The sequence below is a fragment of the Rhipicephalus sanguineus genome, chromosome 1 (genome assembly GCF_013339695.2).
Source record: "Rhipicephalus sanguineus isolate Rsan-2018 chromosome 1, BIME_Rsan_1.4, whole genome shotgun sequence".
Lineage (NCBI taxonomy): Eukaryota > Metazoa > Arthropoda > Arachnida > Ixodida > Ixodidae > Rhipicephalus > Rhipicephalus sanguineus.
In genome coordinates this window covers 261,228,343-261,516,700 of record NC_051176.1, presented here as the reverse complement: position 1 = coordinate 261,516,700, position 288,358 = coordinate 261,228,343, and the positions used below count along the sequence as shown (strand labels likewise).

Below are 288,358 nucleotides of genomic sequence, written 5' to 3'. Positions count from 1 at the left end.
GTGAAGCGTAGCAGTCTTGTATAGTATACAAGATTGCTACCTTTCTCTTCTGCCTTTGTCTTCTGGTGCACAATGAGAATATATTCACATTGTGGGCTTTATAAGCGCGTGGGTGGGAGAGTAAAGTGAGGCTGAGGAGGAGGGCAACGCTGCTTCATCAGTCCTCGCACCACTATAGTGTGCTGCTGCCCCAATTATTTATTTATTTTTTATTTTAGTCGCACGTGCAACGAGTGACACTTTTGTTTCCCTTCCAAGCACGTCCGGTCGAGCACTTACTTCCGGTTTTTCGAATATTCAGAGTGTTTCATAAAATAAAACTGCTACGTAATCTATGGTTCAGTTCCAAGAGTTTTACTGGATACATGCGATACAGGAGCACAACATTACTTAAGATAAGGGCAAATTAACTGCCAGGATAATTAATGAAAATTAATTGAAATAGCAGACGCTTTTCTTTGTGAGCGGTTGGGATCGTTGCAGCACCTGGCGGAGCAGAGCTCAACCACGTGCTTCTTTCTACGTGGCCTCTGAGATCCGCTTCGGCAGTGCGACGACGCACAGAGTAAATCTCAAGGAATACACCAGGGCACACTGTCACAAACGAGCGCGTCGATAAAGCGCGCGCGCGGCCGCTTTCAAACGGCCGCGGGATAGAACGGCGCTAGCCGCTCGCCCAAGAAGCGTGAACGACGAAAAAACAAGTATCAAAAGACGCCGACGCGCCGCATCCTCCTCACCCACTAGCAGTCTCAGATCAAACGCCCGGCAAAGCCTGGATTTTTTTAGAGGGAAGGGATGACGCATCGCCGAGCGACGCCGCCGCGATTCGAACCTGCGAGAAAGTTCTCGCCCTTTTCCTATAGCCTTGGCTGTACTGCACGCCGAAGAACGCTCCCGACGCTTCTAGAACCCGGGGAATAGGAGATAAAAGCGTGCCACGACGACCAGTCAGTCAGTCAGGGAGTGAGTGAATCAGTCGGCCCGGAGATGGTGAAGTTAAGCTGAGTGTGGCTCCGTCAGCCAAAGAAGACGTGTTTATGATGGTGTGCGGTCAGTCGATCGTCGATCTGGAAGAATCGGATGACGACGCCGTGTGAGCCGTTACAAGTTACGTCGACGAAAGGAGCAACGACAGACACCGCTGGAGTTGGCGTGAGTGTTTCCTTGAAGAGAAGCATTCAAGTACCGTCCAAGGATTGTGGACTGGATACGCCGTTGAATATTCAGGACGTTAACTGTTCTTGAATAGTTGTAATGCATGAGATTGCATTTGTAGCGCGTGATCTGTTTGTTTAGTTCCTGTTGTGTTAACACCATCAGAGTTATATTGTGAAGTTGTAACATGGTACCAGCCGAGTGTGCATGTGTTTGTGTTGTTGTACTGTCTTAACTGAGAATATATTTCGTTTGTGTTATTGACTCTCGGCTCTGACTCGGTCTTTGGACCACAACCGGCGTTCGCTAAAAAGGACCAAATCTAAATTGTTCTCGCTTTCGTGGTGCGTTTTCGGAGGGCCGAGACGCCAGCCCTTGAAATCCGCCCGGCGAGTGCCATCCCCATCAACGGAATCAGCGACACACGCTAACGCCGCGGCGTGAGCACCGCTACCGCTACCAGACGCCTAAGTCAAAGTTTCGGGTCACCTCCAATTTTTAGTCGAATTGCAAGCCCGATCGAGATATCCGCGTTTGGTCGCTCATAACCGCATAGCTCAGAATGGTGTCCCAAAGTTTCTATCCCCCGGGCCACCATCAAGTTATATAAATCGTGCCAATGTCAATTATAAGATTCTTGAGGTGACCGCCGCATGTTTAACATCGGGTATAATGTACGGGCACGGGAGAGCACATGAGCGCGAGCCAGTTTCTCCAGAGACGCGTGGGTGAAATGGACATATATCAGCATTTTTACCGCTGGCGTCGCAATCGTCTTCGCGCCGTTGATGGGAAAACAACCAGCACGTGTTTTGGAACGCGTATTCTAATGAGAGAAAGAGTGGTGCTAGCGAGGGCACTCTAGCGAGGGTTACTACGACAAACAGACGTTACGAGACGGGTTTTCGTCGCCAAACGTTGAACACGTCTTGTCTTGCGACTCAACGGGTTGCACTTGCTTTCCAAGGTTTACCAGGCGGCTGAAATGCGCGTCCGTCGATGGGATGTGTAGCGTGTCCCTCTTAGTAATGCGTCATATTGCTTTGCTGGTTCAAAAAAAGCATCGCGTATATAATTAATTGGCCATCTGGATTTCTTGATAATTGTGATTTTCGAGTATTTAAATCCACCTCCTTGTATAGTACACAGCTGAAAATGCGCTTTCTAAAAAAAAAGGAAAGAAATGTTCGTTAGACAGAGGAAAAAAACGGCTGTAAATAAAGGGCAGCATGTTGTGATTGCGCAATTTGTCTTTAGGCTTTAACGAATTACGAGGTATTCGCGGCCTTTATTTACGCGACTGTTTTCTTTTCAGCTGCTTTTTATCCAGCGCGGAATCAAGCGGAGCTGCTTGAATGAACGTGAAAGACGGACTGGAACGCAAAAGTGGAGGGACCCGTTTGTTTGAAAAAAAAAAAATCAAATGGCTGATGTTGATATTATCAGTACATAGCATGCACATGGTTTCCGGCTAAGTGCGTGCAGCCGACCATGTTAATAATTCTTGGGGTTTTACGTCCCAAAACAACGATATGATTACGAGGGACGCTGTAGTGGAGGGCTTCGGAAATTTCGACCACCTGGGGTTCTTTAACGTGCACCTAAATCTAAGTACGCTTCAGCATTTTCGCTTCCATCGAAAATGCAGCCGCCACGGTCGGGATTCGATCCGACGACCTTCGGGTCAGCAGTCGAGCACCATCGTTGAGCACTATAACCACAAGACCACCGTGGTAGGTAAGCCGACCTTGGCAAAACGCTGCATGTGTAACATTTTTTTTTTTTTAAAGCACGGATGTTTTCGTGTAGAATATATTCACAATGTGGGCTTTATAAGTTCATATAGTAGGTGATAGAAATACTGAAGTAACGAATGAAGCAGAAACGTAGTCGCAATATTGTGACATCAGCCGCGCATCACCAACAAAGTTCTCAACCTGACGCCTTGACCTTATGTGGACCAGAGAAGCGCATCCCAACAGTATATAGCGACCAACTTCATGGCAGCATCATCGACAGACTTTGACATCCCCAAGTATGTACACCGGATCAGCGGAGGATGGACGCATACAGGACTGGTTCGACCTATTCGAGCTCCACGCTATACCGCTGCATCCTGGTCGGAACGGGAGATGGTCACCAACTTCAACGAATATGTCACCGGTGAGGCTTTCAAATTTTACCTCGCACACATCTTTCAAAACGACGAATCTTGGGAAAAAAATCAAAGAAGAAATGACCATTCGTTTTAAAGAATACCATGGAGACTCGTCTACAATGCCCCATCAGGAGATATTTCAAGTCGGTCATCACGGTAACAAGCAGCATTCGCCTCGCAGACATCTTTGCCAAATGTGGCCTCATATTGGAAAGCCCTCGACGATTGCCCCTTCTCATGAACCTTCCGAATATATGGAGCGCACTCAAACGACGAGCATGAATGCACAGTTTCCAAGAGACGAAGCAAAGCCTCAGCTCACGGAAAGACATCACGGCCGTTTCCCTACAAGACCCGGCCTTCCACCAGGCTTCTCATCTGCGCAAAGATCGCCACCGCCTACCTCTTCAATGCACAACAAAAATAACGTCAATATTACACCACTCAATTTGCTTGATTGCCCGTCTTTCATACGTGGCCCACTGCATGTTTTTGTGTCCAGGAGCTCTACTGGTGCTCCTAACTCTCATCGTACGCCTCATGAGATTGGTACGTTCGCGACAGGTCAGCTGGAATATCAGGAAAATACCCTGCCAAACCACTGTCATTCCGTAAGAGGTCATGATTAAGGAGGATTTAACTTAGCGGTTCCGCAAAGCGACACAAATTGGCAATTGGCAAAACCTCCACTCCGTATACAGTTGAGATGCGCTTCCCTGGTCCACATAAGGTCCAGGCGTCGGGTTCAGAACTTTGCTTGCTGATGATGCGCGGCTGATGAAGTGGCTGCCAGGTCTTCATCCTGTCGACTTGTGTGACGCTGTGTGACGCTGTGTGTGTGTGTGTGTGTGTGTGTGTGTGTGTGTGTGTGTGTGTGTGTGTGTGTGTGTGTGTGTGTGTGTGTGTGTGTGCGCGCGTGCGTGCGTGCGTGCGTGCGTGCGTGTTTGTCTGTGTGTGTGTGTGTGTGTGTGTCAATTCCAATTGAACCGCGCGTGAAACGCTTTAAGGCCAACGTTGAGCCGCTTTGAAAAATAATTTGAGGTGCGAAGCACCTTATGCGATCGGGCTGTCGGCATCTCCTGTCGTCGTAGCCCGACACGGTGTCTCCTCTGTCGTCACCCGTCACGGTAAAGTACGCAAGTGGCAAATAAGACAGCGGGTTCGCTCAGGAAAAGCTCGCGAGAACGCGCGCTCGCCCGCGAGCGACCACGCCACGTGCGCTTCTCCGAGTGGTAAATAAGACGGCGCGTTGGCTCAGGATAAGCTCTGTTTCTTCGATGGACGCTGTCTGCGACGCCGTCTGTAGCAGAACTCAGACGCTGTCTCAGACGCCGTCTGAGAGGGCGCTGTCCTTTCATTGCTATTGATGTCTCCCTATGGGAAACACCTGTGCTTCGCACCTCCCCAGGTTTCACGTTAGCGGAGCTGTCTTGTATAGTGTAGTATAGCAAGGGGCGGGAAAGGGAAGCGAGGGAGAGGAGGAGGGAAGCGACACCAGCTCCGCCGCTTCCTTAGTCTTCGCACTACTAGTGCGCAGCTGCCCAAATCTTTTGTTGTATTTAAAGGAGGAGGTCGAATTTCAGCGCTGTTCGCAGCAGGTTTATATACATTTAAAGATATATAGAGCGGTAGACCTTTTTTTTATTTAAAGCAACACCAGACTCCGTCACTGAGTAACAAAAAAACAACAACAGATATTGCAGTTTTGTAACCTGCATTTATAAGTGAACCTGAAGTGGTCAAATATGTTGCACTATTTTGCTCTTATCACAAAATGGTTACTGTATTTTTGTTCTTGTTTTTCAAAAGCACCCGTAAATTCCGGAGTTGTACTAGCCAATACTGATTTTACTAGTTTCGCAAAATTATGCTTTACAAGCTGCCAGAATAATTCAGGAACCTGTTTAAAAATAACTTCTGTGTGCTTTGCACGCTTCATTATATACAGTTCGTTAAATTTTATTACGATTTTACTGCGAGTAAACGTGATAATCTCGATAGTTAGTTGGAAATTTTCAAAGATTTGACAACTTTTTCTAGAAGGTATATTCAGAATCTTAACGAAAAATAGCTCCGAAAGGTCAATAAAAACAAGTTGGTTGCTTTTAAGTAAAACAAAGATCATTCAAGTCGGTTCAGTGCTTACGTGATGAGATGATTACTGACTCTCCCGCGTATATTAATAAACAGAAATGATTGCTAATGCACCTCTTCCAGTAATAAAACATCTGCCGGTTGAAGTCCTGCCGAATGGCTGAAAACGGAAACAAGTTTTTTTTTTTTTTTTCATGCATTTTCAGGCTTAAAACGAAATCCACTAATGCGCGTGTTGCAACATTACAACGGCGGTTCCAACTAATGTGTTTAAAGGCGAAAAGAAAAGAAAATCGTGTTATAGCTGTTATTTTTCCAAAGAGAGCAGTTGCACAGAGTGTTGTTCAATCAATGGAAGTTGCGAAACTTTCAGCATGTGCAATGGTGTTTTTAGTAGTAAGAAACGCTGAACATGCACTGCTTTCGTCGCAAGTCTTAGCCATTTCGCCCCTTTCCTTTCTCTGAATAGCTCTTAATGACGCCCGTCGTGTGAGTACGTGATGTACTAGGTTCGACGCAAAATGTAACCAGATCAGACGGAAGTGGTTTCTTCATGAGGACTTTAAGAGGAATATTTAAGCTGGATCGGCAGAGATTAACGTTTCGGTATAGCGTAGCAAACCCGGTTTTATCGCGAGGCGTGTACTTCGCAAAACAGAACACACACACACACACACACACACACACACACACACACACACACACACACACACACACACACACACACACACACACACACACACACACACACACACACACACACACACACACACACACACACACACACACACACACACGCAAACACGCGCGCGCGCGCGCACGTACACGCACGCACGCACGCACACACACACAAATACAGGCAAGCGACGTCTCCATCAGCTGTTCCCGACATTTAACCGTGACGACATAGACACTGGCATCAACAGCTCGGGGCTATTGGTAGCTTATGAATGAAGAAATATTACGTAAGATGCGAAAGTAAGCAAATACCGGGACCGGCGGCTTTTGCACGCGGTGCGAGTGCAGCAAAAATACCGCGAACACAACAGCAACGCAAAAAAAAAAAAAAAGATCTTTCCATGCACGCGCCTCGTCGTAAAATGAAAATAAAAGAGCGTAGTGACGAGCACAAAGAGGAAGTGCTCGGTTTTCACCCAGGGTTGGCCTGTATTTCTTTTCGCTACACCGCCCCATTCATCGGCTCAAATGTCAAAATTCCGCGCAAGCGTACGCACGCTCGTCCATGTACGCATTCGTTGTTCTTGTTTTTTTTTTTTAACGCGGTTACTTTTCGTTCTTCCTTCCATTCATTAGACGTGCGGTTTGATTTGTGCTTAATTTGTGCGCCTAAAGAAGAAAATTAGGTCAGATGAAGCAGTTGGCGGAAGCTTATTGCTCAGTCCAAAATGAGAAAAACTGCATGTGTCACAAACTCACAAGCAGGCCAGAGGAGCCGTGCGTGCGTGCGTATGTGTTTCATTTTAATGATTTACTGGGGGGGGGGGGGGGGCGTATTGACATGAAGCTCATATACGCTTGATTCTTCGAAAGATAAGAATTCTGGCCAATCCTGGCACACTGCAGGACATATATTATTAGCGAAGGCGACCGACTAACGGGGAAGAGCACTTGCGAAAGAAAAGCTTTGCGGATTCAGTCTCTGATTTTTTAGGACCTCGCGACTACCGACTTGATTTCCTTTTAGCTTTTTTTTTCTTTTGCGTTTCCATTCTCGCAACATTGCACGTGCGACACCTCAGGAGCGCCTTTTTGAGGCGTGAAAAGAAAGAAAGAAAAAAAAAAGGGGGGGGGGTATGCTGTAATGTGACGGGCCGAGAGACCGAAAACTGGGACCGGAATGATCCAAAGGGACCCTGACTGCCACTTCCCATTTACGGCCAACCACGCGTTACAAACTGGCTGAAGCCTTTGAACGCGAAGCCTCTGTGGACGTCCCTGCGGTGCAACTGCCTTCCTAGTTTTCAGCGCGGCTGAGCTGATGTTCTCATTCCTCTCTTTCTGCCACCAAAAATAGCGTGCTTACTTAGTAGCTTCTAAACGAAGATAGTTTCACTCTCTCCTACCTACTAATGATGTCTCGCCGCTCATGCTTGCGCATGATGTTTCTTTCCTTTTCTTTTTTTTTTTTCGTATATAAAACACAGCGAGGCCGCGCGCGCACCCGTTCTGGAGGTCGGAAATGATGCGCGCCTGTGTTGGGGCGGTGGCAACCGCGCGGGAGGCTCCATTTTGCATGGCGCAGTCTGGCGACGCGACGCATTACTAATGGCCCGCACGCGGGAGAGACACAACAACCGCAGGGACTTTCCAGAGGTTGCGCGACCGACGGCGAACGCACATATACGCGGTGCAGCCGCGGCGGGCACCCGCTCGCTTTTTTTGTAGAATCGCCCGCGAATCTCCCCGGCCAAGTTTGGCGTGTCGCAACGCGCGCTGTCATTTTTCAAGCGAACCCGCAGACGCACAATGCATTCGGCGGACGCGCACCATACACAAGCCTGGCGTCATTATAGCTTGGGAAACACTTGCACAACTCGTTAAGTGCGTCTCTTCGTCGTTACACACTAACGATCGAACACCCTCGAAAAAAAGTCCATAATAGCTGCGAGATAAATAGGCCGCTGCCGCCTCATGCTTCTGGGTCACGCGATTCTGCCTCTTCACGTATGCGAGTATGAAATGAAAACGCACTGTCGGCACGTGTTATGTAGCCCGCGGTCTCTCTCTTCGCATGGCATATGGGTATATATACGGCGGGGGCAATAAATTTGCGTCAGGTTAGATTGTTCTCGCCTCCAATCCGCAGACCGCTTTTAGAAAGCCGCCCGAGAGCGGGGCCACGGAGAGCGCTGTCGAGAGTTTGAGCACGCCAAACAATCTGCCAGGTTGCGTTCGCGCAATTCAGTCTGACAGCCCGCCTGTGCATTGCAATCGTGAAGGCAGACTGATCGAAAGCTGAGTGAGGGGCGTAAACGATTTCCCCATAGCGGAGAGTAAACAAAACGCGATGAAAGTTTTGACAAATATCGGCTGTCGGCGGCGATCGTCGATTAGATGGTCAATATAGGAACGTGCCCTCTCGAGTTCTTTCTTTCTTTTTTTTTTTTTTTTTTTTTTGACGATCGGCTCTCTGACAGTGAGAGCATATGCGCGCGTGTGTTAGCTTTGCGAGGATTCGACGGTAACTTTTCGTCATTTCCCCTCTGCGCTTTTTATTAGCCGCACCCTTCTATTCTGTCCCATACAGATGCAAAAGCAAAGAACGCGTGAACTTAGTTTCGCGTCGAGACGCGACGCAAAGGCACTTTCGAAAAAAGAAAGAAAGAGAGAGAGAGAAGAAGAAGCAAAGTGTTCTAGACAATGCAGAGCTCGAACAAACACACATACACATTCGCTAAAAGCTGGGGCGCTTCTGTGTTTTCGGAATGGTCAGAAAATGGGGAACCAATGAGCTACAATTAGGAAAATGATCAGTACCCTCCGCCTTTCCTTGAAGACCGAGAGCAGTAAGATGACTGCTGGCTTCCAGTTCTGTAACAAAATGAAAGCAAGCAATAAGAAAGATGGTAAGTTTAATGGCTGCTCGGGAATGTGACTTCAGGGTAGCCGCCAAGCCTGTTAAGTAGGCGTTAAGTGTATTTCACGTTAAGCTGTGCCACAAGCTGCTTCCACTTAAGGAATACCAGACGAGCTGGCAGAACCTTGAAAGGGACTCGCTCGATAGATCAAAAAGGACGCAGAAACCATGGATGTATGTCGACATTGTCTTCCAAGTCCCGCACCATGACATTATTGATTTCGACGTCTTCTTTAGGCTTTCGAAATGCCCTTCGGCACACACACGGACGAAAGGAAACAGAGAAAAAGAAAGAGGGAAAGGGAGAAAGACATTAGGAAGATAGTAAGTAGAATGAAAGTGGGTAAATTTTTTTTAATGCGACTTTCTGCGAACAACTACCCAAATAGCTCGCGGAAATGCCCTGAAAATTTCGACATCACTATGATGTCAGCGACACGGAAGTCAGAACGCCAAATCGAAGGATGAAAGTTTGGCCCTCAGTTTCTAGGTGTACTAACCAAACATCGGTTGATAATTTAATGCAAGAAGTGCTCTGATAAATTCTGTACCAACTTTTGCTGACATTGTGTTTCGTTTTAGTGTCCATACAAAAGGTTTAACTTGAACCCAACTTTTCTCATTCCGATATACCTATACTTTCATCATGCGACTCATAAAGCAATTTCAAGAACACTCGTCGCGTTCAAGAGGCGAAGATAAATTGCTGTCATATGTTATTGACAGGCGTGAGGGTGAAAACGCCTTGAAGCAGCAGTTTTATAGCACCATATGTAAGCTTACATGTTCTCGAGTTAAAGGGGCCCTGCAACACTTTTACAGCATGGTCAAAAAACACTGCCGATCGGTAGTCAAGGTCCCTGAGAGCACGCGAGCCAAACATTATAGCGTAGCACGCGGCCTGGGATTTACAGTAAATTCTCAGTCAGCTAAAAATCGCTTTCTCTTCTCTCGACAAATGATGCTATTTACTCAAAATCACTACGTCATTGACTCAAGTTCCACGCCATTGGCTGATTTTAACATGGCGCGCTCGGTAGTTACTGCGGCCGCCGCGGCAGGCCGCCACTTGCTCGCGGCGCGCGCGATCGCGCTGAAAGTACGCCGCGCGTTCGAAGAAAAAACAAAAAAGTGCTCAAGGTCACGAGGCGCGCGTGACGTACCTTCTTCCCCCGCCTCATCCCTCCCTGCTTAGCTTCCAGTGCTTTCGTCGAGACGAGAGAAGAGAGAAAGCAATTACAGCGTGCGACAAATCTTTGTTACTCCGCTCGTACTGGACGGATTCTAAAGCTTTTTGCGGCTGTCGATTCGTGAGGAAATAAGCTCCTTTAGTGAGGTCATTCCATGGCTACTTGGAAAAGTGTTGCAGGGCCCCTTTAAGGTGAATAGGCGTTCTCTCTCGTAACTGGGCCTTATGTAGAACCTTAATAAGTTCAGCAGGTGCTCTGGTGGTGATTAGCTTGGAAGCACGCTTACAAGGCTCTGCAGAGCATACTTCAACGCGAAACACGTGTGCACCGGTGGTGCCGAAGCAAAGAGGAAAATGTGGCTATAAAACCAGCCCAAACGTGAATCGATCTGTCTACCCCGTACGACTGCATGCGTGCAGCTCAGGACAGTAGAGCTGCTGTCTAAATATTGTGAACTTTCATAACGAGTATCTGTTACTAGTGCGCGTGTCCCGTTGTTTCGTCGTTTTCAAGTGTGTCCAGGGTATGCGGCAAAGGACTACACAGCTTTTGGGAGATTGAATGAATGAATGAATGAATGAATGAATGAATGAATGAATGAATGAATGAATGAATGAATGAATGAATGGATCCGGCCACATATTCAAAACATTCTGATCTGAACAGCACCAAGAGAAGAACGAGAACTGAGAGTATCGGAACCCGCTAAACGAACACGCTAAATGCTTAATGACCATTCGCTCGAATTTTAAGCAAAACGCCATGTGTCTGAGCTGCAGAACAGAGACGAAACTGTTTAAGCATTTCACCGTTCTTGCGCACGCGTTTCCATGTTTGCATTGTTGGATTCTTACTGCGAATTACAATAGCCACTTCAGTAGCCTGCAGTCAGTATAGTAGCGTTTGTAAACAAAAAATTGCCCGGTACTGGGCATTTTTCTAAATTCACTCGCACTGTGACGACGAGGGTTTGCGGGCCGACAGTGTAATGGAAAAGAATTCTGCTAACTCTGGCGGAAGAAGGACCAAAAACAAGGAAAAAAGTGAATTCGCGCTACAGCAAGCACGACAAGATATGTAAACATCATAAAACACTATAACATGCGGCGCCTGCTGTTCCGGGCATGTTGCACTATCTTTTCTCGCAGCTGCACAGTGGCGTTCGCACACAGCGCTGACGTTCGCCGGCTGCCCTCCCTTTAGCCGAGCGCATGGGCCGTGCGTCATGTCGAGCCCCCGACTAAATAAAACGGGGTCAGCCAAGCAGCCGGGGGCATTTCCGCTCCGAGCTGTGGCTGGCGCAACGAGCGCACGGGCACCCGCAGGTGCGCGGGAAGGGCGCCGTCTCGGTGCGCCGCGGCTGGCCCGGCATGGCGTCTCCCTTTCTCCACTGCTGCAGACGAGACTCGCTGCTTCGGTCATCTCGGGTCGCGTAAATGAAAACGATAACGACGGGTCGAGTTGACTTGTCGCGTTGAGATGCCCTGTAGCGCTGATTAAAAAATGAAAACGGCGGTTTTAGAAGCCAGAAAAATGACATGATTATGAGGCACGCCGTAGGGCGGGACCCCGGAGTAATTTTGACCGCAGGAAGGTTTTTTTTTTTACGTGCACCTAAATCCAACAACGTGGTCATTCTTGCGTTCCTCCCCCAACCAAAACGCCCCTGTGGCCAGGCATCGAACCCGTGAACTTGTGCTCAGCAGGTCAAAGGGTGCCCTGTCGAGCTCATGTGAACGCCACTCGGTCTGCTTAGCTTTTCTTCCTTACTTTGTAGCATACCATACGCCTATTTCAAGCTCGTACAGTTCATAATATATATATATATATATATATATATATATATATATATATATATATATATATATATATATATATAGTATTTACTCGAATCTAAGCCGATGTTTTTTTCGAAAAAACGATGTGCGAAAGTGGGGGGGTCGGCTTAGATTCGAGTACAATGAATAGGTTTTTTTACTTTTCTGGTCTTGCGAATTTCGGGGGTCGGCTTAGAATCGGGGCCGGCCTAGATTCGAGTAAAAGGGTGACCGACAGCAGCCGCTCGTCGCTAACTAGATGAAAATGCAGTATAGTGAGCGCCACTGAAATGCGGCATTTTATTTTACCCGCCAGTGGAACGCGAAAGTACTTTGCGTGGCACCGTCTAGAGCCGTGGACAAAGTCTAGACCCGGGACTTGTACCCGGCTCGCGGACACCGGGTACGGCACAGGCTTTTGTGCCCTGCTGAGACCGCGAAGATGTGCGAAAACAAAGAACCTAAAGATACATGCGTCGGTGGCGTCGTGTACATGTGTACTTTACAGCGGTTACATTTCCCGCAAGAGAACCGTAGGAGCAAGCGACAACCCTGTTTTCTGACATTCTGGAGAACCACTCCATTTGCCTTTTCCTCTCTCCGACGCTCAGTCCGTACAGCAGGTACTGGATGTTCTATGTCCAGTACTTGCGAGCCTTCAATAGGCACAACGACTCGACTATCTCTACAGTGCCAGTGGAACGTGATACGACTGAGATCCTGCGTTCAGTACTATCGAACGCCGCAGTGTAGTTTAAGCTCACGTGTATCTTTTTTGTATGTTCCCTTCTTTCTATCTCCCTATCTTTTCATCCCTTCATCCCTTCCCCCAGTGCAGGGTAGCAAACCGGACGCGCGTCTGGTTGACCTCCCTGCCTTTCGTTCCTCCTCCGATGCTTTCACTTCGCCTACTCCGTTGACCTCGGTGCTGGTTTATGCCCGTCTCGTACACTACAGCGTGCGCCGCAACAGCTAGCTACCTTGTGATGTGCTGCGTTGCTCCTCTCGGCGTATGTGGCGCGATCGATTGAAGCGCAATTTTTTAAGGAGACTGCACAGGGTCCAAATCCGGCCGTGGCGCTCATTTGCATGGGACTTGTCTTTCACTGTAACGACAATGATCCTTATCGGAGCGCAACTTTACTACTACGGCGATGACAAACGCTGCGAAGGGGCTGCTTACGACATCCATAACTGTGACGCAGATCCTAGAAATCCGATAGAAATGTGCAGTCTAGCCACTGATATTATACGTCTTGAGCAGATGGGTTGGTGAGCGTGCTTCGTTGCCCTCAGCGGTTCGCGCTAAAGCCACGCCCTATACATCCGAACAGCTTTGGCGGAGCACAGTGAGTTCCTTCCGCTTGATGTAGTTTCATAAGGTAACACACACAAAAAAACATCGTATGAACTTAACTCCTATCAAGAGGTATAACCTGCTTCGTCTCTAAAAAAAAATCGATGAACTCGGCGAGCTGGACAGAGACAAAGGCACAGAAGCAAGAGAGAGAACTTTGCCACGCTTCGCAAGGTCCAGGAAAGCGCAATTTGTTCGCCAGCAGTAAAACGACACACACACACACACACACACACACACACACACACACACACACACACACACACACACACACACACACACACACACACACACACACACACACACACACACACACACACACACACACACACACACACACACACACACACAGAAAAATCGTTCAGGAAGCCTGACAGCTGTTATGCAGTATAAGTCACTTTACAGATGCGGCTTTTATTGAACATCATATGAGTGGTCCGTTTACTGGGGAAACCAAAACAGCCATCTACGATAAGTTTGCAACCTTTCAACGCATACTCGAAATTCCACGATTATTAAGCAACTGAAATTAACGCTTTCTCACTTCGATAGTTTCCAACTTATTCGGCAGCAGCACGGATTTCATGCCCGTATGTCCTCTCGCCGATGAGTCTATTCAATCAGGCTCACTCCATTTGGGAGTCTGCTTGAAATGGGCTCAGTATAATTTTGGCGAGCTTCGTAGTCCGATTGAGCCACTGCAAACATATTTGCTCATTAAAATGACACCCACCTATGGCGTTACTTTATTGAGCTACTTGTTTGTGTTACGATTGTTCCCACTTCTACTTTGCATCACGGCTTGAGAGTGTTCTGAAAAAAAAAATAGAAAAAGATGATTGATGCACACGATAATTGATGCACATGATTGATGAACATAGTGTTATTGCTCGGCAAAATATAATCAAGACTGCAGTTAACATATATTTCTGCTTGCTGATTTTTATTGGTGCCGCTCCATCCTTGGGTGCAGATGCAGCAGAGAACGGCGATGGTGCATTGCCTGCAAGCACGCGCGCATGCAGGCAAAAACATCGATCAAGAGCAAAAATCGAAACGTCGTCGCTCCAGCGGTCGTGGTAATGTTTCTGGTCCCTTAGGTTGTTCGGCATCACACTACAGCAGGTTAAGTCACCCCGTTGCCTAAGAGTGTCACAACGTTACCGCGCTTCTTGGTGAATGCCCTCCGACGACGACCGTCACTCACGACCTTGTCTCAGATCAACGCCTCGTAGACGATGTTCGCCGCTGCTACCGCTATATACATCTCTAATCCAAAACCACCTTGCTGATGTAAACGCGGTTTTTAATTTTTTTTCCCAGTTGAATAGGAAGAAATTTGTCGTAATATCAAGAACTATACGCAGCGCTCTCTCACAGATTGCTTGCAGAAAAGCAATGTCTTCGCGAAAATAAAATGGCGGAAAGGCTTGACGGCTATCAAAATATCTCGGTCGGTTGCGTTCGCGACTAAATCAGAGCGTCCTCAAGGGAAATGACAGAAAGTTTAGCCCCCCCCCTCACAACCTCTCTCTCTTACACACACACACACACACACACACACACACACACACACACACACACACACACACACACACACACACACACACACACACACACACACACACACACACACACACACGCACACACACACACACACACGCACGCACACACACACACACACGCACACACACTTCTGGTTCTTTATTTGTGTTTCATAAGGCTTTCAACCCTAGGCCCAAACAGTGGCAGTAGGCTTCTCCGCAAACTATAGGTTTGTTCGAGTGAATAGTGACGCGAACTCCACCTATAAGGTGTAGCAGTTGATCAGGCTCTGTAGTATGCAGACTCGTACGTGCCACGTTACAAGTAATGGATTACTTGTAATCAGTTACATTTTACTGTAAATTTGTAACGCTTCACTTACTTTCTTTAAGGAGTAACTATCCTCGTAATGCAATTACTCTCTTTTTTCCTGTAATCGATTATAAGAAACAAAACTTCCTCAGCTGTTCCCAAGAAATCGCCCTCGGACGATTTCTTGAGCATTTTGCTGCCTGTAGCGCCTTCTTCAAGAGACAACAGCGATGAAGCATGTCGCTTCCTGGACGACTGGGAGGCATACATCGAAGCGCTGCGCAATCACCAACTAGTGAGCAAACTGTTCCTACGGTACAATGCGGAGAGGGTCTTCAGCGTCGCAGCAGACGTATTCACGAGGAAACGCGGGAAAATGATCAACGCAATCTTCCAGACAAAACTGCTGCTGAAATTGAACAAGGTGTAGAGGACAAGAAAACGTGAAACGTATGAATGCTGAACACCTGTTCAAAATATATAGCGTGGTACACTGATAGCGAGGCCGCCGGTGAATCGCGTCGGAAAAATCGGTACCGGCAAGTGCATACCTCAACTTTTCGTGTCAAATTTCAAGCTACGCTTCGAAATTTGACACCGTAGCGTGTGCCCAATAAAACGAAAAGAAAGAGAGAGAAAGAAAACCTTTGACGAAAATTTGAGGTGCTTACGTGCAGGTACGTATTTTTCCGACTCGATTTACCGGCGGCCTCGCTGTTTGTGACCCGATATATGTGTATATATGGTGCTACCGTAATAAATATGTATGAAAAGTAACTTGAGAAGTAGTCGATTTCTCTAGAGTAATATTTATTACTTTTCTGAGGCCATAATTGTAATTGTAATCGGTTCATTTTTGCAGTGAAGTATTTGTAATCCGTTACTTTCTTTCAGTAACGTGTACGTCTGATACTATGGCACGCATATGTTCAGCGAACTACGAATCCAGCGCTTGCGCTGTTCGCGTGGTTTCCTTCTTGTGTCCCTGTCTGAGTGCGCGCCCCATCCAGTCTAAATACGAAGTCAGCTCCTATACATTTACCGCGCTGTATTCAAATATTCGATGTATCTCGTCAAACTATAACGAGCTGTTATCATTGTTCAGGACCGAAGGAAAGAGAAGGGCAAACTATTTTATTAAACACTCACGCGCGCATGAGGTAAGAGTGATTATATATTCAGTGCAACTCCGGCGCAAATGTATTGCCTGTGAAAATAGAAAGGTCTGCGTGAAGTGCATGCAGAGCCTGACGTCGTCCAAGCCCGCACTTTCTGATCGCATGGTCTTAAAGACTGCGTGGCGCAATTCCTGATATGCTATAGCACGCATCCGCAGCATGCGAACGCGAGCCCCTTGCGGTGTATGCTGCCAGGGACTCCGCAGCGAAACAAAGAGCGACGCTATCACGATTGCGTAAACCGCGGTCGGCTAGGGTTCTTGTTAGGTCAAGCGAAGACGACATCTTCGAACACCTCGATCTCATCCACATCTGGCTGCGTAGTGAGTACGCGACCAAGTTGCCTATACCGAAAATAGAAAAAAAACCAGAAATGTGGACCTAATTTCTTGCGGCAAACGGGCGACAACTGAAGGTCTAGGGAGCTCCTGTTTGCATTCGTAGGTCCGAAAAGAAGGAAGCACCGGAATTTAGCACGGCATATAAGTCGGCATAGTGGATCGACATGTATATCACTATTTTGGCGCACTCTACTATATATACTGCAGAGAGTCCACAGAGGATTTTGTAACGTCTCGTTGAACACAAAGCTTGCAGTTTTAGGAAAAAGCCAATACCGCGTGTTGCTACAATAATAAAAAAAAAAAACCCAGTATGATCCCTGTTGCACTTACAAGTCTGGTCTGTGAATAAGCTTAGTAACGTTAGCAGCGAACAGAGAGTGCCTGCGTGGCGAAGCTTTGCTCACTAAAACCCGAGCCTGACAAAAGTTTCGTATGTTAGAGAGCTCCAGACAGCGTTTGTTTTAATACTGGAGTAGGTATATACCTACATCCAGCGCGTTACGGCTGGGATGGTCTGCATTTTGTCAGCAGACCGAGCATACACTGATTAAACATTTATTCACCGAGCTAACTCTAATACTGAAGCAAGATACGCCGCTTTGCGCAACCTACTCCTCGCCGTTACCATGCGCTCTCTTGTCGCCATTAGAATAGTCAACGAGGAAGAAAAAGAAAATGAAGCGGATACAGACGGCGGAGCATGTGCCAAGTGCGCACTTCAGTGAAGGATGAACAATGCGCGCCGCCTCAAGGTCAGAGACGGCAACACATGCCCCGTTGGTACGGTTTACAGTTAACAGGCCACCACTGTGCACAAGAATAATTAATAGATTTGCTGACAGTCCGCGGTTTACAAGCACCGAACGGCGCACTGGCAACGGAAATAAAAAATAAGTAAAATAAAAGCCGTCTAGTAAATACGAAGGCTGCCGACAGAAGTTTAGACCGAGCGCTGCGCCTGCAACCAGTACAACTACGTCTGGGTCACTTCCGCGAAATGTATAGCATTTCTTTTCCCTGTCGCTGTGCAACGCCTTTTTCCGCTAGAGAAGCGCTAAAACAGGAAAAAAAAAAAAAAAAAAAAAAAACGTAAGGAGTGCTTCCCTTATTTTCTTTTTCTTTCTGGCGCTGTACTAGCGGAAGAACCTTGCCATTCGAACTGCTAGGCGAAAAACGCAAAAAACAGGCGCGGAACGAAGTATTTCCGTCGTTAAGACAACGGAAATAAAACAATGAACAACGTTGACGGGGGGGGGGGGGGGCAAATGAATAAAATAGATCCGCACAGTTCGCGGCCGATCGCCTGCGAACCAGGGTGGTGGTAAAACAAGCGAGGCTACCTCGTATGCCGCAGCGAATATGCTACCTTGGGCGCATCGCTTCCGCAGTCATAACTCGCGGGGCTGCCAAGCGTACCGGCTGCTGCTCGCGGCACGAACGCGCCGCTAGCCGCCGTTTGGACAGCACGACCGGAAGGACAATAACTTAGGACCGAGACAACAGAATGGGGTGGCTGTGGGGTGGTGAGGTGTGGGGGGGGGGGGGGGGTTGGCCTGCCGTGATCGGCCTGTCTGGACGAGCCCAATTAAGCCGCGCGCGCGATCGCAGCTGGCCGCCGCCGCATACGTGCATACGTGTCGGCCGGCCCGCCGTGGCGGCCCTTTCGTCACAGGTCCGAGCTGCTGGGGCGGCGCCGCGACGGAGCCTGCAGACGGCGGCGAGGGGGAAGGTGTTCCCCGCCGCCGTCTGGGTCGAGGCTAGCCGAGTGTCTGGGGTAAGGGGGGGGGGGGGGGCTGAGGGGGCTGTCGCGTCGCCATGGCGACGCCGGCCCGCTTTCGCTGCCGCTTGCGTCCGTCCGGAAGGTTGCTCGCCGGCTGCTGCTTTTTGCCGCCGCCGCCACGACCTCGTTCTTTTCTCCCGAAGACGACCAACGAACGGCTGCGTGCGCAGCCTGCGTGCCAACGACAGTCTGCGACCCACACTTTTGTGTCGTCTGTGGCTTATGCAAGCGGCGCGCGCGCGCACCATCAAAACTCCCCTCCATTGCACCCCCTCCGCCGTCTCGCCTGCTTTTTCTTTCTTCGACGGCCGAAGGGAGGCGAAAAACGCCCTTTCCTCGCTCACTGCAGCCCCCAGGTGCAGGCTGACGGCAAAAAGGGCAAAACACTCCTCCCTCTTTCCACCGTCTAGCGCGGAAACCGTAATGACCAGACGGCGGCCTATACGCGCGCCGACGTTTGCGCCGATACACATGCAAATATGCAGCAAGTTCGAGACCATGAATAACGCGCTCAAACGCACATGCGCAATGTACGCTGGTTCATTCAAGTTCCAATATATTAAGCCGGGGCCCGCGTGCCGTGCTACTTGGGACTTACGCGGATGGTTAAATTAGAAAAGGACGAAAATTATCCGAGTATATAGCTCTAATCTTCAAGATGGAAGCTTGCAATAAACGACACAAAAAAAAAAAACATAAAGCGGATATTCCACTTTGGAAATGAATCACGCACCGTATTAACAAAGCGCCAAGCGTATTCTGGTATCGTTCTTAATTAAGAGGAGGCGCCGGCATATCGTAACGCTTAGCAAGGTGATTGCAGAAACGTGGGTCAATGACAAACTGCGCGTTCTTACGAAAGAAACGTTTTATGAATAAGCTCTATTCGTTCTTTTAAAGTAAGGTTTCTCTCTCTCTCCTTCTCTGTCAACCCGTTTACTGCATGCCTTACATCGACTCGAAACCACGTAAGTATTCGTCTCAAAGGACACATTTTATCTGTTGCTGCTTGTTATCACTCTCTTGGTAGATAAATTACGTTATTATTATTATTACGGGCGTTCTAACAGTGACATCTCAGAATAAAACGCGAATACGCTCAACGAAGCACAAGCTTAGGCAGTTTGGTGTCCCATTGTTGAGTGTAAAGCGCGCAACAGAGCAACTAACGGGTCGCCCACGTCGTCAGTGTTGTTTGTTCCCATTCCGTATACATGGTGGATTACCTTATCTTGCTGAATTACGTTCATTTTTTTTAGCGGAGGGCAAGTATACATAAATTATTTAGTGTACTAATGCCGCTCATTAATTCTCACGTATGCTTAGATCAGCACATAAATTGATTTGAGCAGAATTATTGGGGGAGAACGGATGAAATGGATTTGGCCATAGAGTGCTGCTGTAACGCTCAAAATGAAGGATTACTGAGACAAGGAATGAAAATCCGCTACACGACCGGCAGCGCTGGTGTTTCGAAATAGGGAGGCCTCGAAGAAAGCGTTAGAATCAAAGTAAATGGTTCGCGTGTATTCCTGTACACGCTCCACTTCCTACAGGAAAGAAAACAAAAATGAAAGATGTGCTTATTTTGGTCATTATAAATTATCACGTCGAATTAACTAACCCGAAAACAGAAAGAAAAGGCCACTGTAAAGCTGGCTTAACAGCCATTACCTGTGCGCAGCAGTGAAGCCTCCTGCCACAATAAATGCCGCACCACTTGAAAGACGTTGCACGTATCTTTCGCTCTGCTGTTTGTTACGCCAAGTGGCCTGTATAGATAAACGCCATTAGGACGACTACTCTCGCCACCAGTACTCCAGCCATACGCCATGGTATTTAGCCATACGTCTTTGTGGAGGAAATCGAAAATCAAGAATTGTTCGATTCAGCCCTCAAAACATCAGTACTACACCAGTAGTACATGAGTAGTAGTAGTCATAGGCGTGCGCACCGGGGGGAGGGCGAATTTGTGAAATTTGTAGAATTTGTGAAAAGTCTCAGCACTGTCAAAAATAATAATAATAACGTTACGTAAGCTGAACAATTCATGTATCCAACTTGTCCCCTTTATGTACCATCACGAATGTATATTACAAAGCTTCGATATCGCTTTTTTTGATGAAAAGTTACGAATTCGTTAACTTAGTGAGGAAAAAAATAGAGCTCAGAAATCAATATTCTACTGTCTACGCTTACTAGAGTTTAACTTTCTTCTTTAAGACGCATAAAATTTTCTTGAAATCAACACAGTGGTTTTCTCAGAAACATGCACTGGAATGGGTGGAATCTCAATTGGCCCCGAGTTAAAGCTCCAATAACGATGTATCCACGGCGGTTACTTGGTGTCTGTGGAATTATTCTGCTGCTGCGAACGAGGTTTCGGGTTCGATTCGCAACCAGGCGGCCGCTGCAGTCTGATGGAGTCAGAATGCAACAAGCCTCCCATACTGTCACTCCAATTAAAGAAGTGTCCATGGTCCATATTTTTTTCCGCAGCACCCCATGTACCTCACGTAGCTCCTTTACTATAGCAGCACCCGTCAGTCCAATTTCGCAAGAGACGCGGACACTCGCGAAGTTACCTCCTAACCGGACGAAATATACCAATCTTGTGGGGTGGAACAGTTTCCAGCGTAGGAATCGTTTCGATAAGTTATCATTACGAATGCACTAGGACAGTCGTACTTTTACTGAATATTTACGGCGGCCGAATTAATGCGCGATTAACAATGAACATACGAGAGAAATGATAAGTTGCTTCAATTTCCTTCTCCTTCGAATTCGTGAGCGTTTACTTCGTGCATTTTAGATCAACTGCGGCCCCCGGCGCAATCTTAGCTCATTCAATAAATAAATAAAAAAAAGCCTGGCAATATCATAAAAAATGCTGGAGGAAAGTGGCTGTTTCGCGTTTCAAAATTATCAAGTATGGTCCATAAAGTAATTTTTGCGTGATTATAAATGACAGAAAAGGGTTAATTGAAGTTGGTTTCTGAAATAGACACTGAGCATGTCAGCGACGTGTGCGCGGATTGTCGAAGGTCTCGCGCACGCGCAGTAAACACACACACACACACACACACACACACACACACACACACACACACACACACACACACACACACACACACACACACACACACACACACACACACACGCACGCACGCACGCACACGCACGCACGCACGCACGCGCACACGCACACACACACACACACACACACACACACACACACACACACACACACACACACACACACACAGAGTTTTTGAGATATAGAACATATTTGTAAAAGCAAGTCCCACGCAATGTTGATGTTCGACATATCGTTAGCGAAAATGGTTGCCAAATAGCAAAGATCACTTGCGAACGAAACACCGTGCATTCGCAAGGTTAAACAGACGAGTATGCAAGAAAACACCCACATACAGGACCAGTGCTGACCATGCAGTGTGCGTGTTCTCTTGCGTCCTCGTCTTTCGTGCTGTTTAACCTTGCAGATGTCGCACCAACTTGGTCAAACCAATGCAATCCTAAATCGTGCATTTGGTATTTTACATATTATTCTGTTGTGCCAATTTTGGCGTGAGACTAAGCATGCTTTCATACGCCGCGAAAAAAGCGGTCTTCGAAGGAAACTCCATGGTTTTCCAGAAATCCCCGATGGACGATTTTATGCTAGACAAATCAGGCGTTGCATGATCCGGAAACGTTCCTCCACGTCAGAGTATGCGACTGTAAACTCCCGTCAGCGCTGACACTCAACTTAATCTGCGGCGATATTCACAATGACCTTGCCCGCAGCCGGCTCACTCGGCCGCGTTTTCCTGTATTTGCGGATGCGCCTGCAACCGGCAGTTTATCACAGCGGCAGTGCGAGTGCCAACAGAAGCAAAATGCAGTCGAGCACGGAAGAGTGATCGAGTGTTGCGTTCAGATTGAGAAATTTTCTTGGAGTCATCTGACGCGAAGTGTGCAGAGACAGTTGGAGAACGCTACGAGAGGCCTTCATTACGCGGTATACATAGACATAAGATAGCTGCTGCTGCTGCTGCTGCTGCAGCAGCAGCAGCAGCAGCAGCAGCAGCAGCATGATTATGATGATGCAAGTCACTTATAACCAACCGCGTTAGCCTTCTGGATACCTTTCTTTCGACACTGAATAAAGGCGATACTGTTAAGTTAAGCAAGTCCAGTATATTAAACTTATGAAATATGAAAAAAAAAGCAGTCTTGCTGGAGGGGGCGTGGTAGGTCCTAAAAAGCGCAATAACGACGCGACGCCACCTGTAGTTTGAAGGGATATATGTTCAAAGTCCAGATTAGCAGTCAGGTTTACACCCAATTGAAAATCTGACTATTATATTTAAGATTCGTGAAGTTCAATGGATGGCTCTCAACATCAAGCGTTTCAGCGAGACACGCCTACATGACTTCGATCATTTATGGTCATCGCGAACGCATGGACTATCGCAAGGCTGTCTACTGTACAGAAACAAGTCGTAACAGAAATCCTTTGATGCCGTCTTAAAACGATAAGTTCGAGCGAATGCATGTGGGTGCGATCGGCCTATCAATTGGTACTTGCGGTGCTTGTAAGCCTGTTTACGTAGCTTACGACAATTTTCGCTTCTGGTAAAATACCAATAGCACGCGACTTCGTAAACATTTTTCAAGATTTTTTGCAAGACCACTCGCAGCATGACATAAAAAAAATAACAAAGAAGTTGCATGAGATATTTACGCAGACCTAGAGACTTCATTGTAGCGCAAATTTACGATTAACCCACCAATTTATGATATTATATGTCTATGTACACATGTGAGACTTTCAAACATGGAAATGTAGACATTGCAAACACTGATTTAATAGTTCATTAACTGCACTAAGCATTCAAGATTAAGCAGTAAACAACAGCCTCAGTGGCACTAGGCATGAGGGTGAGATGTGCTTAATAGTTAAAACTATAATTCTAGGATTTCACACGCCAAAACCACGATATGCCAGGTACGCCAGGCTCATAGATTAAAGCTAAGTGTTCTAATTCAAATTCCTCGTGTGTGCCACTCTGGCATTTTAAGCTCGGAAGTTGCAGTAGAAAGAAATCTGGAAGCGATTTGTCTTGCTTTTAGACGCAACCAACTTATCCCCCGTTAACTTCGTTCCTAGAGCACAGCTTTTTCATTGGCCGACATCATGAACAAAGTTTACACGATCGTTGCATTGTATGTTTTTGCACTGATACACTCCTATTTACAGTTTCCGCACTTTTTGTTGCGCTGCATAAAGACCTTGGTTTTGTTTAATTTGGAGCCTTTATTTAATAGGCTTTTTGAGTAGCAATCACTACACATACAAAAAAAAACATCTGAATAATTACACGCCTTCTTCAATTTGCTCGTTATGAGCAAAATTTGTGGCACATTTCGATGACAGCCACAACGAGCCCAAGATCTTCTTTAAAAAAGCTCTTTCACGCAGAAATGCCAAGGTTTCATCCGCCGTTAAATAAAAGCCATGGAAACGATGTTGTTTCTCCTACTACAGTGTCGGTGCTCGTAATTTTTATCCTCAATGATAAAGACCATTATCTTCACTAAGGATTACTTCGCATCCGACAGTAGACACTTGCTCGTGAGCGCTCGCCAATCGCGTGACCGATGACTCTACAGAAAGCAGTCTATCTTCATAGTGCAAGAGTGTTTCCTTTAGGAAAGTACACGAAGCACTGGACTCATTCATGCGTCGGATAATTTTCTCTTGGCCTTCGAGGACATGAAGTAACTCTTCGTGATCGATCATCGCCGTTATATTACGCTATCGATTTCCGCCTTATTTCTGCTCTACATCACCTCAGAGTAAGAGCACGTCAAAAATCATTACACAAACAACAAGCAACCATGCACTCTAGCTTCCGTGAAAAAGGCATCAGAAAAGAAATTGCGCCACAATGTAAGAGGAAAGGACAGATGGCAAGGGGGGTACATTGCGCCCTTCGCTAACATGTATGTATGTATGTATGTATGTATGTATGTATGTATGTATGTATGTATGTATGTATGTATGTATGTATGTATGTATGTATGTATGTATGTATGTATGTATGTATGTATGTATGTATGTATGTATGTATGTATGTATGTATGTATGTATGTATGTATGTATGTATGTATGTGTGTGTGTGTGTATGTATGTGCGTGCGTGCGTGCGTGTGTGTATGTATGTGATGCCCTAGCTTCGTAATCGTGGCGCAGAAAGAATTAAAAACTGCTGACAGTTACACCAACAACTTGCTTTTTCGGAGTCAATTTCACTGAAGATTGGTTCGGGATACAATCTTTGCAATTACAGAAGGTAATTAACCAATATTATGCCATTAATGAGCAGACTAGGACGGCTAGTCGACCATATCTATTGTTGTTCTAACTGAAGAAAAGAGCAGCGGAACCATTCCCCGCCCTTTAACAAGTTAGTGGAACTAGACACGCTCCAAAACATTGTTGGCATATTTTCGTACTGTCCTAAGCAAAAAAGAAAAAAAAGCGCCTTCATGGAATTCATATTCGTCTGAAATGTGGAGAACCTTAGCGCAGGGAAACTGTGGAGAGTGAGTGAAAAAGAGAGGATGAGGGAAGGAAAAGGCAGGAAAGTTTACTAGGCTGTGTTCAGTTTGCTACCCTACACGCTGAGGGGGTGCCTGAAATAGAAATTTATGCTTGAGTACTCGATGAAGTGCACCGTTTCTATACGGGACCTCGGGTCATTGCACTCAGCTAGGTATTTACATAAGACAGCCGTCTTTCTGAACTGATGAGTTGAGAGGCCAAACTCCCGGGACCTTTGTTTCAGCGAGAGGCCGATCGTCTCGTCTGCTCAAAGCACGCTGAAGAGTATCGCATTGTTCGCCGAAGTGGGAACAGTGGCAGGTAAGGTGATTGACAGCCTGTTTATATTTGCGCTGAGTGTATACGGGTGAGTCAGCCATTCCAAAGCGACAGCTATACGAATTGGTGAATGCTATACGCCGACCTACAGCCGACACAGCCGTGTCGTGTCAGTTCGTGGGAGATCTGCTCGTTACTGCTACTGTAATTATCGATCGAGGCTGAATAAGCGGCGGTATGTTCCATGGAGTATTTCAATAAGGCAACGCGATATTACACACATCACAGCGAAGCTCTCTTGCAGCGGCGGCTATTGATAATGGCATATAGAGTGTCGCGCAGCTTCATTTGCATAGTGGTTACCGACGATGCTATAATGTGGCACAAACCAATCAGCGTTGGATTAAGAGGACCGTGGCCCCTGCGTTAATGAAGAGAGATCCGGTTCTGTCGAAGCGTTTTTCGCTAAATTGCGTGAACAAAAAAATATATAGTTCGGCATATCCCACGTACCATGGGAATCGATGTTATGCGAAGCAAACGGCGGGAAGGTGACTGCGGCGTAATATCGCTTATCGTATTCGAAGTCTACCTCGGCGTATGTGGCCCCTTGTGACTTATGTATAGTTATGGCGTCTGCTTGCGCATGGGGAAACTGTCCTCTTGCGTGAGATGTTTTGTCTGGCCTATATCGTGGTTGCGGTGGTTCGCAACCCCACGGACACGCATTTTAATTGTATTAAGGGGTCTGATTTAGTGAACTGTTTCGTCTTGGCTGGGACGACAATACCTACCGTGGAGCTACAGTCGCATGAGGTTGCCGTGTTCGTCACGCTCAATGTACCGCAAGGTGCTCATGTTTCCATTAATGAGGCCGTCGCTTACGTCGAGGTTGACCGTGAACATGTAGGGCTTGCCGACACTCAAGCATATTGAGGCCGGCAGGCGGCCCATGTAGCTGGCATTCATCTTGGCCAACTTGGTCAGGACATCCCTGCGTACCCGCTCATTCTTGTAGCCAGTTATGTTATCGCATGCGGTATGACATAAAACGTCGACCGCAGCGTCGAGGCAAAGTGCGTTAGTAGCGGTCGACGTCCGCACTCCTGTAGTACAGCTGTATGCCGTCACGGCACTTAACGGCCGCTTCTTCGCGTGTAACAAGGCGGCTCTCAATCAATTAGACGTCATCCTCAGTCAGCATGGGGCCACCGCCCGTTCTCGTAAGAAATGTAGAGAACACTGCGTCATTCTGACGGACCACATGGACGAGCGGATGGTAGTCGAGCGCCTCCCAGGGATGTTCTGCCCAAGGAGGTTTGTTCTGCCTTAACCTCACCTGCGTTGCGTTTCAATGTGTATGTTCGCTGTTAATGTGTTGATTGAGACTGTAAATCGCCTGTGGCGCATACCCGCATAACATGAACTGTGGTATGCGGGTATGTGCCACACGTGACGGTGATCCCCTGCTATGCCAATTTTGGTGTTCAAGTTATGGAGACGACCAGGAGAGCGCCCAGACGTATGCAGATAGATAGATAGATAGATAGATAGATAGATAGATAGATAGATAGATAGATAGATAGATAGATAGATAGATAGATAGATAGATAGATAGATAGATAGATAGATAGATAGATAGATAGATAGATAGATAGATAGATAGATAGATAGAAATGCTTCGCATTTAAAAAAGAAAGCATTCCTGGGCGAAGCAGCCAGAACTACTTTGAGAGCAGCCCAACAGAGCGAGCGGGGTGACGAACAACAGTCCTCGCCGGGTGCCAATCGGGGTATTGTGCGCGCCCCGCAAATGTTCTCTGACGTCGACGATACTCGTTTTACTCGTGAAACGTCACACGATGCCTCTGTCCCCGTCATATTAGTGGCGATGTCGCGAGGTGCTGAAAACTCAGATGAGCACTCACGCTTACTTTAAAACCAAATTAAAATATCTTAAAAGCAACGTTCGTCACTCATAATCGGTCAGAAGTGCCCACGCATGCAGGACTATCAAACAACCAAGCATCTAGTGTTTTCAAATTTGGTGTCAGGGGTTCTTTAAAAAAGGAAAAACTGACAAACACCCGTTTTTAGTATGCAAGGAAATCCATACTTATTTCTCAGAACGAAAACCCTTTAGTTGAAACATTCGTCCATGATCCGGGGATCGAACTCGGGACCAACGCCTTTCCGGGATGGCGTCGCTATACCAATTGAGCTAACCAGGATGCTAACAAGTGGCAGCGCGAAAGCGAATTAATCGACAGCTCGAAGTACATGGACTGTGAATATGGCAAATCAGTTCTGTGGAATCCCGAACAACTAATTTCCGCCACCTTGTGGGATTCCGCAGAACTGATTTGCCACATTCAGTGTCCATGTGCTTCGAGTTGTCGATTAATTCGCTCTCGCGCTGCCAATTGTTAGCATCCTGGGTAGCTCAATTGGTATAGCGACACCACCCCGAAAAGGCGTTGGTCCCGAGTTCAATCCCCGGATCATGAACGAATGTTTCGTCAACGAAAAAGCTTTCTATCTGAGAAACTCGGATGGGCTTCCTTGTAGCTTTGTGCATGGTGTAAGGGGGTGTTTATCAATTTTACCCTTTCTCAACCTAAGGCCTGGATTGAAGGCTCTTGGCCAGGAATTCAGTTTTCTCGCAAACAGCTTCGCGATTTTGCGCGTAAAAATCGCAGGCCTGGTGAAAATACCATCGTCTCGTTCGACAAACTTTCGAAGGGCAACAGATAATACCGCTAGGAACCTTCTACTAGCAAATTCGTTCAACGCATGACTGCAGGGCCCCGTCCTTGCAGCCCCGACACGAAACAATAATCTTGCTTTTCCGTAGTCTCGGATAACCTCCGTAGCTTGATCAATAAATGGGGTCAGCAGGCTGCCTGTATTCATAGTACTGATGCCACTTCCGCTGATGCTGTGATTGGAACTTGGAACATAAACATTACGTATACGGCCGAAATCAAGAACAGTGAGCTGCACATCTGCACATCTGCAATTCATTTTCTGTCTTTCGTAAAGATCGAACCGATAGTTCGGGGTGGGATCATAATAGCGCTCATGAAGCATATCCGTGTAAAACGCATCATAACGGCACTCTCGCGGATATATGGGTCGTATGGTTACCTTTACAGTCATAGGTGCTGTTACAGGTCACTCCGAATATTTCTCTGAAGCACTGTGTGACGTCTTGACCTTCGTACAAAGCATTTATGTAGATATACCCACGTTTTTCTATCAAGCGACTTTAAGCCCATCCTGCCCTCCGCTTCTGAAGCTCCCTGGTAAGTGTAAAACCAAAGCATGCAGGCGCAATGAGTGGACGTATGTCCAACGGTCTGTGAAGCCCACACTTGCATGACTTCCGCTCGGGTCATTTGAAAATAGTCAAGGAGCGTTGCGGTCTCCCGTCTGAATGCCGCCTTGAAGAAGTGCCAGCGCGGGATGGAGAAAGGCTTCGTCAGGCGACCGGAACGACTAAGCCAATAGGGGCATACTGCCGACGAGAGCTTGGCCGTTCGGAGCGAGAGTCCTACAAAAGGTGAAAGCGGAAGTAAATGGCACCGTGCGTGAACGAAAATCCAAAACATTTCCGCTTGTGAGCGTGCCGTATCTGCGTGGCGCGTAGCATCGTCTTGAAAAGTGGGGGCAAGGATGGTTGCATTGGCGTGTTTTTTTCTTCTTCTTCTTCTTCTTGAAGACAAATTGTCTGGTGTATGCGCTACCGTGACAGCCAGCCCACGCGGGTGCAATATCAAGCACCGTGAAAAAAATGGTTGCGTGCGAGACAGGCATCATACATGACGTTCCCCGGTTATGCGGGGAATGCTATAGCATTGGGCACACCGGGGACTGCGTGAATAATAGGTTAATGGACCATAAAGCATCTCCTAAGAGCCAGCCGTGTTCTAACATATGTTTGCATGGGGGAAAATGCGGCTGCGCCTATAGTTGTTTTATATGATACCCGAGTGTTTTCCAAGTACAAAGTCAAGGCGGCACGCGAGATTGAAGAAGCGCTTTTCAACAGCGAAGCTGTTTAAGCTGTCGGTAACTTGTGCTCCGTCGTAAAAAACTATCGTCGTCATGAACCGGCACGTGCTATCTTCATTCTCTTTCCAGTGAAGCTGTTTAAGCTATCGGCAACTTGTGCTCCGTCGTGCAAAACCGGCATCCCTTCAGAGTCTCTAATCAGCATTACGACGAAGGGTGCACGAGCAGTTAGTAAACGAAATAAGAGAAGTCCTTCACCAAGCTTTATCGAAGGGACATGACGTTGTGTTCCAATGGCTGCCGGGACATTGTGGCATTGTGGGTAACAACCTCACTGATGATGCTGCCCGGTATACCCACGAGAATGCCCAGACAGCCCCAATACCCTTGTCGAGGACAGACGCTGCAAGGGGCCTTCGCTCGTTCGCTGACACAGTGTCGCAAACTTGGTTGAGCGACCCCAGAGTCTGGAACCCTCGCCTACATAAACTAGACCCATCGAGAAAGCTCCATGTTCCGTCGCACCTCTCCCGCCGTGATGCAACTTTACTGTGCCGCCTGTGGTTAGGAGTACTTTTTTCGCGTAGGAATGGCAGACACCTCTAGATGCCACTCGTGCAATAGTGACGAAACGATAGAACATCTGTTTCTGTGAACGTTTTGTGAACGAACGAAACGTTCTGCGCAATGCGCTGAACAAGCTAGACGACAGAGCGTTTTCTGAAGAGAAGATCCTCGGATCGTGGCCCTGCGCGTCGCAGGCCAGCAAGGCGACGCGAGCATTGCTACTGTTTTTAAAATCAACCGCTTGTAGGCGTGCAATGGACAGGCGCATATGTGCCCTGACAGTGCTTTCTTCCCTCTTCTTTCTTTCATTAATCTCTTCATCCCTTTCCCCAAGTGTAGGATAGCAAACCGGACGCGCGTCTGGTTGACCACCCTGCCTTTCATCCCTTTCCTTCCTCCCTCCTCCTCCCTCCTCCTCCTCCTCAGGTGGGTATGCGCCACAGGAATTGGGCAAACTCGCCACACTGCCCTGTACAACAGGTGCTAGTGTCAAACGAAAACGAACACGTGAAAAAGAGGGAGAGAAAGAAAGAGACAGCAAATAGAGAGAAAGAAAGAGAAAGAAAGCGATGGAAAGAAAGAGGAAGAGAAAAATGGAGCGAAATAAAGGGAATAAAGACATAAAAAGAAAAAAAAACAGAAAAGCATAGACAGAGAGAGAAAGAGAGAGAAACAAAGAAAGAGAGAGAAATAAATAGAAAGAAAGAGGACGCGAAAAATAGAGAGAGAGAGATAAAGAAAGGGAAGGAAGAGAAAGAAATACAGAAAGAGCGAGAAAGAGAAAGAAAAATAGATAGTATGAGAAATAAAGAAATAGAAAGAAATAGAGACGAGAAAGAGATAGAAAACACAGAGAGAAAGAGAAAGAAAGAAAGAAAGAAAGAAAGAAAGAAAGAAAGAAAGAAAGAAAGAAAGAAAGAAAGAAAGAAAGAAAGAAAGAAAGAAAGAAAGAAAGAAAGAAAGAAAGAAAGAAAGAAAGAAAGAGAAACAAGGAAGGACGCCCAGTTCCGCTCTTCCTTCAGGTACGGCACTGCTAAGCTGCCATAATTTTTATGGACAAGTCAGGTGAAATTGTGCATTGCCTGACCATCTGTCACTCACTTCACTCATTTCATTATGTCATTCGGCCTCCGTTTCATCTGTCACGTTGCACGCCTCAGAGATAGAGTATCTGGATGGGAACCGTTGAGCAGTGTTTTGTTGCTTCTTACTTTAATTTTATGTACTACTTTTTTTTGCCACGTACGTGTCTGCTTAGTGTATATTAACGCGATAGCATTAAAGAGCTCGTTTCGCTGAAATTCCGGTGTCGGCGTTGGTGTCGTTGGTTGTGAGCGAAACATCACCTTGTCCGTGACCGGAAAATCGAGAAAGATGCAAATAAAATAAATAACAAAAAAAAATCTTCGACTCGAGTGAGAATTGAACCAATGCTGCCTGTGTGGAAAGCATGTGTTCTACCGCAGAGCCACTCCATTGCTCGAAACTGTTCTGAAATTAACTTTAATGTTTCACAAACATACGCGTCCCGTGTACAGGTGTCACAGTACGAGATGTGATATCGCAGTAAAACGGGGTACAAGCGTATATTGCCATCGGGCGGCACACCATGTGAATTGCATAACGAGTTCGTGCTTTAAAGCTGGCCACCCATTACAAAAGGAACATACGTTACTGCGCGTATTCCTTTACGAACACGTAGTGGGTGCGTCGAAACTTCGGAAAAGTATCGCGCGCGTCATTGCTGCTGGGTTAAAGGGACACTAAAGAGAAACAATGAATCGGTTTAGATCGATAAATTGTGCTCTGATCAGAACTTTAATGTCGTTAATTTCGCCATCATAGGTTTATTAATAGAGGAGAAAATCAAGTGCAAGGTTTCATTCTTAAATTTCGCGCCAAAATCTCCCCGCGTGACGTCACGGATTTCAAAGTGTATTTATCGTACTTTGGCGCCATTGGCTCAACAAAATTACTCAAACTTGGTATATTAAGTCTATGGCCCCCTCAGAGGGCAATGTACTTCATTTTTACCGATTAGGAACTACGTAGTCCCTATAGTAGGCGCCGTCAAAACATGTGACGTCACGGCGAATGGTGCGGAAACTTCAAGGTGGCGTCGCCACCCACATTTTGTTTTTGCGGGTTTTTGCGGGCTAATATGAGAAAAATCATTTTGCTCTTTAGTGTCCCTTCATGCCACCCATTACAAAGGGCATACACATTAGTGCGCGCATTCTCTTACACACACGTAGTGGGTACACTGTTGCCATAAAAGTGCTGTTGAAGAGGGCGCAAACCTTTACCTTTACTATAGGTATGTCGTGTGTGTGTGTGTGTGTGTGTGTGTGTGTGTGTGTGTGTGTGTGTGTGTGTGTGTGTGTGTGTGTGTGTGTGTGTGTGTGTGTGTGTGTGTGTGTGTGTGTGTGTGTGTGCGTGCGTGCGTGCGTGCGTGCGTGCGTGCGTGCGTGCGTGCGTGTGTAACACTGCATCTAATCTAAATTAAACACAGAGCTTCTTCAAGATGACACCATCTTGTTCCTCATCAATGGCTCATACCGAGGCATTGACCACAAATAGGTCGTTTTACAATTGTTTTTAGTAAGTTAGTCATCAGGATGAATTTTACAACGCTACCATCACTGACAGCGAGTTCTCGTCGTCTTCACAAATTCGAACCTCATTTTCCACCTTCCGCAACAGCGGGAAAGAAAAACCGACTAGCGACAATACCACGTAACGCCAAATTCACTGTTATGCACGTGGATAGTATATTCGCGTGATTTCAGTAAAAACTTCAGTTGATAACCAGTTGTCTTCCTTGCTTTGTGTAAAGTCTTTATTGCTTTGCTCACCTCAAGTCGCTGCATTAATTTGTTATTGTATACGTGCGTTTAGCACTACGATATCTGGGCATTGCCATAACGACCATTTAAAGAGTTAATCGCGCCAGATGGAAAAAGTAAAGCGCGAAGATACCAGTGACACAGCCGCTGGATGCAAGTGCACACATGTGTTTGCATCCATCAGCCGTGCCACTAATATGACGGCTGTATAACATTAACGAAAAGAAAGAGCTCTTTACGTGCGCATGCGGGCTAAATGATTACGGATTATCGGTTAGTGACAACTATTCTAAAGTGATACAAGATAAGAGAAAGCACTTATGGGGATATAACCTCCCGAGCACAGAAGGCATATAATGTCCGTGTACGGGTCGGTTCTTATTAGTGACTCGTATGCTAGAACAGAAAAGAAAGGGGGAAACAAGCTCGTAAATATTTCAGTTATATGCAGTAAGCACGGCTTCCTTGTACGTCGACAAAGTCGTGATCTCCTCGTGCATTCAGTCGTAAGAAGTGTTTAGTAACCAGTGTACATGTTACGAAGGGTAACAGTACGTGTTATTGCGTAAATTCTCTAGTATAGGGATCTCAAACATGTGGCCCGCGGCTTCACAAGGAATAAAATGTGTGCGACTTTGCTAAATGGCATTCGCATTATTTACTCGCCTATTGCGATTAATATCGCTTTGTTCGCGTAAGCTAGACGGGACTGATCTCAAGCATTTTCTTTTTTTCGTGAGGCACTCCAGGCGGTAACCATGTGTTCAAAAAACTTCAAACATAACCGTGTTACAAAATCTCTATATTTCAGAATCAGCGTCCAGATTTGAATAATTCTGGGGATCAATATCGACACGTTTCTCGAATCCTGACTCCAAATCCCCTCCAGAAATGATATCCATATATGATATATGGAAAATGCGCTCTTTCAAATGGCAGTGTTAGGTGACATATTGTTCGATCACCCTCCACCTCATCCGCCCCCCCCCCCCTCTCCCGCCCTTGCGGGACTAAATTTCGTGACGGCGGCCCGCTAGCTGAGGACCCCTGCTCTAGTTAGATGCAATGTAAGCATGACCTCCTTGAGCATGAACGAAGTCGCAATCTTTTCGTCTCTGATGCGGCAAAAATTATTTTGATTTGCATAAACAGAGCGATAAAGTTTAAACATCGTTTTGGTACTGCACGATCCAGGATGCATCACCATGTTTGCGTTGCAACCTGTATTTTCATATAATTCGCGGTATTCGTAAAACAGGTTACGGCCTCTCTTTGTAGTCACTGACGACGCAACTGCCTCTGTACGCACTATTTCCGATGTTGAGAAAACCTGGCAACAAGGGCGAAAATAAGTTACTGCTGTTTACTTCCGCAGGCATCAGACTTCATATTCGCAATAAATAAATAAATAAATAAATAAATAAATAAATAAATAAATAAATAAATAAATAAATAAATATCTTACGTAACTGACTGAGAATGAACTTTCAAAAGGATTGAAGCCGTTGTGCGATATAAAGTGCGAGGTGTCTGACGAGGTATATGCAAAGTCAAGAAGAATAAAAAGGAGCCGGCGAGCATTCGTCGCCGCACTGACATGGCGCGAGTGGTTGGCGAATGCGAGACCGCGGATAGCGGTCAGCGGAAAGGAGAGTGAAGAACAAAAAAAGAAAGAAAAATGTGATGTGCACGCGGCTTTTGTTTTGTTTGTAATTTACTTTGTAAGGTGTTCACTGCGCGAAGAACACGGAAGCGACCGTGTTCTGCGAACCGTGCGGGACAAAGCACAATTGCACGGCTATGTTCAACTGTTGGCGCCTTTGTGCCATCTTAATCCTTTCAGACTCCGCGACCAGTGTACTGTACATAACAAAAAAAGAAAGCGGTGCAGAAAAGCAACCAAAGCAAGACTCAGAGCCGAAACCACTTTTGCAGCTTCTCTAAGAGGCGAGCAATATCTTTTTGAACGTAGTTCCTCCCTCAGTCTCACTAGACAGTTTTAGTCGAGCGTCCGCAACAGCTCTGCGGCGCAGCCTGCCATCGGGAATGGCTTGCAGGCTGCGTCCGTGGAGCCGCTGCGGACGCCCAACTAAAATTGTCTCTTTCCCTATGGGGGCGCCTACGAGTAATGGCGTCGTCCACAGGGAAATTCGCGCGCACGGTGTGCTCAAGTGTACGAAATTATATTAGGAACTATCTTCGCGCAATCCAAATAATTGAAATCGTGTGAGTTGACTTATGTCCCCTTGAAACAATGCTGCGAAAAGGCAGCCTTTGTAATCACAAGTTTGCTCGCAATGCGAGAATGTATTGATGTCCAATACACTGGACACCAGTATGCAATTGGCGCGGATCGTGCTAAACATGGAGGACAAAAATGAAAACTATACTCCATCTCACCAGCGTCGATGGGTGCAGCCATGTTCTCTCTCTCTCTCTTTTTGCCGTCTGTTCGCCTTACACGCACAACGCGGGCGCGCAGACGCCATGAGGACGCTGAGCAGACGACGCGGCGTGTATGAATACATCGGGAGGGATTTTCGCCCTTCCTATTGGCTAAGGGGCTCTGTATCCTCCACAGTGCTGAAGGGAACTTCTGAGATGGAATATAGGAGAGAGCGTCACGTGGCAATCTTGAAGCCCAGCCATAAACAATGAAACAGGAGCATGCTGGGAATTCTACCAAGGGCATGGAGCACGAGCAGGTAGGTAGCGGCGTCGGAGGAGCTTGGCTTGTGAACGCTAGGCGCCCTCCCTCCTAAGCTCTTTTTTTTTTTTTTTGCTTCACGGTCCTGAATGCTGTGTGCGACAGTTAGCCACGCGAAACCTTTTTTCCCCCGTTTCTCGGGTCAAAACAAACCACTGTTTTGTTTTCTCGGACAATTACCTTCTGGCAGGGCCAAAAGCAACATTCTTTCAAGATAGAAAGCAGAATGCGTGTACCCATAAGTGCAACAAATCAATCCCAGTGTCCAGTATACTGGACATTGTTCTCCCGTGAAACCCATTGTACTTACACTCTTATTTATTTTTTGAATGCCTTTCAATGGCCTCTTGGCTAGAAAAGGACATTAAAAAATTTTGTTCTGCCCTACATAAATCTAGGGATGGAAAGGGTTAAGCAATAACATTTTGGTTTTCCTGTCGTATATATATATATATATATATATATATATATATATATATATATATATATATATATATATATATATATATATATATATATAGGTCGCGCACGTCTTCGTTTCAAATAATTTGCATTTATGTGAAAATTTATTGAGCCTATATTTACGATTTTGGAAGCCTAAAACGTTGTTTTGCCTGTCTATTTTTGGCGCCTAAAACGAGCTTTTTTAATACCTAAAAATTCGGCCTCTATAAGTTATGAAACAGGACGTTGTGAGTAAAGCGCTTGGGCTGCTGACCCGAAATTCGCGGGTTCGATCCCGGCCGCGGCTGTTGCATTTCGATGGAGGCGAAATGCTAGAGGCCCGTGTACTGTGCGATGTCAGGGCTCGTTAAAGGACACCATATGATCAAAATTTTCCGGAGCCCTCCACTACGGCGTGCCCCATAATCGTATCGTGGTTTTGGCACGTAAAACCCCAGATATTATTATTGAGTAAGGCGCTTGTGAAGTTTTCAAAGCAGTAAAGATCGTCAGGGTATTGGTGATGTTCTGCTTGTAATAAGCAATGTCGATGGTCTGGGCGCCCTTACCAATTCGGTAAACGCCGATATCGCCATCGGGTTGAAATTTTGGCTTTACGCAGTAGTTGCGGAATTAGAATGTTGCCTAGTTGCTATATAAATAATAATCGTTGGGGCCTTACGTCCCAAAACTATGATTATGAGAGACGCCGCATTGGAGGGTTCCGGCAATTTTGACCCCCGGTTCTTTAACGCACACCTAAATCTAAGTACACGGGCCTCATTTCGCCTCTATCGAAATGCGGCCGCCGCGGCTGGGATTCGATCCTGCGAGAGTTGTTATATCAAACGCTCTAGCAAACCGAGGACGAATCAGTTCAATCCATCACGATTTCACAATCTCGAAGGATCGCGATAAATCTAGTGTTTAAACCAGGGTGTCGGAACGAAATGTTTTTAGTTTCGGTTTTAGTTTCGTTCCACCGCAAAAAGTTCCGTTCCGTTTCTGTTCCTGATCGAAAAAAAAATGTTCCGTAACGGTTCGTAACGGTTTTTTATGCAAATATTTGAAGTAAAGGTAATCATAAAAAAAATTGCATTTGCGATGTAGTTACTTGCCCTCCCCTTAAGAAAGTGGGACAAGGCAAAGACACGTCCTTCAGAGGAGCGGAAGTAACTGTACCACGAATTCCTACCAACTAGGACAGACCAGTACTACTTTCAAAGTCATAGTATTTATTTTCTTAAAAGACAAATAGAAATTTTTTAGTGGACTTTCGTGTCAAAGGAGTGAGCACGATTTCAGCAGCAGCACGCCATTCAGTTTACTCTCTGATGTGCGATATCGTTGTTCTGATATAAAAATAGCCAGCCCTGCGCGAAACACGCAGCACAGTCACAGCGAAAGCTGGAAGAGCGGACTTTGTAGACCCCATTGTAGAGTCTCTTGGGGCAACTAATACAAGTACACACGCAAGCTACCCACTACGCGATAAATCATCGTAATTTTTCTGAAGTATCGAAGTTCCCATTATGCCATTTTTTGTCATTCTTCGGAGAATCGTGGTACCCGCTACACATCTGTAAGGCATTATGTGCACTTTGTGCTGTGGGTGATGATGATGAAGTATTATGGCTGGGCACTTTGCAGTGGGTGGGAAGCAGTATTGCGAAATGGGCGCCTCCATTCCATTCCAATTCCATTCCGGGGAATTAGAACTTGCCGCAATTCCATTCCTTTCAATTCCTCATAAGGAAAAAACTTAGCACATTCGGTCTCTGGGAATGGCCGGGCAGCTCATTCCCATTCCTGAAATTATTCAGCGTAGAAAAGGCATCTTGATAGTTTTATCGAGTTAAGAATAAACGCCCCATAAAGCTGATGTCATCAGATACACTAAGAACTGCAAAAGTACGCAAAACACGGTACAAAGGTCCAGGGATAGTAGCTTGGTGACATATGTCGTGCAGTACAACCACCCTACTAATTCCCATAGGAGCAGTTCTCGCGCTACCTAGAGTATTTTCATGGTCAGCGTCTTTGAAGGAATGGTGGTGTTTTAATATTGTTTAAGCCTAAATTTGTTAATGCTAAAATGACGACATAGCGAATTTTTTGCTGACAAAAGTAGTATTCAAAAAGGTTAAGCAGTTTTGTCAAGCGTCTGGAGCGGTCGGGAATATGGAGAAAAATTAGATTTGGTTAATGGGGAAGAAAACCCTCTAGGATCTGCTGGTATTAGTTGGAACAGTGCACCGCTCGGGCACCTTGTGCCTTTGCATCGAATACGGAACGCTGGGACGCACTGCTCGTCAGCGCTCATGCTTGTCAAGCGCGCATCGCAAGCATGGATGGGGTGAGGAGAACTTTCTGTGTTCACCTGTGGGCAGGTATGCAATATCTTCCTTGTCGCGAAAGTTATTTACGTGTGTCAGGTAATAAACTGCTCGTGAGATAAAGGTCACGCTGTGCATAGAGTATTCGCCCCTTTCGTTTGGGGGTATTAATGAGAACCAACGCGCAGAAATAATTTGTTTTCTCCCTTCTGTATCTGCTGGGATAATGCATTTGTTTGTATACTAACTTATGCCTCGGTTTGTAGTAGGCGCGTTGCCTATAAATGCACCGTGCTTGTAATTAGCCAAGCCAACTTATGCCAAGCCAATTCCGAGGCTCTGACTTACAAATGTTTGAAGTTTGAAAAACAGGACGTAGAAGAAAACGTGCTCTATTTTCGGAAAAAGACGAAATTCTATTCCCATTCCATTCCGTGCAAAAGGCGCTTAATTCCATTCTCATTCAATTCCTCCAAGCGTTGTCCCCATTCCATTCCGAGGTCGCGAAAATGTGGAATGATTCCGGAGTCATTCCAGTTCTGGTGGGGCAACTCCGCAACACTGGTGGGAAGCATTAAAGCACACACTTTTTGCGCTATTAGCATTGTCTGATGACTGGGTGTTATTTTCCTCTTCTATTACGCTATATTACATATCCTAACGCGATTCCTTGCTTGACATGACGCCTGTATAGAGTGTTTTTGTGAAGGAGTTGTGAAGGAGGTCTTCCACCAGCGTGGCACTCTGGTGGAATACCCGACCGCCACGCAGAGGGCGCGGGTTAAAATCCCATCCAATCCTAGAAATGTGTTTCTCATTTAACTTTTTCTTATATCACGCGATAGCGGTCACGGACACCGGCGGCGGAGGACAACTATGATGCCAAAGTCAGCTATTGTGATCTCATAACAGCTTTCGCTGTAACAAACTTCAGCGCCGACAATGCCCTCTCCACTTTGGCCTGCGTGACAGGCGCGCGAAAGTCCGCTTACGTTAATATAAACATCTCTGGTTGCCACTGTTTTCGTTTTTCGCACAATTTGAACATATCTTTGCTTTAGAATTCTTGCCTGAGGTACGCGCTACTACTGTACCCTGAGATATGCATAACTGCTCACGTTCCATGAGCTCAGTTGTTCCGGATTGCGAAGTTTTCTCGTGAACCGAAAAACGATTGAAAAAATTTCGGTTTCACTCCGGAACGAAATAACACATAAAGTTTCCGTTACGTTTTCGTTCCGGTCAAAAATATCGTTTTTTTTTCGTTTTCGGTTTTCGTTCCGTTCCGACACCCTGGTTTAAACAATACAGTGTAGTGGGCAGTGCGCCGAGAGTCCGCTGTGGAAGACGAAGTTGCTTGGATGAGCACAATTATTATTCTCACAAAATTAACTTGTAAAAAATCTTTTTGTTGTATAAACTGAGAAATTATTCTCTTTTCTAGTTTTTAAATATTTTTATAAGCTACCAGATTATTGGCCAATCCCCCTGAGTGGGTGTAAGCCAGCAGTATAGGATATACATCTACATCTACATATCAGACCGACAAGCTCGTACCAGCCGTGACATCCTTACTCACCCGACCAATTAATGTTTGTTATTTTAGGTGCGAAGCACCTCATGCGCTCGGGCTGTCGGCGTCTGCGGCCGTCGTAGCCCGTCAAGGTGTCTCCTGTCCTCGCCCGTCACGGTAAAGCAAGTGTCAAATAAGACGGTGCGTTGGCTCAGGAAAAGCTCTGTTCCTGCGACGGACGCTGTCTGCGACGCTGTTTGTAGCAATGAGAGGACGCTGTCCTTTCATTGCTATTGACGTGTTCCTATGCGAAACACTTGTGCTCCGCACCTCCCAAACTTTCACGTTAGTGGAGCTGTGTTGTATAGTATAGTATAGCAAGGGGCGGGAAAGGGAAGCGAGGGAGAGGAGGAGAGAAGCGACACCAGCTCCACCGCTTCCTTAGTTCTCGCACTACTAGTGCGCAGCTGCCCCGATTTTTATGCATTCTGTTTCCACAATAGATCTTAGACCTTATAAACGTCTAAGATTAGGGCCGGGTTAATGCAACGGTTCTATGCCCATACCATTCCTTTTCCCGCATATGGACTGGTCAGAGCAGCGCTCCGTCTGCGTTATCAACGGTGTGAACAGTGATATATAATCAAACATAAGGAATTGCTGTACATTACACCGGCCCAGTATCTGCCCAATGGAGCAGGTCGAGATTTCTCTTGGTATAGTTAAGTTTCCAGAACTGATGGACGAAGCTAGAGTAACTGGCCCGGATGGTGCCTCGCCTATGATGGCTCTGAAACAGTTATCAAATAAAGCGTCGACAGCTTATCCTTACATACATCTATGCAGACCACTACTGAGGAATGGGAGGTGGCTGATGCGAGGCCCAGTCAAATTACAGGCGTATTTTTTTTGTCACCTGTTTGTTACAGATCACTTGAACTTACGTAATATCAGTTCCGGTAATTTCTCCCCCTCCCCTCTTTTTTTTACCGCTAAAGAACAGACTTCGAAAACGATTTTCATGACGAACGAAACAAATTGAGCTTTACGACTTGAGCTCGGCTTAGACAGCAACGACAAAAAAAGGGAGAATAAAAAAAAAAGAGTAAGATAAAAAAAAAAACACGTTTGACACTGCGTCGTTCAGTTTTAATACAAGTGAAAAGTTCTAACGCAAACGCAACTGTGTGCAAATGGGTTATGAATTTTCTGACTTCTAAACGGATACCTTTCATGTTTGTTCCTTCTGAGGTACTCCAGTCGCATGTACTGTGCTCATCCCTTTTCCTCGTAGTCATAAATAATATTGTAGACGTAATTAAGAGCTGCAGAATCTTTACCGTTGACTCTGTTCTGTACGCTAGAGTTGTCAGATCAAACGGGTTCCACAAACAGCTCCAGGATGCCCTTAGTCGCGTGAACGTATTGTGCAAGAATAATATGCTTCTAAAACCAGGGGCGTAGCCAGAAATTTTTTTCGGGTGGGGGGGGGGGGGTGGGGGGGGTCAACCATATTTTATATATGTTCGTGCGTGCGTTTATATGTGTGCGTGTGTATATACGCAAGCAAAACTGAAAAATTTCGGGGGAGGGGGGTTTGAACCCCCCCCCCCCCTTTGGCTACGCCCCAGTATAAAACACTAACAAGCGCGCTTCATGCGAGTTTCACTAGAAGTGTGAATAACCTAACCACTCAATAAAAGTCTAAAAGAAGCAGCACATTAGGAAAGAGCGTACTTACAAGTTTTGGGCGTCATTTTCCCATAATGAGACACGGGCCACACAGATAAATGGTGCCCTTATTAGGGCGAGAAAAGGACTCGGCTTTTTACGGCGCAGCTTTAAGCACGTGGCTACAGCGATGGTAAGGAGGCCGCGTATCTATAGCGTCCGTTAGGCCCATACAAGGAGGTCAGAAAAAAAAAAAAAAAAAAATAGGTGCCCTTTTCCAATCGGAGGCACGGGGGCAAGCGAAGCTAGGCGTACCTGACCTACTGCTTTTGTTTCCTTCTTTCTTTCGCATTGCGCAGTGCTTCTCCCGTAACGTAAGCGTTCAGGTTTATTATAGGTAGCGGCCGACCCCGGGACGCTGTTTTCGGGATGAATTGGCACGGCGTCTTTCACCTTTCCAGCGTTCGTCATCCGCTACAATGGCCTAACAAAAGGACCATCACGCGATCATGGAAACGCGGGTTAGGAATTCAATTTTCTCGAAGTCCGAATGTTCCCGAGAAGTGCAATTTCAGATATCGACCTTACGCGTTGTCCAGCAGATCGCTTTTAGTTCGCCAACACGAAATATTTCAATGAAGCGCCGAGTGTACTTCTTCCTAGTTGTTTTTTGCATCGTTAGTAGAACGCATTCGTATGCATCAGTTCAATTCACATTGCACGACCATGGGCGCGTGGCCTTGTGGTCAAGGCTTTCGGACCGGGCGGACCAGGGCTCAAATCCCAGAAAAAAAAAAAAAAAAAAAATTTTCTGTGGGTGAGGAGGGCTTTTGGAACACCACCACGAGCATCACAGGTCAGCAATTACAAGCTTCGCTCGAAGAATGCAGAGCGGAAATTATGCCTCGATAGTGAAACCGGACCGATAGTGAAACCGGACACAGAAAGTACCAACTAGGCCAGAACAGGTTCACCTGATGAGTATATATGCACACACATTTGCAAAGGGGTCGGGCACTCTTCCCTCCCCCCACTGCACCCTTCCCTCCCTCCTAGTCGTTAGCCCTCTGATCAAAAGTAGGCTCACGCGAATATAACTTTCGAGGCTCAAAGTGGATGGCAATTAGTGTCAAATAATTCTGAAGTGAATTCGAATAGTAGTAGGATGCAAATTATATGTGTTAAAATGTTTCATACTTAAGCAATATAAGATGCTAATAAAAAAAAAAATGACTGAAGTGCAGAAGTGTGGCTTCGTGCTGGTACGGATTTCCCCCGACACGCTGGTTTCACAGCGCAGCAGTCCCGTGGTGCAGTGAAACCATCTTTAAGGCGGGTTACATGTGGTAGAATATGTCTATTTGTTCTTTTTAAATACTTTCGAATTTTAAATCAACGTCATAGCAGATTTGACAAATGTAATATGTGCTCGATTATTCGCACAGAACAATCCAAAAAGCAACTGCTAAAAATTGGCTCAACAAAACTGTACAGACAAAATTCAAGGACATTTAAGGACCTACAAAAATTTAAGGGTTTTCAAGGCCTTGAAAATGCTATTTGAAAATTCCAGGGTTTTCAAGGACCACTACGAACACTGAATTTACATATCAATTTGTGTGGCTGCAAGTCCACACAAACATGAGAAGCTGCAAGGTCGTAGCCAGAAATTTGCAGCTTGGTTTTCCACCTTGCGAACATGGTGGTGTCCGCTTTTACTTCTCACAAACTGCTCGGAAGCTCAACATTTTCTCAAATCCCGCGGTTCATTAACTTTTCACGTCGATTGCACATATCGTATAGACGCTCATACATCTTACCAACTGTTGCACTGCTTTCGAAGAAAGCTTACCAACAGGGACGCGTGAAGGTGATCGTAGATCAAGGATACGCGGGGCCTTTACCTCGCGGCTCTCACATCACTGTCAACACACAGCAAATCTGCATGATACGAAATATTTAATTGGGTAGGCATGATATAATACATATAAGGCAATTATGAATGCGACAAAGGGAAGTACTACGTGGCAGCGTTCACTTTCTTCGATGCTTCTTCCTCGGTTTGCGATGATGCTTTTTTCTGGGCTCGTGTTTTGAGTGGCTGTGCTTGTGGTGCCGCTTTCTCGATTCTCCCGGGGAGCTACCGCTGCTTGAAGAGCTTGAGCTGCTGTCTGAATCCGACGATTCCTCAAGAAGTGCCTGTAGCTGGCGAATACTATCATGGAATGAAAAAAAGGTAAAAAGAAAGTAAAAGCACATTTAAAACACATATAAAAACTGCGACGGTCTTCTTTGTTAATCACCAAACTGCAGCATAATAATTACACGTGCCCTCGATGTGGTTGGTCGCGCAAAAGAAAATAAAATCATTGGTGGAAGACAAGTCAAATGCTTGACAGCAACAATACTGTGCACAATTCCCAGTAACCGAAGCATTAAAGAGTCCATTCAGTCATTGCCTCAACCCCCTGTTTCCTCCAATATACTACAGTATAAACCGTCCTACAAATATCTGACGCTTACGAAAAACGGCAGCTGGACTCTGCCGATTAGCTAATGCATCGTAACGTTAATCCTCATCAATCAATGGGAGCACTTACCGTTCCTGCTTTTCGGTCGCTTTGCTTTCTTTCACGAACTCGTGCATCGGATCTTCGTGCACCTAGGAACGAAGTAGCGCTCTGACGCACTCCAAAAGTGTTTCGGAATATATGCAACTTTCATAGTGTACAAACGACTTACAAATCTAAACTTCTCGCTTGAAGAGTTTCCACTGAGGAACAATGGACACTCCCTGTCCCCTGTCCTATGTCCGTAGGCTTTGCACCTCCAACCTATTGGGAAAGAGCGTCTGATGTTGAACGACTGATCTGGCGCTGCTGCAGCATACTACGCACATTTCATTACTTTAACTTCTTTTCCCAGGGGCATCCATAGACCCTTCGTAGGTGCCTTTGACAGGAACTCTCGCGCATGTTTATTCTCGGGCAAGTCAGGAATACAGTCTTCAGGATTCTCCTTTTCCTCCTGAATTAGACCAGGTGGGGCCTGGTTGTAGCTAAAAAAAAAATCGCAACAATACCGTTAGTCGAACTTTTAAAGCCCAGAAGAGGACGTGCATCAGCAGCTTGAAAGACAGGCAGTACAAGGTGTCGATGTGTTTCAGAGCCTGTATTTTGTCGCTGAAATTCCGCCCCTTGTCTAGTAGCGCTGGCCCTGGCTTAGCTTCGTGGCTACCACAGCGACCGGACTTGGTTGATGACATTATAAAAAGCCAGACATCACAAATAAGCCACGAAACGGCGGGAAACTATCGCGACAACACCGCACAATCACATCCATCCGACAGCCACAATTTCGACTTGACTCGAGCCAAAACACAACCACGTTTCACAAACGAAACTGAATATGCAACGTTTAGTTACAAAAAAAGTACTGGTTTGTTAACAAAATGAGTACCCACACGAGAATAAACTGCAGTGAGTGTTAGTCAACAAAATGCATGAACGAAAACGTCTTGTTTAAATTAAGTATGCTTACCTTGCGCGGCGCTGCCAGCGTCTTGCGCTGACACAGTGTGGCGCCATATTCAAACAGGACACCTAAAACTAGTGCTGCGACCTACTTGTCGCTTTCTGAAGGTGTTTCATGTATTCTGCAGAGGTCAGTATCGCTAATGTCACTCCTATTTAAGCATGCTTAATGTTTTCACGTAGCACACCACTCAGCGCACACAGTCATGTCTCTGTAAACAAAAGTGTAAAAGAAATTCTGAAGCGATGTCATGCACTCAAATTTCACCGAGAACTTATTTCAGCTGCTATATATTTTCATTGCTTCCCTACTTTATAAACTGTTCAGCGATACCTGCAACTTTCATTGTGCGTTGCTTTCCTGCCGCAAGGGTGTTGTGCATATTCAATGAAGCAATTTAATAGCGCTCGCGTTCTCTTATCCCCCACTCTCGTTTGGGGCATTTTACAGCGCGGCTGGTAAGCACTCATCTGTACTCGTTTTGCACCCTCCAGCCTCCCGATTTGCCACGCCTCCTGTGTGTACAGGTGATTTTGGAAAGATCATTCAATTGCCACAGGCAAATGAATTGTATCAAATTAAACCTTTTCATAACCAAGTAGTCTTTGTACAGAGACTGCAGTTGGGTGCTCCAAACAGGGTGGTAAAATACTAAAGCACTGTAATTAATTACAAAGTTACAATAAACAGAGCAACGAGCTCTGCAGGTGAGTTTGGAATATTGATTAAATGCCCATGGCAACTGAAGAGACAAATCAAGGTAAAACTTCGCAGAACCCAATTAGGTTTCGTGTATGCATTCCTGAATGCCCTAAAGAGACGGTGAAACACCTTTTCAGACCTTGCAAGACCTTTTCTTCAGAACTGAGAAATACGTATATATAGTTGCAATAAGTTCAATATAGGCCTGAGCTTGATTATGTACTCCCAAAGAAATTTTTGAAAAGGAACTAATAACAATGCACATCCAAAAAGTGCAATGCATGCTTACTTTCTTCATGCCCTCTCAACACACAAGCAGGGTCAAATTGGCAATGCTGTGCTTATTGATCCTCTCTTTTCCATAGTAACCCTTCAAGGCTGGCATATCTGACAAAGATTCCTTAGAGTGACAAAAGAACATTGATGTGACAGGCAGGACGTGTTTAACAACTGCTGCTTTTTGCTTGATGATTGGAGGGGCGCGCATTTGTGCACACTCCACAAGTAATTCATGGTCAGGAAAAATATTGCCCATGGGCTGTTTTCATGGGCTATCGTTCTGGCTATGTGACTTAACAGTGGCGAAAGTGAAGGGGCTCGAAACCTGCAGCCAAAGTGGAACCGGCTGATGGCTGACAAATTGAAAAAACATTTGGAAACAGTTGGGTGCCGATATTCTTGGCTAGCCCTCAGGGCCGTGCCTAAGGGGGCGTTGAGGGGGTTCTGACACCCCCCGAAATTTTTTCATGCTTAAACTTTTAGGGTGACACTAAAATACTTGCACACCATCACAAAGACCACCAGTTGCCAATGTTAGCCGTTCTACACACAAACACCCCCCAAAAAAATTCCTGGGTATGGCCCTGCTAGCTATGTTGACAATAGTCAACTATGCTGGTGCAGGTTTAGTCAAGGACCTCAGCTGGTTCAAGAATGTAGCAAGACCATTTCACAATCTCTTTCAATGTCTGGCAAAATGTCTTGAAAATTGTTAATGCTGTTGGCCACTGGGTAATTATTGCAAAATGTTTGCATTTGCCTATAAAGTCTCTGCTTGGAAGATTTCTTAAGAAAAAATTATGCATCCACAGTTTTCCAAGTTGGCTCGTGCACTTAATAGCTGAACATACTGAAGAAATCGCCGGACTGAGATCAGAACTTTCTGCCTTAAAGAAAGCAACAAAAAACAAAAGAACAGGAGAAAAGTTGGATGATTAAAAGATGAGAAGTAGGCAATGCAACTTGGTTATTTCTGGCCTTACCACATAACAGATTAAATGTGAAGGCTGTTAATTAACCTTTTCAAGAAAAATTAGGTATAACCGTACATTGAGCTGGAAGAATACACTGGACAGGTAGGATAAAAACTGATGTCGAGGCCATTTGGGATAACCTTAGCCTTACCATCCAAGAAATTCACGATTGCTCAGCACACTTCATTTTATTCAACTACTCTCGTCACTCTTCCATCAGAACATCCTTAACCCACCATACTTATGGCTGCACTGCAAATCCGCACGCTATATGCCTCTTCCACAGAATCTGTTTTCGTAACCTGGCTTTAAAAGATACCTTCCTCACTCACCCTCATGGGCGTCGGCAGGGGGCCGCAAAAGGGGCACATGCCCCCCTCAAGCCAAACCAGCACTTGCCCCCCACCCAAGCTATGCCAGCGCTCCCCACCAGGCGCGATGCAACATGGGTTTGCACCCCGCAAGACAAAATCCTGCCGACACCCATGCTCACCCAAGCTACATTTCTTCTAGAGTTCACCATAGGCACAAAGTAGCTGCATTATATGGTTGAACCAATATTCTTAACAGTTCTTTTATCCCAAAAACTAGTATTGATGGGAGCCACCTTCCCAGCATCATTGCTGCCATCTAGGATACTTCTAAGTTCAAGGCCACTGTAGTGAAAGGTCTTTAGTTTTGTATTTTGCATTTATGTTTAGTTGTTTGTTGTTTCATTACTCTTTTTTGTACACACCTATGTATGTCAGCATAATTATGTATAATTTAATAATAATTGCTGGGGTATTATGTGCCAAAACCATGATATGATTATGAGGCATGCCGTAGTGGGGGCCTGCAGCTTAATTTAGACCACCTGGGGTTCTTTAATGTGCATCTAATTCTAAGCACACAGGTGTTCTTTGCATTTCCCCCCCCAATTGAAATGTGGCCGCCGTGACCGGGAATCAAACCCGCGCCCTTGAGCTTAGTAATGAGACACCCAACGTGCTAAGCTACCACGGCGGGCAATTATGTATAATTTATTTTGTATGTTAATGTTAAGTTCTTAATTATGTTTGGTGCACTTACAAGAATGTATTACCACTCCTTCCTGTAATGTCTACAAGGGCTCTGAAAGCATTTGAAAATAAATAAATATTTTTTTTTACACCATTGTACATCATTTCTGTACATCATTGTACACCACTGTATATTTTAAACAGTTGCATGCTTTGCCAGAACAAATTCTTAAGTAGCAGCATGCAATCAGGTGTAGTGTTTCGTTTCGTTACAATATGCGAGAATTCCCACCGAGTCAGGCACACGCCTTGCTATAAACAGTGCAAGTTTGCACTGTTGTGCTTTATATGGCATACATTCCACTGGGTGTAGTACTTTTTATGGGAGTTTAGTGATTTATGCATTCACAGTTGCCTTTATTCTTTATGTGCAGTCTCCCTGAATGTACCTGTACAATTGTTGTGCTAAGTTGAGCTAATAGTTGACACCAATATTGAGAAATAAATCTCACTGTCAGGTTTAAAAGCCATTTAATTGTTGAGGGCTGTGAGAAACACATTGCAACACACTGATATGACGCAGGAAGCATACTTAAAAGAAGCATACTGCATAAGATGGTGCTAAAAATGTTGGCAACATGTCTGTTTCACATTGAAAAATGAAATTTGACATGATATAAAAGCTTTAAGGTTTATCGTTTGTGAAGAGTGCTTGAGGTAACACTCATCTCATCAAAAAGCAATCCAGCGGAAATCACATGGCCAATAGTAGGTCATGATCTGTTAATTTGCGGCATTTTTTTGCATGCACATCATGATGGTTCGTGATTGCTTGGCACGGTTAATGGACAGCATTGCCCGATTTCGATTTCATATTTGGTAAAGGTATCTGTTTCGTCGCAGTCGCTTTAGCATCGCATGGAGCTTGTGGCAAAATGTAGTGGAATGAAGGCATTAAGAATGTGCGACATCACTAATACAATTGAAAAATGAAAACTGTGATGTAACAATGTTCCCGATCAACGAGGTTATTTTGAACATCTACTACTTCGTTATATTGATGTTCTACTGCATGATGCTCGAGTCCTGAACCGAACCTTAATGTGTGCAGTTGGTGACAGTCTTTTTGTTTCCATAGAATACCTTTAAGCAAGATGAAGGACTGTTAGTGTCACAATCTCCAATATTTATTGCTGGCGCTGACTGTTCTTTATTCAAGTTCCATTGCGTCATGTGGAATGTCATTCGCTCTGTCCCTCTTTATGTATTGGTTACTCGTGCTGGTCCGACCTTGGCAGTCACCCATGTCATTTTGGCCACTGGTAGTGAAAGGATGGGTTCATGTGCGCACTGAAGAAAAGATCAGTGCTCATCTTACGATAATGGCTGCAGTCTACCCATAGCTACCATGGAAACAACTTACAATGCTTACGGTCCCATTTCTGTGGGCTTCTGTAACATTTAAAGGGGCCCTGCAACACTTTTCCAAGTAGCCTTGGAATGGCTTCACTAAAGGTACATATTGCCTCACGAATCGAACGCCGCAAAAATTTTTATAATCCGTCCAGCACGAGCGGAGTTACAAAGATTTGTCGCACGCTGTAATTGCTTTCTCCTCTCGCCCCGACGAAAGCGCTGGAAGCTAAGCAGGGGGGGGGGGATGCATAGGCGTGCGCACGGAGGAGGGTCAAGGGGGGCGGCCGCCCCCCCCCCTATTTACCTAAGAAGGAGGCGCACAGTCAGCCCCACACATTGTGGGCGCTGCGACTCGGGGGGGGGGGGGGCGCAATGTCAGCGCCATACATTGACATAATTTGGAGGAGGGGCGCTGCGACGAACCTTCGCCCCCCCTCCCCCCCTGAAGGGGAACCCTGCGCACGCCTATGGGGGGGGGGGGTGATGGCACGAGGCAGAAGGTACGTCACGCGCGTCTCCGGACCTTGAGCACATTTTTTTATTTTTTTTTCAAACGCGTGGCGTACTTCCAGTGCGATCGCGCGCGGGCGAGTGGCGGCCTCTCGCGGCGGCCGCAGTAACTACCGAGCGCGAATGTTCAAATCAGCCAATGGCGTAGAACCTGCCTGTGACGCCGTAAGCATAATTTTTTGTCGAGAGAAGAGGAAGCACTTTTTAGCTGACTTTGCGATAGAGCTGTGCGAATAGCAAAATTTTGGGTGCGAAGCGAATTCGAATAATAAAGATTGAGTGCGAATCGAATCGAATAATTTCGAATAATTTTCGAATATTTCTTAAACATTTTTCTAATAATTCGAAGTGAAATTACAGAAAAAGTTGCAGAGAATCCCTAAGTATGTTCTTGTGAGATCGCAACATGAAAGTGTTTCTTTTCGCTAGGTTGATGAAACGCTGGTGGGGTCATATTTCATAGTTGTCTTATCAAGAGTGAGGCAATGTAGAGGCCGAATTGCATTTATGTACATGATTTGGTGCAACCAAAGTGTTGCCGACAACACTTTACACATGATAGGCAAAGATGCCATTTCCTCAGCCTCTCCTCCTCTTTCAACTTCTGTGGAAGCCCAATTGATGTGGCAGAGAAGGGTGTGCTCCCTTCAAGTCCGGAGTTCCAAATCTGCCTCGTAGGTGTCGATGTATAAGAACATCTGAAATTTTGGATGCTAAAAAGCTTCGGCGTCCGATTTTTCGGACTTCCTGCCCAAATTTCAGGTCCAAAACAGCATTAATTGAGCCCCCAACTCTACCACATCTTTCATCTCCATATTGAAACCAGCGTTTTCTTGAGTTAATACATTTGCGACCGTAGCGGAGCTTGAAAGGCAGCTTTGCCGCAATGCGGGGGTGTGATGAGGTGAAGCATATTGAAAATCTAGGGACCACTTCCAAACGGACGTTGACTGTCTCTTGGCTAAGTTCGACCGTAACGGACCTTGAAAGGCAGCTTTGCCGCAATACGGGGGTGTGAGGAGGTGAATCATATTGAAAATCTAGGGACCACTTCCAATCGGACGTTGACTGTCTCTTGCCTAAATTAGACCGTAACGGAGCTTGAAAGGCAGCTTTGCCGCAATACCGGAGTGTGATGAGGTGAAGCATATTGAAAATCTAGGGACCATTTCCAACCGGATTTTGTCTCTTGGCTAAGTTCGACCGTAACTGAGCTTGAAAGGCAGCTTTGCCGCAATACGAGAGTGTAATGAGGTGAAGCGTATTGAAAATCTGAAGGGGTCACTTTCAACCGGCCGTTGACTGCATTTGTCTTTGGGAAGTTCGAATAGTTCGAATAGTAAAATTTCAGTGCGAATCGAATCGAATAGCAAACACTATTCGAAAAATATTCGAAATTTCGAATATTCGCACACCCCTACTTTGCGAACTTGTTGTAAATCCCAGGCCGCGTGCTGCGCTATAATGTTTGGCTCGCGTGTTCTCGGGAGCCTCGACTACCGATCGGCAGCGTTTTCTCTGAAAAAGAGTTGCAGGGCCCCTTTATTAATAATAATTGTTGGGGTTTAACGTCCCAAATCACGATATGATTATGAGAGACGCCGTAGTGGAGGACTCCGGAAATTTCGACCGCCTGGGTTTCTTTAACGTGCACCTAAATCTAAGCACACGGGCCTCAAGCATTTCCGCCTCCATCAAAAATGCGGCCGCAAGGGACCATTTGCAAAAACCTGCAAGGTTGTTTTCCAACCAAAAACTCTCAATCCCCGACTGCTTTTCTCGCTCATTCTGTTTTTGCTTCTCTACCCCCCCCCCCCCCCCTTTTTTTTTTCTTACGAACGACGGCTGCCTTGTGCACCTAGCGAAGGCTGAGGGTTCGTACGAGGCGGCCCCACAGCAATTGTTGGGGAAAGAGGTCGTTTTGTCGTACTCGCGTGCCTTCACTGGAATTAGGAGCGGTAAAAGTACAATGAGCGAGAAAACCAGTCTGCGAAGGAGAGTTTTTGGTTGGAAAACAACCTTGCAGTAAAGCCGCCTTGCAGATTTTTGCAAATGGTCCATTCGATCCTGCGACCTGCGGGTCAGCAGTCGAGCGCCGTAACCACTAGACCACCGCGGCGGGTTTCTGGAACATTTGAGCAGCTAGCACAATGATAAATTATGTTGATTGCACCAACCTTGTGACAAAACAAGGACATGGCTGAGTAGCAGTTAAAGATGCCATGTTTGCCACGACAATCCTCGACTAGGGCACTTGCCAACTTTGACGGATAAGCCAAGGATATGCCATGTTTAATTGAATGTTTGCCCTTTCTTTTTAGTGCATGACCACAATAGGGGATTCACCCATTATGGGGCATTCTAACTACACGGGATTGGAAATAAAAGTAGCTGCGTAGCTGTAACTAGAAAACAACTGAAATATTTCAGGAAGAATCCAACAAATGAAAAGCAACATAACATAGCAGAGATTTATTTATAGTAAGTCACTTTGAAACAATAATAAATTTCTCGTTGACTGAGTAAGCATTCCTATGACATTACCAAAAAGAGAAGGCTCTCATGGAAAGCATTTCATGAATTCAAATTTTGCTACAGTTTTTATAAACATTGCTCATCAAATGTGTTTCCTTGCATATGCAAACTGGCGACGGAATAAGAGGGGAAATAGAGATTAATTTTCTCATGTTCTCTGCAGAATGGGCACAGCAGGGAACGTGTCAGATCTGTACTGTATTGACAAATGCCTATGGAAGGCATTAAAAATGTGAGTAGATCTTACTTTAATTTTTCAAGTTGGAAAGAGATTTCCACGTCAAGAGAATGAGCAGAATGAAGGACCTGCGCCTAAGTGCTGATGAGGTTGATTAACTAAAAGGGAGGTTCAAAAACATTTAAATGCACCATTTTTCGGTTGCAGGTTTCATAGATTAAAGGCTGGATTGATAAATGTAACAATAACGACAATGATAAGGTTATACAGTTTGAAGATATGCTGCTGAGAAAACTCAAGTTACAAGAAAAAGAAAATACATGACCCTCAGTTTCAATTCTGTGTGTACTGCTATCCCCATTTCTCTCACTGACTGATGTAACCCCTCACTGCCAATGGTAATAGCTCGAAGCACCTATGCAGAGGAAGCTTGCACTTTATGGTTGCCTTTTCTATCTGATTTGCTGATTATTATTTATTACCATGGCAATACCCCAGTGAAAAGTGTGTTGGGACAGCAATGCGCTGAAATAATTCCACTGTTTGAACAACGCTCACAAGTGTACGATGTGAAAAACAAGGCAACGAGGCTGCACATGGAGAGTACACAAGCAAGAAGAGAAGCTACTATTGTGAGCACTTCTCTATAAAAGAGAAATGCTCACAGGCCAGGGGATGCGAGGAAGAGCAGCCTAGACCCCTACCGAGTCTTGTAGTCGGGGTTTTTATTGGGGGAAGTTTTTGTGTAGAACAGCTAACTTTGGCAACAGGTGGTCGCTGTGAAGGCGTGTAAATATTTTAGTATAGCCCAAAAAATTAAAGCATGAAAAAATTTCGCAGGGGGTCAGAACGCCCTTAACCCCCGCCCCCCCACCCTAGTTAGGACCCTGCTTGTAGTTCTTCCGAGCGAAGCTTTTTTTGTGAAACCCAACATATATGTATGACTGTGGCTACTGCTGCTGTCTTGCTGAGTAGGTCACACTGATGATGAGGCAGCCTGATGCTCTGATTGTTAGGCTGCAACCACATACATACTTCTTTTCCGTCAATGCCAGTTATATTTGAATGAAAATAAATACAATGAAAGCACCACCTCTAGAAGGATGGTCTGTGCAGAATTATCCGTAAAACTTTAAATTGCAATTTTGCTCTTGTCCTAAACAAGTTTCCTGAATGAAGATTCTCAGAATTCGGCTGGTTAGAAAGACAAGATCGGTCTATTGAAGCTCAAAACGATAAATGGCAGTTCTACTTAAAGCACTTTCAACAATTCTAAAGTGATGCCATTTTTATTCTGCTTGTATTCTTCTCTTCTTTCCCAGAGGAATGTTAACAGTGCTAACGAAAAGGGTCAATGAAAGAAGAAAAGACAAGCACTTGTCATGTCTGTGTCTTTCACTGTCCCTAGTATACTGCTGTTATAACTTTCCTCTGAAGATGTGCAATCTTGCAAAAACAAGCCATTTTACTGCAGTTAGTATTTACTTTCAGCCTTTCCGTTGCTCATTTTCATCTTAGTAGCTTACATTTTTGAATAGCACTTATTCCAAGCTGAGGGTAGTAAACAAGGACATTCTCTCTTCATACAGCTGTGTCAATGCTATGCAGAAGCGTGTGGTTCTTCCTCTGTGCATTCCTCTCATACAGAGAGATTCGCATGGTAGCCCATAGCAGAGAATAATTTTAATATATTTGGCACAGATCATATGTGTCGGTTACTGTACTTTTATGAAAGAACAAACATGCCTTTTATATGAAGGTGCCAGAGTGAAGCTTCATGTAAATGCCAAATGGGCCCTTTTGCTTGTCATAATTCTTAAAATATGGCAGCGGTGCAATGGCTGCCAAAATGCCATCTTAGGTTACCAATTTGGCAGCTATGTAGTATGTACCTAAGTACAGATTGACAGCTGCTGTGTTGTTGAATAATTGCAAAATGAAAGAATTCCAACTTCTGCCTCCATTATGCTGCGGAAAGTCGCTAGAGAAATGACACTGGGGCAGGCCAGTAGCCAGGGGGGTGCCCTAAGGGCCTGGGCACCTCCCGAAATTTTGATGGAAGGGTGTGTTTTACCAAAAATGAATAATGATAATAGGTGTTTTTCTCAAATAGTCAAGGCCTTCAGCAAGTGCCCCCCCTCCCCCTAAAAAGAAAAAAATTCCTGGCTACGGGCCTGCACTGGGGTATCCAGCAAAAGGTCCCATATTGTTTCATGTCGCCTGCACTGCACATGACCTTGTTAAAAATTGACAGCAGACATTGCATAAAGCCAATAAATTTTATTCATGCATGTTTTATGCGTAGAGTATGCGAGTGACAAACTTTCCTATCATCACGGTATCTACATTCACTTACGCAACTGGTGCAGCAACACAGAAAATGGCGCCCTGAATAAACACAAGCTGGCATTTCTGAGACAGTTCCAACGATTTTGACAAAAAATTACTGCAATTAAATTGGTAATATTTTCAAGTGTCAGTTTACGGCGCTCGATAGAACAAATCTGGTACCTACTTTAGTTTGGCATTTCTTCCAAAGTCAATCTGCGTTCACTTTGAAAAGAGACTTGGTTATTAGCAGAGAAAATAAAGGTAACATTTCCCCTTACGAATTTCATACTTGAACTGCAGTGTTTGTACTGCATTTCAATTATGAACTGCAGTACAAACACTGCAGTTGGAGACTGACATCATGATTTCAAAGTATTCATCACATTTTTCAGCTGTTCTTGTACAGAAAGAGTTTCGAAAACTTAGTGGGTTATGTATGATTCCTTTAGAATTAAATATATAATCTTCAATTGTTGAACTACTACAGCAAAACCCCGGCAATGTTATGGGACTGCGAAGAAAAAAAATGAAGCAGCCAGGAAACAACGTATGATTAAAATTGGGATAAAGTGCTGCTGATTAATGGAAAGCGTTGTGCTCAGCTTTACCTCAGAAGAATTTATTCATCAGTTTAAGTCCCTGATGGAAGTCTGGCATCACTTTTGCACCTCTGTCAGAACCAGACCCCTTTCGAGCATTTGGATGGCCTTGTGGGAGTCCCCATCACCAAGCTCATTGAGAGATAGCTGTCGGTAGATTCTTTGCTGCGACTGGATGCCAGAAATGCTATACGCAGGAAAACGTATACGTGAGGAACGTATAAGTGGGGTTCCCCTATACCTACCCTTAAGATGCTTTGCATATATCATGAAGTCATAGGACTTGGTGTGGAACTTCAAGCTTTTTCTTTTCTTTTTTTTTTTTTAAGTATTTTCTGGCTTACTCCACTGGCAGTCAGGCTGACATTTCTAGTGTTCCATAAGTGTAAGATGCTAGTAAAGCTTAACATCTCTCTTTAATTTAATAATAATATTACTAGTTGGATGCAAATTTCTTTTTTTCTGTGAAAGGGTGAGCAGTAACTATAAAATACAGACAGTGGCAAATTTTTGTCTAAGAACAAAGTTGCATTCATCCATAGGTCCCGTAACACTGGTAAACAGCATTCTGCTGCCACAACAAACAATGTCAGCACAAGAACAAACACTCGAGCCACCTAAAATTCTTACCAATTGAGTTCTTTAACTGGATAACAATCCTGAGTTAACAAGTGATTAAAAAGCAATCTGCCACAAAATGCAGGAATTGTGACCTTACATCCTAGAAAAAGATAGTCAACAGACAAAAGTAGTAATGAGGGCTTCGCCACTGCTTCTAGCAACAGCAAGAAGAAACTATACAAACACACTGTACATGCCCTAACTTAACATTAGTTTCATTCCAAGAATAAAGACTAATGAAATGGTATATGTGACGGCACCCTGTTGAATGCTCATAGCCTTAAAAGCGCACTTGCTCATGGATGATAAACCTCAGCGAAATACAACTGAAGGCCATGCCACAGGTGAAATAAATTATGTGAATAACACTCCAGAGGGACATCAGGTGAGCACCTGCAAACGTACTGTTTATCAGCTTTGTATTTCAGAACATTGACACTGCCACACCTACAACAAAGGCTTCATTGTGACATTCTTATCAAAGACTTATCTGCTACAGAAGAAAAGCCTGGATTCTCTAAAATACACAATTTTAAGCTTGAAATTTGGGAACAAAAAGAACAATTTTTAAATGTGATGCTTTTATGTGACACTGGCTCTTCTAGCTGCCAAACATAAGCATGTTTAAATATTTGCACAGCCAACTTTCCGTGATGGACCTCTGGAGGATGTGATGTAAAATAATGAAAATACAGCAGCAAGCCAGCTGAAACACACTATCGCCTATTCCAATGCCCACGACCCATTTCTTAAGATCTAGCATAATCATCGAGCTAGGGGCAGTATATCAAATGTACGTGGGCGAGTCTTTTAGTGATTGACTACATGCACTGCAGGACAATGCCTGACGATCATTGACAAGTGTGCACAAAGGGCACTGCTTGCCTCCAGAGAGCAATGGAGTCATCTCGGGGCCCAGGTGCTTGCTTTTGCTGCACATCTCGCACACATCACGCTCTGGTGCATTGAGATATGTGCATGCCCCACAGGACCATATCTGCTTGTCACTAGCTGCTTCCTCTGCCTCTAAGTAGCGTTGGGAGGCCTCTACCACAGCAGCTGCGTCAAGGCAGTCCCCAGCGCTGTCAGGATGAGATGGCAGTCCAGCATTCGCCATGGCCAGGGATGGTTCATGAGGCATGCCATTCATTTCCAACCCACTCAGCTTGGATCCCAGGGAAAGTGATCTAAAATCTTGGGACAGATGGCCGATTGCATCCCTACTGCTGCCACAGTCCGCAGGGTGGCGTGATAGACGGCCAGGCATATCTGCAAGGACAGTGTAGCACTGTTCCCCAGCCAGACCACAGTGCAGAAAAGATCGATCACCGGCTCTTGATACAGCCCCAGAAAAGTCGTAGCCACTGGCAGTACAGTAACCTCCCCAGGAGCCAGCAGAAACACCATAAGCATCTGCGTATGGGTCACCATCAGCTACAGTATGGCCCAAGACATCTGGATTGCCCATTACCAACTCCTCAGGATGTCTGGCTGCATGTACTGCACCTCTGTAACTTGACGCTGTGCGTCGTTTACCATCGGAGGTATCGGGAGCTGATGCCCCAACGTGTGACTGCCAATGGGACGATGGCCAAGTGCCATTGGAGGTCGTTTGATAATCGCTAACAGGTAAATCTCGCCACGATACACAAGGTTCGTTTGCACTGAATGCTGGAGTTGGCTGCTTGGAGCTCTTATATTTATGCTTCTGCACCAGGCTTCGAACAGCATCCTCAGGATCACAGCTGCAGTCTCGCCGAAATCTGTATATTTCTTTCCAACTCAATGACAAGCCACGATCCCTGATGCCATCCATAATGGCTGCCAGCACCTGTAATTAGACGAATGAAACTTGAGTTGTCAATGGAAACCATTATTACACTGATCATGTCATACTACAGAACTGATATACACACACTTATACTTTGTGATAATACCCCTACAAAGATTGTGCATGCTATTCAGTTGCATCTCAACAAAAAATCTACTGAAAACAAAGAAAATCAACCAAGAAACATCAGAATAATTATGCAGGCTTTTGTAGGGGTAACACACAGTAGCCTTAACTGTTCAACTTCAATGAAAGCTAAATAGAGAACAAACAATAAAGCTAGACAACAATGCATCAATGTACCAATGATGATTTGCATCAATGCAAAGGTTAATTTTGCAGACCTTCAAGTAGCAGGAAAAATATTTATGTTCTAACTGACATGAACTGTAGTGTGTTATTTCACTGTATGTGAGCTTGTGTGACATGAAAACATATGGAAACTGTGTCTATCTTACATAGACTGCACCGAAAAGCAGTGTGATAATTGCATTAGTTATCATGACACCAATTCAGGTTCAATCCTGTTAAATTAATAAATGATTGCCGCCTTCTCTAGGCAGAAATGTTTGCTGTGCTGTTGGGGATCGGTAGAGAGTCGATGCACTACAGCCACCAGTTGTGTGACTCGGGTTTGCATTCCGGCCAGGAAACCTACGGGTATCGTCAATAAGTACATGAAGAGTAGGAGAAAAAAAAAAAAAAAAAAACATCTTCCAGGTAGCATGTCCTTTTAGGAACACTCAGAATCTCTCCTTTAAAGGAGGGGCCCTACAACACTTATTCAGCATGGTCAGAAAACTTTGCCGATCAATAGTCGAGGCTCCTGAGAATATGTGAGCCAAACATTATAGCACAGCACGTGGCCTGGAACTTACAATTAATTCCCAAAGTCAGCTAGAAATCGCTTGCTCTTCTGTCTACAAATGATGCCATGAACCCAAGTAACTGCACCAAAAACACAAGTCCATGGCCATTGGCTGATTTGAGCATCGTGAGCTGCATAGTTGCCGTGGCTGCCGCGGGATGCCGTCACGAGCCCGTGTGCTCGCTTGCTATCACATTGAATGTAAGCCGTGCGTTCGAAGAAAAAATAAGAAAAGAAAGTGCTCAAGGTCATGACGCGTGCTAACGAACGGACTTAGCTTCTTGCACCCTTGTCATTCCCCCCCCTCCCCTGCGTAGCTTTCAGTGTGCTCGCCGATACGAAAGGAGAGAGAAAGCGCTTAAAGCGTGCGACAAATCCCTGTTACTCTGCTTGTACTTGATGAATTCTAAAAATTTTTGCGGCAGTCGATTCGTGAGGCAATAACCTTCTTCACTGAAACCATTCGATGATTACTTGAAATGTTGCAGTGCCCCTTTAAATGACCTACAAGTTCGCTAAGTCACTTGGCAGGTAAACTGGTGATCTAATTTGACAATTGTTACAGCCTTCTATGAAAACGCCCCACCACCACAAGACCAGCTTTGTAACTTGGCATTTCACTGTTCGAAGCCAACAGAATCACAAACACCCCAGTATCACAAAGCAGCGTTTAGACCAGGCCAAAGACACTGTTCCTTATAAGCAAATACAAGGAGCTAAAACCACCCATTCTTCCTTGTGGGAAGGGCAGATGGTTTTTTTGGCAAGTGTAATTTACTGTACATGTAAATATACCTTCATAAATTCACACTTTTTTTTTTTCTGACGTATGCCTGCTGTTTCCTGCCACCGAAAGGTCTTGCATGCCTTTGCTTTAGCAGAAGAAGGCACTGTGGCACAGAGTAGCAGAGTTGTAAGCCAAGAAGTTTCGGATGCATTTAAGTGCTCTACAAGTCCAGAACAAATAGAAAACCTTAGAGACAGAGCACAAATGTGCTAAAACAAAAAGAAAATTACACCATCTCCCGCTAAAGGGGACCATGAGGCGATGCGAAACCGGAGCACTTGCACGATCGCATTTCGTTGGCGTTCGTTGGGCATGCTACCGACCTCGCGTCGTGGAACGCGAAGAGGGACGCTACGCGCGTCGTATCTTCCATCTAGCCTGGCCGTTAATTCTCACAGGGCGAGTGGGGAACGCGGTCGACAGGCGGGCGAGAGGGGGGCAGCGTAGGAGAGGAGAGAGAAGGGGAGGGGACGCGCATGCGCTCGAGCTCATCGCGGCGTTGCGCAGGAGAGAATTTCGGCATGTCTAGCCCGCGTTTCAGAGGAACAGTGGAAAGGGGAGGGGAGAGGGAAAGTGGAGAGGGGAGGGGAAAGTGGAGAGGGGAAGGGGAGAGGGAAAGTGGAGAGGAGGTGTGTGGAGAGGGTACGCGCATGCGCAGTAAGGGTGGTCACGCCGCACACCACCGGATTGAGCTCGGCCTTAAGATACTTCGCATCTAAAAAATGATTCGCTGAGCAATGGAAGGGTCTCTTACGAGTTTCGAGAGTGAGTACAGACTAAAAAATTCATGAACATACTGTTTTGAAGGACGTGAACATGGCTGAAGAAGAGGCTGCATTTGCAAGCTGCGATGCGGCCACGAGGCTGCCACATCACTTCCCCTTTTAGTAAGTAAGGGAATGTTTATACAAGGGGTGTTTAAATGAAAAGGTACGAAAAGACACTGTGGGTATAAATGAAGACTTTATTCAAAGTATACACTATGTGCCTGATTGCAACGATCCCACTGATGAACGAGCCGATGGATTCCTTGTTCCCAGAACTCCTGTGGCTGTGACGAGACCCAGTCCTCCACAGCGTCCTTGAGTTCGTCATCCTAGTTGAAGCACTTTCCTTTCAGGGGACCAAACGTGAAAATCACAGGCGATGAATGGTGGCCGGTTTAACACCTTCCGCTGTCAGAAATCGGATAATGCCCCGCTACTCCTAAATCGGCGAATTTTGCAATGTGAACACCATCGTGTCCTCACATGCACTGCCGCGTCAGTTGTTCAGCGCTCTTTATAAAGAGGCTCTGAGCTCTACTGCGCATGCGGGCGCCCCCGCATGCTCCATTCCATGGCAGAGACTCCAATCGCATCCCTAGATGTCTCGCTACATTCTCCCATAGCAGCATGGGCATCTATGTAAACGGTCATGTTGTTACGGCATTTCGTACCTTTTCATTTGAACACCCCTTGTATAATAACAGATGTTTTTGAAAGGTCTGTATAACAGAGGATCAGACGTTCATACGATGGGGCACCCCGGAATGGCTGCCACTCCGTATCAAAATTGTGTGCAGTACGTGGGCGTCCTGTATACTTCAGACGTCTGCACTGTTGGAACCTTCATGCCTGGTGCAACAGACACCGGGGCAGGTGAAGTGGCGTCTGCATCCTCAATGTGCACCAGCTATAACCGATTGAGAGATACTACTGTTTGGTGTGTCATAGTGTACAAACATGTGCAAGAATCGTGTTCTGATGGTATGTGCACTGCACATAGTGTTGCCCACCATGGTGCGGGAAGCGTAAAGGTTGTTCATTACGTCTCATAGCCTAAGTGCATGGTCTGCCCTCGCTGTGTAAGCCTCCTGTGGAGTGCCCATGAGGAATCCTTCTGGAAGGCAGAGTGTCAGTTTGTAAACCATCAGAAAAGTGTAACATACATGTACCTCACAAAAGACTGCAATAAACTTTAAACTTAAAAAAAAAAATTCAAGATCAATTCGGCCACACTACAATCAATGTCCACCTTGATAGCTGTCCAAGTTCCCAAGGAAATGAGTGACAGTACCTCCATTCTCATGCATTCTTCTGTTGCTGTGAGTACAGCGTTCAACTGGTGGTGGAAACACTCTACCATGTCACTGTTAATGGGGTGGTAGGCGGTTGTCCTGATGCATAATAATAATAATATCTGGCGTTTTACGTGCCAAAACCATTATATGATTATGAGGCACACCGTAGTGAAGGGCTCCGGAAATTTTGACCATCTGGTGTTGCTTAACATGCAATGCCTCGCACAGTACACAAGCATCTAGCGTTTCGCCTCCATCGAAATGCAACTGCCATGGCCGAGATCAACCCACAACCTTCTGGTCAGCAGCCGAGCACCGTAAACACTGTATCATCATGGTGGACGGTTGTCCTGATGCAAGAAGCGACGATAATATGCATGACGCTGGCAAAATAAAGGTTTGAACTGCCTGCCATAGTCCGTCCTTATTATACACGGTGCACCGGAACAAGCAGCTCAGTAGTGAAAAAGGCATGGAGCGGGGATGTCCACTATAGGTATGACATCTGGCCAAGGCATGAATCTGTCCATACATGTGAGCAAATAGGTATATCCATGACAAGGGGGTAGTGGTCTGACACTAATCAAGATGTACATGGTCGAAGCGTGTGTCTGGTGGTGTGAACGTCGCCAACAAAGCCACAGCGTGGCGATGGACTTTGGCACACTGACACAACATGTGTCCTCTTGCCTAGCAGCGGACATCTCGATCGATACCTGGCCAGATAAACCTTGCTGTGAGCAACTTTTTTGTAGCTTCGATTCTTGAATGGTAGACTGAGGGAATGAATGGGCATGGGTTGCCTGATCCTGGAACCTGCATCCAATGTAGCTTGAGAGAGGTTTTTGTCTAAAGCAGGCTCTTCAGCTCTCCTTCATGCTGGGCCACTGCTAGGGCAATGATGGCACTTATAGAAATTGGCAAAAGAGCATCTGCCACAACGCTGTCACTCCCCTTTATATAGCAGATTTCTGTAGTAAACTTGGAGATATATTCCAGTTGGCAAAGTTCACAGGCCAAGTGTGTGCCATTGTTGTTTAAGCGTATGAAATGCAGAGCGTAGGGTAGTGGCCTATGGTCTGTTAGAATAAAAAAGAATGATGTCTTCCAGAAAGTGACAGAAGTTGCATGTGTTGGAATAGACGTGAAGTAGTTTGCGCCCGAAGGTGTTGTAATGGCATTCAGTAGGTTTGAGCTTCCTTCAGAAAAAATCACCAAGCCTGCGCGGAACACGCAGAACAGTCACAACGAAAGCTGGAAGACTGGCCTTTCTATAGCCCATTGTAGACTCTCTCGGGGCAACTAATACAAGCACACCTGCAAGGTACCCACTACACCATAAATCATCGTAATTTTCATGAAGTAGGGAAACATTCACTATGACATTTTTCGTCATTCTGCGGAGAACCGTGGTACCTGCTGCACATCTGTAAGTGTTATGTTGTGTTTTTGTTTCGCACAACGTGCAGGTTCTTTGTTTCTTTCGAATGTCCGAGGCGTCACCTCAAGACGCTCCCCAAAAGGACGAGACCGCTTACAACCCACATCTAATAACAACACTAAAACCAGAACACACAACATTAACAAAGACAGAAGAGTACACTACAGGAATAACTGACTTTACGACTGAGGCCAAGTCAATAAGAAAGAATTAACTACATGCTTAGTTCCTAATCACTCAGTCTCTAGCATTGAGCTTGTCGCAGAGAGAAGACACGATGCCGATCTCACCAAGGTCAATGATGCTGAGGTTTTGGAGCGAAGTACGGAGCTGATGAGGGACGTTGTTGCTGTCGGCGTCTAGCGGTTCGATGTTCTCAGGTTGACAATGTAGTTGAAGCGCCGACTCCGAAGATGTGTTCCGGCCAGACAGCTGCGTCCGAGCTTGAGCCTGAAGCCAGACTGCTTGGACCTGTCCATGGGCACTGGAACGTTCTCCCAGCAGCAGCAGCAGCACACCAGAGACCCACGGCCAGGAACAGCAGGTACCCAGAAGGTCGCTCAGGTCTCGAGTAGACAAAGGTAGATGCCGTGGCTTGGGTCCGAAACGCGACGGCCAAGACGCGTGGCCTGTCTTCCTTGCTGCTTCCCAGCTACTCCTTCTTCCTCTTCGGTTCCCTCTCTCTCCGCGTGCTACGGAACGATCGCTGTGGCTCTCTCTTATTGGCGTTTAATTTATTTATTCTTCTTGCTCTTCTAGGCCCGTGCAGGTTCCTTTTTTTCTTCGTTGTCTTCGATCTTATTCCACAGCGCGCACTTAAAACTCCGCGCACTTCACCACAGTAAGGCATTAATTAGTATGTGCACTTTGTTTGTGCTGTGGATGATGACGATGAAGAATTATGGCTGAGCTCTTCGTAATGGGTTGGAAGCATTCGACGACCGACTTGTTGCACAATTTGCATTGTGTGAAGCCTGGTTATTTTACTCTTCTACCACGCTATATCACACATGTTAACGCGATTCCTTGCCTGACATGATGCCTGTATAGGGTATTTTTGCGAAGGTGTTTCAAGCGAGAGTGTGGCTCTGTGGTAGAGTACTCGGCTGCCACGCAGAGGGTACGGGTTCAAATCCCATTCAATCCTAAACATTTCTTTCTCATTTCATTTTTTCCTCATTTCGTGCAATAATTGTTACAGACACCGGCGGTGGTGGACAACTACGGTGCCAAAATTGGCTGTAGTGATCTCATAACAGCTTTCGCTGTAAAATGCAATTAGGTGCTATGTCACCAAGTTGTTGCAACATGGCAGCAACAGCTGTGTCTGAAGCATGCACTAATGCACACTGTGGAATGCCTGGTCATGGGTACACAAGGAGAGCCGCATTTGCCAAGGCTTGCTTGCTTTAGTGGAAAGCATCCTCTGCTGCGTCACACCATGGCAGATTGATTGAAGAGCCTTCTGTTGCCTACAGCAGTTTATGAAGCGGCTCTATGATTTGGGTGCACTTAGGAACAAAGTGATTTTATCACACTGGGAAATTCATGTAGCTGACCCTTCCTGGTTGTCAGCTGAAAGTCTTGTATAGCCTGCAACTTAGATGGGTGTGACCATATTCGCTAGTTTGAGATGATGTAGCTCAAGAATGACGACTCCGGCACTCCAAGTTCACTTTTGACTGCATTAACGACACCATGATCAAATAGATGCCGAAGAACAATCCACAAGTTCTCTTCATGCTCTTTCAGTGCATTGTTCACAATAAGCAAATCGTCAAAATAGGCGAGACAAAAATCAAGGCCTCATAAGACGCCGTTGATGAATCTTTGGAACTTTTAACCTGTGTTGCGAAGGCTGCATGCCAAGCGCAGAAATTCGAACAGGCCGAAAGGTAAAGTGATGATCATCTTCGGGGTATTGTCTGGTGCCACAAGTATCTGGTGGTAAGCCCATACGAGATAAATTTTTGAACATATTGTGGTGCCGTACAAACCAGCCAGCATGTTATGGATGTACATCGCGGAGTATCTTAGAACTTCTTGCTGGGTGTTTTGGTGCATGCCTATGGTGGGAATCGTTGCACATACAGTTGGATGAACACAGAAAAAAATTTAGCCAAGCTTCACTAGCTTAATGTCGCGAAGGCTGATGAAACACCGAAGTGTTCTCTGTTGCTTTGTCTTGCCTCATTTTAAACTCAGGGTTCGGTGCAAGCCGTTCACGTCTAACCTCAGCTTCCCTTGCTTGAAGCTCTGGATCTTCTGCCCTCCACTTGCGCTTGGACTTCTGGATTAGAACGACGTCATCATTGCCGTTCACACGCCAATTCCCGTTGGTGCTCCCAATGGGCAGCTTCTTCTTGCAGAGTGTGCACGACTTTACCCATCGTCGAACATTCGAGAAAGACCACTGAGTGCGTGCACCTCTATATTTTCACTCTTACGAACCATTTGTTGGGTGCGAGCTTTTTCTTATGGAAAGCACACGACATTACGCATCGCCGAACATTGCAGAAAGACTGCCAAGTGCGCGCACCTTTATATTTTCACTCTTCTGAACCATCTATTGGGCGCGTACACTCTCCTTGCACACCCCACCCCTGTCTCCCTAAGTCCACGAACCCATGCTCGGCGTGTGCTCTCACTCTCAGTTACTTTACCCAAATGATCTTGGCACTTGCTCTCCCCCCTCTCCACTACGCTGCACATGTGCTTGGCGTTTGCTCCGCTGGGATGTTCAGGCTAGTTATAGACAGCTTCTTCATTTTAAGTGGACCGGAGGTGAGTAGTGGGGCTTTCCGAATTTCTGTGGCACATACCTGCTAGCAGCTGCAAGCTGCGTTGCCCCGATAGTCCCGGGAAAACTTCGACCAAGAACAATGTCTCTGTTAAGAACGATGTGGATAGAAAGAGCACAAACAATGAACTGGCTTTATTCATTTGGTCGCTAAATATATATGCACTGTTCATGTGTACCAAAGGAATGGACAAGGGTGGGGGGGGGGGGGGGGGGGGGGGGGTAGGAGGAAAAGGGTATATAGTACATGTCAAGCCTACCTCATATCAACTAAAGCTGTGCGGAAAACTGCTTTCCGTGCAATACAAAGAAACAGAAGTGTCTACCCTGTGTATACCCTCCTCCGTTCCTCCCCCCTTTCAGTTCCTTTGGGCTGTGTGAACAATGCATATATATGCAGCGACCAAATGAATAAAACCAGTTGATAGTTTGTGCTATTTCTGTCCACGTCGCTTTTTTTCCTGTGTTTGTCCGACTGCATGTGCAATGATTCCCACCATAGACGGAGTATCTGCCAAGTGTTGCAACACCGATCAGCGCTCAACCGTCTCCACAAGGATGCCAGTCACCCAATGATGGCTTAGGAACCATGTGGAGAGAAGATGCCCAAGGGTTGGAAGAAGGTTGGATGATAGATAGTTCAAACATATGGTCCTGTTCAGATGTGTCTGCCTACACAATGCAGCAGAAGAAGTGACGCACTACTGCTGCAGTTGAGTGTGAGCTTGTGCACTGTGGTCTGGCTGAGCTATGTGGGTACATGGTACAGACCAGCTTTGTCCTGAGCCAGTAAAAGACAAATGACCAACTTGGGCACATGGTGTTCAAAAGAGCGCGTGTGCAGTACACAGAATGCAGTCTCACATGAATGTAGAAAAGAACAAAGCATTAGCAGACAACTGTTGATTGAGACCCGAAGAGCAAATATGAAAGATTATTTCATAATTTTTGATATCACAGATATGTATAGTACTTGTTTAACTAAAGATTAGCAATTACAGCATATTACTCAGAATGTTCTTGTGATAAAAAGCATAGGGCAATGCCTGTTGGGGACACCAGCTCTATGCTTGCTGCGAAGTTGGCAATGATATTGCAAAGGAGAGAGCAAGTGACTTTTGCCTATTGTAAAAGCAGGAAATTGACAACACAAGCTGTTAATTCCGTACAGAATGCAGTGCAATAATATTTGGCTCACATGTTCACAGGAGCCTTGATTATAGAACAGCAACCATTTTTCATGTCCAAAAATTGTTGCACGGCCCCTTTAACTCTGTGTAGTCTGTTGTAAGGTCCCGGCTGACAATGCAAGATGGTCGTAACGGTCCGCTGTTGGCTACTAGACAACAAGTTTTTCCATGGTTGAATTGCGTGTGTTTTCTCACTTTGTTGCGCGAGCATTCTCTTTATGCATGAGGTGCCATCTCTTGAGGAATAGATAAACATCTTCTACTCGAGTTTTGATTTTTTTACACTACAGTGCAGCACTTGTTTAGCTCGAAGCCTTGGAACATTTGACTGCTCCCCGTGCGCCTTCTACTGCGATAATTATGAAGCTTTTCACAAAAGTGAAGACAATTTGAGTGAGGAAGAAAAATGTGTGCCTCCATCATATGATGGTGATAGTGGTTCAATTGAAGCCAGCAACGCAGAAGACAACGGTGGTGGAGACGATAGGTCTGTTAAAGGGACACTAAAGGCAAATAACAATTTATGTCAGAGTGAAAGCTCAATGTGTGACAATGTCTAAAACGGCAATATTATCAACAGCAGTGCCCTACTTACCGAGAAATTAAGCTAAATGTATCACACGATGTGCGCCATGAGTGGGACATTTTGGAAATGATCCCGATGACGTGAGAGCGTCTGACTACAATTAATCACTAGTAACCAAACTAGTTGCAATAAAGAAAAAACCTTCCGTGCATCAAGAGACGTAATAAAATGCTGCTTGTTTGTTTCTGTTTGATTCACGGAAAAAAGAACCTCTTTGGCGTTGCCATGGGGAATGATGCGCGTGGTTCAAAGGTTCCATTTTAGCCGAACTGCGCTTCGCCTGGCTTCGCTCACGTGGTCGCGTCTCAGTGCTAGTTTAGGTAATGTGTACTGCCACATGCATTTTGCACGATCGTGAAAGTCGCTCTGACAGAAAGTTCGACAAAATGCCGCATGCATGTGATGTTGCCGGGTGCCCAAATGGTGCACGCCGCTGTGCAGTAAAGGTGGGCAATGTTGGGCACGGCAACAATGATGTCAGAAAGACCGCTTTCAGGTGGGTGATTTGAAGTGCGCTAACGCGTTGCGGAGCACTAAAACGTGATTTTATTTCAAAATAAGCACTTCCTTGGCACAAAAGTAGCGCTACGAGGCTTGTGGACTGCTATTTCAACAATCAATGCCGACTTAAAGGGACCGACAACCAACTTTTGTGGTACCCGTTTTCTTGAGTGCATTGGGAAGCTTACCGGTCAGAGCTTCTAATCACGGAGTGGTAACGCGGAGAACGCCGTAAAACATTTGTAATCAGAGTTTTTCGATCTGCAGCGATTATGCAGTCTTAATATCACATGCTGCAAACAGTGAGAGGTGAGCGCGATAGCGATTATACGCCAGCAGTGGTGACAAGTTATGCCCTAAGTATAAAAAGGCAATGTTACGTTTGCAAAGCCCGCGGTGCCGCGACTACTGCTTTCTAGCCTATTAAATTATTTTACAATAGTTATAGCGTTTTTCTGGGGCTTCTTATAGAAGTACTTTGGCCGTACACAGTCGCTTTATCACATTTTAGTCAAGCCAAGCCAAGCTAAGCCTTCGAAAACGAAACAAGTGGTAGGATACACCAGCAGTGCTGTTCATGAAGTGGTAGCAGTCCTCCACAGAACAGTAAGTCGATGGCATTTTGCGAGCAGCAGCGCAAACTCGCGTGCTACTCTTCAAAAGTCCAATACGACGAGAGCAGACGAGAGTCGAGCTACGCGGGAAACGCCGCCGGACGTCGCGCGCATGCGCCGCAGCCTCCGTTTCACTGGAAGCCACGAAAGCAGCGCCACATCTCATGCTTTACTTCTTTTACCTTAGAAACAAACGGGAATTGACAATAACATACATATTCAAATTTTCAGCCCTCATTCTGGTGCGTGTAAAAGCATTAGACTAGGTACAACAAAGTGCTTAAGACTGCATACGTCTGGTTCATGGCGCTCGCGCTAGGCTGCACGACATGCCGGTTTTTGTTACTTTTAAACACGATTTAAAAATATAAATCCTACTCAGATCGCGAAAAGTATTCTGGAATCTGTCACTATAATTGACGGCCTTTTCATTTCCACCAGGATCTAATCACCGGTTCTGGCCAGTTGTCGGTCCCTTTAAAGGGACACTAAAGGCAAATAACAATTTATGTCAGAGTGAAAGCTCAATGTATGACAACTTCTAAAACGGCAATATTATCAACAGCAGTGCCCTACTTACCGAGAAATTAAGCTAAATGTATCACATGATGAGCGCCACGAGGGGGACATTTTCGAAGTGATCCCGACGACGTATGAGAGTCTGCCTACAATAAATCACTAGTAATCAAACTAGCAGCAATAAAAAAAGAACCTTCCGCACATCAAAAGACAAAATAAAATGCTGCTTGTTCGTTTCCGTTTGATTCACGGAAAAAAGAACCTCTGTGGCATTGCCATGGGGAACGGCGCGCGTGGTTCAAATGTTCCGTTTTCGCCGAACTGCGCTTCGTCCGGCGCCCTGCTTCGCTGACGCGGTCGCGTCTCAGTAGTAGTTTTGGGATCGCGTACTGCCTCGTGTGTTTTGCGCGCTCATGAAAGTCGCTCTGACAGAAAGTTCGACAAAATGCCGCATGCAATGACGCCGGCACTACGGGCCCTCAGCAGCATACCGTGTTCATCGGGGCTCAAGTCGCTGAATTGGAACCCAGCGTCGCGAGCCAATGTCTCGTTGTCAAGTTCTCCGTCCACATCCATTGCGGCGATTGCGGCAAGCTTCGATGGCTTCGATGACCGTTGTTGCTGCTGTCCCGCTACTTTCGCTCTGCTGCTACTAGTGTCGGCGACTGCGCAGTAAGGGCGGGCAACGTTGGGCACGGTAGCAGTGACGTATGAAAGTCGGATTTCAGGCGGGTGATTTGAAGGCGCTAACGTGATGCGGACCACTAAAACGTGATTTTATTTCAAAATAAGCACTTCTTTGGCATAAAAGTAGCACTACGAGGTTTCTGGACCGCTATTTCAACAATCAATGTCGACTTAATATTTGCCTTTAGTGTCCCTTTAATATTTGCCCTTAGTGTCCCTTTAACACTCAAGGCAACAACAACATGTGACAATGTGCTAGGAGCTAGAGAGCCTACATGGAAGATTTTCCTGACTTTGCTCCTCCAGCTTCCGATGCAGCAGCTGAAGCATGGGACAAAATGAGCAACAACGCCTGCAGTACTGCTGGAATATGACCGAGCAGCTGGTGGGTTATGTGGGATCTCACACTTTTTTTAAAAAGCGGGGCCCATCTGCATGTTTGGACAGCAAAGAAAGGCTGGATGGGAAGCTTCATTCGATCTACAAGCTCCCTAGTTGAAACCGCAAGGACTGTGCTGTTGACAGTGATCACAAAACAGGAGGGGGCAGGAAGGAAACTGCGTTCTATAAAACTTGCGGACATAATCTGAAACTGCACCTAGGAGACTGTTGTGAGTGCTTCCCCGTGCTGCCCAAATATCGATGAGAGATGTGGGCGCAAAAAGCAACACTAAAAATAAATATAATTTCAGTTTTTCTTGCACAGTTATTTTATTTGTTTTGCAGTGCCCGATACTGGCAACGTAGTTCTGGAACAGAATGGCCAAAAGGCTGGTAGAAGTTTCGCACCACAAAGGGTTAAGGGTTACAGCTCTAACTGACAGCACTGCCATGAAGGCACTAGCGAGCAATACCGTTATAAAAGAAGTAGAAAGCATGCAATCGTGTTCCTGAATAACTGTACATCTTACAATGTAAAAAGGCTTTGAGGCAAGAATAAGTAATTTTTAAGGGAATGGTTGGATTTCAATTTTGCACAAAGTGTGTAGGTAGTAGGTGCATAATAGGAAGCTTTTTATCTGCACTTGCAGGGAATTCACATGAGAGAAAACAGCCCTAATGTCTACAACGACTATAAATCAAAGACACATTACGGTGGTCTAGTGGTTATGGTACACGAGTGCTGACCCGAAGGTCGCAGGATCGAATCCCAGCCGCATTTCGATGGAGGCTAAATGCTAGAGGCCTGTGCACTTGGATTTAGGTGCACGTTACAGGACACCAGATGCTCAAAATTTCCGGAACCCTCCACTAGACATCCATCATAATCATATCATGGTTTGGGATGTAAAACCCCAACAATTATTATGCACACTGCCAGCGCCCTCAAAGTGGAGGAGATGGCCATTGCCCTTGCAATCGTTTCCAGTGTAATTCAGGGATTCACATACTACATCCTTACTGACTAACAAGCAGCCTGCTGCGATTACAGTGAAGGCAGGATATTCGATATTTCACCTTGCATCCTGACAACCAATGGGCAACTACCTGGAATTGCCATCGTAAGGACACCAAGTCCAGATCACTCCGCAGGAGTTAGCACGCACACTTTGTCGTCTGAGCTCATGCCATCCAGGCACTGCAGGAAGCGGATTCGAGGCTGTCCTTTGAGCCAGAACCTCCACAATATAATGCCATTCTACAACAACACCAACTCAGTTGTTGAACCTACCTATCGCTGCACCATGCTCTCATGTAAAAAAAAGCAATGTGTCCCCATTTAGGCCTACTACACTCCACACAACCCACACTATGTATTGGAGGCGAGGACATACTGTGGCGCTGCCATGTGGAATCATCGTTGTGGTGTGCTAAGCATAGGCATGTGCAGGTTTCTCTAGAAGGGGGGATGGGGCAAGTTTCAGTGCAAATGTTTTGCACATTTGAAACACAAATGTTTGTGTTTTTGAAAGTGCCATCACGCTGCAAGATGTAGCTTACCGTGGTCTAATTGACACATTTACACTTCAGTCTAAATGTAGATGTAAGCTGATATATCGCGCTCAGAATGAGCCACAACAGCGCGAGTGAACTGTGCGAGAACGTTGTAGATCATACTGAGCGCATGATCGTCTCGTGTTGTCTGCTACTCACCGAACATTTGCATTTCAAGTCTACACGGAAAGTCGTCTTCTTGGAAGTGCTTGCTGCAAACACGTGTGCGGGACTTTGTTCATTGCCCGTTCTAAGCTTTATCAGCCATGTGTCATGAAGTTTGTAATTCTTCAAGTAAAAGTGACATTACACCCTGCTCCAGGCTGCTGAAAACATTCAGTCATGTTTTCCAAGCTTTTGTAGTTTCTACAAGTCAGTACACACAAACTAGGCGTAAAACGAGACTGATTCAAGTGGAAAACACAAAAAACAACACAACTCAGCCATCCACTTCCCTTTGTCAGAGCAAGGTGGGATCACGTGATCCAATCTAGCATGTCACAACAACTGCAGCACCAGTGTCTCCAGTGGTGGGCCTCCTGCCCAATATTCCAACAAATGCCCTCTATGTGATGAGTACGCCTCCCTGTACCATATCACATGGGCTTGCCTGAATGTACAAGCAGCACCTAAGCTACCCAACCCAACACCTAAACCCAACATCCAAGTGTCTAACAACCGTGTTGAACAGGTTCCATCCAAACCATGCGCAACACCTGACCCAGTAGGCAGGAAGCGCAGGCTCTGGTCTGAATGCCCCTATCCAATCAGGCCGAAGATATCTGCTTACACTCCTGATTTGATTTCATAAATGTTACTTCCTCCTCCATATCACAGTCCACATTTCACAAAAGCTAATTTTTACATATAAAAAGATCATATGCATTCGTCGGTGTTACAGAAAGTACCAGATACTAAGATGACAGAGCAAGCCATACCCACCCTACATTCAGCTGCTGCTATGAGGCAGTCTAGTGCCACATCACCCAAGGTGGCAGTGTCTACAGAATCAGCCAAGTACAGCACACCGCCTTCTCTCTTCTCATAGCCCATCAGCTGAAGCACTGTTTCTGCATTCTTGAGGTACCGCTCCACTGTGTGCTTGTAATAGCCACTGTAAAGCTGCACATAAATGGCATTAATTGAGCACAGTGTTAACAAAGACAATATTTACAAGCCACTTGATAAGAAGGTACCTTAATTTGGAGTAACTCAGTTCGCCACGGCTGGAGTATCAGGTTGGTAGCATACTCCTCGAGAGCAGCAAAGGCGGTGGCGGCTTGAAGAGGCTCAAAGGAAGCGCCATCTTCGAGTGCTCGACGCAGGACAGCCTCCACAGGTTTGCAGACGAACTTGTTTGCATGTGGAAGCTTACAGACTAGTCTCCAGGCAGCATCTTCGAGGCTCTGCCGCTTCTCCTCTTGGCGGGAGCCTTCCTCTTGAAGCAAGCATTCCCGCTGATACTTGGATAAGACGCTGCGCACCATGTCTGGGGCCGAGCGCCACATCTTGAATTGTTGACAGGTACCTAAAGAAACAGAAACAGGCAGGCAATAATTTTTAAGGGGGTAGTCACAATTAAAAAATATGTGCAACTTCATTTACTCTTGTTTACCTTGCTCTAATTTTTCATCCTGTTTAAGTAACCTTGAAGCCATGAAAGTTATGGTTTATATAGGAAGGTTACTATGGACACTGCAACAGGGTGGTTGCTACAACGACTGCATGTAAACAGTGCCATGACAGGCTACTGGTGCACAGCAGTCAGCAATATGCTCAATTACAAACGTAATTATTTAGCAAAATCTGAAAACATGCTTTTAGCAGGTATTTTGTCGTCATACAGCTGAATTATTCTATGAAGGTGCTGAGCCATAAACAAACACAAGGCACATTTATAGTGAATAATATTACTGCCCTATGACTGGTGCAGCATAGTCTTGCTCGTTTTTGTGCCATTAAATCAAATTTAACTATACCCACTAAACTTGAGTTAATGAAGAAAAGTGACAAACATGACAAAGTCTTTGCAGGTGCTACCTGCAACAGGACCAAGAGCACAATGCATACATTTTTCAGAATTGACAAACCAAGTAAAAGCCCCCTTTCGCATTAACAATGATTAAAGGTGAAGGCTACACTTACAGCGACAAATGTCCCTTTAATTAACAGTAACAAAGTAAATATACGTAGGAAAATGCACAAAACAAATGCTATTGAAAAATCGAACAGTAATTGGCATTATGGAAGTTGAAATTGCTGAATAATGAAGTGGAATTTGCTGAATAACGAAACTATGTGATGTACAAGAATATGTCAAATGCGTAACGTCAGACAAAGAAATGCAAGCAACCCAAAATGCCTCTCTACCCTGCAGCATAATTACAGGCTAGATCAATTGTAGTTAGCCGATCTGGCTGACCCTATTGATGTCCACTATGGCTACCATGGTACAAACAATATGTAGGCAAACTGTCACATTAAAAAAAAAATGCTAAAGACAAACGCTACATCAGGTTAACCCGGCAAGGAATTTTATTCCATTGTTCTATATTTCCTAAGAATGGTTCCTTGCAGCAGAAATTACGGACAAACTTCTTTTAAACTTTGTGCCTAAACTAGCACTTATAATGCTAGCTCAATGTAATTTCACTGTATTTTGGCCATTTTTACGTAGAAAGAGTTCCAAGAAGTTGCCAGGCTTAGTCTGTACATACTTTAGAATGCAATATGAAATCCTCCTTGTTGATTGACATAAATGGACCATCACCGGGCTCCATTACAAATTTTGGCTGCACACTGGCAATTCGGAGGCGCACTCTAGGGAACATTTTACTGAAACACTTTTCCAAATCGTTTCATTACTGGAGGAGTTGGAAGAAGCTGAGCTGCATAGTTACCATGCCACCTTGAAGGGAGAGCCAGTGTCAGAAAAGACGCTTCGTCGCTTTACCTCGGCTAGCATCTGCAAGTGGCTATCTTCTCTTTGTTCTCCAATGTGTAATGTTCTGTGACAATTCTCGTCTCCATTTTCACCCCCTACCCTTTCTCTACTGCTTCGCGGTGCATCTCAAAAGGCAGCACAGCACACTTCGCATCGTACCGTTGTCAATGACATTCCAAGGAGGGCCTGTTGCAAAGGGCATGAGACTTTCACTCCCCTTGAAATTGCGCCTCTTTCTAAGAGGGCGCACTTTTTTCTGTTTGAAACTGCGTTGGTTTTCGCACCCCGCAGTTTCGTATTTGCAGATGGGATCGTTATAACTTACATACTACCTGAAGGTATTAAGTCTGCCAGAATGAGTTGTCTTTTCATCCACTTTAATTTCTTTACACTTATATCTAGAGCTGTGCGAATAGCAAAATTTTGGGTGTGAAGCGAATTCGAATATTGAAGTGTGAGTGCGAATCGAATATTTTTCGAATATTTCTCGAATACTTCAAAGCGAAATTGCAGAAAAAAACGTTGGAGAGGATTCCTAAGCATATTCTTATGAGATAGCAACATGAAAGTGTTTCTTTTTGCTAGGTTGATGAAGCGCTGGTGGGTTGGTGTTTCATAGTTGTCTTATCAAGAATGAAGCAATGTAGAAGCCGAAATGTATTTACGTATGATTTGGTGCAACCAAAGTGTTGCCGGCAACACTTTACACGTGATAGGCAAAGATGCCATTTCCTCAGCATCTCCTCCTCTTTCAACTTCTGTGGAAGCCCAACTGATGTGGCGGTCAAGGGTGTGCTCCCTTCAAGTCTGCAGTTCCACATCTGCCTCGTAGGCGTCGACATATAAGAACATCTCACCCTATGCCTCTCACAGGGCCTGTGAGGTATTATCAAATAAATAAAAAAAATCTGAAATTTTGGATGCTAAAAAGCTTCGGAGTCCGATTTTTCGGACTTCCTGCCCAAATTTCACGTCCAAAACTGCATTAATAGAGCCCCCAACTCTGCCACATCTTTCATCTCCATGTTGGAACCAGCGTTTTCTTGAGTTAATACATTTGCGACCGTAGCGGAGCTTGAAAGGCAGCCTCGCCGCAATACGGGGGTGTGATGAGGTGAAGCATATTGAAAATCTAGGGACTACTTTCAATCGGATGTTGACTGTCTTTTGGCTAAGTTCGGCCGTAACGAGGCTTGAAAGGCAGCTTTGCCGCAATACGGGGGTGTGATGAGGTGAAGCATATTGAAAATCTAGGGACTACTTTCAATCGGACGTTGACTGTCTCGTGGCTAAATTCGACCGTAATGGGGCTTGAAAGGCAGATTTGCCGCAATACGAGTGCAATGAGGTGAAGCATATTGAAAATCTGAAGGGGTCACTTTCAATGGGACATTGACTGTATTTGTTTTTGGGAAGTTCAAATAGTAAAATTCCAGTGCGAATCGAATCGAATGGCAAACACTATTCGAAAAATATTCGAAATTTCGAATATTCGCACACCCCTACTTATATAATAATACTACAAATAACATCCCCTATACTTTCCTTGGCTTGTCTGTTAGTTCTTATTAACATTGTGTCAAACAAAGAAAACTGAACCTTTAAATCCTCCTTTCGTTCATTCATGGTGAGTGTCTCGTTCTGGCAGACTTAACGCCTTCATAGTATGCGAGGGATTATAGGTCAGCTGCCAGCTTGTTAAAAGATCACGTGTTACGTGACACCAGCAGGCAAAAGTATCAGTGTTCCACACTCGTGTCATGGCTTTGAGCGGTGCTGACTAACACTCCCTGGTTTAAAAAAGGAACAGATATACCCAATAAAGTGTATGGGAGGGCGACTGCCGCCATAGCTCAATTGGTAGAGCATCAGACGTGTTATTACAAGGTTGCAGGTTCGGTCCCTGTCTGCAGCAAGTTGTCTTTTCATCCACTTTAATTTCTTTACATTTATATCATAATTACTACAAATAACATCCCCTACAGTTTCCTTGGCTTTATTTTCTGTTAGTTCACAGCAGTGTTTTGTAATTCATGTTCTTTCTCATCTATAAAGCCTCCAGTCACCAAAGGACTGATAGACATCTGTGGTATTCCGGAAGTGTCTAACTCAACACACATCTTTAAATATAAGATGTGATGACCATGCTTAACTTATGCAGGCTTTGTGGGGACAAACGCATGTCAGTGATTACATTTGGTTTAAGTAAAGGCAGTGCAGGTAATATTGCAATGAGGGACAACTGTATTAATTGTACAAGTGCTTTATGGCTGGTGCAACAATAACACAAGCAGAGGAAAAGGTACAACATAGGGGCAGTAATCAAGATGTACATTACCATGCTGAAAATGCAAGTGGGCTTAGACACCATTAAAGAACAACAGTATAAACCCGTTGCATATGAAAGCAAAACATTAAAGAAGACGCCAGTGTCAAAGCACATAGGCAGTGCAATTCACTATGTACTATATGCAACACAGACTGCATTAGGTGCTATCTGCTAAAGGACACTTGTGTAAACAGTAGCCCTCACAGCCATAACGTGCAAAGTATTCCTCGGTACATTTGTACAGCCATTATGCAATAAGTTAATTTTAGCTATTAGCTGAATTAAATGTACACAGTGTATGCAGATGAATGATGTGTATCTTAAAATAACAGAGTTGAGCTAGTTGGTAAGTATTCATTCTAAAAAGACAGGGCGTGCAAATACGGACACAAGAAAGAAGTCAGGACACCACAAACTCTGGCGTTTGTGGTGTCCTGACTTCTTTCTTCTGTCAGTGTTTGCACGCCCTGTCTTTTTAGAATGATGTGTTCTGTTTTGTCCCAGCGTCAGTCTACTTGCAGTGAATGCATTTACGATGATGCCATGCAGGGCTGCTAGCTATTCAGGACAAAGCATTCCAATAAATGAGTACACAGTATCTTTGCTCAAGCCTGATGGTTACATGTTTTGTTCCTCCTTGAGTTTTGAAAATCCCGAGAGCGGTGTAAAAAACAACAAAAAACAACACACACATCCTTTTCAAGCTGCAGGTCACAGCATGTGAAAATAGGGAAGTACACAATGATGCCATGTATAATTCAATAGTGCCGAAATAGATGTCTGCTGCCATCCTCATTCCCTTTGTCAATTTTGATCTAGTGTGAAGCTAAAGGTCTTTAAAGGAGTACTGACACGATTTTGAGACATCGCAAAAGGGACATTTTTCGTTTCCTTGGTAGGCAGTGGCAACGCTGTCCACACACTGGAGTCGGAGAGCACGTATAAAATATTTGAATTTGACTTTGAAGTTTTCGTTGCTGAGCATCTGCAAGCCAGCCCCACTGCAATGGACATAATCCCGGCGAGTCAAGACAGTTCCCCTGAGTTTGCGAGGTCGGCATCCTGCATGCAGCCTAAATCGTAGAAATCACTGTCAGGGTCACTGGACGACAATTCACTCCTCGTTGTTTATGTGCACCATGAGCAGATGAGGATTTGCTGCTAGTATGTTGCGAGTTTCTGTATCCCCGTGACGTCACACTGCTATGAAACGTCACTGAGGAGCTGCCCCCTTGATATCGAAACCAAAAGTGTCTTTTTAAGGTAGCAGTAATTAAAATATATACGATGCATTCCCAGGCACCACAATACTCGTTTTAGGTTTCTTGACAACAGTATTTTTATTTAGAGCAACAACCCGAAAATGTTTAAAATTCGTGTCAGTACTCCTTTAATATAGAAGTTCTTGCAACACTGGGATGGAATATAACTACGTTGGTTATGAGCTATAATATTCATGTGTGCCTGTACTTTAGAAATGAAATCTAGCGAAACTGAGTTTGCATATTCCATCCTGCGAATGAAGTGACAAGAAATGAAGATAAAAAAGAGGCACACGTGTTCACCAGCGCTGCTGCAGACACTGCACATGTTGCCATTGCACGAAAGCTTCTTTGCCTGGTGTGAGCAATGTGCGTAGTGTAGCTGCACCGCTCACATATTGGGTGCGAGGACATACCGTGGTGCCACTATGGGGAGGCGTCCGTGCGTCGTGCAAGGTTGGATTGCTCCGCCAGCCCTCTTCAGCTCAGCTCGCAGCCGCTTTCGCATCTTCTTTTTTATTATTATTGTTGCACTTCACTTTGACAAAGTCAGTAAAATGCTGCTGCGGCTTCGTCACTGACTGTAGGAAATGCGAAAAAAACTGCTTCGAAAAAATAATACGTTCCTCAAAATGACGACACCACCTTGACTGCTGGTGTTGTCTGCTACGGCCACCGATATGGAAGCCATGGGGGCCGAGTGCGCTGCTTTTTTTAAAAGGTAGAGAGCCATTTTGTGTTGCAATGAACCTAATCATCTAATGGGCTTTAGCGTGTCCTTTACGAAAAAAAAAAATCATATTTTACCTGCAAGAAATACGCGCAACGTGACCACTGTGTAACTTCATTCATTTAGGTTCGCATCTAAAGACGGGTCGCGGTTGACATGAGAGAGAAATGGCATGAGCAAATTTACATTCCTCTTTAGTACGCATAGCCTCATAAAGCACTATGCAAGTGGTTTCTTCGCTTTATGGGAAGCAGCCCAACATAGCCGCAACCTTTCTCAAATTCTTGGAGGCAAACCCACAAGAGCTATGTGCATGCGCGCACCTCATTCAGAGCTGTAGCTAGATAGCATTTTACGTGGGCAGAAGTTTGTCTGTGGCAATTTTCTATGGTTGCCACATGGTGCATTTTCGATTGCCATCGAGCCACATAAGGATGAAAATTTTCAACGATTTACTCCGTTCTGCAGTTTGCACAAAGGGGCCAAACACGATAGAAAAATACGATCCCGATAGAGCTCGATTGTGATAGTAAATGCACTGTGTGCCAGCCGCCTTTATCACCTCACGTCTATATGGCAATATTAAGCTTATGAACCACGAAAAACACGGGGATGAAGCAGAGATACACACAGGACAAGCATTTGTCCTTTATGTATCTCTGCTTTGTCGCCGTATTTATTTTTTTTCGCGCTTCATAAGCATGAACTGATTCCAACTAGGTCAGATAGCTGTGCTGGTAATTTTAAGTTTCAGTGAAAATACCAGTGTCCAGCATTTACAACTTCATTGATAAGCAGCATGATACTTTGCAGCCGCTATTAAATGGTGAATCAGTGCTTGAGGCCCGTATACTCAGATTTAGGTGCTCATTAAAGAACCCCATGAAGGTGGTTGAAATTTCCGGAGCCTTCCACTACGGCATCCCTCATAATCATATCATGGTTTTGGGACGTGAAACGGCAACAATTATAGAAGGTGAATCAGTGTTTGAAGCTGGCCATGTTGTCACCTGTAGCGCAACATAAAGAAGTCAGACTGGATGGGCTCATTCTACAGGCACTCTATAAGCAAGGAACCCCATGAGCTGGAGATAACAATAAAGGAATGTCAGGTGACAGCAGTATCACGCTCTTGCAAATCAGGGTAATGGTGAAAGTGAAAGCTCACACTAGGCTCACACTGTGGCACGGAGCAGTGTAAAGTACCATGCCGCTGATAAGTTTGACTGCACTTTCCTAGATTGTGTAGTCTCTAGGTGTCCGCACACACGAAGCGAGAGCAACACAATGCTGTTCGAAGGGGAAAACGCTAGAAATCACGGTTTAATGCAATGTGTTAAACCGTCTGCCTTCGCCAGAGCAACATGAGGTCATATGGTCCAACCGTGCACGTCACAACAATCGCAGCTCCGGCGTCTCCAGTGGTGGGCCTTGCACCCAATAGCATCTTCTTTACAGTTCATCCCCCCCCAAAATAGTGAAAATATTAATTTTGCATTGCACTATGCCTATGAATCGCTGAAATGAATCCTGCACACGACTATCAAGAGAGAAGAGTCGTAAAAACGAGAACCTTGCATCTACCATACTGCAGCGTGCAACTTCATTAAGACCTTCCTTTCCAGCTATGAGTTGTTCCGGCACTTCCAACTGTCAGCTTATACCCCTGTCACACGGGGCAACTTAAGTGCACTTTGAGGGAGTGCACTTCGCCGCTAATGCCATTCGCACGCTGTCACACGGGAACGTTTAGTGACACTCGCTGCAAAGCGCACTTGCCGGCGAGTGCGTTCGCCAAACTCACTTCGCCGAGACGGAGTGTCTAGCCTCGATAGCAGTGGCTCGAAAATAAATAAGTTATTATCCGAAGCTGAGTTCATAGCATTTTTTAACTATCGTTTTCTTTACTAGGAATATTCTTATGCATTAAAACATACTATAATACAAAAAACTACTTTGCTTTTCTCGTTCTCGGGCAGTTTACAGCCCCGACCGCCAGGGGCATGCCCAGCGCGCGCTGTGCAATGGCTGCAGCCGCCGCGTTTGTACGTAAATTTTATTTTAAGGGCTGGTTATAGCTGTAACACAGTATTACTTAAGAAACACTGCCTGAAATAACAAATACGTGTTGTGCTACTTCAGTACCCATCGCCATTACAATCATTTCCAAAGTGCACTTCCTTTTCTCGTGTAGCAGCGCGCTGTCAAAGTGCCATTCTGGGGGCGTAAGTGCACTCGCTCAAAATGACACTAAACTTGCCAGTGTGACCGGGGTATTATTCGCTCTCATGCTGTTGATAATTGCTAGCCTTCTTGTTAGCTCACTCCATTGAGTGACAGCCCCTTTAAGGTGGTCGTGCTAATTTTAGTTACTGTACCGGGACAAACTTTTTCCAATCATGAGGTTTTCTTTCAAGCACAAGTATGTTCTTTTGTAGCTTTTCCTTTCCTAAATAACAATTCGTAGCAAAAAAAGTGCATATATTAGTACTAGTATCATGTTATACAACACTGCAGTTTTCACAAGTCCAACCTTGCTGCACAAGTGTAATGCATAAATGTTGGGGAATAAAAAGTTAAAACACGTGAAAAGGCTACAAATTCAGGAAAGTATACTGTGAGCAGCAAATGGATAGATCTTTCTCGTTTCTATCCATTTTTGCACCAGTAAGAAAATTACTGCAGACATTTTTATTCGAGAATGTTATTGCTCAAGCCGAGTCAAACTATTAAGGGTCCACATAAGCAACCTTGCACCATAAACAAATGATCAAATGGTAGCTACACGACTGAACAAACCCCGCCCTCACTCTCTTTAAACACAGGCACAAGAGAATTAGCAATGAGTCAAAGTAGCACATTACCTCTTGGTTATGCGTATACCCTTTCACATGGGCACACACACACGAGGTCACGTGCGCAGCATTGGCCAAGCAATAACGGCAAATAAAATTGCGATGATAAGACACGTGTTTCAGTTAAAAGACAGACATGACAGTGGTTGACGAATGCCAATGGAAGCAGGAATGAAGTGCACGCCACAGTCGCCGTTTTTATCAGTGTGTTACGGAGGATAAACAAGCGACGGCGCATGAGCCGTTCGAGCTCAGCGCTGTTAGGACGATCTACTTTTCGCGAGCTTACGCAATCCAGATAAAGCACGTCGCGCTGCTGATTGGTCACTGTATCTATCAGAGATTGGCAGACTAATGGCAGGCGCGGGCTCTTTAACTCTTAAAAGTTGTGTTTGGCTGATCCCGGATCTAGCAAGCCAATAACGAAGGTCAGAAACAGAAAAATAATGCTCGCAGAATACGGCGCCTATCGTCGTTCACAAATACTGAGATAACAGCGGGGCGCAAGACAGTGCCCCTGGACTCATGTCTTGCGTTCAGTACAGCAATCGACTTATTCAGTTTATGGGAACTAGGACAGGCAAATCGAAGCAAACACGTAGCGGCTACATTTAACACTGAAAGCTGCACGAACGAGTAAGAATGAAGGGTGTCGCGACAAATAAGAACAGCCACAGGTTTCCGAAAAGAATTCAAAATGCATCACCCAAGCGTAACGAGAAAGCGTTTCGCAAGCAGTATACTTACTATGTTAAAACCAAACTGGGTTCACACGGCTGCATCTGTCGCAATCACAGCGAAGGACAGGCACATTTGGACAACAGCCTTCCGTTTTGTCGGTCATGCGACTCAAAATCATAGCTCCATTCGCAAACTATTTTCTACGAAGCACAGCTTCTTTTATGCTGCAGTAGGTTTAAAATATAGCTAGTACACTGGCGTGTCATGATGCTAACTATGCTTGCGACAAGGCAGCACAAGCACAGAAACTAAAGTCAATCTAAACCGTCTAAACCTAGCAAACCAACGCCGTTGGCAGGGGCCGTAGCAGCCGGAGTTGCCGGAGCGGTCGCTCGTAGGTAGGCGGCGGCGACGGCGGCGGCGCGGCGCAGTTGCGGCTGCGCAGTACACACAACCCCGGGCTTGTGCCACTTAACCGAATTAAATAAACACGTACACAGGGCAAATTTAAATGCTAATGGTCCTTTTGCGAAAGCTTAGGTCATGTAAGCAACAAAGTATGAGATGAATGGAGCTCGTGCTGCTTCGAAGGGAACATTTTTTTTTTCGACCTATCGTTCTTCCGTATTTCCAGGGCTCACAGCTGCTGATAAAAACCGCGACTGTTCAAACAGTTCAAACGTCTTGTGGAAGTATTTTGAACTTTCTCTCCGCAAAAGTGAGCTGCCGGGGGTGTGCCATTCAAGCGAGTTAGTATGCATATGCATAGGATACATTTGAACGCTGATAGTTAACTTGAACGCTTCGGTCATGTAAGCAACGAAGTGTGAGATGAATGGTTCTTGAAACGCGCTGCTTCGAATTGAATGTGTTTCCTCGACCATGTTATGATGGTGAACGTGACATATACAAAGCTATTTCGGAAATAATTGGTAAGGGGGGGGGGGTCGAGTTGGATTCACCTGGGGAGGGGTGGTGTAGGCGGTGGTGGACTCACACATATCGAAATCGGCTCGTGGAAAAATGGAACTGCTGTGGTAGGTTAACCTAGTTTAACTTTATGTATGTACATTATTACGTCACAGTGTGACGAAAACCAGCGCCTCGCGGCGCCGTATGCGTAATTAGGTAAACTGAACGCATATTATTACGCGGATGAAGTCAGTTTCTGTTTTACATGGCTTTGAAAATTTTAATGCCGTCACTAGACCTTTAAGATGATTTCCTCAGCTTTCCAATATGAACATGCGCCGTGAAGTTTGAAGCAGAAGAAAACGCTTTTGCAGGTTGTCATCACACTGAAATGAGCTGAAAACGTGTCAGTGGCAGTTATCCATAATTAACAGATCTGATTATCAGTCACACATGGTGAACGATTCCCAACTTACCCTTATTAGTTACGAAAAAAAAAGCGACGCTGCTTTTTTGTGTTCATAGACCTAAAAACGGTCACAAGGAATTCGTCATGTAAGAGACAGAATTTGACATTTTTATTGGCAAAATGTGCCCAGTGACAGTGCAGGTGTGCAGGCGCCTTCGCAGGTACAAACGTGCGCACGAGGGGGGGGCAGGGCCGCCCCCCCTAATCGTCGAAGGGGGGCGCCAAGTCTGCCCCAGACCTTTATTCACTCGGACTTATCCAGTCATTATTCAAAGTGCAGTTATGTCGATGATCGTTTTTAACAATAATGGTGACCGAGGACCCCTGATGTTGTATTCCAAGAGCTGTTTACTTCCCACCTTCATCCTCGGAAAGACGGAAACCAAAGGCAGGTCATTGTGAGAAGCACGTCATCGCTTGATTTTCATTGTTGTATCCCATGCGAAGCTTGTTTTCTTCGGTCTCGACCAATAACACGCCTAGGCTTGCAAGCGCGTCCCGAAAGCGGTTCGCGGCTGCGGCCGGCCGAGCGTCGTCTGTTACTCTGCGTGGCGGCAAGAACCGAGCCACAGACAGACAGACAGACAGACAGACAGACAGACAGACAGACAGACAGACAGACAGACAGACAGACAGACAGACAGACAGACAGACAGACAGACAGACAGACAGACAGACAGTCAGTCAGTCAGTCAGTCAGTCAGTCAGTCAGTCAGTCAGTCAGTCAGTCAGTCAGTCAGTCAAGTCAGTCAAGTCAGTCAAGTCAGTCAGTAAGTCAGTAAGTCAGTCAGTCAGTCAGTCAGTCAGTCAGTCAGTCAGTCAGTCAGTCAGTCAGTCAGTCAGTCAGCCAGTCAGTCCGTCCGTCCGTCCGTCCGTCCGTCCGTCCAACGTGCCCAGGAACAAACCTAAAGCCTGAGTGCTTGCGCACGCATACACTATAAGAATAGACTGAAAAAAAAAAAAACGACGGGAGAACATAAAAAAAAGCAGAACAATTACAGTTTCGCTGCAAGGGCGATAAATGCGATAGCGACTCTAGTCAGCTCTATGCTAAAGGATCCTTTAGCATCCGACCTTGCGTAACTCAACAAAACACTGGCATGAGGAAACGCGGTCGCTGCAGGGAGCGAAGCGACCTTCGTGCTGTCTATCGCTTCAGCGCAAACAGCGATGAGAACAGCACGCATAAAGGTATGAACTATGAGCCGTCTGCTGACCCATGTCCAGATGGTGCGCGCGAGACCGCGCCCGCCATATCAAAGTACGCATTTCCTGCCCAAGCCAAGCACCCCTCCGGGACACCCCCGGGAGCCTTTCGCGCGACGGAGACGGCCCGCTCGTTTACTCTCCGCCTGAGCAGCGATCATCGGCGGCTCTCGCACGCTTTCACTCGCACAGAGAACATACGACGCGCAGGGTGGTGTTATCGTCCTTGGACTTTATACGGAGCCATGGCGACCGCCAACGGCGGCGGCAGGAATACGCCTGGAGCACCTGGAGTGTCTATCCGCCTCGTGCATCGGTATATCGGTTCTTCTTCTTCTTCTTAAGTGGTTCAGAGGAAAGGAAAAAAGGCACCTAATTTCTGCAGCCCAATAGGGAGCACGGCGCAGTGCCTATAGGGGAGGGGGGATGAGGGAAAAACAGAAAAAGAAAAGAGAAAAGAGAAGGGATAGAGTTAGATGTAGCACACACCCGCACGACACGCAAGCGATGCAGTGAAGCCGCAGCGTTCCGATGCTGCAGGCAATGTTTGCGAGAGTTCCAGGCGGGCGTCTCGAAGTAAGGGGGCACGTAGCCCCAGCTGCACGTCACTTAATCCTTCCTGGGGGCACCGGGCTGCACGCCAGCTGCTTGGAGGCAGACAGCACGCATGGGGTGGCCTTCGGGGAGGTAGTTTCCCACCTCCCGAAGCGCGGCAAGAAGGCTAGTGATGAGGGCATCCCGGGGGTCCTCGGAGGGCTCAGCGGGTGGTGCGGCAGGCGGGCTCGAGATCGGGGAGCTCGCCGGTAGCAGGAGGGATCGGCGCGGCGCAGGAATAGGGCGCTGCAGGCCGGGATCCGTGGTGTCGCTCTCGGGAAGGTTGGTTTTCACCGCAGCAGCATAGGAGCGCACCTCACGGGACTCCTCGCGTACTGCGGCTTTGACCGCCCGTCTCGAGAGCGGCGTAGGAGCGGCGGCCATCAGCGTGGCCACTCTCCTTTCCTCCTGCCAGCGAGGGCAGGTGGGGTTGTCGGCTGCGTGTCTCCCTCTGCAGTTGACGCAGCGAGGACGGCAGACGGCGGTGGCCTGATGATGTTGGCCGCATGTGAGGCAGTTGCCGACACGCTCGCATGCCTCGGTGACGTGCCCGAGGCGCCCGCATTGTCGGCACTGGATGGGACGCGGTCTGGCATGCCGTACTCGAAGCCAGATCCCGCAGAGGGAGACGCGCTCGGGTGGTTGGCTGCCGGCAAACTGCAGCCGCACCGTGCTGCCCTGCCTGGTCGCCGCAACCACCGGGACCGTCGATGTGATGCCCTCGAGCAGCTGCTTGTCCGAGGGCTGGCCGTCAACGCCGTGCATGAAGCCGACGCTCGTGCGCCGATCCGCAGGCACCCTGGCGGTGACGGGAATGCCGTTGAGCTCCTTGATGGTCAGGAGCTCTGACAAACACGGCTGCGTCGATGCGTCTGCAGCCACGATGTTGCGGCGGTGGTTGATGCGCACCGCCACGACATCAGGCCGCATAGCAAACGCCGCCGCGAGAGTCAGGCGTGGCGATCCCTTGAAGGTACCGCCAGGGGCTGAGGGACGGTACAAAACAGTCCCCGCGACTGCCGGATCAGTCGCAATGGCAGCGGCCGCCAGCGCCTTCGCCCTCCGTTGCGCTGCCTTGGAGACGACCGTCACGAAGTCTTCCTCGGCAGGCGGTGGGTGCGGCGCGGTGACCGTGGTGTTTGCGGGCTTCGGAGCTGCCGGGGCCACTGTTGTTGATGGCTCGAACACGCGCTGCTTCCGCCGGCGCTTGGAGCGTGTTTTCCGCTGTCCTCGGCGCCTTTTCCCGCCGACGATCCTGGAGGGGGCCGCAGGGGTAGCAGCCACACTATCGCCGGTGGTCTCAGACGGGAGGGGAGCAGTGGGGGGTGCAGCAACGCACGCCGAGTCGTCCCGCGTCAAGGGGGAACCGTCGGGTGTGTCTCCTGCAATTGCGTCTTTGGTTGGCTGCTTGCGCGGGCATTCCAAAGGGCCGTCGTCGCGTCCCCGCTTTCGCGAGGCCGCTGTAGTGTCCATCTCCCCAGCTTCCGCAGTCGAGGAGTCGACCGTGCTGGCCGTGGTTGTAGCGGCCGGCTCGGGAAGGTCAGGGGAGGCTGGAGGTGCATCTAGCAGCTGCTGCTGCCGTTGCTGTTGTTCTGCTAGCTGCTGCTGTTGTTGTTGCGCTTGCAGCTGTAGTAGGCGCGCTTTCAGCGCGCTCTCGCGCTCCCAATTTAGTCGGGCCTTTGCGCGCTGGTATTCCGACAAGCCTGAGAAGTCGGGTGCGGATTCACCCATCGCAGATTAGCGTGGGGGGTTCTGCGGTAAGCTGAACGGCCGGGTGGCTGTTCACGAGAGACAGGAGCTCTCGTTCGAGGCGGCCAAGCGGTGGGACATGTCGTGCGCACGTCAGTTCGCCACGGCTGCCCAAACGGAACTCTATCGGTATGGTGGCGCCACCGCTCGGCTAAGGCGGTTGTACCCTCTCCCAACCCCCCATAGGATCCCATGCATTTTGAATGAAGTTTGCGATTTCGTTGCGCAAAAACAAACTAGCGCCATCTCTCGACAATACGCCACACCGACGACGCAACACTTCCTCTTGCTTCCACCGATACGCGATGCTCCTAGGTGACCCCTCTCTCCACTTTCTTTTATTTCTTTCGGTGGCCGTGAGAGCGCGCGCTGTGCACTGTGCAGTAGCGCACCCGACAAGACCGGCTGGGCTCGTCGCTTTCGTCGCGTCTTCCTTGAACGTTGCAACGTTAATATTGTGTTAAGGCGGTGGCCACACGTCGGGCGATGAGCCCTGATTTCGTCCAGCTGCCATCTCATCAACAGCAATGTTTCAGACGCCTCAGCTGTGTACTTTTGTCCGTTGGTTGCTGGACAAGATGGCCTCCTGCAAGACCGCATTTTTCCAAGTCAGCTGTGTGTGTAGTTCTCGGCGTCGCAGCAGTTTGATGACGCGAGGACGTCAACTGGTGCTACATCGTGGGAACCGCTGAAGTGACTGCAAGCTTGAAGACATTGTGCCAGAATATTCTAGCGTTCTGTACGCGCACGATTGTGCTACACTTAAAATACCGCGCTTGGCCTCGAGCGTCAACCTGGTACGCCTGTGTGCAACAAGCGTGTTGTTATCGTTGTTGCGTCGGTTAATATCGAATTGCAATTGGAATACCGTTTTTGCAAAGGTAAGTGAAGCTGTAAGTAGTTGTCCTGCTATATGCTCGCTACTCCGCGAACATTACTTCTAGAATCGCATTTTATTTTGAGCTGCACGTACCAAAGGAGAATCTAGCATACGAGATACATTGCACGCGTGCGCATTTCCTATATAAATCTGAGTAATGCCACGCGTGCGCATTTCCTATATAAGTCTGAGTAATGCCATGCTCAATTTAAAGCGCATGTGTTAGAGGATTGTGGCTTCAATGGTGAAAGTGATTAGATATTCCGAAATATGTGATTGCAATGCAGTTAGAACTTTCTCATATGCTAACACGGTCTGTGAACAAAAAAAAAAATGCTGTGTGAATGTTTGTTGGTCATTTGCTAAAGTACTTTCACGCATTATTATGCAGCTGTGTGACGGCTGTTAAAACGTTCAGCAGTGAGATTTTGGTTTTCTTGGCCTAGTTGAGTGCTACGAGTGTTGGGCGAAGATAAAATCGCGTGCCTTTTGTGCGTTTCTTAAGCAGGCATACAGCCGTAATAGTCATTGTTGTTGTACTGTTTGGGGTGTTCAATAAAACAAGAATGCTGTTTTGTACTGCAACAATTTTTATTTCATCTGTGTTAACAGATCACGCAAACAACTTGGACACATGCACGTAAGAAACGTACGCAGTGCATCGCGCGCACGCATAAAAAAACGGGCCTGTCATTTTAAAACAAATAATATAGAACAATCGACGTAACAGACGGCATGGTTGTCTAGTGGAGCAGCGTCGGCAGTACAAATATCAAACCAGAATGAAACATGAATAGAAAAACGGAGAGTAACAGGCGCTTTGCCCACGGCTTCTATGAGCCGCGCGTATCCACCTATCACCACCGTCCGCCGTTGGTGGCGCCACCAGTACCACTGAAAGCAGCAGCGCACGAGGCGGATACTATAATTGCTATCGCAATAAAAGGAACATGAGAGCAGTGCGCCGTATGGGTGTAGGAAGATGGTGATCACGCCTGGGTAGGGTAAGGAGCAGGGGGCTGGGGGGGGGGGGGGTTGCAGGTGAAGCTTGCGTCTACTTCTCTGATACCCCAGCGGCGATAGTGTGGTCTGAGCGTCCACCTCCAATGCCGCAGGCATGGTCGTCGGCAGGATTTTCTCTTGGGGGGTGCAAACCCGTGTTGAATCAGTGGGAGAGGGGGGAGCGCTGGTGTGGCTTGGGTTGGGGGCAAGTGTTGCTGTGGCTTGGGAGGGCGTGGGGCAAGTTAAAGTCACTGGAACGGGAAAAGTACCGCGTTCCTTTTCTCTTCGCCGCCGCGCCCTTTCGGCGGCTTCACCACAGAAATGGTCCAGCTCGCTCGCCTCGCCAGTGTCTCCCGGCCGCCGACGCACGGCGCTTTGAAGGGAGATTGTTGTTATAGCTTCAGAAAAGCGTGCAGGAACATTACGACATCTCGTATCGTTTTGACACTTCATCGCAAGCTTGTTGATGCATCGAAGAAGGCCTGGGTGCTGCGCTTTTGGGTGCAGCAACCGGCGGGAAACGGGCAAAGCCGTCTTTGCTATTCCGAGTGGGAAAAAGGTTGCCATGCGACGGGCTGTGTGGCTGCACAGAATACGGCGCCAAAAATTTGTTCCCACGACTGATACCCGCCTTTCTGAGGCAAGCGTTTCATTGAGAATTCGCAAATGTTGTTTCGGGTAATGTTGGCGTCTCCGCTGCACTCGTGCAGCTGGTTTCGCGTGGTTTCCGCAAAAGGTTAATGCACAGTAACATTACCGGGCAGCTATTAATTATGTTTGGCGTAAAATTCACGCCTTTGAGCTCACATATCAGTGCGCCATGAAACCTGGCTGCTACAGATTAGTATTGCGTGCCGTGACTGCATGACGAACATAAATAACAGTGTGTACCATGAAAATAATGACACGCATGTAATGTAAGGCATCATTTACATGCCATGCTCATGGTGCACCCGCGGCCGGTTCGCTGGCTTGATATGCACCAAGATTGGAAGCGCGTGACGTGACTGTATAATTGTGCCTTTTGTGTCAATCCGGCAGATCCCACGCATTGTGGGAATCAGTCTAATGCGAAGTAGCCAGCAAAGAGCTGCATATATAGCCTTGTTCGTCTTTGAGGCAGATGAAGTCATTTATGTCATGACATCTAGTTCACTATATATCGCATGTTTGTCATGCATACATGCATGTAGAATCTGGTATATACAACGCATGACCTGTAATTTATGCTCGTCACGCACCGATGTCATGTACCAAATTTGGTATACATCCAGTTAACAAAACGGCCGGAAGCGCACAAAGAGAGTGTAATGTAAACCATGCCGTACATGTCATGCATGTCATGGTTTTCACGTTACCACCTGTCATTCATGTTCGCGGTACATGCACCTTGCGCTATACCGATTTTGCTTTATATTAAGCTACCGAACAGGCCGCGAGCGCAGCATGAGCGTGGCATGTAAGTGATGCTGTACATGACATGCAAGTCATGATTTTCATGTTACCACCTGTCACTAACGTTCGTCATACGGAAATATCTCGTAATATCAATTTTGGTATATATATGCATTTCACTAAACGACCGCGAGCGCCCCGAGACCATGTCATGTAAATCATGTTTACATGGCATGCCTGCCATGATTTGCACGTTGTGACGAGTAACTTATGTTCGTCATAAACTCTTGTCGCGCCATATTAATTTTGGTGTGTATCAAGCTAGCGAAGCGGCCGCAAGCGCACCATGAGCGTGGCATGTAATTCATGCCGTACATGGCGTACATGTCATTATTTTCCTGTTACCACCTGTAGTTTATATTCATCATACAGTCATGTTATCCCATATCAAACTTAGTATACATCCCATTAACGAAACGGCCAGGAGAGCACATAGTCGTGGGCGGACAGACAGACAGACAGACAGACAGACAGACAGACAGACAGACAGACAGACAGACAGACAGACAGACAGACAGACAGACAGACAGACAGATAGATAGATAGATAGATAGATAGATAGATAGATAGATAGATAGATAGATAGATAGATAGATAGATACTACGTTCAAACTCGCAGAAGTTCGCTAAGAAATAATTCGCAGTTAATAAATGCCGGCAGCCGAGCGCGACAATGCCGCGCAGTTCGCATTTCTTTATCGCGTTAGTACGCGTGCGTGCGCGTGTAGGCAAGTGAAAACTGCCGCTATTTCTTTCCTAATCAGTTAGAGAACAACAGTATGCTTCATTCGGGGCTGCAAAAGCGCACGCAATGCGTAAAACATGCGTTACTCCGCGTGAAATCCGCGCCGCCTCAGCTTCGGCCGCGCTGGACCAAATATGGCGGCGGGCAGGACGGTCGCGGTACTTTGCCCGTTCCAGTGACTTTAGGGTAAGTGCCCCTTTCGCACCCCCTGCCGACACCCATGGCCGCAGGTACTTGGATCGATTCCCACGTGCTGCCCGGCACCCACCGGTCTTTCCAAAGATGAGTGAGTACCCCAGCCTGGCGATCGATGTTGTGGGTGCTCATTTCTCGAGACGGCGGCCTTTCCTATATTAGTAGGGTAGCAGTATGGGCTTGTTGGTGTGACATGATACAGGGTAAATGCGCAGCAGACGAAGACAGAGAAGAGGCTCGACACACGAGCAGCGCTCGTGTGCGTCAAGCCTCTTCTCTGTCTTCGTCTTCTGCGCATTTACCCTGTGTCTCTCCTATCAGCTCTACGCGGGCCTCAAACATTCTCGCCTCCATCGAAAATGCAGCAGCCGCGGCCGGGATTCGATCCCGCGACCTTTGGGTCAGCGGTCGAGCGCCATAACCGCTAGACCACCGTGGCGGGGCTTGTTTGATATTTAACCTTTTAATGGCGCGCTGACAAATATAGTCACCTAGCCTGCTTTATATAGTCATCTTTTACTACATCTGTTGTAGCCGAGCGCTCTGGCTTTTGTACTTTACAGTTACCTACGCCTTTAGCGACTCCTGCGACTCCGGTTCTATCAATCTCGCAAAAGAAAAAGAAATATCTAAGAGCGTCGGGTTCTGCATAGTGAACACTTGCAGCGCGCTGCTCAAACACACAGACATAACAACTGTGACAGTTCGCGCTTGTCCTGTGTGTACCTGCGCGTTATTTTTGAGCGTCCTTCTTTGTGCTTCAGCGGCGCGCTGCGTTTCGAGCTGCTTGTCGTTCTTCGTGTGACATTCCAATTTCTTGCTATCGCATTCATTGCTTCACCTTGCGGCGAAACTGTGACTTTTTTTTTGCCAATACTAAACGTACCTTGCACATATCGACTTCTTACCAATTACTGGCTCTGAAATCCGCTTTGAATTCTATTGCCTGCAAAATGTGGATGCCTTCTACGGGTCTTGCTGGGTGAATAGCTTGGCACTGTATTATACGATGTGCTGAGTCGTTGCTGGACTTTCGCTGCTGCAGACACATGCCTCCTCCTGTTGTGAATATTTGCTCCAGTTTGTTCTTGTCGTCGGGTAGCAAGCTTGGGCCTCAAGTAGCAAAGCTCCACCATTTTCGTTATACATAAACTTTCGCTTTCGATTCCTCTTTTTCCGGTTCATAAATCTCTATTGTCTTCTTTGTTTCCATCCCTCGAATTCAATTTATTATTTCTGTTTCCCTCGCTTTCCTTCTGATGCCTCCTGTTGTTCTATTACAGTTTCAATTACCTTGTTAGCTTTCTTTACCTCATCCTCCATTCCATCTCCAAGTTGCTGATGTGCAGATACCTCTACACTTTAGCCGGGCTAGGTATATATATAGCAAAATTAATGGTATTTATGAAACTCGCACAGATTTCTGAAAACAAAACAAAACAAAAAAAAAGTTATGCAGCTTTTTTTGAAATTTACGAATGTACCGTAGAGGATGGTCATCGGTTGTTCGTGTTATAGACTTTGTCCCTACTTTCGATTTGGCACGCAAACGCTGCCTATTGGAGTGCGCAGTTTTCTTAGGCACTGAACGCGCCCGCCCAACGCAGTGCGATTGATCTTGATGCACTAGACTATTTGTGCATCGGTGGCTGCATGTATGCATTGATCGTGTGTTAATGAAACGGCCGCAGAACACTGTGGACTACTGATGCTTACACCACCCAACATTAAATTATTCGCAGAGTTCCACAAATAAATGTGCTTACTTCCATACTGCTTTGGTTCGGGTGTCGCGGCAGAGCTCTGAGACACGCTGTGATTAAGCGCGTATGCGGAATGCATTTTTCACGTGGGCGATCAGAGTCACTCGACCATAGATATGTTCGCGGTGTTCACACCCAGATATCTTGACCACCGCCTTTCTTTCAGTTAAGTTACTTAATCTACTGATGAGAGGCTTGTGGTTCCCTGCAGAAAGAACTTCCTTCCTTGCGTTCACACTAATATATGACACGATATTCACTGTGAACGAAGCAATGGTGCCTCTATCACATCATCAAAAATACCTTGGCGTCGTCATAGACCGATGAGGATGGCAATGTGGGTTTGTTGGTATTGCATTCTGCTTGATGACAGCGCAAGCCAAACACATGGAAAACAGAAAATGCACACTCGAGCGCTGTGTTGTGTTGAGTGTGCCTCTATGTTGTCCCTGTCTTAAAGCCTGCGCTACCATGAAGTAGATTTGTCATAGTCCGCTCATTATCTTGGTCAAGACATATGGCGCTGAAGATCGTGCCGAGTGAATTCATACAGGATGTTGCATGCAGGCACAGCATGGAACATTTCTGAATTATGTCTTCTTAAACTTCACCATACGGCTGCCTTCTTTAGGTTACATACGTGACATGCGTTGCGACATGCCGCTTCTCACAAGCATGCGCTATTCCTACTCAGGGGCATGGCCATACATTTTTTAGGGGAGGGGGGGGGGGGTTCCGACACGCTTTACGTATGTCCGTGCGCGTGTTTGTACCTGCGGGTGTACATATACACATACAAAATGCAAAAATTCCGGGGGGGGGGGGGGGCGGTTGAAGCCCCGCAACTCTGGCTACGCGAATGTTCATACTTGCCTACACCAATAAGCCTTCAAGCACAAGCGCGGCGCGTCACAACTAACGGTATAGTAACTGGAGCACGTGCACCTCTTAGAGATATTTGTGCCATGGTGAGGCTCTTCACGCCTGCATACGAATGCTAATCAGTAGCGCACCCAGGAATTCTCTCAGGGGGGGGGGGTTGAAATTCTGAGAAGCCTACAGGAGTGTGGGATGGGGGGGGGGGTGCAGGCACATTGCATAATACGCCATTTCGTTGTTTAGGCTGGAGGATTGCAATAACAAAGAAAATATGAGATACCAAATAGTAATAACAATACTACTACTACTGCTAATAATAATAATAATAATAATAATAATAATAATAATAATAATAATAATAATAATAATAATAATAATAATAATAATAATAATAATAATAATAGGAATAATAGTAATAATAATAATAATATCAAATGTGATGATGATGATGATGATCTTTCAGCGTTTTACAGCAAGATCTTGAAAAACTTGAGAGGGCCAAGAAACTGTTCAGTGAAGCAGCGCACGGAGAAAATAAATCGCATATTGAATAAACCAACGCGTAATATAGTTCCAACAAAGATGCCTGGCAGATACTTATTTTTGCTAGTTTTTCAGCTCCAGGTAGTGATAAGGGTGCTGACGTGCCGGCCTGCTGGCGGTCGCGCATTGCTGTTAAAAAAATTATTACTATGTTAGCGCAAACAAATGGGACGCAAGAAAGGCACACGAGGACACCCGGCGCCGTGTGCCTTTCTTGTGTCCCATTTATTGTGTCTTGTGCCCGATTACCACAGTAATCAGGAAATGTCATACAAACAAGCCCCATTGGCAACTTTAGCAATTAAAGAACTCTGCAACTGAGAATGTTGTGCACAATGTGAGCAGAACATCCTATATTATACTTCCTTCAAGCCTCGCCAAACTACAAATCTGAAAGTGCATCGTAAATATTTACTATAAGCTTTGTGGCATTGATTATAAACAGTATATACGTGCAGCTCAATGCAGCTGCACGCTTACCGTTTTGCCATGTCATTCGGGTGCACAGGTTCGGCGACTGAAGTATCCTCAGTGATAAGTGACTGATCGATTGACGCATCTGAAGGCGATAAGTGCTGAGTCATCGCTTCCTTTTTGGCCGCAATCGGGCATTCCGGTGCTGTCGCTGCATCTCTTGAATCTGAACACGGACTCTTTTTCGGGAAGTAGGTGAGGATCGTGTTCGACTGGCGCTTCAGCGAAATGCATGTGATGTAGTAGCTCATTCGACGCAGATTCGCGCAGCAGACACAGAAGCAAGTTCTAGCAAGCGAACTGAGCGTGTGCATGGGGGCACATCAAACTTCGTAGCTTCCGTCCGATGTACAACATACAAAAAAGAAGTGGTAAAAAAAGAGAGGGCGAGAGTTGTCTGAAAAAAAGAGAAAGAAAACGTGGCACCCCAATACAACTCTCGCACTTTCCAAAGCCCTTTTTTCTTGTCACGCGTCCTTGAAAACAATTACTCATTCTGCCCCGTCGTCTTACTCCTCCCATCTTCGCAACGTATGGATTTTCGCATAGCATACGTGCTTGCTTGGGGTCCCTGCGTGCGCGCGGTACTGCGGCATGGCTGTCGACGCACACACTAGTTGCGCCAAGGCCATGTGCTCGAGCTGTACGGCCTCCCGGGTTTGCTGTCGCTTTGACGAACGAGCCGCGTACGAGGTCGCCTTTCTTCTCGCCGCTCCAATACAGCTCGTCCGTCCTCTGTCAACAAAGTTAAACAAACAAAAAAAAAAAAATGCGCGGCCACCCCGCTGGCGACACCATTTGCCTGTAGAAAACGCAAGCCCCGAAGAAAACAAAAAACACTCTTTTCGAAGCGCCGCCGACGCCCTCTTATCTTTGGAACTTTTAGTGAACATTTTTCCCTACTTTTCGGAATCCATACGGTTCCTTCTTGAGCGGTCGAGGGAGGGATGAACAGGGCTTCTTTTCTTGTTTGGTGGGTATGAAAGGGTGAGGCAGGCGGCGGCAGTGCTCTTCGGTCAAAGAACAGAGGAGTGCGAGGGATTGACCCAGTGCTGGGCAGTATCGAAGATACATGTATCTTCGATACTATCTTAGATACTCTTTGGGTATCTGGTATCTGTATCGCGATACGTCTTGCAAAACGAGTATCTGTATCTGTATTTCCGATACATTCAATAATGTATCGTGTATCTTAAGATACAAGATACTGCTATAGAAACACCACCGTGCGAAAGAATAAACGTCGGCCGAAATTCCGGTTCTCAAGCTGATATTGCTGCCACTAAGCCACCTGAATAAAACTGTCGACAGTAACATCCTTGTATATTTCCGCCAGAGCGCTCCAGCGAGCACAGGCGATGATCTTTAAGCGTCCCTATTGGTGGAGCAGAGTCATGTGATGGCGCTCAAGCCATCGCGACAAAAACAAGCGTGCGAACGTCTCCGCGCAGCCTACCTTTTTTTTTTCTAGATGTTTTCTTCCTTTTTAGTTGTGTTGATGTCATGACACTTGTTAACAGACCCTGCACTCTGCTGCGCACTCCAATGCGTGCAGCGTCTTTTGCGCAAATTCTGATGCCTCTATTGGCCGCGAGACTTAGCGGCGAGCGGACGAAACCCCGCGGTGTGGACGGCTCCTTGCGTCGTCTGCTCACCACACCGTGTTCTCATGTGTGCGTACGTCATGCTCGTCCTCAGGTGACAGCTTATTCCGTTGTGCTAGCACAGCAACAAATGTTTATACTTACGCCTACACGATATACACAAGCATTTCCCCTTCCGAGACTTGTATGTGAGTGCATGCATACACGTGTCGGTATGGCGCTAGGTCGAACCATCGTACCGTCCTTTCGACAAAATAATTTCGATGAGGTTGCCACATTGTCGTTCAAGCACATCACATAGTGCATTTGCCGTCGTCCTAAACGAAAGAGGTACAAAATGTCGAGGTGTGAATGTAGAGTTTTAGCGACACCGCCTCTTAAAGTGTTGGCGATTTTGAAATCATTATGAAACCGCAAAGCATGAACTAGCATCTGCAAAGGCCGGTTACCGGTAAAAGAGACCTAAAACCAGGCATTTCTATAGTGGTACACGCGTATTCATGCAAACAGAAAAGCAGAGTGCGCAAAGTTCCACTTTATCTAATTACGCAGAAATACGGGCTCTCTGTTTTGTAGCCGCCAAAGCAAGAAGTAAATACCTAATGGGCTCAGTCGCGCAACGCTCTTTATATTGTGGTATTGGCTGAACACAAGTTAAACACGTCCAAATAGAGCAAGAAAAAACATCGACCACAGTGCAAAACATTACTGTGACCAAAGGCTAGTACCCCATTGATTGGCAGATTGCGCCTCTCTGACACGTGATAGGGACGTTAGGCCCTATCACGTGTCAGAGAGGCGTCAGAGAGAAGCACCATTAGGCTGTAGTCAACGCACTTTATTCGCCGACAATCGACTCAAACCGCCTACGGCGAAGCGCCGCTGCGTGCATTTGTATACGCGCCGCCGACCGCCTATCCACGCTAACACGGCGACGGCGCTGCCACTTATAGCCCGATCTCGTGGCGAATACTGTCACTATCGAAGTTTGTCCTGCGTGATGCTTCGTTGCAATGTCTCAAGAATGCAAGAATGGGGCTGCTTTGCGTGCCGCGCCTTTCACACATTAGCGATTTGAAAGATCTTGTGGATGCAAGCTTGACTTACATAGTACGATCAGATTGACTTACATGCAAAAGAGATTCTAACAACCGTCCCATTATTAGTGCCGACGTTAGATGCAATAGAACAAGCATTTACGTAACAGGAAACATTTTGACGTACTGTATCTTTGTTCTTCCTGCTAAATTATTCGAATTTGATTGTTATCACAAGTGCTTTCTTTGCTGTCTTCCGTTTTTTTTTTTTTGCATCCCATACATTACCTAGTCCTCTGCATAGTTTTTCGCCCGTCTGTTTATTGTAATATGTCTTTTGTAACCTGCTACTAAAATACGTTCTCTGCTTTATTCTTATTTTTTAACTGTCTGCGAACGTGTTTTATTTCATATTTCGCGGGCTTTCTCTAAAAACCCGAAAATATTCACCATGCAGCATGTACGCTGCCAAAAAAATTGGGTCGGTCGTTTTTAAATTCGCTCTACGATGTGTCGAAGCGCAGTTGGCCCTAAAGTGAATATTAAAAATGTCGCAATATCGCATAATTGACCTTATTTAATTAACCAGTTAAGCTTAGTACAAAACATACCATAACGAGTGCCACATGACGGCAAACCAAATACATTTGGTTTCATTCAGCGGCGGTTAACCACTTGTTTTTTTAATAGTGGGTTCTACTTACGCGAAACACCCTGTATACTTATTCACTTTGATTGTTTAATACGGAACGACCTTGCTATTTGACTTAAATATATTCGTTTTTCTTTTTTTAGGTCACCTTAAAGTATTCTTATTGTTACAAATCCGCAGGTAAGCAGAGCTTGAACAGCAGTGATAACCTGCGGCGTTTTGTGCCGCTAGAATACGTCTGAGACGTTTCCTGGCGGCTCAGGTTCTCTCAGAGAACAAATGGTAAAAGATTGCACGTTAGTGAATATGTTGCCAACGAACGCTTTACGCCAGCAGGTAAGTAAAATATGAAAAATCACTGCAGTTTTATGCCCTCAAATAACTGTGAGCGCGGACTATGTAGTTCATCGTCTGTACACGACGCCCCACAAACAATGTCGCTACCAACGTTGTTGCTGCTGTACACTTGTCGGTGGATGCGGTATTACGAAAACAATACGCTTGCGGACAAGGTAAGACTGCACAGCGGTATTTGCGCCATCGTGCGGAGGCACTTGCAAGTAGATGGTAACCAGCTAGCTGGTCGCCAAGTAGGCCAGCTGGCAGCGACACCAATAAACTACACAAGTGTCAAGCAAAAACAACTAACAGCGCAGCAGTTAAAGAGCTGTTATATTAAGCAGCCAAACAAATCCCAATAAGTCGTTTAGAAATGAAACTAATACGCCTTGAGCAAGAAGATTTGTATCTTGTGATACAAAGAGGTATTTTGTTAAAATTAAACAAAGCTGGTCGCAGTTCAGAAATTTTCAAGTAAACACATTTCTACATAGGCCTTTGCTGCTTCATTATATAGATCTATAACAGCAAACTTGCAAATGTATCGAAGTATCTTAAGATACAATTGGGAGGTATCGTATCGGATACAATTATTCCGCGAGTATCTTGTATCTGTATCTCAAATACTTCTCGACCGAGTATCTTGTATCGTATCTCGATACAATTTCAAAGTATCTTTGCCCAGCCCTGGATTGACCGGTGGGAATGAGTTGAAGAGTAAAAAGGGGTGGGGAGCACCTCTGGCGTGTGGATGTGTCGAGGTGCACTGTTAGATGAGAGACAGTGAAAGGGGGATACTTGGAGTGCCGGACTGTGAGGCTGTATACGCGTACATCTTTTTTTCCTTTTCTTTTTCTTGCGCTTTGCGCGGGGAAAAGCGAAGTCCTGCCAGCATTCATTTCCGGTAATTGGCTTCAGCTGCGATGGATTTGGGACGTCTGTCCCGTCTTTCTCAGTTCCGCTGATGCAGCTCGCGTCGCAGCCAGTACAATCAGTTTTGTTGAAGATGGCTTGGGTACGCTCTTCCGGTCGCGCTATTGTGTTCGTAATGCTGCAAACATTTTCACGAACCGCCGGTCCCCATCGTCGGCTACGGGCCACACGCTCGGAGGAGTGGGGCGTCAACAAGACCGTTTTTTTTTCTTCTTTTTTCGGCAGCCTAGTACGCCGGCGGCTTTTCGAACATGTGGTTTCGCTTTGAAGTCGCGCGCGCGCCACCGTTAGCGGTTTCGAACTGGCTTCGGTCAGGTCTTTATCCCTCCCGTTTCGGACTGCACGTGTGTATGGCACAAAGGCGGCAAAGCGCAAGAGCCGACGGACCATTCGCGTTCTTACTGTCACGTGACTCAGCCGGCCACGGAAACGGGCGATGGTTTTGCTGGCGCCACGGATAGCGGAGATATGTATTTCTGTCGTGATGTTGATTGGGGGACACCTGTTACTGGATTTCTCAGCTTGCGTCGTTGTGTTTTTGGAAGCGAAATGCTTCCTGAATAAAAGATTTTGGGTAGCCGTTCCTGGCGCGTTTCCTGAATATATCGCGTTTTTATTGTTTTTCTTTCTAAAGTTCTGTGCTGCAGTGCGTTCCGGCTCTTCGCATTAATATCTTTACTACTGATGTATTGCGGATTTTTGTGGGGTTCTAAAGTGAACTGAAAACATCGACTTGTGTAGGTGTGTTTGCACAGTTTCATTTGCAAGTTACAAGGGCATCTAAAAACGACAGGGAGTCTTCTGTTTCAAGGGTGAACTGAATACTCGTTGGATAAATTTAGATGAGAGAATAATTGTGACTTATGACCTCTTGACGCTCGAATGACAGTCGTTGAGACGTATCTGTTAAAGATTTTTGACTGGGGCTGCAATGAATTAAGAGCTTGTTCCTCGATGTGTTTCATTGTTATATTTGCCATGGCGACATACATGGGCACAGGGTTCCAAATAGTGAAACGTTTATGAGAAAGTTTGCATATTTAGCAAAATTAATGCATTGTGATAAGGCAGAAAAAGAAGATTCGCACCATATGTCTATGGAAGGGCCCAAGTGCTTCAAATGCTTTTCTCCTTTTTTTTCGTTTTGGAGGATCGATAGTTACCTTGGTTCGGTCCTGCCAATTAGAATTACGTTAGAGCTCGTCTGCACGTAAAAAGTGGCGCTAATGGGTAACACCGTGAATATAAAGGGCATTTTAGCGGTGACACGTGGCTATATACTTTATAGCTTGCCGTTGAATGAGTGCCTTCATTTTCATTTTGTGTTTTGTCACGGCCGCTAGATGAAAAAGCTTTATCCAGAGGGCGTGGTTTTGTAGAGCCCATCTATATGATGAAAAAAGAATGTTTGTCGGCAAGGAGAGCGTACATTATTGACTATTTAAAGGAAAACAAAGGTGCTCCGTGACGGACACAATTCGTGTTCACTATAATATCAAGGATTTAAGAAAAAGTAACGAGAATGCCACCGGCATCGCAACAGGAGATGTTCTCCACAGCGAGTAATGCATTGAATGTACATGAAAGCGCTTGTTATTTCTATAAAATGACTTTTATGACGTAGAATTTGAAAGAAGTTGCACATTCAAGACAAAAACAACATATATTTATTGCGCAATTTCGTCGTCGCGCCATTAGTGCCATTAAATCAAGCCATGTGACACCGACAATTTAATGGTATTTAGGCACTTGATATCTTAATCTCTAATAACATTAGAAGCGTCCCAGTGAACCAGGTATAATTTGCATGTGTGCAGGTAAGTGCATTAGATTTGCCCGTGTGAACCGGATAATAACGTTACAAACGGTAAACAACACTGCGAACTCTTGTTCTGGACAAACATGTATGTAGCACTGCGTACACAGGTGGATGAGCTGCTATACGTAATATTTTTCATGTCACATGCACTGTGCACCGACGTCTGTGGCCAAGTCACGCGGCGCATTATCATTGTACACAGCCCCTTTTAGACTTCCCCCGAGAATCAAACAAATAAAAAAACAATAGCTTGTTTCGAAGATTCCGAAATATCTCCTTGCTCTATTGCAATAATCAGAGGGGGCAAGAAAAGAAGAGGGGTCAAACTGACGACCCGTGAAAGCATCTTTTCTTTCGTCCAAAGCCGCTTCACTGGAAGTGAACGCAGAGCCACAGAGCACGCGGGGGGGTTACAACCCCCCCCCCCCCCGTCGGTGCGCCACTGGAATGCTTATACCACACATACTCACCATTGAAAATGCTTGAGGCCCATGTACTTAGATTTAGGAGCACGTTAAAGAGCCCCAGGTAGTTGAAATTTCCGGAGTCCCCCACTACGGCGTCCCTCATAATCATGTCGTGGTTTTGGGACGTTAAACCCCAGTAATTATTATATTATTATTGTTGTCACTTCCCGACAATACCAAGGGAGGTTTTTCCAACAGCTGTATTACGTTGTGTGCGGTCTAAACCGCACACAAATTCGCGGCGGCATATGTTGGAGGCGAGGGCATGCCGCGAGCGCTTGACGTGTAATGACTTGTAAAGTTGGATCACGCGGCGGGGCGGTTCCTTTATTTTGGTCGGTTGTGGTAGTTATACGAAATAGCATATTATTTTGTTCCGTATTTATATCTTGTACTCATAGATGAGCAGGATTTATCGGTAACCTTCTTTGTTTTGCTTTTTTTTTTCGTCACCGTGCACGCACCAATGTATCGATCGCACCACTCAGTTAATTCAGTCGGGTGTATTTCACGGTGCAGTATTTCACGGTGCGTATAAACGCACCGTGAAATACTGCTTCATTGTCTCATTGTATTATAGTGTATAAATACCTTCGACGGTACAAAAGTAAGAATAAATATAAGCTGCACGCACAGAACCGCGATGCGCCTGCCCTTAAGTTCTGCAAGATAGTCGTGCTAGCTGGTTCTCGTCCGAAGTGTAAGTACTTTCTCTTCGCTAAAGGAAATACTAGGCATATTTACAAATGAAAGTTGGCTTTCTGACTGAAATATTACTTTTGGTTAAAAACTGATGCCGGAATCCCTGGTAAAGTTGGCCTTAACTTTTCAGTTCTTACCTAAGACCGGCGACACATTATTTCTATAATAAAATCAATTGGAAAGGTTGCTTGACGTCACGGAAATTAGCGAACGTAATTGGATGGAGGACTTATGCGAATTGTCTTTCGGTCTGACAGCGATGGCAGTGGGCGGAGCTTATGTTTTTTCTTAAGTTGTAACCGACTATATGCGGCAATATTGTCGGTGGCTAAGTCAATCTCTCTCACATCTGTTTTAAATAAGCGCCCTTTATTATTTTCCGGCATAACTGTAGTATATCTCGACGCATAGTCGTCAGTGGCGTAGCCAGAAATTTTTTGCGGGGGGGGGGGGGGGTTGCAGCCATACTTTATGTATGTCCGTGTGTTCGTTTATATGTGTTTGTGTATATATATACATGCAAAATTGAAAAATTTCGCGGGGTTTGACCCCCCCCCCCCCTCTCCTCCGGCTACGCCCCTGATAGTCGTCTCTCGTTCGCTTGCGCTCCAATCCTTGATTCAATTAAACTATATGAAGCTTGCTCTAATATTCTGTTGTTATTGTTAGCATAGTATATACCGTAAGGAAAAAACATATAAAGAAATAGCTAGCTCCGAAGTGATCGACGGGGAGTAATCGCGTCGTTGTTTTCCACAACAGAAATGGCGTAGTCTCCTCTTCGTATCACACAAGGCGGTATTTATTGGCACTGTTCATTAAAAAAAAAAAAGAAACACCTTTAAAACTTTTTTTTTTTTTATGACGACTGCAATCGCTAAATCTAACCTGACCGTGTCTGGAGCGCTAAAAATTTTTACAGATATGTAGTTTACTGATAACCAAATTTCGAGATGTGTTGTTCAACCCATTCAGGATAGAAAGAGAGGGCAACGACCATACATTCTTGTGCAAAGACGCAGGTATTGTTGCAGCTTTTGAGAGCTAACAATTCGACCAAGACAAGAAAGGTATATACCGCTATAAGCTTTCGTTAAGATGTGTTAAAAGACCCCAGCAACTTTATTTTTTAGCTTCCAGAATGGCAGTTAATACTATTAAACTACATGAGGTACAAACAGTTAAAATCAACTTTCTTTTATGCGCTCTCGCCACGACGAAGCGATGCCACGCGATCCAAACTTTTGACGTACGAACGATGGCAGCGCCGGTGATTCCAGTGGTGAGCCTCGCGCCCACATTCAATGTCTCCCTACGTTCGGCACTTAACACCGAAATATTTCGTATGCCACCGTAGTGAGACTGCTACTCAAGTCTGTTGCACAAGACATGACTAATGGGTTTTGGACCAGCGGACCTGAAAAAAAGGAGGAAAAAAAGACGAAGGGCAGGCATAGGACGTTACTGTTTTTATTCCTTTTCTTCAGTTCCGTTGGTCGAATTCCCAGTAACTACGAACCAACTAGCTCAGTTGATTACAATTCTGACAATACATGACTTGGGATGGAATTCATCCGGCACTATGTGCATCTAATGGGCCGTTAGGGCAGATCAGTTTGCGACCGCTGCCGTGCTATCAAAGACGCTATAGTGCGTATGCATTGTGCTCGCACTGCATACGTGCGGGAGCAACAGGCTTCAGGCTTGTTGCGGGAGCAACAGGCTTCTCAAATGGCAAAAATCAACGCCGGAGCATACTCAGAGGACTTTATTTTGGGTCCTTGACCCAATCCGTGATGTGCTGCATTAGCAGTACAGGCTATGGCACACTCTTGTACGATACCTAGCTGCACTCGTGGCTTTGAGAATGCTGCTATGTTCACTGTTCCGTCACTGTTCCTATCAGAACGGTCCACCCTTCTTTCGTTTCCCTTTGCCTTCTCTTCGTCGCAGGACAGCAGGTTAGGGCACGCCGAGCTCTCTGCAGCCTTTATCTAAATAGATCCCCCCTCTCCTTCCTGTCCTTCGTGTAGCGCCCAACTCTGTACACATATAAATATCTTTATTTTCAACAATCCAAAAACTCAACAAAACTGACGAGTATGTGAAGGATGGCTGGTTTCCTTTACCGCCACTTGTCTAGCTGCGCTTTAACAAATATTTGCAACCGAGCGCAGTGTCAGCATGATGCACCCCGACAAACGACGTCGTCCACATGGCCGGCTGCACGCGCTCAGCCGGAACCCATGTGCATGTGTAATGACAAAATCAACATGTAACAGCCATTTGAATTTTTCAAACAAACAGGACTCTCCACTCTTGCGTTCCAATCCGCTTCGTGTTCATTCAAGCATCCCCACTTGATTCCGCGCTGGATAAAAAGCATCTGGAAAGAAAGCAACAAGGTAAATGCAGGCTGCGATGACCGTATGACTTGAAAGTTTAAAGTAAATACGCAATCACAACAAGCGTTTATGCCTAGCCTGTTTTTTTTTTTTTTCGCTAACACACAGAAAATGTTCAGAATCTTACATTTTAAGCTAGGCTACAAAACACTACGGATATAAGATCGACCAATCACAACTGTCACGAAAGTTATAGAAATTGTTCGTACACCCGACGTGCTGTGGGAATATGCGAACGCGAAACTTTTATGAGCCAGCAAGGAGAAACGACGTATTGCGACAAAAGACGCGCTACAGATTTCAGTGTCGAGCACGTACTTCAGCTAATATGGTAAACCTTACAGATGAAGGACATCACTTATTCAGCGTTAAAAGGCGTTGAATCACAAGGAGTAACGTGCCAGACCGTGTAAAACGCTCACAGCGACGCGTTGAAAGACCCGCAGCAAATTTAGCAACTTCTATGTTCATCGCAACTATCGCTGGCACCCCATCTTTTTCTCTTGCACTGCGCGTTCTGAAACATAGGGTGGCTTTTCATCAATGCTACGACAGCGATCGCAGTGGTAAGGTTGGTTGATATTGGCCCATTTCATTGCTCCCTACCTGAGTGTTGTAATCAGTCGGCTTTCTCTCGCGGAGCTTTGATATTGGTATAAAACTCGTGAAAACGCGCGGGACGTCTGCAGACCGCATCTCGTGTCTCGCGCATGTGCTTTTCTGGGAGTATTTATTGTGGGAGAACTATGCTTGGACGTTTGTAGCTAAAGGGCATTAGCAACGCACACGCAAGCGTTATGCTTCGTACCTTGAGAGCTGCAGACCGATCAGCTTCGAAAGCCTATCGGCAGTGCTGGCATTCTTCTTCTTCATGTGGAAATTGGCAGCGAACTCTTGGAGCTTGTGCGACAGGAAGACTGAATTCTCGCGCTTTCGAAGCATGAATTCACTTGGAAGCATCCACTTGTTCTCAAGACATTCCGAAACTGCAGGTCGTTTTCTGAGAGAGAGAGAGAGAGAGAGAGAGAGAGAGAGAGAGAGAGAGAGAGAGAGAGAGAGAGAGAGAGAGAGAGAGAGAGAGAGAGAGAGAGAGTCAGTTTTTGTATTGATAACAAGATTTTATGTTGGAACTGTTTGCAAGAACAGACCACCAACACTGGTGCTAGACTGAAGACAGCTGGCAATGATGAAGGCACTTACGAACGAAATGCCAGTGTTTAAACTTTTACTAATTTGGCCCCAAGACTTAACAGGTGTGTAGACTGTATGCCGTGCTTGTCGCGTTGTCTTAATGTCATTCTTCCGTCAACGGGTAACTTCGCAGTGGCTGAATATGAGCGATATGCATCGTCCAGAGCAACACACGTAATGGATGACCGAATAGAAAGTACACAAACAGATAAGCAAACAAATTTGTGAACGAACAGATGATCATTTCATCTTCTAGCAAACTGCGCCGCAGACGGGACACAAAGAAAGAAGGAAAAGCGACAGACGAAAAGAGAAGTTTCCCGCCTGCTGCGCAGTTTGGTAGAAGATGAACCCGTACCAACTGGCCCAGCTTTCAACGCTTGTTACAGATGATCATTTGACGCGTCTGTAGACATTTCAGAGAGCTACGACTGTAACACAAGCACTCTGGAATCTGAACCTCAGTGAGCTTGATGGACACATAGCTTGCAACTTTATGTGACCTTTAGTGACCTTTACTGGCCGTAATTTCCGATATTTTCTGGTTTTATTACAGTTTATGGCTTTGCATTCGATCGGTAAATCAGCCTTGCGAAAATACGCGATGAGAATAGAAGCGCTGCATACTTGTGCCATGTTTCACTGCATTCGGACGGTTGGCAACCACAGGCATTGTTGGAACACTTTCCAGAATTGCTTTTGCAGTTCTAATACAATCGAGGTTGTTATCTGGTTAACAATAAATTGACGCTGTGTTCGAACAGTTGCAGCTATCGCCCTTCCGTTCCAAGTGCACGAATAAAATTATGTCAGTCTTCGAATTTTGGATACGATCTTGCGAGTGTTTTGTTGGCATGAAACTTGTTCCGTTGTATAGCCTAAACAAAACTCCAAGGGTGGCTTACTCAGGTGTCCTCTTGAAGATTTGCATGAGGAACCTCGTTGCCTCTGTCGATGCTTCTTTGTACAGCTTGTCGAAGTGGTACCGCACATACAGAATGTTGGTCTTCGTGTCCTCTTCATTGATTCCGAGGAATGGAGAGTAGCCGCTAAGCCTGCACAAAATTTCGAGAGGCTCCGTTTGCGAAAGCTGCGGGCGAACCGAGATGCCGATGCAGGCCTAAGCGTCTGGGTTAGCATACTCACAATATGTACGTCAAGACGCCGACTCCCCAGACGTCTGTGGCGTGGCAAACCTCGTTTCCTTTTAGCACCTCCGGGGCTGAAAAGAAAAAAAGAAGACGGGGAAGAGCAACGATTGATTATCTAATAGCTGAAATTCAGTTATTGCACTAGGTGTCAAAATGATAGCCTAGTTCACTTGAACTTCCTAGTGGGCATGTGCGAAAAGTAAGTGACTGTATTAGTAATAAACGCACGTACGTTTCATGGTGCGTGTTCAGATCTGGACTTGAACTTTCGAACTTAATTCATTCAACACATCCCAGGTTACTTATCTTATATCCAGAAGTGCTTTAGATGTCAAAAAAAGAGAGAAAAATCATGACCCACATTTATCGTTTGTCCCTTGTTTTGTTCCCTTGTTTTGTTCTTCAAGGTTTCGACTGTAACAGTACTAACCGAGATACTCTAGGCAGGCGCTTGTGTCCAAGGGAAGAATTTTTCCGGTTCTTGGCACAAAGTTCGCCGATCCGAAGTCTACCAGCTTTATGTTGCAGCTGTGAGCATCGGTCAGCACCACGTTGTCAGGTTGAAGTTCGATGTAGCAGATGCTGCGGAAGTGGAGGTACTCCAAGCCGTCCAAAACCTACGAACAGAAAGAGGGCACCGGCATCTTGTTAGCTGGCTGTAACATCGATGTCAGGCATGTTGCACTGCGTTTGACTAGCTTGAAATTAGTGCCATAAACATACATTCAAGTAAACGATGTGGAAACGTTTCCTTAGTCGATAACTTATGCGGATATCACTTTCAGCTCGGGCTGTTCATTCATCACCAGTGGTTTTCAAATGTCACCACTGCGCTGCACAAGAAAGTGTACGCACCTGCTTGATGATGCGTACAACCATGTCCTCGTTGTACGTGTGGCGCATAGAGAGGTAGGTGAGCACGTCCATGCCACACAGCTTTTCCAAACCGAGAACGACCACGTCGTCGTGGACGCTGGCAGTCTTGAGGCAGATGACCCGCTCGTGCCGAAGGCTCTTCAAGACCTCGTACTCTCGGTGCGCCGACGTCTCGGGTTCCGTGTTAGTCAAGACGACCTTCAAAGCGAGGCTGCTGCCCAGCTTCTTCGACGTACCGCTGACGACAGCACCGAACCTTCCACTACGGGTAAAGAAACGTATTTCGTAAGAACCGCGATATTATTTAAACTGAAAAATAAACAAACAAGCTGACAAAAAACAAACAAAGAAATTGACACGCGCACAGACACACACACGCACACACCCTATCACGGGCGTGTATCCTGTAGACGCATGTGAATGTTCTGTCTTTTACTACTGGCTGTGAAGAATACATACAAGCCTTCAAATCTGTTTGGCTTAAAGTGAAGTGAAGCATCAATTAATGGTAACGAATTATGCAGCTTGAAGTTGCTTTCTGTATCACCGACAACAAACTACTGCGTACGCGCTCGGGCGTTGACACCGCACTCTTTCAACTATAGCGGAATAGCGCATTCGAGTCTGACACTTCCGTGCGCAGGCACCTGATCTAAGTATATTCGTGGCTGAGACAAAGTGGGCCCTATGCAGCATACGCATGGTGTCGTAGTACTTACACGGCGAGCTCTGAACTGAACGTGTACAACTCGCTGAGCCCTCCTGATTCGAGTTGCACTGGCGATGTTTCTTGACTGTAGTCGAGCGGAACTCTGGCCTCTTGCTCATGTTCTCCTTCGAATATTTCTTCCTGGTGCTTGTGCTCGCGAGAGAGCTGGATCTTTTGTGTCGTTCCTACAAGAGGCGAGAGAGTGGAAACGTTTACGCAGGATAATGACGACGTGTTTGCGTCCTGCCTTTAAACGAAACAGTTCGCGAAGCATCAATCAGCATGATGGAACTTGACAGTTTGTTTTCCGATAAGAGATACATGAATGAAAGGAACTTCCCCGTCTACTTTCGTATGCTTTCTTTGACACCTTGTTTTGCACCTGAAACCAGTACCTGTCCTGCTTCTCTGGGCTTTTCGTTTTATCTCCCCAAACTGAGCAAGGTTGCTTGATTTAAGAAATGGCTTACACATCTTCTGTTAATTTTTGTTTTTATTTGTTAAGTCATATGCTTTACTTTAGAGCATATACTATAATTTAGTTAGATATTTCTTGTCTGTATTCGGTTTTGTCATTACAAAAGTAAAATATGAATAACTCATAATAATAAATTATTCAGAACAGATTTTCTTATATATGTAAACATTTCTTATATTGTTGTAGGAAAGTAAACATTGACTTCAATCGTTTTCTGTTTAACAGCGTTGTCCAATTGGTGAATTCAAACGGACAAGTTTTGGACGTATACATTACATACGTAGTTTGCTAACATTAAGTAATTAAATTCCTTGCAACATATTTAGTGTTACCATTCATTTAGTCGTGCAGCCTGACATTATTGATTAATTGTGCAATTTTTTGACAATGCTATTCGGCTTGTAGAGCTTATGCGAGACACCAGAACGTCAGCCCAAATTCGGCTTGCACCAAAGCCATTCAAGTGTACGATGGTGAGGCTCTCACACCACCGTTAAAAAAAAATCTATCTCGCTGAGGAGATCATGAGAGAACAATTGACAATAGAAACAATGTGAACAAAGTGAACTTAAAAAAAGAACTAGTTCCTAGAAGGATGCGTGCCTTCACATACTGAAACAATTGAGACTGCCTCAAACACAGGAAACGCCGGTTGTTCCATTGCAATTTATTGTTGTGAATCAAATGGAATTCGGTTGTGAAAAGCAAACTTACCGTCAGCTTCAGTCGTACAAAGCTCGGACGGAAGGCTGGGCTCGCTCCACCCATATTTGTTCTTGGCGCTTACACGGAACGTGTATGACGTGGATGGCGTCAGATCGGAAATCACCCAGAACTCTTGCGTTATCACATCGGAAATCTTCGTCCATTCTCCTCCTTGAAAAAATAAAAGAGAAAAAAAAGAAAGACGCTTTAAAGTATGCAAATTGCGTTTTCAGGAGAAAAAATAAAAATACAACGAGGGAAAGAGAGTCGCGTAGGCATCGACTACAGGTACATTTGCCGTTCAGCGAATAGAAATCAAGACTAAACGTAACTGTCTGGTCTAAGAGAGCGGTTTACTTTTTCTTAGAAGTTTATGCGTGATGATTGTCAGTTTTGATTCTTATCTCACATATATTCATCGACAATTTCGTTGTTCTATTAGTTAATGAATTCAAATGTTCAATATAATCGGGTTAGAATCTTTAACAGATGTTCAAAACTCGCCGACCTTATGGGCAGGGACAATTTACGGCTTTGAAGAATAGTGCGTTGGGCGAGGAAGGGCATTTTATGTTAAAACAAAACAAAACAAACAAACACCAGGGACAAGGTAGGCAGAATAATAATATAATAAGAGTATATATAATATATATACTGCAAAGACAATAAAATTTCTAGTTGATAGTCTGCGCTTGTCTCGTGGTTTTCTTCCTTCCTTGTCCCTGTTATTCTTTTTTTTTTGCGCGAAATGCCCTTCACAATTTATAGGCTCCGAGAGTTTCTGCTGTGGGGAAACAGCGCTGGCCAGGAGGCACTATGGAAGTTCGGTTGTGGAACTAATGCTGCCACCGTTCGGCAGAGAGGTCGCAAGAATGTCATGTCTTTTTAAACCATAACAGAAGCGCGCCTATGTCAATGTTTGCATTTGCCCCATTAAGTCCGTCCAAACTTTGTGCTTGACCATGCGTGTCGAGAGAAGCGTAAGTTTTAGCAAACCCATAGCGGCTGGAGACGGCACCGCGATAGTGTAGCTGGTGTCGTTGTTCGATAATCGGCAGAGCCACTATTATATTATTTGTAATTAAGAACACCGAGCACGCGTAGTACTAGTGATTATTCTACTAATGAATGACCAATTCGGGCTTTCACTAATTCTCCGGGTCGCAATGTAGAACGTTTTGGGAGAGCGCTACGACGATGCTACATGTTTTGTTTAAATTTCAAAATTCCTGTCAACACCTTCACACATTGCTTAATTTTTTTTCATATTTTTTTTTCATGTTCCTTAATACATATGCAGCAATATCAGTAAGTCTCTTTATCAGGGAGCGTGTACCTTTTTCCAACGTGTCGAGACTTCCAAATAGCGCCCTTTTAGTTAGAAATTCATCGCAAGAACTGCACTGGGCCATCCCACGTTCACAGACTGCAGTGAAGATTAAGAGCGTCAATCCGCACGATCCGATATTTGCGCATGTTTGCATTTGTCAGCAAAGATAGTGGGCAAAGTGCGTGCATTTTGGAGCTCGACGAATGTGGACAGCACGAGCGTCACCACCATAATGAGGAGTGAAAATGTCCTCAAAACCACCCGATCTACAAGACACATATTTCCAGCCAGGTGTGTTTCGACGTATCTCAAGCACTACATATGCTGCGTTCTGGCATATTTCGGGGGAGGGGGGAGGGAGGGGGGGGGGCTTATTGCTCACATACTCCGTGACGCAAACAAATCCAGTGGCTTTTACGCAAATTTTTGCGAGAAAGAAGCAGTCGCTTTTACAGTATGAAAGCTTCTTAATATTTTTCGAGTACGGCGAAACGCTCGAACTTGGTCTATCCGAGATTGCATGTGCTATAAGGGGCACGTTGACTCATTTTATAGGCAATAGTCTATGTCGTTTGCTTGGCCCTTTCACGAACTAGTTGGCGCGTCACCTTCGACATTTGGCATTAACGAATTTTGGTGCCGAGCGAATGCGATTCGGCGTGGCATTGTATTGACGCCAACGCGCAAAGATACTAGCCACTGCGAATGCTGAAAACGTGCCGGAAAGGCTTTCCCTGTCGCTGTAAGTGAATGGATGAATACATCCACAGTTTAAATCTGACGCGAGACGCTTGTAATGAGTGTTCGTCAGTAGCTAACCTGCCTGCTGCAAAAAAAAAAAACAAGAAACAGAACAACCACAGCAAAACTCTTAAAATATGTGTAATGCACAATCTTGGTGTTCGTATATGCGCCATGAAATTGCAGATAAAAAAGAAACAATGAGAGCGAACGCAGCTTCGGATTAATTTCGTCCCACTAGCATTCGTTAACGCATGTCTAAATATTGTTACAAAACTTTTATTTCATTCCGCCATAATGCGGCCGAAGCATCTCAGACTCTGACCCGTGCATGACTTTAGCAGCATAGTGAATGAGCCAATGAGCTATCGTGGTAGGAAGTTTGACAAATTTTCCGTAGACTCTCAGGCTTAGATTAGTGCGAACATCAAACTGAACGAAATGCCCTTTCGAATATGCCGTCAGACCAGACGGCTTAGTGTTACAACAAAACTTAAACTTATGATTGCAAACGGGACAAGCTGTTAACGATCTATCATCAGCAGCAGGACTTGCGGCACGGACATGAACTGCATGCATTTTCTTTGCTTTTATCTGTTGTGACGGGTGTTATCGAATATAGTTTATTACAATATCTTAATTCCAATAACAGAAAACTTACTCAGGAAATATGACGTTCTGTGAGTACTACAGGTGTGTTAAAAATATTTTGATATGCTCAGGGTTTAAAACTTACCAGCTTGCCTGTATTCCAAGCAGAAAGAGAAAATGCGCGAGTTGCCGTCGTATTTTGGGCTGTACCACTGAACGTATGCTTGGTGGGATGAGCATTGTTTACAGATGGGCGGCTCAGGCCGGGCAGGGCGCTCTGAAAATCCAAGAAATGTATACACAATACAAAACTGAGAGTCAAAGCGAAAAAAAAAAAGTGAAACAGTAAACGACATTCATTGGTTCAAACGCTTATCCTTCTCTTTATATAGCACACACGCTACGAAACAGCGCCAGTATTCACAAAAAGTCCTTACTCCAGTATTTTTCGTGAGATAAAATTTGTGCCAACCGTGATGCTGGAGATATCTGTAGAGAAAGTGGCCGGTTAATGGGCTTTGTGAATTTGGACCAAAATGTACTTGTTCAATCTTTAACGACGGCTATGTGGCACCAGGGAACACGCTGGATAGGCACCACTGAAGCCATATTTTTCTGCTCTAATGAGAACTTAAGTGACCAGAATAGACACATTTCCCCTCAGATGAATGGCTTATAGCAAATACCGAATATTTAGTTAGGATAATCGCTCACTACGATTGCTGTTCAAGTTGTGACTGCTTTGCTTAAGAAAAGTTTTTGTGCCGGTTAAATGACAACTGCAAAACGCGGAAAGCTTTCACAGAGTTCGAGCAATAACAGCAACTATGACGTCACGTGGGGTAATTCTTACCGCCGATCTTTAGCCTAGCGTAGCACAAAGTGACACCGTGACTGTTTCTTGCGGCACATTTGAACAAACCGACGTCGTACGCTTTTCCAGGTTTCAGCCGCAGTTCAGACCTGCCGTCTTCGTCTTGCGTAATCTGAAGCAAAAACACGGGAAAGAAAATGTGCGTGAAATTGGGCAATAGAAATAATGTTTTCGCACTTATTAGGCTATCTAGTTGCGTTACGTCTTTTAGATGAGCCAAGGTGATAAGAGGCTCAGATTACAAGTGAAGGAAAGAAGATGACTCTTAAGGGCTCGTTTTTTTTTTTGTTAGACACAATAATAATGAGAGCTAACAGACAATAACGCCAAGGAAAGTATAGGGGGTGTTATCTGTAGTATGTAGAATATAAATGTGAAGAAAGTAAAGTGGACGAAAAGATGACTTGCCGCCGGCAGGGACCGAACCTGCGACCTTCGAATAACGCGTCCGATGCTCTACCACTGAGCTACGGCGGCGGTCATCCTCCCGTCCACTTTATGGGGTATATATGTGCATTTAAACCTTGGAGTGTTAGTCAGCGCCAATCGCAGCCATGGCGGCGAGTGTGGAACACTCTTTTTCTGCCTTTCTGGCGTCACGTAGCACGTGATCTTTTTACGATCTGGCAGCTGACCAATAATCCCTCGCATACTACCTGAAGGCATGAAGTCTGCCAGAACAAGACCCTTGCTATGAATGAAGGAAAGAAGATGACTCTTAAGGGCTCGTTTTTTTTTTTTGTTAGACACAATAATAATGAGAGCTAACAGACAATAACGCCAAGGAAAGTATAGGGGGTGTTATCTGTAGTATGTAGAATATAAATGTGAAGAAAGTAAAGTGGACGAAAAGATGACTTGCCGCCGGCAGGGACCGAACCTGCGACCTTCGAATAACGCGTCCGATGCTCTACCACTGAACTACGGCGGCGGTCATCCTCCCGTCCACTTTATGGGGTATATATGTGCATTTAAACCTTGGAGTGTTAGTCAGCGCCAATCGCAGCCATGGCGGCGAGTGTGGAACACTCTTTTTCTGCCTTTCTGGCGTCACGTAGCACGTGATCTTTTTACGATCTGGCAGCTGACCAATAATCCCTCGCATACTACCTGAAGGCATGAAGTCTGCCAGAACAAGACCCTTGCTATGAATGAAGGAAAGAAGATGACTCTTAAGGGCTCGTTTTTTTTTTTTTGTTAGACACAATAATAATGAGAGCTAACAGACAATAACGCCAAGGAAAGTATAGGGGGTGTTATCTGTAGTATGTAGAATATAAATGTGAAGAAAGTAAAGTGGACGAAAAGATGACTTGCCGCCGGCAGGGACCGAACCTGCGACCTTCGAATAACGCGTCCGATGCTCTACCACTGAGCTACGGCGGCGGTCATCCTCCCGTCCACTTTATGGGGTATATATGTGCATTTAAACCTTGGAGTGTTAGTCAGCGCCAATCGCAGCCATGGCGGCGAGTGTGGAACACTCTTTTTCTGCCTTTCTGGCGTCACGTAGCACGTGATCTTTTTACGATCTGGCATCTGACCAATAATCCCTCGCATACTACCTGAAGGCATGAAGTCTGCCAGAACAAGACCCTTGCTATGAATGAAGGAAAGAAGATGACTCTTAAGGGCTCGTTTTTTTTTTTGTTAGACACAATAATAATGAGAGCTAACAGACAGACAAGTGTAATTTAGGTTCAGAAAAGCCTACGTATACAGACCAAATACCAAATTCCACGAGCAGGAGTAATTTTGCGGCCTATAGACACGGACAGACAGACTGCTTGCCAATTTTTTAGATCTCTACTAATTAATTATAAAAAGCACGAAATGAATTGGCCGTGCTTTTTTCTTAACTGCGCCTCTGTGACCTTGAGACAATTAGGAAATGTTTTCAGGCTACTGGTCTTTGACGCTTTAACTAAGTAGAACTCCCCACAGTGACAAATACACATCGCTGAGTCAGTGCCCTCCTTTGTCTTCTGCTGTGTACCGTAAGCTCTGTTACAAGCGAAAAATGGTTTCTGCAAGACAGCTGCATAACTTTTCCATTTTTATTTAAATAGTATACTAAAGGAATGTAAAAGAAAGGAAAGTGCATGCCTATCTCAATGCACAATGTTGGAAGAAAACACTGATAATGGGTATATTAGATGTTTTTATTTCAGGTAAATTGCTATTATCTCTGATGAAACATGCACAGTTCATCTCAGTTCACGCTTATGTCAAGTATGTTTTATGTGATGTTTGTTTCGAGCTGCCATTAGCGAATTATGACACCTGACGTAAGTCTTACACCTTCTGTTGTTACCTTTGTTTTGACCTATGCTGGCGCGTTGTTTCGTTTTTTTTAGATGTTAAAAAGAGAATCCGGGCCACTTAAAGGCGCGAAAATTACCTAAATACCACTTAATTAAACAAAAACGTGGTTAAACAGCTCTTGCTGTTATACAATGCATTCCAGCAGCATAAAACCACTCGTCCCAGCTGCACTTTGTAGATCCGATAACATGAAATCGAATAATTCAGAACATTATATTATCTCATTATTCTAAAGGAAGATAGGGGAGGACGATCGGGCTATTGAAGACAACGTGATCTGTGTTTATGAGGTCAAAACCCAAACAGATAGCGGGAACCTCACCTGAACTCTGCTGCTTTCTATCAAGATGCTGTCGTTCCTAAACCAAGTATACTGGGGCGTTGGGTTTCCAACAGCTAGGCACTTGAACACTACTTCATCATTTTCCTGGATAACACAGTCTTCTATTTTCTCCCTGAAGAATGGTGCCATTCCTGGAATAGAAATCAGAACGAAAAATTAAAAAAAGAGAAATAAAATGTATCTTTGTCACTGCCACTTTCGTGATCCGCGAAATTTGCTTGAAAATCCGGAGAAAAAAATAGAAATAAAGAAATTGACGTCTATGCCATTTATATAAGCGTCAGTCACGCCTTCACGTATGCGTGCGCAGACGCCTTTATGGTCTGTCAATACGCTTGGCATTTAAGTTGCGGATATTTTTTTGTAGCGCCGTTCTGTTTCATGCATTTCGCGCATTAGCCGTCACACAAACGTTTGTCGGGATTTATCCAGCGCGATTCAACCATAGCGATAGAATTGCAGAGTTTTGTTCATCGTGAAGCATACTATATTAGGAAAGGCTGGCAAAGCACGCTTGGATTTACTGGAGCAGTGGCGCATACCGTGAAAAAAATCAATCATAAATTTTTTTTCGAAGTGTCTATTTCACAATACAATCACCGAAGCACCTGCTGAATGGTATGATGCTTTTTTTTGTGTGTGTGTGATGATTATAGCGCGCCAAAGAACGCCTAGTGAAAAGTAAAAATACTCTGTCCTACTTTCTAGTAGTTGTGATACTAGCCAAAACCGACTGTAGGGCCTATATTGAGCTCTGCACGCCTAAGTTAAAAAAAAAAAACAACACATTCATATGCACAGTCCGCGTCAAAACGTTAGAAACTACTAGGTCTGAGAAAGCTTTACATTTCCCAGCGATTTGCGACTGCATTCGGTCGAACTGCACAGTACATTTTGCTAGCGTGTTTTACAACTGGCCGGAAATCTAAATTCAAGGTTGACTTCTGAAGCAGCAAGAAAACTTGATGTGATGTGTTAGTGCAGCAGTTATAGCTTATGAGAAAAAAATATTTCGTGATTCGGCCCTATTCGATAATATAATATAATATAATATAATATAATATAATATAATATAATATAATATAATATAATATAATATAATATAATATAATATAATATAATATAATATAATATAATATAATATAATATAATAAAAACTTGGAGGACGCCTGAGTTTCGCCTTCAAGAGTAGAACGCGGTAGCTTAATCGGGCCCCGTGCGCATCGCCTTCTCAACTGCTAGCCTGGCTTCGGTTGTCGGCGCATCCCTCAACCGTGCCTTAAGGAAACGAACGACTGTGCGCGTAACATTGGCCGTTTCAAACTATCCTAGAATGTCTACTGGAAGTACAGTTGCGCAGTGCTCACTACGCCATAATTCTTGCTTTTGCGAATCAGCGAAGGGCACACTACGCGTCCTTAGGGCAACATGCGAACCTACGCAGCTGCTCACTTTGTTGATGTTTTTGCTGCTGATAATGAGTGAATATGTCTGAGCTCTATGTAACGGGTGGGCTTTTAAAACACCCACTCGTTGAGCAATTCGCATGTTTTGACGCCTGGAGCGATTCTACGCTTCTGCCGCACAATATTACATGCGGTAAGGAGACTCCTCCCACTACAAGACATTCATATAGTGTTTTTTTCGAAGCTGTTTCAAGCAATGACGTGTCTTTGCGGTAGAACACCTGCTTGCCACGCAAAAGGCCTGTGTTCGATTATCATTCGAACCAAAGATTTTTATTATTTATTTTATTTGCATCTTTCTCGATTTTTCGGTCACGGACAACGCTGATTTTTCGCTCACAACCACCGACACCGACGCCGACACGGACGCCGACGCTGAAATTTCTGTGAAACGACGTCTTTAACGCTATCGCGTTAACTCAGCTTTTTATTGTGTCTCGAGGTCCTTGAACTTTTGACGCTGACTGTACGTGTAACATACGTGCATGCGGGGCAAATGAAAGCCTTACCTATGCTCTTCTCCCTGGCCGTCTTGTCCTTCCAGGCTTCGTGCTTGAGGTGCTCCAGCTGGTGGTGGGCGTAGCCGAGGCTGCCCACTTCTCGCTGCAACCTCAGCGGTAGCGTCCTCGTTCCTAGCCCTTTCTTCTCGTCGTCGATCTCCTCGTCCATGACGTCCACGAACTTCCTGCGCTCTCGGACGACCACTTGTGGGTACACGTTCCTCGTACCGCGCTCGTTGATCTGCATTTGACAGATGAGATCGCAAGCCATTCGAGTGAGCAATACAGATAGCGTTTTCTTCAGCCGTTGATGTAGGCTAACACCTCCTGCCAGCCGCACCGGCTTATTCCAACACACCCTAGTACTAATTGGCCCAACGTAACAGTCGTTGTAAAGCTTTACTTTTGGTTAAGAACGTGATGACGATGAAAAGACCATATGGTAAGCAGGATTTGAATAAGATTTTTTGAGGACTTGACGGAAACCCGATCGATACCACATTTGATAGCTTTGTGGCTAAAAATAGGTGTATGCACGGAAGTGTTCTGAAAAAGGCCATTTTAAGAATACAGACGTCGAGCCAACGATATAAGTGTTGCATATTATAACACAAATCTTAAACTCCCGTAGGTCTTAAAAAAATATCTACCGACTTTTACAAGAATGTCTACAAACTTCAATAAGCTTCAACGTCAACCTAAAAAAAAGGTATGTATGTGAATACGACAAGCACGCCTGCACTTACGTCGAATCCTCCCCAATGCCTTTCGCGGAGACTGGCAGCGAGGCTGGGGCTTCGGGATGCGCCAACCCTCAAGTATTGGCGAATTCGCAGGGGGAAGTCGACGTCTCGGAGTTGAAGCAAGTACGTGTCCGGTCCGCTCTGGTAACTGCGTGATCGATGAAGTGGATGAAGAAAGCACTGGACACATGTAGAGAAATCATTTCGGGCACAGCGGTAAATGTTACTTTGTCTAGTTCCATCTTATCACTCTCGCTCAAACAAGTAAGCCACCTAAGAAATGTTAACTTGTCTCTATACTACGCAAAACATGTAGATTGCCGCGATATGTTCCAGGGCGAACAGGAAAACTTAGTAAGGGGCCCACATCTTTCGAATTTCATTCGAAAGGCGAAACACTCTAGTCAGACGCACCTGCTCTCGGAACCAATGTCCAGGCGGTCGTTTGGTCCTTTTCCGGGGCCTTCGATGGGTGCAGACTTGACCTTAGAACGGGTGATCTCTCGGTCGGGACTCATTGGAGGCGTGTAAACTTCGTCGGGCGGGTATATCATCTTGCTAGGATGCGTGAAGCACGACTCCATCGGCCTCCTCCGGTAAGTGTTGCGGCAAGAGGCGTTGGAGTACTAGGGAGGCAAAGCGACAACTTGAACTCGGTGGCGAGCTGAGGTAACTTTTCCCCCCAATTGAGCTGATTAAAGTTGGTTACGCAGAAGACGTGTTGTGAAAGTAGCGTAAAAAAATTAGAGGCTTACCCAGCTTCTCCAGTGCCTCTGGTACTCTCTGAGTCTGTCGATGTTGGAGAGGCTCTCACCTCTGTCTGGACGCTCTGTAATCTGTGAAAACAGCAATTTTCAGGCTCACATATGGTTCCTCGAAAAGAGACCAACTTGGGCCATTCTATTGCCGCCACTTTTTATGCTGATCAGGACGTCCGAAAATATCAAAGGCAAATCACGCTTGCGTTCACCTTACCTTAAGCCAGGGGTGCTCAAGAGCTGTTCTCACGTCCATCCTTTCACTGCAAAGACGGGAATATTGTCGTCAGCTACAATGCTTACGCTTACGTAAAGAGTTCATGTAATGTTGATGATTGATCATTCGAAATGGAAACAGCTAGAACCATAAAACATAGCTAGCACAGGTCATGGTTAGCCATTTATGAACTAATTGGTGGTATTACATAGCATTTCTCCCCTTGGATCACAACAAGAAACTATTGAGTAAACACACCTTGGTTCGAATACTAAGAGCTTAGAGATGAAGTCTCGTGCTTCATCAGAAACCTTTGCGAAGCCATCGTGTAGAAAGTTAATTTTGCCGTTCTGGACATTCTTCAAAGTTTCTCGGTCATTCTGTCCAAGGAACGGTGAAATCCCGCTTAACCTGAAACGAGAAAAGAAGCGAAAGTGTCAGAATAACAAAGTGCCTTCTAAAACTCCTTGTAATTGTACTTATAGAAACAGCGTAGGGGCAGAAGACGGACTCCTGTACATCACGTGTCGCCGGCACTGTACCTATAGTCATGAACTGTCCGACATGGCATCCGCCATATGCAGACTCGATCCCGTCGATATGTTAACGAGAATGCTTTTAGCAACACTGACTGGGCTTGTAAGGGCCCTGCTAGTATTCAAGAGTAGTCCCTCTGCTACATTCTCCTATGTTTTTCCGCCTTGCTCGCCCACAGGCCTTTGCATCACCCGCACGACGCTTGCAGTGAAAACATGAATCATTAACAAGGCTAACCTGCCGCGGCGTTAGAATGCCTTTTCTGATATTTTAATACATCTTTCTTGGTGTTGAGGATGGACGCAAGGCATGTGGATTTTTAGTTACCTAAGCATCAAGAACAAATAAACATATGTGGCCCCGTATGTAGCACTGATACTGAGGCGCTTGAGCATAAAGAATTGACTCGGCCTTCATAAGTTCAGTATTCAGTGAAAAATAGTGCTACTTATTTATATCCGGTGCGAGCAGTGGCTTCGTTATTATTGAAGAGTGGACCCAGCGAAACAGTCATATTCGTTTTATCCACGCGACGTGTGGCTTTGTGGAGAGTAGATGTATTTAATTCTAAGGGAGAAAAAAAGAGTCACCTATTCACTTTTCCCGTGTAGCACTGCGCTGGGAAAATTAGAGTTCACAAACAACCTTGTTAGAGTGTTACTTTATTGAGCCACAATTAGTGTCTACGTGGTAAAAAAGCTCACGCTATCATAGAGCCGCAATTTCTCAAGATATGTTATGTAGAAAGGCAAATATACACCAGACACAAATGACGTCCTTAATTTGGAGAAATCTTGGTATGATATTCAAAGCGAACTTGGTTTTCATCCTACTGACATAAAGTATGCTAATCACTTTTAAATATTGTTTAGTAAATGGACGTTGAGCGCAATAGGTACTCCGAATCATATTCAGCAACTTAAAACACAACATTAGCTACGCCTCTGGCGGTACCAACACTTGCTGGCAGCATATGAAAAATTCTCGAAATCTTGTTTGTGCGAATACAGAGCAGGTTAGTCGCACGACGTTAGCGCTAAATACAGAAACGACTCCGTTGTTGTTCCTCGCTACGCATATGTAATGTCGACATACATATTCAAAGCTACTGACTAGCGCCGCTCGGCAGCGAAGCATGAAGCATGAATTGGTGCTACTTACAGAATGTAGGAGATGACTCCGACACTCCTGTAAAGAAGGAGAAGAAGAACAAGAACCGAAATAATTTTATGAGTTTGATTCTGTAGCAGCGATAGAGTGAAACATTTATGATGTTTCGTCTGACAGGGTAACGTACCACATATCTGAGGCAAGGCTGGCCGGTTTCTTATTGGCGATCTCCGGTGCCACAAACTCGGGGTGTCCATACTCCTGAATGACCACTTTTCCTCTTGGAAGCCTCGTGGAGAGCGAAAAGTCGCCAATCTTGATGTCATCGCTGTTCTCACGAGCCACAAGCGCATCGCCAAGCTAAATAGGTACGCAAGTAAAAAAAGTGCATAAGCACTTGTTCCAATTACTAGAAAATGGCAGCACACTAAGCAGGGGACACCTGTTCATGGCTGACATTTTTCGGGGCGACAGCGAGTCTGCAGACATCTCGTAAGGAAAAAGTATTTTTGAGTAAGCTTTGGTTCCTGACAAGACCGTGACGTGCTTGAATGTGATTTACGCGTTATGTGGTTGCGAAGAAGTTGAATGTACAGCCTAGAGTCGGTTGCAAAGAATATCACTCTGTTATATCTTTCGGAGGAAAAGAGCGAAACAAGTTCTCATAAACAAGCAGCGGCGAGACAACACAAACCGCATACGTGCCATTAAATTTTTAGTTATGCCGATTATGCCGAATACCAAAGCCTGATCTGAACATATGTAAAAGGAACGTAACGTGTGTTTAAGACACTTGTACGCTCAGAAAACGATGCCGCTCGCTTAAAGAATTATAAATACGCTGTGATGGAAACGGTAACCGGGTGGCTAGTTGGGCTGGTTGGTATTGCATTCTGCGTTCGCGCACAAAGAAACTATTTTCTTTTTAGAATGGAAACGGTGCTACTTACAGTGAGTCCAAGGTGTGCAATGTTTTGCGCGTGCATGTAGTTGAGGCCTTCCAGGATCTGCTTGATGTAATTTGCAATCTGGTGTTCCGTCACTCTGTCTTGGCTAATTATATTATCCAGAAGTGGGCCTCCACCACAGCTAGTAAGTATTGTCAAGTAAAACTTGACGGCAACAGTGCACATGCTAGTGGGGCACGCAGAATTGTGGGCAAGATGGCTTTGAAAGCATACGATTTTTAAGGTTTCGCGATCTCTCCGAAAATCTGAATGTGCTTCAGTTTAGTGCAGTTACGTTTGAAAAACTATAAATATGTTTAAAGGGCGAAGTGACTGCTCAAAAGCAAATAAAGTAGCTTTTCAACGGCAAGAAATACAGGAACTTATTGATTTAATTGAGACAATGTTTGTGGGGACTACGTTTGATGACATCATCGTTCTAGATAACTCATTAGTGCTACAGCTTCAGAAGCGTAGCTGCGAACAAGCAACGGCACAATACAACTGAACATCCAGTCGGCGTAAAATGTTTGAGAAAAAGCCGTATATTTCTGCTCGGTATCCGAATTTCCAGCCTGTACTGCTTTATGTGAACTGCATGGTGTTGCGTGGTCTTACTCGTTACTGTCATAATCTGCTGGGAAATTGAACGCTTTCTCAGATCTAGCGGCGCACAAACTCTTGACGCCGATTGTACATACTTCGCAGCTAACGCATGATGTGATGCGTAGCCGCGTCAATGGTTGTGCATAATTTGCAGGAGTTGAATAAAATGGACGGACTTGGGGAACGGAGAAATCTCGGAGAACAGCTCTGTGATGGGATTTTTACACGTTGAATAATTGAAGTGTCTGGGAATGCGTTATGAATTATGAATTATGGAAATGAATTATCAAGGCACTTGAGGTTAACCTAAATTTTGTGGCTCCACTATCACGTGCGATGGCGGAGTAACTGATCCTGCGTAGCTGCTTTACCGCAAGGTTAGTGCTTAGGTGGCAGTGCATCCTTTACAGGTGGCGAATAAAATGAAAGGTCCAGCGTTCGCGTTGTTTCGCCATAATTAGCGTTTCGGTGGCACTGCACTTTTTACAGGAGGACAATGATATATAAAAGTTTGGAAAAAAAAGTCACCGTTTCACCGCAAGGGTGAAGCAATGAATGCGATAGCAACAAATTGTAGTGCTATACGAAGTGAGGCTGGCAGCTGTTTTGTATCCGATCTCGCGTAGCTACAAAACGCTGGTGTAAGAGAATACGGCCGCTCCAGGGAGAGATGCTCTCCGCATAGTCACTTCGCGTTGAGAGCACAGCACGTAAAGGGTGTACGAGCCGCCCGCTGTGATGGCTGTCGAGATAGCGCGCGCGCCAGCGATCGCGACCGCGCCCTTAGATTCAAAGTTCAAAGTGGCTGCTCGCGTGACACCCCCCCCCCTCCTCGCGTCTTTTCATGGTCGTTAAAGACGGGCGGGGCGTTTCCTGTCTGCTTCGACGGCAGGCCTCCCGAGTGGGGTGATGTTATCGCATGCACCCTCCGAGCGACGGAAATGGACCGGCTCGTTTGATCTCTGCTTCGGCCGCGTTCGTTGCCCCCGCTCGCGCGCTTTTTACCCGCGGTAGAACGTACGATGCGCGCGGGGGAGCTTATCAATTTGGACTTCATACGGGAGGGACATGACGGCGACGGCCAAAACCCGTCGAGAGTGTCGATATAATTGCTATCGCAAAAAATAAATTGTGCAGGAAAACTATCGCATCGACTTTTTACAACTTCGGTACTTGAACTTATCAGAAATGCGTTCGATTGTAAAGGTGTTGCAGGCTTCATGGTTCCTTGTGAAAATTTGTTTTTCTTCATTTTGTTACGAGCCGTAATAATTACATTCATCCTATTATAGTATGGTTTGAATATTGTACTTATGACTCGAATTTAAGCAGACTGCCGTGGCGCGGCCAACTTTAAGCGGAGCCTGCCAGGTTAAACCCACTCTTTGTTCATGGCAGCACATTTGAGTGCACTGCAGTTGCGGCGCACAAGTGGGCATGTCACGCGCTGTATTTCATAGTTCGCGCGCTTTCTTCAGAACGTAGAAAAGAATAATTACGCAGCCAGTAGGGGGTCAGACGCTGCTGAAATACGACCTACTGCTTTCTCATTGAAAAAAAAATTGTCCTATACTTAATACTTGCAAACTTGTTTAGTTATTCCCGATTAATTACGCAAAATAATGAAAATAAAAAGTTTTACGGACTCTATACAATGGGAAACAACATGCATTTAGTCGCCTCCTTCTTGAATACTTTGGTATAGCTTTAAATATCGGCAAAGATTAGCTATAATGTCCGATATAGAAGAACATGGCGTTATAAATTGTGTTTATGTTTACGGTGTTTCGATAATCTAAACACACCACACCTGGTGAGTTACATTAAATGATATATCAACGCCATTTAAAAAAAGATACAAGCTCACAATATAGAGGCGAACAAATTCGCTGTAGTGCAGCTTCTCCGCAGTCCTTGACAATCACTAGCACAGATGACACTAACAAAGCTGTTTACTTAGGTGTTAAGCCGTTTCAGTTTTTTTTTTCACATGAACAGACCAACGAATGTAACCTTTGCTTAGAGCTTGACCTTGGAGTGTAAATGTGCCCGATTAGTTTATTGTAACTTCTCTTTATATAGAGTTAAGTTTGAAAGAATGCATTGAAACCATTTTCTTTTGCTAATCCGAATGAAAGGATGTAAAGGATACAAGTCTGTGATCAGTGACATGGAATTCTTCGTTTCAAAGGCGTCCCAGAGACGAAGGAGTCGAGGGTGGCATAGCTGGTTCATCATGTCCAGCTCGGATTTCATCCAGTCTTTGAATTGACCCCTTCCGTGCATTGTCTTTGCGCCAAAGCTTCTGCCTGTCGAACGTTCCACGGCGTGGTACGTGACGCCCTGTGTGCCCCTACAAGTGCAGAGAAAAAACAAGTTTCAAGCGCAGTGCGCAAAAAAAAAAAAAAAAAAAAGCAGCGGAACGAAAGCTTCCTGCCCTCAATGGCGGAGGAAGGTTTCGGCGCCCACGCAGTCTATCTACTTACCGCGGGCCGTTTTCTTTCAATTTTGGTGACTGTGGCGGCAACGTTGTTTCATAGATTTAAAAAAATGTAGCGACAAAAAATAGATAAACATATACCGCAGAAGAATAAGATGAAAAAGTCGTCATGTGACCGCAAAACTTAGCACAAGCGGATATATGCATCTTAAATTTATGATGTTCCGAGTGCTTTCTTTCGGCACTGTGTCAGCGTGATAGCTTGTGTGCACCTGTTTAGAGGGGATCCTCTAAAGAAATCATGCCAGACAATAGGTGCGGTGAGTGACATTTATCGTCTTTCCACATAATGTGGCAGTAACTTAATCGGGTATTGCGAAATACGCGCTACGAATAGAGCGCTAGAACACTTGTCAACGTGCCAAGCACATGCAAAGGGTGCTATTGCATTTCACTATATGATCAGACTAAGGAAGATACAAAATATCGTCTATTACATTACACGTATTGTGACACATGTTAAGGGACAGTTGAGTCCACTAAGAATGAAACGTAAATGACATACTGTTGAGATGCACTATTGATTACAGTTGGTAGAGTGTTAGATTTCATGCGCACGTCTCATGACCTGCATATATTGATGTATCGTTTGCGAGTAAAGAGGAGATGTATATTAAACGCAGTTCATGCACGTTCTCTCGAGCTTGTTTTATGTTTTAAATGCGAAGGATTCCTTAGCTAACGTTTGGCACTACGAGCATTTCTATCTATCTATCTATCTATCTATCTATCTATCTATCTATCTATCTATCTATCTATCTATCTATCTATCTATCTATCTATCTATCTATCTATCTATCTATCTATCTATCTATCTATCTATCTATCTATCTATCTATCTATCTATCTATCTATCTATCTATCTATCTATCTATCTATCTATCTATCTATCTATCTATCTATCTATCTATCTATCTATCTATCTATCTATCTATCTATCTATCTATCTATCTATCTATCTATCTATCTATCTATCTATCTATCTATCTATCTATCTATCTATCTATCTATCTATCTATCTATCTATCTATCTATCTATCTATCTATCTATCTATCCGCCTACGTATAGGTGCTTTCATGATTGCCTCCTTAACTTGGTGTAGACCAAAATTGGCATGGGGAGGGTAAGAGGGTTTGACGAATATGACTGTTGGGTCATGACATGAATAACGTGAAAATCCTGTCGCGTACGTCGTCAAACCCTTTCCTCCGGACATTCGTTGCACATACCCGTTTACCACGGGCCGCGGTGTACGGGTATGCGCCACAGGTGATTGACACTTTATATCTACCCAGAAACGGCGAGAACAGACATTGGTAATTTAAATGCGAGAGCGTTAAGGAAAACGGACATCGGAAGCGTTGACCCGACGAATGGAAAGAATAAAAATTAAGATCCGAGCAGGACTCGAACCCAGGCATTCTTCGTGGCAGTCAGGTATTCTACCACAGAGCCACGCCAGGTCTATAAACTGGTTTGGAACAACAGCCTATGCAGCCGTAATGTTGGTGCAACGTTAGTTGTGGTTGTGGTGCTGGCTATGAAATTTTACAAAAAAAAAACAAACACTAAGCACTGCATATGTACTCCTACGATACAGGCGTCATATCAAATTAACGCCCGTGGTTCCAGTGTAGGCTCCGCTTTTGTAGCAGTCTAATAAACATTGCATTTGTATTCTTATGATTCAGCAAGCTATATTGAAGCATTGCTCGCTCCCGGAGGAATGCATTAACGAAAGTTACATATTATATTCACATGATTGCACCATAAAGTGCACTTAGTTTCGATAATACTGACATATGTACTCTAACGTGAAGGCTGACGTTACATCGCACCAGAAGTTACCTTTAAACGCCGGTGTTTTCGACGTGCTTGGTAAGCCCACGATGTGCACACAGCTACTACACTTCCAAAAACACGTCGATTCACCTCGTAACGCTTGGCTCAAAGCCATAAAATACAGCATAGAAGTACTCGCTGACTGCTTCGCAAGAAACCGATTCCCACAACGCCTGGGATCTGCCGAATTTCTTTTTTCTTGGAGCCATCTAGCAACTGTCGAAGAGGCGCGCAACTAGCAAAATGAAAAGTAAGACACGACTCACCTTCCAAGCTCATCACCAAGATTGTAATAGTCTTCCAGATGAGTCGACTTCGGCCTGATCACTTTTGGTTGGCGGTACGTTCTCAGGTCAAACTCAGACTCGTCCTCTAAATAGTGGGAATGACACAATATCCTGCGTTATTCTCAGCTCCTGTTTCTGTGTAATTATACTGCAATATAATTAGCCTTTTCGTTTAATAACGGTTCGTACCGATATTGTCAAATTCAGCCATACAACTCATTACTTTAGTAAAACGAAATGGGTGGTATTGCTAGAAACTTGCGCGTCGTACAAAAGGCGTTTCAAGGAGGCTAGGTAAATTTGCTTTGATCGAAGCGAACTCGCAAAGCACTGAAAATGCCCAAAAATGAAAAGAGTATTCACTAGTGTTTTGGCTCTTGGCGATAGGTAGCAATGTGTGGTTAACTTAAGAGGCACGATGAAGAAGGCGGCGATCTTGTTTGCTTTCTGCGCGAAATTTATTGTCAGGCCGCGTTGAGTCTCCTGCAATTCACTGAAAGATGACACATTTGCTTAATCGTGGAACGTATCGGCATCTTCTGAAATCGATCAGTTTGTGGCTGTTGCACTTTAGCTATGTCACAGAGGTGTAGGTCAGCAGAGCTGTTGTAACGTGCTCAAACCAAGAGCTAGTGTGAAAGTTGCGTTATTACAACACTGGCGTGTTATGTGTTGATTTCATAACTGTTAGTTAAAATGCAAAACAAAAACACACTATGAAGGAGAGACGCGAACTGTTGCTGACTATCAGTTATATTACAGGTCTGTAAAGAATGTGCTTGCCAGGACTTGTTTGTGGCATGCATGTTAGAACCCTGAAATGCGAGCCATCAATGAAATGTCTCCGCCATGCATTTCCGGCTATTCTTTGGGCTTTGCTCTCTGAGAGTGTACTTTGAAGAGTTATAAATACCGCAGTTACTAGCGTCCATTATCATAATAGTACATGCCGAGTGAAGGCCAAGTGTCACAATTGAAATTAGCAATTAACAGTGAGCGTGGTTATAACGAAGTATTGCTAAACTTTTCAACATTTCGCTCTCCTGCTGGGGCAGGGTTATTACCTTCAATACTCAGCATAGCTGAGCACGAGGCCGTGCCGGCGATGTTGGAGGCGGAACACGAGTAGAGGCCAGCGTCGTGGGCTATGGAGCTATTTAGTGCCAGTGTGCAAGTGTCGGGTGCCTCCCAAATGATGTTGACACGAGAACTGTTGCAGATGGGTTGCCAGTCTTTGAACCACTTAATCTTGGGGTAAGGTTTGCCGATGACGCGACACTGCAGCTCTCCTCCACGTCGCAGCATTATGGTTGTCGGTTCCAGTCGTTTTGTGAAGACTGGCTCCTCTGTAAGTAGATAAAATGAAATAATTTAGTGCATAACGATCGTTCCTCCTTGATTTGGACGCATAGAGGACTACGTCCACGGAAATTGATTTGCTGGGTTACGTAGCGCTATCGGGCGCATTGAGCTGCGCAGTGAATAACGTACACGGAAATAATGAGTTATGCAATTGAACTGCACGAGAAAGACACTTGTGTCAGCAAAATTATATTTTTCGACAGATATTTAAATAATTATTTCTAAACGTGCAGTTGCCAACTTGAGTTCATTAAGGCTACATCCTGGCGTTTCTTGGTGTATTACTTTAGTACGGAAAGCCGAGCTAGTTGGTACGGATTCATAGTGCAATAGCGCAAAAAACACAGGGACACAGGCAAGAGAGACGGTACAGGCGCTGTATCGTCTCTCTTGCCTGTGTCCCTGTGTTTTTTGCGCTATTGCACTATGTATATTACTTGTCTGTTTCAGGAATGCGCAAGAAACTGCGGTGTGAAGTTTACAAAACCCAGTCTCCCGTTGCTTGTATGCATAACAAGTTACTTTCGGCAATTGTAATAAATTGTAACGGAACTTGTCTCTCTGCTAGTTGCTGTATAATTGATGAAATCGAAACTGGTTAATATATAGGTACAAGAAATGAAAGAACATGAACGAAGGGAGGCTCTTGCCTTACTGATGCGCGCTCATTTCCTTTCTCTTTTTTTTGCCCTCGTTCTACTCAAGCAGCACGATATTAGACTTGAATTTATGTAGCTTAGATAAGCTGATAAGCAGCTACCGCTGTACCGTATTCACTTATAAGTAGTGAAATTAGCTAATATATTTTCACTCTACTGCGCAATAGAATGCGCATGAAATACCCAGCAACCGTTCGAAACATCGCCCGCCCTACTGAAGCGCTCCCTCCTAATGCCCTTCTATAACCTCATGCTTCTACTTGACTGCCTTCGCCTGGTAATTGAGAGATATGGGTCTTCTCTCAACACGCCTACCACTTGCCTTTATACTCCATAAATCCTCAAGACTTGCCAGCGCACTACATGACGGGCATTCGTTTCGCCTACCATGCCTTCCATCCGCCCCGTTCGTTGCGCCACTTACACAGTATCGGCTTTGGCACGCCGCGCTTTTTACGCGATATCACTCATTTGCACCGTGCGCTATGTGGCAATGCATTCAATCTCCTTAATTCAATGAGGTGCCCGACGTCCTTATAACGTACTCGGTTGAGCGCTATTTTGAGTAACCAGAGGATAGAGGGGGTGGATGTTCCACGTTTTGGTTACACGCGTACATTAATCTTTGGAACGGGCTCACTGTCGCTTCTAAAAGAGGAAAAGTTGCTAAAGTGGGCTTTCATCTGACTAAACACGCTATTGCGGAGAAGCCAGCCCTAAAGTTAGCGAGTGCAGGTGCGCAGTTACTTGAAAATGGTGTCGACTGTTCGCGCATATAGGTCGCATCTTGAGCGTTGATCTCGAAATTGAAACTAGCTCGACTTGGTAGGCTGCACATACAAACATCTAAGCGAACTGCGATTACATCTTAGTACAGTGCGATGTATCCGTTTACCTGCGAGTTCAACGTATATTGTTTTCGTAGCTTGTCCGTGTTCGTTGACTGCTGTGCAGGTGTATGGGCCGACATTATCCTCAGTCATGCGAGAAATGAACAGTGTAACCTGGCCGTTGCGGTCCTGCATGCTGTTGTATCGTCCACCCATTTCAACCTGGAAAAAATAAAGAACTCCAGGTAACCATACATCCAATAACCAGTATTGTTTTTACTGAATCAGAACCACAGCTGTTACAGATTCGCCTGTGTTTCGAGTGATGACGTTTTACTTGTGGACGATGGTAGATTTACGTTAATGGCTTTGGTTAAACGGAAACATAAACTATGCGGATACATTACAAAGTACTTTTGTACGTAATAAAAAAAAAACACAGCTAAACTTTTCTGGTTCCTGTTACTCTATGCAATAAAGGGCTTCGTTTGTTTAGATTTCGGATGAAGCAACTTATGTGACTCAACTAAAACCGTCGCTTATGGACGACGGCAGTTCGTTACGTGTTTTTATGATCTTACCCGTGACACACGATTTCGAATCTCAAAGAGTGACTTTTGTTATTCAGCACAAGTACAAATGGCGTAACTGTGGGGCATCCAGTACTTTACACTTGAAATTAGAAAAAAAAGTAACCTTTGTTCCTTTGAACGTCCAGCTGATATCGGGCTGAGGGTTGCCGTAGACCCAGAATTCGATGCTGACAGGATGTCCACGTATTCCATACATGACATCCTCTTCATGACGGACAAATACGGGAGCTTCACCTGCAGACGAAGAGTATTTCAATTAGGAACTTATGATGCATGAGTTACTGCGATGCAAAAAAAAAAAAAGGCATTCCATCAACGCCGACTTAAAGCAGAGCGCATTACTTTCTGTATCAGCAAGAGGCTCAGTCTAGCGGCAGAACATGGACACGAGGATTTATGATAACCTTTGGACACTTCTTTGACGTACTCGAAGATTTTGATGTATCAGCTTTTCGGCTTCCACTTACTTGTGTTCAAGATATGAGCATTGTTCGCTTGATGCCTGCTTTTAAATTGAAATGGATCCTGCATATATTAAAATCATTGCTCTGTAATGTCTGCCTTATATTAAAGGCATTGCACTGTATTAAGTTGTACTGAATTGTTTCTTTTGCTTGCATGCTACTGAGGCAGAGGTAATGTGCATCTTCAAAGTTCTGTCTTTAACACTTCGCCCGCAAGGCCCCTTTTCGTACTTAAGACTAACAGCGCGGAAACGACAAGGACGAAGGAGAGTAACTAACACGACAGACTTTTCTTAGTTTCAAAAATTAAGATTTTTTCTGGGAATGCTAAAAAGTGGTTTGTGTTCACTGCTTTATTTAGCTGTCTTACAGAGCCACAGTGTTGCATCGTTCTGCATTTTAACTCTGCGGCAAATCTTAGTGAAATGTTATTCCTTATAAAGAAAAATAGGGGAAAATAGCGTTATCCTCAATGGAGCGCTCAGATTTCAATGAGATGCATGTATCAGTGAAGCAGGTTACCTGGTTTATCGAGTGGAGGGTGCGGAATTTCGTAGTCCTTTGGCTTGAATTCTTTAGGAACAGGCGGTGATCCTCCGAGACGACTACGGTGAGCAGTCACATAGGGTGAAGGATCACTGAGGCCGTGTTTGTTGCCCACACGCACGCGGAAGCGGTAGTCCTTGAATGGTTCGAGGCCCCGGACATCCAGCTGCGTGTCCTTCACGCCTGCCGAAAGAACACGGCGTCAAGATGAGCGCGGAACTTCTAGACACTTGTTCTTCATCATATTGCTGTTTCAATTGAGGTCCTCTTTACAAAGTTTTTCCTTGACCATCTAACGAAAGCTGGAACATGGAATGGCCGGAATCAATCAATCAATCAATCAATCAATCAATCAATCAATCAATCAATCAATCAATCAATCAATCAATCAATCAATCAATCAATCAATCAATCAATCAATCAATCAATCAATCAATCAATCAATCAATCAATCAATCAATCAATCAATCTGTACATCATAATGGGGTTAGAGTCGAATAGCCGCGCTGCTTATGGAACTGCGCAATGAACTGTCGAAACAGGGTAGGCAATATCAGATATATATTTAGGAAGCTGGAGGCTTTCTAGCTATACATTTTTTATTTCGGAGCCGTCCGATATGTAGTTTTTTAGTCTATTGTATTTTTTGTCGGTAAAAAAATGTTTTGCGCAAGTACATTTAGCCACTCAAAGTTGTGACTTTCGGCACTTCGATAGAAGAATAATGTCTTCGCAAGAGACGCTTAAGTAGGATATAATTGTGGTGTAATGCTGTCGTCGCGATTATTCTGTTCACTGTACTCAATAAATTGCATTTCATTTAGTACAGGCGAAAAAAAAAACATAACTGACATAAAATTATGCTTAAATTAAATGAGTTATGTAGCGTTCTGGCGCTGACAAATACATTAATTTAACGCAGCAGGGAAATTGTGACGAATTGGATTAAATGCGTACAATAATAGAAGGAAATACTCTCTCCTCATTGCCAACAGAAACTCGTTTGAACTCGGCCGATCTTCTTGAACGTAACATTTTTTTTAATACTGCCCATTGGGCTACGTCGATGTATTGCAGTAAAGTTCAACGTATGGAAGGGGGCGACGTCCTAAAGCAGTGGACATGTACGCGCTGGTTTTTTGAAACATGCGGCCGATGGTGCACTGTCAGCGTTGCGAAAAACAATACTGCCGTCATTGACCTCACCTGATCTGTAGGGCGACCAGTTGCCGTCCGGCAACGGCGCCATCTCCACCGTGTACGAGACTGGGATGCGAGACCTGCTGGGGGGCGAGGGCTTCCAGCCCAGCGTTAGGTCGCGGTCCGTCATGCGCCGGATGTACGGCTTGTCGGTGAGCGGATCTGGAACGCCTGCGTAGTACGGCTCGGGTTCAAGGTCAGGCCGCTTGATGCGGTCGTACGGCCTGTCCAGGTCATCGTATTTCGGGTGGGGTGGGTGTCGAGACTTAGGGTCGTAATCGGGCCGGTCAAAGTCCCGGGACGGGAGGGGCGACAAGGGCGGCAGTTCATGCGAATAGGGGCCGCTGTAGGGCTCGCGCCGCCGATCGTCTCGCGGCGGTGACGGCCTATAGCCGTTCACTTCAGGGTACTGGCGTGGGGAGGGTGATCTACCGCGCCGCAGGTCTGGAAAATACAGAGAACACATGCACAGTGCAGGGCTCCTCTTGGTCGTGCTACAGGGGCGACGACACAAGTATCGACCAAACAACTACACCACGCGTGCAATGCGTGCGTAAGATATGCTACGTATGCATTTGGGAGTAAACAGTGCTAGGGACAGGAGACAAATATCTAAAAGACATAGATACGTTGGGTAGCGTGCGAATGGGGTACACAAGATGCTCCTTTACTACAAGCAAGTTTATATCAGGTGTCCCACGCGATTTGTGCCAAGATTTAAATATGTGCAAATACAAAGTAGCTGGAGAAAACCAAAGTAATGTTGCTTGCCGTCGCTTGGGGAAAGTCAGACATTTTTTGCATTTTGTCTGCTTACGTAATTATTTAGTACTAATTATTGAACTTCTCAGCTGTTATAATGAGATAAAAAGTGGGAAAATTGTAGGTCATCCTGAAAAACCCGACAGGTTTCACTATTTTGCGACTGCTTTCTAGTTAGTCGCTTAAAGAAATGGATATTCAGCTTTTCTAAAGATGGTAGCCAGAAATCTCACCAGACTTTTCAGGAATGTCGCGGCTTGGGTACTTGTCCGTTGATGGTCGCCGCTTTCCGTCATCGTATGGACCTGGTCGAACGGGAAAAGTACAGCTTCGTAAAAACGAGTATTTTTACCAGGCAGTTCAGGAAGCAATCGGTGTGCGTTTGGAACGGTAGTCTAGTTTATCCATATAGTAAGTTTGGGTGTATTTCAAACGAAAGTACAAAGTAAACGCTGCAAAGTTTCGTACTTACTGCTCTACAGACTTTAAGGAACCACTCTTCACACCATGCGTTCAATTATTAGAAACCATGCGGCAGTTTTTCTGTGGCATCATGAAAAAAAAAAAAGTAAGCTGCGTTACCAGTACTCGTGAGTTTGTCAAACTAACGCTTTTAGTTAGCCTGTGAATGTTAATACATTAGGTAAGATAAAGGTTTTACCAGGTTGGCACTCTGAGTGTTAAGGTCCACTGTCAAGACTAACATCTAACAATGTCTGTTCACGGACGCTACTCGAGAAACACTTGTGTTTTCGCTTGAATATTGGAAAGATTATGCCTTACCTTCTCGGCTTGTTACGTATTTATATGGGTAGCCGGTGCATTGTGCGTTGGTTAGACGCTAAATGAGTCTAGCAAATGACGTAAGCAATGATGTTCACACTTGGTGGGTAGGATGATTACACAGACTATCACAGTTTTTCATAAACGGTGCTTTGCCACGCAAAGCCGACTCGTGAAAGCGTACGAATCGTGCGTTCTAACTGACGCTTAGAGATTACAGGTTCAGTTGCAGGGTGGCCACTACAGGTTTGTCGTCAAAATAATACTTACCTTTTCGCCTTCGCGGGTTGTGTGGGAAGACGTGATGGCAACGAGCATTGAGCCGAAATGCGTAACTCGAGTGACTAAAACTTCAGAACGAGCAACATTTGTTGCGAGGATTTTGTAAACAAGAATTGTCGTGGTATTGTGAGCTGTATTAAAGAGAGTGTGAAACGGAGGTTATAATATATACGATTGTTGCAGGCGAAAGAACGACGCTCAGGAATAAATATCTTTTTAAATTAGATACTCCAAACGTAAACATACACAGTTGTATAATATATTAAGATGTGTTCCCTGTTCTGCATAACCACTGCTTCCGAATTACAACAGTGTGGGCGAGTTCAGGGAAATCAACTGATTAATCGCTAACTACCTTTGAGGGTCAATAATGGCTCAATTGACTTTATAGTACATTCTTATCTTCGCGATGCAAAAGAAGGGTTCTACCATAATTCATTGCAGGGCGTTTCTGAACTTGACTCCAGCTTTCGCAGTTGAGGCGCCTCGGCAGCACACAAATTTTCTTTATATAAGACAAAGGCATAGTTATTCACTAGTTTTTTTAGGTAGATTTGGTGCCGTTACTTCTGTGAGAACTAAAAATTATTGTAAAGCTTTAGTGCGCGCACGACTAGCTTGTCATTTAATTTTTCCGGCGCTATGGCCTAAACTGCGTGCAGTGGTTACAAATAAAGCATCTACTTCTACTGCTTTAAAAGCTTTAGTGTTGCCTACACAAAAGTTTCAGAACTCCGAGCTCCCGACACAGCCCAACATTATGGCGTATCGCCATGCCAACGCTGTCTTTTAGAGAAAAATTACCCTATTGAATAGCAACGTTTATTTATTTATCTTCTTCCTTTTTTTTGCAGTGGAAGTAACTTTTGTGTAAGGTAACACTGCTTTTTCAGTAGAGAAATCCACAAGCCAGAATAGGTACAGCAGACCAGCTTTAATGGCAACTAAGTGGTGAACAGAACAGTAAAATATACATTCGATCGTTTTATACAGAGTTCTGTACACACTTAAGATTTATCTACATACACTGTTGGCATGCCTCGGTGAGCTCGATAAGTTAGTTTTTCTAGGACTCTCACAGCTGACAGAAATATAACGATTACATAAATACAACGTTGCACAAGAAAGACATCAGCAAAAGACAGTTACTTTAAAAGGTCCACTCAAACAGGCCGTTGCTTCGACATTAAAGCTTCATTTTGCAAGCGGCTCTGTGCCTTAAAATTTTAAAATGTGAACAAGCACAAGCTGTTAGGCTATTACAGGAAGTATTTTGTAGAGCAAAAATGAGTGTTAAGGCGGGTGAAGTGACTTGTATTAAACGGCTGCGGATGAATTATGAGCGGAACTTCAGGGTGTCCGAAATTGTGAAAACATACTTCAAAGTTGTGATGTCTTAGTATATTGGTGTACTATCATATAATGAAAGTGTTGTAAGTGCACTCTGTTCATAGTTTTCTTGCAAAACATAGATAGATAGATAGATAGATAGATAGATAGATAGATAGATAGATAGATAGATAGATAGATAGATAGATAGATAGATAGATAGATAGATAGATAGATAGATAGATAGATAGATAGATAGATAGATAGATAGATAGATAGATAGATAGATAGATAGATAGATAGATAGAGAGAGAGAGAGAGAGAGAGAGAGAGAGGCTAGATTGATTTGGTTAAAAGTGAAACGTTTCTGCAACAAATGACTTTGAGTGGACCTTTCCCTCAGTCGCGCTGAGCACAAGTGGGAGTTATGCAAACCAACATACCCTGTGGTTGAAACTCGAGTTGCATCGAAGAACGAGAATGTCCTTAATTGTAACTGTTCGCATCGTCGGCGATTACTTCGCATATGGCTTCGTGCTAAAAGCCAACGAGATTTACACAGCGTTGCTTACGTTTCTAACAAGGACTAGCACATACGAAGTAACTTTATGTCGTTAAGCGGTGACAGCTGGGCTAGTTGGTTCTGGTGAATACTGTGAAATCTTCTACCGGCGAGCAAAGACACGGACAGGATGTTTGTCTCTTCCTATCTTGTCCGTGTCTTTGTTCGCCAGTACAACGTTTCACAGTATTAACGTTATGTCGCTGTGCCCTTACGCGCGAGCGCGTGGTATCATTTTGTTCCATATCCTTAAGCGCATGCAGTATTTCTCACGTTTCTTGCATAGGTTTTTGAGTGTGCGCATGGTGTTTTCAGCGCACTCAAAAATTTTCTGAATAATTAATCATATTATAAGTTCTGTAAAAAATCTAATGAGGAAATGTATTTATTTGTAGATGAGATAGGTATGGAGTAAAAGGAGCCAATTTAAAGGGCGCACTCGCTGTGTAAAGACGGGTATAAATAGTAGCTTCCAGTTCTTAATTGAGTAAGACACTTCTCACGAACACAGTAACACCGTTTACGAGAACGAGCTGGTAAAAAATACGAAAGAAAAGTAATATCTCGGTGTGATAAAAAGAAGCAAAAGTGAACTGTTTACGAGTCTTAGTTTCTTCTCGCTTTACGAACTCCTGGCTTCATGAACAACGCCCGCATCATGTACTTTTCTGGTGCCAAGCTAGTCACTACGATAGGTAAGTACAAACTATGTACACAAGTAAACATTCCGTGCTTGATTGTGCGTTAGGTAATATTGTCCACGACGCCGCGCGAGAGGAACTATGAGAAAGCACGGCCCATTCAAAGGCCGAAGAGGCTCAAAGTATTAACCAAGGGCGCCCGCGCTCACCAAACTCTGAGGCCCGCGTGCTTAGTTTCTTTTTTCTTTTCTCAAAGATCGCATTGCTTGCTCGCACAGGTGAAGACGTACTGGTTGAGGTCCTCAAAGAAAGGGGCTTCTTCGCACGGCGCGGGATTTTCCCTCTGAGACAGTATAATCACAAGCATGGACATAACGATGCCCATCGCAACGAGGCACGGCACAAGCGGATCCATGTGCAGCAGCTGCGAATGCCACAGAAGGGATTCCTTACTCTCGACCCTCAGGGTGGCCATGCAGGTGTCACTTCCGTACGGATTGTAGATAGACGCTCGGTATTCGCCTAGGTCCTCCGGCTTGCAGTCGCGGATCGTCAGGCGCAGCGTTCCGTTTGGTTCCAGCTCCATCTTGTGGCGACGGGTCATTTCGAGTTCTTCGCCGTCTTTGAACCTGAGCGGGGAGCCAGGAAGCGTCAAATACACTCAACATGCACGAGCTAAATGCGACCTATGGTCATGACTTTATGAGGCTGTGGCTTTGTGGCCACGCTCTCGGACTGTGTTCCTGCTACAAGCCTGTCTTTGCAAAAATATACGAAATATCTAATAAAATATAGTTATTCAAACATTCTTGTACCGCAGCTTCACGAATAAGTTCTTAAGGTCAAGGTCTGGGCGGATTTAATTCACTGTAGTATAACGCTGCCAAGGTACATGGGAGAGAACACTAACAACTTGAGATAATTATAAACCTGTGGAGCAGAAATAGTTTATAACTCGTGTGTTCAGGTGTTTAAAAAACATCAAAGAGAGCTAAAAAGGATAAAAAAATCAGCAGCTACTTTCCTTTTTTCATGCGCGAATGTTAGACGCTAAGCACAGTGACGTTTACAACAACGCAGATTTGCACACTTTAATGGTTTGGTTTGCCGTAAATAATGGTAAAAACTGCGTGGAATTATTTAATTTAGATGTTATTAAAGTTTAGATGGGTAACGTGCACCTGCGATACGTGCCGGGCGATAAGTTATACGTGATATCTGCTGAGGACAATTGCCTATGGTTCTCTCCTGTAAGTTTAACTCATATTGAAACCTACTTTACGGCCTTCGAAGGATATGCCAAACATACAAACTCGGAAGTACTGCCATTTAGAATAAAGCCTATAAAATATGTATGTTACCTATAAAGTTACCTATAAAATATGTATATGCACGCGTTTAATAAAGGTCCCATGTGTACACCGTATCGGTAAATAAAACCAAATCCAACTGCCGTGAGTGTGTGACATATACTCGCTACGATACCACTGTGAAGTGTGGCGTCACGTGCTACGTGACGCCAAAAGGTAGAAAAAAAAAGTGGTCGGCACTCGCCGCCATGGCTGCGGTCGGCGCTGACTTACACTCCTAGGGTTTAAAATGCACATATATATAGGTTCGGTCCCTGCCGGCGGCAAGTTATCGTTTCGTCCACTTTACTTTCTTCACATTTATATTAGGGGTGTGCGAATATTCGAATGTTTCGAATATTCGTCGAATATTACATTCGGAATATTCGTATTCGATTCGAAAATCGTGTATTCGAAAAGTTTCGAATATTCGATAACTTCGAATATTCGAAAAATTCGAATGTGCTGCGTTCGTATCGTAATGTGCTTCTGCTGCGTTCGTATCGCTAAAAACATTGCCGAGAGGAGCGATAAACATCGTAAGTACACGGACGCACGATATCTGCCTGCGACGAGCGCCCCAATACGTATGATTTATTGCTGGTGCATCTCCAACGTGCAGCGCTGTTGGCGATCATGTAACCATAGATTTTCAATATTATGCGGCCGTCACTTGCCGCACTACCACTCGTTCACTATGTGGGACCACTTCTGAAGAAAGACAGTGGCCCACGGGACTGGTGGCGTACTGTAGGCACCTTCAGATACGCCAATCTGGCAAACCTTTGCCCCATGTAACTCCCTATACCAGCCACTTCTGTTCCAAGCGAGCGTGCCTTTTCAGTAACCGGGGGGGGGGGGGGGGGTTGTCTCTGTTACAAGGGAGCGCCTGCTGCCTGATCATGTGGAGCAACTCATATTTCTTCATGATAACATGTATTCATTACTTTCATTGTGCCGTGATATTTGCTTGTGTTGTGATGTGCATTGTGCTGGCCTAGACATTGTGTTCTGGAGATAGCATTGTATGTTTTGTTGCCAGTCAGGCTGTTAATGTTTTCTTTTTTCAAATAGCTACATGTTAAATAAAATACTGTTACTGTGGAGGCATTTTTCTTTTGATATTCGATATTCGATTCGATATTCGAAGGTGGATATTCGTATTCGATTCGTATTCGAAAAATTTGATATTCGCACACCCCTAATTTATATCCCAATTATTACAAATAACATCCCCTATATTTTCCTTGGCATTATTGTGTGTTAGTTCTCATTAATATTGTATCTAACAAAGAAAAACAAGCCTTTAAAAGTTGTTTTCTTTCCTTCGTTCATAGCGAGGGTGTCGTTCTGGCAGACTTCGTGCCTTCAGGTAGTATGCGAGGGATTATTGGTCAGCTGCCAGCTCGTAAAAAGATCACGCGCTACGTGACGCCAAAGGTCAGAAAAAAAAAAGAGTGTTCCGCACTCGCCGCCATGGCTGCGATCGGCGCTGACTAACACTCCTAGGTTTAAAATGCACATATATACCCTATAAAGTGGACAGGGGGATGACCGCCGGCGTAGCTCAGTGGAAGAGCATCGGACGCGTTATTCGAAGGTCGCAGGTTCGGTCCCTGCCGGCGGCAAGTAATCTTTTCGTCCACTTTACTTTCTTCACATTTATATCCCAATTATTACAAATAACATCCCCTATAATTTCCTTGGCATTGTTGTCTATTAGTTCTCATTAATTTCGCACATGTATAGATGCACATGTATTCACATAAAGAGTTACTTATGGCTCGCTGAAATACTGAGCATGACGCCTGAAAACTATCAAATACTTTAAGCAGATTAATTTTAAGCAGATTAAGATTAAAATAACGATATCGTTATGAACTGTGTATCACAGCGAGACGAGATACAGTGCGGTAAGACATTATGCTGCGCGTGCGTATAATGACAAACGTTATAATTATATAGTTCGATGTTTAGGCATCTTTCGGCTTCGTCAACATCAGATGGCCGTCATGCGGTTTTGCCTCACAGTGGCATCGGCTGTAGATATTTATATGCCATTATCTCGGAGAGAGCGTAGTTGCTCACGGCGGTGCTCGGAGCCAAGGTGATTGGCTGATGAAAATGTATGATGGAAACGCGCAAGAGCCGCATAACTGTCAAAAATGAAAATTTGAAGCCTGAGAGGCTCAGAATCACGCTCATACGCTGTACCCAGTGCTCCGAGTTCACAGTGACGCCACAAAAGGAGAAAAAGCCCGTTGTGATCGAACTGGACGAAGGTAAACCGCAACGAGAGCCTTCGCGTACACCTACCCATGTCGAAAAGGTAGAAGCCAGAAAGGAAGCCCTGATACATACGGCAAATGTCACTCTCCTGTTTGCGGTATAAATGATTGAATTAAAGGAGTCACTGGAACCTACGTAGCTTTTCGTCTATCTGGTGCCGAGCTTAGTACTATTTTACTATTTCCCGAAACCTTAATATTACTTCGAAAAGAAAAGTTAGAAGCGTTGCAGCCTGACCGTGTGTTAAATTTTGTCTTTAGCTGTGGTAACGCCAAAGATTGAGATGTTCGAACCTGGTCGCGGTCAGCGTTTATTTCTTTGGAATTGCGACAAGCGAGAGTAAATACTTCTGAGAGGGCTTGATTTCACCGATAAAATACACTAATACACAAATAGTATTCGAGATATACTAACCATTTAACTTCCGGCATGGGGGAGCCAGCAATGCGTGCGGTGAAAGTTGCTGTGTCACCTTCAGGCACTCTCAAGTTCTCAAGCCGTTTTACGAATGATGGTGGCTCTCCCTTTTCTCTGCAAAAGAACGGGCACACAGAAATATTAGGGAATATGGAGGCCTGACGCACAAGCTATTTATGTCTCTGATGATTTACGTAAAACGACTTTTTTTTTCGTGCAGTTTACTGAGGAAAGTACGTGATACGTAGCGGCTTAGCGAGGCTTATTATCGTTGACCTTTTCGCTGCTATTCTCAAAAGCATAAACACAAAAATGAACACGAACGCATAACTGCACGCTCGAGGCACCTGCCTGTCAGCTGTAACTTTACAGCTTGTATAAGAGACTCTAGCGTCAGCACTTACCGGATTGTGACGCGAGCGCTGCACTTGTCTTCTCCCACGGGGTTTTTCGCCAGGCATTCGTACAAGCCGCAGTCCTTGCTTTCCGGCCAGGGAATTGTCAGTGTGCAAGTCTCGCCCTCTTTGCTCATGGTGTATCTCATGCTGGGCTCGATTACTTTTCCGTTGTAGCGCCACGTGATCTCCGGCTCGGGGTAACCCTTGACCTTGGCCACCAATTTCAAGGGTTCGCTTGGAGACGCCTAGAAGAGCAAGGTTACGAGTTAAACACATTGTGAATTAAGCGCCAACCTCATGTTAAAGCACGCTAAATTTCGATATTCTGTGCACTTTCCTTTTATTTCTTACACTAGTGCAATGTTTTACATTATACTCCCATTTTTTGCTGAAGAAACGTCGACATTTGGCTAGCATCCTATAAGCTACAAAGGCCGTCTCTATTAACGCGATAGCGTTAAAGAGCTCGTATCGCAGAAATTCCGCCGTCGGCGTCGGGGCCGTTGGTTGTGAGCGAAAAATCATCATCTTGTCCGTTACCGAAAAATCGAAAAAGCTGCAAATAAAATAAAAATGTTGGGTCCGAGTGAGAATCGAACCCAGGCCGTCTGCGTGGCAAGCAGGTGTTCTACCACACAGCCACGCCTCTGCTTGGAGCTGCACTGAAAGTAATTTTCATGCTTCCCAAAAATACGCGTCCTGTATAAAGGTGTCACAGTACGAGATGTAATATCGCAGTAATATTGCGTGGTACAAGCGTACATTGCCATCGGCCGTCACACCATGTCAATATCATAACGACTTCGTGGTTTAGAGAGAGCCACCCATTACAAAAGGCGCACACATTACTACGCGTATTCCCTTAAGACCACGTAGTGGGTGCATCGCAACTTCGAAAAACTTTCTCGCGCATAATTGCTCCTGGTTTAACGCATGCTACCCATTACATAAGGCACACACCTTAGTGCGCGCATTCTGTTACACACACGTTGTATTCGAACTCCGCACTAGGAACAGAATATCGCTATCTCGTTCAACTCTTAAAGGCGAAGCTTAAGCGTCCCCCAATTTTTTTATTAATTTGTACAAAATATCAATGAGCGTCATACAGTTATCATTGAACAGCGTGGAGTACCCCGTAAGAACAGGCAGAGACAGTATACAGACCACTGTGTTTCGCCGTCTCTGCGTTTTGGACCTACGTTTTTACATATATACGGTGTCCAGTGGACTATACCATACTACCAGGCCACGGTATCTAACATTTGAATAAATATGTGCGTTCTACGTGCTGCAAAAATTGGTTTTAGCGAAGATTTTGCGGGGTTTTGTTTTGTGACCATTTGTTTCGTGTAGAGCACTCTACCGAGTTTGCAAAATTTTCATCTGGAAGCGCCTCGCTCAGTGAAAACATGCAGCACGCGCCATATATGTATATACGCAATGCTTAGTGTTACCTCCGTATCAGTCAGGCGCTTCGTAAAGTACGGCTTGCTCATTGCGGTGACGCCAACTGTCGCCTTGGACGAAGCCTTTCCGGCGCTGTTTGTTGCTCGGCACTCGTAGCGACCAGCATGACTTGGGAGGCTGTGTTTCGAAGAAAGCCTTGCCTGCGAGGAAGAAATATCGCTTTTAAGCTCTTGGTATCTGTATATAACGAGGCTTGAAGAAAGGAGCGCACCTTGCGACCATCAAATGTCGTCTCGAGTTCTGCGATGCGTGGTATGGGCTTGCCACCGAAGAACCATTCTACCTCAGGTGTCGGGTTTCCGGTGATCTTAGCTTCCAAAGTGAACGGTTCGCTTTCCATCACCTCGACATCGTCGAGAGGGGAAACGGTTGGCTTTTCTTCGGCCTTGTCACCGCTGTCGCTTGCTGTTGAGGGATGAAAGTATACACAAGATATCAAAATGGGTTCCCTAAACCGTAACCCCTGTAATTTTATGAATAGAGCTCTCTACTACAGCATTTTCTACAGATCGCATGTTCCTCTCTAATGTTAAACGCCATAATAGCACTTGGTTCCGATAATTGATGCAGTGTATTAAAAGTGGATGGGGGTACGAATATTTAAAGTTTTGCACAGTCGATTTAAAAAACAAAACAACCGAAGAAGCATTGCATGATGATGTCAAGCAACGTAAAACACCCTGCATGCGTTCGTTTTCCATCGCTTAGCGAAGCATCGAAATGCATTGTAGCGTCGAAAAAAGACAAGTTCTACTTCTGGAAATTAAATAAATATATTTTTGCTTATTCCTGTAAGATATATACTACTCGCTTTGAGCTGTAGCAGAAAAAGTTAGTTTGTGAAGAACACTACACAGCAGGTAAGCGAGATTTTCGCTTTCATTTGTGGTGGTGGACAGTCACCCCTGCTATACTGATTCTTCTTCTGCCGCTACTGCTCCAGAAGTTACCACCCAGATCTGTGCAGCAGAGCCGCTTGCGCTCTTTTCCCTCGTTACGTTTATCACCTGTTTATCATACAGGAGTCAGCCGAATTTATCGGTATTGAGGTTATATTAGAAGTAAAAAACAATGTGTTCTCGAAAGCCGTTACCTGCAACAGTGAGCGGGGCTTTGGTCTCTTGTTCTCCCAGGGGGTTCTTAGCTTTGCAGGTGTAAACGCCGGCGTCCTCCGGTGTTGCCTTGGGAATATCGAGGGCTACGTCGCCGGACGGCGTTTTGGTCTCCGTGATTTTCTTTCCGTCCGGAATCAAAGGCTTACCGTCCTTCTGCCTGCGAGCGCAAAACGTGATCGGGTATCGTTATTTTTTTTATTAATATTTTTGACTGCACATGACTCAAGCCCACAAGGAGAGATTAGGCGCTTAATAATTAATTATTCTCCAGCGAATAAGTGGAAGTAGCTTTCTGTGGGACGGACTGTCTGAGAGTCCCGAGGTCTACTTGGGAAGAGAACACAAAACGCGAAGAACATATTAAATCACGAAACACGAAACAAGCCGCAAGGGTGTCAGCTCTGGAGGTGTGGCCTGGGTATTTGTTTCAGGTGTAAAGGCGCCAATATGTACGCAGATAAAGATAGATATACGCATACAATTATTGACGCAGTAGTTCGTGATCCTGTGTGAGGCTATAATGTGTTACAAAACAGAAAACTATTGCATAGCATTTCATGCAAGCATAACGAGCTAATTATATATTCAACTGAATTAAGTAAGCAATGAAATGGGAGGAACGAAATGAAGCGTTGGCCTTCTCTAAAGCACTCACCATTCTGTGTCAGGAGTAGGCTGACCAGCGAGGGTCGTTTCCAGCCTGGCCGGGTAGCCCTCCACCACTTCGACGGGCTCCAGAGGCTTGACGAATTTTGGCGCGTCTAGAAGCGTAAGTGGACATCAGTTTACTCGAGAAATGAGGAAGCATAGGGTAACAAGATAAAACGCAATGAATGTAAACTGAAATGAATGCCCTTGTGAAGTCAGACAGAAATCTTACGGTTAACAGACACCGGAGCGGAGGTTCTGCATTCGCCTTCGTCATTAGCTGCAACGAGGTCGTACTTTCCGGCATCCTCCGGCTTCACAGGATCGATCGTGAGGGCTACGTCTCCACCGGGTGAGGTGGTGGAACGAATGCGGTTATCATCAGGCAACTCCTTGCCGTCCTTAATCCTGCACGTCAGGAAAGGAATCGTTTGTAGAAGGCAAGCTTTTTCGAAAGCTGAGAGGAATTGCACGTATAGACAAAACCCTGCGGCAGTAATAACCGCATGATTTTTTGTAGTCTCTGTCTTTGTCACTCTAGTAAAAGTTCAAGTCTAGTAGACAGCGGAGTCTACCTGAACAAGAGTGAATTATATAATTCTTCCGAGAAAGCACGGCACTGCGTCGTTACTTTCGTTTGGCCAGAGAAAAGCTTGAAAGATATTGCGTCTAGCAGTGCACTCCTCAAAGCTAAAGCGAGTGAGAGTTTGCTTGTAAGCCTGCTCAGTGTGATATGTTACTATGGAACACAAGGTGGCATAACCTCTCACAACCCTTTAAGTCATAAGAACGCAGCGGAAAATACATAGGTAACCGCACGCGATGACCTCTGCATCCATATGAGCTGCTCTTCTGATCACACTGGGAAAGAAGAGACCGCTTTGCTTGACCAAGGTCGTTGCATCAGTCTGTTCGAAACAGGACGCAAGTTGGAAGTTGTATGCATGAATGTAAATAGTCACCATTTGACGTCGGGCATGGGGTCTCCGGACACCTTGGCTTCCAATTTTCCAGGTTCGCCTTCCGTGAAAACAGCTGGCTTAAGCTCGTCTACGATCTTGGGCTCGTACTTCGGAAGCTCTAAAAGGAAAGAAAAAAAAAAGGATGAAAAACATGTAATTATGTTGCTTTGCAGGCAGCAGTTTACGCCCAGACATCAACTACAATCCTCCAGAGAAAAAAAAGTAATAAAAGAAGAATTGTAACTTCGATATCTTCGGAGGGAAGAAAAAGAAAGAGCCTCCAAGATTGCCTGTAAAGCGCACTGCACACACGAGCGACGTTGCACGCAGAAAATGTCATGTCCGCAGTTCTTACCAGCCACCTTCACGGCGCTCGTACTTTCTGCCTTGCCTTCTGGGTTTTTGGCCACGCAAACGTATTTCCCTGCGTCGGCTGGTGTAGCGTGATCGATGGACAAGAGAACAGTGCCGTCCGGTTCTTGAGACAACGCCACCCTCGAAGAAGGCTCCAATTTCTCGCCATCTTTGAGCCTGGAAAGTACGTAGAACGCTCTTAATCATTGTCTTCATATTTTTCTAGTGACTTTATACGTCTGGCAGAAATGGTGATACTGGTCATGGTGATGTTTTTAATTCCGAATATTAAGGTTTAAAATGATCTAACCTAGTTTCTTAGATCCCGTCACAGAACAGCTTTTTCAATATATTGAATTAGTAGTGCCATGTGTCCTACACGCAGTTTGTAAAACTGACTGAGCAGAACAGGACGAGAGAGATATGCATGCTCATATGTGTTCATCTATTTGTTCTCCTCAACTTGCTGTGAGAAGCTCGAGACAGAATCACAGTGTTTTGACCTTAGAAATCACAGCAAGGAACGGTATCAAACCTGACACGACGATGACCAAAAGTAGAGTATTGATAAACGATTAATTAAGTAAAAATAAGTAAGATGTTATCGACATTTTCAGCGTTGTTCTTTGTTTTGTTCTTGCTTCCAGTTTTTTTGTAACCGGGGTCTATTTTTGATGTTATACGTAGCCGAACATTCGGATGCCTAGTTTTTTTAGGATCTCGTTATATAATAAACAACAATGGTAAAGTAACTGTTCTAAACTCTTTGTACAGTGTGTCGCCTTTTTTTCTGAAGTATTTGAAAAGGTACACTTTTGTGGAACTTAGGTAAGCGAGCCTTCAGTAGCAAATTTCACTTGTTTCAGAGGGCCTGCTTGTTTAAGGGAGGTTGACATAACCGACAATGTTCTTACCCAGCATGTACCATTTCCTTTCTTCCTTACTGCAAAACAGACAACCGGGCATATTCATTGCAACTAGCCTTTAGGTGCCTTTATCTGCCTTGTATTTGTTTCTACTACTAAACACAGTGCACGTTTGACATGGAGCTGCCTGTTGCTAGATATTTTAGAACCTTTGATGTAGTATACTCGCTCCTCACTGCACTTTAGTGCGCCGATTATCGAAAAAAGATTCAAGATATCTCGCCAGTGCAAAGCCTTTTTTTCTCTTTTACAAGTGACGGCTCAGCGTATGGAAGCTAATTACCGATCGTCATGCTCAAAGCAACAAAACCACGCATACTCACCATTCTGCTGTGAATGGACTGTCGCTCTTCACTTTACCCACAAGATGCAGTGGCTGTCCTTCCAGAAGATCAGCGTTCTTGAGCTCAATAACGAATTCAGGCTTGTCGCCGGGAACACGTGCTTCAGGCTTGGCTGTGAAGCATTAAGAGATGCCAGTGTTGTAATGACAACATTAAAAAAACGATATATATATATATATATATATATATATATATATATATATATATATATATATATATATATATATATATATATATATATATATATATATATATATATATATATATAAATACAGGAGGAAACCTGGGCTCCTGGTCCCGTTGAACGAAAAAAAAAAACAAGGTCCCGTCATATAACACCAAACTCATCGCCAAACGTGATCATTAAAAGTAGCAATGAGCAGGAGACGAGGGTCGTTCGCTGAAAAAGGGCTAAAAAGCTTCTCACACCGTTTATCGGCCACTGCTGCTCACTGATTACGGGGCCATTGTGCTGCGGTCTCGGATTCTACTACCAACTGTGGGAACCACATTTCGATGGAGGAGAAAGGCAAGAACGCTCGCGTACTGTGCTTAGCAGTTGGCGACAAGAAGAGAGCGCTTTATTTAGTCTTGCTTATCTCTCGTGTTTTATTTATTTATTGCAGGTTGTTGAAGTTATTATTATGAAGCGAAGAACACATGTCGCAAGCCTTTTTTAACCTCTTGAATGAATAATAGACTGGGTTGTTAACTAGCAGTCTAATTAATGTATTGACAGCTTGCACGTGACGTCATGGACGCACAACGTGGCTCCAACATGGCGGCTTTAGGTGACGTCAGGGCAGTATAATCACTCGGCGATCAACCTGCTTCAGTGTGATAACGACGTCGCTGTAACGTTATTTGGCCTCTGTGCATGAATAACGAAGGAACCAGCATGCAATGTACTGATAACACTGTGTAACAATGTACTGATAACACAGCGCCTGTGTTGTGTCCTTTCATACGTCCTCGTTCTCGTAGCGCTGTGCAAATATGTCGATTACAAATCACCAACTAGCCCATGCTGCCGTTCTCTCAAACACTAACGTGACATCACAAAGTTCGCGTCCCACCATGCTGCTGCTCCAACATGGCTGTTTCAGTGACGTAAATGGAAGCTATCTATACAGCATAAAAGGGGAGCTACTGCCACTGCTCTGCGGGATCATAACTGCGCAGAACTTGCCTTTTACATCTGGGCATAAGACCGTTTAGCCAGCGGTTATCTTTAATGTACAGCATGGATTTTAAGCAGGGATTGACGTCATTCGTTTTGGCTTAACACACATAACGTTTCGATGTGTTTAGCTAGCGTAGGTTTTACAGTGCGTCAAGGTTGGCTTAGGCTAACCGTATACAGCGACCTAAGCAGCACATCTATCCACCTTCACCTTTCGGTAATGTAAGGTAAACAGTTATTCAGCACAGGTTTCACCTCCATAGTTTACCGAAGTGCTTTTTGTTTACCACTTTAGCGTAGCAGGAAATTCTGGAGAAATGCTGTTTATTCTAGCTCATTACTACAGTGAACGCTTACTTTTCTCTGGGCTGGCAGTGAATGCGCGTAAAGTTTCTTTGAGAAGAATGTTATAAACGTGTGGCAAAAATGAAGCGTACTTTTCACGTCGGCATCTGACGCAGCTTCTCCAGCATCATTGGCAGCCACCACGGTATAGTGACCAGCGTCTTCTGGTTTGACCTCGTCTATAACAAGGGCCAGTGTGCCATCAGGCTTCTCCTCGGTCCTGATGCGGTCGCTCGGACGAATTGGCCTGCCATCCTTCAGCCTGTAGAGACATCGTTGTTGTCATGCAGTGTGACACAACAGTTATATTCAATGAGTACGGGGGTTTAACTCGTCACTCCGTGTTTAATATAAGGGGCATTTGTATTTAAGAGCCGGAGTTACTACGACCAGCTGCCGTAGGGCCTCAAGATACGCATACATTGAATTCGACGCCACACAAAAGAAATTGATGCGCTGGAACTGGCCACAACAGAGGTGCCGGCCAATTGCGAGGGTCGACATATCACCAAGGTGATGAGCCGATGACAAATAGCGTTCATGAGCAAAAATATACTGTGAATTCGGTTCCGGACTCTTATCCGCATGGCCTGCGTTAGATGTCGCTGTGATAACGAGGTTGCCAGCACGAGAAATACTACAAGATCTCCGGAATGCATAAATTGCGCCACCTTCACTGAAACCGAACTTTGGCACGCACAGGTGTTTTCGCGAACGTCAAATACCCATCGTCACATTTAGATGTGCTTTCAGGCTTTCTTTGAGCATAAAGGGCACCGTTTAACTCAGTTATTTTCTCAAAATGGTGAGTGAAACTGCAGCCCTTTCCCGGTGATTCCGTGGCTCCTGTGCATCGAGAACAGATTTTTCGTTTGATGGAGTGTTTTCGCGACTGATCCAAATAACTAGATATGGTATACTTGGTTTATAACGGCTTTATGAAGGTAAAACTCACCACTTTATGCTCGTTGGGTTGCTGTCCGGTTCAAGCTTCGCCTCGAGCCTCGCTGGTTTGCCATCTGCCAGTGTCGTCGGCTGCAGCTCCTTTTCGAATGCAGGCTTTCGCTGCTTGCGGTACTTTTCGGGCTCGGCTGCGTCAGTGACGTAGAATGTAGAGTTGCAAAGTTGAACTCTAGGACTAATCGTTTGAAAAGAGCGAAGACGCTCACTTTTTATTTTTGCCTCCGATTCTGCTTCACCCGCGTCGTTGGCGGCGACTACAGCGTACTTTCCGGCGTCCTCAGGCTGCACATCATCTATCAGCAGTGCCAGCGTGCCATCAGGCCTTTCTTCCATCTTGATTCTGTCGCTCGGTCGAAGCGTACGGCCGTCTTTTAGCCTGAAAAATAAAATGCGATTTAGTAGTCTGCTGTTGTGGCGCACGTGTTTGGTATTGCGTTGTAAATTCACAACCCAGCGAAAATGTTTGTCATATAACAATTAAAAAATTGGCCGCCATCCCGCCATGCGAACGTGAATGTCCAGCGAAGCTGTATCAAACACCACACATGCTGATGGGAAGAGGGGGGGGGGGGGAGGGGTATGTTTTATTATTACTTCAGAGTAATAGTAGTGATAATCGCTTTGTGGTCGCTGGGGTAGACCGTGATTGGTTCCGCGACCATTTTCAGCAAGGTGCATTTGTTTCTCTCGTCGAGCATTGCGTTCACGCTATTCTTCTGGTGTCTTTAATTTCCGTGGTCTACCCATGGCAGTCTTAGAGTGAACTGAATGAGTTGCTATACGGGTCTCCCTTTTATATATGAAAGCGGGAAACACACGCGAGGAGGAGGAAGGGCCGTTTGACGTCATTCGAAGCCCTCGTGTGAAGTGCAAACCAGCTGCAACCTAATCTTTACCGGGAACGCGTGGGAGGGTGTTCCCATTGTTTACAGGCGCCTTATCATTCATCATGCGGTTTTTATGCTTGTTTCGTGGTTTTCTTTATTGAAACGAATACTGAGCTCTATGCTGTATGCCTGATGGCAAAGAAAAATAGGCTGTTTGCCTTCAATTTTTAAAGGGCCCCTAAGCTACCCAGAGGTCGAAATTTAGTTGCGGCGTTGCAGTCGTGCACGAGTCTACAGCGATTGCTAGCGGAGTTACACGTGTTTGCCCGTTTGGCTCTTTCCTTCGCTACGTTGCGTTCGTCGGCTCGACTGTCCACCTCTCCGAATGCCTTCCCCAGCGTCCGAGGTGAAAACGCAAGGAGCGCGCGCATCTGCTAGCTGAGGAGCACGCGAGCGTCTGTGGTGAGTAGTGGGATTTGCCCAATTTCTGTGGAACATACGCTCTATAGGAGTTTTGTGCTGACGCCACGATATTTTCAGAACAACGAGAGGTATACAGCTTCGCTGTAAAAAAATGAAGTTGAAGAGAGACATTCACACTTTTAGAGAAGATACAGCCAAACCCGACTGCATCGAACTCGGGTACATCGAATTATCCTTTACATCGAACTATTTTCGAAAAGGATAATGTTTTAGCGTTAATGTATAGGAGAAGTGACGGTTGCATCGCACAAAAATAGCCGGAACACCTCATATATCGAGCATGGGGCAGTGCGACACGCCCCAAGAAGTTGGCTTTATCTTACGGAAGGGGACTTTCTCGCATGCATTAGGAGGGCGCCGCGCAGCGCGAGTAGAAACTATCGCTTGCCATCGCGTGCTTTCTCCTATGATTCCTTGTCGCGGCAGTCGTACGGGGTCGCCGTTCTCTGAGCTCTCTTTGTTAACGCAATGATTGCCGTAAAACGGAAGAACCTGGCTGTTCGCAAAGCTGGGGACAATCCACACAGTCGAACATAGAGAAAAGGAGTGTCGCGGCTGCACGAAGCATCCCAAGAAGCACGTTAACTGTGATATCGAAAAACAACGCCGACATTATGGCCAAGGCTGAATAGAGGCTTCCGGCGCCCGACGAGCACGCACAGCTGCGTATGAATGGTTTGAGTCGCTGTTTACATCGATACCGTATTTTCTCGCCTACAACCCTTGCCTGCATATAACGTCCCGCATCGCCAACTACAAACGGCGAAAAAATAAAAAAAGTAAAAAAAAAGGAATCCCCGCGTATTGCTGTAGGTCGCCTTCGTTGAATTATTGTTAAGCAGTGCCGCGAAGCCAACTTGCACACCGAAATTCGTATCGAAAATACGGTAACAAATTTAAAGGGCCCCTAAACCACACAGAGGTCGAAATTTAGTTGTTGTGTTATAGTTGTGCACGACTCTAAAACGAACACGCAGCCGCAAGAATTTTTCGAAACGGTGCCGTTATAAGAGATTTGCTCGCGTTCGATGATACAAAAGACGCCCTCTCTCGTTTCTCTTTACTTCGCTCGTCGGCTCGTCTCTCCTCCTGACCGAGTGTTCCTCCTCACCGTGCGAGGGTAAAAGAAGCAAGCTCGCGTACCTGCGAGCGGACAAACAGGTGTTGTAGGTGAGGAGTTTACGTCACGGCGAAAGTTGAGGGGATGAAGAATGCCGAAAGGCACGGAGAAGAGGAGGGATTTTTTCCTTGGAATTTGTGGGGCGCCCGCGGCTAGCAGCGCTGCCGCGTTTGGTAATGTTGATTGTGTCGGCATTCTGAACTCGATGCACGCGTTTACTTGAAACGTTAAAAACTTATCGGAGGTGGTTTAGGGGCCATTTAGTAGTTTGATATCGAACTATACGATATATCGAATGAATTCCCGTTTTTCAGCATGTTCAGTATATGCGGGTTCGACTGTGCTAGAGCAATGGAGTAGCTATAACGGATAAGCACGGAGATAGCTGCTTTCTGGAGAAGTGAAATATTGACAAGAAGTGAACTGGCATTCAGAGCGCTGTTACAGAGTCCAAGTAGTGGTTTCAGTCGCTTGGCGTTGAAGTCATAAACGCAAAAATGTAAAAAAAAAAGAACACACTGGAAAGCGACGTCTAGCCTTATCTTGCGTTTTTACGCCCTGTAAACCAATCAAGCAGAACGGGTTAATACTTCTCAAAATTAATATTTTGTGTTTGTGTAAGAAAGGATCTAGGAGGCCTCCCACAACTATTTCATAAAACATATTGTTTGTTATCTCTAGGACAACCCAAGCTAACTATAGTTTTGTATGTCGGGAGTGACATATTTTGCAAACCGCACATTTGGTTAATAATATGACTAAGAACGTGATGAACAGAAGAACGAAGATAAGCGACATTTGTGCTATGAACTTGAGATTTATTCCGAAATATGCTTTAACGTGTGCATCTTATTTGCACAGGTACAGTAATTACGTCGCATGTGATGCGGTTAGCTTATAGTTGCACGCGACACTGTTCTCGTTAGATGTACTTTTTTTTAACACGAAAGTGTTTTATGCCGGGGTCCACCACGGCTCCACTGATGTATTTCCGTCACGGATATGACGTTGTAAAATATAAGGACTAACAGTGGGCAAAGAAAAAAACCAGAAGAAAATGTTCCGTCACCGGGAATCGAACTTACGATCCCTCGCTCCGCAGCGCGCAGCGCGAAACGATTCGGCCACGGATGGCACGCGCTACGCAATGCTAACGGCGAGCTATTTATGTCCAACATTTGCCGGTGGCTGTACTCAGAGATCTGTGTTACGGCGTGTTTTTGTTATCACTAGCGAGATGGCGCGAAGGGCTCGAAGATCGCGCTTGAAAGGTCGTCGCCGTTGCGACGAGCGCCCGCGTATACAGGGCGTGGTCGCTTGTGCGTGCGCTTATCTCGTGATCGCGGTGGTTTGTTACGTCTCGCGTTGAGAGCACGAAGGTCACTTGGCTCACTGCAGCGGCCGCTTTTGCGAAAGAAGTGCGGTGCTCACGCAGAATTAAGTTACAAATATGGCAGTTCGCTGTCATCCTGTGTATGTTCGTTGCGTGCGTCCTTTCTGCTTGAGCAGCGCGTTGCAGTTTCGAGCTGCTTGCCGTTCTTCGCGTGACATTACAATTTGTTGCTGTCGCATTCATTCCTTCGCCTTTGGGGCGAAAGAATGCGCAATAAACGCTAAACTACGTCTGTGAAGACACGTTTCACTTTCGTGTTATACCGATTCCTATGACAGAGGGATCAGCCATGTTTTTTTTTTCTTTTCTCCGGGGACAATTATTTAAGTCCATTCGGTTGTTTTTAATTCGTTACCTTGCAGGCAAATGCATAGTATGATATTTCTACGTATACTAAACCGTTCTCGGAATAAATGTCTTAAAATAATGGTTTATATTGTTGTATTGCTCATCCTAGGCTTCGCCATGGTGTCATAGTTTTGCTACGTTTACGCTCCTTATACATTCCGGCGTATATTCATCCTATTGTTTCGCAGGGGGTACGGATGGCACTGCTCTGTACCCTCTATCAATTTCTATTCTACGGCTTTATCGCTTCACCCTGAACACTTTTCTGTAGCGCGCCAGAGTGGTGCGTTTAGAAGTCGCGTTGGCGTCATCTACTGTAGGCCGCTGGTTCGGGGCTTTATCATGTTGTTTCCAGACGGCCTCACAAGTGAGCGAAGCTGTGAACACGTGGCGTGCGCGTTTACCGAGATAGACTGGGTACATTACTCTGATACGGAAAAGCATGTAACGTGTTGGTTCACACATTTTAGTGTGAGTGCCATGACAGAATGCCTCGAAATCGTACGCTTACCATTTTATGCTAGTTGGATTGCTGTCAGGCTCCAGTTTGGCTTCGAGCCTAGCAGGCTTTCCTTCCGGAAGGGTCGCCGGCTCAAGCTCCTTTTCAAAGGCTGGTTTCCGTTGCTTGCGGTATTTTTCTGGCTCAGCTGGTAGGGAATAAGAAACACGACGTCGTGACTTAAAGGGCGCGTAGATATATTGCAAAGTGTGTAGGAAATGGCGATGAGTGTGTCAGAGAGAAAAGTGCGAAAAAAATTAGAGAAATAATTCGTCTTATTGAACCATAATGCCATTTTAGGGGCTAATGTTAGTCAGTTATCAATAATTGGACTTGTACAACATGCATTGGCGCTCGTGTTTATGCTTTTCCGGATTTATTTGTCGATTGAGTCCCTGCATGTTTTGCTTCAGTATTAGGGCGCGATCAGTTGTAAGGGAGGTGCACGTGACGTGATTATCAATGATTTCCAGCACTTTCTCACATGGGCGCTTTCATATATTGAGTTGACATCAGTTATAACGAGAACCACGCCTTATGGACGCGTGAGTAAGTGTTATCGTGTTGAGAGAGAGAGATAAAAGCGAAGGAAAGGCAGGGAGGTTAACCAGGTTGTACCCGGTTTGCTACCCTACAAGGGGGGAGGGGGAAGGGGAGAAAAAAGAATAGAGATAGCGAGAAGGAAAGAGGGAACAAGTAATACGCGCACACACATCAGTGTTCACCGCATACACACAGACAGTCACAACGGAGAAATATTTGACATCGGTTCCTCTGCGAATTGTTAAAAAAGGCTTGAAATCGCAGTGAACCAATGCAAAAGCTTTTTGCATAGAGGACGCTGCCATCAGGGAAAAAATACCAGGAAAACTAAGATCATACTCACTCTTGACATCAGCCTCGGATTCCGCTTTTCCGGCGTCGTTTTCAGCGACCACGGAATAATTTCCGGCGTCTTCCGGTCGGACATCATCTATCACAAGGGCCAATGTGCCGTCAGGCTTCTCCTCCGGCTTCACCCGGCTGCTTGGGCGGATGGGCTTGCCGTCTTTGAGCCTGACGTAGGCAGTGAAAAATGAGCGCTCTTGTACAAACTCTTTCAGCAGTTAAAAAATGAGGTATTTGCGCCCAATAGCCCCGAATGCACAGGCAGTGATTGTAACGTTGTACTACAATTCGTTTACCAAAGACTGCATGTAATTACGCAGTTGCATGCTCCATCATCTAGCGGGATGTTCAATCACCATTACTTTTAACACACTTCAGAATACTGACAAAAGTAAAAGTAAATGAATGATGCACTTTAAGGTAAAACTTATAATCGGTCTTTTTTAAAGCATATACCACAGTTCAAAAAATATGTTGTGCGCTTTGACGTGTAAGGCACGCATTCTTTCTGACTCGTTATAAACAACACGTAGTTTTTCTTGATGGCAGTCACATAACATTTTAAGTTCATTCTTTCTGCAGGTGCATGTCATCTACCTTTTGAGGTGATAGCAATATGATCAATCCCTCACCAATGGTTATTTCAATGATCAATTTTTAGTCGTCGTCTCTTATGTTTATTGTGTTCTCTATTGTTAGCGTACATCCTTTCAAATTCGTTCCTGTAGTGTATTCACTATACATTGTATATGCCTATTAGTCATTTTTAAAGAACTAATCATTGCAAGTCATGCTTTTTAACGCAATAGCGTTAGCTCGTTTCGCAGAAATTCTGGTGTCAGCGGCGTCGTGTTTGGTTGTGTGCGAAAAAGCAGCGTTGGCCGTGTGAGAAAATTCGAGGTAGATGCAACTAAAGATGGGAGCCGGAGGGCGTTTGCACTTTGGCTTTCCTTGCGGCACAGTTTAGGCCTCCACCGAGAAGCAAAGGCAGGCTAGCGATTGGGAAGGCATTAGTGTGTGCATGTGCGTGCGCGCGCGCGTGTGCGTGTGTGCGTGCGTGCATGAGTGCGGATATCGCTATCGCGCTCAACTCTTAAAGGCGAAGCTTACGGGACCCCCAATTTCCCGTTTTCTTTTACTGTAGCGTGCTCTTTCGATCGTATCGGTCTCTGATATATGCTCTGCAACTGGGCATCGTATAAAATGTGTTTTCTTTATGCGATATTTATCAGTTTTACTTTATCTGATCTTGTCGTAATGAGTTCATTTGCAGAGAGGACGTTTATAAACATCGATGACCTCAATTTGTCTCACCAGTATAAATTGTTACGTAAGATGTCACGTACCACTTAACACTTGTGGGATTGCTGCCCGGAGCAAGCTTTGCCTCAAGCCTGGCAGGTTTTCCTTCAGTCAGAGTTGTAGGTTTGAGCTCCTTCTCAAAGGCGGGCTTCTGCTGTTTGGCGCCGGGCTTTTCTGGCTTTGCTGCGCAAGGAGAAACATATTCCGCCAAAGCGTACCATTTACACAACTGTGAGGCGGTAGAGATAATAACAGCCACTCAGAGGAATATAAAGCAAAACGAAATATTAAATTTCTCTCAGTAAGCACACTAGCGCGAAAACGACTGTTCTGCTTACTTGTTACATCTGCTTCCGAAGAAGTCTCCCCGTCGGGGTTCTTGGCAACCACGGAATATCGGCCAGCGTCTTCAGGCTTCACGTCATCGATGTGAAGGCGGACGGTTCCGTCGGGCTTTTGTTCAGGCCTCACCCTGTCACTCGGCCGTATGGGCCTGCCATCCTTGAGCCTGTCATTAGCGAAATGGCAAAGTGAAAATAGCGAAATCGTCAAGCGAAAGTCTAATTGTGCTTTACAGGCACCGAAATAAAAACGAATACATCGTGATCATCTCCGCAGGAACATGAGCAAGCAGTGATTAATTTGGTATTTTATGAAAAAAAAAGGAGGAAAAGACTGCGGAATCGTTAGCAAACTGTGTCTGATCACAAGTCTAATTGTAGCAAAGAGAAGTAGGCAAGGGAAAGCATAGGGGACATTAATTGTCGTCTTTAACTGTGGTGCAGTAATTGTTACGTAAATTGAAGTTAAATGAAGTGGATGAAAAAGCACCCTTTCCGTCGGTGGGATCTGAACCCACAGCCTTCGGATTACGCTAACACTCCTAGGGATTGTGGGATTGCTGCCCGGAGCAAGCTTTGCCTCAAGCCTGGCAGGTTTGGTCGTTGGTCACCATTGGATGCGTGGTTGGTCACCAAGATTCGTTGGTCACCATTGGATACCCAACGATGTGGACGGGGAAGCGCTTTCCGTCGTAGCTCAATTGGTAGAGCATCGGATGCATCATTCGAAGGTTGTGGGTTCTGATCCCATCAACAGAAAGGCTGATTTTTCATCCACTTTATTTCTCTTCAGTTAACGTAATAATTACCACACTACAGTTAAAGATGACGATTAATGTACCCCGTGCTTTCCCTGGTCTTATCGTGTGTTTTGGATTCATTTGGTTGTGTCTTAACAAAGAAACGGGCCCCTCGAAAATGTTATCCTCCTTCCTTTTACAACAGAGAGAAGACTGAGCTTGCCTGTAAACAGCAGCATGATTAATGAAGACGTCAATAGGTCTCAAGAACTTACCATTGGATATCTAGCGGCTTGTCTCCGGGAGCCAGTTTTGCTTCCAGCTTTCCTGGCTTTCCTTCGACCAGCTCGGTAGGTTCAAGACCTTTCTCAAAGACAGGCTTTCGATCTTTCGCTGCCTTCGGCGGCACGGCTGAGTAGCATTGAAAAAAAGGACATGTAGCTTAAGTAATTTCCGGAATGTGCTCCTCGTTGCACGCATTGTATGTGTGTTAAAATAGATCTCGAAATGTTGAGCACTGGAAACATGTAGCAACAGCTAATGGAATATTTAAAACAAATTTAGTGAGTGCTACTATTTCGCAAACAAGGTAGGAGATAGTTGAACAATGTAAATAAGAGAACGTAAACACACAAGTGTCCCTTAAATTGATGCGCTGTTTGCGAAATTTGTAACGATTTCGCTGTCACCACGAACAAAAGCTTTACGCTTAGTTACTGTGGGCGTGGTAAATCGAGACCATCTGTAAACAAAAACTAGACGTAAAACGTTTGTATTAACAAAATCTAGCTGCAGCCTTATCTGGGGTATTTCCTTGACTCCATAATATCGGTTCAGATAGCGGCAATACATAACTGCTGTGCTGCTGAAGCTCAGCGTGGTTATATTCTGGGCAAGACCTGGTTGTCGCGACTAGCTCGTTTGTTACGAGCTGAATGCCGCTGATCAAAACCTTTATTTCGTTTGCCACGACACAAGATTCATAACCTTGCATTCGAAGGCAAAAAATGGGTAGCTTAAGTGTTATACTACAATCGCTGGGTGAGTATTAAATAACGCTGGTTGTTTTCAAATAAGTGAGTAGGCAAAGAACATTCATTACTGTCAACGTCCGCTTCCGATGGCGTCTTCCCGGCGTCGTTTGAAGCGACAACAGCGTAATGACCCGCGTCTTGTGGCTTGACATTGTCAATAGTGAGCGCCAAGGTGCCATCCGGTTTTTGCTCTGCTCGTACGCGGTCATCTAATTTGACCGGTTTTCCATCCTTAAGCCTGAAAATTGATAGACAAAAGGAGGAGAGTGTAGTGAAGCAATTACAATAAAGATGCGTTGGTCACCAAATACATATATGTCACTTTGTTTTTTTAGAGGAAGTTGCAATCAATGCACCGCATGATGCTTTAATGTTCGATTAAAGTTTGTCGTGTGCTTACCATTCAACCTTCAGTGGCACGGCGTCGGGTGCCACTTTGGCCTCGAGCCGAGCCGGTTTGCCTTCAGGCAACGCAGCAGGCTGCAGTTCCTTTTCGAAGCGTGGTTTCTTCGGCTCTGCGCTCTTCGGTTCCGCTGTAAAGCAGTAAATAACGAAGTTCTCTTAAGTGTCACAGGTTGCAGTTGCCAGCGCACCATATCATCAGAGTTATCGCTGTACGAATCAGCAATACAGATCTCCGTTATTATGCCTTTCAGTTTTTCTGCACCACATTCTATCATGCGCTTTAAGAGTGGAAACATGCGGCCACGTGGAAAAAAGCCCCTTTCCGTACCAGTAACGACCTGCTGCCACTGCAGCAAAAATTGAAAGCAAGGATAGAAAGCTTTACTGTTCTGCTAGATGCTCGTGTTCATTGTCCCCTAGTCTCCTCATTGGGCCCCCAAGAATGAATCCGGCAAAACTTCGCTGTCACCAGGGGCGTAGCCAGAAATTTTTTTCGGGGGGGGGGGGGGGGGGGGGTCAACCATACTTTATGTATGTTCGTGCGTGCGTTTGTATGTGCGCGTGCATATATAGGCAAGCAATCGTCCAGGATCGTCCAGGACATTATGCAGCCTGCAGCGAAGCAGTGTTTACTGGAGAACTCGGATCCTCCGTGTCTGCAGTGTCCGAGTCCATGGTGTCGCACGTAATGGGTGAAACAACTTCGCACGAAATTTGGAAACATAACTTGCCTGTTATGAAGTGACGCCCGCACACACGTACGTCGTTCAATGTCTTAAGGTCCTTCATGTTTATGCGCGCATAAGCCATGTGCTCCGCTTCTCGCACAGCTATTTCGTGCGGTCGCAGGGGTTTGTGGTCACCTTTGGCAAATAGTACGTCCCCGCGCCTGGTCCTTTTTTTGTCTGATTTACACATGTTCTCGTGCGGCAATCAGATATCGCACAAATCGCCATTGCGACGTACGGCGTTGACGGGAAGAGCCGCACAGCTTAACTCGGTGTCGTCTATCTGCTCGGTGATGGCGGCGCATGCCGAGATCGTATCCCAGAGTTCCGCGGTGTGACTTAGTTGCAAGTTATGTATAGGAACGCTTCCGCAAATCGGCTGTCTTCCTGACCTACCAGCTTTAATTAGACTGTTGGCTATAAATGACTTAAAAACAGGCGCACTGTTAAATGAACTGTCCGCCACGAAGTGCTCACGTATACCTTCGTAGACCTCGGATGCATTCCCCATACGACGCCCAGCGCCCTGCATAGAATACCTACCTCAAGCTCAGCACCCGACCTCTGTAGATCTAAGTGACTAACTGTGGTGTCAATATGCACTATAGGATGAAGCGACGCCCTTCGTTTTCTCTCCTCTCCTACTTTGTATCCCCTATTCCCTTGCGCCAATGTAGGGCAGCAAGACGGGCGCGCGTCTTGTTCACATCTCTGCCTTTTCCTTGTATATCTCTCTTGGTATGAAAATGGTGTCGCCGATAAAATAATTATATGCACAACTCCTCCGTGTAGGGTAGCAAATCTGTTAAAACATGGTTAACCTCCCTGCCTTTCCTTTTCTTGTCCCTCTCTCTTCGTTTGCTTTCAATTTTGGCCACGGCAAGTCGTTATTGTGCCATGCAGAAACAACTGCCACGCACTCGCTTGTCGTCTTAAAAAACCTTAAAGCTTATAGCGGCCACCGTGGTGGCTTGTTGTTGAGCACGAAATTGCTGGCTCTGGTTCGATTGCCGGTCGTGGCAACCGTATTCCGGTACCAAAAAAATGCAAAAATTACGGCTGCTAGTAGGCAAGCTTGTCAGCTTGTACATGGCAATATTGTATGACGTCATATTCTCTGGGATAGCGCGCTAGTCTGAACACATCATTAGAATGCCATGTACAGAGCCGCCAGCGTTACGCTAACCGATTCTTGCGTATTGGCATTCAATCCCCGCTAAGTGTGATTTTATGATTCGTTTTGTTTTATATTAGCCTTTGCTAATATCGTCGTTTTGCATGTTTTAACTCACTTTTGACATCCGCCTCAGATGACGTTGAGCCTTTGTCGTTTGTAGCTTTAACCGCGTAATGACCAGCATCATCGGGTATGACTTCGTCCAGTTCCAAGGCCACAGTTCCGTCGGGTTCTTCTACCAACTTCACGTGGTCTGTTGGCTTCACTGGCTCACCATCTTTTGTCCTGTTTAGACAAGAAGCGCAGTAATTTCAGCAATAACATTATATGTTATAACTTATATGTTAAAACTTAGCAATTCTTTGTACGAAGTGGCTCAGTGGTGTTCAGACTGGCAAATGGTGTTAAATGCAGAAAAGACGGTCTACATGAACATTACAAACAAGAAATCAACACTTACCTTTCCTTACAGTATCAACGGTACCCCACTACGAAACGTTTCACAGTACAAATATCTGGGTGTAACGGTAAGCAGTGACCTAAGCTGGAATGCGCATGTGCAGCAAATTTCTAAAAAAGCAATGAATAAATTGTTCTTCCTCAAACGATCGCTTGCCGGATCTACCTTTGAAACACGTTTTCTTGCCTACACCAGTCTCATCCGGCCGACATTGGAATACGCCAGTATTGCGTGGTTTCCGCATACTAAACACAACATCGCTGCGCTTGAGCGGGTACAAAGGAAAGCTGTCCGCTTTATTTTCAATCGTTACAGGCGTAGTGATTCCCCAACAGAACTTCTTCGGCTGGCTGGCCTCGCTACTTTGTTTAACCGAGCGAAAGTGCACAGATTGAAATTCCTGTATTTGTTGTTACAAAATAGTTTTAAGATCAACCCCAGGTCATTTGTTACATATAGCTCTGCGAGAAAAACGCGACACAAACACAGATTCACGTTAGAAGAATTTCGTCCTACTAACAATGTGTTTCGCTTCTCTTTTTTTCCACGAGCTGTAAGAGACTGGAATGCCTTAGATGAATTTATTGTTACTCAGCCTACGCTTGAATTATTCTCTGAACTCGTGGATGAAGCTGTTTGACGCGGACACATGTCACTCTGTTTATTATTGTTGTTTTATTGTTATTGCTGTGGTATGCTTGATGTAATTGCTTACTGTGTGTAAATTTAGAGTGTGCATTTTTGTTTTTGTTTATACGTGTAAATGTCTATTTCTTACAGAGCGCATAATTTGCTGTTCGCATTACTTCTGTACATTCATGTATGAATTAACTCCCACCCCTGTAATAATCCCTTTGAGGGATTGGCAGTATTTGAAAATAAAAATAAAAAATAAATAAAAATAAATATCAAAATGTATTTGCTTTAAATCAGAATACGTTACAGCTACGTGACCAGCGTATCAGTACATTAATTAAACATGTATAAAAATGCGGCTGCGGGATGCGTTTTATACGCTAAAGAGTTCTTTGTGTATACTAGCTCTCCTCAGCATGTAACGTTGGTACCACATCGTTGCTACTTTAATGCAGCATGGAAGTTTTCGCTAGGACCTTCGCATTTTTTCCCTAGCAGCTAAACGTTATGAGCAAACTGTATCCTTTACCATTCTACAGGGGCTGCGGCCGCGGCAGGCATCTTCGCTTCCAGTCGTCCGGGCTCCCCTTCTGTGAGAGTGGTTGGCTTGAGACCCTCTTCGAATACTGGCTTTCCTTCCAAGTCTGATGGCTTGGCTGCACCAGAAACATTCGCGGGTAACTAATGGTTCAGTGCAATATTATCTTAGGTATAAAAGATATAGAAGAGAAGCGAAACACACTTTTGACATCGGCATCGCTTGCAGCTTTGCCCTCGTCGTTTTCAGCCTGCACACTGTAATGACCAGCGTCGCTTGGTGTGACTTTGTCAATGTCCAGAGCAATGGTCCCGTCAGGTTTCTCCACCATCTTAATGTGATCGGATGGCTTGACCGGCTCGCCGTCTTTCAACCTGCGATTATGAAAAGTTAAGTCGCAAGCTGAAGGTATAAAACACCCAAATAAACAGTTCAGATAGGGTGCTGTATTGGTTGGCAGTACGCGACAGCGAGCGTGTTGCTTCCAATCCTCGCAAAATGACCGTTCAGTTAAACTTACGACGAGTAGAACAGAACTTGATGAGAAAGCTTACCACTGTACATCCGAAGGGGCGCTGCCTTTGGCAAGCTTCGCCTCCAAATGGCCAGGTGCACCTTCAGTCAGCGTGGCGTCCTTGAGACCCTCCGAGAAAGCAGGAGACTTCACGCTGTCGTCACCTTTCGGCTTGGCTGCAGGAAATACGCCACACGGGGCGAAATCAGTACGCGTGAAAACTGGTAAACGTGCGTACATAGCAGAAATGAGTAGAGACGGGATGTTAAATTTTAAGGATGTAGCTCTTAAGACTGATTTTACTTACTTTCCACGTCGGATTCAGAGGCTGCTTTTCCTTTGTCGTTATTTGCCACGACGGTATAATGACCGGCGTCAGCAGGGCTGACTTCATCGACTTCTAGGGCCACGGTGCCATCTGGCTCTTGTGTCAGCTTTATGTGATCTGTGGGGACGACTGGCTCGCCATCTTTCAACCTGGCGTGATAACAAGAACGTGTAAGTTCTTCGGGAACGTTAAAGAAATACGAAAAAAGAACACCTTAAAGAAAGTTGGCATGAGTAAGGAAATGTCGCAAGTCCTGGTACAACAATTCATACGTGTTCATGGGTTTCATGCTGTGACTGAAGTGCTTTATCTGTGTGGACGCTGTAATTGCGCAGTGAAGCTAGTTGTCACTTAAATGTAGACTCCAGCGTTAAAAAATGTGTCGTAAATCCCAGCCACACATTCTTGCAGCTACAATGCAGCCGTAGGCATCTTTTTTTTTGTGTGTTGCAATGAAATTTTAACTGTGCATTCGCACAAAAGGAGGACACGAGAATCTAAAGCATAAGTATAAGAAATGATTCGGGTAACCCCAATATTTAGACTACTGCGGGCTTGAAATTAAGGGATGAGATAAACTCATGGCGAAGCAAAGAAACATTTCTTACTTTTGCATTTCCTTAAGAATGACGATCACGAATGCAGTAACGAAGTTTTAGAAGGGCAACTGAGATGGTTTGGTTACGTGGTTGAAATATATGATCGCTAAATTGATCCATGAAGAGAATTTTAGAACAGAGGGGACACGATAATGAAAGGTGAAGAACGACATACACACTAACGCTACCAACAATGCCTTGAAGTAAATAATAAACTAACAAAATATAAAAGTGGACTCGTAGCCCCCTTTTGAACCATGTGTAACATTCATTTTCCAAGAAAACACATAGATGACGTGCTAACGCACTTATCACACTAGACAAACAGAATAGCTTGATATAGTTAACCTTGCAGACGATTTGTAGCTCTGTTGGGAATAATTCCTGCTTTGTTTATATTCCTTTTCAATTTGTGGGGTTTGTTACAGCCAGCGCTGTGACACTGCTTTGTCTAGTATTTCACTTTCCTGTTGAGTCAGCTGAGTTTTTCGGGGCATGTTATACAGCCAAGCTTTCCTAAGTGCATGCTTTATGGTACCTGGGGCTTCGCTACGAACTCGAAGCACTTACCATTGCACTTCCGGTTCGGGATGTCCCGGAACTTTGGCCTCCAATTTAAGTGGTTCTCCATCTTCCACTCGGACCTTAGACGGCAAGCTCTTTGCAACGGTAGGAGCACTTTCTAGAAAAGCAAAAGAAGATTTTGTTATTAGTGGTCTGAACAAATTACCTTCTTGGTGCCTCTGCGTCGTCGGAGAAACAATGAAAAGCTCGCAGCCTACATGCGTGACAGGCCAGATTAAGTAGAACATGAACCATAAGGTCAATACAAGTACCTTTCAACGTGAGGTTAGCCTTTGATAAAGCTTGTCCAGCAGTATTCTTGGCTTTGCACACCACCTCGCCGATCTCGTGAGATGTTACGCACTTTATCTTCAGGGTGTACGAATCTCCTTGCTGAGTAATTATAGTCTCTTCTGACTCGTTCAATATGGTTCCGTTCAGTAGCCTGTGAAGTACAAACCAAACGTCTCAGCCAAGAGAAATAGCATCGGTGATTGACAAGAATCAAAGAGGAAAGGAACCACAGCTCTGTACGAGTGCGACAAGCACGGGTGCAGAACTGAAGCTGCTAGCCGTTCACTAAAACTAAAGGTAAGGGTTTTGCTTAGAATAGATAACATATGCTTACATGAGTAATTTTTGCTTACTAATTCAACCCTGAGAGATGCCTACTTTGAAGCGTCAAGCATGTGCCCAACCATGTGCCCGAAACCTCCCAAGTTACTGAGTCGCAAGGATCTGGTTTCTTTCTAGGAGGTCCAATTTTTCAATAGCAATACACATTACTTTGTTTGCTCATCGCAGCAATATATCTCGCCAGGCCTCATTTTCGACAACCAAATGGGCGAAAAACGTGCAGCAGACCATAAAATTGGTTTCTTTGACGTCATAGTGCACTTTCTGTGACGCCATAGTACAGCCTGTTGTGTCGTAGGTCACATAACGGTTTTGATATACTCGTCGCATTGTCTCCTTGTCGTCCCTGCGTTGTCTATTGTTCTAAGCAAAATTTAGGAGCACTGATATCGTATCCCAAACTGTATGCGTATTTTCGGCGATGCTTACCAGGTTGCTGATGGTGTTGGGTTTCCTTTAATTCTCGCGTGGAATACTGCCTCCTCGTTGATAATAACCTGGACGTCTTCAAGCTCCTTGATGAACACCGGTGGCTCGCCTGGGTAAAGTCAACACTACGGTGAATAGTTACCCACAATGCAGCATTAGCATTACTGCAACGTTGGAAACATTGCATTAAGCGTAAAGTAGCAGCCATGTTCCAGATTTGCGCTAGTGTCGCTCATTGAAAATAATGTGACAGCATTTATGTGACCATTCATGCACAGTAATGTGGCAGCCATACTAGAACGAGAGAGGCAATGAACCGAAATGTATGCGTTGGTCATACGTAAATAAGCACAATGTGATACATGCTTTCATATAATGTTTTTGTTGAACTTTCTAATCACGTTCGGGAGAACTCACTCGCAGATTTCGTGTAAAAATGGCTGTATGATAACATGCTCATAAAGCACACCATGTTTCGAGTAATGAACAGCCAAATGAGTGAGGCTGATGTAAGAAGTGGTGTCTACACGCACCTTTAAGTGTCAGCATAGCATCGGCTTCAGTCTCTCCCGCACTGTTCGATGCTTTGCAAGTGTACTGGCCAAAATCATCGTCGACATCTTGAATGACAAGGCTGTACGACTCGCTTTCCACGTCCGAGGAAATCGTGATTCTGCGCGATGGCGAGAGCTCTTTGCCGTCCTTCTTCCTAAAATAACCAAGACACATTGACAGTCTGCATCTCCGATAGTGACATATTTTATTGTACAGTAGCTGCAGGCATGGCATAGCTTAACATTATGCGTCTAAGATCAAATGCCAAGATTGCCATTACATGCTCTCAGAAATACCAGGGAAGAATAAAGCATAAACGTATTTGGAGGGTGATATTTTATGGCGAATACCCCCCCCCCCTTTCCGAATTCCTCATGCGCCCGTATTTTGTCATGCTGAACTAGAACTACCGTGTTATGTAGATTATTATGTTCCCTTTTGTCATCACAATGTTGAAAAGCACACTGCCACATAAGCACCACAAGCATCTCCTACATCCAGGAAAACTTTCGCATCACATTCGCGGTTTCCAGTCAATTCCCTTCCGGACAGTGTCACGGGCCGTATATTATAGGGATCATTTCCGTTCAATTCTATTCAATTCTTATCATCCGTCCCGCTATGTGGACAATCTTAGCGACAGCGGTGGCTAGGCTTCGTGCGACCGGATAACGAAGAACAAAAAAAAAAAACACTACGGAAGGCCATAACCGAAGCTATCCAACAGCTCCAAGGCAGGTGCTTCAAAGAATGACTATTTGGCCCTGACACAACGCGGAAACACTTTGTAACTTCACTCGGTATGACGTACTCTTTCTAGGACAGCTGTGATAAAGCATTTTCATTTTGGTTGAAGAAATATACACAATCCCTCTTTACTAAAACGTCATTGTTAGTCAATATCAGCGCACCTATCAAATACTTTACCAACGCTTTAGGTCGAGTTCACGTGATATACAGTATGAAGGAAGTTTGGACAGGCAGGAGGAAAAGGAGGAGGAGGAAGAGACAGGGAGGTTAGCCAGTTCTTAGACAGGCTGGTTACCCTCCGCTGGGGAAAGTGGTTTGGGGGGGGGGGGGATAGAATAGAATAGAAAGGAGACGCTACAGAATAGAGCTTACCAAACAACGTCTGGTGCCGGAATTCCAGTAATAGTTGCCTGAAACTTGACGGTGGACCCTGTGCTAGCTTCTTGGTCTTTGAGTCCCTTTATTGCTGGAGCAACGGGTTCTGGGAGCAAAAAAAAATCACATAATGATTAGACGTCATTATGGTACAAAACAGATAGTTACTTTTTTATTATAAAACGAGGAAGTAAAAATAAAGAAATAAAGATAATACGACTCACCTTTCACAGTGAGCTGGGCCTTGTCGGTTGCCTCGCCCTTTTCGTTAACCGCCTTGCACGAATATTTGGCTTCATCCCGCATCGTTAGGTCTTTCAACGTAATAGTGTGGGTATCACCATCCTGTTTGATTTCTACTCGCCTGCTTTCAAGTAATTCTTCTCCATCTTTGTACCTAAGAAAAAGAAATACTAATATAATTTGTTCCCCTGTGTTTCATGCAATTGCGAACTTTTCGTTGCCTTTCTTTTGCATAGATGCTCTATGGTTTTACGAAGACAGAGAGAGAGAGAGAGAGAGAGAGAGAGGGAGAAACAGGAAGCAAGAATTTGGTAACTTGCCATGTGACCTTAGGCGTTGGCTTTCCTGCTACTCTGACCTCGAAGCGAACCTTGTCTCCGATTACCGCCACGGTGTCCGCCATTCGCCGAATGAACGTCGGGGCCTCAGCATCGTCCGGAACTACGTGCAAAGGGCGTAATATATGCCATCAGTAATGACTTGCCAAAGTGCTAAGGCCCATGATCATCAAGAGTACGACATCGCAAAGAAATGAAATTACTATGTTTTTAGACGCTGGCATTCGTGATAAAAAGGACTCAACTGCATCGTGTGTGTGTGTCTCGTACTTGTGATCCCGGGGAACATCACAATTAAAAGAAAAAGAAGGAAAGGCCACATTAATATTGCTCCGTCTCAACTAATGACAGCCTCCAGTTTCAGTCGAAATGGCTTATATTTCACCAGAGGACGGGAAAATACCTCTACGAATTGCTGTCAGCATATAATTGATGATCAAAAAGAATGAACAGAGGAAAAATAAAGCAGTGTATTTCGCGATTTTTCTGTTTTTTTTTGTTGTTGTCTGTGTGGGAACACTATCTGTGAATTTACGTTACGTTGCACTTTGGAGCGTTACACATTGAACTGTTATGATGCGCTTTGCATTTCTATGTGGTTCATATGCGTTGTATGAAGACATTCCTATGTGACTGAACCTCCGGATATCACATACGTTTGATAGTGAGTTCCGCTTGTTGCGATACCCGTCCAAGGTTGTTCTTTGCAGTGCACGTGTAGAAACACTCATCATCTTTCTTGGCGTCCTTAACAACGAGACGATGGGTGCCGTCGTGAGACGTGATGGTGAACTTCTCGCTTTCTTCTATGGTTTCACCATCTCGAGACCTGCAGTGGTTTGTGCATAAGTAAACAACTACTTTAAGTATGCATGAAACCAGAGGATCAAGACTTTAACGAATGGAAAAGAACATCTTTGAGTGTTTTAGTGATGTTTGATTGAAAACGTGATTACCAGGTGACTGTGGGTGTAGGATAGCCGGATACTTTTGCTTCAAACACACACTCTTCTCCCGAATAAACGCACTGATTTTCGGGCTTCTTTTCAAACTTCGGCTTGCCTGAAAAATTGAAAGAAAGGACAGGAAAGGTGAATTCATGCGATGAAAGCTTGTTTTCTGCAGGACGTTACTTAAAGGGAGCTTCGTTCCTGTAAATGAACGAAGCTTTCTCGTCTTTCGCTCTGACTTCTGTCATAGACACAGCGTTGATCTTGTGCGTTAATCCCACGAATCAATTACATCTAGCACTGTTCGTTCAAATCACCGCCGTTCTCTGCCATGCCAACGCTCCTTCTAAGTAGCTATGCGCCAATAAAAGGTTGCAGCTCACCCAACGCCATATTGGAACCTCTACGATAAAACATAACAGCTATACGGCAGGCGGTGAGGCAAATAGAGAAGGGAACATGCTGGAAATAGACGCCACCTACAGCCGCAGCGTCCACTCTACTGCTGTATACAAGCCGGTCGACGTAAAGCGCAGTTATTTATTGTGCTAGCTGTACAAAAATCTGGCAGTCTCGATCACATTATTGCACACACCTATACACCGCGTGCAGCGTCTGTGACCGCCTCTGGTCGCAGTGCATCGTCACTAAGAACAGCATGTGCGACTTTGGCTACAGAGGCAGCGTATCAAAGACGGCGTCCCAAAACGCTAGCTATCGCGAATGCGAGAACCCTTATCTTGCTGTTGTCTCATTGTGCGGTGGTACCCTACCATTGGTTTTTATCGCTGTCAAGTTTTAGGGAACGGCGGCCGAAAACCGTTAAGACGGTCAAAATAAGAGAGGTTTAGTTCTAACGGAATGCTAAACTCATCAATAGCAAGCACAATAATTTTCTATCGTGAGCTTTGTAGGGAACTTAAATCTACATTTTGTTCATTTATCAATTGTGAATTTCGGCAGTCCAATTTTTATAAGCGAAGGCTCGTTAAATTGAAAGAAAGTGAGTGATATTGCGGACCGGTTGAGTAAGTGATAACACTAATGACGCTCTTACTTTGAACGGTCAACTTTCCACGGGAGGACGCCGAGCCGTACTTGTTGGTAGCAACACATTCGTAGTTTCCAGCCAGCTGGAGCGTTAGTTCGTCGAACTCCACCTTGTAAGATTTTCCTTGAGGAATCTCCTTAATTGTGGCCTCCACGGTAATTTCTTCATCATCTTTTTTCCTAGAAGAAAAACAGTGAAGTAGTTTGCCGCAATCGGGCAACGCGCAGAGCAGCAACGAAATATGAAGGCATGTGCATGAGGGTGGGGGGTGGGGGGTCTTCATTTGTTTTCACAATTAAACATGCTAGTTTGTTGTATCATAACTGTTTCTTTAAAAAAAGAATGAGCAATACGCTAAGTACAGCGTATGCTTGCGCTGCTTTACAAAGCATTTGTGGAAAATGAAGATTAGCCTACCAGACAACTGTTGGAGTTGGAGATCCTGCAATCTTCACTGTGAAGAAAGCGGCGTCACCAACTTCTCCTTCTATATCCTTTAGACCTTCGATTATTTCTGGCTTGCCTGAAAAAAAATGCGTCCATTAATTTACATACTCAAGCAGGTTGATGGGGGACAACAGTATTATCGATGATTCGCGTACCTGATGTGAAATAGGCAGTTTGCTATGTAAGCGCTGATTCCGTGCACATAGGTTAAGTGATACCTTTACGAGTCACAAATAAGGTGGCAGCAAAAAATATGCTAATTGCGCGGAAATCAGATAGCTGGATGAAGAAGATGCATGCTTTTGCAGATTTTCCCAGCAATTTTTCGCTCGTATTCAGTGTCCTCGAGCTTTGACGTGTCTATTAATTCTCTCTCGCTCGGCGATTCGCTTTCGCCCTGCGTGTTGCAGTGGTCACAATGCATATCATAATTGTAAAGATGCCGAAAGGGTAGCATACGTCGCAGTGCTATTGGCGGCGAGATCGGGCAGAGTCGGCACCTAGCGGCGAGCTGACGAAACCCCGCGGTGTGGATGGCTCCTTGCGTTGTCTGCTAGCCACACCGTGTTCGCATGTGTGCGTACGTCATGCGCGTCCTCAGATTACAGCTTATTCCGTTTTGCTAGCACAGTATCAAATGCTTGTACGTATGGCTACACGATATAGATAAGCATTTCGCGTTACGAGACTTGTATGCACTCTAATAAGTGAGTATATGCCCGTGTCGGTATGGCGCTAGGTCTAACCATCGTACTGTCCATTCGCCAAAATCATTTCAATGTGGGTACCGCTTTCTCGTTCAAGCACGTCACATAATTCATTCGGCGTCGTCCTAAACGAAAAAAAAGTACTAAATGTCGAGGTGTGAATGTAGAATTTTAGCGACACCATCTCGTGATGTGTTGGCGATTTGGAAATCCTTGTGATACCGCAAAGCATGAACTAGCGTCTGCAGAGGATGGTTAGCGGTAAAAAAGACCTGAAGCCACGCATTTCTACAGCAGTACGCGTATTCATGCAAACAGAAAAGCAGAGTGCACAAAGTTCTACTTCATCTAATTACGCAGAAATACAGGCTCTCTTTCTTTGTAGCCGCTAGAGCGAGAAGTAAATACTTCATTGGCTCAGTCGCACAACAAGTTTATATTGTGGTATAGGCAAAACGCAATTTAAACACGTGAAAATAAAGAAAAAAAACATCGAGCACACTGCAAAACACGAATGTGACTTAAGGCCAGTACCCCATTGATTGGCAGATTGCACTTCTCTCACAATTAATAGGTACGTTAGGACGGTTGCGTGCATTGATGGGGCAATGGATGGCGCATACATCACCATTAGGCTGCAGTCAACGCGCTTTACTCGCCAACAATCGACTCAAACCGCCTACGGCGAAGCGCCGTTGCGTACATTTGTATACGCGCCGCCGACCGCCTATCCACACAAACGCGCCGACGGTGCTGCCACCTATAGCCCGATCTCGCGGTGCTATAGTTTACAAGCTTTACTTGCTATTCCTGACATCCTGCAAATGGGTGCATTAATCTTTGCCACCATGTCTGTTTAGGCATAAAATACATCCGAAGCCCCAACGTGCCCCTGTTGTCCGCTTACTGTGAATGGTGAGACTCGCAGCGCAGGATTCCTTGCCGCATGTGTTCTGGGCTTCACAGGTGTACTCTCCGGCAAGCTCCTTGTTCGGCTTTTTCACCTTGAGCGTGTACGTGTCTCCGTCTGACGTGATCTGGTAGACGTCATTTTCCTTGATCTCACGCTTTCCGTGCAGCCTACGGAAGAACGAAATCCTTGACTTAATATTCGGTGTGATTTTAGCGACCATCCAGGGGTTTTTCGGTATGAAGCCCAAAAGTGCAAATACCGGGTTTGATAGCTAAGTCTTTATGCGTTACGGATAATGCCGAACTTGTTCGTTTCGCCTGCACGAAACTGACGCTAAGCTACTATTCTTTAGTCTTAGCGTAGCTTCCATGACTGCACAAACTATCAGGAAGCACCTCCAAAGGGGAGAGAATGAATGACCCGGTTGAAGCATGAAAAATTAGTGTATTGGGTCAAGACGGATCACAAAAAAAAAAAAAAAAAAATTCACAGTTTCGCTTGAGGGTGAAGCAATGAATGCGATGGCGACAAATTTTAATGTTATACGAAGTAAGACTAGCAGCTAACTCTTTTGGACCCGATCTCGCGTAACTCAACAGAACGCTGGTTTAAGGGAATACGGCCGCTCCAGAGATCGAAGCGGTTTTCGTGCTGTCAGTTCTCTAAACGCGAAGTAAGAGTTGAGAGCACAGCAAGTTTACGAGCCGTCTCTTGTCGAGATAGCGCGCGCCCTTAGAACGACGCAGCCCCACCCCGCCCCCTCCCTTAGCGTCCCTTCATGCTCCTTATGAAAGACAGGCGGGGCGTTTCCTCTCTGCTTGAGGAGCAATCGACGGCAGGCCTCGCACGCGGGGTGATGTTACCGCTTGCGCCCTCCTTGCGACGGAGATGTCGGGCTCGTGTCATCTTTGCTTCAGCCGCGTTCATCGCCAGCGCACGCGAGGTTGTACTCGGGGGTAGAACATACGACGCGCAGGGTGATGTTATCAATTTGGACTTTATACGGCAAATGACGGCGACGGCAAAAACCAGTTGAGAGTGTCCATATAATTGCTATCGCAATAATAAGCAAAACTTGCTGACTGAACGAACAAGCGGCTCAATTTATACCAAGAAAAGTAGGCACAAGGTGTACATCATCAGCAGAAAAGGCATAGAAACCTCGATTAGAAGACTATAGCGCACTAAGAATGAGGAAATGAGCTACACTTTTGTATTCACAATACGAATGGAAGGATGACTCAAATCGCGCGCAATCTGCGTTAAAAAAACGCAGTTGTACAAATTTGAATGAAGGTTGTCTTCTCTTAGTGGCTTCGTTTCTGATTATAGGCAACCTCACTTAGCCCTGCATCGATTATTATACACGAGGAGCAATACTATACTACCTTACATTTATTATCCACTGTAGAAGATCATTTAGAGATACACTGACCATTTCACATTTGGCTTGGGTTGGCCAACGACTTCGACTGTAAATTCTGCCACGTCTTCTTCTGAAATTTCTTGATCTTGTAGCTTCTTCCTAAATTCCGGCTTCTCTGCAAATAGAGTTACGCAGAGGCATTAGCTGGAATCATAATGTGTGTATCAGCTGACTAGGTTTCACACAAATGTAGGGCTAATTAAGAGGTAGAAAGTAAAGGATAAAACGCGGGAAGCCTCAACTCTGAAAGAAAGGAGATGCAATATTGGAAGACTACATTACCAGCCCTAAATCTGCATGTTGCCAAAAAGCAAGCGACTTGATTTCCTTTTTTATGTTACTGGCACGGTACTTTAATACGTGTTTGAAATACTGAACGAGAGACGCGGTTTGAGAACGTAACGGCATCTTGTTAGTTCATTTTCACTTGAGGCTATCCGTTACATCAAGCGACTCAAAGGCGTTGAGATCAGCCGTGTTTATTCAAACGTTAGAGTAAAAAAAAAGTTTAATAAGTGATGCTAGCAACTTTTCGTGGAAATCACACAGTGAACGTCAGTTGAAGAAGCGCGATACATACTTTGTGTGCTGAGGTGTCCTGTGCTTGAATCTTCTCCGAGTTCATTTTTGATCTTAAATGTGTATTTTCCCGCATCTTCCGGCGTGACAGAATTGATAACCAACGTGAACGTAGCGTCCGCTTCTTCTTTTGCGTACACATTCTTGTTATCGATGGTCACTTCGCAGTCGTCCTTCAACCTAGTTGATGAATTACAATTCATATCAGTATAAGAAGCAAGCCCATCTTCTTTGAAGAGTGGAATGGTACGCAAGCGCCAGTGCAGATGCATGTCTGCGCTATCTAGCTGCTATCACTCGCTGCTGAGCGAAACGTTTAGCGCACCTGCGTTATTCCACAGTCGTTATCTGTCGTCACTCGTTACGGAATGAATTAAGGCAGCGCCCGTCTCGGAGGCTGCTGGAGCGTGCGCACTTTGAGACGCTGGTTGTCAGCAGGAAACGCTAGGCGAGAAGAGCGAGAAACACTTGTGTGGCTTTCTCTCATATGGGGCGCTAATATTCGTAGCAGATATCGTTTTTCAAAGAATAAAGTTACGAATTACTACTGCCTGAGGTAAGAACATCCGCTGAGGACCCGCCACGGTGGTCTAGTGGTTACGGTGCGCGACTGCTGACCCGAAGGTCGCGGGATCGAATCCCGGCCGCGGCGGCTGCATTTTCGGTGGTGGCGAAAATGCTTGAGGCACGTGTACTTAGATTTAGGTGCACGTTAAAGAACCCCAAGTGGCCGAAATTTCTGGAGCCCTCCACTACGGCGTCCTTCATAATCATATCGTGGTTTTGGGACGCTGCGTGGGCGCATGAGAAATACATATAAAAATTATGTTCCTTATAATGACTGAATATATATGCGCAAAACCATACATACACTTACTATACGAGGCAGTTTCATTAATATGAGCTGTGATATCGGCGAACGATATTATTGCTTACAATGCTTCAGGCTTTAAATATACATGTTCGACATAGAATGTCACAATGCGCTGCTCAGTATTCAATTCAGGATGGAAATGCTTACATCGCGTTCCACAAGAGCGCGCGTGAAGAAACGTCATGCGCAACCAGACATTGCAGATCTACCATACGATGCTTACCATTTCACCTTGGCGTCCTTCGCGTTTGCAACCTTGACGCTAAATGTAGCGGATTGGCCAACTTCGACATCGATGTCGTCTAATCCTTTCAGAATCTTTGGCTTCGCTGCAAAGGAAGAAGTTAGTAGTTACGTCTAACATGTGCATGACACGAAACAGTTAAGATAAAGAACTTGCGTGAAGATATATACGGGGTGGCTCACATTTAACAGTGAAATTTCCAGAGCACTTGTCCTTGCCCTTTACATTCTCAGCCTCGCAAACCATTTCGCCAGTCATGTCCGCTTTGGCTTCCTTGATCACCAGTGTGTACTTGCCGCTTTCCTCGACGGATTCAAACTTGAAGGACTTGTCTTCGACTATGAGGGAGTCGTTGAGAGACCTAGAAGCATAAGCGACGACATGTTTTAACAATCACCAGCAGTGTCAGAGCATATATAGGCACTTCGACGACGCGAAAGCAATTTAGAATAGCCAGCATTGTGAACCAAAGCTCGTAGCTAAAGACTGCACCTAATGCAGACTGATGATCGTGCGCCCTGTCAGAAGCAGACCAAGGCAGCAGTAAAGTCACCACTGATTTCGTGAGGGCTTTTCGCACATTCGCGTAACAGGTTTTGCCACTTTTTTTTCGTCGTTTTTCTTTTATCGTCGTTTTTTTCTTTTTTCGTCGGTTTTGTCTTTTACCGTCGTCGATCAGCGTAGCAAGGCTTGTCCAAAGCGAATGCATGACGGGCAGGAGACCTAAAACCGATTAGTCCACTTTTTCTCGATCGTGGGCGCTGTAATCGGCAAGTACCCGCAACACTCCTATTCAGTGCGCACAAACAAATCGCTCGCTGCGTCCTTCGACGTAGTAACTTATATTTCCGGTGCGCAACATATTCATTTACGACCCACTATTTATTGAGTTAGATAAAGTACTCAATATTTACATATGTTAGAGAAGGATGTTTCATTTTTAAGGAAAGACAAGCTGCGATGTTGTCATACTTTTATGGTGCGCAATCAGATTTACTGTAGTAATATATTTGAAAATTATGTCAAAGGATTACACGACATAGTTGAGGCTTCTTCTCAAGTTTCGTTCGACGAGATGCACTATTTATAAATGTACCTTCGCCTTGTTGCCCTACTTAAGTCCCGCATTATATTAGCGCTTAATATTAAGACGGCAATAAAATGTATCTTCGGGAGTACAGCGCTTTAAACCCTATAAACCCTTTAAACAATAAGCATGCCACAACAGCAAGAAGAAACTGCCTCGATCAAACGCGGCGGTGCTCCGCTGCCGAGGACAAAACAGTCTTTGGTTTCCTGTTGCTGTGGTCACGTTGAAGTTAATGTGCCCATTGCACTACGCGGAATCAAAGAAATAAAGTGAAGCTTGGCCGTTCAGCTGTGCAATACGCGGCGCACCTCGAGCTTCAGTTTGAAGTTGCTGTGATGACACGATCAGTGATGTATACAGCATAATGAGCGGTGTAATACTATCTGAGCCGATCATGGCGATCAACCAACCGCCGCGTGCCTGAGTCATATCCATAGGCTCACGTTCGCCTTGCGGAATTTGGTACTCTGCATCTAAAATGTTTTGAAAAAGGAAGCTTTCACTAAGGTATTCCGCCTGTATCGAGCTCGCCGCCACTATGGGCGCCATTTAGTCTTTACTGACATTTCGGTGTAGGTCAGAAAACGTCAGCTCATTGATAAGGAGTGATCCGCTGCGAAGTTTCTCATAGATCGAGATCGATCGATCAATCAATCAATCAATCAATCAATCAATCAATCAATCAATCAATCAATCAATCAATCAATCAATCAATCAATCAATCAATCAATCAATCAATCAATCAATCAATCAATCAATCAATCAATGCACTAGCGCAGCATGAAACTGGCCCCTGGTGATTTCTCGCTTTCGCTCATGGGTGTGCATAATTATCGGTGAATATAACCCCGCTTTGTAAGGCCTAAGTTGATATGATAACAAAATAAATAAATACGACGTTACGCACTGATATCGGCAAATTTCTTACCATTTCACCTTTGGCGCGGGCGCACCTTCTACTTCCACTGTAATTTTTATGTTCGTCTCCCCTTCGCAGCATTCCACGTCAGACAATGGCTTCTTGAATTTTGGCTTGCCTGAAAGTAGTTGGGTGGGGTGAGTATGTAAAAATAGGAACTGGTCGAGGTACAAAAGAAAAGCAGAAGAATTGTTGGGTTCCTCACATGTGATCGTCAGAGCTGCACTGTCAGTTTCCACTCCATACTCATTGGCTATTTCGACAGTGTACTGCGCTGCATCCTCTTTGTGCACGTCATCGATGATCAGACAGTGGACGTTTTCCGTTTCCTCCAGCGCCTGGTACCTGTGTCCGTCTGGCTTTAAGGGCTTACCATCTTTTTTCCTGCAGAAAGAGATGCATAGCTTTGCATCGTAAAGTACGCTTAGGGACAACGAGTGCAAACGTTGCGGGCCAAATGGACAATGGAAGTAATCGCTTAAAATGAATTACGTTGCTTGAACAAAGCTTCGTAAGTTTTTAACTGCAAGCGGGCTCAATTATTGATCGAACGGTCGAATTTAGTGGCAGTCTAGAAGAATTCTCGAAACTCTTTTCTTTTGCATGAAAGCGTTTCTAATTAATTGCAACAATACGCACAGCTTTTATTAGTTTCGCCATTGCTGCTGGCGCCAGCCTGTTCCTAGGAGCCATTATAGCATTCTAACTGCCTTGTGATTGCGGGAAGCACTTTACATTCGCACCCAGTACACTTTATGGTAGTACTTAGAACAGGTGCTTCTTAGTATAAAGAAAAGCCAAGCAAATGATTAGGCTATTACTTTGATCACCGGTGATTTCGATGTATAGAACCTTATCAATATAATGCGTGTTTCATTCGAAAGCCACATAAATATGCTGTAGTGTAAAATCCTTTAAAGAATTTCAGAAAGCACTCATGACGGCCAGCGCAAACGGAACACTCGCCCAACTCGCTACCCTATTACAATTTCAGAAAGTGACAGTGAGATGAGTGAGGTTACAGTGAGATAGCACTTGGTAAACAAAATACGCTCAGTCAAGTTGCAAGAACACATCTGAAGAAACAGCTGTATAAAATATCCTTGCTGATTTCCTGGTGTGAAATGAGGCTGTTTGTTCATTTGGGACTGAATTCCTGCGTGTTTTATGTATTAGTAGCACGTTCATGTCAAATGATTATCGTAACAGTTGCTTCGAATACAAGCAGCCTTTCTTGTGGATCTGGACTCTGATCGTTATCACGTGACATTAGAGGCAGAAACCTTTGCAGCCACTAACGCAAGGCTCACTTTGTCTTGACTAAACCTTTTATGATAAAAGCAGCACTACAGAGCAATGCTATGTAGGTGGATAATTACCAGCACACGTTCGGCTTAGGGTTTCCGGATATCTTCACACGGAAGGTCACATTTTCAGTTTCAGATGCCTCATAGTCTTTCAGTTTCTGCAGAAACTTCGGTGGCGCTGAAAAAGACAAGGAAAAGGCAGGCTTTCGTCACGAAATTCGCGCTGCAGGGATTGTAATAAAGTATTGTGAACTGCAGAAACGCAGCTGTATAGAAGTGTAGAAGAGACGATCAAAGCCGTACGGCGTATTATGACCAAAACTAAAGACATAGTTGGCACGTTATATTTGCGTCGAGTTTACGGCAGCCTGATTTTTGCTTGTAGCGCGAACGAGACATACCGTTCACAGAAACCGCTGAGAATCCAGTTTGCGTTCCCATAGTGTTGCTAATGACGCAGGAGTAATTTCCCGAATCCTCCACCTTGGCGTGTTCAATGATAAGCGCATGCTTATCTTCCCCTGGCTGCGTAATCTTCACACGGTCGTCCTCTACTACCGCTTGCCCGTCCTTGTACCTGCAATGAAACGGGAACGTTTTAAGAGAGCACTCAGACAGACACGATTCGTTTCGATCTGTGGTGCTGCACGAGTGAATTAGTCTTTCGATGTCTCCTCACCATTTGACGTCAGGCGCCGGAGTTCCTTGAACTTCGACGTCAAGCTTCAGCACATCATCGGTCATCACAGAAACGTCTTTCAGTTCCTTTTTAAAAGTTGGAGTCGCTGAAAAAAATCCCGTAGAACAGAGAACACCGAAAATGTAATAGCATCATTTGCACCAAACTTCAGGGAGGCTGGTGATATTCATCCCTCATACATTTCAAGAAGGCAGATAACTATTTCATCCGCGTTGAGTTTCACCGGTGTTTTCTTATTTTAACTTCTCATGTTCACACAGGCTCACTGCTGGTGAATAGACAGAACCGAAATGTTTGCACAAACCTCATGCCCTTTTGTTAACTTCACCCCCTCTTCTTCATCAACAGTAGAACGAGTGATAAAAAGTGAAACAAAACGCAGCCGGCAAAAAATGAATTAAAGGTCGCCATTATGGTGTCGCACTCAACAAAGTGGTTTTCAGTTCGAATGATAAGTGCCCAGCACTACAAAAAGCGAGCTGTTTTTCTTGTTTTTTGGAACTCAACAGTCAGGTGCGAATATAGAGGTACGCCGTAAATACAGCAATATCGTGCGGTCTTACAACTTTTGCAGATATACAGCCTTTATCGGATCACCAGAAACAACCTGTATTCATTCATCTATGTACGAACGCGAACTTGAATTTCACGGAGCCAAACGCCCGGCTTCGTGAAGTCCAGATTTTGCACGCTGATAGAGCTTCAATCAGACTTGTGATCGTGCAAGGTTTCAGCGCCTCTAGCAAAGATCGAGATATTGCACAATAATGCATATGTGTGGTGAACCTCTCCACTCTGCTTATAACAGGTAGTAAGTCGGGAATTAGAAGCTTTAAAGCTGCAAGAAATCCGTTTGTTCAAGTTCATTGTTACTGGATGTGTAATGCAGGCGTAAAAAAGTTTAATACGATGTTTCTCTTTGTCAGTGTCTTTCGTTCGTTCTAGTTCGCTATGGTATGTGTGCTCACGAAAAAAAAGGGTGTGTCATTGAATGTGAATTCGCAGACAGCTGCTGTCTACTCACAATTGACAGTCAGTCTGCAATCAGTGTTGGCAGTCCCGGATTCATTCTCAGCCACAACGCTGTATGTACCAGCGTCAGATTTCTTAGTGTTCTTAATGACCAAAGTCATCGACTCTTCATCCTCGAACAAAAATCGGTACCGACCGCCTGCTTCAATCACTTTTCCTTCGTGCTTCCTGCGAGTAATGTGTGCTTGATATCAACAACTGCGTTTAAGAAACACAATAATGTTTGTTTGTTGATTCTGCGGTCCCCGAGTACAAGACATCTTACCACGTTACTTTCGGCCTCGGATATCCTTTCACTTTGAGCTCGAGCATTGCAGAGGCACCTTCATTTACTTCGACATCTGATAGACTAGCAGTTATTGTCGGAGCCTCTGGAGCCTTTTTAATTACAGCACCTGTATGTGGAAAGTAAGAGCAAAATTAGACGCGTGGGGGAAAATAAAATTAAAGGCAGGCCTGAACGTGCTTCAGAATTCAAATCAAAGCGCTCATTTCTAGGGGATGACAGAGGCCTCCATTACGTTAAATCGCACAGCCGATGGAAATTACATGCTTATGTTTCCGACTGAGCACTTAAAGGTAGGGACAAGGAATGTCCAAACTAGAAATGAAAGCAGTACCGATCAGTAGCATCAGCTTTTCATTAGATTTAGGTTAAGTTAAGAATTACTGGCTTAACGCAAGTTGACAGGTACTCGGCGTGGAAGTGTTGTCGGCGTTGTTATTCTTTACATCAGTGACATCTTTACCAGAAGCTATATGTTACTTGCACACGCTGTAGTGTCAAGCAGAGCATTTAAGCCTGCCTTCTGAACTAAATTTTGACAGCTTTTTAAAATCAAACACCGATTGTGCTTAGGACTTAACTGTTGAATTTCTGTCGAACTAGGTTTTTTTCAATGTGTTGGTGTGAGAATTTCATGCTTCAGTTAATTTGTCTTGCCAACGACTACAACAATGGTTGGGAATTGTATTGTGTAGCTATACTACCGTGGTTACTACAGGTACGAACGAACATTGCTCGACATATACACTACGATACTAGAGCAAAGCCAGTCCCAAGCCACGCATCCGAACGCAGTCGCACTCCCACGGAATCAACAATGCGAGAGCAGGGAGTGCGTTCGCAAGCTGGCTATCGTTGTTTCATGACCTTACATGTACGGCAGGCGTGCTATCGGGGCCCATGAATAAGAGTTACGTGTAATGTGTGTACACTGCAAAATCCAATATTCTTTTAATAAAATTGGCAAAAGTAGCCGTGCTATCTTTGCTAACTTTTACAAATATAATATTTATATTTAGTACAGAACTAGGTATAATACTTTGCATCAGCGTTGTCCAAATGTTATGTCAGAACGATGGAAACGAAAAGCACGGTCTTTCGAAGGTATGAGAATGACAATAAATTTATATTGATATAATACAAAATGCAGCGAGTTTCTTGCGCTGATTTTTTAGTGGCCAGTCCCAGAACGAAAGACTTGTGCTTCAGTTTCGGTGTAGAGAACAATAGTAATCTGTAGACTCAAGCTTAATCAATAAGTTAAATGTTATTTTCCGAGAAAGAAAAAAAAAACTTTATAGCGCTTTTCTGGATCGAAAATACAAAGAAATGAAAGAAAAATATATTCGATTGTGTTGAAAAATATGGCTTGAAGGAACTCAATACTTGTGGCTGTGGCAAAACCCAGCTTATTGAACAAACGATGTAGCCCCGATAGAACATCTGCTGCGTTCTACGTACGGTACAACGAACGACATTTAATTTCAAGCATACTTTACACCATTAACATGCAGTTGCAGAACTAACGAATTACACACGAACAGAAGATGCGCAACACATGAACATACAAGCAATAATGCAGTATTTTGATTTGCATGACGTAAATTTGCTCCACTCATATTTTCATGCCAACTGCCTGAGTTGATTGTTGTAAGCAGGGTGTTTATTTTAAATATCCTCTGCAGAAGCGTTTGGCTGTGATGTCAAATCATATTGGCGAATAAGTAGCTTAAGTCAGAGATTTTACTAAAAAATCAGGGATTCATCTTCAAATTTTTCACAATAGTGTAACGCAAAAGATACCCGAGATTAAATGTCAGTTGTGTCCACATGAAATGCTTAGAAGCATTGCAAAAAATTGCCTAGAGACAAGTAACTACATTTAAAATAAGCACCCTTTAGAAGTTGTTAATTCATACACATTCAACAATCATGCACAGGCACGATAAACGTGCAAGAATGCAAGAACGAACAAGTTACGGTGAGATGACAATAGTAAATGTTGCACAGATCTAACAACCGGATTATTTACACCTAGAGTATTTACAGGGACGGAACAGTTCGTTGCTCAATGCAAGTGTAGCGACGTACAGATGCAGCGAAGCTACATCTGTACAGGCTGGAAATGTGGTGTATTCCGTTTCACTTGGGCTTAGAGGAGTGATCTACTCCGTGTTGCAATCGTTTGCTCAAAAATAATAACAGCGCCGAATTCGGATACTCCTTTTAAGCGTCACGAATGCCTCGGGAGGGTAATGGGACATAATATTTAATCACAACAGAGCAGCACGCACAGTACTTGGAGGCCCTAAGAGTTAAAAGGTCGGGAATGAAAACTGTCAAACCTTGAACAGTTAGTTCGGCACTACAGGAAATTTTCCCACTCGATGTGCTGGCAACGCACGTGTAGAGACCAGCATCATCTGGCGTGACATGTTGAAAGACCAAGGATAGCGTGTCCTCGATATCATCAAATGTGACTTGAAACCGTTCACTGGCTTCAAATTCTTGACCATCCTTGAACCTAGAATGACAATTAAAACCGAATCTGGTAATTCAGCCCAGTCATTGGCAACGTAATGCGAACAACATACTGGACGATAATTTCTTCTTTATTTGTTTTTTTGCAATGTTAGGTATGCAATAATGATTTTGCATGTACACTTTTTGAGACATTTTTGCCGACACTGATTACTGTATCAAGGCAAAATCATTCTTTATCATAACTTTTTTGTTTACCTCAGAATTTCTTAATAAGCTTTGTGGGCGTTATGACACATAATATACAACTACAATTTTAGTTTCAAAGAATCCACCTTACCATCTAAACAGGGGTGACTTCGGTGGAGGTGTTAAGGGACCTGATCCTTCAGCAGCGCTATCATCTGCTCTTAGCCCTTGGAATAATATCTTGTCCTCTGTGGAGGTCAAAATTATGCACAACGTTTTGAACAATGCAAGTTTCGTGGCAAATTCGCAATCACGGGAAATCAGGAACAGTCACACCGGTCCTGTGGTATTGCATGGTGTGGCGAAAGACACTGGGAATTTATTAATAACGCTGCGAAAGCCGCGTTTTTTAAACCATTTTAAGCAGCGCACACTAGTTAGTATGTGAATTACAGACGTTACTACTTCTAAGCTTCATCTAAAGAACACTTTTTCTTGTTTTGCTTTTGTAAGAAGGCTTGTGATAGGCGCACGTTTTAAAGAAGCCCGACGTTCTCACCAGTGCTGCAAATATAGGCAAATCTACTTCTACTCTTAGGCGTTTTCGAAGCACTTAATGGGGTGAAAATGTAGCTAAGCATATGTATGATTTGACGGAACGCGATGTAGGCATAGTACGTGCGCGTTTGTATACCAGAAAAATGTTTACCTTGCGTCTCCATTTTTCTGATACAGGCATGTGCGTAAAATGCGAAAATGAATTATTTAGTAAGCAAGAGCGTTGCTTTAAGTACAGTTCAAAGAATGAAAAAAGCATGGTTAATAATGCCATTGCTTTTGTATAAGCAAAGTTGCATACACGATTTTCAGCATGATTAGTCTCCCGTATCGTGTTCAAAAGCTGAAGCAACAGAAAAAGCCACTAAACAGGCTGCTAAATTTGTTGTAAATAGTTTTTTAAAGTGATTCTGCTTAAATTAACGCGTCATAGGTGCCTTCTGAATGTGACTCAGCCATACGATATGTTCGGTTAATGTTCAATAAGAAGGCACATCGCAATAAACAGCGCAAAAAATGAGACCAGGCGCACAGAAAGAAGTGACAAGAACAAGGGCTTGTTCTTTTCACTCCTTTCTGTGCGCTTCGTCTCGTTTTTTGCGCTGTTTATTGCGATGGATTCATACCAAATAGCCCAGCTAATGACACTTCTGCAAGAAGGCACAGAAGGAAACTGAAGCTTGTCTTCGCGGCTTTCTCTGTTTTCGTCATCAGCTGCATGCGAGCTGTGGCCTTGTTTGCGACCACTGCGGCCTATTAGCATTGCTGTTTTGAAAAAGAGATAGAGATGGATAAAAAGAAGCAAGGCTGTATAATGATAAGCAGCGTCATGCCGGCATATTATCAAGTTTGCTTGCAGTGATTAGGTGCGTGAAGCGTCGACAGTCGTTATTACAGAAAGGACAAAACAAACATAATTGCTTCATATAATCGGTATGCTCAAAAATATTTATCGCCGCATTAAAGGCGAAAACACAGATTAAATACGATTTAATCAAAAAAGAAAGGCCGTCAACTTAAGGGCGGCTACCTAAACTAGCGCCACTGTGTGACGACACTGATGCTCCGTCAACTGAGCTGTGGCCCTTCTTCCCGTTACTACTTGCGCTGATATTGCCACGTACTCAAAGGAATACAGCGCAGTTATCCCTGTAAGCTTGTGTACCATGAGATTTCCGATAAAAATACCCATGGCAGTAAGCAACGTGCGGATGTCTGTCTTGCCGTGCGTGTTGTCTTTTTCTTCAGGTGGGCACATAATGGTATGCTTATGAACTGAGCAATATCAAATGTCAATTACGAGTAGCTGCTGAAGCTAAACTTTCACCGTGGAAGTTGAGTTGCCGAAAGCTAGAAATGAGTTTGGTGTGGCCTTGTTCTTGCTATTTACGCATTAAAAAAACTTTTCAATAACTGACACAAACACAGAACGAGCGGGTACCACCAATCACAAGTAATATCGAGTTCAAGGCGCTTGGTGGTACTTGTGATGGGTGCCCCTCTTTAGCCCCCAGTGACAGTGAGTACTGTCATAGCGAAGATCGCAGTTCACTTCACCGGTTGACTAAAGTGATAGCATGCATCTCTAGCGATGTAGGTTTTTTTAGAACGTAGTCTGCGACAACAATAACCGACTAGTACAATAACTTTCGCGAGTTTTCATTTGATTTCAAAGTAACACCAGAATTCAGAAAGTTTGGAAACGTACGTCACTGTTCTTGGGATAAAAGAAGTGCATACGTCGGAAAAGTGAAACCATAAAAAAAAAAACGCGGGAATGTCACCTTGACAAGCGGCGAAAAGCCGGCTAGTTGGTACACAACTCAAAAGTGGAAACAACAGCGTGAACACAGGATGAAGGAAGTGGACACGAGGACAGCACCCGTCCTCGTGTCACCTTCCTTCGTCTTGTGTTCGCGCTGTTTTTTCAACTTTTGAGTAATGCCAGCTTATTGTCGAGGTAAAAGTGAATGCCTCCAAATATTTACAGGTAAATAAAATGAACAGATTTATGTTCCTAAAGCAACGCCCGGGCTATGGTGTACTGTACCACTACCAAGACATGGTGAATTGGCGCTATTCTATTCTGCTGGCCGGGGAATGCAGTCACTGAGGCTTATAATCGAACCTGCAACGTCGTGCTCAGCAGCACGACACCATTGAGGCATCATCCTAGGAGAATGCTAGCAAATAAGCTCGCGATATTAAAGCGTTAGAAATCTATATATGAGCGAAGTAGCCAATAAGAACTCAGCTGGCGGCACCAACTTAGAGGCCGCCATTACTGTACACTCACTGAAATATTCGAGTAAAAAGGGCGTCTTTTTGTCCTACAACAATAACCGTCATCTGGCTTGCTTGCGTTTCCTTTCTTGAAAACTCGGCGCTGGCCACTCTCCTACCAAGATTGCTATGTCACGCTAATAGCGCAGATGCCGTTCGTGACCAGAAAGTGCCGAGGGCGCGGGGATAATGCAAGGAAAGGAAGGCAAAATAAATGACGATTATTGTTGTGGGACAAAAAGATGCCCCTTTTACTCGATCTTTTGTGTGAGTGTAGCTATTACTGTCGAGATGATCATAAACTTACTTGTATCGGACATTGGTCGCACACGTGTATGTAACACGCGCACGCACACACAAACACACACGCACACACACATGCACACACACACGCACTCACACGTGTGTGCGTGCGTGAATACATTGGTTGGCATCGGTGCATAATAAAGGTGGCGATGTTGGTTGTGCGCGTTACAGCAATAAACAAAGCTAGCCTTTATTCCTGTTTTTCTGTAGTTCAGTGTTGGCGCACAGCTCACCGCAGCGGTAGTCGAGGGCTTAGAGCGGCAGCCTCCTGTGCGAGAGGTACTGGGTTCGATTTCCAGTGCTTCTGGGCACCCACCAGTTTTCCTAACGGGGAGAGGGGTACCCCGACCTGGCACTCGGTGGTGTGGGTACCAATTTCTCGAGAAGGTGGCCTCTCCTTTTCGCTCTCTTCTTTGCCCCCCTTGCTTCAACGACGCTGCGCCGTGCTCCCGTATAGATTGCAGAAATAAGCGTCTTTCCTAGCCCTAAACCACTGCGATCACAGCCGACCACACTTTTGTGCCACCAACCTATTGCGCAGCAAAATTCTGGTCTTTGTATATCTTCTTCAGCGCATTAGACTAAATATTCAATGTATTCCAGAGAAATTTTATGAATTGTTGACGATACTGTATTTATGAAATTGAACAAGTTTTAAGAAGACAGAAACACCTAAATCCATCTTGCACTTGTTTACTAATCTCATGTCTGTATGTTCGTTCCTGTTAACCAGTGAGATAATCGGAACGGTGTCGCGTCTGTGACGCCATCCAGAGCCTACTCATCACATCAAAATCCTGGTTTAGCGCAGCTTTATCGCGGTTTCTATTCAAACGCGCGGCTGTTTGTTTTCTTTCACTGTGTCCTGATTTCATATGCTAAACCTCTTACATGTGTTATTGATCGGCGTAATCCTAACGATAACACATGCAACACAGCCGTTCGATAATCATGCCGACGCGTTTCACCTGTACACCAGATTTCGACGACCGATGTCTGTGCTCGGTGATATCCTTGTACTTTGAACGTTATTTGCTTTGCTGGGCACAAGTTCGCCCAATAAAGAGTTAAATCATTGCTCGAAGCCTTAGCTGCTGAAGCCTTCACCGTAACACCAACGTGGCACTGCTATTGGCCACGAAAAATTGTACAACAGGGAATGTCGTAGCAGGAAGAAAAAAACGTTCGCTCCAGCCAAATTTCCTGTTCCCCAACTTTTCCTTCACTTTGAGCCTCCATCTTGAATTGCACGCGATTCCATGCAATTCATCCAGCACCGATCGGCACTACACTTTTGTAAAAATGATTGAACGCTATATCTTAAATGAGCACCCCCAGAGCCCATCCCATCCACAGTTGACTGAGTTCACGCAGTTGACTCCAGTGGTGCAGCATTGGTTACGAGTTTTAATATCTCTCGAAACAAGAGGTTAACAGCGGCGGGCATTCAGCTTGCTGGGAAACGCCAAAAGCTTTGGGAGGTGCCACTCAGCGTTCTGTTGAACCTGCTTAATATTGGAGCTGGGTGTCAAGTTACATTGAAGAGGTCCCGTGCGAGCCTCTTTTGAGCACGCGCTGCCCTTTTTTTCGAGCTTAGCAGCTGAAAAATGCCTTGCTAGCATTTCCTCTATTTGTGCTCAAATCCTGAATTGTCATAAAAGCTCAGACATAATTTCTGGACTATCGCTTTTGTGATAGAAATAAGTTCTGGGTGGCAGCACGACAAAGAGGCTCTACCGACATGTAAAACCTTGAAAAAAATTTTCAGACTTGCAGTTACATTTTTAAATGTCGTTACTGCCGTTGATTCTCGTGCAGTTAAATCATGTAAGATAAAATAACACGTCGTTTTCAAAAGCATCGCAGGAAATTAGCTTTAAAATTCGTTTGGAACTTCTTGAAATATAACTTCAAATGCTGTACTATCGCCTATCTTCAGCCGTCATCAACGAGATTTGCAAGACACCAGTAATATCATAACTAAGGTCCCATTATTTTTAAAGTAAAAATTATTTCAACCTATCCTTTTTTTCACGATAAAGGTTACTTGCGCACACCTGGAAAAGACGAGAATTTGAAATTAGACAGACACACCTTCTTGGATTGTTTCCAGCACGCGCAAACCAGTACTGTTCTTTAACCCATGGACGAGATCTGATTGGAAGCATTTTCCTCATGACGTACTTACTTATTGCAGGTAACACAGAACGCTCTCTCCAGCTGTTTCAGAGTAAGTAAAGATTATTTTCTGTTCGCTCGCCGTTCTCCGCCCTATGCTTTATTTATACAAACTGCTCGGTTACGAATAACGCGTGAGGCACTAACGAGTTTTGCAGATTGTTATTCTATTCTAGGTCATATTTTTCTGATTTAAGTATGTTGGAGTTCTGAAGTATAGGAGTTTCTGAAGACGCTCTCGAACCTTGCAAGTCGAATTTCTCGCCTAAAGTCAATATTCAGCAATTTAGTTAAATAATCCTGATTAACAAATTCAGTAATTGCAAAACAAAAATTGTCTGCAATGCGCAAGGTGACTGTCAGCAATTTGCAACTAATTTCACTCGCCTGCCTCTAATATTGTATTTTTTTAACCCTTGGCTAAAGATAGCTGGGACACCCGGTATAACATCTGTAGAAGTAAGAAAATAACCCCTTAGTATAAAAACCATCATAAGTAGCGCAACTAGACAGAACACACAGCAAGGAACAGACGAGCACAGGCGCCAACTCGCCCATCAACACCAACGTGCCCAAAAGTCAACTCTTTTAAAAGCCCTTGATACGACTTTACTCGCGCAACCGTAAATATACCCGAACATTGGTCGTCTTCGCAACTTTAAATAAATAAATAAATAAATAAATAAATAAATAAATAAATAAATAAATAAATAAAACGTTTATTTTCAATAATTTGGCTCGCACAAGCTCATCCCTTTCTTTTTAGTACTAGTAACTTTTAAGCGCGTAGGTAACACATCCTGTTGCACATGTTTACGAATTTCCTTGCTAAGTTTTTAACAGCTCGCGCATTGAACAGACAATGGGCCGGAGAATGGTGCGACGTCCCTAAGAAACATGTAGACGCTGAAGAAACTTAAGGTAACTTAAGTCTTATTGGGAGTCCATGAACTTTCTGCTACGCACTGGTTGATGACCTGCAAGCACAGAGGCCGACTTACTTGTAACCGTGATCCTTCCTGACGACTCATCTTTGCCTTCGGAGTTCACCGCCACGCACGTATACTTTCCCATGTCCTCAAAGGAAATATGGTCGATGACGAGCTCGAACACCTCCTTGCTTTCAAATATGACTCTAACGCGGTCGTCTTCTTGCAGCTTCTTCCCATCCTTGTAGCTGATAAATGACAGAACACACATGGCTTTTACCCGACACACTCGTACGACTCATCTTATTCAAGCGAAAAATTGTTAGCGGACACCTTGTTCTTTAGCAGTAAACAAGCCACAGAAAGTTCAACATGACATAAGATAGCTTACACTGTTACTTCGGGTTCTGGGCAGCCACGAACGACGAGCTCAAAGCGAACTGACGTGCCTTCCAACAGCTCCGTGTCCTTCATCCTTACTTTAAACACAGGAGCGTGGGGAAGTATGGTCCCACCCGGGCTCGTTGGCCTCGAGTCTGGCTTTGAAACGCTAAGAGCTGAAAAAGATAATGAAAAATGGAAGTAACAATTCGTAATTTCTAGCTTGGTTATTCTGTCCCGCATTTCTAACATGCGAGACACACACATATTTGTAATGTTGGCGCCACACGTTTACCTACCTTCATTACTGGTTCAAGTGATAAATCAATGCACCTTGCAGTACCTCGGTCATTAGCTTGTAAGCTTAAGCACCTAAGCCCGTATATTTGCGATAAGAATATTGTAACATAATTTTTCGTTAGGGTTATAACACAGATATGTCGATATGCGTCTATTCATAACCTTGAAACGGAATATCAGAAAGACCAAGAATTCTGTAAATAATTAAGTAAAAAGAGAAGTATCTCACCTGGTTTAACGTAGAGCGGCGCGCTGCATGAAGTTGTACCTTCAGAGTTCGACGCAATGATGGTGTACATTCCAGAGTCTTCGGATGAGGCGTCGTTGATGTGAAGCTTGCACTTCCCCTCTTCTTCACTCGTCTGAACGCGCGCCGACCTTTTCAGAGGAATGTTGTCTTTAAGCCAATGTATCGTAGGTTTTTCTGGGGAGGACACCTCACACTCCAAAAAGGTGTTGTCATTCTCTGTAAAGGAGTAGCGCAATTGAAGTCGAGTTAGGTGGCACCAAACATAGAGTGTCGAATGCGCTTATTTATTGGCGTGTAAAGTGCGTAACACAGAGTTGTTTAAACCAAAATAGAGAGAGAGAGAGTTATAGCATTTAAATGCGAGATTGTTCTTAAAATCTTTTTCTATGTCAAGCATACTACTTATGATGTTTGCTTAGTGTCAGAACAAGATGTTTATGGGATTTGTAATTAAAGCCTTGCCCAGTCAAATATAAAATTACGTAGTAAGAGCGAACGCAACATTGTGCATGTATTCTAAATGTGTTTATCAGACGACGCAAATCAATAAAGTGCGCTAGTTTTACGCTATTTCACATGTTAAATTGGTTTGGAAAAGCTCCGGATGGCTACTTTTCACGATTTAACATTTCTAGTCCTTTCGTCGTGTGCATTGCTTCAAGACGACGCTATCGTCATACTGTAATACTTGTTGGAGTATCTTCAGCTGGGTTCCAGCTAAAAGTTTTGAAGAAAATCGGAAAAGCAAAACGCAGAGTGTTTTTGCGCGTAATTCACAGAATATTTTTTGCTGGCCTGCACCGTTTCAGAATATTTCAAATGCAAATGCACACGAGTACAGAGAAATTAAGAACAAAGAAACAGCCAAATTACATTAAATTTTGGACTTTCGCTAACTTTAACCCCAATCTGATTCGGAGGCACATTATGGTTAAGTACTCCGAGCAATTTTGAAGCAAACGAGGCTTTTTTAAATGTGCATCTTTAGGCTAAGTAAGCGAGCGTCCATCGAAATGCGGCCACCGGGGACGCAATTGAACCCGATACTTTGATCTAAGCAGCGCGATGCCACTGGGCTACTGTTGCAGGTGAAAAAAAAAAAAAAAAGGCTGTGCCGAATTACGTCTGCGGAACATCTATAACTTGCAACAAAATTTTTTGCACCTTGTCTCATCATGCACTTATCAGAACTCATGGGAAAATCAGGCGTATTTTTGTGAGCTGTATTTAAGATGAAAAAAAAAAAAAGAACAAGAACATTAATAGACTTCTCTCTTGCAGTAGACATTTTGTTAGCTGCGTTATCAATTTAGCGATTCAGTTAAAAGTCACTACATAAAAAAACAAAACAAGATGCGTTTGGTTCGGAAGCAGATCTGTGGTAGCACTGTGGTAAGTAAGGTGGTTATGAAGAGATGTACAAGTTTAGCAGTGAGTCCTCTTCGAACCATGCACTTGCTGGTAGAGATGACTGAGAAATGATGTCAACAGAAACAGGTTAGTTAGTACACGTATACTTGGAAACGCCACGTCCCAGTACTGTTATTGGCCACACCAAGAAGTCACAGAGAGTAGTTCATGAACGCATACACCACAAATGAGCACGGACAAGGACAAGACAAAAAAGAAACTAACGTGAGCAGGTGAGGCCGCGAAGAGCCTTGCGGAACTGTGGCTTCCCTGTGGCATCCTTCTTGGATGCTGTTAAATAAACAGATTCGTCTTCAGCAAAAGAATTCAGAGATTGAATTTCTGAAAAGCACCAGAACACGAGAAGTACATTTCAATGCATAAAGCTAACACTTGGCGAAGGCAGCTACTCAAATAGATACCTTCGGCAATGACTGTTGACTCTCGTTTCAAAAACAACAGTCCGACAGCCCAGTGCGTGGTACAACACCGCGGAATCTGACTGTGAGAGTTGTAAAACATAATTTTGGTTTATAGATTGTGACAGCCTGATAAGCAAATAATTTATAACTAGTATAACTAGATTCACTGGCTCTTAGCTCTTAAGAAAAAAAAAAGAGCGAAATTTGAATTTCGTTTTCTAATATTTTTGGAATGTTTAGCAAGCACTGTATACTCAGATGTTCTGAAACGAAAGTCAGCAGCATTATTCAACGTGTCATTGCATGTACTTCTCACAAACGTTTATCAAGAGCTCAGCGTGATCACATGATAGATAAGGTTGTTACGCTACAAAAACGAAAAAGAAAGCACTAAGTAACGATCAGAAAGCGCATTAACACCATAAAAAGAGCTGTTATGTAGTTCAACTTGGGCCGTTATCAGATTATAAAGAGAAGCCTATAAGTGTAGATAAAAAAGAGGAAGAAAGTGATTAAAACATCATTCAGGGGACGACGCACAATACCACTTTTTTCTGCACTAGGTCCATCATTAAACGTCTAGCCATACATTGTACCGTGACTTCATATAGTATGTATATTGGTGTGTTACCTGGCAATGTGTAACCGGACCTATAGTGCCAAAGAGGCCATACAAAATAAACCTGGGAGAGAATACCGCTCTCATGGCTGTGATTAACGCGAAATGAAAACAGCATGCGCAGTCAACTCCATACCTAGGTGTAAAAAAGAATAACTCGATAGTATATGGTGTAGTTAAAGAAACCATTTTAAAAAGTATAAGCATTCGAGGAAAGCAACAGAAGTTAGTGAAAAATTTGAGGTCTTTGTGTCCGTCTTTATTTGCGCTAATTTCACTTTGTTAAAATTCAAAACCAACTAGCCCAACACTCTGTCCTACTGAAGTTTCATGCAGTTCCATATAATGAATATTAATGCATACTATAAGCTTCTCAAGCAGTGAGATTTAATCGTACACGTGACAGGAAGTTTCTTTCTCACACAGACAGTTCTATCCAAATCACGGGCACTTTTTTTATGCGCTTCGAAAAAATGGAACAATAGTTTCGAAATCTGCTCAGTGATGACTATTACATTTTGGTGGGATTTGACATCACATACGTCATGCACATGTTGCCTGACAAGCAGCTCCAGCATGACGGAAGTGCAAAGCATCCCGTTTGCGCAATTACCCACATCATTTCTTGAGACACATGTACGTTACAAAGTACGTGCTATACGTATAAATTACACGAACAACGTGTACGATGTACGGCATCATCTTGAGTTGGAATAACACAAATCAGTGTATGCTTTTATATTACCTCCCGTGAATCTACACTTACTGCCCGAATCTTTCCTTACTGCAATCTATCCCAGCTTAAAGGGGCCCTGCAACACTTTTCCCAGCGAGCATCGAATGGCTTCACTAAATGAGTTCATTGCCTCACGAATCGACCACCGCAGAAGTTTTTAGAATCCGTCAAGTACGAGCGGAGTTGCAGAGATTTGTCGCACGCTGCAATTGCTTTCTTTCCTCTCGTCCCGTCGAGCGCACTGGAAGCTAAGCAGGGAAGGATGGCACGGGGGAAGGAAGTTACGTCACGCGCGTTTCATGACCTTGAGCACTTTTTCTTTTTGTCTTCGAAAGCGCGGCTTACTTTCAGTGCCATCGCGAGCGGGCACATGGCGGCCTCCCGCGGCGACCGCGGTAACTATGCAGCTCACGATGCTCAAATCAGCCAGTGGACGTGAAGTTGGGCACATAGAGTTAATATACTGACTCTAGAGGAAAAAGCTGGGCCGCGAGACCTATAACCACAAGAACGCTGACATCTTGGAACGTTGTCATTCTTGCCATCACATATCAATCCTAAAGAAGCATCTGCACAATTAAAAACTTGCGGATATTGTTTTGTGTTTAAGTACTTCTACGAAAGAATACGACGACTATTTATGCAATTTACTGCGCGCGGAAAAGAGCGTTTGCAGGTTGGTTAACTAGATGGCACCACCATATCAACACTCGCGAGTACGCGAGTGTGTGCTTGCGGCCGATTGCGCCGGTTTGCGCGTCGTGTTAAAGCCCCTGAAACTTCGTTCGCACCCTGAAACTTCGTTCGCGTCGTGTATCTCGTAGTTGTCATAGTGTCCCGTTGTGTGCGTTTTCTGTCGCCGCATACCACTCGACTTCATGTGACAGCCCTTTTTTCTTTCGAGCTGGAAACTTCAGTGCATCAGTGCAAACCAGCTGCAGGACGGACGGCAAAGAAGAGATGAGACAAGCCCTGAAAGTTATGTACGAACTAGTCGCAACCGATTTCTTTTTATACTTTTTAACGGCGATAAAGCTTCGTGGGCCGTGTAACTTTAGTTTCGATTGAAGCTTTCGGGAGATGTCTCACTCACATTCGCCGCTGCATGCTGCAATCGACATTTTTCTGCTTTACGGCTCTCTGCGCTGAAGTACGGCAGCAATGAGCTGAAAAAGAATGTGGATACAGGTGTCTCGCCATTGCAAGTCGAATCAGCGTGCGACCACGGCCTACGGACTTTGCTTCGAGCTGCGAATATGTCGAGTGACCTTTGTGCCAGCGAACGGAGAAACTTTGGTAGGGAGTGCCTAGTAAAAACCATGCACAAACAGGTGGAAATTTTAACTCTTATCAACCGGACCAGCTGCACAGACAACCGTACACTAACACACGGCTTCACGCATCAAAACACAGCTGATGTTCTCTGAACAGCGCGTAGCTGGCTTAGGTTGGTAGATTAAAACTGATTACTACCGTCAAATATAGCGAGCGTCTCAGGGTCTGGCAACGCTGGCAACGATCGTTTTGTTCCATCATGGCGGAACCCATGCGGTTATAGGTTTCAATGCATGGGCCCTATGGGGAGCTTTTCCTCTAGAGTCAGTATATTAACTCTATGGTTGGGCATATGGCATCATTTGTAGAAAGAAGAGAGAATGATTTCTGGCTGACTTTGAGAATTCATTGTATATTCCAGGCCGTGTGCTGCGCTATAATGTTTGGCTCGCATGTTCTGAGGAGCCTCGACTACCGATCGGCAGCGTTTTCTGACCATGCCAAAAAAGTTTTGCAGGGCCCCTTTAAGAGGAGATCGAGCGCATAGCAAAAGACTTGAGTGCAGTCCTTATTACTGCGTAAACATTCAAAAATAATATCGATTGGGCAGGCTTCATTCGCGTTCATCACGCAAGCAAACTCCCAGCCGGAGCAGCATTCATTTACGTACCGTCTATCGAGGTGACCGAGCCGGATCGGATGCTTTGAGTGGCAGCACTCGTAGCTTCTTTGCTGGCTTCGAAGAGCTCAACCCGAGGCATAGAAGACGATGCGGGTTCTGGGCTCACGGGTACCGCTGTGGACTCGGAAAGCGACGTCGTGCGGCTGTAGCTGCTCTTTTCCTGCTGGTGTTCGGACGTGTCATCCACTTGCATTTCTTCGATAACTGCAAAATACACAAACAGCCGTGGTTGTAGGCAGCTTCGACCTTCGCCTACACGAGCGCTATGTGTCACTACGGTGACCGATAGCCGTGTAAAACGGGGCTGCTTTCGTAGAACGAGACCCAAAACGTTACCTTCGCTTGAAACCCTCGAAGCTTCCAACTCCCGAGCCCATTCCTTTTTCTGTTCGATGTCTTTCGCTCGGAGAGTGATTGGCACATCCTGACCAGAAGAGTCTTTTTGAATAACCTTGAGCGTTGTGTCATCTTCGCCGTCATCAACTATTTCTGACTCTGTAGTCTACAAGGAAGGGACGAACATATTAGGATTTTGCATGATAATTCGCAGTGACAGAAAACTGTGCACTCGTCTATAGAAAGCTTTTTGTCGAATAAATGGCTGCCTATTGAACAAAAACGCGACAATACTAAACATACTCTTTTTATCTAAAAGCACTGTCGCGACAAGCATACATACGTTATTCTCCCGTGAAAGTGTAATTGTGTGCAAAAACTAGCCAGTGAAGTTGTCGAAAACTGAATATTGTTCTTTGGTTAGAGGTAGTTAAGTAACAACAATGTTGCCGTTTTGGCTAAATACTTTCTTTCATGCAGCTGATTTCTACATGTTTGAGTGCGTGTGCGCTTCATAATACGCGTATTGTTAAAAATAAGCCTTAACTATTTCACAGAATAACTGCGCTTGTACACCATAAACGAGACAGCCTTCTACAATCTGACCAAATATACACCTTTTTTTTTGTTTTGCATGCAGCATCGTCTCAATACAAGGCGTGCAGGTTATAAGGAACGAAACGATACACCACTGCATTGCGGAGCATGCGAGAAGGAGTGTGCAGTGTACTGCCACAATTGAGCAGTGTGTACTGACGCTGTTGCGATAAAACGATATGATCGAACTTCCTATCGTGGTTGCTTCCCATTGAAAATAATCCCCTCAAGGTTTTCACTTACTATTAGTCAAGCGCATTGGCAAGCACTAAGAGTCAAAGTGTAGTTAGCCTGCTAGTTTTCGTTCCACATGCAGAGGTCAAACGACATCGCTTAGCTCACTGAATTGGAGGTGATAATGACACTGAAGAGGGATGAATCAGTATCTCCGGTAGATAACAGACGGCACACGCGCTTCCACTGCGACGTCATCGAGGAAGGCCGACGTCCCATTAAGGACGCTATAGCTCGACCCGCGATACCCTGTCGAAATTGATGCTTGCCCAGCCTTCCCCCGTGACATCCAAAACTCCAAAGCCAGCGAGCCGTCTATAATCTAGGAGACGTTTGGCAGAATGCAGGTTTCGCACAACACGTGGCAACACGTGACAACACGTGACCTAAGGGAGGGTTTTTCACAGTGGACGGACGCAACGCCAGTGTCTCTCACAGCGCGTCCTCACCTTGATCACATTCTTGACGAGGTAGATATTTCGGTTGGCTCTAATTTTCTTCACCTCAGTTATGCACAACCTTCCTTTGAAGAGGAAGAGATAACGTAGCTGTTCACGGTTTTTTGCGTCGGTAACATCAAACCAGCCCTGTGCCGAAACACAACAAACATGGTTGGAGCTAGAAATTTGCGAAAGACCCCCCAGCATAGTCTACATACTCTGCGTGTATCCTTCGGTACCACGACTACAGATGTGAAGCCTGTCACTGCTGTTTTGTACATCGTTTCTGCTCCGACGTGGCCAAGCTTTTGTATTACGCAGACCTTCGAAGAGTGATAGTTTTGCAGAAGTGTTCAGTGCCTGGCTAAATTTCATCAAATTGAACTTCGTGAAGTGTTAAAAATATTTATTTTCCTTCTTTTTATCTTTCAGTACGCATGCCTTGTGGAGCATACTCTTCGAAAGCCAGGAAATGCGCAAGTCGGAAATAAAAAGACATACGCTGGGTGTACCGGCTTAGTGCGCAGACAATGCATTCAAGCTGAGAAGTATTTAGGCTCACATTGAAAGCTCACAAGCAATACTTACCTCAGAAATCGCTTTCTGAAGAATCGGGCTAGTACCTAATCAAGTTCAAGAATAGGCATGTAGCGGTACTGTTTATTTGTAAAGACAAAAATGATTAGAATTAACACACCGTGCAAATGCAAGAGAAAGTCAAAAGTCTTACGGTGCGCAAAACACACGAAAGATGTTTTTTTTTATTTATATACGACAATTTAGGTTGAGTTAGAAGCCGGTTTCGCCACAAAAACTTCGCTAAGGACACTATGTCAGGAAAGCATTAGCAGGAGCACGCATTCTTACAGCACATGTCGAAATTACACTGTTAGGTGCACGAATCATTTCGTTGAGCTGCAGCAGAGTTTAGCATGCAGAACATCAATTAAAAGAGTAAAATTATGGCACGAGAAAGCGTAGACGTGACAGATGCATCAAATGGCGTGCGAAGCGTGATGCTAGGACAAAATGTGTTATAATTATTTTGTCTTATGTCACTCAATAAAATTCCCACATGAATTACAGAACTGCAAGATCTAGAGGTTATGAGGTTTCCGGAAATACCGAGACAGATGAACGCGTGTGGTACAGATGGCCGCTGCTAAAGAATGAGTTGGTGTCCTTCTGTTAACTTTTGAGACATAGGGTAGCGGTAACTTTTTTGAATAAAAATAAAATAGAGCTCACTTCGTAAACTTTCTCTAGAGCCCATTCGTGAAGGCAAATGGTATAATTAAATATATTTTCTACAGAGCCCCTGCTATGCTGACCATATTGAAGTTTCAGGCCCAGGAAGAGGCGTCTAAGGTTGTAAAGTAAACGTTTGTGGCAGTTCCGGTTAGATGTCGAGCATCTTATGCAGCCACGGTATTTATGGTAACTAGTGTAACAACGTATAAAGTGACATTTCGCCGATATGACGCAAGGAATGTAGGTAAGTAACAATCTTAGGCTTGCTTTTCGTAAGTACTGACTAATGGTTAAATTGTAATCGGCTGTTTGATTGAAGCTGCTTACGTGCTTGATGACTCGGCCCCAGTTGTGGATGTTCCCATGATATCCTTCTATAGCGTTTATGTATTGAAGATCTGAAGCCCGCTGAGGAATCGCCTGCATAAAATCTAGCGCCCTCTGGAGATCCGAGAAGTCTTCGTGCAGGCGTGCTGTGTACTTGATGAGTTCCTGGTGGAATGGGCAAAAGTAACAAATGTGATTGCAAACACATTGGCAGATATTTTATAAGCATACATTGTCTTGCTGTTCTAGTATACCGCGAGGTGCATAAAGTAGACAAAAGAGTCACAGTTTCGCCTCAAGGGCGAAGCAACGAATGGGAAATTGGAATGTCATACGCAGAAAGCCTATCATCTCAACACTTCCAGCGCGCAGCTCAAATGCAAAGGGCGCACAAAAAGTACATCATAGATATACACAGGACAAGCGCGAACTAACAAATGTCACAGCTCGACACCTGCAGCGCGCTGCTCAAACACAAAGAAAGACGCACGAAAAAACACGCAGGTGTACAGAGGATTAGCGTGTGTGTTCTTTTCGTGCGTCCTTCTTTGTGTGTTTGAGCAGTGCGCTGAAAGTGCCGACTATGCCCAACCGACTAGCCCCTAATTTGGCTCTTCCAGCAAGCAGCTTCACTACTTTCGCAAGCACGTCCGCTGCAGCGAGCGAAGTGACCTTCTTGTGGTCTATGGCTTCAACGTAAGCTTTGCGATGAAAGCACAACACGTACAAACCTCCCCCCTCAAGAGATAGGCGCGCGAGCACGGGCGACCAAGCCCTGTAAGTCAAAGTACAGGGCGGAGGCGCGCATCCCAACTCCGGCGAAAGGCGACCGGGGCGACGACCTTTAGAGCACGCCCTTAGCGCCATCTCGCAGGCGATAGTGAACAAGCCTCTGCCACGCTGAAGCACCTCAGAGCTCGGCGTACCGCCAGCTGTAAATGGTGTCGATAAATAGCTCGCGTTTAGTACGCTGTAGAACGTTTGCTACGTGGCGGAGTCGTTTAACGCGTCGCGCTGTGGAGCGAGGGGTCGCAGTATCGGATCCCCGGTTGCGCGCTTCGGAAAAAAATTTCTTCTGAAGTATTTTTGTTTGTGCGTTTTATACATATACATAATATACATATACAGATCGGCACGGTGATGCCGACGGCAAGAACCCGCCGGAAGTGTCCATATAATTGTTATCGCAATCAAAACAAAACACAATTTTTTTCTGCTGCATTTTCTCAGTCCATAGGCTTTGAGGTCTGAAGCCTTAGGACTTACACAGGACAGGAAATAATTGCAAATCTCTTCGCGTTCTTCTCTTTCCGTTATCTTTTCCGCTATTTCTTCCGTTGGAACAGGTACTTGTCCTACCTGTCTGGATACTTGTTCACAGGATTGGAACACGATAAACACAAAAGGTATTATTATCGAAATTCTGGCTCGCGTAGGTAACTGCTCCATATCAGTCAGATACATGTTCGTTTTAAAGCGATTGGTACTCCTCAGCAACTTCGTAAGTTGTCTTTTTCCTGACACTATCTGGTATATACAGCAGTTCTTACCGACCTATTCAATACAAATAAAGTTAGAACTTTTTATTTGCTGGGTGGAATCGAACCCACATCACATTATTCCACCGATAACAGCAATTGGACGGCTTTCGCGAGCTGAGCCTCGCGAATATAGCGATAATGTGCCGCTCTTCAATAAACATCGTTTATGCCAACACTTAAGAGAGCTCTAGAGAGCGTTCGAGACTAGCCCAACCAATTTATCGGTATATCTTACCTTTAGCAGCAGCTGATAGTCATTGATGCGCTGGATAGGGAGCTTTAAATGATCGGATAGAGTCTTATCATCGTTTATTTTGGCACTGAAATCCTGGAAAACAAAGCGAACACCAGAAATAGGTAGGCATTATTCCAGAAATATGAAAGTACTTCCGCATTGATATAAGACTCGACGCTTCGCCTATAGAGCTCGCTTACATCGAAGTACTCTTTAAGAGGTCCAGACGCCAGCAACTCTTGCGCACGCGGGAAATCTTCGCAATACTTGACGTGCTTGTCGAAGTCGCGCTCCTGAACGAAAAAAAAAAAGAAATTAAGAGAGCGCGCGTATACCACCGGATTGTGTGACACCTAAAGTACAATTTGCTGATAATAGTGAAAATTATAAGGTTTTTACCAGCCTCAGAAACGTAACGCCAAGTTTGGCAGGCTCGCTTGCATTGAATTGCACGCCTTTTATCAGTTCCCTGAAAACACGAGAAAAAAAAAAAGAAATAAAAACAAATCAGACATGAAGTTTGAACAATCGCCTTCCTTGTTAGAGATCAATCAACTGAATAAGCATCATTTTCAGCGGGCTCAGCTGATTTTTGGTGTACTTCGCCCAGAAAGAAATGTAAATATACAGGGCCTTGAACGTTAAATTAATGCTAATTCTAATAAAACACTTTGCTAGCTACGCAAAATCTGTTCGCACAGATGGCTTATACACATTAGTGGACTAAATGTTCTCGGCAAATTAGTGTCGCCAAAATAGCCGTAGAAAAGATTTTTAAGTTCCTTTTTTTGTTATCACCACTTTGGTGTGTGTTTTTATTTGAAACATCAAGAAAATCGTAATTGACGACACTTTCGATTTGCATGGTCCTCCTGGAGCGCTTCCGTTCCAAGACGTATTTCATAAAATGGATACTCAGTCAGCAAGTTTCGAATCTAGGAGCTTTGAACAATTGCTGCGCGCAGGGCAGGCTTACTCACGTGTTATGGAAGTCACAGATGTCCTTGAAGTTGCTGAACAGGACGTCCTTCTGGTCCCTCAGCTCTTTTGGCATGGCTGGGTTTTCCATTTCTTTCAAATAATTATTTACAACACGCTGCATGTCTCTCGAGAAATCTTCCTCGGTTTCAACCAGTTCCTTCACAACCGCCCTGAAGATGAGAGTGAACGTTGAAATCAAAGTCTGTTGCATAACATGGACGCCAACTCACAGTTGTTCCCGAAAAAACAACAAAAAACACACCAATATAGGTGAAGCAGACGCGTTGCAAAAGAACTTGCACGCACACACCGTAATCAACGTACGCTGGGGCAAAAATGTCAAGTAAGCTTTCCCTATTCCACACTCTTATAATCACGCCATAGGTATCGTTAACATACGCACGTTTGCACAATAGCTTTAATTCTACGATGCCCGACTGTGTGCACGCCGTCATCCACAACACTTACACCAGGCTGAACGTGCGTTTCGCCAAGGAATCGCACCAGGGGCGTAGCCAGAAACTTTTTTCGGGGGGGGGGGGTTCAACCATACCTTATGTATGTTCGTGCGTGCGTTTGTATGTGTGCGTGTATATATACGCAAGCAAAACTGAAAGATTTCGGGGGGGGGGGGTTTGAACCCCCCCAACCCCCCCCCCCCCTTGGCTACGCCCCTGAATCGCACCATACACCAATCTCGGCCCGTGCTTTCACCCGTAGCTCAACGTTCCTGCTGCTCAATCTATGCATCGGGTACATCGATGTATTCCATCGCCTTTATCGACACGGTCTGGAATACAGCGAATTAATGCTAGTTCATGCTTACGGGCCACACTAATCCTGTGTTATTTATTTCTCTCTCTGCGTCAGTCACACTAAAGCCGTGTAGTTCAACTGCAAATTTTCGCAGAAACTCATCCATCCCCGTAAATGCGTGCTTGAATCATGATCTGTGGGATGCACTTAACAACGCACTTCGGTGTCCTAGACGTATGGGTACCGGAGGACTGTGTTACTTTGGTAGGGAATAAAACTAAAGTAAGACAAAAAGGAACATATGAACGCACAACCGACGCCACGTGTTACAAAGTGTCTGGGACTTTGTCGGCGGGTCCCTTTCTTCCAATGAACGAGTGGTACTCTAGTAAGGAAAAACAAAAGATGACCAGCGAGAGTCCTTACTCTCTCTTGGCGTACGACTCGCGATCTTTAGGAGCAACATGTTCTTCGACCACAGCGCCTTCTTTTTTCTCCAGGTAACAGCAGGGGACCCAGCCTTCTTGAGAGATTCCTGTTCGACTCGATCTGGTCCGTACGCGCCATCTGCATAACAAGGTCATCTGTGAGTGCTTGTTCCCTTGGATTCTATTGAAGGGTGTCATCCATTTTCACCTTGGTATTAATTGGCAGGCAGGCTACAAAGACCCCTTCAAACCATAGATTTCGCGGCAGCAGATAAGACGCTAGAGTGGATGCATTGCCTAAACGTCGCATATCGCGTTTGCTTCGACCACGAATACTCCACGGAGGTGCGTAGTGCCAAAACTGGAAGCGTGTGATTAATTCATATGCGCGATGCTGTAATGAGTCCCATTAGCCTGCGCCTTTATGTGGTGAAGCCTACTTTACGGCCAGTGAGCCGGCCTTCTCGATCGCCTGCTTTATGTCGTCTAAAAATTTGGAGCTTATCGTAGTTTACTTAATTTTCACTTGTTATTTGGAACCAAAATATGTACGAGGTTGTAGCAGCTCCGCGCCATCACAGTCACAAGAATCGTAGCGACGTTGTTTTTCTACGTTTATTTAGTGGGTATTATATATTTCGCTGCAAATGTCCACCTCAGCAGGCTGGGCGATGTACTTGTAAGCGTTTATTCACATTGCTTATTACCCAAAGTTCATTATCATGTACGCGTCCAGTGACAAGTCGTTTTCGATGGTTCCCGCACAACACCGGTGTCTCGTAAACAACGCCAAGAGAGCATTGTATATATCGCTCGGTACTCTTGCGGCACGAATGAAACAACAACCACAAAAACAGCAGCAGCAGCGACAGCAGCAACAACAACAAAAAAAAAAAAAGAACACCTCACTTTTTTCTTCAAAGAATGTACGTTATGGCGTTCGTTGCACTGATTCTCATACTCGTCGTTGTCGCATTGAATTTATCTTGCTTCTTGCCTCCCAATACTCGGGTAAAGGAGTTTAATATCTCAAATTCCATTATCTTTATTCTGATAGCAAAAAATTCATAAACATTTCCTTGTGAGTGCTACGACTACTCAAAAAAAGAAGAAAAAAAAAGAACTGACTGTGGCAGTGTTGCTACCCTTCTTTACTGCTTGCAGCTATTATTGAGATGACCGACGTTTTTCCGCTACTTGTTCTTTTTTTCTTGCTGTTTACAGCTTAGTTGTGAATACTTGTACTGTGCGCTACATATGGAATGTATTAGGCTGCAGCATCCACGCTTGCTCAGCGTGCGAAGAAACAAGGGAAAAAATAATCAATATACACAGCACTATAAATATTGCTGTCAGAACCGGCGACTTACTTTCGAGGTTTTGAGGTGTCTATTACTTCCACTTCTTGTCCTTCTTTTAGCGGCAGCCCTTCGTCGTCGCTTGACAGGGGCTTGTAGTCGAGGATGGCCTCGTAGATTCCACCAATTACCTGCAGCAGAAAAGAATAAATAAGACCACGTTACTTTCTAAAAGATTGATGTGACAAGATCTCTGTGAAACTGTGTGGCCAGCTGTATATACAAGGGAGGATGCGACGTTCCCTCATGGAGGATATGTTTGATCGTTGCAGCATAATATCTACAACGAAAAAGGCGATGAGATATAGAGCTTACCATGACGAATGTCATGAAGCGTATGGCAGATACGTCTTACGCATGACAGCGCTGTGCGGCCGTTCTGTCGAGAAATATTTGCCCCTCCCTCGAAGTTGCTTACCTTATAAAACACGTGTGCGTGTGAAAAAAAAAACAGAAAGTAAGCAAGAACACTTTGCGAATGGCCACATTGTACCCGAGTTACTATACATGCGTGGACCTGTAGCCGTACGTCGTGTGTCGAAGATGTCTAGTGCACAGCTTTAGAATAGGCGGAAGCCCCGAACGTAAACTTAAATTCACGCTACGGGCCGGATTGCTGATTCAGGCCACCGACGTGGATGGATGAGCTGCAACGGATCGCGCCACAAGCGGTTCGTCTGCGGCATCCTGACAATTCACCCGTCACTGCATCCCCATTTCTATGAATAACTGGCCCAGTCCCCGAACACCTGTCTCTCTTCTCCTCTGCGCGTCCGTAAGGTGCTGCGAGAGGCTTGCTAACAATGGAAATTTCAAAGGAATAACTCCAGAATGGAGGCTGTGTTGTAATAACGTTTAGTACCTTTGTCTCGAGTGTGGAGTGAATCAGGGGCCCGAGCCTCGTCAAGCTCTTCCGCCCGATTCTGTACGTTGTGTGAACCTAGCTTAAAAGCAAAGCGTCTTAATGCGATGCGCTGAGCCCACCTCCCGGCCCTGGGATTACATGCCAACTAGTATACGGGCCTTCTTGCATTTCGCCGCAAACGAAATAAGGCCACCGTCGTGGCCTGGAGTCGAACCTGAGCCCTCACCCTTAGCAGTGGAACGCCGTAGCCGCTTAGCAACCGTGGTGGGTGCTGATCAACTACGGCCATGCCCATATTGAAATATTGTTCACACTGCCTTGTGAACGGCGTCGGCTGACGCATCTACTCAACCAGCCCCACCGCTCCGATATGTTGCAGCTCGCGGAGTCGACCGGAGCATCTTTAATTTCGGCAGTACAATTTACCTAGCAACTTTCACATTGCGGATTTTCGAAAAGTATAATTGGTTTTAACGTATAATTGGTTTTCATGTTTTGAATTAGCCAGCTTGTGTGAACTGCCAAACAAAAATTGTTCTTTGTGCGCATACAAATGATGTGAAACATGCTCTTATGCAAGGGAACAAAAAGTTGTTTCCATGTTCCAGATTACAATATGAAGCCGATAGATACAGTAGTCCAGGGAATCGCTCGAAGAGTAACTGTGTACCTCTTGGAACTGCGTAATTACCGACAAGAACTAAATTATCAGATAAACAAAATGCTTCCAGTAAAAGATGGAAAAAGGCCTGTCACCGGTAAGAGCTGAACCCCCAACGTCCGCAGGATGCGCATGGCGCGCAGACATTTCATATATTACTGCGTCGGATACGGGTCAGTTTGTTGTATGGTTCATTGGTATGGAGCAGGAACATCAGGTTTCGATTCCGCGGCCTTCCGCTGCCTGTCCGGAAATACAACTAGGAGGCTAAAGTCTGAATTAGTAGGGTGAAATGGCCTGAATGGGAAAGGTCACCACGTGATGACCAGAGTCGTGCGTGATGCACAGTCTCTGGGGACTTGGGGGCTTTATTCTCAGCAGCATGATGAAAAAAGCAAGAGGGAGAGAAGCGAAGTAAAGAAGAAGAGGAGCGTTTATAATGCAGCTGTAGAAATGATTCCGGTTAGCTATAGCGTGCACTAGGGTTCAGGATGTGCAAATATAAAGAGCGTTTACAACGAGAAGATAAAAGCAGGGGCAGGAGACGAATGTCGGAGATTTCGCCTTATGTTTCCACCGCAAAACGCGCTCGATTTGGAGGCTACCATTTCGAGCGTGTGTGATTCACGACGCATGGCGTTATCACCTTGGTGGTTTCATTCGCCTGAGCACCTTGAACGCGCCAGGAACCGCGGGCGAACGCGCTTGAGGCCGGAGATTGCGCGGTGTCCATACTGCGTTACGGTTTAATGGAAGGCCACACCGAGGAAGTGAGTCCCATTTGCACAGAGCGTGCTGTTCGTACGGGACCCCTGCGGGTGTCATCCGTGAAACCGCACACGGAGCGGGCGGGGATGCGGACCGGGCCCGCGCGCAAGGGCGGAATGCAGAGGGTCGCGGACAAAGGCACGCGCCTGGAAAAGGCGCGCGCTTCCTCGCGACACTCGCCGCGCCAGGGGACTGGCGCCAGTGCGAGTCAGGAGAACGAAGACAAGCCGGTTTTCTGGCATAAATCCAGGTTCTGAGCCCCGCGGTTTGTGTTCCTCGCTTTATTGCGGGAGGAAAAACATGGGCCGTAGCGAGTTACGAGCGACCAGGTACCGTCCAGGTGTCAGCTTCAAATAATTGTTTGGGTTCCGCTCTGTGGGGGAACACCCATCTCGGAGCCTGCCTCTTCTTTCGTCGCTGTTTTAAATGATGCAACCCTTCCGGGCACATTGCGTTCCGCGCAGAGAGTAAACAGCTTAATGAAGGCTTGACGATGCGTATTTTTATGTCTGTTCCGCAGGACTGCTGGTGAAGCTGCGCAGTTGTCTTGCGGCTAACACAAAAGGGCTCGTTGTGTTCTAACATCTTTCGACCAAGCCTCTGCCATTTATTGGCAACAAAAGAGCGTGATTCGAAGCTAGCTATGCGAAGTATATGCTTATAAAAATATATTTGCAGGTGTACTATAGCTTTTACTTATGCTTGTTACCTTTCTGTCATGTTGAAACGCTTGTATGCAGAGCAATAAGTTTCAGTCTATTCTACTGTTTTTGCGTTTGTCAATGTAAGAATGTCGGAATAATGATGAAGCATGTTAACACTGGATAGTTGTGATGTTGTGCATCTGCACAACCTCAGCGACAATGAGTCATTGCATTGACTGAAAGTCATCACCCTTGACAGGCCAAGCATGTGAATGCATTTAAATAATTAAGCACGATTTATTCAAAAAACTGACAAGTGCATCACGTATGACACAAAAACAATGCGGAAAGTTTGTACAATGATAGCAGAGATGCGAAACAACGAGTCAGCGTTAAAAGCAAATAGATTAAAGCGTCCCGAGCTGAATGCTTCCTTGGCGGCTCTCTGGCACGAACGTAACAGTCTGGTTCTACGAAGCGACTTGTGTCAATTTCACGGGCACATCACTGACATCCGCCGAAAGCTGTACACAAAAGCGTTCGCTTGATGGTCTTGTCTAATTGCCGCCTGTTCCATTGTGGCTCATGAAGACGTCGTCGTCGTCTTTGGCGCTGACGAGCGGAGGTACTTCCTCGTCCTGCTTGGAGCCCTTGCGGCCGGAGACGCCGTTCTCGTTGCACGTTGGCATGCTGCAGATGACCACCGCGTTCGGAGAGCTGGGAGCATCGTCGTGCGCAATACCGCTGTCTTCGCTGGTCTCCGTGCCTCGACGCTTACTCATGGCGTCCCATTCGCTCCAGTCGAACGGCTCGTCATCCTTGTACTCCCTCCAGTCACCGGTGTCGACGAAGCGGCTCTTTCGATTTCGGACGTGTTCGTAGTACGTGGCCAAGTCGAGCTGCTCTACATAAGTGTGGAAGATTCCGTACGCTTCCATTTTGGCGATAAACTCCTCCTGGCTCTCAATGATGCCGAGCACGTCACGTATGCGTCTCACGTGGGGTTTGTCCATGCCTTGGACGAATTGCTCGACGACGTGATCGCTGGTTGGCGACTCACCGAGGTCGGGGACTGCGAAATTTTTAATCACGGCCCAGGTCTCCAGCTTCTCTTCGAGCTGCTTTATCTCTCGATTCTTGATTGTCTTGAGACCCGCCGGAAAGATATCTCCCCTCTTTCCAATGATAAAAAGGCCGATCCTTTTGTTATTTGTGCGGATAGTGGAGATGCCGCCAGGTATCATGATTTCAACTTCAGGGAGGACAAGAAGCTCCAGGAACTTCTTGTCGTCCCTGGTGAGCTCGCAAAGCAGATCCTCTTGCACCGACAAATTCGTGCCCAAAATGGGATAGATGTACGTGTCGCCAAGCAGAGCCTTGTACTTACGGCACATCTTGTTGTGGAAGTCATACTCGGTCACCAGCGTGGTCTTGCCGTCATCCGTGATGTAGGGGAAGATGTGCTTGTAGTCGGCGAACACTTCACTGTTGGCCGTAATCCTGCAGCCACTGCTGACCGAAGTCCTGCGCTTGGGTATGAAGGGTACGTAGTGGTGCACGGACAAGTCCACGCCGGACACTCGGCGCACGTTGCTGCTACGCCGCTGCTGCAGCTTCTTCTTGGCCTCTTCGTCCAGCGGAAGTTCCACACTCATGACGGCGATCGTCCGAGGAAGTCCGGGGCGAGGGTGAGGCGAAGAGGGGCCGACGCCGGCACGGGAACGAACACAGCTACCTCCGGCTAGAGTCTGCTCGTGAATGCGGCGTTCGATGCGACAAAACACGAGGCTGCCTCATATAGTGTTAACGCGGCGTGAAAGCACAAGCAAATCATGGGAGGTGCCGAGCTCTCGTGAGGCGTGCGCTCCGTCTCGACCAATCGGAGCCGGGAAGCAGCTCTGGCGCAGATGGACGCTCTCCAAAGCTCAAGAATTCAGACAGGCCTCGCGACAAACAGGGAATCCTGGCCTCAAGTCCCTAGGGTGCTCCTCCCTAGATTTTTACAATCTTATTTCGGCGCACCCTATTGGCCCGCGCTACGGGGAATAAATTTAGCTCCACCGCATCTCTGTTCTGGTGCAAAAAAGAACAACGACAAATTGCATCTTGCCAGCTTACTCACCCTGCGGGACAAACAGCGCGAGATAGCAATTCTTATTCGGCCAAATTTAACCGGCCTCCAAACGAGGCTGGGCTGCGACGGGGTGCCTCCCCTCCGCAACCATCTATCGCCGCTGCATCAGCCTTGAAAACTCGGAAGAAGCATTCCTCAGATGCCGTTAGCTCAACTCATGCGCCATCCTTCAAATAGAACGGCCCGTCTAGCGCTGCTTACATGGTCGACGATCGGCTCCGTTTTTCAGGCGCCCTAATTCGCGCCCAAGCTAATTAGAACTGAGCCGGTTAGGTGTTTATTTACCGCCCTCTAAGGCTCCCTTCGCCCGACCAGTATAAAGCATGGTCACGTGCGCTAGAAGCGCGCCGCAACGACGCGAGTGCAGTGGTGTTCTTTACGGGCTTAGTCGCGCAAAGAAACGGGTCTGTTCTGGGAACTAGTGTCGCCAGTAGCCGATGGTTATAATTCGACGTACGTGACAAACTGTATGATCTCCCTGAGCGATGCTGGTGGAAAAAGAGAGAGAGAGAAAAAAAAAAGTAGGACGACGCCTTTGCCTCATTCAGAGAAATTTCTTAGCGTTAATAAAGTTTGCTCATTTCTGATTACTTGGGTAAGGGAAGATGAAAGATACACGTCAAATCTCTGGTTCGAGCCTAAATTTTGAAACACAAGGACACACTTCAACGTTGTTTCGACATTAAAGCGGGACTTAGGTGAGGGTGGGCTCGATGTTGAGGTTGTTGTAATTTGTCGAAGCCCCGAAATTAGTTCAAAAGCCTCACGTCTTAATTTGCAGCATTTTATGTACTGCTGAAAGTTCCTACAGGGTGACTGATATAAAGAGTCAGCGTCTATTACTTCGATGTAATACGATGTAGCAACGAGAAATGAAACGACGTTATTCCCGCTGTCACACTTCAACAGTCCACAGCGTGAACACCTTCGAACACGTTCAAGAGCACGTATGGGCGAGTTTATTCGATACCCGCTGGTTGAGTGTGCGTACGGCATACAACCCGTAGCACCTGCTAGCAGCTTTCAGCGAGGGCGTCGCGCAGTTTTGCTTCTTGCAAGGATATCACTCACCGAATGTGAGAAAGTGTCATTTTACCTTGGCACTCGTTGTCGTCGCTTTTCACGGGGGCTAGACAAAATTCGGCTCGCATGATGATAAAAGGCCGGTGCTGCCATTCGGCCACGATCCAACGCAAGGAGCCATGACAGACGGCATGCCGAATTGCCAAACAAGCACGGTAACCACCGTGTACAAACGCAACGCATTATTCCTGGCTCTTGTCCCAGCGACACTGTGTCTGGAGGTGCCGCTTCACACCTCGATGCGTGAGCTTGGCACAGGGGCAGGCGCCACTTTATTTAGCATACTGCAAGGGGAGCGTTTTTCACCCCAGAACTGCTGTACAATTATCCACCGACGACCCGCCCTTGACAGTGCACGCAGGGTGGTCCCGTGTAAAAGGAGCAGCGCCTAATTAGAACTGCACAGGCGGCTATATGGGGATTTACAGCGCAGCGGCTGAGGCGAGTTTCGCAACGGTGTTCGCGCGACTGTGATGGCCACGCCATGCGACGGCGTAATATCAAACGCGTGTGCAACGCAACGTTGTAGAAGCCCCAAATTTGCTGTGAGACGCAACAATAAAAGATGATAGTATATAAAAAATAACCTTGCGTACATCGCCATTCAAATAGACGAAAACCTATATGTGCGACTTTTTAGCCAGTAATCTGTTATTTTCGTTCCTCACGTTTCGTTACCAGCTCCACGTTGGAGGTCAGTTATAGATTGAACTGCAGTGAAACCTGTCAGCGCGGCAGTGAAACCTGTCAGCCTGAAATGCCAGCGCCAGGGCGTCGTGATGAATCGTCATAAGAACCGCCAGGAATTAGACGCTTGCGACTTCCGAAGTGTGCGAGAATTTGCTGATATAATAGTTTTGTTTTACGACGATGCCCTCTGAACAGTTTGGCATTGTTGTTTGAATTAAATATACGAAGTTATTGCTGAGGCCTGCTGGAAGTTCTCGACACACATCTGCTTCGACATATGATAAGAAATGATAACATTCAACAGAGAATAAAACAACAAAACGGCATCAAAAAGCAAAAAGCATTTCAGCAAGTTTTGTCGGGATATGACATAATCTAGTGAGTGCGGTAAAATAGCTAAAAGAAAACAGAAATCGCAGCGGTATCCATGGCTTGATAATGAGCAGTGTTAGCACGCTACGTATTCAACTGTAAATATCAACACAATGAGCGCATCTAGCACGTTATTTGCCACAAAGCATTATTTTGAGTTCGTACGTGTAACTATGTGATAAATTGGTTACATGTGGAACAAGTGAAATGCACACGTTAGACCAAGTGTTAGCACGTCTTTGCAATCTCACTGTGTGTCCACACAAGCTCAAAACAATTTCTGCGTCGACTGAATTGATAGACTATACATTCTATACATTTTTTTCTATACATTCTGGCGACAGGCATACGATTTCACGTACTATAGGAGACCGCGCATATTTTAAGTCGATGTACACAAAAACCAAGTTTGTACGAGAAGTGCGCACAGTTGGTCAAAATTTGTAAGATGAGATGAGAACGCCTAAACTGCGCTTTAGTCTATCTCTTTTAAATTCAAATCGTTCACGTGTCCGCTTCTCAAATAAAGATAGTATGTGGCATTGAAGTTCTCAACTACGCGTGCACAATTTCTTAATTATCTTATAAAATCGTATTTCGCCTACTGTATTCAATTTTGTATGCCGTGGAAACTGATGAATGCCGTCGGATCAGTGCATTTGTCCCTTTTGTAAAGCGTGCAATGGTTTCCAGGGAAAGCCATGACCGAGGCCTTCCCTTTCTCTTCCTTCCTATACACGAGAAGCCTGTAAGGCGTGTAAGCCCTTGGAATCGCACAGCCTTTTTTTCGAAGCATAGAAAACCTGTTTTTGGCAGAATTTAGAGTTCGAACCATGCATCTCCTCATATATAGCCATCCCAAGCTTTCCAGATTACTGGGAAACTTGAAGGATTTCGGTTTTTACGTTTCAAGAGCTCGGAGCATAGATCACACAGTAGTACAGCAACTACAAATATTCGGCGTCGGGTTTGGTCGCAGCGCATAACGAGCTCTACGCTTTGCTAAAATGCGGTACCCAATGTGCTGGTGACGCTCACAATGTACACCTTTGGCGCCATGCGATGGGCGCCATGTGGAGTGCATTTTAAAATGCAGCGACAGGCAAAGGCCGGCAGACATGTGCGATATAAATATTATTTCGCATAACGTTGTCTGTAAAGCTCATGCATAATACTCAGAGGCGCCTCACAGACGTTTCTGAAGAAAACTGAGCGGTAACACGGACTCCCGTGTGTTGCCGGGGGGGCATTGGCAAAGTCGCATGTCGGCCGCACCAAGCTCTGGCGAGGAGTCGGGGAAGGGTGCTTTTCTGGAACGCTAGTAACAAAGGCCGGGCAAAATAACTCTTGGCGTCGGGCTACGGAACAACAAAAGCCTCCTCCACCAGCCACCAAGAGGTGTTTGGCGCAGCCCATGGTGCGGGGCGAGTGGTTCGAGGCCTGCGCGCTGTTTCTTCAGCGTTCGGTATATTGCTTCTCGGATTCAACAATACACTACTACCAGCGGGAATGCAGGTGAGAAGCTGCTTTCAAAGTAATCACAGCCTGTCTGTTGTGGCTATCCTGAGCTACGTTATGCCTGGACTGCCAAAAAAAAATATGCGCGATATAACGGCGCATAAATTACGCTATTGTAACGCTTATCACTGCATCTATTGGTAGTACCTTTAAGGAATGGTACTCGGGGCACTTAATTCGATCTTTAGTCACCAAACTTAAAAAAGTAACTCATAGAACAGACGGGTTCCAGTTTAATGGAAACCCGTTAGACAGTATAATCTGGTAAGCAAGACACAACAGTTTCTGTTATGCGTGAGAGCGCTACAAATACATTACTGCAGTTCTTGCGAATAGCAAACCTGCACGAACGACTGCTTAAAAATGTCATCCAGTAATGCGAACAGCAGCGACAGTGTACACATCCTCTGTTTCTCTCTCTTCTCCTTTCTGCTCTCTTCCTCCTCTCCAGTGCAGAGTAACGAACCAAACAGCTGCGCTGGCTAACGTCCCTACCTTTCTTTTCATTTTTCTCTCTCTCTCTCTCTTTGCGTGGCAACACGGCTAGCACTGTTTTACCCGTTTGTATTACAGCTACCAAGGGGGCAACTATACTATACGGCGAAAGGAAATGTATTATACGAGGTGATACAACCAATTAACTGACCTATTCAATAACCGTAAGGTAGCTTTTGTAGCTTTCCGTTAAAGGCCAACTCCGGCGATTTTTCGAGGTCAATGGATCTCAATAAATTTCGTTGGGTACGTTCATTTGCACGTTTCCCTCATTTATGCCAAATTAAAGGTTGGAGAAATACGCAGATTGTTTACAAATGAATTTTATTGCTTGCCTCGATTCTCCCACCTGGCTTCCCACAATAATTGGCAACATGGTGTGTGTGACGTCATATATGGCAAAGCGATCGAAGTGACGGAACCGAGGCGCCATTAGAGCGTCTGCTGTCCGCAAGGCAGTGATCGTGATTGTTTGGCCAGCGCTTCGTTGGTTGAGCGAGTTCTTTGTGGGCGGGCATGCGATGGGTGACAAGCGGTGTTGCGTTGTGAACTGCGTACGATTCCCTGTATAATTACCATAACAGTCAATAAACACTCACAGCAAACGGTTACCCTTCGTCTCGATATTAGAGTGTTTTAGCTAGCAGTGCCGATTTTCCGCACGGAAAGTACGGTATTACCGTCCGTACCGGCTCGAAGAGTGCACACGCGGGAACTTTATCGTACGGAAACGCTTTCCGTAACATATGCGGGGTCCACCGTGACCGGTTGTATCCTTATACGGTAAGCTGCGCATCGTGCGAAAGGTCGCTCGTACTTGGTTTATATAAAAATTCATCGATCCTACCGTCGCGATGTCAAACGCCACTATCCACAAACTTATGCAGTTTTCCCATAACAGCATTAAAAAGTTATAGTTTGTCCGCAAACTTCTTAGCGTTAACATTTTACCCGATCGCGGCAGCCGCAAACGAGCTTGAGCGACCTGGACATGTGGGGCCATCTGGCGATACAGTGCGCAACCTGGCAAGCGCACAACTAAACAACTGTGTTCTACTTCAGCGAAGAGGCATGGCGATTCTAACTGGTCTCATAATGCGTCCGTATAGCCGCTGTCATTGCCCGACAGCTCCGAGGAACTTGTGCACGTGGCACGATCAGTCACAGACAGCGTGGTCACCCTTCCGCTGAGCGCCTGCTCTTCGCGACTTCCGCAGCTTTCATACTCCGCGCTGGCGGAACCGGCATACTTTGCATGATTTCCAGCTTTTACCAACTTATACGTCACGGGAAGACAATACTGCTCGGTTGGGTTTCGGTTTCGGCGTGGCGCTTGTTTGCTTATTTAAAATTGTTTTTCAGTTTGCTGAGTATCTCAACTATCGGGCCCGTAAAAGGAGTGTCCCAGGAACATAAGAACACTATTACTTAACATGGCCAAAAATCGCCGCAGTTGGCCTTTAAAGGGCCCCTAAGACACCCAGTCGTCGAAATTTAGTTGTGGTGTGACAGTTGTGCACGAGTCTACAACAAACACGTAGCCGTGAGAATTTTTCGAAACGGTGCGGTAATAGCGGAGCTACACGCGTTCGATGATCGAAACGCTGCGATCGTTCGTTTCACTCTTTCCTTCGCTACCCTCCACTCGTCGGCTGGTCTCCTCTCCCAAAGCTGGTTTGCCCTCCTCGCCGAGTACCCTCCCAATATCACGTGACATACCACCGTCATCGCTGACGCGATATTCGAAACAGCGGGCACTTCCGGTTGCCGCGACTCCGTGAACTCTGTGCTTCTCTGCTAACCGCTGTTGTTGCCGTGCCGGCCCGTGCTCCTACGAATCGTGCCGGTATGGACACTATGTTGCGCGCACGCCTTCAAAGGATCGCCAACATGATGGACCCGTACACGGTGACACGTGTCGCGTCTTTTCGTTTTTCCAATAAACGCTTTTGCAGCCAAGCACCGCACACTGATGCGTGAAAGCCGTCGCAAAGCACTGTCGGATTCAGTCGCGCAGCTTATCACACCGCTAGGCATGACTGTGCTGGTACGATAGCGATTTGGCAGTAGCGTTACGGGCCGCAGTTGCCACACGCAGGCAACACTACAAAGAACAGCAGGGAGCGCGGGCAGCTGCTTGCAGACTAAGAGGAAGTCGTAGGTTCTTGTTTGACCACTCACAGCATCGCCTGCAGACCGCACCACAGATTCAACATGGTCACGTCACACACGTCACTAGGGAGGCCAGAAAGGCGCGGAGAGGAGAAGGGATTGTTTCTTGGAATTTGTGACACGCCCGCGGCTTGTAGCGCTACCACGTGTGGCATCGTTGATCGTGACGGCATTCTGTACACGACGCGCGTGTTTACTTGAAATGTTTAAAAAACTATCGGAGGTGGTTTAGGCGCCCTTTAAGCAGGGGGGGGGTTCAACCCCCCCCCCCCCGAAATTTTTCAATGTTGCTTGCGTATATATACACGCACACATACAAACGCGCGCACGAACATACATAAAGCATAGTTGAACCCCCCCCCCCCCCCCCCGAAAAAAATTTCTGGCTACGCCCCTGCCTTTACGTGTACCTCTTTCATGAACTAAATAAAACATTTAATGAATTCTAAAACATTTTTTCCATGAACCGGGAGAATTGATCAGCAGTATTGTTTTATTTGCTAGACAGATACGTAGTGACGGGTGCCATAAGCTAAGTGTTTAAGTCATTTTAGCCGTAGTTAAATGTTCGGCCCGCATGAATTTTATGGCAGCTTCAAGTCGTCATAAGCCTTTGAGCAATTAGTGCTCTGAGTGCGGTTTAGGTACCAGCCGTGGCTTTAGCGCAAATGACACTTTTCAGAAGCTTAATCTTATATCGGAAGATGTCTGCCCTGTTCTGCTTACTTTCGCTTGGCTTACTTGTGCCGTGTACCTCTGACCAAGGGGGAACTTCCGTTAGCGTCTGGCTGCATAGAATAAACGCGCTTATTGGCGCTGGCCAAACTTGACGAGGGTTTCTGTTAAATGTAGAAAAGGACATTACTCCCTCCTAAGTTCAGCATTTGAGCCGACGAAACGCCATGACCGAATATATTAAGGGCGCGCGCGCAGGCGCACGTGCTTCCTTCTAGTGAGTTAAAAAGCTTAGAAAGCCTAACCCTGGCGAGAAGTTAAGTTTCAGAAAATGCTGGGCAGCTTTTCCTTATGACGGCGGAAGGTTTATTTGGCGTAACTTAAAATTTGATAGCTTTTTGCTGAGGCTACAATTTATTGAAAAATGTTTCATTTCTAAGATCACCTATGTATTCAAAGGGGCACATTCGGTCAAATGCAAATTTATATGAACGTTCATGGATTTTTATAAATGTTTGTGGGTGTAATGGCTTTATAGATGTTCGCTATGCTAAGACATGGTTCTGCAGTCCGTTGAGACAAGGCTTACTGATTGGGTTCCTGTTCAAAAAACAGTTCTTACGCTAGGTCGGCTGATATCAAAAGGCCCGGCATGGAGTAATTATGGAAGCCGCCTTCGACAGATTTATCGTGATTTGTCTTAGTGAAGGCGGTGAAGTTGCTCGTTATAGACCACTCGAGAGTCGCTGCGGCTTTTGCGGTTTCTAGGATCTGTATGGTGGTCGACGACCAGTGTGCGTGCAAATCGCAAAGCGTTCTTCCTTGCGAAGATGTTTGCGTATCTGACCTCTGATTGTAGATTCCGTAATCCTGACTGCATTTCGTGCGGCTGCGTACCCCGCATGCGTTCAACGGCTGTCACGGCTCTAGATAATACCGAACGAGGGCTCCTTGGGGGTGTTAATATGGGCTACATGTAAACGGCGTCGCATCGCCTTTCCGAAACTGGCTTTCAAGTGCGCTGGGCTACTGTCGCATTGATGTAACCAAGGCGGCTTGTATGCGCACTACGCTGCCGTAGTAATCCTCCCAGAGAGCAGCTAGCAACGCCACCGATAGCCGGAATTTAGTCTTTGACATGTGATGGCGGATGACGCTCTGTAGGGGTATAGAGGTGGACGGATGGTTAGCGTTTTCTGCCACGATTTTCGAGTGTTTACGCTTGGTGACTTTCTTTCTGTCCTTCAAAAAAAAAAATACATGCTACTATCTGTGAAACAGATAGCGTACTTTCGAGATGGAGGCTGGCGAAAAAGGCATAGCATCATGATATAGTGTGAGGGCGAAATTTCGGCAGAAGTTCAGTCTTTACTAAATGAAATATTTGTATAATTAGAATTTGCAGCCCCTTTTTCGGTGCCTCTGCGAGCAGCCACATAAGGCCGCCTCGCCGGTCTGAGCATAATTTTGGTGTGGGTAGAAGTGGGAGGATGGTGATAGAGGGTGCTGCAATTTTGTATCATCGTGTAGGCGTGTCTTGGTGCGCGAAGTTCAAATACAGTTTTGGTATCGTGGTATGCACAGGTGTACCTACAATTGCACGAATTCCGTCGCGGCCTTGCGGACTTAACGCCAAAAGCCAAGTGCGTTGCCCGCTGGCAAAGGCGCAGTTGCTCAAAGAGCCAATTAACGGCGCGCTTACCATGATCTTGGCATGCCTCATATGCGCGGGCCTTGAACTCCTAGGCACATAATCAGTGGGGCAGTACTGTACCAGCGTTTAAACAATGCTTGAGTTATTCACTTAATTATAACGGTTTTTAAACCACTGAAAAATGTGCCGAGCATGCCGTAGTTAATTCTCCCACAGACTGTCTTTTAATTAGCATGTCTTTTAATTAGCGCCTCTCTCGCGATGAAGGAGTGAGAGATATATATGAGACGCGTTTGTAAAGCGTCTTATATGTGTGTTCGTAGCGTAGAGGGTAGAGCGGTCGGCACCTATCGCCGCGGATCGAGAGGTCGCGGGTTCGACCCCCCGGTCAGCGAAACTTTTTCTTCTAGTTTTTCTTTGACATCTGTTCGTGTGCATTTTACCTGCGTCATTCCCGTGGCCGAAAGGGCCTGAGTGATGTCTTGGTGGACCCCGGCATAAAACGTTTTCGTGTTAAACAGCGAAAATAGGTCGCGCAAGTGATGCTACTTTATCCAGTTCCCATTTATGTCGCGGTGGCCCCAGCTCGTTGTTTACAAGTGAGCGGCTTAGAAATGCGTATATGCGCACTTGCATGCCTGGAGCCGGGAACACGTGAAGAGTGCTGTAGGAAGGATTCTTGTCGTGATGACGCCGTTAAATGTGCCGTTCTTGTCTTCATTTTTATCATTTTTTTTTTCAGTTAAGTGAAATGGGTCCTGTTTACGTTTGCGAGCACGCAAAACAGACGCAGAAGGGGCCACTGTACAAAGACACACATGAACGCTCTAAAAATAATTTTACGTCAGGAGTGGGCCCAACCTCTCCCGCTCTTTACAGTCTTCTACGAGCGTCTATATTTAAACCGCAAACAGAGACACTAGTACAGACCTGGTCTCTTTTTGTGAAAGCTGCTTAATTGTGACCTCAAATAATATTTTCATTTCTTTTAGTTTTTTTCTGAAAAAACATGTTCATCACGCTACCTCCTTTTAGCATGCCGACCGAAACCGCATGGTGACACCAGAGAGCATGCGGGGAAGCCTAACAATGCTGAAGGTAGAATAGGCCTTTCTTTCTGCGTTTGCTTTCATCTTTTTTCCTCCTCACTTTTTGTCTCTGGGAGGTGAGCACAAGACATAGTTATGCCGGGATAGAGGGGCGGGGCCGGGCGCCAGACGCCTGAACGGAACGCGGTAACCACTTTCGTTTTGGCAAAGACTTGCTGCTACCACTGGCCACTGGTTGTGCCACGAAGACTGATGACCTGTTTGCCCCTACTGGAGGGCTGATGGAAGGGCTGCGAACAACTGGCAGCCTCTGTAGCGCTCTGCCACCGTCACGTGTCGTGGTCTGGCCGGGCACGAGGGAAAGAGCGACGAAAAAAAATGTGCCCTCTGCTTCGCCGTGCTCGCCATGACGTCATTTCCCTGACTGATGTTGTTCAGATTGCTGTGCCAGCGTGGTCGCACTCGGTGCGCACCTGTTCGCGCGCGTCAGACGCTGTCAAGACAAGGACCGCGGGTCATGCAAGCAATGTGACTCTTCGCCCAGACGCAGACACTTCGTATGTCCCATACTCACGGCACAAGTACACTGCGCGTTGCACTTATTGTGTAAGAAGTTGAGAACGCAAAGGAAATCCGCTCACGTATAGCGCTTTCACATACGAGTTGTTATTATGTAGCAGCTAATCCGGGGCCCCGTTCCACCTGCCGTGGTAGCTTGGGGCTAACGTGCTGCGCTCCTGAGGCAGAGGAGGCGGTTTTCATTTCCGGCCGTGGTGGGCGCGTTTAGATGGCGGTAAAATGCTAACACACCCGTTTACTTAGATTTAGGTGCACGTTAAAAACCCCAGCTGGTCAAAATTAATCTGGAGTCCTCTACTACGGTGTGCCTCATCATCATGTCAGGGTTAATTGGTTAATTCACGTAATACCTTAGAATTTCAATCGTTTTCTGTGACCGAATTCACTAAACCTTTTGTTTTAAGTGCTCTTCTCCATTCAAATGGCCGCCTTCGCTATTATGTCCAGCATTTACTCTAAATTACGAACAGTACTAGCGGAACCGTTATAGCGAAACTGTCATAGTTTTGTCATACCCACAGCTCTTGTGGTATCACGTGCAAGCCTACGAATCTTTGCTACTGCGTCATTTCTTGGCAATGGAATGGGTTCCTGCATGTCATTTTCATGAGCATTCTTAACAGTACCATCGGCATCTTCGTTGCCGATTATGCACTATCCTGGAAGCCACTAAAATGTTATGTCATGCCCTTTCTCTGTCAAGTGATCATACAGTTTTCTCACTTTTAGTACTAGTTAGGAATGGAAATATATGTCAATGCTGATGCTGGAAAAATCCAATGGCAAAGAGCGTCTGCGAACATAACATTCAGAGGATTCATCGGTAGCTCTCTGCCACCGACTCTCGAAGTGGCTAGCGAAGCATAATGAATGCGAATGGTGTAGAAAGGGTCCTCCGAAACGAAGCAATGGAGGGTAACAACATGGAGGCAAAAAAAAAAAAAGACAAACACGAACACAGAGGAGAAATGCACTGGACAGCGCTAGTCCCGTACATTTCTTACCTATTTATGCTTTTTCTTGTGCGCTGCTACTACACGTTTATATAGGTTTCTCGCGTGATGTCCCCTGTACAATAGGCTGTTTACGATAAGAAATTACGTGGTTGAACTACGAAATGATTCCTTAGCTTGGTAGTTTTGAGAATCTCTACATTAACTGAAACACCCATTCGCCACATCGCATGCGCGTCAGCTGGACGCGTATGCGATGTGGAATACGCTGCGGGAGAAACTAGTCAGTCTTTCCCGGCTGCAGTAGACGGCTACGTCGTACTGCTTCGCTTCGAATAGCGCCACACCCGCCGCGGTGCTCTAGTGATTATGGTGCTGACTGCTGGCCCGAAGATCGCGGGATCGAATCACGACCGCATTTCTACGGAGGTGAAATGCTAGAGGCCCGTGTGATCAGATTAAGGCGCACATTAAAGAACTCCAGGTGGTCAAAATTCCCGGAGCCTTCCACTACAGTGTCTCTCATAATCATATTGTGGTCTTGGGACGTGAAACCCCAAAAATTAGTATTATATTATGGAATAGGGCCGAATCACAATATTTTTTTTTTCATAAGCCATAACTGCTGCACTAATCATCACATAAAGTTAACGATGCCGATGCTATGTCGGGACTACGCATTACATAATCAGTCAAGTCATTATATAATAGTCAAGTCGGTACCGACTGGACTTCACACGTTGTCGACCACAGTAAAGGTGTCGCAACTGTGTGATGGCTTCGCGGCTCTTCTTTTTCTTTCTTTTCAAAGCTACAAATGCAACACATGTGCAGTGTAATCGTTCGCTAAGAAAATATAGTTTGATAACTGCCCAAGTTCGTGCGCTAACACGGAAGTACCATTCGTTTTAAGTGTGCAAATCAAGTGGATTACATGCCAGCCCAGGATTGTTTGCGTACTCTTCAGAAAGTTGAAAACAACGTTGGCCAGTAACTATACATAACTTTCACATTCTTGTACTTTGCTTATATTAAGTGCAATTTCAGCTCCACAACGGGCGTTGTCGAGTATGTGTATGCTCAAGCAAGCACTGGCGAAACCAGAAGAGTGGTGCAATCGCAAAAGCCCATCAAATGAAAGAGTTGGGACAGTTCCACCGCGCAGAAATAAATAAGTAAGCAAAAAAAAAAAGAAAAACCTGCGAGACAAGCCACAGAGAGAGACGCTTAACAAACAGGCGCTCGAGAACAAGGGGTTCGTTTCGTTCGGAGCTCCCACGCTCCGTGCGCCCTGTTGCGTGCTGCTGGTCGGAGTAAATCAGGACCTTGGCCTTGTCACGCAGCACCATTAGCTTGACGGGAGCGCCGAGATAGCAGGCAGTGACTCAGCACCCCTCTGGTTCGTCTCTCCACCGACGTTCGGGCATCGTTGATTCAAATGAGATAATGGAGCAGTGCCAGCGAACAGCATGTGATCAGAAGCTTGACCCGTTCCTTTCAATGATCTTTATTTCAACTTAATCATGTCATGAGTAAAAATGAGCTCGTGAAGTTCACATATTACGTTACGTTGAGCGTCCACATTAAGACTACGTCAAACTAGCATAGAGTCTCACCCTAATCATTCTGGCAATCGCGGCTGTAGCGCAGCTCCCCTGCGCATGCTTTACGGTGAACGAGCGTAAGCGGGAAAATGCTACAGCACGCAACTCAAAATATGGTTACACCGTCAGGTATATGGAAACCAAGAAGACCGCACGACATATTTAACGATAACAGGCGCGTGTCTTTATGAACCTTTGCTTAAAACCTCGCGCATGCTCCCCTACGTTCTCGCATGTCGGTGCCCAGTCAGGTCAGAAGCTGTACACATGTGCCTCAAGATGTGCCGTGAATTTTCTGCCGCAAAATTGTAGTACTATTCGTACGCGAAGTTTTAACGCTGGTTGCCCGTTGTGACAGCAATAAAAACTTGAAGGGCGCTTAAGCTTTGCCCTAAAGAGTGGAACGCGATAGCGTTGTCGGGACCCGTTCGCATTGCCTTCTCGTCCGCTTACCATGCTTCGTTTCTTGGAGGACACCTCAACCGTGCCGTCAGGGAAGGAATGCCTGTGTGCGCGACTATGGTCGTTGTAAACTCTCTAAGGGTGCCTACTGGAACTACAATTTCGAAATGGCCACTAAGCCATAATTCATCGTCATTTTGCGAAGTAACGATGTAGTACCAATTACGCGTTTTTAGGCAATACGCACACCCACGTAGCTGCACGCTTTCTTGATCCTATGGCTGATGAGGATGAATTATGGCTGAGCCCTTTCATATGGGTGGGACAGCTGTCAACCACCCCACTCGTTACACAATTCACATGGTGTGACGCCTGGTACGGTTCTACGCTTCCGCCACGCAATATTACATAGCTGCTAACGTGGCTCCTAGCCCTACACGAAGCCTCTATAGGGTCTTTTTCCGAAGCAGCTTCAAGCACTGGCGTGGATCTGTGGCAGAATGCGTGACTACCACGCAGAATGCCTGGGTTTGATTCCTGCTCGAACCGTGATTATTTTTCTTTGCATCCATGGGAATTTTTCGCTCACGGACGGTGCCATTGCCTACCCCAACACAGACGACACCGGATTTTCTGCAAATGGTTCGGCTGATTGAGAAACAACATTTCATGTGCAGATGTGTGCTGAAAAAACATCTGTCGCAAATCACGCGAGAAATTATAGAAGCATATTGATAGCTTGCACCTGACGTAATGGACGCCCAACATGGCTCCATCATGGCGGCTCAGATGACGTCAAGGCAGTGTATTCACGCGGTGATTAACCTGCTTCAGCGTGATGACGACGTCGCTGGAACCTCTGCGCATGAATAACGAAGGAAACAGCATGCGATGCACTGATAACACTAATGTGACATCACAAAGTTCGCGTCCCACCTTGTTGGTGGCTGTTTCAGTGAGGTTAGTGCAAGCCATCTATAGCAAGGGCTGGCACCACGTGTGGCAGCGCCCCATCCTTGGCCCTTTGTGCACATGAAATGTTTCTTAATCAGCAGGAAAATATATGAAACATTGATACCTGTTCTGCGATGGTGCAGTCTCCTCTTGGCGTGACGCTCGGGTGACATTGTTTGCTCGTGCAGTACTATATATTCGACGCAATGTGCCAATAAAAACCAGTTGGAAGCTAGCGCTTCCGCAGTGCTGGTAATACAGGGTGCCCCACCTATGTAAAAATATGCCGACGTACTCTATGATGGCGCGACTAAATGACTGTTGCTGACTATTGCATTATGTATGCCACACTATTCTTTGTGTTCTGCTTAATTACTTAATCATGCAAGAATAACTAACTTCCAAAGCAACGAAGCTGGGCAGAAAATTCCTATGAGAAATTTGTAGATCGGTTTGCAAAACGTTCGATTAGACAGTTTCTAGCTTTCCTTTTTTTTTTTTGCGACATAGACTTGCCCTTAAGGCATAATATTTGTTTTGTATATTTGTGTTAAATGTGCGCCGTTAGGCCGGTGTTGTGTATGAAGTGAAGAAGTGTCTTGTGGAATGTGTTGTCATGTATCCATCGGTCATAACTGTTTGTGTCACTGTAACTTTCTTAACTATTAAGTATTTGTGTTTTTCTGCTTATTACAGGGTGCACGCGAAATACAAAAAAAAAAGATTAGTGCGATGTACTTTGCACAATATACTTTGGGGTCTAACGTCTCAAAACTGCGCAATTGATTCAATATCACGAGATACGCAGCTGCAGAGGGAATTGAAATAGCTTGACTATCTTGAGTTCCTTAATGTGCGCCGAAGTGCCCTGCTTCTCTCATGATCTAAATGTGGCCGCTGAGGCCGACAATCCAACCCGCAGCTACAGCAACGTTCTTAGCTTTCTACGGGGCGCACATTGGGCCTAAATGCGAGGGTTATATTTTCGTGTGATTATCAGTTCTGATGAAACCGAATTTTCGCGTACGTCAGAGAGAGGGGGCGAGCGTGTGAGCCATGGTCGAATCGATTGACACATGTGACAGCCGGCTTGCCAAAGCAGCGCTGGTGCATTTCCGGTTCGTGGCTCGACATTTAATCGCTCATTTTCTTTCTTCTTCGTGTGCCGTGCATTGAAAAGCGAAGTAATCCAGGCGCAAACTTTCAGTCGCCCACAGAAGCTGACCGGCGAAGACACGCTTGAGGCATACTCGGTGCCTCAGGGAATCCAAGGTAAGCTGTGAACGCGTTTCAACAGAGCAGGGGCGCCGCGTGCTCTTAATGCTTTCGAAGTCGTTTTTGTACGAATAGCATGCGCTTGCAGTTACTGAATGCGGCTTCCGGCGAATCTTGTAGCTCCTGACCGGCGCTGCCTGCACAAAGTTGCGGTGGTCACAGCACACGCAGACTAATCTTCAATGTATGAAAGTAGATCTTCAGCATTCGTTCGATTACGTGACTCTTCGCAATGGGTTTGATTTATAACTGTTGAGTTCTTGCAATCAAGTAACCGTGTTGGCCATCTTAATGTGCTAGCCTAGCGGGAATTTATGTGAACAAGATAAAAAAAATCGTGAAAGCACGGCAAGCGCCTCGTCACCGTCAAGAGTGGTCACTCTAAGAAAGCGGAGCCACATACGCGTGCGCATACGAGGCACTGACGTTACGGCAGCTGCCACGTCTGCGTACAAGCACTGCGGGAAGGTGTATACATGACGGGGCATGAAAACTTGACATGGGACTTATGCGCTCCTGTGTTTCACTCTACCTATTTTTCTTAAGTACTGCCGTCGGTTCATGTATCAGTTTCGTGTGTTCTGCCGTTTTTTTTAGGAGGCGTAGCCTTCACTGAATGGTCTTCGTCTGGCGTTTCTTCGCAGCATTGCCATGACAGACCTGCCCTCAAGTAGCCGTACGCACAGTGTATCCCATTCCACTAGAGTGGTGTTTAAGAGTTCCCGGACCTCTAGTGCTGCGTCCTCCGAGCACGCTTGTCTGGTGGATGACGAGGAAGGAGACGATGAAGTTGTTTTGTTGGATGCCCGAGGACAGTGTGAGACAGGACACGAAGATCCTACCCACGAACAGAACGAGATCACCGGCCAGGGGGACACCGGCTCTACAAAGCTCAAACGAGGCGAAGGTCCCCACAATGTGGCTAAGAAAGCGGTAGCCCATATTCTGCGTCACAAGGCCCAAACCGGACCCGAAACTGAAGGATGTGGGGAATACGAACCCATCTCTTCCACAGAGGCTTCATTAGGGCATAGCTGTACTTCAGATGATCAGCCTCGCCAAGAGGTCACTCATTCACACTCATTCGAAACTTCCGACGACCTTCGTTCTTACGGTTCTTCGCATCGCACGTGGTTCGAAAGGCGCAGTTGTCGCTGGTGCTTGATCACCATTATAGTCCTTATCTTCGTGGCCGCTATTGTCGCCCCTGTTATCACCATTCTCCAGAGCATGAAGCCGACGCCTCTCACTCCAGTACCGCAGCCTCCGTGGCTTCCATGGCGCAATCGCACGGACGACAATGGGCTCCCCCGCATATTACTGTGGAACACACTCGCACAGCGAAAGCGTTCACTATCGCAGCGGATCGGCGCTTACGCCTGGAATACCACCATGCCGTGCAAGTCCTACGGAGCCGATGTAGAAGAGTGCGAGGTCACGAACAACCGGTACCTCCTGGAGAGAAGTGACGCCATAGTCTTTTATGCCGAGGGCTTGAACCGGCACGACATGCCTGGTAGTCGCGCGGCTCCGCAAATGTGGGTCTTCTGGGCCAGAAGCCATCTCCCGCCCATGGACACTGCTGAAAGGCACTTAAATTCGTCCTTGTCTCTGCCGCAAGTAGCACACTTGTTCAACTGGACCACAGGGCATCGCGAGGACTCGGACGTGGTAATCCCGTATGGTGACTTTCATTGTTACTCGTCTTTCGGCAAACGTCATTCTCGCCGCTCCAGGCTGCAGCCGCGAAGGGAGGCGGCGTGGCTAGTGGACGACTGCGAGTGGAACCGGTTCAAAACTGAAGCTTTCAGCGCCTCTGCCAACGATGAGGGCATCATCCACATCCGCCTGTTTCCGAGCTGCGGAGCATCCGACTGCGGCACTCCGTCTGAGTGCGTCCGCTACATCGCCCGGCGGTACGATTTCATCGTGGTTTCTCTGGAGCCCGTCTGCTTTCTGAGCGCGGACGAGCTCATCTACGAGGCGTTCAACTACGATGTGGTACCCGTCGTTCTGACGCCGCCCGGTGTAAAACTGCATCTGCCCGAGCATTCGGTCGTGAGCTCTGCGGAGCTGTACGGTGAAAGAGAATTGGCAAGGTATCTGCGAAGCTTGCTTGATGACCGTAAGAAGTACGAGAGCTACTTTGCGTGGAAAGAGCGGTGCTCCGTGGTTATCCTGGGTGACTTGCTTTGTCCCCTGTGCCACGCACTTCGGGAGACGCCAGTGCGGCGACGGCCGCATCCAGACGTGCTAGAGTGGTGGACACGTCGCACTAACTGCCAAGGCGAACCGCTGTTTGGCTTGGAATCTGGGTTCATTCAAGTGTTCTGAACCAGGATAGCACGTGGTCGCATTGCGTTTAAGACTGAGCCGTGGCATCGAATGCAGCGGTGATTCATTGCGCGCCTTCTAGTCGTCCCTTATTCTCGGATTTTATTAGACTTTTGTAATTCATCTGTGCTCCCCGTTGTATTTCTCTCACATTTTTTGGACGCGCGTTTTGTAGTAATGTATCTGTGCGCAATTTTGTGCGCATAATAAACTTTTACCAACGGCTACAGTGCGCCTCTTTTCTTGACTTTCTGTTCCAAATGAAGCGCAATGCAGATGCTCCGCATTATCCGCTGGGATTCATTCTTTTTTTTCACCAACGCCTGCAGATCGCCAGTCCACTGTATACGCGTCAAGCGCACGTTTTCATCCAGCTGTCTGACGTAGGCAACGTTTAATATCTATCTGGCAGCTGCGTGATTTTGTAGTAGCGGATGCGCAGGATTCGAGAAAACTGATGGCCCACGTCTCCGTGACAAAAGCAGATAACCGCAGTTTAGGGCTCTGTTTTCGATACACATGATAGCTGCGCGACTGCCTGTATGTTGGCTCTCCGATTGAACGCAGATAGGTCGCGTTTTTACGCTGCTAGAACAAGACCAATAAATTCTAAGCGCACATACAGACGAGGACAAAGAACACTCATGACACACAGGCGCCTGTGGGTCATACGTGTTCTTTGTCGTCGTCTGTTTGTGCCCTTAGACTTTATTGGTCATGTCATACCAACACTCCCAAACCGCCACAATTGTGAGCAAGGGAGCGCGGGGCGACGCCGTGGCTGCGTTTCGGACGGTGTCAAGTACTTAACTGCCTGTACACTTTCTGAAATTTGCCCTTTAAATAATTCCATGTGGTTTCCTCATTACAGGTGTGCCTCATAATCATAGTGCCACGCGCGCCTTTTTTTTCATTTTTTTTTATGTGACCGGGCTTCACCCACAAAACCTTGTCACCGCCAGTCGCTGCAGGCCGCGGCGCAATGTTTCGCAACTTAGCGATTGTTTCAGACTGTTCTGTTAATATTACACGCAAGATGCGACCAACAGCTTAGCTAAAGCGAGCACCAGCGATAACGTTGGAATGCTCGATAAGGCATCTATAAAAGCCGACGCATTTCAGAGGAGCAGATTAGTCGGCGTCCGTGCTCGCTCTTACTTTGTACTTTGAGTCTTTCTTTGTCAGTGGGCACGTACAATAAAGCATTTTATCTTTACAGATTGCGTCTTGCTTTCTTCAGTCACAACCACGTAACAACAGCTTGGTGTCTCTACGTAAAACACCATAATTTATTCAAATAAGTCATATTTATGGAAATTGTGCCGCTGATGGAAGCTTTCAAAAAGGCGATTCCGCACTTTGGATAAGATTATCTTATGTGAAAGAATATATGAGGGGGGGGGGGAGGGGGGGAGATATTCTAGAACACCTTGAGATGCACAAGTACTTCTGTGCCAATACAGCTTGCAAACTGTGGGTCCGTCATTCTGTCACGTAAAGCCAATGGCTATAGAGAATTAACGTATAAAACAGTTTTCTTGACGGTGATGGCTTTCGAACCTAGCGCCCCATGCTCCGAAAAGGTGTTAACCACAGGGATAAATAGTTTCTTTAATTGATTAGTGAACCCACGCTTCAAGAATGTGTATACAGGGCATAAGTCGGCAAGAAAATTGGAGCTCACTCAAGAAATATATTTTGCTCTGAGGGCTCACTCGGACTCAGACTCACCAAAATTTTCTCAACCGGACTCGCTCGGACTCAGACTCGCTAAACGTTTTCTCAGCCGGACTCACTCGGACTTATATTACTCACATGAGTCTGAGTGAGCCTGAGTGAGTAGACTTTAAGTCCGTTGGCGTGAAATTAGTTTTTCGATCATGGTGTCAATCCTCTTTAACGCCAATATCTCACATAATGAGTGTTCTACGATGCGCCTTTTGATCTTGTACTTTGAAATACGAGTTAACATCATATATCATCATTATCATATATCGATCCAGTAAAGACATTTTTTATGAAATACGCGACTTAGACGAGGTATTTTTATCAAGAACTTCCCATTAAAGAGTTTTCGGGTGAGAGGTCATGGTACCCCTTCCCCTAACACACGCCTCTGATCAATAAATAGTGAGGTGGCGCATGAATGCCAGTGTGCTGAGATATGTTTGAATAGAGTTGAGTATAAACGTAAGCCGTTAATGCATGCTGAGGATGAGTAGATAGGACCATAAATCAACAACAAAAGGTGGAGCTCACTCGGACTCACTCGAGAAATATATATTTTGCGCTTAGGGCTCACTCGGACTCAGACTCCCCCTATATTTTCCTCAACTGGACTCACTCGGACTCAGACTCACCAAAATATTACTCACCCTGACTCGCTCAGACTCACGGCCCTGATCTGAGTCTGAGTGAGTCGACTCATGAGTGAGTTTGCCGTCCTATGGCGCTTCGCCCTTTCGATTGGCCGGCTTAACAGTTTCTTCATTTTCCGTGATGCGCTGTACCTGTTCAAGCCCGTACCCGAGGCGTCAGTTACGAAAGGTGCGCAAGGTGTAGTGCGTACACGACGGACAGAAACATTGCAGCGCCAGCTGTCGTAGAGGTTCTCGGCTACTGGATAGGTTAGCGTCGTAAGGCCCTTTCAGACGTTAAAGTATAGCAAATAACAAAGCAGAGTGACGTTCCTTCTAATAACTTGTCGTTTCGGTAACGAAAATGAGTACTGTGGCCACAGTGCAAGGTTCAAGGCAAGCGTTGAAGTAAGATACAGTGCTCCGATGAGGGAAATCGCTTTCCTTATAGTGCATAGCGGCGCAGAGTAAAGAGAGAGAGAGAGAGAAAAAGAAGATAAACTGCCCAATATGACGAATCGTGAGTACTAAGAGGCAGTGGGCGAATGCCACTGCTGTTCGTTCAAGCCCTTATAAGAGAATGTCCTTACAATAGAATTGTTTCGTAATATGAAATACCAGCTAATCCTGTAGCTCCATATTGTCAGTGAAGGTTACCGGCCAAGGGAAAAAGATAAATGCAGAAAAAGCTTCGTTAACTCGGCCCCTGGGCCCGTATTCACAGAAAGCTAGAATCACTCTTCATATAAAATTTTGGCCAATCCCGGTGCTGGATATATCATTAGGGATGGGAACCGGCCAATAGGGAATATTACTTGCAAACGAATACCTGTGTGAATACAGTCCCTGTTTTTCAATGGCCGACCGCCGTCGCTAATAATAGGTCCGCCGCCACAACTGGGCAGCGTCTGTATTTACTATACGCTTTAGCGTATATGCAGGGCTAGGGCTAAACATAGCGTTTTGTGTTAGTGCGTTGTTGGCAAGAAAACCTCGCGGGGCGTTGACGTCAATGAAAGTGTGGTGTTTCTTTCTCTGTGGCTTAAGTTCTTCTCTGTTACGAGAAAATGAAAACATAAGACGAGAGAAAGAGTGGGAGAAATGCGTTTTTATCTAGTTAAGTGATTCGTGAAATTAGCTTTATCATTGCTTCTTCTGTGGCTGCAGCTAGTAAAAAGAGACAGACACGCGCACTCTGCACGTTGTTTTGCGGTCGGCGCCAAGATTCCAAGTCGCTCAAGCTAATGGCTGTTACTGGCTCAGAAATGGGGGACAACAGCGTCATCGCGTCCATGCGCGTGTAACGCGATGGTGCTATGACACGGACAAGGTCGTAAGTGTTGTCGTTTAAGACCTCTAAACACCCTTCAAAAGAACTGTGTCAGTATTCACACAAACTTCCTTGCGCACTAGAATTGTTCGTAACACAATATTTTTGCTTTTCATAATTTTCTGGACATAGTATATCCCAGGCAAGGAAAACCATTTTTAGCGCGCAAGAAGTTGAAAGGAACGAGGGCGATAGGACGTCATTGTGCTCAATCATTTCCTTCGACATTTTGCGCACTAAGGAGGTTTCTCTTGCATGAGATATGTATCTCCAACCAGTTTTGTGAATTTGGCTCCCGGTCCTTGAGTGAGCTAATACGGTAGAAGAGCGGGCGACCTACTTGTTGCAGACATTGAGAATTTCATGCAACAAAAATAAATTAATAAATAGCAGTTAGAAGCAAAATTTATATCATTCTTTTGATTCCGGTGTTTGGTCAAGAGGAGGGGGTGAAGGCTAAAGGGTTTAGTCATCACAGAACCCGGTACGCTACCCACGTTAGCGAATAGAAACATATAACAAAAAATGTGAGGAAATAGATCTCTGAGTCACTTCGAGAACGTATGCACACGGGGGTCCACCAATCCGTCGCAGTTCTTCAGAGCATAGTGATTTTCGTTGTTTTCGCAGTTAACGTGAAAAATAATGAAACGCAGAATAATATATCGACTTGAAGCTGGAGGACTTCAAGCTGAAATCTATAACAGTTTCGGATCTAGGTTTTAGTATACACAGTAAGAGTGGATAAGTGGAGATTTCCATGTGCATCAGCAATCCTTGGTATTAAATGCTGAAACATGAGCTGCTGAACAACTAAAGTTACGTCATTGTCCTGATACTGCTTCTGCCGCTTGTGCTGATGGGAGCACATTGCATTCTCTAACTAACAAATATCTTCGCTTTGTAGCCGCCATATAAATTTGATCTTCACGCGCAATTAATCAGATTTGTGCCGGCGCGCATCTTACGCGTGTCCTGCTTTGTGTCTCTTGGTTCTTACGTTATTTGCCTGAGTTGCATGTCATATACAAATGGCCTAATTTTTCGTGCTAGTAAGCATATCGAGTTCGCTTCGCACTGTTGAGGCCCTTAGCTACAGTACGTGTTAAAGTGGCGCAGCTGTCACGCAGAATTCATAACTTAGTGCAAGTGACACTTTTTTGGACCAAATCCCTCTGGCACGCCCGCTCAGGATTTCGTGGTGCAGTTGGCAGGCCTGCACCGGACATTCCGCAGTTGTGCCAGACCCTCCACGAGGGCCCGCGAGTCTCAGATACGCTGCGAGCCGCGCGCGCATGATGCCAGAGCCGGGTGCGTCCCTTCAAGAGGTCCGCTTAGGCCACCGAGCGCAGCGGCAAGTAACCGCTCAGATTTCTTGCCACTCAGCACTTACATCCGAGAGCGATTAATCCGTAACAGCCCGCCGTGCCCAAGAAGCCATTGCTACGCAAGTGTATGCCAAAGATTTCACGACCGCCAGGAAACGCGTCGACCGGAACGGTAAGTGTGAACGGAATCTCTTTAGCTGAAGCTGCATTCACATAAGCTGGACGGATCGGCCTTTCACTCATGGGGACAAGCATGACATGGCTCTGCGCCCACCGAATCGCTTCGCCCTAAAGAAGTCCGCTGACGAGCTGCTTGTGGCGCGATTCGCTGCATCTCAGCGGCGTCACACTTCTCAGAGGGCTGGCGATATGTAGGCAGACACATACGGACGGTCGAAAGTGCCAGTTTTCTTTGCGCGAGAATTGCGACGTAGTATATAGGCACAGAGCATCCATGGATGTAGCCAGGAATGGCGTCATGGCGACTGCTCAAGCACGTCTCGGTCCAGATCAGGCTGGAACACTGGAATGGTCCGTCTTTTAACTCCATCTTTGTGAAGAAGAAAACGCATTTTGAGCTGTCGCTCAAAATGCGTTCGAACAGTGGGTTGAAAACAGGAGCAAAAAAAAAGTATTTTCTTTCAGGTGATATCTAGATGGGTATTCCGTAAGTATCCACTAAGGGCACTCTCCATATCAGCGCGCGTTGATTGAATAGAGCTGAAGAGCTGGTGGACCGCCGCCTGGTTGTAACCATTGCTATCGAGCCCTACTTAATCGGCGCGTGCTGAAATGGCACTCTTACAGAATAGTACCCTAGTATAGCACCTAGCGATCCAACGCGGCTGCTAGAATAAGAACTCAGCTACAAGTGAGAAAGCGCAGGGCGAATACTTCGCATGCGCCAAGTTTTCTACAGCCGCTGTTTCATTGAAGCCGCTAAGCGTACACGCAAGGCAGTGACATTGGGGGAGATGCAGGAATAGGGCTTTTAATAACCCCTTCAGACACGCATTATGATTCACTGTCTGCAAATGCGTCAAATTCGCATGGCATGACTCGAAGGCACTCAGTGTTACATTCCAGGAAAGAAAACAAACGAATGTGTTGCTTTGAGTGAGTTTGAGTAATTGATGTTAATTAGCGTGTAACTAATTATCTAATTATTGTGTCATCAGTCAGCTTCAATACTTGCATAAAAAGAATCAACTATTAGGCCCGAAAAGCGTGCACACCTTCTTTTTTGGTTGTATTCGTTTCGAGCGGAGAAAAAAAAATACTGTTGACGTTGGTCCTGGAACGCGGCGAGTCGAACCATCGTTTAACACGGTAGTGTCTCCAGCAAAGTGATTCTCTGCAGCAATACGCAGGACAATGAAGTTAAATAACCGCTAGTTATCCAATCGGGAAGCGTGCACGAATGTGCACACTGAGTTTCAGGACATTTGAAGAAACAGGCGGCGTGGGACGCGCCTCTGAAGTTCGAGTCCCCAAACGAGGACGCCATGTCGCAAAGGGTTAAGATGGGTCGGAGTAACTTCGAGCAGGAGGACCTCGTAAGGAGCAAGCTGAAGTATTATTTGTAATTAGATTTCAGGCTACGTTGGTAAAAGAAGTAACTTGAAATGTGTCCGTATCTTTCCACCGATTTAATCGTGGGAGTATCTTTCTCTTCGTGCGTTGCCGGTTTTCTTTGAAAAACAAAACAAAACAAACGAAACACGCAAATTCTTTTTTTTTAACAAAAAAAGAATTCTATAAAGGAAATGATATTACGCTGCAATAAAGTGTATATATAAACAAGAGTACTAGGTTTGCGTAAGGTACCTCTTTGTACGTGTGTGGGAGGCGTGTAGGGCTCAGGTAAATGAGAATCGCGACATTCCTTGGAGTGGTTGTTTTTTGCGTCATTTCTGACAGTGCTACACACTATATGTGCTTTTACAGGCATGGGCCGATTGCGTGTGGCCGAGATGCGCGCTCTAGGAACGCTGGGTATGGTATACGAAGGCGTTTGCTTGTGATTTTTTCTCGACACAACTGAACGATCAGCTGTCTGTCGTGCCAGTCCTTGTTTAACCTAATAAAGCTACTTTAAAGATCGTGCGTAGTTTCGTAAATTCCATACCCGTGCGAAGAGCAGAGTACCTCCACGGTCATTTCTGGAGCACTTCGCTCAGTGATGCAACAACCAGTGCCAAAGGTGCGAACGGTGCACACAGAAACCATATATGGGAGACTGCGTCCCCATCTTTGTACTGGTCGCGAGTACTCTGAGGAGAAGTGTTTATGGGGCGGAACTTCCGAGACTGGTGGTTGCTGTCACATTTATAAAGCAGAAACGTAACAAAGTTGCCCAGGACGTGTCCTCAGACTGACTGAAGGTTGAGCAGAGAAAAGCTCCCCGCAGTAAGCAAGACGCTATCTGACTGGCTATTGGCCAGCACAGAGGGCAGGGGAACAATGATGATAGAGGGCTAGGGAGAACGAAGAAGTTGGCACTCACACACATACGCCCAAGAAAACAGACTGCGCGCTGTCAGAAGCGTCCACATGAGAAAGTGAGTTTCAGGGAGTTGGAACCAAAAATATAACAATATATATTTTGACACCTAGCTCTTTAAGAAGACACCGGATACTTTGTTTTCCGTTTAATTGTACCATATGAAACGTTTGAAAGCGTTAGCGGCGGAAAGAAAGAGAGAAACAAAGTTCAAGAAATACAGCAAGAACTAATGCACAATGAATATACCAAATAGAAACAAAATTTAAAACATTATTATACTCAGGTACGACAGTCAAAGGACCGTGAGATAAGACGAGCCCGTCCAAAATGTCCTTGAGACCCTGCGAGGTGATTCTTTCCAAGGGCGTGCAAAAAAACTACTAAAGTGTACGATCGTGAGAGAATGAAGTTAGTTGCTAACTTCCCCATGCAGGGAGACATGGTTTTTTTGTGTGTTGGTTTTTTAACGATACTCAAAGCTAAACTCATGATTGAAGAAATGAATACAGTTCACTGCTTGCAGTCACATGACACGCGGAGAAGCGCGCCATATGCAGGCTGGAAATTAAAGAGAATCCAACGTTCCTCTTTCGTTAAGCAGCAGTCAGAGCCATAACGGAATCTGCTGTCAGCACAGATAGAACACCCTCTTCTATAAGAGGTTGTAAAAAAAATAATTTATGCAAGCACAATTAAGAGTTATTACCAAATACAGAACGTTATCAAAACCTGCAATACTTTCCATGGCCCATCCTGAGCTTCCTCGCTACGAACTCCTTCCTACTCGCTTGTGTCCCCTTTATACGCGAGGTCTTTGTTGGTTGTACAAACGTCCAACAGAGACCTCACGTAGAAAGGGGACATAAGCGAAGAAGTTCACTATTAAACACAGCACCAACCCAACATTTAAGATAAGCACGCCCGAGCAGTGGGAGGCTATGCTGCTCAGCGCGTGCCCGGAGGACCAGCTCTGGGCAGTCCGGCTGGCCGAAGACGCCGCCTACACTCAAGGTCTGGCCACCGCCTGAGGAAGGGCCAGTCTCCCCGCTAGGGCTGGTCTCCAGGCCCCCGCCTCCTTTGATCCCAGAAAGAACAAAACTAAAGTTTCGTCTCTCTCTCTCTCTGTTAGATGTGTCTTGATTTTATTTCTAATTACCCACTTCATCACCCCCTGGCCACTTATCACTCATGCTTAGCCTCACATGGGCTGACCTTTCTCTTGCCACCCGTGTTAAATGTCGTTGTCTTCTTGACGCCTTAGCTGTTCTAACATTCGCCATAGATATATGCATGTATTCGTACACGTCGACGAAGGAAAAGTTGTAGTTTCATCGGCGGTTCTTCGTTGGTTGCGTTCACCCCCCCCCCCCCCCAAAGCAGGAAAGACAATTCCATGACGAATATTGGTTAAGCCGCGAGTGTTCTGTGAGTGCTTTTCAATAAAAATGCCGAACGAAGGACACGCTGTAACAGAATTCATTGAACGGGCATTTCATTTTTATTGAAGATGAAGCGGGGTATTATCAACCGCTCAACTTTTCCAATATATTGGGAATCGGAACGTAATCTGTGTCTACATTTACAAACTGCTGTAAGTTCTGAACTTAGCGAATACGGATAAAAAGCGCTAAGTGTTTGGAGCGTGCATCACTGACCTGTCAGGCGCAATACATGAAAGGCCGAAACACAGGGATGCACGCTATTATGGCCTTCGGTGCCATTTTTGGATGCACAGTCGTGTCTGGTGGCTAATTGCTCGTCCAGCTCTGGTTATGTACAGGGTGTTGTTTAAATAGGAGCGCCATTTATTCAAGAAGTGTTCATAATGTTCACGCCATTGCCATTGGGTCATTCCATGCCAAGCGTCCCAGCCATTTCGGCGATCATGTCAAATGTATTCGAAAAAAAATCGTGCTGATTTATTGCACTGAGAACAGTGAATTGCTAGAATATGTCGGAGAGAAAGAAATTTTCGGTCATGTATGTGCCTCCCGAATTTCCCAGAATGTTGTCTGTGTGTTGTTTGTAAGAAAATTTTTCTAAGAGTACCGTTTTTCGTTTCAATACCAAATTTGGCTTATGTTCTAAGCAAAGATGTTTGTGTAAGGTATTTCAAGCTCAATAATATAAGTGCAATTTTTCTGCCATATACGCCCCCAGGAATTTGGCCAAAAGGTTCTATGTTTGCATTTTTTCCATTGCAATATTGCACCTTGTATGAATATCTGAGTAATGAATACTTACTCTTCGAAAGGTATATCTTGCGTTAAAAATGTTTTCAGACTCCCCAGGTTTCTCAACTTTACGAGAAAAAAATCACAAATTTCAGAAAATCGTCATTTTTGTCCACATTGGGACGCAATTTACACCACGTGGGGCTCCAATTAAAAATCAGCTTTATATCTAAATCGAAAGCAAATAAACAGTTCTTCTTATATGGCAAGTTTTATTGTTACAATTTTTGTTTTAAGGAAGAAAATACTTTTTGAATTTCCCCATTGACGGCCACATTCTCGTTTGGCCATACGGCAGCTTCCTCGTAAAAGTTCCCCATTGCCGTCAGTAGGGAGCTTCAAAAATTATTTTCTTCCTTAAAACAAAAATTGTTTGTTTAAGAGTAAGTATTCAGTACTCAGATATTCATACAAGGCGCAATAGTGCGACGGAAAAAAATGCAAACATAGAACATTTTGGCAAAATTCCTGGAGGCGTATAAGGCATAAAAATTGCACTAAGATTATTAAGCTTAAAACGCCTTACACAAACACCTTTGTTTAACACGTAAACCATATTTGGTATTGAAACAAAAAACGATACTCATAGAATAAATTTTCTTACAAACAACACCCAGACGACATTCTGGGAAATTCTGCAGGCACCCACGTGACCAAAAAGCTTTTTCTCTTTGAAATATTCTAGCAATTCACTGTTCTCAATGCAATAAATCAGCATGATTTTTTTTCGAATACATTTTCGATGGTCGCCGAAACGGCTGGGACGTTTGGAATGGAATGACCCCATTCTATCTCAACATATTCTCCCCCCATTGGGTTGTTTCAGAACAAGGTAATGCCAGAAGACGTCGGAGGAAAGTGGACTAGTATAGAAAAGCTACATTTGTCCGAACGTTTTGCACAAAATAACCTGTCGTTCAGCTTCGCGAGTCATGTATACCTGACACTGCTATATAGGCAACACTGGGTGGAACTACAAGTGCCGTGGCGCGTGCACTACTCGCAGGAATGCTCGAGTGCTTTAATGATATGTTATTCTCAGACTGTCCCCCCTTACATCGCACGTGTAAGATCAAAGGAGCCGGCGCCTGAGTGAGGCTCAAAAATCTCCCTACACATAATTTTTTTAAAGCGGCACCAATGCCTCATCTATAGATATCAAGGCTGATAGGAAGCACACACTGCTTCTCGTCCAAAGGATAGGGTGAAGCTGTCATTGAAACCATGCTTCGTAAAAACGTGCACGCGTCAAGTGTCACAGCTGTCCAGCGTTAAATGTGTGAGGGCTCTCGGCCTTCGCATTCATGATGTCACAGTTCAGATTGCAGTGGTTATGCGCTATTTACGCTTTACCATGGTCACACACCTACAAAGGTCGTTGCAGAAACGGTTGCGAAAGCGTTAAGTCGAGCGGAATCTATGAAAAGCTATTTGTCTCTAATAATCTATTCGATCACATATTGTGCAAGTGCAATCGCTATCAAATGTTCGCACTCCTGTGCATGTTAGGCCAAAGTTACTGTTGGCTTGTGTAGTGGAGGTATTCATGGTTTTCCTTGCAGTATTCATATGTTGAGGGCTGGGTATATCATAAAGGTCTTGCGGCAATGTCCACGGGCAGCTCAGTGACCTGATACTTTCTCAAAACGTTACCGAATTCGACCACAATGACTACGGAAGTGACGCAGAGAGATTATAGATTATATCATATCCATAGTTCAAGTTATAACACGGCACTTTTGGTGCCAGTGACTGGGTTCTTGGAGTACGAAATGTCAACCGTTCCTTGCGTATAGCAGTAGGCCAAGTCCTTGATTTCCCAGAGTGTCACTTGTGTGATACTCTTTTCTGTTGCGCAAAAATAAGAATTAACTGTTTTGGAAGGAGCTAAACAAGAACACATTGCCAGCACAAAATTTCAGTTTCTAACCGGCGCTTGCGTTTCTTTTTCTTCTTGCAGCAATTAAAGAAACCTGTGGCTGCCTTCAGGGACTCCTGCAACAAGCATGAGTTGTCTGCTTGGGTTTATCATTGGACACGTTTGTGTAAACACGTTTTTTTTTTCGCCGGTCATCTTCATTTACAGAATTGCTGGTTTGTTGACGTGCATCTCAAATCACGAATGTTTTCGCTGTCGTTATTTTTCGCTGATGCGACGACTGGTGTCATTGCTTTGGCTGAACATTTTTGTTAAGGAAGTGAGCATAAAGTGAAATAAGATAAGAAAAACTAAAGGAGGGAGGATGACTGTGTGTGGTCCTATAGGAGACGGCGGAACACACGTATGAATGCCAGTTATATATCGTTAAATAAACAGAAGCCATGTAATAATAATAATAATAATAATAATAATAATAATAATAATAATAATAATAATAATAATAATAATAATAATAATAATAATAATAATAATAATAATAATAATAATAATAATAATAATTGCCAGTCTTAAAACAAGCAATGTGGAGGAAACACTTGATTAAAAAATGCGGTGTGACGTACCGCGTCAATACAATCAAATGAGCCTATTTTACAGACGCCACTGGGTCTTCGCGGGTCTCGAACGTTGAATTCAAGCGACACCTATGGAGGAAACCGAGAAGCAAGCCGAGGCAACATTTGTTATGCTGTTCTTTATAATGGGCGTGGGGATTGATTTTCTTCTTCTTCATGCACCTGATTCTAAACTTAGCTCGGGCCCCGCTCATCAATCGGTAAATGGTGCCAAAAGTGAAGGCGGCGTTCAAGTTCCCTTCCTCTGCCTAGGCCCGCGTCATCGTTGCGTCAGAGCGACTGTTTCGTTGAGTCACTGGTAGGGGGAAGCACCAGCCTAGGAATCTCGGAAACTGGCACAGGTGGCATACTAGCTAGTGTGAAATCTGGCGCCCAGTCTATGGGGGAGGTTCTGCACGCACGTTTTGCAAACGATGGGAGTAATGCTATATACGAAATTTGCCTTTATTACGGTTGTTAATTGCTGAGATGATTGGTTCATTCTTTCCGGAGATTGAACAGGCGCTTATTTTACTAGGCCGAGGGAAGAGGACAAATTGTCAAATGTATCACCTTCCTTCAGCGTCGAGTCGTCTTCCGTTCGTGTTGTCAAAATATGTGTCTACTAAATTCCCGGTAAAGATGTGATTTGTTTAGAACGAGGCTTGCTCTAAAGCATGGTGCTTGATGGCTGTAAAATCAAGCATTTATGGACCCAAATCTTCATAAAGTGTTATTTTGCTTAATACATTTCGAGTTGATGTTTGCTCACATACTGCATAAAATTAAACAAATACAAAAAAAGGAGAACGTGAATATTTAAACGGGTGCTCATTGACTGCCGGGTCACTGAGGATCCGGTAGAGGTGAATTATTGGGAATAAATGAATGAGAAATAGCGCACGAACTATAGCTAAAGATTTATCTACGGTTTAGCAAGCATTCCTGGGAGAGTGTCCAAGGGACGAGGCACCCATAGAAATAATATGCGTAATAAGGAAATTTATACCGAGTTGTCTAAGCCGTTCTGTTAAAAAACAAAGGAAGCGTAATCGATCGTCGCATCTCTAGATTCAGCACAGGGCACGGAAGGCGCCAGTTTGTGTCGTAGCTGTTCTTCTGGAAACAATCAGGACAGCGTGTAAAGGCGTCGAGGCACGATAGCATTAATAGAAATATTCCGTTTTCCTGCTTTCCTCCTGTTCGTACGGGTTGGCTGCCGAGTTTCGTGTAGCAGAACTGGCTGGTGAATAAGACGTTAGCATGGCGCCTGGGGCACTACATACCAAGCTAATTCCCTGTCTTAGAAGAACTTGTTGGGCGAATTGACGTATCTTCACAAAAGGTATAACGTGCGCAAAACTAACGACCACCTAGACTAGACACTATAGGACAAGCGCAGGTGTCCTCGTGTATGTCCTGGTCTATGTAGTCGTTAGTTTGCGCAGTTTATACCTTTTTGTGATGATTAACTGTTGCTAACTCGGCGCGACTCTCGATTAAGTCTCTCATTTCCTTTCATATAAATGCCTTTACTTCGCTCTCACCTTCCTCCCCAAGGCGCATGGTTTAAAGTTAAATCATTCAACGCAGTGTGGTAACAGGTGGCTAAACTTGGCAACAGCAAGCAAGAAATAGCCACTTGTTAACACATTGTGTTTATTTTAACTGTGACTCGCTTTTTAAAGCCTGCACCCATAGCATCGAAAAACTATAATAGGCGCCCACGGTTTATACATGAAGCCTTTCACATTCAAAAAGTGGCGGTGCCTGCGTAAGCTACCTTGGACAAAACGGTAGGTGTATTAAAGGGGCCATATGGCAGCCTACTTTCGATCATAATCCGTGTTATGTGGGTTAATGTTTGTGGGCTCACGAGCAAGCTGGCGAAGTTTTACCACAGCTGTTCGAGAACTTAATTTAAAATTGAATATATTTATAAACACACGAGCGGGCCTGAGAGTCGGGCAACACTGGCGCACTCGCGAGCCGTGACGTAACAAGCTGCTTGCTGTGCGAGCGCCCGCACTCCGGCGAACGATTTTATTCCGTGCTCAGCTACGCCTGCAGTGGAGCTATTTCGTATTTGTTCAGCTTGGCATTGAAATTGAATTATTTGCAACGGCTGAAACATTCACTAAAGACGGTGGCGCCGCTCCATGCAGCACATGACGTCACACACGCCATGGCAATAAGGCGGCCTCCGGCAGTGTGCGACATTTATAGCCACCGGCTTCTAGGGCTTATTTAGCGCTGAAATATTCTTTTACAGTCCATCTTTCACATATGTATCGGCACAATAGACCTTTTACTTCTATTTTGCGCTTATAACCGCAAATTCGTGGGTGTCATGGCCCCTTTAAGTCTAATGTTCACAAAGTTGCAAGGCGAGCTTGTTGGTACGGCATATTAGGATAACAATGGTAGCGCGAAAAAATAGGACACAAGAAGGTAACAAAGAGACGCTGTGTGTGTTTCTCATTGTTGCCTTCTTGCGTCCTATTTCTCTGCGCTACCATTGTTATCCAAACGTTCACTTACTTGACCATGCGCTTTCTTTGGATGCTGCTTGAGCGCCGAATTCGGTAGTTCAGTGTCGTAGTTGCAAGATTTGATACCCAAAGTTCTACGAATCCGAAAGTGTCAGAAGAAAAAAGGGGACAGCTGGAAAGAGGTAGTGTCGAGGCTGTCGCCTTTGTATGCTCCCCGCCTGGTGGTTGTATTATTAGCTCGTCGTCCGTGGCTGTTTCGTGGAAAAAAAAAATATTGTTCCTTTCCACATCATCGTCGTGTTGCCTTCCTTTCATTCCTTCGTCTTGTGCATTCTTACTTAATACGACGCAAACATGTTAAAAGTCGTTATGCTGCGTTTTAATGCGCGCCGCGTGACTGATTTTCGGTATGTGCCATGGTGTCTTTTCGGCAAACGCTCAACTGTCAGTATCACTCAGTGGCTTTTCCTTTCCTTCGCCCTGCATCTTTCGCTGTTCTTTATCGCAATCACTGCCCGTCCACATCACTCCTTTCGAATGAGATATCATTCATATCGGAATTATTTTGCTCAATACCTTCCACGCATACTCACTTTTCGTGTGTTTTGTTTTTCTTACACACTGGTACGCTCCATGTGCTGCTTGGAATAATAAATATTCTGATTGTGAATCACTACCCTTATGTGTTTCTTTTTTTGTGTCCTGTACATCTGCCGTGTTTCTACAAGAGTTGAAAGAGCGGTACTCACCTTCATATCAATGGTTTGCAGAGCATACCAAGACTGAGGAAAAAAGGCGCACGAAACTCAAGTAAGCAGCCGGTTGAAGCAAATCTCGTTTTTTTTTTTTCTTACTTGTTGCAGCTTAGGACAATCTGGGAGGAACTAAGGGACTTTATTCGTACTGTTAATATTTATAGTTACTTCAAGTGTTACATGGCCATTTTCTTTACTGTCGACCATTCTCTAACGACCGTCATTAAGGGCGCGAGATAATTCGCCGAAAACTCCTTGCGGCGTATTTATATTTTGACTGTTTGCGTTGTTTACGTGCGTTGAAAAGCAACTGTTCGTTCCTTGATTAATGCGGCGAAATCTCGGCATATTCCTTAAATAAATATTTTGATACGCTTCGATTTATAATTTTTTTAAGCAAATGAGTAAGAAGACGTGGTACTCGTTTTACGCGGGCCATTGCTCACATCGCCGCGACATACAGCAAAGTCGGTTCACTTGCTGTCTGTCAATAGCATGGATGCTTGTTTGCATGTGAAACCTAGGTAAAACCTTACTTTACGATCCCCCCCCCCTCTCCCTCTGCCCTCCTCAAAGAAAAAAAGAACTTTCGAGAAACTTGAGTTATATATGTATTCATTACGCGGCCAATATGGTAAGTGGGATTCTGTGGCTTGATATGCGAGCCAAGTACAATGCATGGTAAAAGAAAAATGTGCACCACAGCGCTTCGCGGTGTGCGTTCTCTTTTGCTATTGGCGATGACTGAGTCACCTTGCATGATCTGGAAAATAATTGTTTTGTTTTTTTCACTCGCTCTCCTGTACGCTCTTCGTCTGTGCTCGGAGCTGCGTTAATTTTTATCTCCGTTATCGCGAGGATAGGCCAGTTGTTAGTGGTGGGTTATAAAAAGGAAATAGACTCTCCATTTTATTGAATTAATGGCATGAAGTGCGCTCAAACAAATACACCGAAAGCCTCGACACGGCAATCGTTTGTTAACTCTAATGGTTTTTTTTTTTTGTCTCTCTCTTAGCGCTTCTTCGCAATGAGTATATACCACCTAGCCCCACTACCTGCACTCCTTTGCCATTGTTTAATCGCACATCTTCCAGAACTAAACCCCAACTACTAAGCTCGCTGCTCGGCATTCATTTACACTTTGCGACAGCCAGATGACGTGTGGAGGACCTCAGTTACTCACGCGTAACTCTGAAATATCAGAGGTCTCCGTATGTATAATACCAACTTAATACACTTAATGAAGGCTTAGATGCGATGTCCTTTGACAAGCCGTCACATTGTTCCACGGTGGTTTTCGTATCACTGTGGCATGTTAGGTAACGTCAAAGCTGACCATGCTGCAAAAACTGATTATGGACCATCTGAGCTAATATACTTCAGATAGCGTAGCTCTTGTATCATCTGTTACGTTTCACTCACGCTGCAGCGTGTCATGCATTGCTAAGCGATAATACGCTTTTATATGGCGGACTCTGTAAGCATGGCAGTGCGGACCTATGTCGCATTCGTATAAATTTGCACGGATTGCCACATGGATTACACGGAAAACTTACTTGTGCCCTTTCCACTTGCAGTGTTGGCTTCAACCAGTGACTTGCACTTGCAGGTGCTTTGCAACCTCAATGACTGTCTCAAAGGACACTTTACACACACGTGCGACTAAAAGGTCGTGCCGAAAGTAACTTGCAGCGTAGAATGTGTCCAAAGCGTTTGGTGTACTAAGAAGGAATGGAAGCTTCTTGAATGATACCGCTAAGCGGCGGCTTTGTAAGCTAGAGTGTAAGAAAAGTCGTCGATCTGTGTGCAGTTAAGATCCTGCTACAGCAGCGAATTACAAATTTTATATAAAAATATTCGACGGTCTGCCTGCTTGTTTTCTGTAGTTGAGCTATAGTTAGGCCTACTTACCGATAAACCGGCGTCGAGCAACTTCCCCTTGAGGTTTAGTGGCCAACTTGGTGAGACGAGTGTCGTTCCACGCTTGTCGCCGAAAACAAGATCGAATGTATCTAACGCAAAGCTGCTCTAGGATGCATCAGCTGTAGAAAAATAAGCACCGGTAATGCCTCTTCTGCAGCTGGAGCAAAACAAGAGAGAGAGCGCGTGTGTAGAGTACGTAGCGAATTGCAAACCAGTTCTGTGGAATCCCGCAAGGTGGCGGAAGGGTTAAGAAGCCTTGTGGCTTCGGGCTACAAATGGGTGATTTTCTATTTTCCCTTTCTTTACGTAGCGAATGTTGTTTGCTGCACGTGTGCGTGTGTGTAAAGTGGGTGGTTTTATAGTTTTTGTGCTAACTAAAAGTTTTGAAACGCGCCTTGTCACTGTCACGTAATAATTTAGTGTGTTGTCAACTCACATCATTTTTTTTTCAGAATAGTCATGATTCACAGAAAAAAAAATTCAGTCGACTGAAGCTTTATGACAAGGAGATGACAAAACATTCCACGCCTCTCTTCAAGAGGCTCTGGAGGCCCATCAATACAGCGAACGCCCCAATGTGAGCTTTTCGCTTTGCTGGTGCTCTAGGCGCAATGCAAGAAGAAGCTATCTGAGCGCAATCCACGGGGGCGCAGAAAGGTGCCAGTGCCGTCAATGACAGGTCAACTACTGCAAAGCCGGGCAATTGTGTACTTGAGGGAAAAATTCGCTCGTGCTCCGCACCAGCATGTTCGTTTCTAACAGTGGTTCGCAGTGAAGAATACTTCTTTCGATCTTCGCATGTGTTGTTCGAGCGCGTGTTCTGCTGCCTCCCTAAAACGTATAACAGTGATGGGGATGTGTCTTTTTCCTGATTACACATCAGTACCGTCAGGAAAAAAATTGATAAAAACCGCGCGGAACTATTGTGAATGGCAGGCTGTGACAAGCGCTTGAAACGCCTAGTGGTCCCACTGTGTGATCCGGCACACTTGCATTGAGGAGCGGTAAATCCCGAATTAGAAAACGCAGCAGGCAAGACAAGGAGAAGAATCAGGAAAACAGAACTGGGCAAGTTGGTGCCAGTTTATTTGGCTAGTAATAACACTAGGTGAATAAAAGAAACAAGATAGAATGTGAGGGACACTACCAATGCGCTGATTTTCATCTGAAAGTTTATCTTGAAAAAATACTTCACTTTTAATGAAAATGTTTAAATATCTATCACGCTGCGCTTTCGCCCTGCGGAGGTTTGTTGAGCGACGTCACAAATGTAATAAGTTAGGTGAAATTCCCAAACTATGAAAACCAGCGACGCATACAAGCGCTCTCTAATGACGTATATAGTCAACTACTTCAGGCGATTATGTCATTGTCATGTAGCGCTACTAACGGCTACAGCATCAGATTTTAAATCTGCCTAATCTATGCGAATAATGCTACCTCGCTATCTGATCAACGGGAAGGATCGGTTGCTAAATTTCGCAGAAACTTTCTTTTCGTCGGCAGTGTCAACTGTACATTCCGTGATGAAAAAAGCGCACTGGGTCTCCAAAAGATGTTTTTTTGTTTCCTGGGCAGTTAAGATAACGCCCAGTTTTATTCGTGTACGTGTGGCGCGTCATAGAAATAGGATAAACAGTGCAACAACCACAGAGGTTATACTTACTGGGTCTCTTTTACTTGTTTATTAGGTGGTTGGAAGAGGTGAGGGCAGGTGAATGGTCATCCCATTCATTCTCCTTCTTGTCCCGGCTGGTGCGCTTTCTGTTTTTATTGTGCATCCAAAGTTTCCGACGTATAATTCATCCATAAGCAGCAACATCGACGATAAATACTGCAAATACCCTTTAGCGATGGAAAGCCGATCAACAGCACGAAACGGTAAGCCTGTTTCGGTTACTTTCATGAGGGATGGGTGTGGCTGCGATTTGGGCGAGGGAGAGCTGGGTAAGGCGTTAAGATATTCGAGCTATTCCGAGCAAAATAAAACTTTTTTATCTTGTTTCCTTCTGGGGTAGCGGGGTGGGGGTGGGGGGAGAGAAGTTATGGTATGCTCTGCGTAATCACTGCACCAGACAATAAAACTCATGCAGCCCCAACCCTGCATAAAGAATTCCAGTAGACACAACTTATCTTAAATAATGACCAGTGTGTCACTTCACGAGTTTCTGAACACTGAGCTCTCGAAAACAAAATCATCTGTATGCGTCACATGCAAGTATATTGGAAGGCGCATAGTAGGATAACATTGAAGTGACAGTACTTTTAATCTTTTAATGATTACATTCAGTACTACGAGCGTATACTACTGAATTTAAAGAATGTTCACGTGCTACGTGACGCCATTTGGCCAAAAAGGAATGTTCCACATTCGCTGCCATGGCTGCGTGTGGCGCTGGCTGACGGTCTCAGGGTTGCACATGCAGGAATTGTCCAGAATGTGAATGGGGGAGCGGCCGCCGCCGTAGCTCAGTTGATGGAATATCGCACGCGTAATGCTAAGGTCGTGAGTGCGGTCCCCACTGCCGGCAGTTGTTTTTCGTCCACTTTCATATCCTGTTTATTTTAATAATATCTACACTTCGAGACAGAACTGTCTTTAAAAGCGGCTCCCAATGTCAGGGCGGCGTAATGCAGTGATCGATACGTGGGCAGGTCGCGTAATGCACAGGGCAGACAACCAATGGTCAGTTAGAGCGACGGAATGGATACCAAGGGATGGCAAACGCTGCCGAGGATTGCAGATATTGCAGTGGTGATGAAATCGAGAAGTGCGCAGGCATGAAATGTAATCAGCTCGCGCACGCCAGTGTAAATTGGAAATCATTGGGAGCAACCTCCGTCCTACAGTGGACATAAAATGGGCTGTTATTGAGGATGATGACGACAAATTTATTTAATATTTTTGTCTATGATAGCTCAGCTAAAAGGCATGTTGACAGGCTGACTACTCGCTCAGTGGCATGCGTTCAGCAGTCTCTGCACGAGTTTCTCTCTCTCTCTTTTTTTACTAAGGACTGAAACATTTTCATAGCAACAACGAGTATATTTTTTCGCTTGACTCATGAAGTAAAATAGCCGTGCATTGCAGGTTCCATCGAATCCTACATTTAGGGTTTTTCATATTGCGCTCTAGCTTTGTTGTTCTTACCTTTCCTGTGCTTCTTGGCTATAAATCTGTTACTATGCGTCGTATAGGTGATGCGATTACGATTCAACGAAAATTGGGCCATTCATCGTCTCGGAATATAGAAGGACAATCAAAGAGGAAGAAAAAAGGCAGAGAGATAAGCTTACCTCGTCACGTTGCGCTGCGCTCGGCAAAAGCTTCAAATAGGCAGCTTATTGTTACCAGAAATAATTACTAGTTATGTGCCTAAAAATAAAAGAATTATGAGACCACAGCGTGGCTGCTTCAGAATAATAGTTTAGAAAGCTGCAGTTTAAATTGCATCTTTTATAGAAAAAGTATTACTGAAAGGCGTAAGGACGGAAGGCACATAATTTAGGTGAATAACTAGTGTGTGCACAACTGGCTCTTCACTTCTTTCCAATGCAGTTCAGTTCAGGCAGTAAGTTGTGTTGGTCAAGCACTGACATTCTTGTTTGCCTCGCTAGGCTAGATAGAACGGTAGCTTGGGCTAGTTGCTGATTTAGAATCGACATATTTGCACAGCGCAAAATGAACGGGGACATATGAAAGGACAGATGAAAGGAGTTGAAGTCAGCGCCGCTGTTGTGTCCTTTCATCTGTCCTCGTTTATTTTGCGCTGTGCAAATATGTCGATTCGCTAGGCTAGCTGTAATGCACACGGAATGTGCCTGGTGGAGACTAGCCGCGAGAGCAATGAATAAGCAGTGCTTACCCCAGCTTCTGGTTCCGTGGCCGAGCCTGCCGAGTCCTTGTAGCTGTAGCTGGTCTTGCTGGCCGAGTAGCTGGCGCTCCCGAGGTCGCTCGACTCGATGGTGCTGCTGATTTTGGTGCTGCTGTAGCGCACGGATGCGCTCGATTCGTCGACGTCGAAGGAGGACTTGGACGTGAGCTTGGAGCGCTTGCTGGCGAAGCTCTCTTTATCGTCGTCCTTGCTGAGGCGCCGCAGCGCCCGGGACGCCGAGCTGTCGACGGACTCGCCGAGGATGCTCGACGTGAGCGAAGATTTGCGGCTGCTCTCGAATGAGTCGCCGCTCGATATGGCCAGGGCCCTTCGAGTGATCGCGGAGGATCCAAAGTCGTCGTCGTTTCGGGAGCTCAGCCTCGAAGTGCGCATGCTGCTGCTCTGCATCCTCGTGCTCGAACCGATGTCGTCGTCGTCCAGCGCCGAGAGGCGCGAGCTCCGTCGCACCGTGGAGGACGAGTAGCTGCCGCCGCCCTCGTCACCGTACGACGTGGTGCGCATCATGCGCCGCGTCGAAGACATGCTGCTGCTGATGTCCGAGTCCAACAGCGACGAGCTGCGGGCGGAGGTCCGGCTGGATCTCTCGTCCGAAAGCCCTGCACGCGCCGCAGGCAGCGAGCTTAGAATAACCGAGAGCTGATCCAGTTCGTACGCATTCATGCTAAAAGACAGCTCGTACAAACACGGACACAAGAGAGAAGTCGACACCATAAACGGCGGCTAATTGAAGAGGTACACAGTGACGGAAAAGAAAGAAGGCACGAAAACTTATCTGAGCATGCCCAGGCAGGAATATTACTTTCATGTTCTTTTAACATGAAAGGATTGAGCCGTTTTTAATCGCACTATGGGCAGAAGAACGACGCTTTCCCATGAACAAGCCTTTAAAATCTTCATTTGATACGCCTTGCTACCCACGGAGAGTGGTTTTAGCGAGAGTGCGAAGACTACGTTTGATATTAAGAACTTGCCTAACTAACCACGTGTATTTAATAACAGTAAACAGCTAGAGAACAATGACATAAAAGTGATTTGTGGTAATGAAGAAATTCTCCATTAAAAGAGCATGCAAATTCAGTGCGTAAGTTTTTGAGATGTTTCTCAGTAACTGTTGTTTAATAATTGCACTCGTATGGGAAAGTAGGCCACATTAGGACCTGCTGTTCCAATAGAACTTTAACCAGTTTTTTCCCATAAACACACACACACACGCATTACGCGAACAAACAATACGGTGTTTACAAAAAATATTTAAAAAGAAACATACCAAATAGAGCCGAACCAGGAGAAGCGACCAATATGCACAAGCGTTAAAGGGGTCATGAAGCACCCCTTGGGCTGATTGAAAAAACACATCCTGCGGAAAGCTGACACGGCTATGAACTGCTCTGCCAAATATTACAGTCGTGCGCGCCGCGTAATGGCCACAAGCGGAGCGCGAAGTTGCCGTTTCCCCAGGCACCCTCTTTTCAAACAGAGGCCGGTTCTCACTCTCGTCGGTGGGCGGGGCGTCTGTCCGCTGTACGTCGCAAGAGACATAGCATGCTTATTGGCCGATAGCCGACGTAAATCGAGAGCGGCGTTCGGATCAGATGCGCTTCTTGCCACGGGGTGCCGCCACTTGCCGGCGCCGCACTCCTCAGTACACGGTAGCCGCACTCGCGCAAGCGAATCACAGCGGGAGAGCGATCGCGTTTCATGACGCGCGCTGGCGTAACTTCTTTCCCCCATGCCATCCCTCCCTGTCTAGCTTCCAGTGCGCTCGCCGGCACGAGAAAAGAGAGAAAGCGCTGGGAGCGTGGGCCAAACCCCCGTAACTCCGCTGATTCTTGACGGATTCGAGAAATTTTTGCGGCAATCGATTCGGGAGGCAGTACACTCCGATACTGAGGCCATTAGATCATTACTTGGAAAAGTGGTTCATGACCCCTTTAAAGCTCACGTCCAAGTTTAATACATCTACCACTCTGCGCGTAACATACGAATGTCATCTTCATTGTGGGCGAAGCACAAGAAACGTAGACGGAAAAGAGGAGAACGACAGAAGACAGGCGCTACGTCGTCTTCCAAGTATTTTCCAAATGTCATCTTCCAAGAAGTCCTAAGATCAAGCCTAGCGTTACGAAGCATATACCTTCATAAAACCAAGGCATATTAAAAGAATACTGCATATCACGACAATCTAATATGCGTCATCTGTTTCTATTACTTTTACACGTGGAACTTTCAATTGATGTCATAAAAACGAATAGCAGTGGCTGTGGGCTGTAAAATTCAGCACTTCAGTCTTACTTTATGCCCAGGATATCCACTTGACAGTCCCCACATCAGTATGCAAGGTAAAGTACAAAGACATATAGTGACCAAAGATAAGATTTGTTTTCTGTGCAGTAGCTAAAAGTAAACACACTAGCATAATGTATGCGTCGCCTGAAGAACATTGTATATAGCGGAACCTATACATGAATGACAGCATTTATGTGCATGAGGAATGAATATTTTGTATGCTGGTCCTTTCTGCGACAACCTTGATGCGGCGTTTATGCGAGCTTGATGTGAAGGCATTACATCAGTTATGACAAAGTAGACAGATGATAAAGTCCCGACAAATACGTGCAAGGAACACTATACTATTTGAAAGCTCAGTGAGATACATTCATTAGACAACTTTTCAAATGCCTGTGAAGTGCATATAGCAGAAGCTCACTATCATACTTTTCTGCTGCCTTTAATGGCACGAAAAGCGCCAAGGTAATTAGAGTCTAAACTAACAGAAATGAAGTATGAATAAACAGGAACCTTGGGCCCACCTCTTGAGCTGGAAACCTTTTTTTTTTTTTGGCCACGTTATTACAGAGATAAATTTGCTCATGAATACTGTACGCTTACGTGGTAATTCACCTGCCATGCTACTTCACTTGACATGTGTGATACATGAAACGACCCACACATACATAGTGCTCACGTATATGCATTCACAAGTAACCAGCACAAATGGTAATACGAAATCATGTCGTGTTTGGCTCGGGCCAGAGCCCGAAAACAAAACTACGACGCTGAAGTCTCTAGCATGCAGCGTGGTTACTACTTTCCTTGTAGAAAAAAGAATCATTCGGGAAATACTTTCACGACGAACATATGATTCTAAACCTTCTCCTGGTGCCTAAACAAGGAGCAATTTGCAATATGTTGCCGAGAGAGGGCACAACACGCGCTTCTCTCATAATGACAAACTTACGTCATAATCAGAAATTTATTTGTTCATAAGAGCTGCACAGCGACAAGCTCTCAGACATTGCATTGTAGTATAGCTATATTTGTCTGTGGACATTACCCATTATTGTTCAAAATCATCTTGCTGACAAAGCTCAATTTTCTTTTCCCTATAAGTGGCAAGTAACTTTCGTAACTCTTAGCCCATCAGAACATATAGATGTGGAATGGAGTAGTAGAGAACACGTGCTTCTAGCCTCTCTCTATTACCTTAGCGTTTACTATGGTATGGCAAACTAAAAAAAAACAGATACGCGCAACCTACACGCTAGGACGGACTATTAGCTCATAAAACTGCTACTTTTAGCATGCTCAAGGATGGCAAAAAAAATCTACAGCGCGGAAGACACGGACCACACCAAATGTGCACAAACATGACGCTGGCTTACACACATCGACATTTCATTGCGTAGTTAGTGTGCACAAACATGGCGCTGGCTTACACACATCGATATTTCATTGCGTAGTGGATTAAATATACATATAGGCACTATATTTGCAAGTCAGCGCTATCCACTACGTTTCTCCTTGTGCTGTCCTGTCTTACGGCTACAGAACATGCATTTTCAAATGCCACTGCAACTACCCTAAATCCAAACCTTCTTCTACAGCAAGAGTACGAAACAAAATAGGTCTTGTTACGGTGCACAAGAGACCACATTGGCGCAAGCGATGGCGAAGGGCAACAGAGGAGTTCTTAGTGAGTGATTGATCAGTCTAAATTTATTTCGTGTTTCTCTTTAGCATCATTTCAATAGGTTACCTTTGCTTTTTACGGCTAGTAGGTGTAAACCCCGCCACGGTGGTCTAGTGGTTATGGCGCTCGACTGCTGACCCGAAGGTCGCGGGATCGAATCCCGTCCACGGCGGCTGCATTTTCGATGGAGGCGAAAATGTTTGAGGCCCGTGTACTTAGATTTAGGTGCACGTTAAAGAACCCCGGGTGGTCGAAATTTCCGGAGCCCTCCACTACGGCGTCTCTCATAATCATATCGTGGTTTTGGGACGTTAAACCCCAGATATTATTATTAGCTAGTAAGTGTACGATGTACGAGTACATGAGACGAAGTTGTACAGTTCCATCTGACCGCATTTAACGGCTGATAATTACATATAACAAGTCATTTTTGCGATAGGTTATACAGTATATAATTCTCAATACGTTGGAAGTTTTGCCGCGGGCATCGCCACTTACCTTCGCTGTATTTAGATGTTCTTGAGTACGATGACCTTGAGTACGACATTTTCAGTGCCTATCTGGAAGTGCGAAAATAAAGTAATGTTAATTATTCGGCGATATCTCTGCACTGGTTGGATAACGCAGTAACATGCACACACGAACACACGAGAACTATGAAAGCAGACGTAAAGCACATCACAAAATATGACACAACATTCAATACTACTTCGACAAACAAACGTATATGTAAATACAAAAATACACGTTGGATAGTATTCGAGCAAATGCATGCTTCTATAAAGCCAACAGGTAATTTCAGTGGTGGTGATGATCTATTTACAGGGGGGTCTAGCTTTTCAGACCCGACCAGCAACTTCTACTCGGGGTGTCTTTTTCCACATCACACATTTCAACATGAATTACTGAGGTCTTCCACAGATACGTCACAAGAACGCGAAACGCTGAATTCCTTGCGCACTACCATCGGTCCTTCAGGAGAGACGCACTTATAGGGAAACTCTTTTTTTTTTTCTCATGCTTTCTTATTTTCATTCATTCGCTCTGGGAACCGACGAATCAGCCCCTGTGTTGTAAATGTACCTAGTCACTCGGAAGTCACTCGCCCTCCTCTACAGAATTAGTACAGGATCAGCTCCTGCATAGGACACTTTCTCTTCTAGATAATGCTTTATACTGCACTTATGCACATTATTATGAATGTATGTATATGAATATATACAGGGTGTTTCAAGAAATGTGTCCAACCTTCTCAAAAAATCAGGAAAATGCGATATTTGATTGCTGCCTTCAGAATGGGTTTTTCTGTAGTGGCAGGGATTTTAAGATGGTTAAAGAAATTATTTGAGGCTGTAAGTAAAAAAGTTAAATTAATTAACTTTTTAATTAGTGGAGTTAGGCGGTTGTGTCAAATGGGAGAATTGAAGTACTTCATGCCACAAACCCAACCCTACTTTGAGATTTCGAAAAAGTGGTAATTAGTAATAATTACGAAGTAATGAAGTTCAACCAAATTCAATGGCGAAACCTAAACAGAAACATGGAAGAACGCAACTGCCATATTCTTCCGAGACGTCCAAAATGAGTGAATTACTTTTTCTGTAGCGCTAGGCATCTGAAGATGGTTAGAGACATGACTTGAGACAGTAATTAAGAAAATTAATTTAATTAACTTTTTAATTAGTGGAGTTAGGTGATTATGTCAAATTGGGGAATTGTAGTTATTCGTGCTAGAAACCCATCCCAACATTGAGATTTCGAAAAAGCGGCCTCTAGTAATAATTACAAAGTAATGAAATTCAACCGAATTCGATGGCTTTCGCTGTTGAAAGCCGTTGCATTTCGTTGAATTTCATTACGCCACAACAATTACTAGAGGACGCTTTTTCGAAATCTCAAAGCTCGGATGGGTTCCTCGCATGAAGAACTTCAATTCTCCCATTTGGCACAATCACCTAACTCCACTAATTAAAAAGTTAATTAATGTAACTTTCTTAATTACTGTCCTAAATGATGTCCTTAACTACCTTAAGATTCCTGCCGCTACAGAAAAAGCAATTGTGAAAGCCCCGAGCAAATATCGCATTTTCCTGATTTTTTGCGAAGGTTGGACACATTTCTTGAACCACCCTGTATATAGATGCTCCATCACCATGCAATCGACCAAAGGCACAACATAGCGCATCCATGGCCACCGGGCTATCGAAGCGTTCATCGTAATTAACGTGCTTATGAGGTAGCGCGATCTGCCCCCGACGTTATCCACTACCGATAACCGACGCAACTACAAGGCTCCAGTGTAATTTCAGCGTAAGCTCGCTACCACGCGAGCTTACGCTGACGCAATGAAACTCGACGAAACGAACTCTTTACTCGTAGTTTGAATCGGCAACTGCCGTCTTCCGTCACTAATTTCACGAACCGAAGAAACGCTTCTATGCCGTCCGTAACTTGAGGTGACCTCAACAAACACTTATTCATTTGCATCGGAATGCTTGACAACCTTTTACACTGCGACAGATGTGGCTTCGTGGACACCATTGCGCGCCCCATTTGTGAATTTCCTCGTTACAGTGAGTCCAGAACAGAAGTTACAAGAGTTTAGATAGACTAGATAATCGCCCTTTTCCACGAGGAAGAACTTCCGGACACTGGTCGAGACTGTACTCAGCTTAGGCGTTTAACGCGTTGTTAATTGTGCCTCTCGAGGAATATAGCGTGTTTAGTGATAAAGTTTGAAAAGTGCCGTGCGCTATGTGACACTCATCTGGACTCTTTTTTTCTTTCTTCTCTTTCTTTTGCTAGTGCCTGCTTCTACTTACTTTAATTCTCTTAGCCACATTTTCCCAGCACAAAGTAAACATCCGGCATATGTTTCAGAAGAATGTTCTACTGAGTCAGTTTGTGTTCTATTTTCTTGTGACGAACAGCGCAAAACAATACCAACTACGAAGGAAGAAATGCTTACACAGCGCTGTGTTGCGCTGCTTGCCAAAATAAAACCGGTATGTGTACCGGCTATCCTCTCTGTCTTCCCATTTGCCCTACGTCCTGTCTGAGCAGTTGACAAATACAACGGTACTAGGAAGGCAAGAACTAATATAATATAATAATTGTTGATGTTTAACGTCCGAAAACCACGATATAATTATGATGAGAGCCGTAGTGGAGGGCTGCGGAAATTTCGACCACCTGGGGTTCCTCAACGTGCATCAAAATCTAAGTACACGGGCCTCAAGCATTTTCGCCTCTATCGAAAATGAGGCCACCGCGGCCGCGATTCGCTCCCGCAATCTTCGGGTTAGCAGTCGAGCACCATAACCACTACACCATCGTGGCGGGTAGGAAGACAAGAACAGTACGATCGTTGACCAGAACGGCTGTAATGGAAGGCAGTAAAGGCCAGTTACTCCTGAAATTAATGTTCATTTGTACTCTAATGAAGTTGAGTTGTATTGAGTTGTACTTCCGTTGTAACTAATGAGAGGCAGTTTACAAAACAAGAACCACTGTTTTTTGTTTTGTTTTTTTCATTTTTGTGTGTGTGGGGGGGGGGGGGGGAGTATATCACAGCGCACGTACCCCGCTGGTTCCGAATGATTCGTTTGACAAGTGGATGCAAAACAACCTCTTCAAATCTGCGTTACGATGCAAAGTTCTACACAATTACGTCTGTGAAGTGCACCACCTCTCTCGAAGCCGGCCCAGTTGCACAACGATGCTGACATAGAATTTCACACAACCTAGACCTTCGCGAACGAAACACTGATTATATTCTTTATGGATTCCACGACGCCGAAAGGTGACCTCCATAAAACAATAATGCATGAGAAAGTGAACGTGGCAAAAAAATTGGCCACCATCCCACCCTGCGAACGTGAATGTCCAGTGAAGCTGTATCAAACACCGCACATGCTCATTTTGAGCACATGCTTAAAAGATAGGGCGTGCAAACACGGACACAAAAAAAGAATTCAGGACACCACAAACGCCGAAAGCCATTATGTTAAGTCCATTATGTAAGAAAGCCATTATGTTAAGTCTGAGCATGGTTGCAGAAAGCGATAGGAAGAAACGTGTTGTAGGTATACCGTACATTCATTGCATATCTCACAGGCTAAAGAAAGTAGGAAGTAGATACGGCGTTAATGTTGTTTTCACGGCTGCCAATAAGCTAGGTAAGATATGCGCCGCTGTGCAGAGGAAGAATGAGCGAGTTAAAGACAAGAAGCGAACCGATATTTGTTTCGTAAAACACACAAACAAATTCACTGATTGCCGTACAAGTGTGGTGTATAAGGTTCCTTTCAGCTGCGGCCGCTTCTACGTAGGACAGACGGGCCGCTGCATTAACCAGAGATTATTGGAACATAAGAGATCGCTAACCGGAGGCTCACCTTCTAATCTATCTTTACATTGTCGCGTTTGTAAGTGCACGCCTAAATTCAATGAATGCGCAGTTTTGTACCGACATAGGAATGAAGAAACGCGTCTGATGATTGAGGCATGGCATATCGAGAATAGTGGTAGCGCATGCGTGAGCCAACCGTTGATTAACTTGCATAAAGATGAAATCAAATGCCTTAACAGTTATCTTTCGCGTAGGCCCCCACGCGTGCCGGATTGATAAGTTCGCCTATTGCATGGGCATGCGCAGATAAGTTTTCGTGCCTTCTTTCTTTTCCGCCGTTGTGCATCTATTCAGTTGTTAGTTCGGCGTTTGTGGTGTCCTGACTTCTTTCTTGCGTCCGAGTTTGCACGCCCTCTCTTTTTAGAATGAATATGTACCAACTAGCTCAGCTCTATGTTATTCTAAGCCACACATGCTGATGTGTTTGTGTGTGCGTGGGGGGGGGGGGGGGGGGGGGCGGGGAGGTATGTTTTATTAGTACTTTAGAGTAATGGTTGTGATAGTCGCTTTGTGGTTGCCGTGGTAGACTGTGATTGGTTCCGCGACCATTTTCAGCAAGACGAATTTGTTCCTTCGTCGAGCATTGCATTCACGCTGTTCTTCTGGTGTCTTTGATTTTCGTTGTCTACCCATAGCAGTCATAGAAGGCACTGAATGAGTTGCTTGACGGGTTTCCCTTTTATGTATGAAAGCGGAAGACACGCGGGGAGAAGGAAGGGCCGTTTGACGTCATTCGAAGACCTCGTGTGAAGTGCAAAGCAGCTGCAACCTAATCTTTACCGGGAAAGCGTGGGAGGGTGTTCCCATTGTTCACAGGAACCTTATCGTCCATCATGCCGTTTTGATGGTTGTTGAGTGGTTTTCTTTATTGAAACGAATACTTAGCCCTATGCTGTATGTCTGATTGAAAACAAAGATTTGACGCTTACCTTCAATTGTTAAAGGGCCCCTAAACCACCCAGAGGTCGAAATTTAGTTGTGGCGTTGCAGTTGTGCACGAGTCTACAGCGAACGCTAGCGGAGTTACACGCGTTTGCTCGTTCCGCTCTTTCCTTCACTACGCTGTATTCGTCGGTTCGTCTATCCACCTCTCCGAATGCCTCAGCGTCTGAGGTGAAAACACCGGGAGCGCGCGCATCTACTAGCGGAGGAGCACGCGAGCGTCTGTGGTGAGTAGTGGGATTTGCCCAATTTCTGTGGAACATACGAGCTATAGGAGTTTTGTGCTGACGCCACGAAATTTTCAGACCAACGAGAGGTATACAGCTTCGCTCTAAAAATTACATACTGCGAGCCACGCTTACGCAATGTGCGGCATCCCCAACAGCCGCTGCAGTAAACTGCAGCACTGCAACCGATCCAAACATTTCCATTGTACCGAGTGTGTTTTTACAGTGAAGCCTTATACGGCTCAAGAACGAGCACGCTTTACCAACAGGCCCAGCCCTCAACTCTTCCACTCTTATAGTAGGCACACTACTCAACTAGTGCATTAATATATAATGCATGACTGAGTCCCGGTGAGCTATAGCTAATGGTATAGTGGACGTTCTCGAAAAGCAGAAGAATGTTTACTAGCGTGAGGGAGTGTACAATAAATTATGGGTGCTATCTGGCCATCATCCAACTCCATAGTTGGTTATGAGAAGAGCGGCAGTGGTAGTGCGGACACTCTGAATTCATTTAAACCATCTGGCCTTTTTAGCCTGCAGCCAAGCCTAATAAGAGGAACGCTTTCGCATCTCATGCCTCAGTGAAACACGCCCGCCGCAAACAGAACAGTCGCGGAAGCAAAGCGGTGGGCGTCAAGCAACAAAGCTTTACGCGCGCACGCCCCATCTGTTTACCGTAGCCTAAAACGCAGGCGATAAGGGTTTATAAATAACCAGAAATTTCATACAGACCAGCCGGCCTTCGCTGTGGAACATTGGTTTGCACTGTTATCTTAAAGGTGTTTAATTTTTAAATGCGAAACACTTCTTAGCGAACCCAAGGCACTTTTAGCATCTATCTATCTATCTATCTATCTATCTATCTATCTATCTATCTATCTATCTATCTATCTATCTATCTATCTATCTATCTATCTATCTATCTATCTATCTATCTATCTATCTATCTATCTATCTATCTATCTATCTATCTATCTATCTATCTATCTATCTATCTATCTATCTATCTATCTTAATTGGCATGGGAGGGTAAGAGAGTTTGATGAATAACATGAATAACATGAATAACAGGAAAATCCTGTCGCATACGTCGTCAAACCCATTCCTCCAGTCACGTGTGGCACATACCCGTTTACCACGGGCCGCTGTGTACGGGTATGCGCCACAGGTGACTGACAGTTCATATCTACCCAGGAACAGCTAGAACAGACATTGGTAATTTAAATGCGAGTGCTAAGCAAAACCAACATCGTCAGCGTTCAGCCGACGAATGCAAAAAATAAAAATTCGGATTCCAGCAGGAATCGAACGCATGGCATTCTGCGTGGCAGTCAGGTATTCTACCACAGAACTACGCCAGGCCTAGAAACTGCTCTTCAAACCCTATGCAGGCGTAATGCCGGTGCAACGTCAATTGTCGTTGTGGTGCTGGCTATCTAATTTGATAACAAAGCAATTAACACAACATATGTACTCTTACTCTGCAGGCGTCATGTCAGGTTAGCGTCTGTGGTTCCAGTGTTGGCTCCGCTTTTACAGCAGTCCAATAAACATTACATTCGTATTCCTATCATTCAGCAAGCTATATTCAAGCCTTGCTCGACCCCGGGAGAATGCGCTAACGAAAGTTACGTGATATACACATCATCGCACTTCGTTTCGATAATAATGACGTATGTGCTCTAACGTGAGTGCTGACGTTACGCCAGACCATAAGTTACCCCTTAAACGCCAGTGTTGTCGACTACTTCACTTACAAAAACACGTCGGTCCACCTCGTAACGCTTGGCTCAAAACCAAAAAATGCAGAATAGAACTACTCGCTGACTGCTTCGCACGAAACCCATTTCCGCAAGGCGTGGGATCTGCCGAATTTTTTCAACATAATGGGCGGAACAGCGACTATCTTTCCTTTCAGATAACTCCGTGTGGCTAAAGTATGATATAATTTTATGCCAATGCGTGTTACATGCGTAACTGAGTTCAGTGGAATCCATGGCATTGTAACTTATAGCAAATAGTTTTCTGATCTCTTATAAAGAATTAATCTAATTAAAAATAAACACGTAAGCTTTGTTGTAACCGCAGAATTCGAATGTGAAGGTCTCACGTATTCGAAAGGTGATACATTGTGCAGTGGCACTCGGGCATGTCATCTATATAATATTTATTAAAAATGGTGTGTAATAGTTTGGCACTAGGTACAATAGCACAATGTTGTGGCAGTACCTTTCTTGCGGTTTTTCAGTAACTGCACGCAGCTAAGAAGTTACATAGTTACATTACAGCCGGCTATCCCAATACACAATTGATTAATTGTAGCTACTCATTTCCCCGTAATTACGCCACACCCATATATATGTATATATAAGGACAAAAGAATATGCCAGAAAAAGCAACCCATCTGCACCAGGGTAAAGAAAACTTCATGTGCACATGTCAATGACAACACTATACGTCACTCAATAAAAGCACGACAAATGACTTCTTCCTTTTCATTTCATCAATACCAGCGCTCTCTATAGAGTATCCAAGGTGACGATAAGAGGCAACAAATGCAAACACACTGTGAAATAAAACTTTTATAAGACCAGAATCAGGCGTCTCAGACAACCTGTCTGAGAAACCTCACTCCTTTTATAAAACTTTTATTCCACTCCCACAGCATGTAATCTCATTACAAATAAACATTGAAAGTTTCGTTACTTATCAAACGTTTTATAGCCTTTTGAAAGAGGTTATAAAACCTTCCTATTCGTGTTTTTTAACACGATAGCGTCGAATAGCTCGTTTCACAGATATTCCGGCGTCCGTGTCGGCGTCGTTGGTTGTGAGCGCAAAATCAGCGTTATCCGTGACCGAAAAATCGAACAAGATGCAAATAAATAAATAATAAAAAAACATCGGCTCGAGTGGTATCGAACCCAGGCTTTCTGCGTGGCAAACAGTTGTTCTACATAAGAGCTACACCCGAACTGAAAATTGCTTCAGAAGAAAAAAAAGAAACTATGAATTTTACGTAGGCCGAGGAGTGTCATTAACACTTATAATATTTCGTGGCAGTAGCGTAGAATTGCACCAGGCGTCAAAACACACGAGTTGCTCAACGAGTGGCTGGGTTGAAGGCCTACTCATGACAAAGCGTTCAGGCGTAATTAATCCTCATCAGCAGCAACAGCATCAACAAAGTGCGCAGGTGCGTGTGTTGGCTTACAGACGCGTAGTGGGACGCGTACTTTGAGAATTCGCAAAAGGAAGAATTATGGCGTAGTGGGCAATTCGCAACTGAACTTCCAGTAGGCATTCTAGGATAATTTGAAAGTGCCTATGTTACGCGCACAGACATTCCTTTCCTTGCGGCACAGCTGAGTTGCCCACCGAGAAGGGAAGCCGGGCTAGCGATTGAGTAGGTGATGCGAGCGGGGCCAGATTACGCTATCGCGTTCTACTCTTGAAGGCGAAGCTCAAGTGTCCCCCAGATTTTTTGCTGCCGTCCTCGTTAGAGTGGTCGCGACCGCGCCACTTCGTCTCAACTATCGACAGCATTTGTATACCTGACAGTTCTGGGATGGTTGCCTATAGAGTCGTCACACCAGAAGTTGGTCAAATCAATAGCACAGTTTTTACGCTCGAATGGCCTCATAGTCTTCAACACATAATACCTAAAGTGCGAAATGCGCATTTTGTAAATACGAAGCATTTCTTAGCGAACCAAAGAAACTTTGACCGTTTCTACCTATCTATCTATTTAGTCGCTTACGTCTATCCCGCCACGGTGATGTAGTGGTTATGGTGCTCGACTGCTGACCCGCAGGTCGCGGAATCGAATCCCGGCCGCGGCGGCCGCATTTTCGATGGAGGCGAAAATGCTTGACGCCCGTGTACGTAGATTTAGGTACACATTAAGAAACACCAGATGGTCGAAATTTCCGGAGCCCTCCACTACGGCGTCTCTCATAATCAAATCGCGGTTTTGGGACGTTAAACCCCAACAATTATTATTATTGTTAGTCGCTTACGTGTGCGTGCCCTTGTGGACGTGCCTTTAACTTGGTATGTACCAAAACTGACATAGGAGGAAATAAGTGTATGACGAACTGACGGTTTCGCACTCGAGGCTACGAAGCCAGCAACTTCTTACAGCCACTTGTAAAAAAATGTATATGGCAAAATACGGCTGTCTAGCCTTGGTTGCACTTTGTGGAACAATCTTCCTGTGGAGATAAAACAAAGTAAACACTTTGCTGCTCACCTGAAACACTATTATAATGACCTGTATTAATGTTTTAAATCTAATTCAAATACGTTGCCAGCTACCTACATAAAAAATGAATAAGTAAACAATTAAAATCGCAGTTTTGTATATGTATATCTGTAAACGTTTTTGTATGAATACAAACTAGCTTGATGCTAAGGATCCAGATGTTTTTTCATGTTTTTATCGATTGACATATCTTTTGGCAAATAAAATTCAAATTCAAACTCAATTCAACACGATTAACAGGTCATGACATGAATAACGTAACATGCCTGTCATGTATGTCATGAAACCTTTTCCCCTAGTCACGTTTGGCGCAAACACGCATACCACGGGCCTTGAAATGCGGGTATGCGCCAAACGCGACTCGCAGTCTATATCAACCCAAGAGCGGCGAGAAGAGACATTGCAAGTTTTATAAGACACTTTGCGGGCGTTAAACAAGAGAAAGATGTACAGTTTCATACAGTTGGCGATTTTAATGTACTAGACAAACGCTGAAAAAGGTGCTGCAACGACCCGTAGCCAGCGACGACGTGGTAGAGATCATAAATAAATGTATTCCATCAACGGTTACAGAACACATTTGTGATCGCAATGTTGACTAAGCGCTTTATAATACCAGTAGTAAACATTAAATATGTACTGCTCTGACTGGGCATGCTATATAGTTTAGCGTAGCTCGTCCCCGGAGGAATACACCAACGAACACCGCTTACACTTTGTTTCGACAAAAGTGACATCTTTACTGTAACCTGAGTGCCGACGTTACGTCGAACCACAAGCTACACATACGTCAGTGTCGTCGACGTGTCTAGTAGTTGACAATATGCGCACAACTATAATTTACACAAAGACGTCGATCCACCTCGTAAGGCTTGTCCTAAAGACAAATAATAGAAATAATACACAGTAGACAAATAACAGAAATAGTAATAGACAAATACTAGGGTTAATAATAAAGAGAGAAATAAACGTGGTATACGCAGCTATTCGCTGACTGATTCGCAGGGAATTGATTCCCACAATGCTTGGGATCTGTGAGAATTTTTCACCTATGCAAAACTCAGAGATCAGCTTGGTGTTTAGGTGAAACAAACACCAATAATTTTAATCACGTGGGTCCTAATGGAACATCTCGAAGAATGTATAAAGATTAGGCATATACTAATCATATTCTGAATTGTTGTCAGCGCATAAGCTTATTTCCTTCTCATCCTCCTGCGTTCTCTCCCACACCCTCTATAGTAAAGGGTACCAAGCCAAATTTTTGTCTTCGTTAAACTCCCTACGTCTCCTTCCTACGTCACCTCTCTCCCTAGCAGTGAAAATGCCCTTCTGAAAGTGCATGTAGCCACTTAATTTCTGAAGTTTTACATGCCAAGAACCGCGATATCAGATGCGCGGTATTGGGAGACTCTCGATTAATTCTGACCACTTTGTATTCTTTGAACGTGCACATAAATGTAAGTATACGAGCATTCTTGCATTTCAGCCCCATCGAAATGTGCCCGCCGAGACCGGGAATGGTACCCGACTCTCGACCTTAACAACGCAGCAACTTACGTGCTAAGCCATCACGGTGGGTAGTCTGTGCAGCTGTAGGAATTCTTAACAACCTTTAAGTCGTCAGTATATGGGCGGAATAATTAATTCTGAATTGGACAGAGGAAACCTATCTTTCTAACAATACAAAAACAGATTTTTCAGAAACAGTGCTAGTGACACCGCAGCAAGCAGAAAACTGTCCATTAAAGATGACCTTACAAACGATCAAGTATGATGTGCATGTTCATGCGATAAAGATTGTGTGTGAAGCGTATTACGCCGATGTGGCTCCGCGAAAAGGGCTTAAAGCGCTAACTAAAGCTCATTCGGCCTCCTCCTCCTCGGTGGAGCAACTCTTCTAGCTCGGAGATGACGCCGCTGGTGTCACCTTTGCGTCACACGCTCCCCATGCAGCATAAGTATAGCCAGCGGCAACGCAAACAACTCGGATATTCCTGCTTGCAGAGCATGCAAAGGCATCACCGGAAATACAAAACGCAGCAATAAACCAAGGGGGAGAAAAATAAACGCGAGGCAGTGACGTAAGCCTGGCGTGGGCTCTCGGCTCCGTCAGAGAAGGCAGCGAGCTCTGGTCGCGGTAGCGGGAAAAGAGCTTGCTCTGCTGCGGAGAAGTTAGCTGTGCTCGTCGAACCATCACCTCACAGACTCTCGGTTGCTGCCACCTTCGCTATTACTAAACCCTTTAAAAGTTGTTGCGTTATAGAATGCCCGCTGAAAGACGCTCCACAACTGCACACGCAGCGTATTATAGAGTTTTCGACGAGCTCCGGTGAAGTGCCTTCTAATTCTTTACTCAGCAGGAGCAGCTGAACAAATAGTTGCCGAGAAGAGCAGCACTGCAAAAATGCATGTCAGTCTGTGTGACCTTTGCAACAAGGAGTTAATGGCAAACTACATTCACGCTTTGCTTAGGCAAAAGAAGGCAACGTCGATTTTCGCCCCCTACTATACATGAAGCTCTCTGGAAGCATGAGGCATGGCTGAAATCAACCATATACTTGCTCAAGTGATGTTAAATAAGGCGATTATATCCGCCTACTTTAATGCTATTTGTTTTATTTTACAGTACGAACAATTGTACACGACCAAGGTGGGATAGAAATAGTGGTATGCCACGTGATACACACGGAATAAAGGAAGGCGAGTAATACACCTACGGGACTTTTGCATCGTCACACCTCACCTCGGCCCTGTACAACCCCCCCCCCCCCCCTCCCCGTTTAGACAAACGCACAGAAACACAACCATCTTCAAGAGAGGAGAATGAAAGCTCCGCTAAAGGCTCACTGCTCAAACACAGAACTTCGGTTGTATTCTCGTGCAGTGGACGAAAGGAAATGCTAATTCCGAAACAGTTGCCAATAAAAATGAAACGTATGTTTTCTGTGCTTATTCCTCCTTATTTTCTATGCGATTTTATTTACCTAAAAGGCAATTTATTAAGCAAGAGCCACTTATTCATGATGGGGCAAAGAAAGGTTTAATCTCTTCTTTTCTCTTGAGGATTTGCAGTGACCCCCTATTATGCTTTTCATAAAGGGGCTAGACGAAATAAATTTTCCCAGCTATAAAGAGCGTAATCTAAGCCTGGTTATCCCCGCTGTACACATCGCAATACAAGGGCCTTCCTCCTTGAGATAAGGACCCAAATTTGGCACGCATAGCAGATTACTGGGTCGACGCACTATACTTAACTCGGTGATGTAAGCTTGAGATTGACAGAATCAATCAATCAATCAATCAATCAATCAATCAATCAATCAATCAATCAATCAATCAATCAATCAATCAATCAATCAATCAATCAATCAATCAATCAATGGTTTAGTTGTTTGCACGTCTATTACAGCAACCAGGGACCGCGGTGGTATAGCGGTTACGGTGCTCGGCTGTTGACCCGAAAGCCGCGGGTTCGATCCCGGCCGCGGCGGTCGCATTTCGATGGAGGCGAAATGGTAGAGGCCCGTGTACTTAGATTTAGGTGCACGTTAAAGAACACCAGATGGTCGAAATTTCCGGAGCCCTCCACTACGGCGTCTCTCATAATCATATCGTGGTTTTGGGACGTAAAACCCCAGATATTATTATTATTGCTTAGAAGGCTTTGTATTGACATCCCTCTAAAATAATACACAATGCAAAATGTGCAAGACAAAAGATAAAAGAGTGTATATTACATGATATAAATTGTGCCGGAAAGAGATGAAACATTATGAGGTACGGAAACACACAAGAAAAGACAATGGAGGCACGGGTGTAAAAATGAGCAAATTATAGAGCATAATTATTGACAATTGTAAAAAACTCACTGAACTAACTTTGAGATACGTAAATACAGGCAGGGCAGTCATTAGATGTTTGCTGAAGTCGCGCCATAAAAGAGTGAATACTACTACTATTACTACTACTACTACTACTACTACTACTACTACTACTACTACTACTACTAATAATAATAATAATAATAATAATAATAATAATAATAATAATAATAATAATAATAATAATAATAATAATAATCAATCAAACGTTTATTTAACGTGCCCAGGAACAACCGTAAGGTCTTTGTACTGGCGTACGAAAAAAAAAGGCCAACATTCATAATAAAATATCAGGGATAAAACGTTATAAAATTGCACATATCCAGCTATGCGCAGGCAGAAAAAAAAATGTCAACAGTGTACGAGGCTACGTAAGTACAGTGCAAAGCTCGGAGCAGAACAACGACTGGGAGCTGTGAAAAACATCGAGCTCTAAAAAGTAAGCATTGTAAAGACGTTGTATCCTGCCAATGGTCGAATGTTCACAGAGGCAGGCGGTTACATGAAAAGGTCTGTTCTCTCTGGTCAGCTTACGTGGAATTCGGAAATTAAGACAGTTGAGCAGTACAGGGCAGGATATGATACCATGCACAAGCTTGTAAAGAAATAACAGATCAGCGCGATTTCGTCGGCAGAAAAGTGATGACAGTGATAATAATCCAGCAGCGTTAGAACGAGATCCAGAGTCATTTCTAGCGAAACGATGGTTGTAAATGTTTAGGAATTTTTTCTGGACTCGCTCAATGGTGTTGCTGCTGGAATTAGAAATGCCATTCCAGATCACAGATGCATACTCAAGTTGAGGAAGACATAGCGCGATGTACAATTTTCGGAAGGGCATAGGAGAGCGGAATTCTCTGGACATTCTGCAAACACAGCCTAGGGTGCAACGACCCCGCAAAGCAACACGCTTAGCGTGAGCAGAAAAGTGTAAAGTGCTATCAAAAAGAACACCTAGATCATTGATCTCACATACCTTAAACAACGACACCGAATTGACAGAAATAATAATAATAATAATAATAATAATAATAATAATAATAATAATAATAATAATAATAATAATAATAATAATAATAATAATAATAATAATAATAATAATAATAATAATAATACTTTACCATCTCATTCAATGAAACAGTTGTGGACAGAAATGCTCCTCATAGACGCAGTTTGACAAAAGCTGCAGTCGCCTCGGTTTAAAACAGTCGCTAGCAGCGAAAATTAGTGCATGCATACATGACGGTAGAAACGAACGGGCAGTACTTCAATAATCTGCCAACTACGGAGCCAATCTGTTAAACAAGAACAGCGCATATTTTATAGCTTCATGAACGAGCAAATGGCAAAAAAAAGAAGTAAGAGTCAATGGAAGTGGCATCTTAATACGTGCAGTTATCTCAATTCCGCTGGTGTACACAGTCGAAAATTTATGCTGTCTTTCGCATACTGAAGGAAAATCGTTCTACAGCTACTCACACCGGGATTTTTCGACATCACTGCGTCCTTTTTCAGCTCCCCTTAAAACTATATTTCTAGAAAGACGTTAAGAGAGATTACTAGGAATAACCACAATTTCAAATTCATAACGCCACAAAAATGGTAGAAGATGTATCCACATATATCTGTTCATTCACCAGTAATTAAAATTTTAGTGACCGCCGACGTGCATTTTCGAGGAGTACGGCTAATATAACGAAGTTTGAATTCATATCTTTGGCCATTTATGATGCTTAATGGCGCTCTAACATGTTTTAGGAAATTTTATGTTTCTGACTTGTTTAGCGAGTCTCCTGCGGTCTTAATCTGCCTGAAAAAATATCTGAAATCACGCTTCGTTCTGCAAGACGCGAGAGCACAAGTATGGCGGTGTCAAGGCGCAACGGCGTAATTTTTTTTGTCACACTCCGCGAAAGACGTGCATGAAAAATGAAGTATATTTTACGTACGTCTTGCCTCTGTAATTGAGTTCAATTAGAGAGGCAAGACGCTTTAGCTCGCCAAAGAATCAATTGCGCTCTGAGTACTTAAGCTTCCAGAGAACACCTGGCGAGAAAATTACAAATTTAATCACCAGTGTACGACGAACTCTGTCCTCTTAAGTTTGCGAAGTTACAAAACCACATAGCACGACTCGTACTCCACTAATTTCTGTCGAGGGGTGTTGCTGCCGCGATTTTTTGTTAAATAGCGTCAGCTGAGTGAAGGACGATTTATCTTTCGGATAAATTGTTTTCGGGGTTATCACGCTCCACATTTTTTAACCATCTGTTTAGCAAACTAATCTTTTTCTGTACTCCAGTAAAATAATATAGGAAATCGTAATGTCGCTCCTGAATGGCGTACAGTTTATTCATATTTGCAGAGGATAAGGACAGCTAATATTCTGGCTTGTTGAAACAACTCGCCGAAGGTGTGCGCATCATATGGTAAGTATTATAAATTATTATGGTGTATTTTTCTGCATGAGGCGTACTTTTACAAGTTTGTGACAGAAGAATAGACTGCTGGGCGAGTTGGTAATACATGATGATTAAAAAAGCGCGGTTAAAAAGAGCGGAGACAAGACGAAGAAGGCTATAGGACAAGTGCATACGAACAACTGAACTGAACACGTACCAACAACTGACAGCTAGTAGCAGGGCCCCCAACCAGAAGATCATAAAAAAGGTAATAATAAAAAAAAACGATTAATAAAATACAAGCATCCGTTTAAATACGAACACTGATTTGCAGCTGCACAACGCGCGAAATCTGACATTAATAAAACTATTTTCTGTAAGAAACACGCACATTGTCGATATATGCGTCCCAAAGCACATTGTTTCAAAACGTAACTCGAAGACTTCATAGGACCTGCCATCTCTATTTTAGCTGTACCGTATAGAGGATAGAAATGATCGTTTAAATGTTTATTTAAAAAACGCCCGAGAATTTCACAAAATTTTAATTTGTGAAACAAAACGGAATGGCAACTACTATAAAAATTTACTCAAATTTAAATATATGCCGAGCACGAGATGTCAATTTTCAAACTGCGATAGTATTAAATCTTTTTGTTTCATTCATGCCATAGGAAATGCAGAGGATGCGTTAATTATATTTTGTTAAATCACACACTTTTATATTTTGTGTCAAAGAATGTATATCTGATTTTCTTTTTTTTTTGTTCAAGGAAATGACAAAGGAAAGAAAGGGCGAGCACACGTACATTTCGTCGTGGTTTCTTGATCGCGCAAATAATGAGTCTAATTGCAAGTCCGCTCGCACTGTTGGTAAAAAATTGTCTGGCAAATATTTCAGAGAGTCTATCGAACAGCGCAAAATGTTTCTTAGGTAACAATGAATTTGTTCTTCAAGGTACGTGTACGCTTCGTAGAAGTCTGCGAAAAAAAAAGAAAAAAAAAACTCACAGGAATCCTTATGCATTCACCTAAGACGACTCGAAGGCGAAAGCCATCTTTTTCTTCTCAGTTTGTGTATTGATCCTCCCCTGCCCCCTTCCGAAAGCTTTATGCACCTAACGTGATTTTGCACTGCCTCCAGGATCGGAGGCATTGCAAGCTTTCTGCAAGGCATCTGGTTTTGAGCTGCCTCCGTGATTGGCCCATTTGTGACGATGTCATGTGATGACGTCATCGTGTGACGTCACATTATGTGACATCACGGTTACGTCATGATGACGTCACACATTTTGGCGACCTGTGACGTCATAATGACATCATACGATGACGTCATCACGTGATGATTATTTTTTGCATCACTCGTGTTGACACCGCCGACGCCTGCGGTCAATTTTCGCTTTCTTGAATCATATAAGGCTTTCGCCTTAAAAAAAAACACGAAGGGAGTGCGGAATTACCTGGGAGCCTAAATGACATCGTGTAAGCCCTATGCGTGATCACTTTCATAGAGGACTACGCTTGACGCTTACTTTTGTTTTTATTTGGTCGTGGCATTTCATTTGAGAATAACTGAAGCAAGAACCGGGCTCCCAGTTCACAATGCTTTTCTTTATTAAAGGCCAACTCCGGCGATTTTTTGGCCATGTCAAAGTAATGGTGCTTTTATGTTCCTGAGACGCTCCTGTTACGGGCCCGATAGCAGAAATACTCGGCAAATTGGAGAATAATTTTAAATAAGCAAAAAAGCGCAACACCGAAACCGAAACCCAACCGAGTGTACTTTCTACGTATGACGTAGACGTTGTTACGAACCAACCGGAAGTCATGCAAGGCATGCCGGTCACGCCGGCGCGGAGTATGAAAACTGTGACAGCCGGGACGACCAGCGAAGCGCCGGCCAAACCAACGCTGTCTGTAGCCTTGTGCACAGCAGACGCTCGCTGTAGCGGCCGAAGCGCCGAAGTTAGCGGTGACCTCAGCTGCGTCACTTCCGCCGCCTTACCAATACTGACGTCACAGACGCAATGTTGCCAATAATTGTGGGAAGCCAGGAGGGCGTTTGCAGACAATCTTTAAAATTCATTTGCAAACAATCTGCGCATGTCTCAAGCCTGTAATTTGGCATAAATGACGGAAACGTGCAAAGGAACGTACCCAGCGAATTTCATTGAGATCCATCGACTTCGAAAAATCGCCGGAGTTGCCCTTTAAGTATCCTTGTTCATCAATCGTTAGCCTTCGCGAATGAAATGTCCTGCATCGGGAACGCACGGAATTTACTATTACGAAGAATTCTAGCGTTAGATACTTCTGCGAAACTTTGCTCGATCAGTATTCACAGAAAGGCTCGTACACTAGAATTTCTCGTTAAAAAAGATGCTTGCCAATCATGATGTTGCGGATATTTGAGGCGAAGGCGGTCGCGCAATGGCAAAGAACCGTTACGAATGAGAACCTTTGAGAATTTGGCCTCAGGGGCTTGAATTTATAAAAGCCTCTTACGTTAGAAGTATTCCTAAGAGAAAATATCTGCCCTTTTGATGCTTAATTTAATATTAGTGAAGAAGGTGGCCGGGCAATGACAAGAACACTTAAGAAGGAAAAAATGCATTTAGAAAGTGCAACTTTTTTCAGGAGCGTGAAAAGCACGTCAGTCCTCGTAACTTCATTTAAAAAAAAAAAAAACTCCGCGTTATGTAGGCGCTTAGTCGTCTATAAAGGCGACGTTATTTCATACCTTGCGAAGTACTTGAGAAAAAAATATTAGAAGTTATGACCAACACACACCACATTTTTATTCACCGATGCCGTATATATATATTTTATATGTTTTCCGTGCATCGTATCGTAGAGGTAAGTGCCGATTTCAACAATTTTTGGAAGTTCGATCTCGAGAGCAATAGGATATTTTTAGACTGAAAGTATTACACTTAGCTGCTATTGTGCATTCTAGAACATGAGCAAGGTGTTGCATTTCCCCCCTGTGTTGTTCATTGACGATGGCTACGTAACGAAATTAATGCCTCCAATTCTGGGTCGGGCAGCGTGGTCGAGAAGCAACGATGTGCTGGGACGTGATGCCAACAGTCTAGAACATCTATGACGTGACGTGTCTCGAATGTCACGCAAGATGGTCGTGCTTTCAATGATTGGCCGACAACGCCTAATAAAAGGTCAATGCCTGCAGCGTAACAGCTGACTGACTGACGGGCAGCGCATCGTAGAGCTGTCTCTTTTAGTTCCTTCCTGCTGTGTTTCTATTACGATACAGGGTGATGCGCATTTAGTCTAACAACTTCAAAATAACATTTGTCGGTTACCTTTTCTTCATTTTTCCCGCCATGGCTGCTTAGGGGCTGAGGTGCAGCGGTGCTAAGCTCGTGGACGCGGGTTCGATTCGCGACCGTGGCGGCCACGCATCAGTGGGGGTGAAATGCAAAAGTACCCATGTATGTACATAGATTTCGCTACGTTAAAGAATATCAAGTGGCCAAAATTATTCCGGAGTCATGTTCAAATAGTTGTGTTGGCACGTAAAACACCAGAATTTATATTTTTTAAAAAGTATTTCTCGTTTTTACTGAAATTTGTTGAAATCTCGTTTTAATGAAATCTGTTGAAATCAGTTGAACATTTTCATCTAAATTCTTTTTCTTCATAATGCACCTTCGATCGTTGTCTGCCTAGTTAGCCCGCGTACTATTGGCAGTCGAGAGGTGGCAGAACCCTTGCACGTGTTTGCAACCACACACGTCGTGAAAATGCCACGCGTCAACTGCGCGCCTCACACACCTTTCAAATCGAGAAAGATGTCGGGCAAAGCGAGCTATGTCCTCTTCTGCGAGCATTTGGGCACTTTCCTCCAAAGTGCAGACAGGCGGAGGAAGAGGAATGGGTAGTCAGGCGGATCTAGCCTGGCGAAAATTGCCGCCGATGGATGGATGGATGCTATGAGCGTCCCCTTTATAACAGGCGGTGACGTGCGCCGACACAAGGAAAAAAACACTTTTTATTAAGTTGGCCTAATACTTTGTCTACTTCGATTAATTCGATCTTACCATAGGGAAAAAATCATAAATTATTATCAATAAAAAATCACAAATTATCATATGCAGCGCTATGTGAGGTTGTATGCGTGCCTTTACTTCCCTTGTCTTTCGCGCTATTTCCCCTATGGTATGTTCAACCAACTAGACCACAAGTTCATCCTTCAATAAATTCACAGCCCAGCATTCTGCCCCTTACGGCAAAATGACCTTATTTGTCCCGCTATTTATTTTTTTCCTTTCTCTCTTTTTCTGCCGCCAATACTCTAACCGTCTCTTACTTATTTCTATCGCGGACATGTTCAGCTTTCCATTATTGTTGTCCCTAAAACCCAAAGCTTCATGTAGGCTCGTGCCCAAACACACGCCTGGGTGGATATCTCCACATTCAATCAGACCAACAGTCGTCATTGCAGGAGACCATCCTGTGTCAACATACCTAACAATTGATAATCAGGGCGCATATTCGACACCTTGCCCGGGTACCTTCGCACCACCTCGCATCTTTACCTTCAAAAAGGCCGCATACAACATTCAGCCACATTATTTCTGCCCATAGTAGTTTTTTGCCATCGAACTATACGCCTGCAGCAAGACCGTCCTCGCCTATATGGTGCCTACATCGACCCGAAGTGCGCCTTAACATACGTGGAGTAACGAAGAAAAGAATGTCATCGGTTGCCCTTAAACAGGCTGCACTACTGTATCTACAGTACAATGCTCACACCCATATTTACAGTGATGGTTCAGTTGTGACTACAAGCTCAACCGCCACTGTAATAATTCCAGCAAGATCTATCACAATACAGCTCAAAATGTTTCACGGAGCCTCAACTACAGCTGCTGAACTACTATAGCTTTCCGTGCTGCTCTTCAATTTGTCATGGAGCAGACACCTAATTCGTGGTCTATCTTCTGCGATAGCAAAGCAGCCCTCCAAAGTCTACCCTCCGCTTTACGTCATGGCTCACATGAGCAGCTCGTCGCGGAAATCAGGCAAATCCACCATGAAGCAATAGAAAAAGGGCCCCGAGTAATATTCCAGTGGCTGCCTAGTCACTGTGGCATTCAGGGAAATGACCAAGCGGTCGCAGCTGCCCGATCCACTCGTGACGGTGTCAGCAGTATCACCATTCCCCTGTCAAGATCGGACGCCGCAAAAGAACTTCGTGTGCTAGCCCGTCGTATAACGTTGGACTTGTGGAAGTCATCATCGACATTTACAAGCGCACGGCTGCATGCCTTGGACCTTGATCTTGAACTACGCATCCCGTCCACCTTATCACGACGTGACTCTACACTGCTGGTCCGTCTATGGCTTGGAGTGACCTTCTTAAATGCCTATTCATTTATTATTGGAATGCCTGAGAGCCCGTCATGTGAAGTCTGCGGGTGCAGCGAAACAGTCGCGAACCTTCTCTGTGAGTGCACCCGCTTCAACTCCGAAAGAGCGGCCCTCTCAGCCGCATTAGTCCAGCTGGACGGGCCCTGGCCTACCCGGTCTTCAGCACGAGCCGCTCTGAGGGCGTTGTTGCGGTTTCTTCAAGCAACCGGACTCAATGTCAAACTGTGACTGTTGGCACAAAATGTTGCTGTGTAGTACTTGGACTACGGTGATGACATTGCTTTGTTGTTGTTGTTGTTGTTGTATTTTGTCGCGTGCTGTCGTCACATCTCTTCTTCTTCGTGTTTTTTATTCTTTTACATCCCCTTTCCCCTTCCACGTGCAGGGTAGCAAACCGGAGAATTCTTCTGGTTAACATCCTTGTCTTCCCTTTCTCTCTCTTTCTCTTTCTCTTCCCTTTGTATTATCATAAAATGCCTCCCTCATGTCGTTTTTGCCCTTTCGGTGGTTACACAGAGCCATTTTTTTTCCACCGCTACTATCCAATAAATCCTCTCCGCCTCTCTGACTTTTCGCTTAACGCTCTTTGTTGCCATATCGCTTACACTGCCAGCCGTATACTTGCTGGTGAGTCTCCTAGTTGTTTTCTCCACTGTGAGTCAACGCTGTTCCTATACAAATACCGGAGCACTTTCTCCGCCCATCTACTCTCTTTCATATTCCTTAGCCTCTCTTGGAACCTAATTTTGCTCTGAGCTTCACTCACCTCAAAAGTTGCCCATCTCATATCGCCCTTTACAGCCTGATTTGTTGTCTTCCCGTGAGCGCCCAACGTGAGGCGAGTCACAGTCCTTTGATTCACGTCTAGTCCTAATTGTACCTCTGTCTTCATGCACACCACTGAGTTCCCAAATGTAAATCCCGAAACCATTAGACTTTTCCACAGACCTCGAAGTACCTCGTACCTGTTGTATCCCCATAACGCTATGTGCGTCATTATTGCAGCATTCCTCTTTCCTTTTGCTGCCGAGGCGTTTTTCCTGTACCTCCATGTATCTATCACCCTCATTTACCCATACTCAGAGGTACTTGTATTCGATTAACCTCGGTATTTCTTGGCCCACTATTGACACCGCCTGATCGTTGGGAGCATTGAATACCATCAATCTACAATTTGTTACACAAAGTCCTATTCCTCCTTCACTTTCCCTTCAGCATATATCCATAAGCCGCTGTGTGTCATCTCGGCTGTCCGCAAATAAGACAATGCTCCATCCGAGCGCCACCTATCGAACGCGGATCAAAAGTTAATCACAGATGTAGCAGCAAGTTGTAGCGCATTATACGAACAATGTCGACCAACGCATTTCACCGTCCAAACCCGGTACTAGGGAAGGAACATTAAGCGCAGTCGAATCACCTCTTTCCTGTATATACGCATATGTACAGGGAACGAAATGTCACTTGCACTCGAGTGTCAGTCCATCGTGAATCTTAGTCCTTCTATTGGTACCTTGCGTTTTCAGTCGAATCCAAAACATTCTAATAAGCACAGAGATGGAATCCTACGGCGTGCTTTGTTTGCTCTATTAAAGTGGTACTATACGCGTTAGCAGCAAAGTGCTGGCGTCAGAAAGAACTTTCGAGTATGTGTATGTGTCAGAGACCCGAAGGAAATTTGCTCGAACAAGAAAGAATTAGCGAGCTACCAGCCCTCACCAACGTGTTGTGGCAACCGTTTACATGACTCGTGTAACTCGTGTAACTCGCCTCCGCATGCCAATTTGATGCCGTGTGCCAACTAGGTACCGTATGTGTACTAGTATTCCAGTAGCGCGGGGCCATTGCTTCTGCTACCAAGATAGGGCACGATGCCTGCACTTGCAAAGTAGCGAGTGAAGGAAAACTGCAAACGCATGCTCAACTCGCATAGTAGCACTTCCAAGAACTGCGTTGAAAGACCACGAATTAGCAAATTTTCAGGTACAAACAAACAAACAAACAAACAAACAAACAAACAAACAAACAAACAAACAAACAAACAAACAAACAAACAAATAAATAAATAAATAAATAAATTGGAGAGTATACCTTAGCATATTCCGGTGATATGCGCACAAAGCGTTTGTTTTGGCTAGGTTGTTGTTACTGAGGGGTGTTCCCGAGTTGTGTTGAAGGTCATTTAATAAAATAGGATAATAAGATAAATTGAATGAAATTGAAAAATAAATAATTCAATAAATAAATAAATAAATAAATAAATAAATAACCTGCGCGCTGCATGTCTAATCCACGCAAATCGAGGTGGAAGTGCTTTAGAGGAGCGTACGTTAAAATAAAAAATTACGCGCTTTTCGACGTCTTACATCAAAATTACGTGTCACCACTGTGCCGCGTGCTACACGGCTTCGCTCATCATCCAGCTTCACAGAGTGGAATGGCGCATGAATTTTTCAAATTAACGTACTCGCGATTTCTTTTGCACCAATGTTCTACGAGCCCACAAGACAAGACGGGACAGCTATAACGTCCTAATGGGTCAGCCGTGTCGTGCGGTGCTAAGGAGCGCATAAAAATAGAACACGAAAGCGTGGCATATAATGGCGGGGCAAATGTGAAAGAAAACGTTTTTTTGTGCGTTTCATTTGCGCTTGCTTCGTTAAACGTAATAGAAGTTGATGCAGTTTTAAACTAGGACGGTTTGCGATTCGACTGGCTCAGTATTTCACGCTAATTCGAAGGCGCGCAAGTGTATTGATGCCCACAGGTGATAAAAGATGCTTAAGTGCAGTCCTAGAAAAAAAAAGTCTCTAGACTCTTTTTTTTTTTGTGAGTCCTGACTTGACACGTATATGACTCTCTTTAAGGAGACACGTGAGCTCTCTTTTAAGGTCGTTACACTCTCGTCGGAGAGTCGTGAGATCCGAAAGGGAGTTGTCTCTTTATCGAGAGTCATATACGTTGCAGGTCAGGACTCGCCGAGAAGAGTTTTTTAGAGGGTAGAAACAATGGGCACAGGGTAGCGAAATGAACACGGAAAAGTTCGGAGGCTACCTTATCGTGATACGCGATAGAGGGGCAGTGCAATTTGGGAAAAAGAATGAAGAAATTTAACTCGCAGAGCGCGCACCGTACACGGCTTTCGTAATGGCGTATTCATTTCATGCCGCTTTCGTTTCTTCTGCGATCAAGTCCGTGAAGGCAACCACAGAAATTAGATTCGAAGAGCGATAATGTTGCCAAAGTCGAGAATATTTTGCGTACGAGGCTGCAACTGAGCGCATTTGGCCGAACGCCAGGTTTTCACCGCGCAGAGATGGCCGCCGCGTTATCCAACTAATTATCTACGCAGAAGAACACGAGAAAAAAAAAATCGTGCGCGTCCCCAAATTGTTCACAGGCCCTTATGCATTTTATTTTTGTTTAGTGTCGCCGCTTTGTTGTGATAAAAAGAAAAAAGAAAACGTTCAAGACAATTCCCACCACTGTACAACCAGTAATGAATAGCGTTCAGATGCAAGAGCACCTGTTTTGTGCTGAGGCGTCCGAGTGTCCGACCAAATGCTCCTGCATGTATTTCTGCTTCACTTTACGTTTTCTATTCAGTGAACATGTATATGTGAATTTCGTTATTTGCGCACGTTGATACTGCGTCAAACTAACACGTGCCGAACGTACCGGAAGTAAAGGAAACGCAAAAAACCTAGAAGCCAATTTCAGGTTAGCCTTTCAGTCGCTTCGCCGTTTGAATCGCTTAACAATTACGTAAGAGTTCAGCCACTCTCGCGGTAAAAATCTAATACCTCGGCGCTTGGAGGACCTTAACATCAGCATGAAAACTTTGTTATTGAATATTCGCACCATACTGACATCTATTTTGTACGCCATACGTTAGAAGGGACATTGAGGTCTCATCAAGTTTAATACTAATGCGGCCCCGTGTTTATGAAGCTTCCCTTACGCAACAGTGTTTACTGACGTGCCAGCTAGCGTATAGACACTCGTTGCTCATGATAGCGATGCTTTCTAACGAGATGAATCGCGCGGCGGAGGGTTATCGCTGAGGCAAGTTGTGTAAGAGACGTTTGGTAAAAACGCACAAAAGAATCAAGAAACCGGTGCGACTCAGACGCACTGCTATTCCTATTCGCAAACAAGCTCACAACGGCTTCGTTCATTGGCCGCCGGGTGGCATACGCTCACGGCACCCAACCTTGGCGTCCCGATCTGCCTCCGTGTTTTTTTGTTTTCTTTTTCGCGCAAGCTGGTCATGCTCCAGATGGCGAAGGCCACACAGCTTGGCGTACCACGTCCCTTCCTGGCGAAAACGCCTGGCCTGAACGGGCTATTACTGGGTCTGTTCATATCGTGACACGAGCGGCGCGCATTCAGCCCGAGCTGCCACCAGGCGGTGCCAAAAATACGGGCCAGCGCTCCAGATCTCTTTTTAACCCTCGAGAGTGTGCCGTGCCGTGTTGCCATACGCTCGCGGCCGCCTCGTTGACGCTTCACGCCACTTTTCTAGCAACGCGGCAAGCCAAGGAGAGCGAGTGTTTGGTTTCACTAACGTAAAACACGCATTGGTATAAGCGCGTGCGGGAGAAGCCGGGTTCAGAAATACACCCGCCGCACACTTTATAAATTCCCTGGAGCGCAGAACGCCTTGGCAGCGCGCGAGATGCACTCGAGCACTTTCCGTGCATGGTTGCGCTCGCGGCGGCAACGGAGGTGCAACGCGAGCCCGGAGAGGTCATCCAGAATTTACGCCTCGATTTAGCATTTACCCGTGTGAGGTCTCTCGTTATTAAAAAGAACGCGTGTCGCTTATGTAATATGGAGCCGCTGTTCCCCACATTAAAAAAAAAATGTTCCTTGTCTTGTCTGTATTCTTGAATAAGTTCAACTTAATTAACCTGAATTGCTACGTTATGGCGTTAAGAAATTATAATCTGCCAGCTTCTGCCTGCGTTGTTCGCAGTCATATAGAAGCAAATGCCAGCCGTTCGTAATGCTGCACGCATTATTAGCGAAGGCAGCCGGTCAATCTCAACGCCAGACCGAAAACCTTTCTGAATTTGTCCCCAACAGCTATCACAATGAATATTTATTGTGTTCATGATCTACTGTACGGATAAAATCAATGACGTCAAGTCGCAAGTAAACAACCCTAGATTGTCATACTAATCGCGTTAGGTTTAGTTCTTCCTTTGCCTTTACAGGGACAGAAAAGAGCAAGCGATACGGGAAAACGGAGCCTCGTTCTCTGTGAGGTCACCAGAGAATGAGTCATGCCACCTTTAAGATGGGTTAAGAAATAGTGCACAGTCGCTGTTGAACAGGTCAACTTTGGATATCGAAGAAGTGAACGGCAATATTTGTCATTGTAGGCGTGACCTTGGACATATATCAAAATGCATAGTTATTGCAGTAAACAAGCTAAATTTGCTAATCCGAATGTTTAGGACAACATACACATGAGGCTGAGGAACCTGTCAGGCGCGCAGGTACAGCGCGTGATTTGTTACTCCTTGATGCAACTCGTCATGTATATAGATAAAGTGAATGTCGCACGCGCAAACGCGCACCACTTTAATGACGGGCCACGATTTGTCTGTAATCCAAGCCGACGCACTTCTAAAAGTAAATATTTACACTGCTTTGGCGGATGGAAGTTGATAGGTGCACTTCCTTTCTCGCAGCGCATACTTAATTTGCCAATAAGATAGGAAGCGGGGCAGCTTGCTCAGTTGCTTTCTCTTATGGGCGGGTCATTGCGATCAGTTACAGACAATTTGGTCAGCAACTTCCAGACTGCTACAAATGTTTCCCATGGAGAGAAATATGCTTATCGCTAAAAATAATCCTAGTTTCACTTGGCAAGTTGCCACGTAAATATTTCGGGTGCTTTAGTTTGGCTGGGGTTGGGAACCGTTTTTGCACGAAGGAGCAAGCATACTGAACCACCAAATATCAACTTTTATTTCACTTGAACTATGTGTTAGTGTAAAGAAATCTTCTGTACTGAGAAAAATAATATCGACGAAATAAAATCTTGAAATATTTTTCAAGAAAATTTTAAAGCAATTCAGATTAGATGCGTATGCGCACAACATAGTCGCATAGCAGTTATGGAGATTCCCGACGTTTGAAAAAGAAAAATATATATATACACAGTGAAAATTGGAAGACGAAGCAATTTTCGCCTTTGAGCTGAACTCCATACAATAAAGTAAACAGCTGTGGATACAGTTTTTGGGGGAGGAATGTTCATATGCGCTGGTAGTCTATTTCGATCTTCAGCTTTAAGACTACATACGTCATTGGTATTCACTGCATACGGAATTCATATTAGTAATGTTGTGTAATGCCTTCTTACGCAACACGAAATTTAAAAAAGCAAGATATTTTTAACTCTATAAAGCACCGACTCATTGTGAAGTCCAGAAGGTGGTGTAAACACCAGCACGGGATCAGAATGAGCGTTCCACAGTAGTTACAAGGCATTCGTTATGGTCCAAGTTAATAACTTCTGCATGGACAAACTGTATATACAAAGTGAACTAGCCTGCCTCCGTAACGAATCGCCTGGCCATAAGCTTCATTTTGAGGACACTAAGCGGTTCATCATTCGCTGCTGCAGGAATGCAAGGTTCCAAATTTGACAATTCACTATGAAATGAGTAAGAGATACGAACTTGTTTTTACCGAACAACACAAAATATGGCAACATTTCTTACTCCGCATATTGCATGCGAAATGAAATGATGAATAATGAAATGATGAAAAGCGGAAAATGGTGAGTGTTGTTCCTTTCTTGACAAGGGAATGTTCCCACATTTTAACTTCCAAGAAAAAAATCTATCAACAATAAAAGGTCGAGCGATGACCTTAAGTAAGAATTAACCGTGACTGGAAGTTGAACTGCTTCTTCATAGAAAAATCGATGAACAGAACGGTTGTTTCACAAATGTCTGAGCTAATAAACACAGGCGTCAAAAACAAACACAGTAATAAAGCCGATGAAAGATGCTTAGAGACTGCCATGTATCATTCACGACCGTTAAGTTGCTACAATGTCGAGAATTCTTTCCCATATTTATGAAGCCATGAATGTATACGCCACAATTTTCAAATGTACGTCTGGATGACGAAGAAACGAGTATCATACGAAGCCATACCATGTATTCATACTGAGACATCACGTCTAGTTTTTGTGTGTCTGGTTTTCGTGCAAATCACGTTTTAATCGTAATAATCAAGTTGTAGATGACCGACGCGAACTCAAAGGAGCTCCGAAACTTGCTTCAACGAAACCTATTTGTTCATTCATATATACTACATACATGTATTTTTGCTGCTCGGAGAGTACGCTTAGCACCGACGACACCGTTAAGTATTTCCGAATGTTTTGATCACACCTAAGCAAAATGATCCACACAACAAAAGTGTAAACACTGAAGCCTTTGGGTGCCAGAAAAGAGAACACTGTATGGCAGTCGTAGAATGCACACGAAACGGGAGCCTTGCATGGCGTTTGCTCGCTTCTGAGCATGCGGGGTAGGCGCGGTATGCAAAAACGTTGAGCGCAGCTCGGGCCGCCCAAGACACTCCTGTCAATGCGGCTGACAGCGTACCTCGGGTCAGCGGCGAGCGGGCACCTGCTTTCGCGCGCAGAGCGTGGCCCTCACCTTGCGCTCCTTTCGAGTGATCCGAGGCAATCCAGCACATTCGACAAAGCCCACAGCACGCCGACGAAGCCGGCCTGTTCGCGCGCAGCAGCGCCGGTGTTGTCCTGCGCTTTGGCCACGGGGACGGCCGCACGACTTAGGCTTAGCAGAGACGGGGCACTGCGACTGCGGCGGTGCTTGCTTCCTCGCCGCTTCGAGCCAGATTTGGAGCAGCCGGGGCGGTCCCGGGATCCTCGAGGAGGGTCAGAGCGGAGGAGGGCAAAACAGAGACGACCCTCGGCTCTGCCGACTAGCGGCTATTTTCCGACGGCCTGACATCAGCCTTACGTCTAGGCCTCGAGCGGTCTATTTTAGGTGGTGCCTCACAGGCCGGGTCTTGCGTTTCATTGTGCGCGTATTTTGGGAAGCCAACAGATTTCGGCTGGTTGGTCGGCGGCTCGGGCCCGCTCACAGCCGGCCACTTTGGCGGCTGGTCAGGCACCCGCGGCGGTAACCTCACTCACCCCCGCACCACCATGCACCCCCACCAAAGGGGGCTCACCGCCCCTTCACACCTGCTGCTCCAACGACGCCGGCCGTGCAGGTTTCTCTCAACGAGCTTCCGGGCTTCGACACGCGTCGATCGTCTGCCTCAGGGGGATGTCTCCTCCAAGCGCCCACGCTCGAATTCGAAGCTTTCGGAGGATTTGCCGGTCGCTGTAGCACGATAACCTCGTTCCTTGGGCATTTGGAGTGATGCGCTGACGTCGCTGATCGTGCGCACGTTTATGTGTGGGTGTGTGTGCGCGTATAAGTGTGTATGTGCGTGCGTATGTATGTATGTATGTATGTATGTATGTATGTATGTATGTATGTATGTATGTATGTATGTGTGTGTGTGTGTGTGTGTGTGTGTGTGTGTGTGTGTGTGTGTGTGTGTGTGTGTGTGTGTGTGTGTGTGTGTGTGTGTGTGTGTGTGTGTGTGGTGCGTGCGTGCGTGCGTGCGTGCGCTCGAATTTCAGTTTGTCAGTGTCTTTGCGCCTATATTTTTTCATGACCTGAGATAGGGGGAGGATAACTCTGGTGGATTGAAGCCATTGTTGAAGTTTTTCAGCGAGTCTATTTTTTTTTTACTTTCTTTCATTTCTTTATTTCGATCGTACTTCGTTTCGGGAGCAGTAACACAAATTCCACTATACTCAACATACGTAATACACAGCGTAACTCGCCCAATCTTCAACACTTGTGCGCAGCGTAGTTTGCCCATAATGTAAATCTACGTACCCTAGCGCAAATATTAAGTCAAGGTTTTCTCTGACTTTAATTTTCTTGATCGCGATGTATCATCCACTAATAACAAGATTATTTATCGCAAAACATAAATCACTATACAAACATCGATGATTGCGTATATAGTTAGCCAACTGATAATAATAACTTCCAATGATTAGCATCATGGTGCGAAGATTGGTAGATGTCAATACACTTTGATAAAACTATTTATTTCAAGGTCACCAGCAAGATTAACAACCTATCTTATTAGAGAGCTTTTGGTTAGGGAAGTAGATGAATTTTAAATACCTAGGTGTTACCCTGCGTTGCGCATGAATTGGACTTAAATAGTGAGCCAATGTGGTGTGCGGCACAAAGGAAGTTAAGTTTCTTAAAACACAAACTGAAAAATTCCACTATAGTTCTCTGCAGCACTCGCCTGGTCACGTGCACAGTGGCTCCGTTGCACGAAAGTGCAACCTTTGCCTACCGTTTTAGTTCTGACGCATGGCCCCTATCTTCTTGCATTTGAATCTGAAAATGATTGGTTCAAAACTTGAAAGGAGGTGCTTGATTCGCAAAATAAAGCAAGGTTTACAATTTAGCCATTGTCCACTTACAGTCCTCACTTTGTCTTGCGCCTCAAGCCCTTTCTATAGTAATGTAGCAACTAGCCCGACAGCAGACATTTCTACGCGCAACAGTTAGCTATCTTCAGTATTCGGGCAATACCAGTGCCAGCGGATTCGCTGTTACGTTGACTGATTTAGGCGGCGAGAAAATTAAATAAGGAAAAATTGCAATTGTAGAGAAGCATTGGAACGCTGTAATTGGCCGTCCTCTCAAGTGCCTTCTAGTGGGTCGCCCTCTTCGCCTCTTCTCGGAGAGCACGCCCCTCGTGCTCGTGCTCGTGAGAGTCTGCGAGTCTGCGCTCCGTTGTGACCGTTGTGCATTGTCGCCGTCAATCCCGCCGTCAATAAACGCCTTTACGAAGTGGTGGAGGTGCGTACCCCGGGCACGAAAAGGGAGCCGTCTGGTGACCTAACAGCTGGTCACTATGAGCGGGTCATGGTAGGGCTTGAGGCGCTCCACGTTGACAATGTCGCGCCCTCGACGGCGCATGTCCGAAGATGGTTCAATAGGTTCAATCAGGTAGTTGACTGGGGATGTGCGTTCGACGACACGGTAGGGGCCTTCGTATTTGGGCAGTAGTTTGGAAGAGAGGCCAGTTGCAATGGTAGGGACCGAGAGCCATACGAGCGCTCCAGGTAGGAACGTGGGTGCAGAAGTGTTGGTCTCACCGCAGATGCTCTTCTGCCGCTCTTGGTCATGCGTAGTAAAGGTATTGGCAAGCTCGCGACACTCCTCAGCAAGTCTGGCTGTGGCAGAAATAGGCGCACACTCAGATCGATCCGGTTTGTATGGAAGGATGGTGTCGATTGTGTGCGACGGGTGCCTGCCGTACAATAAGAACAATGGTGAGAAACCAGTGGTGCTTTGAGGGGCGGTATTGTAGGCGTAGGTGACGAAAGGCAGAATGGAATCCCAATTTGTGTGATCGGCGGCGACGTACATCGAGAGCATGTCGCCGAGCGTGCGGTTAAAGCGTTCCGTGAACCCATTCGTCTGCGGGTGGTAAGCAGTAGTTTTGCGGTGAACAACGTTGCACTCTTTGAGGATGGCTTCGACGACTTCCGACAGGAAGACACGGCCTCGATCGCTGAGCAGCTCCTGAGGTGGACCGTGGCGCAGCATGAACCGGCGGAGCAGGAAGGAGGCTACACACTGTTTATATTATGTGATATGTACACAAACACACAGGGTCACAGAGGAATGAGAGAGGGAAAAGGCTGACAACTGCCACCTAGAGGAACACAACACCTGCCTACACTTACAGGATAAGGGAATAAATAGAGGAAGAAGGTAGAAAGAAAGAAGGAGGGGAAAAATAGGTAAATAAACAAATTATGGAGACTCGGACAGAAATAAGTAAAAACATGAAAAAAATGTCTATATACGAGGGGTCAAATCCACTTCGTTCACACTTCTTGCACACTTAGGTCACATCAGTCTATATTCCTTAATTATCTGTGCACGCTACGTAAGAAATGCGGGACACTCGAAGGTAAGGTGTTTAAGTGCTGCCCTGCAGCCACACGGCGGACTGTCCAGATGTCTCGTTGGCGGTATAAGCTGTTGATGTCGGCGCTGATTAAATCACGAGGCAGAAGGACAACAAAGAGTTACAAAAGCGTCAGACATCCGTTGTAGCAGCTACGTTGAGGTCACGATGATACTTAGGCTGCGCTCCTTTCCAGAGATTCCCACTTTTATAACCCCCAACACAGCGCGCCGATTTCTCATCCAATTTCCTATAAAACCAGCCTATCTCGAACAACTGGCGGCAGTATGAGAGTGCTGAAACTCAGTTAAAGATCGCCAACACTTGCACCAAGTGATTTACCCCTGTAGCAGATTGAAGGTGTTTGGTCATAGAACACATTGACAGAACATACCCAGAGAGCCGAGCTTGTACAGTGGTTTCTGTTATTCTGTGGTTTCTAAGGAGGAATTGGGGCTGCCAGACTTGATGACTGCCAGATTTGATGCACAAACTTGCATGACTAAAGTGCTACATAGAACCGAAGTTGTTGTCCTTTTTTTGTAGGGGGGGGGGGCGGAGGGGGGGGGGTATAAACTCAACGGAGTGTTTGACTACTTCAGTGACGCCTAGGAGTACTACTCTTCGCAACGTAAAAGAAACTACAAGCTTGAAAAACACTCAATGAGGTCAAATATCAAAATCATATCGGGACATGACTAGTGCAAATTTCAGCGGGCCCGTGCAATGTAGGACTTGGCGCGTCATCGATGTGTTTGCCCTGTCAAGTTTTGAGTGCTACTGGCGGTCATTCGTTAGAATGTCCTGAATTTTATGCATAAAATAACGTAACTGAAGTTCAAATAAAATAACGTTCAAACTTGTCATTTAAGCATACACAAGTAATTAGTTCGCATGTTTTTCCCACGAAGACATTGGCGATTTAGAACTATGCGCCGGTGCTCCTCAAACTCCTCCGCGGTAGAGAACTGGATTCTGCGAATGCTGTGATGTGTCGGGCTAACAAAATGTTGCATCCCGGTGGATTTCCATTACTGCCATTAATAGTCCTCTCTGTATCCGCCGTACGAGCTTCAGGCTATGTACCGCGTTTCGTAATAGCACAGAGCTGATAATAGTTTTTAATATACATTCTCATTAGGAGTACCTAACCTCGCTTACGACGTGCACCGCAACAAAACGGTAGTGTTAGCTATTTCAGCTTAGTCGTCAAGTATCACAGTATGATTACAATACCACAGTATATCACAAAATATCGCAGTATAAATAATCAAGGAGCGAATTTACGAAACTTTACATTCATAAGTACTCTTTCTATTGGACGGATGCATATATGAAAATGGCGCGTACTATGCGAGTTCGTGAAGAAATAATACAATAGAATGTGCTTCGATACTATTTACAGTAGTTCACTTTCGCTTCCCTTGCTATGCTATACTCTGTTAGCTTTGTTAATTCTGCTATAGATCGGTCGCACATCTACGTTTTTTTGTTCGCGTTTAATGTTACCAGTGTATCTAAGTCTTGCTTAGTTTACGTGGTGCTAGCATGGGAAGGCCGCTTCAGGTGCTACAGTGCGTTAAGGTGTTAAGATGAAGGCTTTAGATGCCTCATCAAACGCGAAAATTGACCGTCGGCGACGGCGGCGTCAACACGAGTGGCGCAAAAGATAAACATCACACGATGACGTCACTAGATGGCTAAAATTTCTGACGTCATCATGACGTCACATAACGTGACGTCACGTGCTGAATTCATCACATGACATAACCGTTTGACCATACGTGAGCCGATCACGGAGGCAGTGCCAAACCAGCTGAGGTGCACAAAGCTTTAGGAAGGGGGCAGGGGAGGACCAATACATCGACTGGGAAGAAAACAGAAGATGGCTTTCGCTTTCGAGTCGCCTTAGGCGAATGCATAAGGGACTCTGTCAGTTATCTTTGTTCTTGAAGAAATCCCAGCATTTCCTCGGGATACTTGCCGTTTTAAAACAGAGTCTTAACCGAGAACGCATTGCTCAGTCCTTCCTGAATTACATTAGTCGGGTTAATTAAAAACGGCACATCTTGCCTCGACGTCGTGCACCCTGCAAACGCG

General features: G+C 45.2%; 3 protein-coding genes across 10 annotated transcripts; all 3 read right to left on the bottom strand.

Annotated features, from left to right (window-relative positions):
- Nucleotides 1-43,457: 43,457 nt before the first annotated feature.
- LOC119378847 (retinitis pigmentosa 9 protein) lies at nt 43,458-44,870 on the bottom strand. The gene is made up of 5 exons (XM_037647881.1): nt 44,664-44,870; nt 44,415-44,575; nt 44,260-44,351; nt 44,118-44,179; nt 43,458-43,732 (listed from the first exon to the last, which is right to left on the bottom strand). Exons 1-5 carry the CDS (start codon nt 44,780-44,782, stop codon nt 43,552-43,554), a joined length of 615 nt encoding a protein of 204 aa, XP_037503809.1. The 5' UTR covers nt 44,783-44,870; the 3' UTR covers nt 43,458-43,551.
- A 10,041-nt stretch (nt 44,871-54,911) lies between these two features.
- LOC119378846 (uncharacterized) lies at nt 54,912-95,889 on the bottom strand. 2 transcript variants are annotated; one of them, XM_049411574.1, is made up of 4 exons: nt 95,692-95,889; nt 73,215-73,546; nt 72,961-73,140; nt 54,912-58,028 (listed from the first exon to the last, which is right to left on the bottom strand). In XM_049411574.1, the coding sequence occupies exons 1-4, from the start codon at nt 95,768-95,770 to the stop codon at nt 56,985-56,987; spliced, it is 1,635 nt and encodes a 544-aa protein (XP_049267531.1). In that variant the 5' UTR covers nt 95,771-95,889; the 3' UTR covers nt 54,912-56,984. The 2 variants fall into 2 exon arrangements, with proteins under 2 accessions (XP_049267531.1, XP_037503807.1); XM_037647879.2 differs by lacking the exon at nt 95,692-95,889 and adding an exon at nt 82,886-83,230.
- Nucleotides 95,890-105,283: 9,394 nt separating this feature from the next.
- LOC119378843 (obscurin) lies at nt 105,284-283,105 on the bottom strand. 7 transcript variants are annotated; one of them, XM_037647871.2, is made up of 96 exons: nt 282,886-283,105; nt 254,169-254,230; nt 249,671-250,296; nt 205,518-205,636; nt 204,146-204,286; nt 202,963-203,133; nt 202,382-202,451; nt 202,183-202,275; nt 201,983-202,075; nt 200,207-200,371; nt 198,638-198,775; nt 197,358-197,523; nt 197,010-197,225; nt 193,513-193,629; nt 191,857-192,093; nt 191,338-191,503; nt 191,019-191,194; nt 184,844-184,940; nt 184,368-184,546; nt 182,002-182,131; nt 181,729-181,904; nt 180,684-180,789; nt 180,406-180,581; nt 180,077-180,182; nt 178,903-179,081; nt 178,707-178,815; nt 176,871-177,049; nt 176,668-176,773; nt 175,572-175,750; nt 175,001-175,106; nt 173,560-173,732; nt 171,916-172,021; nt 171,505-171,677; nt 170,454-170,559; nt 170,154-170,326; nt 169,480-169,600; nt 169,141-169,313; nt 168,914-169,022; nt 167,770-167,945; nt 167,237-167,345; nt 166,444-166,616; nt 166,178-166,289; nt 164,988-165,157; nt 164,721-164,856; nt 164,371-164,540; nt 164,158-164,284; nt 162,648-162,817; nt 160,623-160,755; nt 160,291-160,460; nt 159,464-159,599; nt 158,446-158,615; nt 158,152-158,290; nt 156,804-156,973; nt 155,930-156,065; nt 151,454-151,623; nt 151,240-151,375; nt 150,377-150,546; nt 148,736-148,868; nt 147,488-147,663; nt 147,133-147,250; nt 146,403-146,578; nt 146,178-146,283; nt 145,501-145,679; nt 144,619-144,812; nt 144,395-144,547; nt 142,944-143,182; nt 142,537-142,653; nt 138,938-139,113; nt 135,121-135,192; nt 134,132-134,569; nt 132,902-133,108; nt 132,019-132,149; nt 131,388-131,544; nt 129,536-129,817; nt 128,451-128,556; nt 125,994-126,194; nt 123,239-123,377; nt 122,476-122,648; nt 122,340-122,366; nt 120,900-121,052; nt 120,642-120,687; nt 120,422-120,502; nt 120,081-120,292; nt 119,670-119,814; nt 118,933-119,164; nt 116,937-117,088; nt 114,269-114,401; nt 113,561-113,692; nt 110,763-110,924; nt 109,581-109,755; nt 108,841-109,123; nt 108,416-108,602; nt 107,981-108,056; nt 107,740-107,889; nt 106,452-106,643; nt 105,284-105,624 (listed from the first exon to the last, which is right to left on the bottom strand). In XM_037647871.2, exons 2-96 carry the CDS (start codon nt 254,215-254,217, stop codon nt 105,585-105,587), a joined length of 14,829 nt encoding a protein of 4,942 aa, XP_037503799.1. In that variant the 5' UTR covers nt 254,218-254,230; nt 282,886-283,105; the 3' UTR covers nt 105,284-105,584. The 7 variants fall into 7 exon arrangements, with proteins under 7 accessions (XP_037503799.1, XP_037503802.1, XP_037503800.1 ...); XM_037647874.2 differs by having other exon boundaries at nt 134,132-134,296; XM_037647872.2 differs by having other exon boundaries at nt 193,513-193,578.
- Between the last annotated feature and the right edge of the window lie 5,253 nt (nt 283,106-288,358).

Coding starts and splice junctions, on each gene's coding strand:
- LOC119378847 (XM_037647881.1), bottom strand. CDS start 44,782: ATGTCATCAACCAAGTCCGGTCGCTGTGGTAGCCACGAAGCTAAGCCA. Junction 44,576..44,663: donor CTGAAACACATCGACACCTT/GTACTGCCTGTC, acceptor TTTTTTTTTTAG/CTACAACCAGGCCCCACCTG. Junction 44,180..44,259: donor CAAGCGAGAAGTTTAGATTT/GTAAGTCGTTTG, acceptor CTTCGTTCCTAG/GTGCACGAAGATCCGATGCA.
- LOC119378843 (XM_037647871.2), bottom strand. CDS start 254,217: ATGTCGTACTCAAGGTCATCGTACTCAAGAACATCTAAATACAGCGAA. Junction 158,616..159,463: donor AAGCCGCTAGATATCCAATG/GTAAGTTCTTGA, acceptor CGCTAATGACAG/GCTCAAGGATGGCAGGCCCA. Junction 113,693..114,268: donor CGCTAGGCTAAAGATCGGCG/GTAAGAATTACC, acceptor TTGGATTTTCAG/AGCGCCCTGCCCGGCCTGAG.
- LOC119378846 (XM_049411574.1), bottom strand. CDS start 95,770: ATGCGTCAATCGATCAGTCACTTATCACTGAGGATACTTCAGTCGCCG. Junction 73,547..95,691: donor CCGAATGACATGGCAAAACG/GTAAGCGTGCAG, acceptor CTGTTTCTTTAG/GTACCTGTCAACAATTCAAG. Junction 73,141..73,214: donor CTGAGTTACTCCAAATTAAG/GTACCTTCTTAT, acceptor ATTTATGTGCAG/CTTTACAGTGGCTATTACAA.